Source organism: Tauraco erythrolophus, chromosome 7 (assembly GCF_009769465.1).
Source record: "Tauraco erythrolophus isolate bTauEry1 chromosome 7, bTauEry1.pri, whole genome shotgun sequence".
NCBI classification, from domain to species: domain Eukaryota; kingdom Metazoa; phylum Chordata; class Aves; order Musophagiformes; family Musophagidae; genus Tauraco; species Tauraco erythrolophus.
The window spans coordinates 39,450,717-39,739,074 of NC_141471.1; the positions used below are offsets into that span (position 1 = coordinate 39,450,717).

The window sequence follows — 288,358 nt, forward strand, 5'->3', positions numbered from 1 at the left end:
ATCTGTCTGGTTTTAGTGAGGACAGTAGTTTGGCCTCTTTCTTCTTTGACCAAGACGACCACAGATAAGGTGCCATTAGCTCTCTTGGCATGCTGCATCTCAGAGAGAAAGGCACAGTTCCTGTGAAGTTTATCATGACAAGCCCTAAGTTTGTCATACAAATATCCAGCTGTCTGATTATAAAGGTAAGCAGTGGACAATCCCCACATTAGAAGCCTGCATGGCTGCTGGAAAAAATTGTTCAAAAGGTAAAAAGTCAAGATGTTAGCAAAAGATTCACCTCTGAAAACATCTGGCCAACTCAATAGTTAGTCAAAGCAATGATTGAGTAATTTCAAATCCTCCTTAAATACTCCTTTAGTCTTTTAGCAATAGAAAATTTGGTAGAAATTTGTAGTACAAAATATGTTCTAGTTGATAAAGAAATGAATTAATCCAATAATATTGAGAAGAACGAAGATCATGTAGTAGGACCCATATCTTTCCCCTCCTCTACCACCCCCTTACCAATTTCAGTTCTTGGTTCTTCGGCCTAGAACAGAAGTGCATGTTCAGGTAAAAATGCAACAACATCTTCCTTGAAGAATATGGCAAGGAATACTATAATAAACCACATCCATCCTCTGATCTGCTCTAAAGAAGACATAAACAAGGAACACACCTTTTCCTTACAAGAGTGAGTGCTATATTGGAGGCAGCCAGAAGTGATACAGAAAGCCAGGGCTGCTTCAAAGTTAAAAAAACCAAACACGTATAGTTAGCTTTGCAGTCAATTCTTGGGTAGAGATTTTTTATCCACTTTTTTCCAGTGGAGAACCCTGATTAAAAATGGATGTTTTGTCAACATTCTCCTTTCTTTTGACACAGCATCTCCATCACTCTGAAGTCTGAGCCTGTTTGATCTGAACTGGCTCTCAACCACTGTGAGAGGAAAGCTCTGTAGGCAAACACTCTGCTGTGGAAAACACGTCGTCTTCCACAAAGGACTCAAAAGGAGACGTTTGGACTTACATTTGATGACACCTCCAGTAGTTAATCAACTTGTTAGTTTTTAGTGGGATCACCATTAGGTCAATACAAAGGAGAGCTTTCATCACAAGGCAGGAAACCCGGCCACGTCAAGGTGTAAGCACTCATTTTTGTTTCCTCTAATTTTAAGGCATTGGCCTTGTCCACTGAAACTGCTGGCAAGGTTGCTAAAGGTTTCAGCGGGAGAAGAATGAAGTCCATTGGAAATAAAATGGACAACAGCTGTGGGCTTTTTGCTTTTGACTTAGTCAGATGACAACTCCACGCTAGCCGGTGCTCCACAGTATGACAAGGACGTTTATCTGCTCACACGGCTTGTTTCTGACCCCTGTGGCATTGGTGCATGTGATAGAGACAATCCTGAGGAAAGGAAGCGTCACGTGGCACAGTCTTACACAGTGCGAGAAAATTGACAGACGTGTCCTTTCCAGGCCATGAGCTACGCCTCACGTGTGAACTTGCTCAGGCAAGCAGTGCGTTCCTCCAGCTATTCCCATGGGCTCATGAAGCTAACGGAAAGCTTCTGCACCCTTCAGAGAGCTCTGCGCCAGGTAGTTAAAGCCAGCGCTCTGGGACAAGTGATAAGTCTTTGCCTCTATAAACCAGACAGCAAACAATAACAAAAGGATTTTTTTTTCCTTTCTTCTGTATTCACTGCAGCTGCTGTTGCTGGTGTAGTGAAAACTCACATTAATATGATGTAATGGTGCAACCACTGGAGAAGATCCCATAAAAGTTTGAGAATAAAAATATTTTAAAAATATCTTAAAATTTTGCTATGAAATTCCAGGTTTGCTAGAAACAGAGGAAATGTTTCTTCCCACATAATTCACACTCATTTCCTACCTAGAATTGCTACTAGCATACAAGGAGTAGCATTCATTGAACGGAAATACAATGGCTTCAGCAGGATTTCTATTTCAGATGACATCAGCTTAAGAATGAAGCACAGCAAAGTATTCACACTGCAATTTCTGAGTCTTACAAGATACTCCAATAGCCTAAGTAAGATTGAAGGGTTTTGAGGACTTGACTTTAACAAATTGTTCACAGTGAGAACCCCCGAACCCCAAATGTCACCTGCAGTTTATTGTTCAAAGACGAAGACCACAGGGAATCAACTAGTTTTAAAAAAATCATATTTTGAGTAGATGCCATAGCAACTAAAAATATCAAAAACTAACCAACACACAATGAAAAAAAACCCCACTGCACAGCTTACCTGCTCAAGTAGCTGTTGCTTGATCTTTTCAGCCTAGACCTGAACTCTGAGAAGTAAGCAGAAGAATCTGCTTATGATCCTACCATACGAATAGAATTTATGAACTTATCTTTTCTATGCAAGAATTAATGAATACTTGTTAAAAAGAAGGCTTCCGCACATCCCTATTCACTTTCGGTTGGCAGGTCCTTCATTGACAAGCCAAGGGAAAATGAATGTAGTTAAAATATCATCAATCTCAAGGTCCTGAATGAACATAGTTCTAATTAGAAGGACAAAGATAATTGAGACTTTCTAGTTCTAAAGTCTGAAAGCTCTTCTGCAGAGTGGGGCAAAGATAAAACAGCAACCCAGTGTTAATGCAATAATTCAATAACAGCTTCTGTCTGCAAAGTAGTACAGAAAAATTCTGTTCATTCAATTAGTGCAGGAGATGGAAAAGATTACTTATAATTATGTTTTCCTTGTTAGATAGTTATTTAGCAACAATTGTTTTTCACAGTAAAAATACTTGTTCAAGTTTGCACGTCTGAAGCAGTTATACCTAATGTTTAGATTTAATACTTGGACAACATAGCTAACGTTACTTTGGAAGATGGTATTGTCCACAAGTACAAAGGCAGCTGCTTTTAAGTAAAAAAAGACAGTAAGTGCAGAAAGACAACTAACAGCTTCAGCATATCCTTGCTGGTCTATTTAGATCTAATTCAGAAGCCCATAGAGGAACAGAACTGCTAACTGTGCAATGAAGTAGATTCAACCACATGAGGAAGTTCTGGCTTACTCCACAGTCCCACCCATGCCAGTCACCCATCAGGGTATCAGGTCACAGGGCAGCTGGCCAGTGCAAGGCAAGCCAGTGCTAGTAAATCTTCAGATTACCCACTGAATGAACAGGGTGAAGGGAGGACATCGATGCCTAGCAACTTCCAAAGCAATCCTTTTTGGAAATTAGCTATTTAATGGATGTTACACATTGCACAACAAGCAGTGGCCTTCTGACAGCCTCTTTTCTTCACAATCTGTATTTGCAGAAACATGAAACTGGCTAGAGAATCTGATTTATTTTTACATGTTTCAGAGGCTGTCTCCAGAGCAGTACAGCTCTCACCTCATTTCCAGAAAGGTCAACTCCAAACTCCATCTTTGCACCTTTAGACCTATTTCAAAGGCTCTGTCCTTCACTTTTTTTCCTCCTACGAGTAATCCCCATATATACATTTTTTTTCTGTTAATGATAATGGAACAAACTACAGCATAAAAGAGTTATGAACATGATCAAAGATTATGGGATAATGCCAAGTGACTTCCATCAAAGCTATCAGAAGAATGCCACTGTGGCCTTGTAATGCTGGAAGTCACTAAGTAGAATAATTTTAAAACAATAATTCAGTCGCTGACACTTATAGCATTACTCTTCTTCCCCTTTCCTGTTTATCTGCCTTTTAGACCTTGCCTTTCAAACTGCACATCATTTAGCACTCACTGGGAGACTGTACAAAATTTTGCACAATAGCAGGGCTGCCATTCATGGCAGAAATATGTCGACACACACAATGTGGTAGACATGCAGAAAGCCTATGCTTCCCTATGATGCATGTACATGCTGTAAAAATCTATACAGGCAGGAATCCCATGAGCTTGCTGAATGTGTTGACCAAATGTGCAGAAAGTCAAGATGTTCAGGTACTAGATGGTTATTTGTTGGATATACAGCAGGTCAAACATGTTCTGATTGTGCTGTATCTACTGCACAGCAGCAGACCACCACACAGGACATGCATACAATACTCTACGCCACACACACTCACGAGGCTGCATGGAATCAAGAGATACATCCAGGATTGCCAGGTATTTGGAAACCCTGGACAAACCTGCAAAATCCTAGAATTATTCATAGAAAAATGTTCCACTGGAAAAAAGAGGATGCTCATGGAAATCCATACGCCCAATGGCCCTGAGAATAGGAGCCCTGGCCAGCTGAGATCTACAGTTCATAGTATGTAGGTGGATAAATAGCCTTTAGCATCCTAGAGAGGTGAACCACAAACAAGTTACAGCTATAACTCAGTCTGTTCTTGATATTTACATCTGGAGGAGACGGAAATGTTTTTCAGGGTAATTCTTTCATCTTATTTTCATTTGGATTGTCTATTGTTTATTTATTTCCATTAGTAAAGGCCTGCAGAACTCACAGCCTGCAGTAGTATCACTGCAGTGCTGCTAGAGGCACAAAACAGAAGAATATCTGGCAGTAACTGGCTCTCCTGACTCCTAATTTAAGTGATTTATCATCTAGTTTGCCAAAAAGCCCAATCAATTAAACACCACAAAGCACAATTTTCTTTTTTTTCTCTGTGAAGATTCCTGCTGGAAAAAATATTAACATTATTGTTTTAACACTCCTGTGACTCTGGTCTCAGAACTCTCTGTTCCAAAGAGCTTCACAGATGCTGGCAATGCAGCACTCCAGTTTTGTACTGCAATAGAGTCCATTACACCATTAAGATGCAAGCAAACATGGATCCGAACACCAGTGCATACACACCTCGGAGAATAACCCCTGACATGGACACTGTAGCTTTCTGTAGAGGTTTCCTGTCAGATGAGTGGCCAAAGCACCACTGGTCAGGAGAAGACTTAATCAGATTGTAACCTGGAGAAGTCAGGAGAAGACTTAATCGTGAGTGTAACCTCAAGCACGCAAACGAAATCAATGAAACTGCTCCTGAAACAAAGCATGTGCATAGGCGTCATGCCAGATCATGGCCTGACAAAGTTTTAGATACCTTGTCTTTAAAATAGCATGATGTTTCACTTTCCTACAGCTGGTTTTCCTCTCCTTTCCTCTCATGAATACCTCTGGGCAGAACACAAAACCAGGAGCAGAGCTGCTGAACCCATTCAGGGAGCAGCAGCAGAGGACAACACTCACCTAAAGGCCTGACAAAAGAACCAATAGTATAAAGCTGGGGATGGGTAAAGAAACAGGTCACAGCAGAACAGTAGGAAGAAGTAGCAGTATGTCACCAAGTTTGCCTGTCTTTTCTTTTTTTTTCTTTAGCAAACGGATGGCCACAAGTGCTGCCCATGATGCCACAGCAAGCAGAACTCAATGAGACTTCTCTGGTGCTGTACCCGCCGGGCAGCTCACACCTGTGTTTTAAAGCTGCCGTGTTTTTGTAAGCTGATGGCAAGTTCCATGCTGATTTCACGGGGTGCTGAGTCAGGCTATGGGTGGAGAGGCTTTGCCTTTTTACAGTGCTTCAACTTTTGAAGCCCAGGCCACACTCTTACTGCAGGAGCACATAAAACGGCTGGGTGCTGCACACTGCCCAGTCATTCCGGTATGCCAGGGTTGTCGTCTTCCAGACACAGGATAACAGCTGAGCCTAATCAAACTAGACAAATGCATTTTTCCAGCTCCCTTTGCAGAATTAGGGAGCCATAATTAAGGCTGCATTAGCATTTCTGTTATAAAGTCCTACTTTTGAAGCTTCAATCATTTGTATTTAAGACATTGCCAAGTGGCAATTTGGCATACAGGGATGGAAACTGAGAGAAAACAGCTCTTCCACTGAATTCTGTGATAAAGTATCACGGATTTCAACTACATAGAACACGGCTCAGCATTTAGGCTGCTTAATCTGTGGCAGCTTAAAAATCCCTGGTAGGGCTGAAATATTAATGTTTCCTAACATAATTTTTACTTATTTTCTGAGCACTTGAATGATACCACTGTTTTTGCAGAGCAAGCAGAAGGTTTACAGCCTGGCTTTCATACCTAAATCCTAGCCATGTCTCCTTGCTGTAACAAGGATGCACTGCTTTGGCTGGAACTTGAAGTGTGCCTGCAAGTCCACCAGTATTGATATCAGCACCTCCCAGGGCCGAGGTCTATAAAATGCCATATGTGCACATTATCTTAATGACAGTGCCAAGGAAACCGATGACAAGTTCTTAAAACACTTAAAGTGCCCTTTTTTTTTTTTAAGTACGTTTAATGTGCTGATTTCATTAGAGAGGGGCTGGTACATGGACATGGTGGAGCTCTAGCTCGGATGACTGCCTGAGTGTTACGTTGACACTGCAGTCACCACTGCAGCTGCAAGGTAATGCAGAGCTGTGCAAACCCACTGTGCCCACCATAAGGAGGGCAGAAGGGCCTCTCTGCCCCCGATTTGTTTCTCAGATAGGCTTGCAGGTTATGAGAAGTTTAATGCTGCAACAGCTACGGGTAGTCACTGAACAAAATTCTTGCCCATGAATAATAATTGCTTTCTAGAAGCAAGAGCCACAAAACACTCATGTTGCTGTGTAGACTGGAGGTGTAAAAAGGCTTATAGGTAGCATTCCCAATATTAAGAACTAGAGGAAATCTCCCATCAGCTGTGTGCAAAGACATTCTAAGCTGCTGACATTCATGTATCCATGGTCATTTACACAGCCCTGGGTGGGTCAGTAATCTATTTCTTCAACTTGAAAATACAGCAATTAAAATCCTGTCGTCAAAAGCATCCCCACCTCTGCATTCAGTTTAGAATTTGACTCAAAGTATCACACAACTAACTGCCAGTTGAATTGCTCGGACATCCTGTAGCTGACGAAAAGTAAAAAAATTCCAGATTAAACTATTCTATGCAACATTTTCAGTAGTGTGCTTCTTTATCTTCTCTATCACCCCCTTGAAAAGATTAGATGAAAACCAAAAATTTAATAGAGTATTGACTCAAGCAAGCAAATTGTCAATCTATTAATTTCTCTTACTTATTTCTGCACTATTTCAGGCAGCCTAGAGATTCCTGGAAAGAACAGACACTGAAATAATTCTCATTTATATTAGTGTGTGCCATAATTAGCTGGAAGGGTCTGCTTTACTGAGGGCCTCTTTAAACCTTGTCCATCTGGTTTCAATCAAATCATCAAAAGAAACAGCAAATGCCTCCTTCGGAATAGCTGTTTCTTACTCATTACAATAGCCAGTTGTAAGTAAATAAATTGGCAAAAGTCGCATTGCCTGTACGTCATAAAGTCAATCAGCTCTGATAGTGTTCTGAGGTCAGACCAGGTAAGCAAGAGAGTGCCAAGCACTCTTTTCTCTACCAAGCCCAGCCATCAAGCTCTTTAAATAGCATTTAAAAAGCTGCAATGGGGACTTCGATTCCAGCATATAAAAGGAATGAAGCAGTCAGGGCAGAAGTCACTCACATTTCTTAACAGGACTTTTAGTAGCACACACTGGCTGTAAGCTATAGGTTCTTGGGTACAGAGTGGCAGGCCTGAAGATGCATTGCTGCTTGGTTTAAGTGTCCTTGGGATTTTGCATGCGTAAAAACAAATCTAGCCAGACCAAGAATAATCTGATTCCTCATCAAAATCAATATATGCTATATGGTCATAGCAATTGAAGGCAACCATACATTACATATACCCAAATGTTCACAGGGCGGACAGCCTACAGAATTCTCTGCAGACAAAAAGTGAAACAAAATTATTAAAAAGTTAGTAATTACTGCAAACTAAAGCTGTTGTCAAGCTGAGCATATCAAGAGGCTGCAGGAACACATACTCAACACCTTAAACTATCTCGTGAGATGCTGAGACAGTAACAAACCTTACACTTCTTATTCCTTATGCCTGGCCATTTTGTTGTGGCTGCTGATGGTTTCACCTGTGGTCCCATAGTTAAATTACCTCCTAGGTTTTGGATCTCTCTAATACTTTTCCTGTACCACTTGTTGGCCCCAGATTCCAACTCCTTTCATGCATGCTGGCCTGAATTTTTCCCAACCATAGGAACTGTGCAGGCCCCTGTAAAAAAAAAGTTTTCACAGGAACGAGACTAATGATTGATGGAGGTCATCCATAACAGGTACAGCAAAACTTCAAATATTCTTTATTTACCTGAAAGCCATGATAAGAAAAAGACTTAGAACTATGCCTTATTTAAACATTAACTTCTCCTGGTATGTCTCAGTAAATTATACTCAGTACCTCTTCCACAGCATCTTCCTTCAGCTGAGGCCCAGACATTTTCTTCCTCTTGAGTTTGGTATCTCGAATCTGTTCAATACCTTTAATTCCATTCTCTGGCCTTGAAGAAAAACTTCCAGTTGGCTAAAGCCACATTGGTCAGCATTCCCCAAGACTTACAACACCTGTATTTTTTTTAATAAAATCCGGACATTTCAGAGATATTTTGTTTCTGTCTCATCTCTGAAACAGTTTTCTTTCATGGAGTTCATCTGCCTAACACTCCTCTTAGATGCAACTCCATGGAGTAAAACATAGTATCAACCAGGTAAGCTATATAAACAAAGCAGTACAAATTTCACACTCTCCTTGGTTTTATAAGGATATCGTGCACTCTCGTCTCAAAAAACCTAATTATTACAACCTAAGAATTTCTATTATATCACGATATTAGTTGATTTTGAAGCTATAAGAAATGCAGTGTTAATTCTTCTTGGAGCTTTTTAAAAGCTTGATGAAATCCAAACTGATGTTATCAATTATTATATCATCCCTGCACAGTTTCAAACTGTTTGCTTTCCATTCTCCAGGCGTCTTGACTTATTGAAATTAATTGTGCATGTTATTGTGGTTATTCAACAACTTTTCTAGAAATCCAACATAAGCTGATTTCCAACAGCTGACACAAAACACTCACATAATTCAAATACTCTCATTGGAGGAGAAACAGTATAAAAACAACTTTTTATTAATTTTCAAATATAAACCAAGAATTTCTGCATTTGCTTATCCAATGCAAATGATCTCCCTGCAGCAAGCCCCAGCATTAACTCTTACAGATATTTTACATCATCATAATGGCTTGTGTTTAATCACTGCAACATATTAAAATAAATTTTTGAGAGTTAAGAAGAACAAAACCAAATTGGTGACAAGATCCAATGTTGCTCTACATTCCTTGCAGAGTATCCTAGAGAACATAGCAACTCTGCTGTCTCAGTAGCCTTGCAACTCATGAACGAATGTATCGATTCTACGGATTTTATCTTTTTGCACTTCTCAGCCCTTCTAAGGATACTACCTTTCTTGACTCATCGCATTCATTGTGTCACGTGGTTATTCCCACACACATAACAAGTAGTGGTACCTCTAGTCACTCTGGTACTCTTGCTCATGTCAGATACTATCTTTCTGCACGAGTGTGCAAAGTCATTCATCTGCCTAACAGCAACCCATGGCCTTGTGCCAGACCCAGACTGAAGTGCCAGAACTAATAAGCCAAGCTCTTTGCAACACATCTGACTGTAGGCCAGGATCCCCTGTCAGCCCAGTCCTCCTCTTCCCTGGGCCATCCAACTGCCTTCCACTAGTTAACTAACACTTAATGTCAGTGGAATAATAGACAATACAGGAATCAAAACCCAAATCGGAGCCAGAATTTTCCCTTTTACATATGCAACAACAAAGAACCTCCCTGTGTGTTCAAGAATAAATGTAAATATAAAGTAACCTGCTTAGTAATATACTGAATAGTAGTTGCTGCAGCCCATGACAGAAGCATAGAGAAAGAACAACTCCACTTTTCAAGTCTGAGCTCTAAACCAGATTGTCAGATGCAAGACCAGATGAAAACACAGTAGACAGTCTCAGGTAGGCCAATTACTCTCTTTAAATGTTAGCAACTGAATCATGGTCCGTGCGAGTTGGCACTGAGTTTCTATACAGTAAGTACATTATATCAAGTGCTTTTGCTGCACAATTAGCCACAGCATAAATGCTGGTGGTTGCTTTGTGATGCCAGCCAAACTGAACACTAAACTCCAGCTTAACACTCTTTTGTTTGTTTTGGTGAGGAGATTTTTTGGTTCGGTCTCTTTTTTTTTTTTTTTCTCTTGTTGGTGGTGGTTGTGGGTTTTTTTAAATGCTTCTGATTAGAAAGATCTATGATCTATTAATACTGAAAATCTCACTAATAAACCATTTCTGTTTTCAGCCTATAGGAATGATATTGCCTCTGCAAAAAGCAAAACTTTGATCAAAAATCTAAGATTCTTTTTTTTCTGCAAGCGTTCTAAGCCCCAGTTAACAAAACCAAATGCAATAGATAGAAACTCAGCCCTTGAGTCAAGTCTGCATTTTTAATACACTACTTCTATCTGCAGTAGAAGCTGAAAAAGCAACCTGTAAAATTATGAAGAGACTATCAACCCAATGGGCTTCAATGCATAATGAGGCCAACTAGCACTTTTTCACAAGGTGCTTTGTTTTGGTCTTACAGGAAAAAGCCTCTAACAAGTAGCATGCTGGTGGTCAACTAAAAAAGAAGTTACTATTAATTGCAGACTGTCAAAGACTTCTATGTTTCTGTCAGCATAAACCCCTCAGCTTACTCTTTTCATCCAGAACATCCAAGATTTTCATTGACAAGTCTTGATAGGCATGACTGAGTAAAATTAAATGACTAAATTATGATTTTATCATAAGTGTTTCTCTACAATCTCCCAGAAGGCCTGGTATACATTCATGTGTGTCTTGTTCATTTTACAATTACTTAATTTTGACATTTAAATATTCTTCTAAACACAGTTCTAAAATACCACTTTGTTCCAACGCTTATGGAAAAGAGTTGTACCAGTTTCACTTCTGGAAACCAATTTAGTTTCGCTTAACGCACTGCCTTGCACCATCATTATCTTCATCTTCTACTATAGGTTAGAACGAGTCAGCCAGGGAAATTCCTATGAGAAAAAAAAAAAGAATAAAAAGCATATCAGAATGGACAAACAGTAGGAGGAACAGGACACAAATATGTATTAACTACCAGATGGAATCCCACAGGAAACAAACTGCTCAAAACCGTTTTGTCAGGAATGGAATGGAACAACCATAAATTCTGGAAACAGTCATTAAAGACGCTATGCATTAATAATAGCCAATGGAAAAAAATAAAATCAAACCAAAAACCAAGGAAAACTGATGGCACAGTGTAAAGCACCCATTCTCCTATTTCTCAAATCTAAAGACAATCTTTCTGCCTCGCAACTATCTCTGACTCTCTGCAGTTTAAGTGATACTTCCTGAGATTTCAGAGGCTTGCCTACACGAAGCTTGCAGAAAAAGAAAGGAAAACATATACATACCTGTTTCTTTCTCTCAGACTGTGGATCAATCATCACATTTATAAGAGAAGGTGTTCGCCTGTCAGCAACACTTGCTTTCAGAGCATTCTGCAATTCTTCTGGCGTTTTAACAAAATATCCTTTACCTCCAAAGGCAGACATAATTTCCTCATAGTGTGAATTTGGCAGGAGAGAAACAGGAGGTACACTGTAACGAAAAGGAAAACCTCTGATTACTGGCAGGGAAGAATTGTCAGATTGTCAGAATTTGGTTGACTACCGGCTTGATATGAGCCAGCAGTGTGCCCAGGTGGCCAAAAAGGCCAATGGGATACTGGCGTGTATCAAGAATAGTGTGACCAGCAGGAGCAGGGAAGTGATCCTGTCCCTGTACTCGGCACTGGTGAGGCCGCACCTGGAATATTGTGTCCAGTTTTGGGCCCCTCGCTTTAAGAGAGATATTGAGCTCCTGGAGCGAGTCCAAAGAAGGGCGACTAAACTGGTCAAGGGGCTGGAAAATAAAACTTATGAGGAGCGGCTGAGGGAGTTGGGGCTGTTTAGCCTGGAGAAGAGGAGGCTGAGGGGAGACCTGATTACGGCCTACAAATACTTGAGAAAAGATGGTGGGGAGGTAGGGGAAGGGCTCTTTACATTAGTGATGGGTGATAGAACAAGAGGAAATGGGCATAAGCTTAGTCAGGGGAGATTCAGGTTGGATGTTAGGAAGTATTTCTTCTCTGAAAGGGTTGTCAGCCACTGGAATAAGCTGCCCAGGGAGGTGGTTGAGTCCCCATCCCTGGATGTGTTTAAGAATAGGGTGGATGAGCTACTTGAGGATATGGTTTAATGGGGATTAGGGATGGTTGGACTCGATGATCTCTAAGGTCTTTTCCAACCTAGAAATCTATGAATCTATGAATCTATGAATTGACCAATTTAATTACGTCAACACTGACTGTGAAGTGTAAGATGATTATTGTGCTGGCCTGATGAATTCTGGGCTGGAAGAACTAAGGTTCCTATACTGCTTAAGCTATGTTTATAGGGTAGCACACTCATTTTCATCTTTTGGAGACATGCCACAGCAAAGACTAAGCCTAATTCTCTTGATACAGAGATCTCAGCTCCAGAAGCAGAAGCCCAGTGTAAACTCAGAACACAAGTCTCAGGTAATTTTGAAGATTATCATGACTTTGGAAGTTAGCCCACTATGAACTTTGTACTGTGTGGCCTGAACTGCTGCAGGAACCTAAGACAATTTATAGAGAGTCATCTCTCTGCTGCACTGTGTGTGGAAACAACAGGCTGGAATTAGGTTGGTTGCTTGCTTTTGGTAACTGGTTCTTACTTATATGAACTCAGCCTAGGACTAAGTTCACTTTCCAAAAAATTTCAATGTGGATCACAGAGCATTAAAAGTGAAGAGAATGACCATTTCGGTCACTTTTTCTTTAATTAACAGGACATGCTCTGAAGATGCTCACCATGTAGCAGGATCTCCAAACTTTAACACCTCCTTCCAGGCATCTGCATCCAAACCAGTGTAAATCCCATTGTTGTTTACTATGATAATCAGGACTGGCAAGTTGTATCTACAAAAAGATGAATTTGGAAGAACACTGAAATACTTGCACCTTTCTGCAAAGTAATAAAAGTGTTACTTTTCCTTAAAAGTAAAATAAATAAATAAAATAAATCACTTCCACCTGAAACACAATCTACTCATCACTGGTAACACATTACATCACAACAGCATAAAATCAACCATGTGTATTTTTTGGCTTGCTTTTGTGGGCTTTTAAGAGTACCCCATCTAACACCACCATCCGTGGCCTTCTAGTTAAACTGATCCTGGCAATATATGAAGAGAATCTTCTTAAGCAAAAAACAGTTACCTGCAAATAGTCTCCACCTCCATCCCAGAAAATCCGAACGCACTATCTCCCTCTATGCAGACGATTCGCTTTTCAGGTGTTTGGTCTTTAGCTACCATTGCAGCTGCTATAGCAAAACCCAGTCCGACTCCCATTGTTCCAAAAGTACCGGCATCAAGCCTAAAGGGGAGAATACAGAACTACTATCCCTTTATTTCTGCTCAAACTTTTAAGTTAATCCATGGTGACTTATCTTTGCTGTGAATAATTTGCCATGTACTATTCAAATACTGTTTCATAAACAATTAGTATAAAGAGATACCAGATATATAGATTATTATATTCAGTCAAGCATTCAATAAGACTGCAAGTGTTTTAAGTGATATAAATATACTGGAACTCTAATTAAAATTAAGAACTCTTATACACTAGTTGTACTACCATAAAGAATTATTCTTGCATGCTTTTATCTTGCATAGTAACAATATTTCAAAAACATTCAATTACTGTAGAGATAGGTAGACTACATGAAATCTTTCTGTATTTAATGCCTTGAAAATAAAACTAGAAGTCTGAAAGCCATCAGTTAAATACTGCTGTTCAAATTTCAGTCTTCTGTTCAACTTTTGAAATCAAATTGAAAGCTGTAATTAAGTTAGATCATTTCAGTAAGAAGCACATAATGGATACAAGAGTACATACAGAACTAGATTATTCTAGGGTTAACTTTTTCAATTTGTTTTCAGATACAAACAATGCAATCTGAAAAGACAACCATTAACATTGCTGTGTCCTTATTTTAAATAAGCAGGAAAAAATGCAAACTCTTTCCCCAACTTTACTAGAAGTAGGGTTTTTTTTTTGGTTGGTTGTTTTTGTTTACAAAAAAGTATTTAGGTTCATTTAGGACACTTCACAGATCAGAAGTTTCACCTCACCAGACAGAATTAACTTTTTCTGCCCATTCAAGAAAAAGCACTTAATTCCTACTTATGTTAAAACTAGACTACATGTTTAAAGTGACATACCAACACTTCCAAATTTTGAGTGCCTAGATTTTAGGCATGCAGGTTTACAGGAAAGTGTATCCAACATACATCCAATTTTCAAAATGAGTTGCTACTTTTTACCTTTTCCCCGTTTTTAAGTGTGTTTCAAAGAAAAACTCTTTGTATGAGCTCTTTTCAACATAAGAATCCCAACAATTGTTTTTATTTCACAGAATCACAGAATGTTAGGGATTGGAAGGGACCTCAAAGGATCATCTAGTCCAATCCCCCTGCTGGAGCAGGACCACTTAGATCAGATCACACAAGAACGCATCCAGGTGGGTTTTGAACATCTCCATAGAAGGAGACTCCACAACCTCTCTGGGCAGCCTGTTCCAGTGTTCTGTTCCCCTTACTGGGAAGAAGTTCTTCCTCATATTTAAGTGGAACCTCCTATGTTCCAGCTTATATCCATTTCCCCTTGTCCTATCATTGGATGCCAGTGAGAAGAGCCTGGCTCCATCCTCATGACAGTCACCCTTTACATATTTATAAACATTAATGAGGTCTCCCCTCAGTCTCCTCTTCTCCAATCTAAAGAGACCCAGCTCCCTCAGCCTTTCCTCATATAGGAGACGCTCCACTCCCTTAATCATCTTTGTGGCCCTGCGCTGGACTCTCTCAAGCAGTTCCTTGTCCTTCTTGAACTGAGGGGCCCAGAGCTGGACACAATATTCCAGATGCGGCCTCACCAGGGCAGAGTAAAGGGAGAGGAGAACCTCTCTCGACCTACTAATCACATTTTATAACAATATTTACCACAGACCCTGAACACAGAAATAAACACCTAGATCAGGGAATTCAACATGATGCTCCTCATTCACCTTCCACAAAAGAGTGAGAAATTCACCATTCCATTGCAGAGCACAGACAAGTCACCGAGAATTGTTAAAAATCTACGACAGGTCATCAGTATATGAGTGAAAAATTTCCCTTAATGCTTCTCTCAACATTCTAAACTTTTATTTAGAACCCTGAAAAGTATTACAAAAATTCTGGACCATCATACTTCTTAGCTAAATGAAAACATTTATACCTAGATCTAGCCTGTTGAGTCAGTACAACAAAGAAAATACCACACCTTTGACGGGGATAGTAATTTGGAAGCATAGTTCGTCCAATGTCCATGGTGTTTGCTCCCTCACTCACTAAAATGCAGTCCTTGGGTATCAGTTCTCTGATGTGATGAAAGACTGTGTAATAATTCATAGGCAGGGATTTCTGTAATGCCAATTCCTTAAAAATAAGATATATTAGTAACTCCTATGCATAGAATTTATAATATGGTACAGAACATGTAAATAATAACAATGGAAATAAAAACGCACTCTGCTAGGTAATGCTGAAATATTTGGTCTTCCATGCACTGCATCAAAGTCACTCCTCCTGCACCTATCGTGGTGACACAACGTATTTATCAGAGGCTCACTCAGCTCAGCAACCCCTGGCTGGCCTATCATTAACAGGAAGCTATTAAAACTCAGTTTAACCTGAGAAGCACATGAAATTTTTCTGCACATAGGTTTGACTACTGATAACCCTAAGTAAGCTGTCACCTGTGTGCTGAGAGGTAGCTCAAAAGAGTGATCTCCTAGAACGAATTTATTTTAGATCTCAGTCTTGGAAACATGCACCTGAACTTGCAGAATACGAGTTCCATAAAGTTAGGTATATGCCAAGCATCTGTGGTCTTTTGGCCTTAATAGCTACTTGCTTTTTAACATAGATTATACTTCCACCAGCATTGTTAAACAGCTAAACAGCACAATTAGAGAAGAAAACTAAGAGCGCTTCTTCACATAACCTAGCTTCCACTTGAATACTGGTCCATTGCTGAGAAGTCACTGCCCATAATACAGAGCTCTGGCTGTGGTCTACTACTGGCCTTAAGAACCCAATCCCAAAGTTCATGACTTCCACACAGTTCCAATTTACACAAAACCTAGAACACTTAACTAATAGTTAAGTATTAAAACTTAATTTACAGTTCATAAGCCTGACAAGAGTAAGCCTGGACCAGAATGAGATAAAATTTTCAAAGTCTGGGTAACATTACTGTCAGAAGTAATTGAGAAGCTTGGATACAGAGCAGTGACAAAACTGACGACACATCGGTACCTGTTATGGCGAGAAACCTCCTTTTTTGTTTAATGTAACACTACCTTCGATCTTTCCTCATTGTTAATTATTTTCTCTCTGAGCATCTTCCACCACTCTGAATTAGAAGGATATTTCAACAGTCTTTTGCTGAATTCTTCTAAGAGCTGGAACAACATTGAAATGTTGCAGATATCATTTCTTTCAACATATTTAAAAAATAAAGATCATGAGCATCAAGAATAATTTCATCAAGAAAGATCCCAGAACAACCACAGTAACACTAATCAGAATCTTTAACATTTAACTTGGTAATGGACTGGATGCGCAACACGAGTACATTGCCTGAAAAATGGTTTTCCTCTAATGTTGGGGTGTTTTGTGTGGTTTTTTTTTTGTTGTTGTTTTTTTTTTGTTTGTTTGTTTTTTGTTTTTTTAACTGTTAACTTACTTCATGTAAATCAGAGGAAATGAAGGTCAAAATAGAAGGACAACTGACATTATGTTACCTGCTTAGTCACGGTGTTTATGTCACCTAATAAAATGGCAGCTGGCCTCACATTATTCCCCAGTTCTTCTGCACAAATATCAATCTGTATTTCAAAAAGAAAGACTACCATTAACTCAGGGATTATTAAAGAGAACTTTTTTCCAGTCCAAGTGAGGAACATTGTCTAACAATGTGTTTATACCTTGTTTTGGCTGCATAGATAACTTCCTCTGCCTTTCACTGAAATGACATCAGGAAATGCTTTATTCAAAATAAAATCCTATGGTACATACTCATTTTAATAAAAGTTCATATATAGCCTTAAAATTGCTTGCTTCCTTCAAGCTCTTACAGACAGTATAGAACTTTATTAGAACAATAAGGAGAACAAGGTGATGATTTCAGTGATAATTACAGGACAACTGAAAATCTAGGCTTAGGTACACCCTAAAAGTCTATAAAAAAAGCAGTAATTTTCTTACTGAGAAAAGTTTCTGTATGCTTGGCAGTAAGAATTTGGCTAGTATGAAGAAAATGAAAGTAAATTGTGGTCACTGAAGCAACTTTTTCACTTTATGAGACATGTGAGACCTCTAAGGTTACATGGAATACTAATTTATGACCAGGCCACACAGATTAAGAACTCAATTAGTATTTTAATAATAACAATTCACAGTTAAAAAATTACTTTAAGTGAGATAAAAAAATATTTTTCTTTAAATTCTCTAGAAAAAGAAAACATAAAAGACATCATTTCATAAGTCAAAAGGAATTCTAGCTTTGAAATTTATGTTATGCCTCTGGAAAAGATGCAAAGTTTGGAAGTTGAGATTATGTTCTAGATCACTGAAAGGCAGGTCAGTCAGCACACTGAATCAACTACTACTCTTTAATAACAGACTCTAAGGGAGGAGATTTTAAGGACATAAAAAAATTTAACAACTTGTCGTTCTAGGAGCTCACAGATTGCCAAAGACATTAATTAGTTAAATAGCCTTTCTTCCTCTTATTAACATTTCTGAGTGACTGAACTCTTACAATGATTGACTCTGGACCTGAAAGTAATTCTATTTCCAAAAAAATCGAGCTGAAAGAGCAGTCAAACAGTATGAAAGATTTCAGAATTTCAAGACAATTTGCCTTCAATAATGGAAATTCCAGTGCTCCAAAGATCAGACAAGTATCATGAGTCTAATCCTGTATTAGTCAACTACATAGAAATATCTGCTCTCCTCATTACAGCAGCACGAAGTCCTTGATAGCTGGAACAATGCTATAACCATTTAAAAAAAAAAAAAAGGAAGTAAAAAAAAAATAAAGAAATCAGAACTATTTCTGGAAACTACCATAACTATATGCACTGTACTGCATTGTCCATAGGGCAGTATTTGTCACATGAAGTACACTACCAAAATAAGTTACAACAGTTGCTCTAGGCAATGCTAGAACACAGAGGACTTCCTTCAAGTGACAATCATTTTCCTGCTTACCTGAATAACCTTTACATCTTGTCGAAACCTTGGTGGAAGGCCAAAATGCAAAATCCAATTCAACCTTGCACCAAGCAAAACTATCACATCAGCATGCTGTAATGCCCTAATAAAGGAGAACAAGAGAATCAGATAAAGAAGAATTATTATGAAATTTAACAGCGTTTTCAAAGTTAGAAGCAATCCTAACCACCACAGCAAACCCCGGAATATAATCCTTCCTTTCTCTAAGCTGCTTGCTTAGTCTCAAAACCATGTAACCTTTCACATAGCAAATCATCAGGCCCTTCTTGAGTTCCTAAACTCAAGAAGAAAATGAATTACTACTTTCCTAATACACTGTGTTCAGGAATCATTACACTAGGAGACTCAAGAGATGCTATAATGTCTCTGAGGTTAAAGCAAAAGACTCACTACTGTGATATCAGCAACAGTGGATGCCAAAATTAAGATTGTTGTGGACCTCTCAGTTTAGACTTCTGTTAACATACCTTTCAGCTGGGTAGACAATATTTGGTATATTTTTATCCTTCTTAACAGCATGCATAACAGTGATAAAGCTAAGATGCTCAATAATGGACAATATTTTAATCTAAAAGTATATAAATGCTCCATCTAAAAGTTGACACTGTGCATATTCATATCTAGTAGGGTTCTAAAATTCATTCACATTAATTTTGCCAAGTCAAGAAGAGCTCTTATAAGTGACTTTAAACATAGTCCTTCAGTGTAGTTTGAAATACCTTATTTTTCTTTTTAAATAAACTGTAATTTAGTGACAGTGTATTGCAAACACCATGCAGAGACAGCAGATAGCAAACTTTCAACTGTGATATGTGCATCTTAAGCTTCTGTTTATAGTGTTAAAATAAAAAGCTAGTAGTTTGCCTACTGCAGCACTAAGTTAAATGTTTAACATAAACTGTTCACCAGTTTCATTTTATGTTATGAAATACACACTAACAACATTGATACATCTACCTGCCATAGGTTTCACAGTTACAGAATATTAGCTCTCAGATAAAGTATCTTCCTGGCCACCATTCTAAGCTTTGTCAAAAGTGATCCGCCTAATCTGTTGTCTCTTTCCAAGAAAGATCTTCAGTGCTCTAAAACAAGGTGCAAAACGTGGTCAAAAATTTTTCTTGTATGCATTTTGTCTTCCCTGGCATCTGTAGACCACCACAATTCCTAGTTGTTTCTCAGATGTTACAATTAGAAGTCTTGCTTCATATTTACGTTGATCTTGCTGCAGCTACACAATTTGGATGGTTATCAGGAACTACTCCTTTTGCCATTGGTGTAGGCAAAAAAGGCAGTCCACAAAGGTCCACCAACTTTCTGATGTTGTTTTCAGCATGTGAATAAGCAGCACCTGAATGAAATGAAAGAGACTGCTTAATACTACAGAAACCTACTGTATTCACTTGATTTTCAATTAACCTGATTACATTAGTGGCAGAAAGAGCACTATTTCCCATTATGAATGCTGCTTGTTACTTTTCATTCTGGAGAACTCATAACATGCTAAACTACAGGTATTTGTGTTCAAGTTTCCCATATTTTTGACCAAAGCTTTTTTCTTAAGACTTCAGCTGAACTTTTTGGCTATTTCTGCAAAGCAGGGCAGGGAAAAGTAGGAAATTTTGTTTATCTAAAAGGACAATTTTGAGTAGGTGAAGTTTGGTATTATGAGGCAGAGAGTTTTGCAGCAGCAACAGATGACCTTTGTGTTGTTTCATATCTTCTTTTGCTTGCTCCCTGCATGCCATTTTATCATACGCTCCATAACAATCTAAGCAGGTCTACTAGAAGCCTTTAATAAAAAAAAGAGAAGCTCAAAGACCTTGTGTTTGTGCATGCATTTGCTGTGATGCTACCTTCAGTACAAGGCTGCTGAATTAAGGTTGCCCAGGCAATCTAGAATAACTGACTGGTGTTTGTGTAATGACTTAAGTCCACGAGTCTTAAATCCTGAAGAATAAACTTCTATATTTTTTCCAAAAATTCTTCTAACAACAATATATAGCAGAAAATCCAGATACATTTGTTAATTAGATTCTCAATTGTTGACACCAACAAAACATATACCTATGTATTTTTGAGTTTTCTACCTTTCATTTCAAACAACACTCTTGTGCACATGTATCAAGCCAGAGAGAGGGGAAAAAAAAACCCTCTCCTGATCTGCCTTCTATCTAGTATTTCATTACATATTCAATGATAAGATCCATCTCATCTCAATCATTTCACTCCCTGATTAAACATAGAACCCACATCTCCAGGAAAACAGTCTGGGTGAAACAAGTTGTTTATTCCAATTCTGTTCTTAGCAGACCCTTATCTACAACAGAAAAATCATGGCAGTGACTAACATTCCACAATGAGGGACAAAATAACTGAACCAGCACAGAGAATAATTAACCTCTATGTTTAGGGACACCTCTGTTTCAGGAATGAAATACACTGGCAGAGCACAACAGAAAGTCTGTATAACAGCAATAACAGCAAGACCTGCTGTATTGCTTCATGTCTCCACACAGACAGGCTGGCACTTTTTGTAAGTCCAAATGGAAGAGTGACCTTTGGTCATTCTGATTCTTGCTATGTATGCCAGAGCATAAGACAGAGAATATCACTGCTGTATTCTAGCAGCATTTGTTGAGAATTATAGAAGTGATCCCTTGGTATTGGTTCTAGGCTTAAGACAATGGTTATCTGATTTTTTTTTGACTTAAAACTGTATTTTATCAATTGACTTTTCTCTTAAACTAGATTAAAAAGACAAGTGACACAATAGAATAAAAATATTAAAACCAGCAGATTTTAATATCAAATGTCAAATAAGTTTGTTTATCATTTTTGGTTTGTTTGGGTTTTTTTTGGTTTGTTTGGTTTAATAGAGAGTGAAAAGGAGATGGCTAACACTTATGGGGAAAAGAAATCACTTTGTTTGTTGTTCTTGTACAGAACTTGTACAGTTTGACGCTACATCAAAGCATGCTACCTTTGCCAATGATTAGCAGAGGCCGCTTGGAATGAGCAACAATAGACGCTGCTTCGGATACGGCAGAGCCTTCAGCTGTGCTGATGGGAGGTGGCAGGCAGCATTCCACGTACCTGAAAGTCAAGCAGAACAAAAGAGGCTCTTAAAATTCAAAACAAGAAACGTTGAAAGATAAAACCTATTGTTTAGCATAAAACTGCTGTTGCTACACACCATGTTACTCACAGCATTTATCTGAACAGGATATATTTTTTTAAAACAGGCTTTGAAGTTTTTCTTGCATGTTTCTTTAATTTTATAGGTAGTGTTGTTCCAGAGATTTACAAAGTGGCATCATTATATTACCATCATAGTACTTAACTCCTTTTTGCACATTTCATTGCAAACTATAATCTACGTTGCATGTTATGATGGAATGTTACATTTAGAGGCTGGATTTTTAGTATCATTTCAACCTTGTGGCAAATTATTTAATCTATTGCTCTTCACAGAAGAGCAAATTATTTAATCTATTGCTCTTGTTTATCTTTTTCTTGTTTTAAGCAAAGAAAATACAAAAGTAACTTAAAACTAAAATTTAATTTATTCAGCGACTTGAAAAAATAATGAATATAATCTTTACGCACTTGACAGAGCTCTTATTCACCTGAAGATTCACAAAATCCCCAGGTATGTCAATATAGCAGGAACCTGGACGGCCATATATGCTGGTTCTTACAGCCTGGAAAACAGATAATCACGTTTTAACCACTGTTTGAAAGGATTTTAAAAATCACTGTGTGTAAAAGCCACAAAAATCCTTCTGCAGGCAGAGAAGGAACACACTGTTTTGTATTGCTGAACTACCACAGGGAACGCTCCCATAGATTGATTTATAGCAATAAATTCAAGTTTCAATAGCTATTTACATTTTCCCCTATATGACAGCTGAAGCCTTTCAGTAGATGCACAGTATTAGACTGTAAATTCTTTGTTTCATTTACAATGAGACAACTGCATTATCAGCTGTTGTGTTTGGAAATACTAAATTAAACATTTGTCCTGAATTCTATTTAAAGTAGCACGGAGAAAAGCTAAGCCAACCCATGTCTCCATTTTCTATTACTTTCAATTCCAGTGCTTCTGTTGCTGGAAAGTTCTTTCACTTTTGGAAACAGTATCATTGTATGCAGAACTTAGCCTAACATGGCTGAAGTGTTGCTACAGCAGTAGCAAGAGACTTCTGTAACTCTTTCTGAAGCATTGCGATAAGGACGTATTTTCTCTCACTCTCAAAAACCTCCACCAAACCAACAACCAAACCCAAAAAACCAAACACAACCATCTCTGCTGCTCCCCCTCCAAACCTCCTTCGCATAATGAGAGTGGTAAAAGATCTGTAGTTTGTAGAATCACATTTCTAGTTACTGCATCTCCCCCTAAAAAAATTTCTTTCACAAAAATCTTCCAGCTCTGACTGAAGCCAACAAAAAACGCTGCAGGGATCAGTAAGCATCAGACTGGACCAGAATCTATTTCTAACCTGTCCCATTGCACAGTTCACAGAAAAAAACCTCTGGTTGTTAATTTACTCAATCGATCACCACCTCACGTCTGCAGGATCAAACTATTTACAGTAACAGTTATAAAAAAATAAACTCTCAAAGCTTATACAGTAAAGAGACAGTTACTCGATGTTCTGTTGCTAATTTAGTATTTTTTCCATACCTTTTCAATAACAGCAGGAATAACTTCTAGGCTGCTTGGGCGGACAGACAGTTTGTTGTACAGCCTACCAGCTTCAACCTGAATAAATGCATATAACCATTATATTGATTTATCAAAGTGATTTGCTCATTTCCATCTCATTTCAACATGAATAAAATAGAAAGAATGGCAAATAGAAAGCAACAAGTTCAAAATTCCCACATGAAAAAAAAAAGGGAGTTCCTGAGCTCCTGACAGAGGAAACTGTCAAAGCTACACTCATTCCACTGAGCACTTAGGTATTTTTTTCCCCCAAAAGTAGTGCTTCTTTTCTTGGAAAATTTATTTTGCTTTCTTCTGTCTCAGAACAAACAGACAACAGCAGTTTATACAAGCTGAGAACCTAAAACAGAGCATGAATTCTAAAATGACTGTGGACAAAAACATTCCAAATAATCTGCTGTATTTACGCAGTGTCAATCTTAAACCAGTAGATGGAGCAAATCAACAGCATTATAAGATCTGTTAGGAAACGTTAGTATTTAGGATTGTCATTCTTCCACTAACAAAGAAACACCACCAATTATTTAACTGAAATCTTTCTGTACAAAGTTGTATGTCCATGTACCTGTGGGAATTCTTGGAAAGATCCCATGGTTTCCTGATTTCTGTCAGAAGAGCCTCCAATAACAATCAAAGGCCTAGAAAAGTATATGAAAAGCAAAAAAAAAACACACAAAAAGCAATCTTAAGCATATCTTACGTGCAATCACATCTGTAAACTCTGCTGATAGTCAAGTCCTACGGGGATGTTGTGCACCTTCAGCATCCACAGATCTCAACAGGAGCAGAAAGTGACCAGCACAATACGGGAGTGGATTCTAAATATCAGCACGTCAGCTGGTAGACTTCCTAGCAACTTTTGGGAACTAGTTTTAGGACAGCTTGGCTGTACTAAGTGATCTGCCTCTAGTACAAAAAAAAAAAAAAAATAATCTAAAACCAAGTCATATTGCTAGCAATTTTCATTAAAGTTTGATAACACGGGTGACAAGACGGTTTGAGAGGGATGACAACAGATAATCTAAAAAGCTTAAAAGTATTGATTGGTTTCAAAAGTATTAAGACATTTGTTCATAAAAGGCATTGTAATGTGCACAAACACTAGAACCAAGAAACACAGTGGGAAACAACCTTTTCAGAACGATTAGATTTTCTCTGTGCACAATTTGGAAGACAGCAGAAATTAGCTGAGTATCTGACAGCTCTTCTCCCTGCATTCAGTTTTTACTAAAAAAAAAAAAACAAACAACCCAAACCACCAAATCAAACCAAATCACAACAACCCCCTCCCCCCCCAAAAAAAAGACCAAAGAGATGAACAAAAATTTAACATTCCTACAAGTAGTTCTGTTCTTAAATTAGTTCGAAGCTATGTAAGAAAGGCAGCATTAGTTTACGAGATGGGTTATACATTCCATAGGAACACATTTTTATTACAATTTCCACAAAATACAATAAATTATTATCCCACAGTGAATGAAAACCAGCCTTTTATTCAGTTTGTAGGTCAAACTCAAAGTCCTTAAAATGCTAAATGCTGACTTAAGAGAAAGTTGGCTTATAAATCTGCTCATTCATCCACGCTGAATTGAAATGTTAGGTCAACAGCTTTCTAGGCTCTTCTCCTAAACAATTTCTCTTCAGACACCGTCTTTCCTATGACTGCATTTATCTATACAAGGTGTTAAACTGAAACATTTACAGTATGCTCAATGTATAATGCTAAATTTAATCCCCAGATTATGGGGTGATAAATTTATTTAGATTCAAGCTTCAAAACCAGATAATTTCTCTGCCACAAATCAAAAATCTCAATTCCAATCCTCTGACATGGTGAGATGAGAACTTCAGGCTGTATCATCTATAAAAAATCCTCATGGAAAATCCATTTGGTGTATAATCCAGATATATGTCACAAGAAGGACATGGAGCTGCTGGAGCGGGTCCAGAGGAGGGCCACAAAGATGATCCGAGGGCTGGAGCACCTCTCCTATGAAGACAGGCTGAGAGAGTTGGGGCTGTTCAGCCTGGAGAAGAGAAGGCTCCGGGGTGATCTTATAGCAGCTTTCCAGTACCTAAAGGGGGCCTACAGGAAAGCTGGAGAGGGACTTTTTACAAGGGCGTGTAGTGATAGGACAAGGGGCAATGGATTTAAACTGAAAGAGGGGAGATTTAGATTAGATATAAGGAAGAAATTTTTTACATTGAGGGTGGTGAGGCACTGGAACAGGTTGTCCAGAGAAGTTGTAGATGCCCCATCCCTGGAAGTGTTCAAGGCCAGGTTGGATGAGGCTTTGGGCAACCTGGTGTAGTGGAGGGTTTCCCTGCCCATGGCAGGGGGGTTGGAACTAGATGATCTCTGACGTCCCTTCCAACTCTAACCATTCTATGAGTCTACGATTTTATTCTGCTGATTTTTCTCCCCTCAGCAAAACGGTTATGACTATCCATACATAACCAACCTGTTTCATAGTGACAAACCCTATGTTCCTTCACTTATCTTTTACAAATTTATTTAAATGTTTCAACAATCAAAATAACTGCTACTTTCCAATACTGAAATCTAACAAGGAGAATGCTCTACTCTTAAGACAATTCCAACAGCTATACCTTGAAAAGATTTGGTTCTGCGTTGAAAGTTCACATAATTGTAACCAGAAAGAAGTTTTTCCCCCAATGAAATCATGATACTGTACTACTGTCCAATACTGTAGACATTTTTAAGAGTTGTGCTTTCTACTGCATGTAGTTTAAATTAAGCCAAAACCAACAGTGAGGCAGGAATAACATTGACTACAATGAAACGAATAAGAATAGCAAGCATCATCTACTTGCAGGAGAACGTTAGTAAACTGAAAAAAATTTCAACTGCAATCTTAGGGAAAGGGCATGGTATTTCACCATGAAATCTTAATTTCAGTTTTCACCTGAAATCTTAAAAACTATTGCAAACTCTTCTTGGGAGTCTATTCTCACAGCCAAACTGAGATACAAAAACTTTTGCTCCGAATGAGGCAATTTTTAACATGAAATATCAAAAGGTTTTACCCTCAGAAATGCAATTTACCAAGGCCTCCTTAGCTACCTAGTTGACTAGATTTACACATCCAGGGTCTCCCTGTGACAAGCTTCCAGGGTAAACCAAAGGCCCTTCTCCTCAGCCAACCTGTGTGCCAGCAATGCAATCTAAAAGCACAACTGGTGGCAAATTGTGCCATCAAACTGCTTGACAGTACCAACTCGACCAGTTGGTACAGAAGGTTTCTTTCACCTGGAAGAGACTGAAACAGGGCAGAATCACAAGAACGGGTCTCCAGGCTCAAGGAGGACAACTCAGACCAAGTTTTATGGACTATCACCTGGTCCGAGTTATTCAAATTCAGAACCAGCTCAACTGTTAGCTTACTTCTGTGAAAAATAAGCAAAGCTCAGCCCTTGTAGCAAGTTCACAATGCCAGGTGTAACGTCATGGAATCGCGTGACACCTTGGAGATACCGATGAGGGCTACCCTTGCCCTACAAATAGGTCTCCTCATGTCACTTCCTTCCAGGGAATGGTATAGAGCAGGAGACTTAACACCTTGTTTCCACAGAACAGGGAAGACCTCTCTAACTTCTGCTCCCAACTGCATAACCCACTCCCTCCCTCGCCTAGGTATAAATGCTTGCCTGACTGCAGAGAGAGATGATTTAGATCCCTTACCTAACATGACATTATTTACTTATTTTTGCTGGGCTGTTTTTTTGCCAGAATAACAAACTGAATGTGATTGTTGGGGCAGACAAATGCTAAAGCCATCAACAGGGCAAGCAGCAGGAGTACACAGACAGGCAAAAGGTGTGGAGGCCACATGGGTCTATGTCCTTTTTGCGGCAGACTATTAGATCGTTGTAACCAAATCCCTCAACTTGTACTTTCATCTCCTTTCCTTTGCTCGGGCTACTCCTGCTCTTCCCTTGCAACATTCCTTCTCCATAGCACCTGATGAATTATTCATGCTGCTGTCTTGTGAAACTGGCCAGAAAGCTGATCAGTTTACTCAATGGAAAAAACCCTAGTCTTCCTCTGCAAAGCATAGCACCCTTTCTTACAGTGGTAATGCCAGGCAAAAGCAAATGTGAGAGCATGCTTGGGATTCTCAAAACACTTGATGGAGGTACCTACTAATGAAGGAGCCAAGGAAAATTAGTTTCATTAGGCTAAATTTAGGGTTTCTGAATGCTTACTTCGCTCTTTTTGGCATATGGCTGGCAAAGGCAAGCCTGATGTGACCAATGAATAAAATAATTGGCCAAACACTGTGGTTTGGTCAGTGAAAACCAGTCTTCTTACTATATTGTCAAATATTCTGCTAAACTAGATAAGTCATCCTCTTCACCTTCTGCCAAGGGGCCAGGTTTATGCAAGATCAAGTCAGGTAAACAGAGCTTATCTCACACAAAACTCGGTTTGTGAGAAAACAGAAATGTCTCCTGCAAATCTAAGTGCCACGAATGCTTCTTTCTTATAACCAAATCCATAACTGTTCAAAAGTAAGCTTTTCATATGATCTTTTTTAATCTAAAGCACATAGGGACAGCAAAACTTTAGTCAATAACTCATTGTTCAAAAAAAAGAATTTGAACATTAGAGGTATTTTTTTTTAAACCGTCAGAGACTTGATTTGCTCGCGTTCCCATTACCGAGCTTCCCTTGTCCATTAGCCACTGCTAATCTAATGCTCCAGATCACATGTGCTTAGTAGTACCAGAGCTTCTACCCAAAATACCTCATACAGCTTTCTGAACAGCTTTCAGTGGCAGACCAGCTAAAGTTGCCATCTCAAGGAAAGCTTGTAGGAGTAAATGCTAGCACTCTGAACATCATTTAATTCAATACTTAATTACTGCTCTAAACATCTGTGTGGGGAGGAAACATGGATTTTAACAACACAGTTGTCAATTTGTTCACATATGAAACAGTAATTCAAAGGCAATGTGGATATAAATTTAGAAAAAACCTCTAAGACTCTCCATGATCAATAAAGCATTACAAGCTGAATATCGACTTCATTTACAAATGTATCTATACAATCAGGTATACTGATAGATTTCCCAGTATATGCATAACGGGGGAGGACAATGTTGTGGTTTAACCCCAACCAAAATTAAGCACCACGCTGGTGCTCACTTACTCTCCCACTCTCAATGGGATGGGGAGGAGAATCAAAAATACTAAATCCAAAAACATAACACTATACCAGCTACAAAGAAGAAAATTAACTCTATCCCAGTCGAACAGACAAAAGGAGAACTTTATCCATGAGACTACAAAAAATGGAACTAAATTACTTTTAGGGTTGATAAATGAAGAATTCCAGAAAGACAGACAGAAAGAATTCCAGAAAGACAGACAGAAAGGAAGAAAGAAAGAATGAATTCCAGAAAGAAAGACAGACCTCCTATACTAAATACTGTGGAGCTCAACATCTGCAACAAATAACAGCAAACAACTATTAGAATTTTAAAAGGAAAATGTAGTTAGATTACCAGCAGTTCACGGTTGCATTTGCCATCCCACCAAGGGCATGTACAAAACCTGGACCGGACACTACAAGACATACTCCTGGTCTACAGAAAAAACATCAACAAAAAAAGGAGAGAGAGAGAAAAGGAAAGTGAGCACAGGGAACACTGAATAAATCACCACCAAAAATTAGTAAGATGCCGAAATAAAAAGTATTAAAGTTTTACTCATGTCATCAAAATGCATGAATGGCAATGGGTTTGTACAAAGGACTAAAGGTAGACACAGGAATCAGAAATCATTTAGCTGTATCAACCAATTTGAAAGAGCAAGTGAACAGTTGTTATGTGCCACCCACACAGAGGTCTGCAACACACGCAGCCTCATCATAACACAGCTCCTTACTTCTTTTATTGCATTTTCTCCATCATCTAGCATTTATATGGAATTCGGTAAGCCACTTACCTTCGCAGTTTTCTCAACTCTACTTGAGCACTAGGTATCAATCAAGAAAGCTCACAAAGGAAGAAGTGCATCTGATTCAACACAAATTTTACTATAGTGTAATACAGGCAGAGGCACTTGTTATTCCAGGTGATGAGATAAAAATGACAAGTCTAACTACTGAGCTTCTTTAGTAGCTTTAAAAACTCTTCACATATCAGAAAAAAAAAAAATCAGCTTACTTGAAGAGGATTATTCAAAGGAAGAAAAACTGCAAAACTGTATAACACAGGTGTCATGCTTGCAGACAGAATAAGGAATGATCACCTGCATCATCGAGTCTGCAATGGTGAGTAAGCAGACATCAGATGCTTACTTTAGAAAAGGATCCACAGGATACCCTAGAAGCACACCTCACAAGTCACAGGCCACAGAATGTTTCCCAACAACATTAAGAGTAAAACGCAGTAGAAACAAGGAAAAGCCAGTATTTCTTGTCAGAAGCAGCACAGGGGACACTGGAAGGCATAAGATCAGTCTCTGTATTGATAAGGTATTTGTCAAATCATATGCCCAGATGAGGGGATTAAGGTATAGCAGGTCCACCAAGTTGCAACAACGGTGGTGTGATTTCTGCTCTTCATATCAATGGTGTTGAACTACTATTCAGCAATTAAAAGAGATAAAATAAAGTTATAAGATGGACAATAATACATGAGCTTAAGCATCCCCTTGTTCCTGCCCTGAATTATAGCAATAGAAATATTGATAACTGTTATTGACAGTTATTTTAAAACTCATGTTCCATTTTAAATGCTCTTCATTTGCACACACTAAAAACACCCAGCTCCAAACCAGAAAAACATTCCTAGCTTCTGTGTTGAGTCTAATACAGTTAATATTACATTATTATAAATATTAACAAATGTGGAATGTACCTGCCAGTCAAATATCCAACAGCAGATGCAGCATAAGAGGCCTATTGAAAATAGGAGAGTTAATTATACAGTAGTTATTATATATACATTTCCTGATATCTTGTACATAACTTTCAACAAAAATACTGAAAATAGGCAGATACAGATTTTGCCCTGATCATTAGAGCTTACATGTATGCAGAAGCACCCCTTCACCCTCTCCCATTATGAGGTGTGGTTATGAAGGCTTAAGCGAAAAATCTCAAAACTTGTCTCCACATTTCAGGCTTCTGTTGTTCCAGAATATTACATTAGGAATATTTATGGTTTAAAAAAAACAACAACGTAAAAGAAAACTCCCATAACCAGGGAAGCAAAACGAACAGAACAGCATAAGAAACATCTGCCTTCCAGACTAACACGGAAGAGGGATTTACAAGAGAAAAGCAACAAAGAGAAATGCAATCATCATTGGAATGACACGTATTTCAGAAATTAAGCAAAAGGTCAAAATCACATGTTGGAGAGATTCATTAGAAGATTAGGGATTGTCTTTTATAAGCTGAGCTGCTGAAGTACTTCTTACTCCATTTCTGGTATCACACCTAGCTTTAGCTACTTTGACATTTAGAAAAAAATAATTGCATTTTGAATAATTTTCACAAAAGTAATGTCTACAACATGTGTTAACATAGCTTAGCAGCACTATTACTATGGAGCATGTTTTTATGCTATTCCTGTAGTAATATTAAACATTCAGATATAAAATTCACCTGGCAACAACACAATATGTGATCAAATATCAACAGAAGCTCATGGGGGACACAAGGACTCCAAAGGATTCACACATGTGAAACTGCCAGATCCCCCTCTCATATTCTCATGGCTTTTGTCTTGAATTCAGTAAGTTCTAACACTTAATGGGAAAAAAGTAATTTTGCAAATTTTATCTTTTTTTTTTTTTTTAAGTAAGCTCCTGGCCTTATAGCCTGCTTCTTTCATTTTGAAATAAGAGTTGGAATTTTGTTTTTCAGTTTTATTTGACTGCTATTGTGGTAGGAAGAATAAGTAACACAAAAACTCCTTCCAAAAATTTACAAAGCTACTACATATTTTCCTCAAACCTATGTAGGTAACACAGCATGTTAGCAATCTCAGCTTAAATGAGTGAAAACACAGACTTATTGTAAGTTTTTACATAGAAGGAGAAACTGTCTTTAATATCCTTATGCTCCTAAAGATACAGATCAATCGTCTGAGAAAAACATGAGGCTTAGTAGAGGATTAATTAAGCAGCCCTTATTTTATTTGCAGCATTAGGATAGGGAATTGTTAACAAAAACATACATTGACAAGAAATGTCTCTTTCTATTTTTCATAAGCCTCTGACATGGAGAAGAAAAATGTCGCTAATATTCAAGAATTAGATAACAATTTGATGACATATCTGTGTGCAAAAGTTTAGAAATATTTGGAGTAGGTGTTACTAAAAATCTTGTTAATGGTGCTCAAAGCATGGTGTTGAGTTTCCATGGCAATCATTTTTTAGAACTGAATGGCAAAGGAAAGCAGCACATAGAATTTGGGTTCATGTAGAGTCATTGCCATTAAAACTTTTACTGCTTCTTTCTGCAAGGAAGAAACTAAATCCATCTGTATTTAAAGGAGAGGAGATTGTAAACAATTTTGAAAGTATGCTCAAAAGATGTTTTTTTTTTGCGTGAATAGTAAGAACAAAACCCAATTTTACTTATGAACTTTGCACTCTCATCACTAAAATCTGAGTACTGGCTCTCATATGATCTATTAAGGTCACAACACAGTTGGTCAGCTGAAACCAGATCCTTATTTTCCTCAGACAAACAAGAAGGATGCAGGCATATAAAATGCCAATGACCACCACACCCACAATCAACATTAGGAAGAAATGTATGAGGTCCAGATGCAGGCACTGAACTCAAAGTTTGCAACCACCCGTGAGTGCTGGGTTTGAACTGCAGCCAAAGCAGAGGCCAGTTGCTCCCATACCAGTAGAAGCACACTAAGCAGGGTTTAATTAAATTAGTCTGTCTTCAATGCAAACAAACTAATGCAACATAGCTAGTAAACAACAGTTAAGCACTTTTGTACCCTGTGGCTAAGTTAAAAATAGTTCTGCCGTGCCTAGTAGCAGGCCTGGAGCCCTCACGTTAACTGCACCTAATGCTAAATGTTCCTGTAGGACTTGTGATCAACTCATTACGAGAACTTGCTGTATGAACCCGAGTTTGGTACACGAGATCTTTTGTTCTGACACACAACTTCAGCGGGGGCCTTGAAAACGCGGACGGACACAGGTTTAAAGCAGCAGTCACAGAATAATGAGCAACTTGCTGATGGCAAATTACTGGTCACTGAAAAAGCACAACTTTGAGAGCTGGGAAGACATTGCTTTTGCTTTAGGAAAAGCAGAAACAGCAAAACAAGGGAGGAAAAAAAGCAATCCAGAATAAAAAAACCAAACAATGTATGCACAACAGGATATGGCACCTGTCTTGGCCTGGGAAAGCAACACCCATCCAGCACTGCACAGTCCATAGTCCAGGCATGGAGGCCAAGGGTAAGATCTGTTCAGAGATCAAAACATTTATAAAAAGAGATCTTGAATCTAAGGGATGGAGAAAACAGATGTCCCCTTTGGTTCCAGCTGCCCTTATTGAAGAGTTCTTGTGTCTGATTCCCTCGAGAGCTAGCACCATCCATGCTAACTACACTGGACCAGCTCCAGCATATTATACACTCAGGACTAACTCAGGATACAATTATCAAGAAGAGATTGCTTTGAATATGTAGTGATAATTACTAATAAAGATTAAGAACTGAACATTAGCAATATGTGTTGTTAATGAATAACAATCCAGTAAAGGGTTTTTTTTTTTTGAGGTTAAAACCGACCAGAGTTATCAGACTTCTAAACAATCACAGCAATCTCTAGTTGCCCAGAGACACACAGGCAAAACATGTGCCCCTGTCAAATTGCAACACAACTATTTGGCGTTCAAGGGGCACACGGGACGTAGGTTAAACTGCTTCCAGCAAACTTATGTCGTGTTACAGGCCGCAGGAGATATCTAACAGATATTGGTAGTCCTACTTAGCTTTTAACTTCACGCTTTAACTGCGTCTTTCTAGTCAATCAGTTTATCCTGCAGTTTTATGGGCTTTTGCTGCATATGGCCCAGAAATGAGGCAGAAACTCAACATCTGGAAAAAAAATTGCTTTCCATACATCTCAGGTCATATACAGCTGCTTTCACCAATAAAGGAAGCAGCTGCATACACATCCTCCACAGCTAGACCACACAACTAATGAATGTTGACAATTAAAACTATGACGTGTAAATATTAAGTGTATCTTGAATAAATTGCATATAACATTTTACTCTCTCCTCTGCAAAGCAATTACTCTGTGTCTTCACTGAGGACAAAGGAAAAACAAAACTCACCACAAAATATATCTTTGTTCATCCTTTTCCACTCCCCAAAGAAGAGAAACCCTGACATTTTGATATTAAAACAATCCTTCATGTTATTGTTATTCCTCTAAGCAAAAGTATCTCACTATTTACACTGCAGAATGTTTGTCTTCTTCACTCTAACAGAAAAAGTGTCTAGTAAAGAGAAAAAAAAAATAGGACAGCATCTCATTTGGCAGTGCAAACCAATCTTCTCTGTTAATTACAGACACATGAGGAAATTAATTTTCATCATGTTAATAACCACAGCTAAAACTAGAATACTTGCTATATGGCCTACAGGAATATAAAGACTGTGTTGAATTCCCAGTCCTTCAAAGAAATCTAATACATCTTTAAACATATTTGTATATGTTTGCCTCTCTCACATGTTACAGATTTTCCATAGAGACATGCGTTCCTCTGTAAGTTCTCACATTCCAATATAAGGATGTGAGGATTAGACAGCAAAACCACACAGCTCATGACCACCTGATTTAGAAGAACTACTATTATAATACTTTATTGACATCTGGGACAATCCACGAAGCCTATGAACTACATGGTGGAAACAGAAAAAGAACATTGCCCCAAAATACAGGCACCTGAATACTGTGCAGGTCCAGCATATTAGGAGGAGTTCCTTGCAAAAGTGGTAAAATTCTAATCAATAGTGTTCCTAGAGAGACAGGTCCCACAAACAAGTTAAAACACAAGAAAAATCTCCTGATAAGGCAGTAATCAAGCAATTTATTTATTTGTTGGCATTAATCATGGAAAATTGACAAATGTAGTAGAGCAACTCTGAGTATGGAAAGCTGACAGTCCATTTGCTAGTGGTCCAATAGCTAGCAGCTAGCTAGCCAGCTTGCATAGCAATCCTTGAAAATGAGGTATAAACCTGAGGCTATTATATTCAGCCTCAAACCACCCGAGAAACTACTGACTGCTTCAAGAGCTACTACTGGGGAAAAACAAACAAATCCAGAACTAGTAGCATAACATCAAAATGCTAATGGGCTTGAGTCTAATTTCTGATATCTAGACAACGAAGCTGAAATATATACAATTAACACTAAGTTGATTTCATGCTTGAATTTGAGCATTCAGAAGCATTGTAACTTCCTATGGTTTGCTGTTTGGTGAGCTTTTAGAACATAGTTAAAGAAAAAAAAGACACTACAATTATAGAAAATAGTCAGGACAAGTTTATCAGCAGGAAAACTTTCCTCTTTGGGCACTGCAAGCACAGAACGGAGACAAGGAAAAATCTATCTTTTCAGGCCTGTAGGTAGTAACTCCTAAGTAAAACATCCTTCTAAACAAAAAGGAAAGCAGTAGCTAAGAAAGATGTAAAAAGGAATTAAAATACTACCAATTAGAGAGAGAACAATAATATTGTCCTAATTTAGAGGAGAGGACATCAGCAAAAGAAAAAGATGGTAGAAAATTTTAAGGGAGAAGTATCTTGGAAAGTCTGTAGAAAGCTACAGAAAACAAAAAAAAATGGATGAGCCCCCCCAAAAAGTGGCAGATAAAATCTGACAGTACATCATTTGGAGGAGACAAAATTTACTATTTTCTCTTTCTGCAGTAGAACACCTTGTTCAGATTCTTTCTCCCTATTTTCATCCTACCTTCTCTCCCTTATTGGAGAAAGGCATCTAGAAAGAAAAAGAAAAGTTGCAATTCCCGTATGAGAAATAGCACTTTAAAACAGAAAGGGGAAAAAGAAACACCCAATCTGCTCCACCAATGCTCTCCCTTATTCTAGGATGACAGACAGTAACTGCTTCTCTACAGATTCTTTAAAGGAATGTTCAGAGACCACATTCTTCCTGGTAGAAAAAGTAAATTAGATTTCATTTTGTTGTAAAACAGTTAAAAGAAAGAATTAGTCCTAATACAGATATATACTTACAGCTTGTTCGTTTCTCATTCCTACGTATTTTATTCCAACTGCTTGGGCTGCAATTGCGATCTCAGTGACTGGAATGCCAACGACGCCAAACATGTATTCAATATTCTAAAAAGAAAATTGTTAAAAGAAATCAGAATTGTCTCCAAAAGATAGCTTTAACAAGCACACGTGAAACAGAGTCATACTAACTACAAAGGCAGTCTAAAAATAAACTGTTACAACATATATATTCCCATAGAAGTTCACAGGCCACTGCGGAAACACACACAATGCCAGCTGGCATTTGCAACTCAGTCCTCTGTAATTTTGAACGCACTGGATTTTGGAGGCCTACAAAGAGCAGAACAACAGTCCAGCCCAGCTCCTCGGCCAACATGTTTAGTGCTTTTTACTGACCACTCGGGATGTCTCTGCTACGTCATTGTCTTGTTTCTCAGTATGTCAACTTCACCTCCTCTGGAAATTCCTCATAGTGTTTCATGGTTTTATGCTTTCACATAAAATTAACACCAAAAAGGCCCCCAAGAAACAGCTGGGATAGTACCGTGCCCAAAGAAACTTACAGATAAAGAAAAGACTATGCTTGTTTTTATTACAACTGGCATTGTAAAATACCTCTTCGTGTGCCACACGCCAAACAAAGTCTTAACTTCAGACCAGTGTCAGTTCAGCACCATCTCAAGTTTCCAGACAACAGGGAATTTTGATAATTGTGAAGCAGGAGCTGCCGCCAGCGACAGCGGCGGAGGGCAGTCAGCACTGCCTGATGGTGACGGAGGTATCGGGCGAGCTCGGGGAAGGCGACAGCTCGTAAGATGGAAGAAGTAAGTGAAGGACCGGGGAAAGGCGCAGAGGGGTCACCACCTCACGCCGGCCCGCGGCGGCACAGGGCCCCGGCGGGGCTCGCTCGCCGAGCTGCTGCGGCGGGACCGACAGCCCTCCTTCCCACGGAGCGACAGGGCGAGCCCTTCTCGCTCGCTTTGCCCGCCCCCGGGAGAACGGCAGCAGCGCCCCGGGCGAGCCCGGCCGCGCACGCTCGCTTCCCTCCGGTCCCGCGGGCACCTGCGGCGCGGCCCGGCCCGGCCGCCCCCGCGCCGCGAGGCCGGCTGGAATTGTCCCCGCCTGCTCGCCGTAGGGAAGATGCTCGCCGGTCCCCCCGCCCCCGCGCTCTTACTTGGGCCTTGAGGGACTCCGCGATGAGCCGGGCCCCGCTGACCGCCTCCGCGCCGCTCCCGGAGGCCATTCCGGCTCCGCACAGCCCCGGCCCCAGCACGGGCTGCAGCCGGTCACCAAGGAAGCACACGGAAAGGGACCCCCGGCCGAAAGGCGGCCGCAATTGAGCGGCACGCCGCCAGGCCAATGAGACGGCAGAGGGGGCGGACCCGAGGGCCACGGGTGTCCACCTCTGCCTCCGTTGGCAGGCTAAGGAAGCCCTCTATTGGCCAGAGCGGGCACCCAATCAGAGGCTGGGAGGCGCTGCCTTCTCCCCGCCCCCACGCCGCCGGCGGCCTGTGGCGGTGCCGAGCGCAGAGCGGCCGCCAGGGGGTGAGGAGCGGCCCGGCCCGGCCCGGCCCGGCGCGGCGTGAGGCTGGCGGCGCCGGGGCGCGCGGGGGGCGGCCGTGCAGCGGCGGCACCGACCGCCGGGGTGGTGCGTGCGGAGGGGGCGCGAGAGGGGCGGGCCCGCGGGCGCAGCTCGGCCTCGAAGGCCTGAGGGAGCCGCAGCGGGGGCGGCCTTGTCCTGCCGGGTAACGCTGCGCCTCGTGGAACGGGTCAGAGGTCGCTGGCGCGGAGCGGGGCGAAGTGCGGGGTTGTGTCGGGTGAGGGTGCCCACTGCCAGGATTCGTGAGGGGCGCGGGAGCGTCGTGCGAGGCGCATCTCCAGGACCCTCCCTGGAGCCGTTTTACGTGCCCGCCCGTCCTGGCCGCGCCAAGGCGCTCGTGTCTGAGAAGCGGCACAGTCAACAACACGTTCTGCCCCACTCTGTGACTGGTTTGTGCCACCATCTCGAGTTGTTCGAGCCGAACCACTAATAACATTCAATTCAATTCAACCTCGCTCATTAAGCTAGATAATTTCAGGAATCCTGTGAAATGTGTAAAACATTATATTAGAGTGGGCAACATTCTAGATTGCGCCTCGGGATGAAAGCCAGGAAACTAGAGCAAGGTTATGTAATGCATTGCACGCAGAATAAATATTTTTTCAGAAAAGGAAATGCAAGATACCTGTTTATATTGAGCTATGATTGCAGTGCTAAAAAAACTTTCATAAAACCCTATATACTAAAGTACTGTATGAAAGCATAGTGCAGCATATAAAACCAGTAGACAGGAGGGATCAGTGGAAATAACTTGAATTTCACTATATTTTTACATCTATGTAGGGGCTGATGTATTATTGTATATTTTAGAATGGCAGCAACATCACAATTCAATTTTAAAAAGGCTATTAATTATTTTTGATAGCAAATTTAATATTTTGCCTAGTAATTATTACTGTTTATGTTACTTTAGCTTAACAGGCATTTGCTATTAATCATTTCGGAAGACCCAGAGTAGTGCTGTGCTACTGTTTCTAATAGTCTACTGGATTCTTCTGAGTATAAAAGTGCTAAGAAGCAGGGTACGTATTGCTTTTTTCTGTGTGTACATCTATGCAGAGTTGACAAACTTGTAAGTTTCCAAAGTTGTTGAAAAGTGAGTGGCTGGATGCTTTACTTCACAATGTACTGAGATGAGATGGTTCTGAGAAACTGACTAGGAGAACAGTCTGCACTGTGACTGGGGGAAAAACTTGTCTGAATTGGCATCCAAACTTAAACATCAGTCTTTTTACCTTTGTATAGAACTGTAACTAGAGTACTGTAACTGCATGACAGTAATACTGCTATGAAATACTTCTACTGGGGTGAGACAATCCTACCGAAGTGTATCTGCCAGGCTAAAGGCCATATAAATCTCAGGAAAGGGACAGAAAAAGAGATTAAATTATAAAGCATTTCAGTGCATGAAAATTTCATTTAAAGTCATGGCTCAAGTGAGGTGACAGCTCTGTAGACCCTAAATGAGTTAACTTCTCTTCAAGGAAGGAATTTATCAGATCATGTAGCACTTTCCATCAGGGAGAAAAAAAAAAAACCAGAATGTGGCTGAGATTTATCTGGAGTCTTGCATCCTAAGTGCTGAGTAAACCCTGATGGTATCCTTATTTTGGCTGGAAAGGTTACTGTCCCCAAGCCCAGCCCTGGAGCTTGTCCCATCTCTCCTTGTTAGAAGCGATCAATTAGATAGCAGTGTTCTGTTATTTAAGCTGTCAAATACGGGAAGGGCATTAGGGAGCATTAGTGTAAGTGCTCAGCCGTCGTCTGTAGGACTTGCAGGAATCACAACCAAAGGTAAGGACTCATAGTAATTATTTTAGCTATTAAATTATTTTAGTGGGGCCGTGTTCAGCTGGGTGGAATTGTGAAGTTGGATGTTCAATGCTAAACCTCTTGTGCATCTAAACGAGGAAGGGATTCAGGTTAGTACTTTGAGTGTTTCTGACCGCCAGAAAATAAACTGTGGCAGAAAAATGAGAATTCTCCAAGCGTGTACGTAAACCACAACATTTTGTAGAAGCCCAGTACCTGTTAATTTTTTATGTTAATGTGTTTGGGTTAGAAGGCAAAAAAGGCTGTTTTTCTAATGCGTAGCAATTCCATCCTGTGATCTGAAACTCTCCCAACTTTTTCCATCACTAGTAATGATGAATTCTAATTACCTCTTAGTTGACAACTTTGTTGAGGAACGGCTGACTTGAACCCATTCCTGTCCTAAATAGGCATTTTGGCTCTGAAAGGATGACAGAAATAGAAAAGATGGTTTTGTCAGTGAAGTGCAACACTGTGTGTTTATTTTCGGTGGCTTCCTTGACTGTGAGAGGCTTCCCACCTCTCCTCTCTTTCCCTCTGCTACTGCTTTGTATCTTCACATGTACCTTGGTGTTTCATTTGCAAAGCTGAGCTGCACAGGACTAAGTAGGGTCCTCTGTTTTTGATAGGCATTGCTGAATCACCGCCCCATAAGTACCGAGTGTTTTCCTCAAGATGCAGAATAGCAAGGGTAGCTTATTGTACATTACTTCTCAAAACTCTTTTATATAAATGGAGTACGTTTAATACAACTGTTTACAGAGATGTCAAGGCTTTATTCTGTTTTTATTGTGGTTTAGGTAACTTTTAAGCTTATCCTTGAAGGCATGTAGATATGGACACGTTGGCAAATTAAAGCTCGAGAAAATAGTTGAGTTTAGCAGCATCTAATAGCTAAGTTACTCCTGGACCATTATAAGTGTTATTACGTGTTATCAGTTTTTGGCTGAACAAACAAGTCTTCTGCCTGCCATAGGCACTAAGGTTATGATTTTCCGGTCCTACATGGAATTGTGTTGCTAACAAACCAGTGTTGCAAATAGCGTGGAGAGCTCATGGAAGCAAACAAGTGGCTTAAGCTAAGATGCTACTTGCTAAATGCTTTTTGAATAGCTTTCCTCACACTTCAATTTGTTCATTATTAGATACTAAACCAGTTGGTGTTTAAACAAAAAAAAAAAACCCAAAAATACAGTATTGAGGAGTGCTTATTAGTTGATTTTCATTCTGGAATTTAATAAAGGAGATATTTTCAGTTAACTTGCTGTAGACTTTATTTTTTAGGTACAAAACTACATTTACTATAACATGAATAAAAATTAAAATGGAATTAATTTTAAAAAAATTGATCTTTTTTCCTGCTGAACTCCTAATGGGAACTAGAGAATGCTCTTCATGCATGTATTTTTCAGTCTGTATTTGCTTTGGAAAAATTCAAGGAGTTGTAGATCACAAAGATTGAAAGGCACTAAGAGAGTTTTGGAACGTTTTTTTTCTTGGCTAAGAGTTACCAAAGAGCAAATACAATTAAATGTCAGTAACTGAACTTGAAGACTGTGGACTATCAATATACAGCATCAGTGCATCTCTCTTACATGCTTTTTCAGCTTCACTGACACTCAAGATGTAATTCCATAATGATACTAGTAACACTGTGGTGACAAATACAGAATTCTCATATTGTGAGAATAATTCTGAATAACATGGCATTTCTAGAATACTTCTTAAGCATTGCACGGTCACTGACTGTGGCAGTCAGTCCTTGTTCTGTACAAGTAAGTATTTTCCCAACATGGGAAGCCGAAAGGCTACATGGGGAGCCCATACTGGAGAGAGTGCCCTAGTCTTCCAGAGTAAGTAATTCTTAATTTCTTTCTAAGAAAAGCTCAGTAGTGCAAATTTTCTGCATTTTGTATGGATTTTTGCTTTATTGATATTACTATGAAAGCATTTTTAACCTTACCTATCTGCATTGTATAGCAGGAATGCGGATCTGAATTGCACTCAACATTGTTATTAATGTTGAAAACAGCTGCACTGTAAGAGATAAATTAGCCTATTAATTACGTATGTGGAGTTGGGATAGAGTGAATCCATAATCCATCAGGAGTGGCATTCTTATGACAGAAAGATAGAGAAATGCAGAAGTAGTGTCTAGTGTAATTCTTTTGGCAATTATCTGTTTATGTATTGATAAAATAAGTTCTATTTCTACTTGACTACTAATAGTATCCAGGTAATTTTAGGAAATGCTACTTTTAAATACAACTCCCATTCATCAAATGGGGGAGAAACAGCAAATTTCTGAGCTCTTTTTAACTTTTCTCAAAGATGTTTTGCTACATGGGACAATAATCTATAAGTGAATGCTACAGTTAATTGCAAGGGAGACCAAGCAAGGAGATGAATAGAACTATATATGAAGCTAAAATGCTTTTAAACAGGACACAGTTATTTAAAGCATCAATGTAGATAGATTTAAGGTTTAGAAACAATATACACTTGGTTGTTCAGGAATTTAAAAACATCATACTCAGTTCAAACACTGCTAAGAGTCTCAGTTATAGTCCATATTTAATCTTGAATTTAAATTCCTGGCGTGATTTGTTGCTCAAGCTTCCCCTACCCCACCTTGTTTTTTTTCCTCTAGGTTTATGGCATACACCATGATGGGTCTGTGCTGGAAGCTGTCTGTCTCCTTGTTTTGCTATCAAGTTGTCTCAGGAAGAGTTAAGAGGGAGGGGCATTATGTTGCTGCCGTGTATGAGCACGAGTCCATACTGAGTCCAAACCCGACAGCCCTGGTTGATCGGCAGACTGCGCTGGAACTGATGGGCAGAAACCTAGACATCTATGAACAGCAAGTAGTGGCTGCTGCAAGACAGGTATGCCACAGCTTCCTAGCAGTTGCATGTGTCCTATAGAGAGAGAGGGTAAGTGCTATTTGAGGGTAATCTTTCACATTTGTGTTCCCAGGCAACTAAAGCCATATTTATATACATAACTATGGTCTGGTTTTCAGACATTCTGACCTGCCAACAGCTCTGAAAAAAATCAGGCCAAGTAGTGCCTGCCTGACTTGAGTTATTCCAAGCTTGGAAAAAACACGCCTATAGTTAATTTAGTATAGGGAAATGAATTTTCTATTTTGGTCTGAACACCTAGCTCCTTCTGTTTTCTTAAACGGAATGTTTTTATTGAAAGATTGTTTTACAGGCAGCTGTCTTTGCGTTTGATTTTATTCCAGTGCTTTCAATGGAGATGCTTTGGAAATGAATGTTCCACCATTAACAACTTTGTGGAAGTAAAGTTTTCCATTCCTTTCTCCCAGCCTGCATGGAATGGTTCTCAGTCTAAATATATTTAGAGGAGAGAGACTGGTATTTTTGGCTTTTCTTATGCACAGCCTCCTTTCATACCCTCCCCAAGAAAAGCCACAGCTGGTTCTAGTCAGAGGAAGCAGGCAATACTGTCCCTACGCAGAGAAGAATTGACCTGCAAGTTTTACATATCTGTTGTTCTGGAACAGAAGAATTACTGGTTTTATATAATTTGGAAACATTAATTCTGCTATTTTTTCGAGATGGTGAGATGACTGGGCATCACGTTCCAGAAGCATAATAGGTATTTTTATGCAGTACGACATCCAAGACACATAAATTATCCCAAAGCCATAGCGTAGCTAACAGGTTTGAACTGACTTTTGAAAAGTCACGTGAATCTGAGTGACTGGTGCTGTGTCTGATTTAAGAGGAATCCACCCCATTTTTAGGAACAGTTCACATCTCCCTGAACGTCAGATAGAGCCAGCCTAGTTCTGGCGTGGCTACATTGCTACCAGAATCTGCATTGCTTCCATAGTCAAGCTGCTTCTGAAAACAATACTCCCAGTACCCTTTCCAACCCTATATACTGGACTAAGTGATGTTGCACCTTTGATACAGGTACAGCACCTTTGACAAAGTTCATCTGTAAATAGCATAATTCTGAAAAAAAAAGACAAATTTTAACATCATCAGTCTTTAACCTAATTGATGTCATTCTCATGGCTCATGTTAATGGAGAATACTTTTGGTAAGAATTTGGACGAAGTCTGCTCTTATTTGCATGCCCTTAAAACAGTGTCAAATGTGTTATTTTTCAAGCTAAAGGTATGCGTCAGGTTAAATAAGCTTTTTTCATACACCTAGTTAGACCTACTGTGAAGTCAAAGAAAAGTTACTTTCGAACTGCATTCTAATGAAGACATGCTTGGGTTATCCTTAACTTTCTTTGGCTGTTTTTACCCATGAGATTCCCTCTTTTCCTTTTGTGTTTAGGTTGGTTGTGCTTTGCGTACAAACACGTCTTTGTTTTACATACAGGGGGCACAGATAATTGTTTTTCCTGAAGATGGAATCCATGGCTTCAACTTTACCAGAAGCTCCATTTATCCTTACTTGGATTTCGTTCTGCATTCGCACTCTGTGAAGTGGAATCCTTGCAGAGAGCCGTATTTGTTCAATGACACAGAGGTAAACGCAGGAGTGATTTCTGCAGGGAGGTGGAAAAAGTGAATGCTAGATTTGTGCTCCAAGTAAGAAACTAGCTCTAGTAGTTTTTCTTAGGGAATTGAGAAGTTCAACAACTTGTAGTACTAGATTCTGTTTTCATGGACTCTCAGTTTATGCTGGTTGCGTTCTTAGCAGAAGAGGGTTTTAGATACGTACGTGCAAGAAGATGAGCTTGTTTATGAGCCCTCTGGATTGGTCATCTCCTCCTCCCCAACCTATGAAATGGTAATTAATCTCTAACTAAAGATGCATCGTATGTGATTTTATTTTGAACAACATTGGTTTATATAAAACAACATAGCAGTATCTTCACTTTTGCATTCTCGTTACTCTGTTTTAATGACTTAATGACATCAGAACATTCTGACTCAGTGATCGTGTGTAAAATGATTGGCACAAGTAACAGGACTTGACCTGCTATAACATAATACAAGTCACAGCTTAGCACAGGCCAAGTGTGATTACAGGAGATGAGACCTGCCAGTTACAAAAATACCATTTGCATCAGCTGTTCTGAACCCAAAGTGAAAATAATCATGCTTAGTAACACGAACTATTTATTCTTATTAACAGTAGTCAGTATAATGAAGGTAATCATGCATGTGCCTACTAAGCAGAATTTGTGTGCAAACGTGAATCACAGTTGTAAATGGTGACTCACTTGGGCCTGTGAATCTTTACTGCCAGTGATCGTGGGCAAGCAAGAGCTTAGTTTGCCATTCAGATCCTATTTGGAGATTGCAGTGCTGGCAGTCTTTGGTACAGCTCTGTATGGCGTGGAAGAAACATCCCAGTAATACTGTGGTCTGTAACTTCTTGTATTTCTAAAAGTATGCAAAGTCTATCTGTTTACATCTCTGCTGCTCTGAGCTATAGCTAGTAATCACTTTTTAAAAAATTTAGAATAAAAGCATCTCGTTGCAGGAATAAGCCATTGCAGGTACAAGTTATTGTTAAGAGTACAAGTTTGCTGTTCTAAAGGCACTCATGGATCAGTTATGCTGCCTTGCCAAAGCTTTCAGTTGGCCTATGGTGTTTTAAAGCCAGTGGTGCTCCTGCAACAGTCAGAAGTTTCTGAAAATTAACACCCTTGAAATAGATTTATTTATTAACTTACTTCTCAGGAAATAAAACCCAGATAATTTTTTTCAGTGCTATTTTGAAGTTAATATCTGAAATGCTTTTCAGTCTAGAATTCTGTCACAAAATCATCAGTACTTCTAAATTTTAAAGATATGGTCAAATGTGTTTAATTTTCAGTTGAAAATAATAATTTGAAAAGTATTAAATAAGTCACAGCTGCTTAAGTAAAACTTATTCCTCCATATTCTGAAGTGCATACATTTCCTTATACTGTTTTCCAGGTTCTTCAGCGTCTAAGCTGCATGGCACTGAAGAACAAAATATTCCTTGTGGCCAATTTAGGAACTAAGCAACCCTGTGAACACGCTGATCCTCACTGTCCATCTGATGGAAGATACCAGTTCAACACCAACGTGGCATTCAACGATGACGGCATGCTGGTAGCCACATATCGCAAACACAACCTGTATTTTGAATATGCTTTTGATACTCCTCCAGAGCCTGACTATAAATTCTTCGATACCCCTTTTGCTGGCAGGTTTGGTATGTTCATTTGCTTTGATATACTCTTTTTTGAGCCTGCAGTGAACCTCATCAGACAATACAATTTGAAACAAATTGTATATCCAACTGCCTGGATGAACCAGCTCCCGCTCCTGTCTGCTGTAGAATTTCAACAAGCTTTTGCAACGGCTTTCAATGTCAATATTTTAGCAGCTAATATCCACCACCCTACCTTGGGCATGACAGGAAGCGGGATATACACTCCAGTCAAATCATTCATCTACCATAACATGGAGGGTTATGGTGGCAAGCTCATAGTCGCAGAAATTCCTGTGATTACCACAGATTTTGAAACCAATCTGGAGAGTAATGAAAGATTCAGAGAGAACTTACATCATTCATGCAAGACTTTGACAAGCACCTCACTGGATGATCAGTTTTGCTTTAAGGAGGAGGAAGAGGCCCCCAGCAGAGTATCAGAAAAAGGAAATGAACAGTTACCTCCCCTATTTTATGCAGAAATGATGTATGACAACTTTACTTTCGTTCCTGTATGGGGGGAAAAAGGAGAGCTCCAGGTTTGTGCCAATACCCTTTGTTGTTACTTAAATTATCAGAGAGCTGTTGTAACTGATGAACTATATGCTTTGGGAGTTTTTGATGGGCTCCACACGGTGCATGGCACATACTATGTCCAGGCCTGTGCATTGGTAAAGTGTGGTGGTCTCAGCTTTAGCACTTGTGGACAGGAGGTTACAGATGCCTCTGCTCTGATAGGTTTCCAGCTATGGGGAAATATGAGCACCTCTTACATCTTTCCTTTACTGCTGACATCTGGTATTACCTTGGACTTTGCTGATCACATGGGCTGGAAAAACAACCACTATTTCATAAGCAAAAATAGAACATCTTCTGGCCTACTGACAGCTGCTCTATATGGACGATGGTATGAAAAGGACTAGCACAGATATTTGACTGAATCAGAAAACAACGGCCCGTATGTTCACGATGTGTATCTTAACGTAAGTTGTTGAACACCTGTACTTCCTGGAGCTTCAGGTGTGTTTGTTACACGACTGACTGATTAGATTCCACACTTGAAATGGTAAGTGAAGCACCTAACCTACGAGGCTGGAAGTACGGTCTGTACCTTGGTAGCTTATATCCTACCACACGTGAAAGAACTGCCTTGCAAAGATAAAAGGCTTGTTGTAATGTGTTGAGATGTTTTATATTGGCAAAATAATACTTCTCAATTCAATTGGATTGATTCCTTTTATTTTAATCCTCTGGTTTTCTGGGATCCTGGCTAGAAACATGGAAATGAATGGAATGGAAAACTATTGCAAAAGGAAGAAAAACAGGAAAGAGAACAAAGACACGAATACCGTGCGTGATATGCATGAAATATATATGTGTACGTACATAGAGCTGGTATATGGTGAGATTTCTGATTTCTGGTTAGGATGCTGCGATTTATCTTTTTTCCCAGAGTCAAAAACTCCCAGCTGAAATCATTACCATTTACTGGCCACTCAGTTATCTGTAATCCTGTTAGAAAACTCAGTGAATTTCTTATATACTTTTAACAGTAACTGAATGTTACAGCTGTGAACATCTGAGGAATGGGTAGTCTGGGGAAGAGGATACCAAATGATTGTGAAAAACTAGACTGCATTAAGGTAGAATTTCCAGCCTACTGTGCAAGGAATTGTGTTTAAAGAAAACGTCAGCAGGGAATATCAGTGACTATGTTATGTACTGTTTAAGTACTTTAACTTTCCCTGTTTAAAAGAGAGGTCATTTCAAGGCTATTTTGACTTTAAGACATCGTACACATTGTTCATAAATTCATTCAACAAGTGGTATGAAAAGCACGTAATGAATTGTGGGACAGCAAGGTTTTTACATAAATACGTCGTGTGCCAGATGGCAGATTCCTGCTGCTAAATGAGTAAAACACACCATTCTTTCCAGAGCTGTAACTAGATTAAGTGCTGTAACTATTGCACGATGGTGACAAACCGTTCTACTGCAGTGGAGAAGTTGGGAAGAGAATATTCAAAGGATACTAATTTGGGGTCAAATTCAGAGAAGATAATTTATGCTCAAGCATTATAATTTTGTGTGGTCTTATTGGCCGTTACGACTTCATCTGCGTAATAGCTGTTGAGTAACGGAATAAACACAACCGTTCCTTTGGTGAGTCCTTGTGTTCCAGTTGCTCAGTCCGGTAGTCAGGCCAAGAGGAGCAGAGCACTAACAGGAGAGCTGTAAGTCTCTGTTTCAGTGGTCTGAGACAGTTCTGAGGTGTGTTGAACTCAAACCACTATGGCAGCTACAAGTACCCGTACTCAAAGGTGCTCAATACGCTCCTGCTTTGAATGAACTCACTTTCTGGTTTCAGAAAGCAAGACAACCAAGGAAGTGCTGAATTTCTATCTCAAAGTTTCTTAAATATTTACACAAAGTAAGTATATAAACATTGGTGATCTTGGGCTCTATCAAACCTTCCTTCTCCAAGTTATATTACTGTGAGACAGAAACTAGTCACACTCAGCTTAGATACAGCAACACAACAGGTTTGTTTATCCTGCAGCATATATTAGACAGAAATATGGAGAGGGGAACATCTATGTCTCATTAGACGTAAACTCGCTGATGTAAAAAGTAGGCTATCCCACTGTAGGGTTATTAAAAATCATTAGTTCTTTGGCACCCATAGCGGTGTTCTTGCTAAACACTGCACAAATTCCACAACACATAAGGTAGAATGGAAGAGCATTTGTGGTGCTTATTTGTGCTTCTGGTTCTAGTACCGTGTGACCACATCTAAAAGAACGGAGCAATGAATGGCTGGAGAATTTCAGCTCTCAAGACGAGCCCCCCAGTCCACTTTGTAGGCTGAAAAACATGCATCCTCTTGCACTAAATACTGTTTTGGATTTAGTTCCAAAGCAGACTGTTATTACCACAATAAATTAGGCTAAATAAGTAAACAGTGTCACATGAATTTGCTACGTTTAAGGAAAAAAAAAGTATTTATCTGTGAGACCCTTGCAAAGTGTGTTCCACAGCGCTATTCTAATTTTCCGTATGTCAAAACTATTAGAAAACAAGACTCTCTGGCCTTACCATTCGCATGGGGCACGTTGCTCTGGCTTCTCCTTGAGAACATTAGAGTGTGTCCTCACACCTTGTTCCCTTCACCCAAAAAAGCAGCCTTTAGCAAAGAGACGCTGGAAAAAGTGGAACAGACAGTACTAGACTCAATTGAGAATTACCAGTAACTTCCCCCCTCCTGCCCATCCCGATCTTTGAGTGACAACAGATGTATCCGTTCTGACTGGGGGTGACCGGGCAGTAACCTATGACATTCACCACCACCCATGGGCAGCATTTGGAAGTCTGCACTGGAACAGCAATCCCAGTGCTGCCCTGCTGAATGCAGCACGGCTCCCAAACAGCCTGGTGTTCATGTGACCGAGGAGGAGGTGTGAGAAGCCTTCAGCACGGCTGATGTTCACACAGGCAGACTCGTAACATACTGTAACGCAGCACATCATCTAATCTCTCTTTACTGGATATAAACAGTTTTATCAAAGCTTCCCGAACATTTTCTGTCTGTGAGTGCAACAAAAGCAAACCAGAACATGAGGATCATTTGCCATACGGGAAGTACAGCAGAAGTCTACAACAACTTTAAATCATTCAGGCTGTTAAGTGAAATCAAGATTTGGAAATCTGTACCGACATCAAAGGAAAATCCTGTCTAAGACAGACAGCAGGGATAATGTCTTTAAAGGGCCTTGACACTGCCCCTGGGAAGGGGAAGACAACCATAGAAACTGTCTGTCTGGGTAGAGGTAACAGCAGGCGAGTCTGAGATATTGGGGATTTCTTCATAAGGGATCTGCTGCTTTGGGATTCACATGACCAGTTCATGGTCAAACCATTCACATTCCAGGTGGATGTGGGGATACTCTGATTACAGTGAGAGAAACCACCAGAAAGCACACCAAAGGATCATTGGGCAAATGGGACATTGGAGTTAAGTTATTGAGAGGTGTATGAACAGGCTGAGGAACTGACGACAGACTGGGACAACCTGTTCAGATCAAAGATCTTCACAATGCACAGTAGGCAGAAGCTCATTTAGGCACATCTCTACATGTGAAATGAACTGGACTGAAGCAACTGAACTTCAAGGGCTTCCTGCAGTCAACACTGAAGTAAGGAAGCCACCATCATCATGAGGCACAGCACAGTCTTTTGCCCAGGCTGTCACCTGTCTTACCACATGGGGTGTTAAATGAACGCCCCAGCATCACAGAAAACCTGAGGACCAATGCAAAAAAACGACTGCCCTCTTTAGCTGCTTCACACATACCATCTAAAACCATTAAAAGAGCCAACTGAAGAAAATTACTTTTTCAGAACTGTTACAGAAAGAGGATGTGAACAATGTCTGACCACCGCTATGGCACACACGCGGATTCAGTGGCTAGCGAGAACGACCCTCTCCTCCTCCATTTATGTAGGTTAAAAAAAACCTGAAGTGGTGACAAATGCCATTCCTGAAACCCCCAAATATTCCCAGGTTGAAATGAGAGTTATCGCTCAGTCAGGTAGTTAACGGTCAATGGCAATGGAAGTACTCCACAGATGCACTGTGCTCCCCTTCCTCCCTCCGCTGGGAGAGCAGGCTTAGGCAACACCAGTTAGTGGTTACCCACAGCAGATCAAACAAACTCTTGGTAGAAGAGATTAGAAAGGTTAATTCAGTAAGATGTTAATAGATGCTAAAGAAGATTTTTAAGATTTTCAGAAATGTATGCAGACAGCTTGAATAGCAAAGTTTGTTTGGGAAGGGATGGGAAGTACATGACAGAATAGGACATGAATCCTTAGATTTTGCTTTAAAACTATTTAAGGTATCTAAGCTATGCTTTTAACGGAAAAGAACATTGGAGACCTCAGTGTCTTAAGCTTTCTGAATTAAGTCAACTTGCAGGTACAATGAGAAGAAAACCTGCATGTCTGTCACTTGACAAGGCATGGAAGTGGGGCTTGGCTTTGTTCCATTGGGAATCTGAATAGCAAAATTTCTGGTTGCTTCTATTGCAATTCTAATGAAAAAAAAAAAAGAGACTGTAAGGTGTTTTTCTTCTCTTTAAATATTTAGTGACACTAGGAATACTAAGACAGCTTAAAAGGCTCTTTAGGTTCCACATTATCGAACTACGTTTAGTTGAATGGTGAAATACTGCAAAATTTCTTTCCCAACCTGGACTTGAAAATTGCTAGAGTAGCATGGAATGGAGGGAGCTCAGTTTACGCTTACATAAAGTAACACACAGCAGCGGGGAAGCATGGATAATTTCAATAGTGCTTTATTTGAAGACAAATAACAGTGCTAGAGAGACTGGGATACTGGGTTGGAAAGAGTTGCAATAAATCTTCAAGTCCTGCAAGTAGGAACATTCATCTTCTTCCCGTCAGTTGCGAGACGAGTTGTAGAAACCAGAAAAAGCCCAGGGCTTGAAAATTTTAGTCACATCTGTAACTATTTTTCCCCCTTGTGATTTCCATGGGCTCTAGGTGACTGCACAACTGAAAGAAATGCTCTTCCCGAGGCTGCCATTTCAGTCAGTTTTTCTCTTGGTAGGTACGAGAGGATACATGGATCAGACTAGGGCCTGGGTGACATTTACAACATCCAGCCAGGCATTTGCTTCTCCTGTTAAGCAGTAAAATGAAGGGATTTTTGTGATAAGGCTTAGAGATCATTATAAATGTCATAATAGGATATTTTCTGAAAAATAACTAGTTGTTTTGCCATTTCAAATTAATGCACGGTGGTTCCTTTGCACTTAACATTCTTCAAAACATACAGATATTATAGTGAGAACCGACTCCAGAAAATTAAAAAAGCCGATGCTGTCAGCTTGGCAGAGAGGCCTGTACTGCACCTCTTCCCATTTCACGTCCCAGGTATCGCTCCGTAAAGACGACACAGGTTTTAAACATTATCTTGTTCAATTTAGAGACACAGTGTTATGGTTTGAAGTGGGGGGGGACACGACACACAGCTACAGATTTATAAAAAAAGTTTTTAATCCTACTCTGAAAGAATTCTTCTCGAACTGTCCCATCAGCTTCTGCACCATGTTAAGGGATTATAAGGAAGTAATCGCAAATCATTGAGAGATTACTACAAGAGGCAATAATTACCAGTCAATCTTGGATTTAAGGATTTATATGAATCTGCTGGACCAACTTCAAGAAATTAAATGCTTACTTTTTCCTGATATTAAAATGGATTTTGCTGAGTTTAAATCCAGACCTATGGAAGCAGTGTTTAAACTACTTATTAAGAGATTATAAAGGCTCTTCTCTCCATGGTTAATTAGTCTGATTCCAACCAGGACTGTATTATCAAGAATTATTATCAGGAAGCAATGCTTTTTAACCAAAAGTACAATGGCATTTCTTTTGGGAAGTGGGTATGTTCTATCAGCAGTGACAGAGCAGACAAAGTGGTGGGAGACGAGGAGGGTTCTCCTGCCACCTCGTCCTGCCGATGTCCCAGCTGCAGCCGGGGAAGCCCACGGACCTCCCTCACCCACCCTCTGGTACACTGAGCCGAACTGCACAATCTCCAGTTCTCCAGAACTGCTGTTGCCATAAACACCCTTTTTATTTAGGTTTCAGTTTTTAAGATGTGAACTTCACTGATCCAGACACGGAATTATGTAGTATGGGTTCCCCACACACATCCAGCACTGTTAAAAACGTTCCATGGATATGCGTGTGAAAAAACCTCTCCGAAGTATAGGCTGGACCACAGTCCTTGGTACGGTGTTCACTGTTGCTTACCACCTTCCTACAGGCTTTTCCTCTCACCCAGGTATTGCATGATTAATAGAAATATCACCACAAACTATTTTGAGTTATCTCAACCAACTGCATTTCATGAACGTGCTCTGTTTTGTTTTGTTTTTTAATTTTTTTTTTGGAACTAGAATACAAATAGAGTATGTTATTCTCTATTACTACAGTAGTTGCTGCCTTTAAATGGACATAATCTCTGGGCAAGACAGGAAGGCTGATTCCTCTCAAACCCACAATTACTGGGTTGAAGAATCTGTAGACTTTATTTCATGCTCCTTTTTAGTGATATTCTGTACAGCTTAGGTAACAGCTTTGGGATCTTCAGTGCCCTTTGTGTAGATGTTAAAAGGAGCAAAACTTTGAAGTAATTAATTTTTAAATACTAACTTTTTTTTAAACTAAACATTTATTAATTCTTTAGCCTGGTAGACAAGTCACAATTTCAAGTGAGAAAATACACAATCAGAAGAAAAACCCGCTACAACCAAGATCCAAGTTAAAGAAGTGCATGTTTCAAGCTCCAATTGTTCCAAAGAGATTTTTTTTATGATTGTTTAAGATATCTAAAGGTGGGGAAGGAATAAAATAGGAGGAAATACAAAGCAGGAGACAGAGAGGTCAAGATTTTGTAAGATATTACATGGAAAATCTTTTTGATTACAGTGGGGTCACTCGGGGTGGGGGGAGAGACAGACTGATCCTTCATTTTAACAGCATCCAACATTTATGCTACCACACAACACTCGAAGTAACAGCTCAGCCTGAGAGGTTAATACAAACATGGCATTTTCTTCTGCAGAATATCCTGAGAACTGAAAAACCCATAAAACATCCCAGAAGTCGAAGTACACAGAAAGCTGAGCAGAGCTGGTGGTTCTCATTCCTAAACTCTATTTGTGTTGTTTGGTTTTTTTGGTTGTTTTGTTGTTTTTTTTTTTTTTTTCCCCCCCCAGGATAAAAAGGGTTCTTTTATTCTGATTTACAGCCTCATTGCTCCCTCTTGGTGAAAATCCAAGAGATTGTTTGGATGAAGGTTGTAAAAAATAGCCATGCCCTTTCATCTGTACAAAAAGAGGATTTATTTTAGAAAGATGGAGGTTCCAATATAATTTTCTGGAAATGAACAGGTCTCCATTGAGGTATGAACACTTTTTTTTTTAATAGAACACCCGCACCAGCCCCAGACAGCATTATTTGGTTTACAGAAACAAGGGACCTTCTGTTCCTTGACCTCTCATTAAGAAAGCGGTCTCTGAGTGCATTATTAGCATGTTCTTTAAACAAATCACGTTCCAATTTTGGAATAAGACCATATTCTAGTAATAGTCTTAATTATCACTTACAAGGCACAATTCCTGTCCTACCCATACTGCCAGGTAGTGATAGTTGTTTTATTTTTTTTGTTGTGTGGGTTTTTTTTTTTTAAATTTTAAATAGGAGCCACCAAATACATGGAAATTACAATCTACAGCCGCACTGAATATATTCCAATGATGAGATACACAAATCATGTAACTCTGAGTTCCAAATGGAATTAACAATTTGTAATAAAAAAGACAGAACTTTAGGTCTAAAAAGTTCACAAAACTTAACTTAAAAATAATGCAATTTAATGCAGCAAAAAAGTTTTCTTCCTCAAGAGGCAGGTAGTAATGAAAGAGAGGCACAATTTCTGATTGACATAAGGAAACAAGGTGTTCAACAGCCTCTTCTGCATTTGCCTGTATTCCCAATCCAAATCCTTACCTTTTAAACCAACACCTTCTGAGCTTTTTCTCCTCCATCATCCAGACAGTGGACAGAAATAGTTCTCAGTCACTGCTGCCTAGCTAATTTTTTGAATAAGATTGGAGTGTCCCCTCCTATAAACTGCCCTGTGGCTACAGACACCACACACTGGGGTAACGGGTCATCTTAAAGTCAAACCGAAGTTAGCACAGGTAGTAAAGGCCCATTAGTATCCTCTTCTCACAGTTCCTTTGAAGCAACAAAAATTGGACATGTCCATTAACAGAAAGATGCAATTGTTACCTTTCAAACATCAGGCATGCTACTTGGCATTCTGCTTCAGATTTTCCACAAGCCTATGAGGAAAAATGGGTCTGTGCTGCTTCAGCCTTTATATTTAAATAGACAGAACGAATATCAAGAGAGGCCAACATGGATCTTCCGAGTGCTGCCTGCATGCTCAGCTGAGGCACGTACATCACTCCCACATAGCCCCACACTTGGAAAGATTCAGAGGGAAGAAAACACAGAAATCACGATCTCCCTGAATTCATCTAATTCTGCTCACGGACAAACGTACTGCATATATAAACAATGAAGGCAGGCACAAATAGTTAAGAAAGTAATACTTAAAAGGAAGCTTAAAGGAATAGTGAAGTAATTTAACATTTAAAATTACTTTAAATTTAAATAGCTCCTCTTCACTTTAGAATTAAAATGCTGGCAAAGCCTTTGTGAAGAAGATTTTATAAAATTCTAACAGTTCAACAAAGGAGACTGTCATTAATGCTTAGTAGATACAAATACATTATTCATTAGTCGAACTCACATTTGGGTTTTATTATACTCCGTAAAATATACAGGAATCTTGAAGTACTGAAAGAGTGCAGGTAAATACAGTATTCAAGCAGACGCTATTTCTATGTACATGCTCATTAATTCTTCAAAAAACCCAACAAATTATCAAATAGGTCAAAATATTGTCCCGTGTTTCCACACTATGTTCAGAAAACCAGCTGATAATTTACAGTATCATAAAGATTTCCAGTTTCATAATACAAAAAGGATAAAAAGGAAATTGGAATCAGTTTGTAGTAATTTATTTTTACTTTACCAGGACATGCAAGGATTCCCTGCATGTAAATAAACAAATTCACTTGAAAAGTAACAGTTATAGTTAAAGCAGAGCCAAATAAAGTAAATATTCATATTTAACAGACAAAACTTCGTCTTATTTATGTCAGTTTTTAATTCTTCAGGCAATTAAAAAAACCCCACAGTAGTCTGTTATAAATTAAAAAAAAAAAATATTCGGGCAAGTCTGAACTACGTTACAGGGACCTGTTTCTGCTGTTTATTCTCTAAATGGAGCACAACAAAGATACACAGCTCTTCCCACAGACCAGACACTGTACTTTTTTCTCTAATAGGGAAATATACTTTTAAATTCACCTCCCCCCTCCCGCCTTGTAACTCCAGGATTAAAAGTGATAGGGATATACAATTTTAATCTTACATACAAATTTATGATGTAAGGAAGTGGACAAATTATTGAAAAGAACTCTCAAGTCACAACAGGGTTATCAAGACATACCATTTCAATTTTTTTATGCAGTTTCATAGTTTTCAAGTTACTCATGTATTTTTAAATTAAAAAAAACTCAATCCAAAACGCAAAAGTTAAAAAAAAAAATATCTAAAACTGTGCAACAATTACTGCTTCCCTCCCACATCTCCCACCCCTTCCCAATGTTTATTACACTGTACATTTTTCACCCTGACTTCACCTTGTTAGCTGGTTTAATTTTAGTATTATAAAAGTATGACAAGTTCATTTTCATTTCACCTAAAAGAAAAAGGAAACAAAACTTAAAAGTATATCTGCTTTCTTTCATGGTACATTTAATAGTGTCAGAAGGCTTTCAGATGATTTAAAAAAAAATTAATAAATCAACATTTAAAATCAAATCTAATAAGCTTCTTTTCCAGAAGTAATTAAGGTTTGGTTGAAACAACTTCTCAAATAACCTATTCCAGTTTTCACAAAAACGTATTTAATTAAAAAAATCTCTAAGTTATTTGGTCCTTTGGCAATTTGCAGCACAAACAATGCCTACTGTACCAAACTCATTTATTGCCTTCAAAATGGTTTTAGTTTTATCGATAATATTTAAATCTAGCATCCGTCGTGTTGTACAATAGTGTTGTTCATTTATATCAAGTAGGGTGCCCAGTCTGCAGAAATTACTCCTGGCACCAGAAACAGAATGGCAGAATACAGTTAAATAAAACAGTTTTGACATTCCTTTTTTTTTTTTTTTTTGCCATGGATTCCAAGTACTTATTCAAGAATTCATGCTTCTTCTGCAAAATATGCTCTTAAAAATCCTCCTAGAGTCTCACAGATTTTTTTTTTTTAATATGCAACCACAATAAAAAAACATCTTCTCAAAGTTCTGTCCTCTTTTTGCATTCAAACACTGATAGCTTTTTTTCAAAAGCATGAGTCTGACCTTCCAGCGTGAGGGATCACTCTTCAGACCTACAAAAAATGTAGCTTCTAATAGGTCTCAGAATCTGAGTCATTGAGTTCATCTTCTTCTGTATATGGGTAGCCATCTTCCCTGCCAATGTTGTTGAAAGTACAGTAAGAGCTATGGTCACTCCTCATGATTGGCAAGGAATCGAAGGTGACAGTTTTTGAGGTGTTGGTGTAATGATTAATGGCATTGAATGTAAGGGAAGGTAACGTGCTGCTCGATGAAACTGGCATCATCGTGGCCAGGATAAGAGCTAGGCAATCAGCCACATCTTTATTGGGTGCACAGGCCAAAGCTGGTGTGTAACCTGTAAAGTCAAGAAAACACAAAACCTTCGTTTAAAATTAAGACAATGTAAAAATTCCTCCAATATCACGTCATGTTTCAGCTGCAAAAGTATTTTGTATTGCTTAGTTCTGCACTGTTCAAAAAAAAAGCAAAAAACGAACCCCAAAGCACAAAATTAAATGCACTATCAATAAGAATTTTTTAACTTTCAGTTACAAAACCAATCCAGAAGTTAGTGGGCTTTGGAACGGAGATGTAATTGCTTTGTTAAGTGCAGTCAGACACGCCAGAGCAGCAACAAAAGCCTGGATTTGAAAATGGAGAGGAAGTCACCTTGCTGAGGAGAGACAACTAATGGCAGCCACCAGTGCTGGGTGAAGGCATTCACTAGGGAGCCACTGCAGAAACCATAGCTCAACGTGCTAAATATTTCTTCATCCAGAAGATTCCATAGAGCTGTTCATCACAGTTACTTTAATAAGTAACTCCCTATCTCGATAACAAGCTGGCTAAAGCATCAGGGCCAGTTAACTGCAGAGGCAGAGCGTACAATTTTAATCGACCTATACCTTATTACAATACACAGTAATATAAACTGTAAAGCCAATGCCTAACTTTTATTTGAGGGATATCAATTAAGAAATCCACCAAGTCTGAGGAAGGGCCAGCTGGACTAGTAGACTAGGACTTGCAAAGAGAAACTCTTGGTTGTCCAACTGGTCTGGGCAAACTCCTTCTGTCAGACAATGCTACTGTGATAACCCCCAAATTCAGGAGGTCTCGAGCCATGGAATGATTTGCGGTCAGGTCACGTAGCTGGGAAATCTCTTCTCAGTAACTGAGGCTCTAATAATCCTCCAACATTTCTCCTTTTGCAGCTTCCCCCTTCCCTATGTACTTGCCTCTACCCATTAAATATCAAGAAAAATGCTTCAAATTCTCCTCAGGTGAGATCTGCGCATTGCTCCTGCCTCAGGCGTCAGCCTTAATCATTCAGCATCGCCCCCGAGGGTAAGTTCTGGCACAGTCTCAGGGTATTTCTGCAGCACTGAGGCACTGCAGTTGGTGGTGACAGCAGCTCCAGCAGCGGGGCAGTCACCTAAGTACAACCACAGCTAACGGCTGACCCTGCTGCCAAGACAAAGTCAGTTCCCTTTGCCTGGCTCCGCACAGAAGCTGGTGGCCACATCACCCTGTAGCACCCTGCAGTATCTCTCACTGCATGCAACAGACAGGCCCACAATGAGCTGAACGGGAAGACTCATGTTCAGGTACATTTGAAAGTCTAAAGTCCTGCACTAGCCCCAGTCCACAACTTAAAGGTGTATAACATCCACATAAAAAATACACAATCAATTTCAAGTAACAGATGGCTTTAATGCAAACCTTATGATGGATTTCCATCCAGACCTTAGGAAGACATGGAAAATGAGGCAATGCCTGTTCTGCCAGCAAGTGTTTCAACTACTAAGGAATCATCTTTATTGTAGAAGTAGATCCAGGTCAAGTGTTAGGACAGAGCTCAGAACAAGTCATCGTGTGACACAATTGCACAGAAGTTTTAAACAACTAGGTACATTATGGAAAATAATTGTAGCTAGAAATTAGGAAAACAGCAAGCAGGGGACAGACAATCTTGCAGTTGAACTATTATTTGCTCAGGACAGACCTTGTGCTTGATGCTTGGAACAGAGTAAGACAACAGTCCCTGCCCCAAGGAGCACACAATCCAAGGAAACACAGGGATAATTCAGGCACAGAACGCACCAGCTGAGCACGCGATAGGGCCGTACAGAAGTGCAGCGCAGCAGATGTTTTCACTATTAGTAACATATTGCAGCACTTAACACAGCTCAGAGTTAACAGTGAGTCTGCAGAAGAGATACATTTTGAGAGGGTTCAGAAGCAAGGGCCAGAGCTTGCTACACTCGGATGAATACTGCATTTCAGGTACGTCAGGCAGAACAGAAAGCTCAGCATTGATACTCAAATGCACACAGTTTAATATCTACAGTTGCTGAAGATCGTTTGAAGGTAAGATGACCACAAAGTAAGTTTATTCAAGGTGGCCATGCTCAACACCATTTCTTTCACTAACACAATCTGATAAAAGCTCAAAGAAGAAAAATGAGCAGTCACCAGCTACCTTTGAGCATCTCAGGTCATCATAAAAAACTACTGAAGGCCAATGTAAAGATCAAACAGATTACTTGCTTCTTTTAGAAGTTCTCTAAAAACAGTATTTATACTAATGTTCGCCTGTAGATCTTAAGCTTCTGGCTTTCATAACTAGGAATGAAATATCACAGTTTTATTCTTGCCTTAGACATAGCAAAAGGAAGTAACTGCTTGCACCATGAAATACTGACATCTGCGTCCTCCTCCATTTTATTTTTGCCTATATTATTTTAAAATTACAAGAACAAATTATATTTTTATATCCCTTAAGCAACTGCAAACTGATCATTCATATGTCAGGGCAACAATAGGTATAAATACTTCCAATGTTCTTTTAATAAGACGTTGGTAAAGGTATCAACTCCACTGAAATACGCAGTTCTCATATAATGTTCCCTATAATCTCTACTTGTATTTGTGTAAGCTTTCACAAAACAAAACAAAAAAATCACTATCTTCATTTATAGACAGGGCAACAGAAGCAGAGTGAGATGAAGCAGTTTCCTTGCACAACAGAAAACAGAGCCTAAATGGTGGACATGGACTTAAGACCAGGGCTCCCCCTGCCCAAAATGCAGAGCTGCTCCCTCCCCTGTGGCTTGAAAGTTTCTGTGAAGGCGCCTGCAGGAAAATCAGAAGGTCATTGATGCAGTCAATGCAAAGACAGTTCTCAAGATAAACTGAATGAAGTCTTACACTTGGGAAAGAGAAGAAAGTCATCTGAGGCGTGAGTCATCTCAGAAGCATTTACAGGAAAAATTCCTTCCAGAAAACTGGAAGTCTCCAATATAAACTAGAATATGAGTAAAGGAAGGCTTGGAAAAGAACTAGACAAAAAAAAAAATCCACTCCGTCCCCCTTTTTTTAAAAAAAAAAAAGAAAAAAAGAAAAAAAAGCTTGAAAGGCCATTCATCACTGTAGTGATGAATCTAGAAAATAAGAAACCTCCACGCTATGTCAGTCTCCGGGGTTAGAGAATGCCTCCTCTCATTACTGTGGTGCACATTAATATGACAAATAAAAGACAGACCGTACCAGGAAATTTAGCTAGCCTAGTAAGTTAAACAGCGGGAAGAAATCCAAAACAAAAAAAACTTGAAAAGTGAGTGACCAAAAATAAAACTTCAGCTGGTGCCAAATGAAAGCAGTAGCTAGTAATTTCTTTTAAGACAGGTAAACTTGCATAAGTAATGTAAAATCCAACAGAATTTTTGTAGATGCGAATGATGGCAAAGTTTCATCAAGACAGGTGTGGAAACACAGGAAAAGAACTGAAAGATTTGAGTGAAAACTGATCCAGAACTGAGAATGAACCCTCAACATGGCTATTTTTGGGAAGTATACTGGACAGTTAATTTGCTGTTTCAGTTGCATTTAATCTTGTGAGAACCAAGAGGATTAAATGTTTTCCAAAGACAGTAGTTCTTAAACATTTCAAAAAGCGATCTCACCACATTAAGAGATGCTCTGTAACAAAAGCAGTATGGCTTCAAATCTAGAGTTTTAGATATAATATTGATAAACTGAAATGCAGAGATTGGAATGATGTTAGTTTTTTTTAAAGCTCATGTTTTCAGTAATTTTCTGTAGCCCAGATATAGCAGCAGAGAACTATTAAGTAGTTTTATGCAGATACAGACACAAATAGAGACTGCTTGTAGAAAAGCTCGATGCAGCCTTCATAGAAAGGGACAACTTCAAAGACAAAAAGCGGCTCACTAACAGCTGAGGTTCTGCTGGTTAACATGTTCCATACATCAAGACATCCATCCATGTAAAATACTAACTCAAACTTTACCTGCAATTTCATCTAATTCTACCTGAAATGCCAAGCTTGTGTGGCAGACCACTGTACTTATCTGAGCTATGCTGAAGTAAGAGAATGTCAATGCTGCGATGCAAAATATTTCAGTGTCTGTTTCTTCAGTCTGCTTTGCTAAACAGGTAGCTTTCACCCCCCAAAATGAATAAATCATTCTCAACCCTTTCGAATAATAATAAAAAAAATTCATTTTTTCCTACATTTTTATTTATTAGAATTAAATAAATGTATGTTGTTTTTTTTTTTCTTTAGGAACACTTACACTCTAGCAGTAGATGCTAAAATCAAAGAGAAGTAGACCTAAAGCAGAACCTGGCTATCGCTATTGCCAGCTTTTCCATTTAATATAAAAAGTACATATGGAAATTGAGAAAACTTTTGCAACAGATTTAGCAAGCCTGCTGACATACTAATAGTTCTAAGAATTAAGAAAAAAGTTACAGTGACAGGTGAAATAGATTGATAAATCCTGTGACAATTTCCCTTGCTCTCTCACAACCCAAAAGTATTCATCACTTTGCACATACTGTACTTTAAGCTGGCACATTCCATCCAACAGAAAAAGAATTCATTACGAATATTCTCAAGGTTGTTTAACATTTTATAAACAAAACAATTGCTATTAGAAAGAAAAGTTAAGAACCACAGTGAGGAACTAGATTAGGTAGCACTCAGAGTTACTTTAAAATTTAAAATTTTAGCAGAATTAAGATGTTGTTTAACATGTTGCAGATAGATCCCCAGGCTGCCACAGAACTGACTTCTATAAAACCAACTTTTTTCTTTGTTATGTCAAAGATCCACCTTAACGAGGGACTGGCTGGCTGCACATGAAAAGCCCACAAAAATACAAACAACATCTCCAGTTAGCATATTTGTGATGAGAAACAAAAATCAAAAAGGTATGTTTCCCAATCTTTTAATTTTAGGGAGTTTCATTTAGCAGTTACCCCTGTAACTTACTTTAGGAAAGGAATGATCTTTGAATCACCCATGTCACTTTAAGCAGAGTAATTTGAGAAACACACAGAGAAAGTCACAGTAATCATTAGGAAAGGAAAAACTTTCCAAACTGGAAATATAATCAAAACTATTAATTAGGCACATCCCTTCTGGGGAAAAAAAACCCCACCAACCAACCAACAACCCCCCACCCTGCCCCCTAACTCCAACTGCTGCTTATATTAAAAAGACATATTGGGGTATGGCATAAGAACAGGAGCTCTTATGCTCTTAAAAGCACAGCTTTGGAGGACCACCGGTTTCTTACAAGAAACTATGCAAATAAGAAGTCAGTAGATCTAATTTTCTTTTGTTCTTAAAACGTATAGGATTTATTCTGTGTGATAAAGCAGTTACTTTTCTTACTTATATGTGCCAAAAAACTCCAAAGAGCCAGAAGCTTGAGACCAGTAACGGATCTGTAATTCATACTTGCTTTTACAAACTAACCCCGGTACACCTACCGAGACAAAATGAACGGCAATTCAATCCAGCTTTTTAACAGCTGAAAGTTCTATTTTACTTTGAACATTACTTTTTTTTTTTTTAACCGTTTCTAGTATGCCAGAGCTAGTGTATTTATAGTGTATATATTATAAAACTACGAATGCAAACCAAGTATTTCTATACTGGGACCTGCATTGTTCTGAAAGTTTTCACTCCCCTTAATTTCTGCTGCTTTGCTAAAATGACCCATCACCAACGCAATGCATTTTTTCCTATGGGGCATCCTACTTCAAGGCTTATACAAAATTCCCAAAGAGTCCCAGCTTTTCAGTGAGCGGAGTTTAAAACCACAGTTCCTTATGGGGAAATAAAGTAAAATTTATTCTTACCATTTTCATCTACAGCAAGTACACTTGCTCCCTTCCCTAAAAGCTCTTGAACTACAACCGTTAGTCCATTCCGAGCAGCAACATGCAGAGGTCTGTGAAGACAAGCAAACTGGTATATAAACCTTAGAACAAGATATTAAGTAAGATAGGTAGCTTGCATCTAGTTAAATGATTATGGAAGTATTTATACTGGTATGTTACTTACACATTATATAAATACTGTAGATATAATAACTAAGATGGGAAAACCAGCAAATGTATTTTCTTATTGCAAAGAAACTGTACAGTAACAATTGTGCACTAACAATTGCACCACACAGGGGAAGTAGCTGCTGGAAGAGACCTGCCTGCTTGCTAACTTGATCATGTTAAAAATTTACAAACCTCTGTTACTTACTGTCGATAAACCCTTCACTTAATTGTTCTAACACACATCATCGCATCTGAGAGTTACTCCATGTCACTAGCAATAATCATTAGAATAGTAACAGCAGAATGGCAGTCATTTTATTGCATGTAAATGCTTGTAAGAGATGCAGAAGCATTTAATTAACCTGTCTTTTAGAAACTTACTATATTCCACTGTGACTGGAAATGAAAGAATTATTTTACAATATAATGCATGAAGCAGGAAAACAGATTACTTTTCAGAACCTCAAACTATTACCCATAACCCTGTCTTGCGGTGACTTGATCTATCAAGGGAAGTGTAGCTTTACCTCAAACATTCTAATTTTCTCTTTTTCAAATGCAACAGTTTTTCAAAATTGGTTCCCACTGGCTTAAATAAAACCCCCCCACCACTCAGCCGGAAATAGAATAATCGGCTTACTTCCCTTCTTCTTTTTATTGCTCTTCATTCATTTCGAGATTCTTAAAACTTTGAATTAACTGTGAACTAAATTTTCATTTGGAAACAAGTACCTTACTTAGAGATCAGAAATAGAAAAGATAGAAATAGGAGAAGCTGTATCTGTGGTGCTTATATTAAAACATTAAAATTCAAGAACTAGTGCACACCAGGTATACTGAAAAATGTACTGTAATTAAAACAGCCCAACAATTGTAATGCTTATCTTGGCAAAGCAGGACATTGTTTATGATGAAAGCTGTTTAGAAAGTCAGTTTAGTTATTAAAAAACATTTGCTAAACCAGTAATACTTTAAACAACTGTTAAAATGTTGAAATTTATATAAACATTTCATGGAGGTGTGAATATGTACCTATTTTTCCCCATAACGTCTCTTGATCAGACTCTATGAGCCAAGATATGTAGGTGGAATTAGATGAGCCTGTGGTAGCATACTTTCCCACTTCTGTTCCCATCTTGGTTTTGCTTTTCCTCCTCTCAAGACTTCCCCCCCTTCAAGTTAGAAATGGGGCAATGAATCCCTTTTCTGCTTTCTGGTTATTTCATACTGCTTGAGGTGCACCACGGTGAGCAGCAAGAACAGAGGAAAAAGTCTTACTGTCTTTAACTCCTTAGTTCAGGTGGATCTCTGAGAACAGTTGGAACAACTGTAGGAGTTTGAACACGACAGATTCCAAAAGGGGTGCAAGGCCAAAGAAATACAAAAGTTGCTTACAAGTTCTGTGTTTTTTTTTTCCTGAATGGTTTGTGATAGCATTATTAAGCAATCTAACAACTCATGTACATAAATCAGATACCTATCAGGTGTCAAATACTGCCTATAACACAAATACATTCTTTAAAATGAAAAAAAATGCAGAAGAGCCCTTTTAATAGCCCATCCTGAAATATATTGTCCAGTATGACATACCACCACAGTTTTAAGTCTTCCATATGATTGGGCTAATGAAATAGGCTTAATTCTACTTGAAAGATCTTCAGGAAGCATTAAGAATGTTATATTCTCCGTAGTATTTAATAGAAAACAGTCTTTCATCCTAGTAGCAATAGGTATCTTTTCCTAACAGAAAGCATGCTGAAGAATAAAAGCATACTTCAGCTAGGTGTTTTATTAGGTAGCTTTGAAGAGCAAGTCTTAGTTTGTCTCCAATGAGTTGTTAAGTGAAGTGAATTTTAACTGAAAAATTAGATAATTTATAAAATAAAAAAATATTGGTTTACAGGTAATCTCAGTGATTTGCCGTAATTCCACATGGGATTCCCTGAATCACAATACTGTAAGATTTTTTTATCATCTCTTTCACTGAGCTAAAACTAGAACTTTAAGTATGAACAAAACGCCATTTCACTTCAAGTCAGTTAACCTCTTGGTACCTGTTAAGCAATTCAATCAAAATTGAACCAATTGGGAAAAAATTCTGAAAAATATTCCTCTTTATGAGCAAGATACTGGTTTTAGCAGAGACACATCAAAAACTCATCTGTAAAACACACTCACTGCCGATACGTACGTTTGCAAGGCTGCGTTGGTGGCATTGATGAGGTTTCTATCTGTAATCTTCTCCAGTATTAACAAGGCACTAGTTTCATGACCCTTGATAAAGAACAAACATCTGTCACATAACAAATACTCTTCCGAAATTGCTTTGAATGCCTTTTCAAAGTAACAAGATAATATTTGCCAACAGTGCTTGATAACACAAAAGTCGGCACCGATAAGTCAGACTACGCACACACCTTGCTGCAAGCCAAATGGAGTGCTGTGTTCTTACAACTGTCTTGCAAAGTCAGATCAGCCTTAGCACTGCTAACCAGCACCTCTGGGGAAATAAAGATTTGTATTAACTAGAAGCATATTCCTTGAAGTCTTAATGGCTTAAATTTGCGCAAAATGAAAACATAATTTTGACAAAATACATCCACAAGAACGTTAACTATAAGGCAACTTTACCCATAGTAGGATTAACACACATCAAAAGCAGAAATATATAAAGCTTTCTCTTTACCAACTGTATTTGTCTGTCCATTTTCTGCAGCCATCATTAAAGGTGTTTTCCCAGAAGAATCTACAGCATTTACTTGAGCGTTGTGACTGAGCAGAAGCTGTAGACACTCAACGTGATCTGTAAAAGCTGCTGCATGAAGAGGAGTTCTACAACAGATCAAGAGACAATATGGCCATGTTGAGCCACGTTTTCCACTTTATTCAAAGGACCATGCTGACTGTGATCCCACAGAAAAAGACTGGGCAGTCCCTCTCACTGAGCCTTTGAAATCAGTACTGCTGGAGTTGTGACTGCTGTCTTTAGAAAGTCATCTCCAAGTTTCAAGTATTTCCTTCTATGTCATTTATAATAGAGATATGATTTGATTCAGAAAAGAAAATGCATAAAATACTATCCACAAAGTTATACAATTTAAAACATGCTCAAACTTGCCTATGTAATACAAAGTAAATTTCAGTTTATTGAATCAGAACAGGATTTTTTAAAATCTAAAATTTATTTCCAGCACAGAATGAAAAACAAATTCTTCAAAGACTCAAAACATGGGGAAGGGAGACTTAATGTAAATACAAAGCCCCCAAATGATTTTAGAATTTAGCAGAGCCACTGCAACTATTACAAACATTCTTCAACTGCGCCTTTATGCTCTTACCTTCCTTTTGAATCTGTTGAATTTACAATACCAGCACCTAGTGTATCAATTAACATTTCTGCAGCACCTTCATTGTCATTTATCCTATAATGAATTAAACAGGCTGTTATTTACAGAATGATAAATCTTGTGTTAAATACAGCAATGAAATCTATGAAGAATAATTTTGCACTTCCTTACACAGCACAATGCAACGGACTGAAAGAATTTCCTTCCATTTTCTGGAAAACTTCCTGTTCCAGGAGGAGCTCTACACAACTGTCATGACCTAATTAAAATGTAAAAATTAGGTATTAAAAAAAAGAGAAAAGGTCTATTTATGGATTACAATTAAAAATATGTATTTAAATTAGATGAAGCAGTATTTCACTTGAAAGTTTCAATGACGCACTGGTTATATTCGATAGGGCTACGTTTAGGAATGAAGATGTTTTTAGAATCCTGAAAACTGAACTGACATTTGACACTGTAAACTTTATGAAATTTAGGAGAGGTCTCATGCTGTCTGAAAAACATTTAGAACACTTTACACCTCCATGTTTCAAACTCTTCTATACATTCACCACTTAATCTACGTGAAAACATCTCCACTGTTTGAGGGTTACTTTTGTTCCACTGCCTTGCTAAACCCAAAGAAAAATCAACTCGATAGCCAAACCAAAAGCTTAAGAAGAACACATTCAACCTATCATACCATTATTTTCAAAATTCCATAGCCTACTGCTGTACAGGTAGCTAACAGTTGTAACTGTTTGATCTTTGATGCATATATGCAGAGAACCTTAGTTCAACATTCACTGTTGTCTGAAGGTTTGAATTTTCACAAGTCCTGTCAAATTTTCATTCTACAAACCAAGCATATTTCAGTTCAGTTTTATTCAGACATTGTGGTCACTCTGAAAACAGTCCAAGCTGTAAGACTTTTATTTTATGAAAGTGATAAAGAGATGTTATTCTAGTTTAAATTATCAGTGTATTTTACCCAGTTTCTTCAGCTGTGAAGACAGTCTAGTTAGTCATTCACTTAAAAATAACCAGTAAAGTGAAGCTTCAAACCCTTACTTCTTGGTATTCCTCTATCGTGTGACTCGGACGTGAAATAAAGGAGAACCTCTACTATGTCAAAAAGGAACACATAGAACAAAATCTTTGGCAAAGCTGCTGAATGAGTTTCCTATCTTTTAAGGCCTCTCTCACGCCCAAATCCAAGAAAAGTATCAGTGAAGAAAAAAAAAAAATCCTATTGAAACACTTTTATATACTTTAGCTTCTTTTGCCTATCAAGGTTGATTTGAAGGGAGTTTAAAAAAAAGATTTAATCTGAAACCACTCCTCCCAAGACTCGTGTGAAGGTTACTTTTTTGGGATGTGTGGCACTTTTCTATTCACAGGTACTATGCTGAATTTCTTGAAAGACTTCTTGAGGCATAAAACTAAGAAGTCAGTTTATAACATAAATAAACATACCATGTCTGTCATATTGTCACATTGACTAACATGAACTGAAAGAGGACAGACTCTGTATGTTCCTTTTGTAGGTAGTAATCGCTTCTATCTCGGTATCAACAAATACATTTGGACCTGTATTTTAACTGTGATGTATTTTACCATTATAGCAGGCCCAATGCAGTGATGTGTAGCCGTGATTGTCTGCTATTGCAGGTACTGCATCCACAGAAGTAGCTGACTGCAGAAGAGCTCCTAGAACACCTATATGTCCACATGCAGCTGACAGGTGTATAGGGGTTCGGCCTCTACAGTCTCGTAATAAGGACTTAGCACCATGTTGAAGCAACGCTTCCACACATTCCTCATGCCCGGTAACTGCCTGTGAGAGACAGAAAAGAAACAGCAAGTTTGCAAATATTCACGTATATAAGCCAAGGTGCATAACTAAAGCAAGCACGCTTCAGGCAATTTCTTATGTTTTAAAGAAATAACAAAATAAGCACTGTTATTTTTATTCCTGGAAACAGTCATTCTGTTGGAAAAATAGCAATGTATTACGACGTTGATGACAGAATGATTTCTTGGAATAACACTGAATGACCTGCTAATCTCTAGGGCTCATTCAATTGTCTTAACTAGCAGAGACTACGAAAAAAAATTATTATTTGGCATATGGCATGCATCAGTTTTCTTCCACCCATTAACAGTACCCCCACCTCATAACAAAACACTGTACTCTGGGGCCTCTCCAGTCAACACTTTACAGCAAGATTAAGAGACTCTAGAAGCCCAGGAGAATTCTGAGGTTACGTAGCAAACAGGCAAAAGCTAGCCTTCTGAAAGCAACTAAAAAGAAAATTAAAAACTAAGATTGGCAAAATGAGAATAATGAGAAATTAATTAACATGACATATTAAGGCCGTACTTGAAATTAGCATGTATAAAACTGGAAAGGACAGAAAAGCAATATTCTCTTACCCCTCTATGTAATGCTGTCCTTCCCCACTTATCTTTGGCATCTACGTTTGCTCCTTTGTTAAGGAGTGAATAAACGCAGTCAGTGTGCCCATTGAGAACTGACAACATCAGCGGAGTCCTAAGCAAAGTAAAATAAAGTGCAATCTACATGGAAATTCTTATTAACAGAGTAGCACTCAACTGAAATATAACAATTATTACCCTTCTGGAAAATGCTGTTAAAATTCACATCATCAATGATATTCTCTAGCAGTGCCTTCACTCTGAGAATGCCACTCATCTTTTTAGATTCAAGAAAATAAATTAATATCACCTAATTCTGAAGTCTAGATTAAGTAACCATGTCCTGGTTTTAGCTGGGACAGGATTAGCTCATCTTTTTAGCAGCTAGAAGAGCTCCGTGTTTTGATTTTACTCAGAGGCTCGCTCTGAGAAGAATGCTGATATCAAGCTGATGTTTATAGTTGGCACTGAGGTCTCAAGGACTTTTCAGCCTGCCGGGTTCTTGCCAGTGTGCAGGAGCACAACAAGATAAGGGGGGAGCATAGCTGGGACAAGGGGGTCCATGACTCTCCTTACAATTTGTACCTAAACTTAAGATTGAGGGCCAAACTGGCCAATTAGTATTCCATATCATGCAGCGTCATGCCCAGTATAAAAGTGAGGGTCAGCTGGAAAGAAGGGCTTTTGCCCTTCGGGACTCTGATTTTTGGGCTCTCAGAGTGGTTTTTTTCTCTCTCTCGCTCTCTGTCTCGGGGCCTCACGTTCATCCGGGATCGCGGTATCGAGTTTTATCCGTTTCGGGATTGCAGCTTCATAACGAGACGGGCCTCAGTCAAGGGGTGGTGAGCAATTACACCGTACATCACTTGTTTGTATATGTTTATCCTTGTACATATCTGTGTATATATATATTGGTAGCGGTGGTAGTAAATTGTTCTTATCTCAACCCTCGGGTCTCTTTTCTTTTTCCTCTTTGATTCTCTCCTTCATCCCTGAGGTGTGGGAGGGTGAGAGGGGACTGCGTAGGGTATAGTTGCTGGAGCAGCCTAACCCACGACAAAGTAGAATCCATTTTTTCAGGATCTGGGCAGTAAGACACATTTTAGCTTCCTCCCAGCTGAACAAGAACATTTTTCACTACCAACATTATGTTTATTGCAAAATACAGAGTCTCATTTGTCCTAGTTCCAATATCATCCCCCTTGAACGTAATAAATTAAAAATCACCAATGTAAAATATTTACTTTTTCCTTTTATAAAAAATGCAATAACTTGTGAAGAACACAATGTATATTTTGTTTAAACTCACTGTCCATTTCCATCCTGGATGTCCACTGCATTCTGTGGTTCTGCATTTCCTATCAATAGCCTCAAACATTCTGAGTGACCATTCGTAGCTGTAAAACATCATAAAAATATGAGTTTTACATTAATTGCCTTGGAGTACACAGCTCAAACAGAATGGTAACCTGCTCAGACTAAAGCCTATTAGCTTGAGAACCCACTGCACAACTTTACCGTTGTTATAACAAATTAAAAACAAGAATATGAAAAGTAGAAAATTATTTCAGAAATCAAGCATTCTCAACTGTATTAAAAGTAATTGATTGCAACTGTTAGTTGACAACAGGTATTTGTTTTTTAGATATAAATGAGGTTGCACCCATTAACTATAATTAGAATATATACAATATCCACAAGAAGGATTAAACCTAGTAATTTTAGTGTAATTTTTGCTTGTTTTAAGGCACAGGTAAACACATACCTACCCAATCATACACAGATTTTGTTAGCAAGTGTAGCATGTGCATAGTTATGAAACAATAACTGAGATCACATTTAGAAAGAGGGGAAGGAAATGTAATGCACAGAAATAGTTAACCAAGAAGGTAAAAAAAAAAAAAGGAAAAAGAAAAGAAACAGAATATTGAGAAACCACCTTTAAATGCAATGCATGAAAGATAATGATTGCTTATTGCAGGGGAAATAATTTCTGACATACAGCTCCTGTATTCAGTCCACACAAGAACAGTGACAATTCATGCTTCTCTAGCGAACAGAAATGCTAATAGAAGTTAGGAGAAGCTAAATCAAATAGAAGAATACAGCTTGTGCTCATGGACAACAAATTAAGTGGTTAGAATGACAATGTTCTGTACATAATGCTTTTTTTATTGCAACATTTCTATAACACCATAACTATAAATATCAATTTAAATAAGCCTGTTTTCGAAGAGAGGAAACAAGTAACAATATAGTATGAACACTAGACTTTGAGAAAGGTAGGTTTATAGGTTTCAAAGTATTGCTGTTATTTTGAAAACATTCAGGAGTCATTTAAATCTTTGGAAAAAAACTGAAGTACAGTTTTCACAACTTTTCTCAAACTGACAAAATTCTCCAAGACTCCAGTCATTTTTAGAAGTATTTTACTGCCAAGACAGGCAACACAATTCATGTATCTAAATTTGGCTTACAGTCTGGGCTGCGTGAAAGACGAGGAGAACACGTCACTGCCACCCCTCAGAACAGCTAGCCGAGCTGGCTGAACGGACAAGGACAAGGCACGCTTCTGAGAGCAGTGTGGAACAGCACTCCTCGAGCCAAAACGGTTTGTTTGGTTAATACTGGTTTCTACCCGCAACTGCTTTGTTACACCTTTCTCAGCATAGCATATACCTTAAAAGTCATCATCTATTCCTAAACAACACTCCTTGGAACGTCAATGCAAAGACGATCCACTTCAAAAGCCGAAATTTTAGAGGTTAGCGATTAGCACATACCTGCAGCATGTATTGGGGTCCTCTTGACAACATAATCTTTCACCAAGATTGATGCTCCCTGATTAATGAGCACATCTACACATTCCACGTGTCCCTTAAAGGCAGCAAGATCCAATGGTGTCCTTCCATTATTATTCCTTACATCGAGATCCAGCAGCGACTGTACCAGCACTTCCAGGGCTTGATGGTGGCCATGATAGGCCTACAAGAATAAGAAAATTCTTTGGTTTTTACATCTTTCATGTTTTTCCCTTTCTTACCAGGATTACATACATGAAACTCTGAAGATAGTATTTTTGTTTTAACATGTGGAAGAGCTACTGATGCAGCATATAAGTAGTTACAATAGTTAACGACTAATTTAAAAAATTTAAAAATTTAAAATTGCCCTTGAGATAAAGGCAATTTAATAGGACAGTACAAGAAAAACAAAAAGGGGTAATAACTACAATAACACTATTGCAAGAACAACACAAAACGAGTGCTACAACTGGTCATCATGAGGAACCTGGAACTCAGGCGAACACCGCTCACCTCCCCTGGCTAGCTCCCCCAATATATACTCTTGAGCATGATGTCACATGGTATCCAATAGCTCCCTGGCCAGTATGGGTCAGCTGCCTTGGCTGTGTCACCTTCAGCTTCCCATGGAAAAAGTTAACTCTTTCCCAGGCAAACTCAGGACACCATATGATGTCATGCTCAGCATATAAAGCTGGAGGAAGAAGGAAGGGGAGGGACGTTTGGAGTGATGGTGTTAGTCTTCCCAAGTAACTGTTACATGTGATGCAGCCCTGCTCCCCTGGAGATGCTGAAAGCCTGCCTGCCCATGGAGAGTAGTGAATGAATTCCTTGCTTTGCTTTGCTTGCACACACGGCTTTTGCTTTACCTATTAAATTGTCTAGATCTCAACCCACAAGTTTTCTCATTTTTACCCTTCCAATTCTCTCCCCAATCCCAGCAGTGGGGAATGAGTGAGTGGATGGGTGGTGCTTTAACCCCCGTTGCTGGCTGGGGTTTAACCACAACAGTACTGCATGAGACTTAGGCTATTTTCAGAAAGTACATTGTGGTTTTTTAATTGCTAGAAGTCCAGTGAAAAGATGAAAGCTACATGTTGTGCTAGTTACTCTGTATTTTGAGTATATTTTTATAGACAGTTTCATCAAGTCCTCTCCTACACTACTCTTTGTGCAAATCTTTCTTAAAGTATTAAAGATGAACACTTCTCATACTAACCAATGATGATGAAAAGAAGTCATCATTACTTATAGAACAAATCTTCTAAAAGTTTCATTAGTATAAATTACAACATATATCTTAATCAGAAAATTCCAAATGAAAGCTGTTCCATGAAGCAAGTTTCAAGTGAAATGCAAAAATTGCCCTCATTCAGGAATATTATGTATGTATTTTTGTGTTTCATTTATTGTTATTGAACTACTTAAAAAAAAATCCAGAATGAATAAACCTATGTCAACAACTGTATGCAATTAGATGAGCTATCATCACTAAAAAATTATATACTTACAGCTAAATGCAGTGGACTTATAGGTGCTCTGTTGTCTGAATCATTCAGCATGTCAGTACCTGATGTTTCCATTAGCTTAACAAAGAGAAAAAGTCAGAGTGAGTGCAAAAACCCCTCACCTTCCAGCAATAATTGCTACAGTTTCCAGCATCCACAGATTGAAAAATAAAGGAAGAAAAATAAGAATAATACAGGATCACAGTTTCTTTAGGAATTCTAGAGTCCCTTCAATCTTTCAAAGAGTTTGAATTGCAATGACTGCAACCCCTCCCCCATATTCATCTCCCAAGCATAGTTGTTTAATTTTTCATAACAATGCAATAATTAAATCAGAAACTAATCTAAAATCATTTTTCCTGAAGCAGCCATATGAAATAATATAGGTGAAATGCATACAAAGGGAAGACGAGGGCAGGTGAGAACAGCAGTAGTAGGAAAAACAACCAACCAAACAACAAGTAAACAATTAGATTAGGTGAAAAGTCAGCAAGAAAACAACATGAAAAGTCAGAAGGCAGGACTGATTTATCAGAACAGAAAAACATTTTCCAAAGAGAAGAAACGGACCCCCAAAAATGCACAAGTGTTATAAAATAGGATTAAAATATCTATGTGTATACATTTCTATGTTACTTTCAGATGTGTTATAAAGCTCTAATTTTGAGTCTTTTTCAAGACTATATTTTAGTACACTAATAGAATTAAAACATTCAAAACGTTTGAAGAACACCAAATACATTCAGATCACTAAGTCATTATCACACTTTTATAACATGGTCCTACGAATGTTTAAGCAAAAAAAATAAAAATGCGTGAAAATTTTTTTCTATTTTACAGTTCTGAATTGCAATTAAATCTAAATTACAAGTGAAATTAAATAATACATCTATGCATTGAAGAAATGGTTGAATAAGTCTAAAAATAAGCCATATTTTTAAAATTAGGTGTTTCCTTTTGCTGTACCGTAGTACTGTAACACTGAGAAATAATATACACTTACAACATCCAGAGGTGTTTCACTCGCAATCTGCAATTAAAACATTCAGAATTCATGTTTGAATACATTTGAATATAAAAGTATAATTTGTATAAAAATACTAAGTTGTATAACACAGAGAAGATAAAATTAGCATATCAAATAACATACACATTTTTGCAAGGGGATTAATAAAAAACTACTTGAGGCTTTATTATCTAAAATTCTATTATGTAGCCATTTTAACTGTCACTGTAACTACATGAATTATTTTAAAAGGCACTCTTACTTTACAGGTTTTCCCTAAATTTTGATTTGCTCCTTCAGATGACATTTGTGAAATAATCTCAAGACTTCTCAGTGGGATAACCCATGGTTATTTTATTTCAGCCATCAGGAAAAAAATTAGCAGTGTATTCTAAATTTAAAAAAGCAAATCCAAACTAATATCCCACATCCTCAACCAGTTATCTCTTCATCTCAGAATGTATTATCTTTTCAAGCCAGAATCTACCATCTTAGCTTTGCATTTTGCCCCTATTTTAAGGGTACCAAGTGCTTAAATATTTATCCTCGCAGGGGCTGAAAACCACTACTGACCTAGCTTACAGATGAAGAACCAAGGTGGAGGAATCCCCTGGCCTCTGCATCATACTCGAAAAGCAGCTCTTACAGCTTTCATCTATGATACGTTTTCTTACCAATTCAAGACATAAGCGATGACCATAAGCAGCTGAATAATGAACTGCATTGTATCCTTGTTTGTCTCGGATCCCCGGATTGGCATCGTTTCTTAGCAAGTATTCCAGGCACCTATTTGAATTGACATACGCAACCATATGTCTAAATGTTGAATTTTAACTTTATGCTATGTGATAAATTGTTCCAATTCAATTGGAAAAATAGAATACAGCACACAGGAACACTGATTTAATGTACAATATTGGCTAGGACTAGAGAACAACTAACTCATTACACCAAATGTTAAAGGTCGATCACAAAGCTTCCAGAATTTGAAAGAATCCTTCTCTGCAGACACCCTGTATCCTCTGAATTATCTGACTTGGATAAAACTAGTGTTTCATGGCTATTTTCCTCCCAGCTAATACAACTGCAGTTACCTTTGTTACTATAAATGATTACTATTTGTGTATGTTTTTCTGGATCAGTACTTTCTTCTGTACACTTAATACAGGAGGAAGAGAACCAATAGCCAAGTTCTTCATGGTTACGTATCCAAGAGTCACACACACACACTTCAACTACCAGACACTAGTTTATTGATTTATTTGTACAGTAAACACACACTTAGCTGTTGGCATACTTACATCTTACCTTTTTTTACTTTCATTACACAAAGTGATAAGGCAGAAGATGATCAGCACAGTTTCAACCACAGACACTCAGCCAGGAGTATGAAAGAAAAAGTCAGCTCCCTCTCCCTATTTTTCTAAGGGACTACATGCATGCACACTAAGCGATTCCAACCAATAACCCTACTTATTCATAATTTTATGTCGCCTATCATTTCAGTAACGTTTTGCAAAGCCTACAAATAATGAGAACTCTGAAGCAGCAGCCACCAGAGAACAAAGTGGTACATTGATCTAGACTGAACTACCTGACATAACAAGCTCAGCTTCGAGAGCTTCAGGGTAACAGGATAAAGACTGCTGAGAAACGAACAGTCCCAGAATAACATCAGGTTATTCTGCAAATGTATTCATGAGACCATGATAAGCGCCTCCAAATATCTACATAAACATTGAGCAATATTATATAGAGCCTCTAAAATTTTTAATTAATAGGAAAGGAGCAGAGATTTTAGATTTATTATTACCAGACTAAAACGATTCTGGTACTTAATCTGTCTCAGTTTGCTCAGTTAGGATTAAGACGGTCTCCTCATGTCCTACATTAGGTGGAACCTTCAGGATCTGAGAAATTGCACCTAAAATTTTATCTGATAACAGAACCAAGACTGCATCTAATTCATATGTCTACTGGACTTAAGAACAGAACACCTGGTGCTTCATAAAAGGCAGATGGGACTTCAGATCCTTGGATCTAATCTCCCAGTCTGGGTTCACCAAAGCTGAACTGATTCAAAACCATCTGCTAGTACACTGAATGACTGGATCATTTTCTTTCAGCAGGGAACAAAAAAGACAAAAATGACACTCCACTCGGCAACACTGCATATTGTGATTAGATTGTCTGCTGAGACCTGGGCACAGCATTTTTGAAGAGAAGACCAGAAAGCTCTGCATCTGTTCTACACAGCTCTGAACTCAAGAACACTGGTAAGAAACTACTGGTCTTTTTGCCCTGAGATATCCACAATTTCCCCAAGTGCTCTCTGCCTATAAAGGATCATCTGTTACAATAGAGAAAAATGAAAAATGGAATGGGTAGGTCTCTCTGAAGGACTGCCTGGCCATTCAGGAAAGGACCACCAAGCAGCTAAGGGAACAACCATTCCAGAGAGGAGTGAGATTTTTAAGTCTTGTGAAATATACCATCAAGCTACATGCTGCTCTGTGACCAAAACACAGGTAAGACATCACTGAGGTAGTAGTCATACATTCAAATGCAATTATATCTTTTATGACTTGGAACGTAACCTGCAAAAAAGAAGGGCTTTCTAAAGACTGAACTCGAGCTAAATAAAATCTGGCAGGTGAAAGTCTACAAAGGCCCAACCTCTGTATGACGACTTCATCAGGTAGAAGTCCAGCAAAGGAGAGTGACATTCCAATCCTTCTAAAATGGGTTGTTACAACTGTCGGCAAATCCAGACAGGAGAATGTTGCTAATAGTCTAGGAACATCTTTAAGTGAAGCTACTTTGTACACAACATGTACTTTATATTATAGCTGGAAAGATTAATTCTGTAGGTCAAGAAGCACAAAGACATGCCCTTGGAATGCAGAGATGGTTATAGCTTGTCACTATCATGACCTTGAACTTGCTGATGAAGTCATTTGTCTTCTGAAGTGTACAACAGGTCACCATCTCTTCTCCTCTCTGGGATTATGAAATATTTCACCTTTATCAGTTAAATAAAATGCACGTGAAGCTAAAAAATATATTATCTTGTCAAATCCAGCTTGGAATCTTTCTTCCTTAGCACAGTTTATCTAAAGGTCTCACAGATTACCAGTATTAGTCATGATAAACAGGCCAGTTTGATATATTGACAATATGAGGGTTTTAGTTCTCATTTATCTCAAGGGAAATTATTTGGCAGAAAGTTAAAGGAAATGTCAACATTTGTAGTTTTATGATATGGCTATGCTGTGACGTCATGTGAAAAACTTGCAGTAGGATATAAGTGGTTTAGATTCAAGAGCCAGGAACCCTAACATGACCTCTGATCAATACTGTTTAGAGTAGAAACTTGATCATTCAAAATCCTGGAGAACATTCAAACCTTGGAGAAATACAGGCAGAAATTCTACAAAAGCAGCCATCTCCCAAGGGAAGACAGCACAACCCTGCAACATCCAAACTCTTCATAAGGTCTTTCAAGGTTGGGCCTGGAGTCAGCAGATGGAACAGTGCAAGTTCATCATTTGAATGAGATCCAGTAGCAGCTGTGATGAAATGGAAACACATTTCAACATGAGTAAGACAGCTGTACTGGGTCAAGGGCTTGATAACCTCATGTGGACAATAGTGATTTGCTGATGTGAAGACCTGACATTTGCTTTTCTAGACAAACATTGAAAGTAACAAACCAGGTGAGTGAAGATGAAACAAGGAAGCGTCTAATTATAAAGTACTTTGTCTCATTACAAAGCTGAGAAGAACAGGAGTGATACCAAGGTGCACTCTCACTTCCATCATTTTCTGTCCAGCATAAAGGAGAAGAGGGCTTAGGTTGGTAGTGGAAACGGTAGAAACTCTCCAGTTTTAAAGAATAACATATGTAACACAAGATGTGAGTAACTTTACAAGTTCCTTGTATCTAATAAAAAGCTACCTGTAAAGCACATTTATGTTTTTTACCAACTAACTGGGGTTTTATTTGCCCAGTAAACAAACGCCTGGATTTCATTAATGGCAACCATGCTTGCATGGTTTTATTTGTATTGAAACGGGACGAGATTTCTGAGAATCCAAAGACATGTCAGTTTGTCTCATCAAGTGAGAATTACTGTCCCTACATTTTATTTGTCTCACCATCTAACTTTCTTTGCTAATTTTAATCAATGATTTTGTATTAACATTCATGGCTCATTAATAAACGCTAAACATCACTGGCCTTGGCTATCTAAATTTCTGTACGTGTGTAGTTTCTATATTTGTGTGCTCACAAAAAGCACAATACATTAAATACACTGCAGGAAGCAGTCCACTAAAAATCCTGGAGTACTCATTCTTTCCAATGTAAAACAGATAATTATTTTTGCTGTTCCTTCTCATCCAGAAAAGAGATTAACTTTGCATACTTCACTGTCCTCAACAGGCCTCTTTAAAAGGAGATTAATCAAACTTTCTGAAAGCCCAGATAAAGTAAATTTATTTCCCTTTATTTACTGATATATTGCCTATTAAATAATTCTAACATAGAAAGAGCATGCTTTTTCTCCCCTAAGATGCTGTGTAGTTTATCTCATTCTGTGACCATGTTTCTCTCTCTAGTCTTGTCAAAATGAGGCTTACCGGTGTTTGTTCCAGATCGGAAGCATTTGTTAAAGATACAAAAGAAACACTTCCAAAGACGAAAATATTTTTCAAAAAAACATCCTTGTCCCTAAAATCTGTCTTTAAAGATGTCTGAACAAAGACTATAAAAATGCACATAAATATCTTTGGAATTTCTATATAGATAATTTCCTAACATTTTTTCCCCAGGCTTTACATTCCAACTCAGTAATCATTTTTAGCTTTGTTCCTGTTTTGAATATGAGCTGAGCAGTACTGGTTTTCCAGCTGTTACTAATCAACTTGATGCATCAATATAAAAAGCTTCTCCTCAGGCCATTCTGCTTTGCAGCCTGTCTTCCAGAGAGCCAACTGTTAATCAGAAGGGCAATATTGTGCGGGTTCCAGAGGCGATTCTTTGAGTTATCTCCCAAAGCTCTGCAGTATTGCCATCATCATTCTTGCTCATGCCTTTTGCAAGACAGATGGCAAAACGATGTCATCAGAAGAACCATTATAGTTTGGAGGTTTTCAGAGCAACTGTGAAGCTAAAATTAATCCTAGCTCAACTTGTAAGAGGGCAATTAAAGTAAAATTATCTCAGCAAACTGCAGCAGGAATTGAAAGTACATCTAAAAAACAGCAGACAATTTTGTTCTGAAATTTAGCTTTACATTAAAAAGGATGTACTTTAAATATTAGTTAAATTGCCATGGAAGTATTGTTCATTTATCCTTCCAAACTCAATCTGTAAGTTATATGCCACTTCATTCCCTATTGCTACCTCACCTTTTAAAAGGTGTTGAATTAAAACAACATGATATGGTACTAAGCAGCACCTTCTTCCAGTGAAGGCGTCACTGTATGCACTTGAAATGCCATGTTTTGACCTGTGTATGTGAGTGTGTGCGCACACACAAGTGGTACCCCTCTCAAGTCTCCTCAATATATACAGCGTCTGGAGCTTAAGTAACCTCATCAATTTTGTGTTATCTATGTAAGCTTTGCATGTAAGCATTTAAGTCATTAATAATTATGTTAAATATAACCATTACTTACAAAATAAATGCATGCAAGAGACATTTATAGATTTATGAAAGTTTCTGGATACATTTCATCAATAAAAATGTAACTACTTCACAAAAATTTACACTAACGAGACAGAATTGTAATGCCAAACATGAACAGTTTCATCAAACACCAAATGGATAAAGCATCTTACATTGAAATGTAGAGTTAACTGCTATCCTGATGTAGACCTACCGTAACTCACAGCCTTGTTTTACAGTGCACTTCTGACTAACTACAGATTTTTGGGCAACTTTTAGAACCCTCCAGAAAACACACCATCCTTCATCAGAATTTGATTTTAAAGCAAAATGACCCCACTGCTCACAACTGTCATAACAACCCCCCAGAACGACATTTACTCAACCACTATGCAGCAGGTGGGATTAGAAACACTGTTCCACATGAATTCCTGAATTTGGACATCTGCATTATACAAAGGACATAACCAAAACATTACAATACATTTTACTATTGTTAATTTTTCTAAGAAATATTTGTTATATAAAATATTTTATATATAATGAACAATCCACTGTCAAGTTTAATCTTTAAAAATATAAAAAATGCATTTGGCAAATCTCAAGGCACAACATACACGAAATTCACAGCTCAAATGTTTCAAGGAGAAAGGCTTTAGTACAAAGCGTGTCACTTACTTTCCATCTGTGTCTGATGCAGCTGCATAGTGCAGAGGTGTACAACCCCTCTCATCTAGGTCATTCACACTAGCTCCAGATCCCACAAGGGCAAACAGGCACTGATAATTACAATTGGCAGCAGCATAATGGAGTGGAGTTCTTTAGTACACATTCAAATAAAAAGTACAATGGTAAATAACAGCAAAATAATCTTATAGAGACAGAAAAAGCAAAATAAAATGAAACTTAAATCCTCCTTACATTTTTTAAACACATATTTGTGGTGAAGAATGCATCACAACAATATTAAAGAATGGGGTCATTTTCTATGGGCCATTTAACAATGCAGAACAATACCTAGGACATCTATTTGCCAGTCAAAATATGCACAAACTTTGTATTACGGGAAGCTTTATATGAATTTTCCTGTGTAAACATACAGAGGAAGATCAAGATTACATTTGAAATACTATTTTTAGTTAAGTAATTTCAAGCCACATGGAAATATATGGACAAATCTAAGAACTGCAGAGCAACTAAACAAGGTCAAAATAAAATACAATTAACAAGTAGATGTTTTCAACAAACAGATCAGAATTTTGTCTAAAAGAGGCAAGAATTATTTATTTTTAACTATAGTAACATACCAGAGGTATTGCTAAAAACTTTTAAAAATATACCTTGTCGTCTTATAACGAAACCTTGAAATTATATGCTGACACATAATCTCAGAGGAAACTTATTCCAGCTTCAAATATATAAACGATTCTCTAAATAAACCAATTCAGACAAAATTTCAAAAGCACCTAGATGACTCAGAATTCCATTTTCTATTTTAAAGATTGTTACTACAATTATCTCAAATTTGAGGAGACAGTCAGGCACTTTAAAGTGTCCCTCCTCTTCCCTCTCCCATAAAATTACATTTTCCTTTTTAATCTTTTCAATCTTTTCCCTCTCCCAACATAATTGCTTTACATAACATGCACGTTAAACCAAAAAACAAATCAAACCCACAAAAAAAACCAACTTTCATTGACAAAAGTTGTGACAGATAGTTGTTCCTTTCTCAGGAAAGAATGGAAGTGGAAGTTAAAGCAAAATAGAACTTCGGATCCATAACATTCTCCTCAAGACCTATTCCTGCTGTTCACATCCTAGAAAATAATATTTTCCATGATGTGATGATGTATTACAAAAGTACTGACCATGCCATCTAAATTTAAATAATCCTACACTAAAAATAGAAATGAATGTGATTCCAAAAGAGTTCAGAGCACAGACAAGGAAGCAGAAAGAGATGGATATAATGAAAGGAAAATGGTGAAGCAGTTATAATGAAATAATGGATTTTTTAATAGAAAAGCTTAGAAATAGCAACAGATTGATGGGTTTGACTAATACATTATTTGGAAAACATGGCTAATGTCCTTGGATGAGTGCAATTTAAACTCATTAGATCCATGATATAAGGCTCACAAAAATTACACTTGAGTATGGAACTCAGTCTTTAAAAACAAGACTAAACACCTACTTAACAAAACACAATAAACAAAATATGTTTGAAACTTCTGATAACATATGCTGAAGCATAGTTTATTAGAGACATCGTATCTTAAAATCATTTAAACTGGAACACACAGACTTGCCCACATAACAGTATGCTACCTCTGTAATACTTTTAACAGCCCTTTACAATATGCAAATCTAGAATGTCTTACCTCCCGAATCTGTCCTTTTTATTGAAGTCTGCACCAGTGTTCAGCAGAAGATTTAGGCACTCCAAATTCCTATTAAATTAATGCAATATTGCTTGTGATTACAAATTTTATTTCCCTAATATCAGCTTCTGCGAACATCAAAACTGCTACACATATACGTCTCATATGTTGTTTTTAATGGAACTAAACTATTGTATGAAATTTGGACAAATACATTTGTCTATGTGAAATAGATTTCAGAATTGCAGGACAAAATCAGGAAAGAATATAAATTATTATATATATTATATATATAAATTATTTGAGTTCATATATAGAAATTTTAGTGATATCAAATGGCATGCATAAAGCACATAAACATTAACCTAATTAACAGAAAATTCAATTCTTCAAAGCAAATAAACAGTTAACACCTGGATGTCACATGCTTTTTGCTACCAGGATTCCAGAACAGAGGCAAGTTTTTAACGTATATTTTTTAAGGCCAAATGTATGTTGCAACATGAATATTTTACTTCTTAGTGTAATTCATATTCAATACAATACAATCATCATAACATATGTACAATGCTGCTTATTGTTTAAAGACTATCTTAGTGACTTTCCCAAACTGGAGATGAATGAGGGGATGTGTCACAAATCATGTGTTTTCATATGAAAAGATAGCATTTTAACCTTAATCACTTGCGACAAGGATGTATCTATCAAGTATCTTTTGACTTAAGAATGATTACTTAACAGTATTAAACAACATTGAAACAGAAAAATGAAAATATCAATATCATGGAGTTCTTGTGTCCCACAAAGTGTATCATGAAATTTATTACCCAGTTCTTCCAGGCAATTTTGAGTAGCTGCTATAGAATACCTACAATACAATAACAATAATCAATACGGATCACAACTCAAGTGATGAGCAAGTAGTTCTGACTACTTCATCCACCTAAACTCTGGAATTTAATTATGGCTTTTAATTTAGTTAGATTGATCTTTTGTTTACGGATTTGGTAAAAACATATTTCCCAAACTTGCTGCTCTCCACCTTGTGTCCTACGGTGTTCTTAGCTGGGCGTGCTATCTTTGAATGCTGTAAATTCTAAAAATTGTATCATCATCATCCATGGGAATTTAAAATTAAACTCATCCCCAAGCATAAACCCAAGGGAAGACTGATGATACTTGGACACTGTACTCCAATAATTACCTATTGAGCTGAATATTTAATTTATTTTTATTGTTCGTAAAGAGAATCCATCTTGAAATTATTTTTATGTTTACATAAATTTCAAGGGGAGAGGACAGGAAAAGCACAGAGAGGAAATAATAAAAAAGAATAAGAATGGTCAGGAATTGAAAAGAGAAAATTAAATATGAAAGCATGAATACTTTTTTACATACCCTCCAGCTGCAGCTGCATGAAGACAAGTCCTGCCAAAGTCATCCGGTGTGTCAATGTCAAAACCTACAAATACCAATATTTTGTAAAATCATTACATGACACCACCTTTTGCAAAACTGCTCTCACCTGCTCTCTTAAGAGAAACGCTTGCTAAGCAAACTTCACAGCTATTTGCAAACTTACGCACTGAAAATTTACTTCATGTGAATCACATCTTTGCTATTCGCGATATTCTGAAAAACAGGTGTTCAAATAAAACTGCAAGGGATAAAGTAAAAGACCATTAGCTGCACTGATGCAAGAGGCTATATAGTTTCTCATCCTATTACCTGCTAATATTTCTGTGTAGTTTAGTATTGAATATAAAATATATGAAGGTAATAAGAAAATTTAAGAATCGGCTAGAATTTATCAGTGTTATGTAGAGATTACTCTTTTTTTTTAATAAAGACAGGGATGTCAGCATTACTAATCCAGAAACTACTTAAATTTCATCCTTGAGTTTAGCTCTAGTTTCAGAGAAAGACCTTTGTTAAACTGAAGTGAAGGCCGTAAATGGCAATTACTTACACAGGAGCCCTTCAGTGAACCTTGTAGTTTTTTTCTCTTCCCAATATGTGTGACTATGGAACTTCAAATGTGGCATCACAAACTTTTACTGTGCAATTCTGTATCCAACCATGTATTTTGACATGAAGATTACTATTTAAATCAGGTTTCAAAGTTACATTTTTGGTTTGAGAAAACTACTATACTCTCCTAAGAGTCTTGCTCTTGTGCAACAAAACTCATCCACTACATCTCCAGTTCGGGCATTTTTGCCTGGGAATGTAATTTTTTTTTTTTTTCTCCCCAAGAACTGTTCAACAATGATAAACAGTGAACAACACAGGATGTGTTATTCAAGAGTACTACTATTCAAGACTCTTTTCCTACTCCACATCCCCCAAAACATAGGTTTTCTATGTGTCACTACGTTCTCCCATTTCAATAGGTAGTGATACACAGCAAACAAAGATAGTTTACCAATCTGATTTGAAAAGTAGTCTTCGACACCTTCCCACATCCCTAGGTTGCTTGTCTAACACCACTAACTACTTCAACGTCATTCAGTACTGGGACAAAGCAGATTGATTTTTGTGTGTGGTGGTTTTTTGTTTTGTTTTTTTTTTTTAAGGGCTGCACATTAATATTAATGAATTTAAAATCTGAGATTCTTAATTTACATAAATGAGACTCCTCCTCACAAAAAAAGGGGCACATAAGCTGCACATGCTAATCCCCACACGAAGAGCACATACTAATAAGCTGTTAGCAGTATCTAGTCTTTCCAGTCTGAAGGCTGAACATATTCTTAAAGTCCTTATCTGCTCCAGGCTAAATTTACATCCAAGTTTTGCTCAACTCATCTAAAAGTCACAGAAACCACTTGCAAGTCTTCTGCATGGATTTCTTTGCCATACTGGATCTCCAGTAAGGGCACAGCCAGCACAGCACCATGTGCAGAAAGGAGAAATGGCCAGAGTTCCTCATTTTAAACACATGCAATTGAAATACAGTCAACTGCAGGACAGTTTTTTCCTGGCATGAATCTTTGCAAGCTTGTTCGTGACAGGACAGAAGAATAAAAAAGCCTTACTGGTGGTAGTTTTAGTTATACTCCTTTAGTTCTTCTCCCAGGCTTCCCTAGCAGACATAAAGCTGGGGAAACAACTTCTTACTCTTCCTTCTCCCTCAGCCCTCTGCCCTCCACTTTTTTCAAAAAACATGAAGTTCCAATTACTGTAGAACCAATTGGTTTCTTTTTCTTCTTCTTTTCCTGAAGCTTCCACAATCCTCCAGAAAAATCTACTTCACAGAACTGCAATGGTTCAAAGAGCTCAGAATTCACACCAGAGCAGACTCTGGACAAGAAGGGAATTAATAACCTTATGACCCAACCCAGCTTCAGGGAGGAATCAAGCAGCGAAAGTGAAGTGCAGTTTGGGTTGCATTCCATTAACAATAAACCACCAATGTAACAGCTTCTTAATGTAGCAGTCCATAGAGTTTTCAGAGCTATTAGGTGCCCACTATAGGAAGAGACCAATCTGTACTAAGCTAAAAACATCACGGAAGGGAAATGGAGGATGCTCCATAAAGTCATTTAAGAGAACATTAGTCTTTCTCCCTGAAGTTGCATTATGGTCTGAACTAGTCATCCCACCTCTATGGCCAAATTAAAACACACAAGCACAACATTTAAAAAGTTACAGACGCACTATTTCAATTTGGATGTTTTTTGCTTGTTTGTTTTTAAACAATTACTTCTGTAAATGTTTGCATTCACTTTAACTATGGACTGTCCATCAAAACAAACATGCACTGCGTCAGGCTACTAGTAAGCTACAAAGTTTTTTATGTATTACTAAATTAACACTTAATGAAAAGCTATTCTATGGAATAAAAAATGAAGTACAAAGCAGCCATAAGATTTTTAAAGAGTAGCCTACCTGATGAGAGGAGCTTTCTGCAGCAGTCTGAAAATCCACTTAATGCTGCCAAATGGAGAGGAAACATCCCATGTATACCCCGCCTAAGATACACCATAATCAGGTATCACAGTTTCATTACAAATAAAATCAAACAAACATGAATGTGAGCCAAAGCGCGTGCTGGGTTCAGCAAACCACCTAATTAGAATACAGAGCTTTGGGAAAACTTCACATATTAAACGCTTTGTTACACTTTCTAGCAGGATGTATTAATTCAGTGCAACAGCCTATTAAAACTTCCAGAGCTTTTACTTCCAACACATTAGAGGAAAATCGATTTCTCTTTCTTTTTGTACAAATTGCGATGTACTGTGTAGCTACTTTAAAGTACAGTACAGGATAACACACAAAATATTTTCTATTTCAAGCTGGAAGATGATATAAAAAAAAAATCATACGAGTCTTGTTAATCTAATAAATACATTTCTAAATTGTCTCAGCTTGCATTCATGTCAGTAAAGTTACCTACTTTGCAGTGTCAGCACCACTCGTAATCAGAGTGTTGATTAATAGCTCATGGCCGTATCTAGCTGCTATGTGCAAAGGAGTATTTCCGTTCTTATCTTCACAGTCTATTTCAGCTCCTATAATAAAAAGTAATTACAAAGTAAGACTATACATAGATATTTTTGTTAGAAAAACAGCAGTGATGATAATTTAAGCAATATTAATAATTGTCCATGAATGACTACTTTGGATGTAAAATCTATACAGTTTTCAGTGGTATTTACTATTAATAACAAGCAAAACAGGAAGAAGCATTTTATTATATAACCATATAGGACAAACTTTCTACGACTCGGGTTATGGAAGAGAAATCAATGTATTTTCCTGCATTCTGAAAAATAAATGGGTCTTCAATGTAACTTATCAAAATTTATAACCAGATACGCCAGACTCCATTAACTGACCTACTACCAGTCACTGGATATGAAAAAAACTTTCAGTACAAGAGGAAGAAAACGTAATACTGAAAAGCTGATGACAAAACTACTCCCTCCCCCTTTTTACCATTCTGAATGATGGTTTGAGATCTTGAAAATCTACCATGGATCGCTGTCATGTGCAAAGGTGTTTTCCCATCTTTACTCTGGAAAAGAAAAAAAATCCCCAATGTTTACTTATGGCCAGTAATAGTAATCCAACAGAACTTCTTTTCTCCCCTCTACTCCCTCCTTTAAATTGTTTCTATGCACTTCTGCAAGATGGGGGCTGGCAGTGACAAGTCAGCATGGCAAGGCAAGCTTTTCAAAAGAGCTGCTTTTAATCACTCTTCCAGCTGTGACAACTCAGTGGTGCTCACTTGCTCACAGTTCTGCCTTTACAATAATCACTCTCAAGAGGATGATGACAGCGCACAACTTCAGCAACAAACCTATGTCCAACTCTCCCCCACCTCGGTCTAAAACAACACTTCTTTAAACTAAGTTTGTTTCTTGAAAATAAATAGCTGCATTTACTATGAAGGTTTGCACATTGTATGAGAAGACAACACATTAAAATCTCATGGGTTTCATGGACATTTCTGCAAAGTGATATTTGTAAACAATTTCTCATATACCACATGTATTCCTAGGGTAGAACTATTGAACCACAACAGGTACTATTCATTTGACACACATATCGAATGTGCACTTAGTCATTCACCCAGTAAAGATGTCCTCCAAGTAGACCAACAGTAGTGCATAAGGGAACTTCAATTTTTAACAGCACAATCTCAATGCACTTACAAAATCTTTTTTTTCTGTTATTATTACTTTAGGATGGGTTCCACCCCACTCCCCCTTGTATTTTATCATAGGTAATGGGAAAGCTTTACTACAGAAAAAAGTTCCTACAAAGGCACTCAAAAAATTTCAAACATGACACTCACAGAAAACAGAAGCACTCTTGGATGCACATGCATACCACATCTTTAATTTTTAAACACTGGCTTTCAAGAGCATTAAATGCTTACAAAATAGAAAGTAAAAAAAGACAAAGATGGTAGGGGGAACATACAACATGAACATACGTATTGAAATATCATGAATTGCTGTCATGTGCAAACATGTCTTCCCATCTTTATTCTTCCTTTGGAATCAAATGGCAAAGCTTTTAGACAGAGTTGGATGTGGAATTTTTAGTTGTGTCACTGCACAGAGCAGCATACACCACCTAGAACAATGCGATTATGGGAAACATCATCTCCTCAGATCTAGATTGAAAGAAATAAAACACTTGATAATGACAGCTGAGTTATGTCCAGATGTTTCAGCTGGCAGATTTCTTTGACTATAAATAATCCAAAAGACATAGCGACATACCCATAGCAAATGCAAAGAAACACAGAAAACAGGGCTGAAATTCACTTGAGGAATTGGATAATCAATTTTATTTCTATCTTTGGAGGCCTTAAGAAAAGGCCAAATAAACACATCGTAAGTGACAACTTCCCCAAGCAATCTCTATGCTCTGATTTTCTTACAAAGAGAATTATTTTCTGATGTCTACTTTACATCTTTCTCCCTGTGGTTTAGTTCTACTGTCTTTATCCAACCACTAATATTCTCTGTGTTCAATTATTTGCTCCTTTAAAAGAATCGTTATATATCTGTTGTCTCTTTCCCTCACTTTTCTCATCCTTTAAGCTGAAGAATCAATAAAATTAAAGAAAAATGATCACATCACATAAGCTTAGTTGGAGCAAGTGACCAAAAGCTGCTTTGGTAACTAGTGTTAGACACTTTAAAAGGGGAAACTTTGAGAAAGTAAGGAAATAAATTAGTGAAGTAACAGACAGAAGAATTTAAGGGCTCAGATAAAGAAGTCTGCAAACTCACTGTCTCAAATATGCTAAATTTGTATCTCAAAGGAAGGCTAATGAAGAGTAAGAAGATGGAGCAGAAAAAAGCAGATCCAAGTCTCACTGAGCACATTAATAAAGTACCTTACAAGGACATAAGAATAACCTGAAGTGACAGTATTATATAAGGAGTATGGTGGTCAAGCGAGAACCCTCAGAAGACAACTTGAGTAAGATCTTGCAAAGGATAGCAAAATAAGCTACAACATAATTTTCCAGTTTTAAATGAAAAACCACAGATATACACAATCAATAACGAATTTTTACTCTGCTCAAATTTACTTAAAAACACACATAGATTTAAGACAATGGATTTGGTCATCCACAGTGCCTCTCTCCAGTCTAACAGTCTCAGATTCACTTGCAACCCAGGAATAACAAAACACACAATTGTCTATCAACATGTAAACATAGAACAGGTGTAAAACTAAACAAAGGTGATAATTTCCATGTTGAAGCTGAACTCCTAGGTATAGGATTCCATTCAGAATTCCCTTCTTAGACACTGTCACTAGGGAAGGATATACAGACTCAGAACCAGCAGCCAAAGAGTTCTTTCAGCAATGAAAAAGCAAAGTACAGTTTACTGAGATGCCAGGAGGTTGCACTGTGTAAGCAAGGAGGTATCTTCAAAACTTTTGCTTCCCTTTTTTATGCCTTTAAGGTCTTCTATCTAAATATTAAATTAATTACAGCTGTCTGATTGTACGAAGTCATGTAGGATCAGAGCACAGGATAGAATACCTATGGGCTAAAGGTAACTTTTGTTGTCTTCAGTGTGGTAATAGGAAAGAAATCAGCCAAAACTCTATCACTAGAAAAAACGTATCCACAAAATACTTATTGATCATATATAAAATTCGTTAAGAACAGAAATTGCTATTAGAAAGAATTAACACATAGCACAAGGTGTTCTATCAAGTGATTACTCAGATATTAACTGTACTCAAAATACTGAGCTTTACTGAGGGTCAGGGGAAATGTGGATCTGCCATGCCACAGCATTCCTCCAGTCTCCCCCTCGCAACAACTCATGTTCTAGTATTATCAATGGAAGTGAAATACTTAAAATATCTAGGTCATTGAATCTTCAAGCAGCAAGGGGGCCCATAAAACAATTAATACTGTCCCATTACGTACTCATTTCAACGTGTGCTTCCATGCATGGAAATCCTGAATAGTGAAGAGAGGGAGTGCTGCAGAAATGAGCACTACTTAACTGACATGGCTACAAATACAAGTATGAAATGATGCCCTCTGCCTACAGAGGTCATAAAAAGCATATAGCATATTCCTACTGTTCCATTATCTTCTGCTACGTGTTCCCTTCTTGAGAGGAGGCCAGCATCCATAGATATGCACAAGCACTTACTCTCCATCTGCCATCAAGAGTTAAGAGCATTTCCCTTTTGCTCTTCCTACCAGGTCATTCACAGCAAAAAGTGCTCTAGTAGAACTGTCTAGTCTGCATCTAGAATACCCACTCTGTTACCTCCGAAAACACAGAAACAGTCGCACATGGGAGGCACCTATTGCATCAGATTACAGAAGCAATATAACAATGACAAAAATAAATCTTATAACAATTGTAACAACACCTTTGAACTTTAGCCTCAGTATATTGGAAACTGAACAGGCTTGGTTTCAATAAACACTGACTAAGAACACTCTAAAAGTATTCCGTTCTAACTCTACAAATTATTCTTAGCTACACAATATAACCTAATTTTATCTCCCTTTGCTACTTTTTAGGAATTGTTCTTCTGATTAAATCCAAGATTCATCCTTAAAGACCTTTCTAGGGAAGCAGAAGTTGACTTGGACATGATTTTCGTTTGCCTCAGTTCTTGCACTCTTCACCAGTGGGAGCGGTAAGTTTTAATATACAAAGTAAGGCTGTTCACACCTTCAGGTGCAAATTCACAGGGCAAATTCAGTCATACTGCTATAAATCCAGAGACATGCTATAAATCCAGAGACATGCTATAAACAGAATTTCAACTGAGACATGTCGGTGCAGAAACAACAGACAAACGCTGTTTTCAAGCTACAGTTGCTTAAAAATCTCTACACAATCCTACTCGCTTATCTTTGCACTTAACAGTTCTGATGCTTACTAAATCAACACATTTTAATTACAGCCAACCTATAGCTAAAGCTACTAACCCTTTTCACTATGAAGACATTCTTTTCGGAAGCAGGCTAACGTCAGTAGCCAAATCTTTACTAAGCTCTTACGCTTCAATAATTACGCTTCAATAATTCAATTACGCTTCATATCAGAGAGCTGAAATTCTCAGCTCTCTGATATGCTTCAGGCTGCATTTCCCAGCTCCATGACTCTCATGTTTCAGAAAAAATTATTCTATCATCTCAGAGTAAGCCTAAGAGAAAACTTAGGTTTACCCATCCTAAATCTTCTACAGATTTTCTTTTTTTTTTAAAGTTACAGAAACCAGCAAATCTATACTTTGGATCCCATAACTTAAAACTGAACAGGAAGGAAGGCAACAAAACATCTCTCTGATTTTAAAACACCTTTTGACACCTCCAAACAAAAGTTCACCCACATTATAAACTTCAAAGAATTCAGGAATTTTGCCAGTCACTTTGAAGACATTAGCCATTCTTTACACAATTTCTGGGGTTACTTAGTGTTATAACTGAGTAAAAGCAGTCAGTAGTGTATACCATACGTAAACCAAAGATTCTTATTTTAAGCTCAAACATAAAGACTATAGTAATCTTTAACAGTATTTACCTATCCTAATAGAATGTTGGAAGGTTTTAATTTTCATTCCTAAGCTACAATTAAGGAGTATTTGAAAACAAATAGCCAAAAAAACCTAACCACCATTACTTGCTGCACATCTTTCAGAAATTAAGCCCTCCCCACTTCTTTCTTCTACATCAGAAATATGCACGAAGTCACGAGCCTTTGCAACCTAGCATATAGGAAAAACAGTAATTCTTTGCTTAGTAATATTTAGGTTTCTCTTTTGTTCTTATTTTATTATTGTCTATCTTGTGTTTCTTATGTATGTAACCATTAGTATATTTAACATGGTGGGATTATTTTCATGACAGAACATACATTACTGAGAAATGATGTTTCAAGAATGTAGGACAGAAGTCAGCCCTGTAAGGCTAAACCCTCAGTCATATCTAGTCGTTACGCAGAGCAGAAACCTGGCAACAAAAATACATGTACCGTGACCTGTGTATTTTAGGACAAGTTGGCAATAAACCCTGCAGCACAACTCCTTACTTCTCCAGGGCACTTCAGCGAAAAATTTTTCCAAAACTGTGTTTACAAACATCTCCATTAAATGAGCTGCACATTTAAATATATGTGAAAGTGAGCAGTAACATATATCTAAGAATTTTCAAAATCAAATAGCTTATTTTTAAATTACTCTAAAATTTTCAGTGGGCTACAGATTTTCTACTAACAATAAATATAAAATTGTATTTTAGAATTAGTTAGCTGAAAATCAGTGTGAATATCTTAAATGAAGCGACCCACAAGCTATTCTAATATTCACCCTTTATCCAGATTGTGCTGGAATTCAGGCATAACTATTAAACAGCTTGCTTTATTTATTTTAAGAAACAAAAGGATAGATAGTTGTCTTCCTACTACTGTGAGCAACAGTACAGGCAATTAGATATTTTCTAAGAGGAACACTTGGACTCTTCATTCTACATACCCTTTTCCCACTTCCCCCAGCCTGAAACCTGTCAAGACATCAGATACTGCCACTGAATATTTCTGAACACAGTTAAGTTTTCACTACAAGAGTAAAAATCAACACAATAAAAACCAGGAGGTCTCACATCTCTCTCTCTCTCGCATCTCAAGACCTCAACCTACACACTTGAGAAGATAATAAAATATATAGGTTATAGTTTGCTTTTATGCTTGTCAGGATTAGGTTAGATATAAGAAAGAAATTTTTCACTGAGAGTAGTGAGGCAGGGGAACAGGCTGCCCAGAGAAGTTGTGGATGCCCCATCCCTGGCAGTGTTCAAGGCCAGGTTGGACGAGGCTTTGGGCAACCTGGTGTAGTGGAGGGTTTCCCTGCCCATGGCAGGGGTGTTGGAACTAGATGATCTTTAAGGTCCCTTCCAACCCTAACCATTCTATGATTCTATGATTCGAAATTCTACCTACACTAAGGAATATTCTGCAGCCAAGACTTGTGACCAAGTAGAGATGTAAAATGTATACTGACTCTGCTCCCAAAGTTTTGCTGGAGTAATTAAAAAAACAGTTGTTTAAGACTTTCCTTGGCCTAATCTACTTACCTTTGTATTTTCAATACACTGTTCACAACTCTCCCTTATTAACTAGATTTTAGGATCTTACATTATCAGCTCTTCAACTGCTCCAGCAATTAGCCTGTTCATACACATTTCTCTGAAATATCCTTCATTTTGTTTATGCTGCTTACTTATAAGAAAAACATGTTCTTCTGTATTTTTCCATGTGATTTGCTCTTACTCATATGGATAAACTAGGGAAGATAAATTATGTGGAGTTCTATTTACTACATCCCACTGAGGTTTTCAGATTCAGGTCAAGTTCTTTGAACCAACATACTGATTTATTTTTTCTTTTATTACTTTCCACAGAAGTACTTCATCAATCAATGGGAACTTCTAAACATTATGTTGACAATGACTTTGAAAAATTACCTCTGATAAAGACGTACAGCATCTTCACGAGTGAATGGATGGCTTTGGATTCACCTACCTTCATATTTACATCCGCTCCGTTACAGACCAGAAGTTCTAAACATAATGCTCCATGTGTTGATGCAGCAGCAAAGTGCAAAGGTGTAAAACCCTTCTCATTCACTTGATTTACATTAGCACCGCAGTCTATGAGTTCATTCACTACAACATCTTGCCCGTTGTAGCAAGCTACATGGAGAGGAGTATTTCCATAGGCATTTGGTTCATTCATCTATCCGAGAAAAATAAAACAGGATTAGTTAGTAGGAAAAACCTGTATATACTGCAGCATTTAATTACGACAGATAAAAATCTTATGTCATGAGACAACTTCTTCATTATGTTTTGGAACTCTTCAAAACCAGAAATTAAAAGGAAGTTCTGGATGTAGTACTTTGGTCGAGAAACATGTACCAGGGAAGAATACGTTTGCTTTACAAGTGAGCCAACCTCCTCCCATTGTCTCCACACAGTTTCCTGTACGCAGTATGCAACTTGACAGAACGCGCATTTGGAAAAAACGTCAACGGTGGCAATTCGCACAGACACTACAGACTAAGCACAGCATGGACCTCTATCACTTTTCAACAGCATTTGCAGGTTTCCGTTAAAGAGAGAGGTCAAAGGGGCTGAGTCTCCCCAAAACAAGTTTTAGGCATTTAAATTTAAAACTCCTAGATGTAGCGTGTGTATGCACACAGGCAGACTGCTCTATGTTATCAAGGACCTGTAGGCTCTGAGTATAACAGGAATTTTAGTTCTCAACTACTTCTAAAACGCAATCACACACTTTGCTAATGAATTATAAGAGGTGCCACTGTTTACGTATCCAAGATAGTAGTAGTCAAATGATCTCTAAACCAAACAAGATTCTGAAGTATTTATTTCCTTTTTTTTTGGAGAAGGAGAAGGGGAGAGGGGTATAAAAGTAGAATTTGTTGCTGTGCACAACATGATACTGAACTCTGATCTACTTCTCAAGAATGAACTTTGGCAGCATTACCCAGCCCTGTAAGACTAAAACATGATGCACAATGTAGATTTCTTACACAGTTTCAGTTTGTTGTTAACTCACTTTCTACATGCAAGTACTGTACAGCCTTTTTATTTATTTTCTGTTTCAATATTAACATGGCCTTCCTTACTGTACTATTGAAGTTGCTAACAATTTTCAGTATTTCTCAAAACTTAGGTGGTGTAAGAAAGTCAGTAACATCTATATTTTACAAATAAATGAAGCAAAAGAGTTGAATTTCCTGCAGTTCAAAAAGGATTGTGTGGCAAAGCTAGGAACGGAATTCATATTTCCTGAGTTCCAGTACAGTGAACTAAGAGTAAGAAATACCAAATGCACAAAAAACCTAATACATACAAATTAATTTTCAAATAATTGTGCAAAATCTGCATGGCTCTTTGGTTACCTGGGGGAATGAGGTTTTACAACAAAAAGACATATGAATGAAGATATTTGGAAATGCTATTTTCACTGTATCATAATCTGTCCCTAAATAAGCAGTGTGCTACAATACCAAGAGCAGCATTTCAAACAGCAACAAAAAAATACATATCACTACATTCTATTCTTCCTTACATCAACTCCAAGATCTAGAAGATATTTGACTACACTGATCATCCCACTAGATGCTGCAGCATGTAAGGGTGTATATGATTTCTTGTCTTTGCATGTCACTTCAGCTCCTTGGGCCACAAGTAATTTCACAACTTCAATATGACCTAAAAGAATGAAGAGAAAAAGAATGAAGCTGCATTTTACATTAGTGAGCAAAAGTTTACAAACCTAGTAATCATACAATTGTTATAACATAAACAACATATTATTCATTTGGACCTAATCTGGAAAATAAAGTATTCTTCTTGTATTCTAATTGTATCATGAACTATAAGCAGCATAAAATATTCATCTCTAGAAGAGAGTATTTCCACGTACCCTCTCCAATAATCACATTATTCATACAAGTAATCTTGTATATTGAAAAAAATAATCTTGTCTTCATCTTTTCTTCTGCTCACACAGAAGGATTTTTGGGGAAGATTTCAGAACTCAGAGGTGAAATGACTTTGCAATTATTTAACATCTACTGCAAATTTCTGTTAACAACTTGAGAGAGAATGAGACTGTCAGTCTTCCACATTCACCTCAACTGCAAAGATACCTGTTAAGGTTTTTAAGGCTTTCAGTATAAACTTGGAAAAAATTACACAAACATGAAAAGAAGAAAATATTCTATTTTAAGATAAAAATATTCCACTCTCCTTCCAACCTCCTTTACTTGCAAAGCCTTTAAATTGTTGACCCAAATCATATGCGATTTAGCAAATCTCTATTTTCAAAACCATCTTAGCTCTTTGAGGAACTGTAGCCTTTTGAAAGCATCAACTATTCTCCTAAGTTATCAGGAAGAGAGTAAGAGTCAAGCGGGATCATCAGGAAGGGATGACCTGGGGGAAGTTCCAGGTAACAGGGTGGAAAGCCCACCCTGCAGCAGCGGGCAGTCGCCCTCACCACCAGCTTTGTGGCTGCGCCAGGGGACCCCACATCGCATCGCTGCTGCAAGGGGCAACCCCACTTTCCCCTCTGCTTCCCTTCACCATGCCTGCACGCTCCCCCACTTGCTTGCTATGAGAAATGCTACGAAAATGAGGCAATCGAAAAATCTACTGCTCTTGCTCAGCTGTTAATTTAACCACCAAACAAGTCAACGGCTGAAAACACACAGATAATCATGCCAAAGTGTCAGAATAAAGGAGCACACTTCAGTTAAATAGTCCACAATAGATTTAGTGCTTTACCTTTGTAACTGACCCATAGACACGTGTCTTGGCGTTACCTTTCAAGTGACACCCTTGCCTTACTTAAAAAAGTGGTGAGAGGCACGCTGAATACTCGCGCTTATCCAATCAGATATGTAAATAAAAAGTATCAAATCCAGTCTTCAGTTTAACAGCGCTTCACAAAAAGTGAGGGTCTTTGCTTTTTCAATGACTGAGAGAACTTGCAAAAGTTTGAACAGGAAGTGTCTACCCAAAGGAATACAGACAAAGCTGTTTCGATAAACATTCAGTCACCATGTTGCATGCACGACAACATACAAAATGACCCTTCGCTTAGCTATATCCATCAGAAACATACAGCGTTTACCCGTGCCACACGAAGTGCTGCAGTATGTGACTTCTGAATTACTTCAGTATTGTAGGAAAGAAGAGAAAGAGAAATGTAAACACGATACTCATCTTCTGACCCAAATTTGCAGGGGACAAAAATGAAAACAAGCCATATATGAGAGACAGAAGTACAGAAGATTTGAAAGCGGGGAAAGGAAGAGAGATGCTGAACAGAAGAGTGGTAGAAAAAACTTTAAAGAGAAGAAAAAAATAATAAAAAAAAATTCCTGACCTGCACTGAAAACGCAAGCAGCAATCAGTGGAAGACGCTCAAACAGAAGAGCAAGGTACTTGAAGCGGGAAGCACTGAGCAGACATCCTGATACATAAAGGAGGGCGATGCTAACACGCACAAATTAAAGTCCACTTTTGTCACAGCATTGCAGCTGGACAGCAATGGAGCCGGGTAAAAAGCAGGAAGGAAGGGAAACAATGGATATAACCCTAGAAAGTTATTTATAGTAGACTGACGAAAAGCACAACTTCTTTTTTTTCTGTGGTGAGTTTTATATGGTGGAAAAGCTTTAAGATTTTCTTCAAACAACTGGAGCAGAGTAAAATAGCTCTAAACTGTGAGAGGGAATGACATGGTTTTTTTTTCCCCTGTTGGAACACTTCTTTTAAAAGCTTTTTCTACTCTATTGTCTGCAAGGATATTCAGGTTGATCGACGTCAGATAAATTACATTTTTCCTACCCAAACACAGTTCATTAACTTTTTCCTTTTAGTAGCCTATGAAATAGCACTGACAAAATTAGAATAAGCATAGCTTACTTGAAAAATAGAAGACTTTTCCCTAACCTACGAGAGCACAAGCCAGAAAACATCTGTCTCTGCCATCTCACACACAAGTTTCATTCAACAAAATTTTGCAAATAATCACCTTGTGTAAGGCGGTGGGCAGCCTGTAGCAGACTTTGCTTTGCATAAGTAAGTCGATAACAAAATAGTAATACAAAATATTGCAAAGAACTTGGATCAATAATTAAGATTGTTCTTTAACTTCTTGATTTCAAGTACTGGTATCAACACTTGAAGTGCAGTATCATACCGCTTCAAATTTTAAGTTATAGTGTTAATGCTGTGACAATCACTTCATAACTCACTGGCACATTCAAGTCCTTTCTCTGAAGACAGTTCATCAGGGTCCTGTTGTTCTTTTTAGCTTTCACAGCCTTACTTTATGTTGCTATCAAATTATTTCAGACCTGTATTGTCAGTGACATAAGACTAATGTAAAATCATCCTGAAACAGAGCTCTGCAAAGTCAACAGTTGATAATTCCACTTTTGTATGAATACAGGTGTTTGTGAGAAGGTCACTCTTAGAATCACAGAATGGAATCATAGAATCGTTTAGGTTGGAAAAGACCTTTAAGATCATCAAGTCCAACTGCTAACCTAACACTGCCAAGTCCACCACTAAACCGTGTCCCTAAGCCCCACATCTACATGACTTAAATACTTCCAGGGATGGTGATCCAACTACTTCCCTGGGCAGCCCGTTCCAATGCTTGACAGGCCTTTTGGAGAAGATATTTTTCCTCGTATCCAATCTAAATGTCCCCTGGTGCGACTTGAGGCCATTTTCTCTTGTCCTATCGCTCGTCGCTTAGGAGAAGAGACCAACACCCACCTTGCTACAACCTCCTTTCAGGTAGTTATAGAGAGCAGTAAGGTCTCCCCTCAGCCTCCTTTTTTCCAGGCTAAACAATCCCACTTTCCTGAGCCGCTCCTTGTAAGACTTTTTCTCCAGATCCTTCACCAGCTTTGTTGCCCTTCTTCGGATGTGCTCCAGCACCTCAAGGTCTATCTTGTAGTGAGGGGCCCAAAACTGAACACAGTACTACTTGGGGTGTGGCCTCACCAGTGCCGAGTACAGAGGACGATCACTTCCCTCGTCCTGCTGGCCACACTACTTCTGATACAAGCCAGGATGCTGTTGGCCTTCTAGGCCACCTGGGCACACTGCCAGCTCACATTCAGCTGGCTTTTGACCAACACACTCAGGCCCTTTTCCACAAGCAGCTTTTCAGCCGATCTCCCCCAAACCTGTAGCATTGCCTGGGGTTGTTGTGACCCAACACTTAGCCTTGTTGAACTTCATGCAGTTGGCCTTGGCCCATTGACCCAGGCGGTTCTTTTACAACCGTTGAGATCTTACAAATAAGCCCAATTTTGTAAATATGTGGTTTTGCATTTGTAAAGACCAGAATTCTCAGTGCTCAGACCAAAGCACATTTCATACAATGAACAACTCATTATCAACCCTCAAAACTCAGGGTAAGGTTTTTGGTGACTGTATTTAAATGGGTGCTGCCCCATATGGCTCTGTTCTTTTGTTTTGCTTGGTATGTAAGTTTAAAATTGTGTTTCCACTTTTAAGTTAACTTTTAAGTTGCTTCCATTTGCTCTTATGTGGCAAGAATCGGAGACGTTTCTTGGATAAACGTCACAAATCCAAAGCAGTTATAGAAGATACTCAATGCCACAGAATCACAGATGAGAAGTATGTTTAATTAGCAACCTTAAGTGTGTTTTTAAGAACCACTTCTCTCATGCATACACATTGCAAAACATGCCTATTTACAAGTAATTCTCTCATCCATAATAATGAGCATTAATACCAAACTACATATCGAGGGACATTTTGCCTAAGATCAGACCTCCAAAGCAAAGTTATCCTAGACTTAGAGAAGTCAACATAACGAGTCCATGTAATTTCCTAGTTTACATGTATTTATTTTTTGGTTTGATACCAGATAGTAAAATTATTTTTTGTTACTCAGAGAAGAAGGAGTATAGAAATTACTCTCCTTGTATATTAACTTAAAATGTTTGTCAAAAATACAAGGTACTTCTTTGTAAACCCTATATATGAAGGCTTTCATTGAGACAGTCATTTCAAGTAGTATTTTCCTCTTGCAACTGGATTAAAAACATTGACATCTTTAGACGACCTCTGAAAAAAAAAAAGCTGTCAGAAAGAATAGGACCATGTTCTCTTCCTGTTCTTAAGTTTCATAAGATGGTATCTTAGGCACATATATATGTGTATGTATTTTCTAAAGAATTTAAAACTTAGGAAAGTGCAGATCATCAAAACATAGCAGAAACACAAAATTACATATAATAAAGTCTTATTTCCCCATTTCATGTTTGAAGAAATTCCCAGGCATGCAGATTCATACAACACTGATCCCACTGCTTTTAAACTTCTCCCTTGGCAGGATAAGATTATGAAGCAATAAGCTAAAGTACTGAATACAATCAAGACCATGGAATCATCTTAACTGGCTTCTTCCTGAAACTAATACTGAAACTTAATTGTTCACCGCTTATACACAACACACGTTGCATATGTTCAAGGGCATTTTTAGACATTTTCTGGAAGTTAAGAGGCATTATGTTATTTGGCTTCTGAAGAGGTACAACATATTCCGCAATGCCAAATACACTCAGCAGTTGCATGTGAATTACTTAGAAACGCAGCGATTAGCCAAAGCTAAGAAGTCTTTGCCATGTTAGCATAGAACTCAATCTGCATTTTCTATGATTCACCTTCCAATTGTTTATATTGCTCAAATGTTAAATGAAGCTTGAGATACAAAGCTCTACTATTTATTATAGATATGCTGAAGAAAACAATTCCTACCACTTAATAAAGTGAAAGTCTGATAAAAGGCAATGAAGTACATCACTCTTGACAGTACTGCCAGTGCATTGATCAATACCATGAGAACAATAATTATCCACTCCTGGAATAAGAATGGTAAGGCAAGAATTTGGAATTTTATAGATCAAATTTTCTTTTAAAGTATAATCCCCAAGGCTGGTATAATGATCCTCTGTTCGAGGTGCCCCTTGTATTAATTGCTTACTTTCTATTTAGCATTATTGCAAAAGTTTTCACCTGTGATTAAACCCCTGGTGATTGAGAAAAATAGGAGGTTTTTTTAAAGAACAAAATTACTTACTTTACTTTTCTTTTTCCAACAAATTGATTTTCTCACCACAAAACACATTTGCAAGGCAATCTGAAGTATACTACTAATGGTTTTCTGGCAGACGCACAGATAACCTCAACACATATAATTTAAGTATTTTTCCTAGAAATATATAAAACTACTAAACACAAGGTGATTTTTTTTTTTTTTTACTACCAACATAGTAATCAACTGAAATATGTACATACCCATATATGCTGCCCAATGTATAGCTCGTCTGTCTTTCTTGTCAAACGCATTAATATTGGCCCCTCTAGACAACAGTAAGCTGACCATCTGAGATAAACACAAAGAAAAGAAATCCTCTATTAATATGAAAAGCTCTGCTTAAACTTAGACAAAGAAAACAAAAATATATGTGTTATCAAAGGATTTAAATGTGTTGGTTTTTGAATATTCTATAAGCTTGAAAAAACTGGCTGCTCACCTTGGCAGCAATAATGAAGCAATGGTAAGAAACACAAAACTCCCATGTCAACAATAATATTTCCAAATTAAAGAGTCAAAGAATCTTTGAAATCTTCAGGCCATTACTAAGGGATTCACTAAAGGCAATCACTAAAATCAAGTGATCAAAATCAATCACTATTGCCAATCTGTCTCCAATTACTTATACACAATCACAATGGGAATTTGTCATCAGTCATTTTTCAGGGGTCAAAAACTAGCGAGATAAAGCTTATGACATGTATTCCCTCCACATTTTGGTGACAACACATTCCATATGTTCACTATCTACTGAAGAGAAAAATATCGTTTTTCCATTTTAAACTTATCTATTACTAGTTTAACTCCAGTTGAGTCAAGCAAATTTGCTCTGCCTTAAGAAAGGTGAATGCTGAAATAACCTTCCAACTAAATGATGTAACATGTATTTTCCACAACCATTCTATAAGATGTATACAAAAGACAAATACAAGCACAAAGTAAAGGTTAGGTTTTTCTGAGGGGACAGGGGAAACATGATTTTAAACCAAGAAACTAAACATTAGAAATGTGTGGGACAGAACGACAAGTGGGAAGCAAGCTAAGAAAAATAACTCTTACCTCAACGTGTCCACTGAAGGCTGCATGATGCAATGCAGTTCTGCCTGCTCGATCAGACACATTTACATTGCTTAGAAGAGGCACCAAAGCTTCAGCACATTTCACAGCTTTGTTTGCAGCTGCTATATGTAGGGGTGTCTGCCAGTTTTTATCACGAGCATTGACATCTGCTGAATGCTTTAACAACACCTGAACAGCATCCTGAAAAACATTAACAAAAAAAAAAAGACAAGCCACTTAGTAAAGATTTGAAGTGCCAGCCTTAAATCCAAGGAATAGAACTATTTGCAATTTGTTCTTTTGTAAACATCATCAAATGCTTTGGGATTTGTAATTTATCACAATTCCAGATTTGGGGATGTTCTCAAGAACATGAGCAATATACTCCCTATAGAATTCAACTAAATCAACCATTTCCAGGTCTTTTATCCAGTTTCTTAAGCCAGCTGGCAAACTGTTTTGTCATCACAACTCATTTCCAAAGCTCAATAAACCTCCTTAGGATTTCTTCCATTGCTAAGGATTAGTGAAGTACTATGAACTTATGACGCATTTTCATCAATTTGCCAGGCAAAATTTTTGAACTGTCAAAGTCAAGAAGTGATAAAGAGAAGAACAGCTTATTAAATGTAGATTTAAAGAACCACAGACAAAACAGAGCATGGTCATAAAAAGTTTCAACATACACTGTTGCAAAACTCCCAAAAAACATTTCAAAACATTGTACTAAATTCCACCTTACAAAAAGTTAATTCATTTCCTTCTGTTAAATGTATGAGCTGTGAAAATTTGACAAATAAGACTGTAATCCTTACAGCAAGATAAACAAATGCCACTAAAATATGTGCACAAAATTGGAATGCATAAAAAAAAATAATCTGTTGATGTCATGACAATGAATACTGCATTTTACATTAACTCCATGACCTTCCAATAATTCACTAATTGCTTTCAGTGACTTCCAACTCAAACACTGAACACACAAATAAATGGTTGGCATTTGAACTTAAAACATGCTACCACAAGTAGCTACTGAAAATTTCCAATTACATTGTGGTACAATAGCTAGGTATTTTTCTCAGCTATAAGCAGAATGTTGAGTAACACTTGATTCTATTTATTACAATAAATTATATTTAGTATACTCAAATTTCTTCTACTGTCATTAAAAAAGAAGATAGGAACAAACATAAAAGTGAAAATACTGCATCACAGAATTGTAATTTAGAAGAGAAATAGAACAGCTCTTCTATTCTGTAAGAAACTTAAGTAGATTTAATACCTTAAAAATCTAATCAATATTTTGAAGTTTTTGTCTTTTTTGAACTAAATATTAAGAAAAACCATAATCAGAACAAGGAAATTTTAGAACAGCTATTACCCCTTTTGTAGAAGGAGGCACTATAGTAGTAGTATAAAAATAATGTATCATATTTTTATGTGCATATGCATTAATGAATTTCAAGAATTAGTGAAACTGCTTAGGGTTTCTTCTTTTCAAAGTACTTGTGGCACACAAACATAAAGGCCTGAGGCATGACTATCTTGACATGAAGTTGCTTGAACTTGCACAGTTGACAGATAAATCCATAATTCCAGCTATTTTGCATGTTTCAATGTTCCTGTTTAATTGCACCTGTCCTTGCTTCAAGAGTAAGTCCAGATGTTTTACTGAAATCATTCATCAAGAGTTTTTTCATTACAGCTTTTTTTCATCTAACGCTCTAAACCCATGTATGTCTGTCATCTGGAAAACAGTGCCTACACGTATCAACCACGTATGTGGACTCCAGTGACTTACTGTGTTTATAAATAGAAAATTCTGACATTTCTATCATATAATCATAGAATGGTTAGGGTTGGAAGGGACCTCAAAGATCATCTAGTTCCAAGCCCCCTGCCATGGGCAGGGAAACCCTCCACTACACCAGGTTGCCCAAAGCCTCATCCAACCTGGCCTTGAACACTTCCAGGGATGGGGCATCTACAACTTCTCTGAGCAACCTGTTCCACTGCCTCACCACCCTCAATGTAAAAAATTTCCTCCTTATATCTAATCTAAATCTCCCCTCTTTCAGTTTAAAGCCATTGCCCCTTGTCCTATCACTACACGCCCTTGTAAAAAGTCCCTTCCCAGCTTTCCTGTAGGCCCCCTTTAAGTACTGGAAGGCTGCAATAAGATCACCCCAGAGCCTTTTGGGTAAATAGTCCGATTGGTTTACATGTGTTGGTTGCCTTTGGTTAGCATTTTGTTTAAAATATTCCACATTTTAAAAGAATGACCATGGTTGCATTTCTTGAAGCTATCATTTAGGTCCAGTTTGTCTGTAGCACTCCTCTCTGCAAGTGTTACTCATATGAAGAGCTTTAACTGCCCCTCAGCTCTGAAGAATGCGGCATTTGGTGCTTTGGTCTGCTCTTAAAAGAGCAGCCTAAAAATACCTCAAGAAGAACAAAGAGCATTTGGGAATGAGGTGCCTTCGAAGATTCATTTTCAAACATTGTTTTGAATAACATAGTCTTCACATAATTTAGCTATTAATACTAGTGACAAAATATTGCAATTTATCCAAGGAATTCAAAAGCAAAAACTGAAACAAGGCTTGTTTTACACAGAATCTTTAAAAAAAAAAAAATCTTTACTTTTTGAGACACACTGAAATGAGCATTGATTATTCAGGATCTCAAACGAGATAGTTTTGCATAAACTCTTCCACACAACAAGCTCAGCATTTCTGATTGTTTTGATCTTCAACAGGCATTTAAAATTTTTATTAGGACATCAACAACAAAGGAACGATAACAGATTCATTTCTTACATTACTGTATTCTCACAACTGTGTAACTGGTAGACTTCAAAAAATCTTCTACGTATTTAATTTATAACTTTTAAAGTGATTTTCAATACTATCATTACTCATTAATCACTTTAAAAAAAAAAAAAAAAAAATGTTTGCAGGCCTTATAGAACCTTTTATTTTTTCAGTGCCTGAACAGACAAGCACATAAAAAAATAAATGGAGAAATGCAAAGATTATGCTGCAAAATCTGTACTAAATCTTATATCATCGCTACTTCCCTCATGCTGAATCATTCTGATTATTTTAAGAGAAGAAAACTGGACTTGAGAACATTGCACACAGAATCCTCTGCTACAGAAATGGCAGAGAGCAAAGCTGAGAACTGGAAGTTTATAGTTTTCCCCCTTTCTTCCTACTCAGGCATGTGATATATATACACACATACCCTCAACAGGTTAAACAAACTGTTGCAAAAATGTTCTGCAATTCCAAACATTTGGAGTAGTTTCACTTTGTACAAACCGAACAAAGAACAGAAGGTAATTTGAGATGTCTCATTTTAACACAACACAAAAAAATCCAACATACCTCACTACAAGATGCCACAGCTCTGTGTAAAGGAGTCAACCATTTGCTGTCTTTGGCATTAACTCTAGCTCCTGTAACAAAACATAACAGATATTTGCAATATATTTACAGAAAGACTTAAATACTTTCAAGCACAGAGATAGAACTTATTGGAAGATACTTATTCTAGGCTCGCTAATACAGCATGATGCTAAGAAATGGAAAGGAGTCTTTTCTCCAGCTGAAGTCCACCCTTTGAGGAAATTCTTGTAACACGGCACACATAATACTCTTCCATCAAAGCGTACTCATCTGTTTACACTGGGTAATCCTCTATAATCTTTGGCACTCCCAAAGGTACATAAAAGACTGCTGGGTAAGACAGACAGACTCCTTGCCTTCATTCAGCAACAAAAATCTCATACTGTCCCACTATAGTTGAAATTCTCCATTAGAAGAGAAAGAAGCTTCATTTATTCTTCATGCCTCCAGTTTCTGGTGGTTGGTGAATCTGATGCATAAGTATATAGAATGATGCTGCTGCTTCTACTGGGAGTTTGGGAATGAATCATCTCTGTTCCACAAGGTCACCTAGCCCACTTCAAGATCTCCTGGACCTCCCTTCATGAGCTAGACTGTAACAACCACACCTCTCTGCTTCTAAAGGTATACCCAAGAAAGAGCTGTCCCCATGCCCAGGAAAAAAGGTCACACAAACATCTGTAAGGGACACAATCTGGGTTTGTGTTTTAATTTTTTTCTTAATAATAAAAGGAAAAAAAGGATTTGAGGACTTTTTTCATGAAGGAAGCAAATGAACTACATTCTGACTTCCAGGGAACTTCAACAAACAAGAAAACTTAATGACTATGCTTAATAATTTAATTTCTTACAGATATATACACACACACGTATATATACATATAAAACCTTACAGTTTTTATACCTTGAGTGGAAATTTAGCCATCTTTACTTGAAAACTGCTGAGATTTTACAGAGATGTGACAGCTTAGACAAAACGTTATGTTTTTGAAAAAATAGTTTGGAAATACCGTTGGAAAGAGATCACAGAGCAATGTATGATATCACACAGTAACATTAATGCTACATGGTCAGAGCTTATTAACTTCTCAGGCTAAACGTAATATTGTTATGTTAGAACCAACTTTATTTTTTTCTATGCAAAGAATAGAAAAAGATGGAAGGCCAGTAAGACACGAAATGTCAAACAGGCTGCTGGTTGGGGTACTCAGCTGAGAGACAGGGTATTTTGATCCAAGCCTCCGCAGCCTGCCACCAGCAAACTCTTTCCCAGTCCAGTTGAACAACCTGACCAGGAAACTTAGCAGTCTGTACAAAATTGTGGCTGTATATACTAAGCAAACCAATGATTTAAAGTCAATTCTCTGAGTTAATCAGCTTCTAGTCAAACAATCCCTTTCAGGCTTAAGAACACAACATGGAAGCTGATGCTGGATCCAAACTCCCATTTTACCCTAGCTCTTCCATGTGCCAGAGAGGGCCTGAGGTCTAATTGCTAGCTAGTTTCAGGGATTTCCCTCTTTCGTTATTCAAATTTCAGAAGCTTTGGGTGTCATCCTATTTTGCAAGTTCAAAAATTTTTGGAAAATAAGTTTGAAGGAATGGGAAGAAAGCCCATTTTGAAGAAAATCTCCACAATCTAACAGCAGTTTAAGAAACTTAATCTTACCATAAACATCTGCTTTTGTCAACCATCATAAGGACCTAGCATACTGCTCCGTATCATGTACGATAACATAATGTACTGTACCAAATTCTTCACAGAACTCGAGCAAAAAAAGAACTTGAGGATTCTAAAAGTTACGAAATGTCTTAAGATTTTTGGTAACCCTTCTCAAAAGACAATAACCTGAATGATCAGTAAGCGAAAACGTAATCAATATATTTCAAACATACACGTAATTCTCAATTGTCTTCCAGGTTATTGCTAGCTACACCTTGTTTTTAGCAGATGAGAAAAATAAGAGCCAAAATGGTACTCCAAGCTCCACTTGACCTCACGTCTACAGCCAACAACCAACTAATTAAGACTTTCAAAGTCCAACTGGTTTCTATGTCTAATTTTAGGACATAAATGCCTTTCAAGTGTTTTAAAGGAATTAAGGGAGTTACTAGGTTGCTAATTACTATCCTGATTTTCCTCAGGAAAATGCATTTGCAAGATTTGATGTCAGGTCAGGTCCACTCAGGTGATGAAGGCTGAGGTAAGAGAAGCACCATGCCCAGCAGAACGGGAGAAACGTATGTTTCCACTCCAAGGAAGCAGCAGTTACCTAAGCTCTAGTGAAAATGTACTTAAAGTCCAAGCTGTGTTTATGGGTTCAGCTAAGTCATTCACTGACTTGTGAACAAGTACAAGAGTCTCAGAACAAGAATAAATACAAAGAGATGCTGTACAAGAGGTTTTCCCAGGGGTAAGTTAATCAAACCTGCTAGGTCTAAAGAAAAGAATATCTGAAAGTGTTTTGTTGTTTCTGGTAAGAAAGAAAATCAGCATTAGCCAAAGAAATGGCTAAAGAAATTTGAAGTGATAGCTAAAAGTAACTTGGTCCTTTCAAAAGAACATCATCAATACAACAATATCTGACCCCACCCTGTAAGTGATCTGCCACCCAAAGAAGCAAGAAAGCCTAGGTTTAGTATATTCCATAGTTAAATTAGTGTAACACGTAGACACTAAAATTAGTTAACTTTTCAAATGCACAAAAAGTCTGGAGATTCTCCGACCAAGAAAAAAAAAACAACCCACAGTTGACTTTTGACAAAAGATTTAAATCTCTGATGGACTGGCTTAAGAAAGAACCATCAAGGTTACTTCCCCACCGTACCCCCAACAAACAACTCTTAAAGGAATTCCAAAATTGTTAGCTTGAAAGACAAAGGTTTTAAGTAATAATGAGAATAAGCATACTGCCAAAAACCATGTGCACTATTAATGCAGGAATTGGGACATCTGTAGCTCTAGATACGTTAAAAAAAAAAAGTTTTAAATTAACATGGAAATATTTCCCCCTTAAATTTATCCAGTAAGACATGCTGTCAAGAATGATTTGAATTTCATAAAACAGCTTCTCCAAACAACTTTGCATGTGAGGACACAATCCCCCTCTAGGCTGTTCTTTACTCCCTAGCACATCATTTGGGGAAAACGTTACTGTTCCTCCCTCTCCTTCAGCTGCTCACCATGAGACAAGGCTCCCTCAAATCTATCATACTCCTACCATGCAACAGTGAGGAAGTTTGCCGCCTTCATCCTCTGGGGTAAAGCTCTGCTCTAGATCATTGCAAGTAAGTGTTAGAAAATATACTACACCTTTACTGACTATCTTTTGCTTAAAGACGATTTGCTTCACTGTTTCCTTAAAGACAGTTTGAACACACATGTATATAATTCACTGTACAGCACTGCCGATGCAATATTATCTCTGCGAAGTTCAGCCTGTTTATATGTTAACCAGGGCACTTGTAACATTTCAAAGGCCGGTTATGCAGCAGTTTGCTCTTCAAAACACAGTGCAGCATAAAAACAAAAAAGCAAAAAAAGCCTCTACAACACAGGAGCTTCCAAACTGCAGGGGCCTGGCCTTACCATGTTTATTAAAGCTGCTCAAATATTTTATTTGTTTAAAGTAAAATTTATTATATTTCAGTTCTTTTAATGCCATAGAACTTTCAGGAAAAGAATCTGAGGGCTTGCCAGAGATACAACACTGCAACACAAATGCCCATCATCTTTGCTTGAACTTAAGAACTGATTGTGTAAAGGACACTCCCCTAAAACTCCACTTTCCAAACAAACCAACTTATTCTTCCATATTGGCGCACTAAACTTAAATTAACTAAACAAGATCTCCACTTTCATCACCAACTTTGCTAGTACAGCCTAGTAAGTTCACACACCTAGGCAGATAAGCAAGCAGGATTTGTTCTGTCTGCAAAAAGTTGGGAGAGGGGGGTGGCGGAGAGAGAGAAGTATTACATATTTTTCTTCTCTCCTCCTTGAATCTTACATTTCATTTTCCAAAGTTGCATTCACAAGACTGACAATTGGAAAGACGTTTTATTTACACATTTCCCAATGCGAAACATGCACTGATTTAGAGAACAATCCTGGAAACTTTAATTATGTCAGTCCATATCTGGCAATTGCACGTTTAAATGTGCTATTAGACACCAACACCTGGACATATGTTTCTGCAATCCAGTTGCTACTTCATTTGTGTCAACATCCTTGCATTCGAGTAAGAGCTAGCATCTCAACCATCTCTTGAAGAGATAGGCAATGTATGACTGGGCAGGAAAAGCTGCAAGGAACAGCCACATACCGCCTCCTTCATCCATAAAAGTGCCATATAGCTACATACAGCCACGTCTCAGCACGTCACCTCTGTGCTCCTCTTGTAAGAGCTTTTGCTGTGTCTGTCCTCCAGAGCTACTCTGCACCAGAACTGTTCCTATTTGTAAATGTCCCCAGAAGACTAATGAATGCAGCCGCTACATCACTTATGCGTCACTAGCTGGAAATAGATTCAGAAAAGAAATACAATAGAACTGACATGACATTTTCATCTTTGCTTACAATACTGTCTTAAGTACTGAATTGCCTTCCACTGTTCTGTTTGTAGTCTGTATTTTTAGACTGCCAAGGACGGTGTTTTCCTTTTTATTACACAAGATGTGGTAGCGACTGAACAATATCATAACATAAGCAAATAAAGTAAAAGTGTTTTCATTCACATATGCAATACAAACACCTGATGTTCAGTATTTGAAGCTCTAAAATGTTTATTTAGGAGTAAAAGATGTACATAAGATCTTTAGATTGTATTTTAAAAAGCTAACAAACTTTGTCTAAACAACTAGTATATTGAAATAATTTTAGAAATGATCTTTGCAAAAATTAGGAAGATCCCAGGTATAAGTCACTGAGCATAACCAGCAGTCCTACTGTAATTATACTGTAATTATTTTCCTAAGGGCTAGTATTAGCTTCAGAAGTTTCTCCTTTTTAAAATGATCCACTTTTTATCTAGAGAAGATGATCATGGAAGTACTTGAAGTGGCAAGCAGAAATTTTCAGACTACACTGGGGAATGAACACATGGTGAAGAAACTTTTCCTTAGATAGAAAAGTATGTGAATATGCAGGAGGGGATACAGAGAAAGTTTGTAAAGTAGAAGAAGATTTGAGATGTGACTTGAAGCAATCTGTAATAGAAATCTAGGGTAACTTCCTATTGAAAACTTGGATACTAGGAAAATTATTGTTGCAAAAATAATGAATAAGACTTTATTGAGAGAAAGCTTCTTCCTATTTATAAGCTAAATGCACAGTAAAGGATCTATAGAATAGTGAAAAAAATCTGACAGGGACAGGACTGGAATACCTTTTGACCAGCCACAATGATGCTTCAAGAACATTTTGTTATTTTTATTGTTTAAAAAAGAACAAACAAACAGAAAAACCACCACCAACACCCAACCCCTCAAAAAAAACCAAAACACACATGGAGATACACTGGACTCAAAAGGGAGGAAAACCACAATCAAGTCAAAGCCATCCTCCAGAACTTCACTGCCTTGCCAATGTAAGTCTGTTTCCTTTCAGAACTTCATAGTTTCTGCCACATCTCAGCCAGCACCTCCTCGAACTTCAGAGAGCAACATGAGGTTCTTGGACTCCTCGAGCTACTGAACACTTCTACCTTTTCATAAGTCAGCTTCAGTTTCTCTCTCAAAGAGCATCAGAGCTACATTTTTCACAGCAACTGACCATTACTGCTGCCAGAGGGAAGTTAAGGCAGCTTGAAAAATAAAACTGTGGCCAACATCATTGTCAAGGAAGAGGAAGCGGCCAAGAGATACAGCCAGGGTAAAAGGAGCCCCTGTGAAATGCCTTCAGCATGTGGGTACATCTGCCACCCAAACAACAAAGCGAGCTTCATGCAGCGGTAGCCTTTCAACAGCTGAGCTGTGCGACTGTCATTGCATGGACTTTTAATGCTTGCATAGCTTTAAATTAAATGAAAGAATCACACGTAGAGTGGAGTAATGTTGGACAGTCTTTACTGTACTCCAAAATCTGTTATTACTGTAACAATTATTACTGTTTTCCAGTGTCAGCACGATTCCTACATTTTCCAGCTGACCCAGAGGAAAGCCCAACAAGAACTCCTGAGCTGCCAAACCTTAATGAGATTGAGTTTGACCACACACTCATGTATGCTGAGCTCTGTGCAGTGAAAATTTTGGGCTAAAACAGAAATGTGTTGTGTTAGTATTTAAATATCAATGCAATACAGTAACTACATCTATTCAAAAGAAAACAACAGATATTTCAGATGTTTATTTTCATGAATTACGTTGATTTCAGTGAAAGCAATAATATTCTGCATGGTATTTTTAAGAAAACGCATGAAAAAAGTTACTAATCAACACATTCTGGGACCACACTAATCTGTCCTGCTCCTCACGTCACTTGCCTTCAGAACAGACTCTGATGGCATTAAAAAACAACACAGGACAAACAGAAAGAACGATTTTTCATAAAGCAAGAAACCTCCCAAGAACAGTTCAAGTGCAGGACTTAATTGAAAGAAGGGTTTGATTTTTTTATCAGGCCTTCTTGGAAAGAAAAAAAGGGCCATTCAGTTATTTAAGACTTAATTATTTTAATTTTCTGCTTCTCAGTAGTTTGCTGTCAAGTACGTACACAATTAAAGTCAGTGCAATTATGCAAAGTAGACAGATGTATTTGTGCACCAGGATGCAGAGTTGTACGTACATCATAAAATCACAACTGTGATGGGTGTCAATGACCCTTCGGAGTAATAAAAAGAAGAAAATGCTTCCAAAATTATGATTCTCAAGTGACTAAAATATGATCTTTTGTTCCATCCTTCTGTGTACTATAAAGAAACATCTTTATGCCTCTTTTTTTATATATAAAGATATAACAGCAACATATGATCCAAAATACATATTTGAAAGCAACGTGGATAACCTGCGGGAGGGTGCAAAAGAAATTCCAATCAAATTAAAAAAGACTGTCTAGGTAACATACGATACACACTTTAACTAAGAATAGAGAATAATGAGAAATAATCAGATAAGAGCCACTAAGTAGCTGCAAGATTAATATTGACTTCAGTAATTTTGAGGTCCAGTTTGAAGAAAGAATAAAAAAGTCAAAGCAAACAGTCTTCACAGGATAGCTTTCACAGCAGGAAATCTGCAAAGTGACTCCTAGTAAAATTCCAGCAAAACTACATTAGAGGGCATTACAGGTTGCACAAGGTGAGAAATACTAGGATTAAAGTAATCTACACTATTTAATTCAATCCCTTCTGCAAATACATTACAATAGGTAAATTAAAGCCACATACAAAATTTTTACACGCAAATTTACTGCATGGAAGAGACTTGTTCAGAAACATTTATTCAACAAACTGTTTTGTCATTGTTCAAAAAGAGGTCTTGCAACACACCAAGCATTCTTCAAGCCTTGCTGTGGTAACAGATGTTCTTTATTTGCTCCCTAATGCTCATCCATTATGACAAGATGTAACATTATACATCTGTCTCAAAGGAGAGATTTGATCTCCAGCTGAAACACAATAGATTAATTTTCTGTATCCTTATGAAATTGAGAAGATAAATACCCTTAACCTCTGTTCCCAATCTTCCAATTAAGAAAGTTAAAAATTCTTGGCTTGTGCATTTGGAGACACCTAGACCTGATTTCTCAGAGTAGTAGCTGGTACAGTACTTGAGAAAGAGCTATGAGTGCTCATGCTTTCCAAACCACAAAGACTTCAAATCCAGCATTTAGAAAAGAGGAAGACTAAATTGGTGACTACTTTTTGAAGAGTCTGGATTAAGCTGCTTGCCTAAAACCACAGCTTGCAACCAGGTAATATCAGATTAGTGCTCAAGTAGAGCACAGCCTTTCAAACTGAATAGCCTTAACACGAAGACATCACTTTCATCCTGCCATTAATGCCGCTCTTTATTCACTTACCAATGCATCAACAACCGGCATCTGTGCCTCCTTCACTGTACCACCCGGATTCATTCCCAGCACAGCCTCTCCCTACGGAATTCATGTGGTTGTGCTTCTACAGCATAGCACATGAGCACAGTAAGGTTAGAATGGTATTGCCTATACATTCCACAGCTTCCAAAGCTTTTGATTTTGCAACTATTTAATAAGTTGTTTTGTGTAAGTAAATCCTGATTTTCATTAAATAAACTTCATTTGAGACATATCAATGCCTCCCAGTCTTCCTGAATAATCTGTAGACACGGCAGCACCGCACAACCTCTCCTCCATGCAACAGCTCAGCTTTGGACTATTCATACAGCCCTAATTCTTAGTTCTTCACTTCCCTCCTTTGTTCTCTAATATTTCTTACACTTATTCCCAGGCTACGTGCCCAAATAGCATGACCAACCTTTCTTCCCCTATTGCCATCCCCCAATCATTCATATCTGAACTAGACATTTCATTATTATCTGAACTAGAACCTTGCTCCTTCTATAAGCCCTTTGCATGAGAAAGATTTTCTTCAATCACAGTTCTGCTAACTGGACTCTCTTCACCCAAACCAGTCAGAAGCTTCACTCTCAGAAGCAGCTAACAACAATTTTGCAAAGTTTATAACATAGTTGTTTTGGGTTTTAGTTTGGTTTTGTTTTAATCATTGTGAAAACCTGAACAAATAGAACTATCCTTGCCAAATCCAAGATACCTTTTCAGAAGAAAGAGATTGTTATATATTTTCAAGTCATCAGAATTTGTTTGGTTTTTTTTATTAATAGGAGAAAATAGCACCTTCTCAGAGAAATATATATATAAAAACATACATAATGTGATATTAATTAATTTCAGGTATATATAATTATATATAGAGAGAACATATAATACATATAATAAGATTATATCTTGCTAAATCATAAACAAATTAAATTGTGCCTGGCAACTTCAATTGAAAGTCTGGAATTCACTCCTACAATCTTAAAAGTGACATTTAAAAGTGACATTTCCTTAAAGTAAAATTTGTTATTAAAGGTTTATGTGGAGGGGGGTAGGGGTGTGGAAATAGCCAGCTTTGCACAGGTAAGGTGTGTCATGAAGCAGATTTAAGATTAAAGCAGTTCTATGAGATTGTTACAAGTTTTAATCTTTCCATTTAACCTTAAAGCTCTACATCATGAATTCAACCTCAAGCTACATGATGGGTAGATTTGTCCAAGATCAAAGACAATCAATTCAGTACCTCAGTCATGAAGTTTTGCTTTCAGGTTTTTAGTTTAGTTTCCTAGCTTTCTACTTTTTTTTTTTTTTAAAAAAAAGACAAAGTATACTGTTTTACAGAACTTGCACTCCATCTTAGTGCAAATAAACAGAAAAACAGATAAGAGATTTCAGAATTTTCAGCTACCCTAACTATATTCTGTGCACTTAAGTCAACAGCAAAGGATACTTAATATAACCAACTCTGGATGCCATCGTCTATTTTCAACTAATTGTTTTTCTGAAGGTCATTTCAGAACCAAAGCAATGCTGCTAACATCTACCTATAACATATACACTATTACTTCTTTAAACTAACTACCTAGAGCTGATCAATTTACAAATAAAAATAGCTATAACTGAGAAAGCTATCTACAAATAAATATTTTAGCACAGAACTACACAGTATTGTAACACTGATAAGTCTAGAAACCAAAACTTCAGTACAAACATCTTTAATTTCTAGTACATTAAATATCTCAATAAAAGCTACACAGACTAAGATGTACATAAATATTTCTTTGGATGTGCATAGTTATTTTTTTTTTCCATTAACAGGAACAGAACATACCAGATAAAATAAGTAGTTCAATAATTTCTGCATCTCCCAGATAGGCAGCAGCATGTAAAGGGGTCCTTTTCTCATTATCCTGTGGTAAGAGGGGGGAAAAAAGGTTTATTTAAAATAAAAAAGTATGGTTTAGCATTCTGTATGAGTTATGAAAAAACACTGCATAAAAGTGCATCTTCCAAATATTGTACATTTTATATTTTAGAAAACATAATTACTCTAAAGATGTTAGCCACATTTACTAAGACAAGCATGCTTCTCCCTAAGAAACTCTTAATACCTACATGGTCAACTAGTGTTTTCCTGATGTACACAGATTCACAGATGCTTCTCACATCTTTGGATTAAACCATCAGTTAGAAAACACCCTTTACTTGTCTCCAGAGACAAGAACTTGATACTGTGCTACACAGTTGAAAAATGATGTCACCTTCATATGCAAAAATTAGTGAGAAACATTTCCTTTGGAAAGTTAAAGGTTAGTTTCAGTAGTTGTTTTTTAAACAGAAAATAGAAAAGAAGCTGGAGTGAGTAGGGGCAAAAATACTGAAATCCAATTTCAACTCTTTTGTTTCCTGTAGATAAGCAAAGAGAAGGAACAGATGCCATTTATTTTGCAGAAAACATTCTGGAGGATGCAAGTAAGACTCAGCATTTTTGATTAGTTCAGGCTGATCTAAGGTCCTTCTGAAGGTGCAAGTAAGAGAACTTACTTAAGCCATACACAATATATATACTGATCAAGATCCACTTTTGAAAGTCTAACAAGAAGTATTTCTCAACTCTTTCAGGATCAGTGCCAATTTCCCTGCATCTGTTCATAGCTTAATCAGAAAAAAAAGATCACTTTCACATCACAGTGAGTGACAGAAACGAGCAAGAATCAACCAGTTTGCTCTCTGAGGGAAGGCTGCTGAGAAATCAGAAGAGACGGACCATCAGTCATCATCGTGGTTCTGACCTAAGCTCTGCTTAGATGTCTGTATCTTTTTAGTAGTTTAAATACACTGTGGGTGAGGGATCAAGATTATAAGCAGCAAGAAATTTTAAGTCACAAGACACTTCTATTAATTCAACTGTTGTGTCAGAACTATGGTAAAATTAACACACATTTTAGTTGACATTTTATTGTGAAAAGCATTCCTCTCCCTTGCCAAATTAACCTTAGTCAGTGAATCCCTACTCCAGAGCTAGCAGCATACAAGAAGAAAATTAAAGTTCATGGCAGGAGAGATCTGATAGCAAAACTAGAGCCGAGACCAAAAAACTTCAGAACTTGGAACACTCAACCTCTGCCAATACAACACCACCATGCACATAACCTGTCACCCCAAACGACCTACTCCCTCTTTAGTCCCTACCCAGAAAAAGTTGAATTTACACAGACACCACCATGTCAATGTTTCCTAACGCAACTTTTTGAATTACACACAAGTAATTCAAAATTGAGCAGTGCAACCCTGACACAGATGCAACCTGAATAAGGAACCACTACTACTTATTTATCATTAGCAACACGAAATGCCTCACAGTACCAATTACTTGCCAGTATGTCTCAATTGCACCTTAGATGTTTATGACAAAAAAAAAAAAAAAAAAAAAAAAAGACTGCCCCTGGCATTGAGGACTTGCCATCTAGGGGAAAATAAAAAATAATAATAATAAAAAAAAGACAGGAGGCACAAGGGAAAAAGTAATACGCATATTAAACTTAGTTCCCTAGCGCAAAGGCAGTAAAGACCAGCCAGCAATGAAAATCAGTTTTCATTCCTCCAGTCTGGAGGAGCGGAGCTACTATAGCTAGCTAATATTCTGCAACCCCATTTAAGGCTTTTTGATAATGCTAAAGGGCCTGTAACCTACAGTCTAAGGAGCACAGAAAAATGAGTATGATATTACACTGTCTGCAATTTCACTGCAGAATTAGAGAAAATAAGCCGGGCCATGAGTACGTCCTTTTGTAGAGATGGTGATCACTCGGGAACGCAAGCAAAAACTGCATTCGCCATTTAAAGGGCAAAACTCATTATTATCAAAAGTTTCATCATATTTGTGGTGTTGGTTTGTTTGGTTTTGGTTTGTTTAGAGTTTTTTTTTTCTTTTTAACATCTCAGTGATAGAAGCCATACAAGTAACCAACCTGACAGAACAAAGAAGAAATCTTCCAGTGAAACAGTGGAGAGAAGGGAGCTGTTTGTCTAGAAAAATGCTAATCACCAAACCTCAAATGTATTTTCCTGAAACACTGGTGGTCCAAATTTCTGATAAATTCCAGCCACACTTCTCCAAAAATCCAACCTCTGCTAATAGAAACTGTTGAGTATCCTGAAACCACCAAGATACAAACAGGAAAGCAGCTCAAACACAAGCAACGTTTCCACTCCAGTGCTCCTGTTTCCAAGCTGTGTGTTTCCAGTCATGCAAACATTTCAGTTTTGCTGCTCTGAAGCTGACAGCTTAGAAATACTCAAAGCCAAAATCCCAGTTCCGCAGCAGGGAGTACAGACTGGGAGGATATGTGTGCAGAGGGCTGGTGGAAACTTCCCTGCTCTACAGCACCGGGACAGCCCTGCTGGGACACTCACAGCTTGTCATCTTCTGGGACAACCCCACAGCTTGGTATTTCAACAATCCCAAGCCTCTGGGTCTCTATCGACCACAAGCATTCTGCATGCTGAGGGTCTTTTGACAGAAGCCCTAAGGTCTTTTTTTTCCCCAGTTTCACAGCTGGTACTTTTTGATCCTTCTAAACTTTTTTTTTTTAATTTAACTTTTCTGTGAGAAAGTTTTTGGTTTAGTATATAAAAACCTGTTTTTCAGAACTTCTTACAAAAGCAGAAATGCTGCATTCAGCAAGCTCTCACCAAAAGAAAATTCTAATTCTGTTCTGACTGAAGTTTTACATTTTATTGGTGAATTTTAATAAATGCAATCAGAGTCAAATTAAAGACAATTCTGTATTTTATATGCTACTAAAATACTACTACACAGATCAACTACTTTTTATTAAAAAGCAGTAATCATTTGACGAGCAAATTTCATCTGCAAATACAAGCTATTGCATATAAAGCATTACAGCAAATAACACTACTCACACTTCCAGTTTTAACAAGCAATTTTGGAAGCAGACATCTTGCAGCACTGATCTATCCTATTAATATAAATATTGGCCCTAGTGCTGTTCCTTTAATTTTGTGAACTTAAATGATACTAAATAAACATTTCAAGAGAGGTTTTGCACGTAAAAGTCACTGTTACACAGAATGTAAAATCTAACACTTGGTACTATTTAATGCCACATATTGCAGTATTACTGCAGTATTGGACAACACAGAAAAGCAAGAGTTGTGCCACCTTCATTTTCCAATTCAAAAATATGCAAGGCAAAGGGGACTCTCACAACTCTAAATTAGCTGTAATGTTAGTAAGGAAACACATCACGCTAATTGCATCAGGCAGGTTTTACATAGTTGAAAGAGAATGTTGGTATTCCAGTAGAAACAACAAAGAAATTTATATTCCTAGTAGAAAACTCCAAAGTTTAACTCCAGATACTGGCCAACACTATCAACAAACTAAAAAACAACAAAAGGGCTTGGTCCTTAAGGAATTCATTTTCAGAATGACAGTTCTGTGTCACAAAACCCCCAAACATCGTATTTATATGCACCTTTGGATTGCATTACATGAAAAACACATAACCCTTCCATTCACAGTACTTGCATTTCTCAAGTTTCCCAAACATTTCATCTGCATAGGAGTTTCTGTAAGGATTACAACATTATAAATGCATAGGAGAAGGCCTTATGACCCCCTTAAAATAAAATTTGGAATAAACGGACAGGGATGGTGCCATAAGCTTCTACATAACTCCCCTAATCTAGAACAAGGGTAATGCCACCTTTCATTTTACCTAAAGCACAGGCTTGAACTGTTTCGCTGGTTATTTCATGGATCAAAAACTTCTACACTGGACAAATCTATGGCGAATTTAAACACACAGCATTCAAACCTACCTCTTTCTAAAGTAGTATGTATCCTTTGAGATAAAACAATTTATTCCTGGTTTAGGTTCTATCTCAGCAATTGATTTAGAATAGCTACATACGACTACAGAGAGTTTTAAAGACTACATACCTTAAAGGCAGATCTCCGTTATCCCGCATATATCCAGTAAGACCGCCGTAACCCAACTATGACTTCCCCAAGAGTATATTAGAATGTAACTTCAATTTGCTCTTCAAATAGTTCAACATCTACTGATCGAAAATCCTTGAATTAGGAGTTTTTGTGAAGGGGGAAGTTGCATTCATGCTTTTCCAAAAAATACTCTTATTCTACATGCTCTTCGAAACCAAATTTTGCAATAACACTTTAAAATACTTTCATTATTTCATGATCACAGTTGCAAAATATAATTTCATAGGTGTTTTCTGCTGTATCACTTATCAGCTGTCTCCTTCAATACCATCTGTTCCTGGCAGAAATCAACCCTAAATACACAATCATAAACCTTGAAAGAGTTTCAATTCCAATATACCCTGTAATAGGTTTAATAAGCATTCCTTCTAAGTGAAACTATTTTTAAACATAACACTTCACTTAATGTATTCTTCAGTTAGGTCAGAGAGAGAGGACTATTCAGCCAGCATGATTTGTAATTCCTGGGTTCACGAATAATGTGTAAGAACATGATTACAAAACATTTCCAATTCTTTGGTACTGTCTAATACCACAAAGGTCTCTCTCAGTGTGAAGTCCCAGTGCTACACTCGAGAGTCAGTAGAACACTGACTTTTATCTGCAGATTTTGCTACAGTTTTTAGAATTATCATTTTTTAAGGTAGAGCAACTGTCTACTCTAAATAATTTTTTTGTTCCTCCACACAAAAAAGGACACATTAAAATATTGGGCTTTTACATTCCAACTTTAAACTTCACAAAAGTTTAGTTTAGGTATATAATTTTATAAATGAGGCCATTAACATTTTGGAAGTATGTCCAACCACACAGTAGTATCTTAAAAACACGTAACTTAACTAGAACTTGAAAATTAATTGTATTATCATCCACTGAAAGAAGAAAAAGATTTATTAGGCTTTCAGAACTTGTAAAGTCTTTAGCAATGAGGGTCACTTCAGCTGTAATCTGTCAAACCTCAGTGTTGTTTCTAGTTAAGATCTTCAGTACAAATTTAATAGTGCATGCTCTTTGACTTGATTCTAGACAGTAATAATAAAAACTGTCACATTGTGGATTGAACTATGAACTACTAAATCATTGACTTGTGAATGACACTATAGCTTGTGGAGACCTTAAAAAAACAGACGGCAGTAGTAGGTATACAGTAGAAAACAAGAATTAAATCAGAACTACAAAGCCGCTCGGAAAAACATCACAAGAGCACCATTTTAGGAAAGACCAAGAGTTTATATAAACATATAAATGTCACTCTAAGCATGCAAGTTCCTCAAGAGCACAAGCTCAAAATTTTCTGAATTGCCACAAAAATAAATAAATAAAATCCTGTAACAGGGAAATTTTTAGTGGCTCTACACTGACACACAAAGCAACCAGCAAGCACAGTACTTTTAGGATGTTCAAAGTAAAGAAGCATTCGCTACATGATTGCAAAAAAGATGCTAACTCTCTTCTCCAAAATTTGATTTTCCACATCAAAATCAAATGCTCAGCAACTGCAAATGGACAAACCACAGAGCTGTTAAGGTTTTTGCATACGAGCATATTTCACAAACAGGATGGAAGTTTAACTCGGATCTGAGAGAATGGGCAAAAGACAGAGGAACCCACGCTGAGTGGCATTAAAAACTACAGACATGGGCAATCTGATCTATTCTGATTTCGTCACTAATGGCAGTGATAAAAAGCTCAGAAATTTGGCTATAAAAACTTCCGAGCTATATCCACGTTTCCACCGTGAGAAGAATGAACAAGAACAACAGAATGAACATTGGTCAGGAAACCTCCTTCCCTGGGACAATAAGGTATCTGCCACGGTGAGAGTTTTTTTTTGGGGGAAATAAGTATCAGAGACACATCCTAAACTGGAGTTTTAGAGTCTGTAACGATGGTGACCAATTGTAATGCACTTCACAACAGCTGTCCCTTCCTTGTCCAGCTATTGGAACATCCCAGGCAATCATGTTTCTTCCCTAACATTAAACCTAGAGTGTATTTGAAGTCTTAAAGAAAAATTGCAGGTCAAACATTTGAGTTTTAACTTTACCTAGAAGAGAACAAAACGACACCGCCTGTTGCATACCATTCCACATGACAAGGACACAAAGACAAACAGGAATCCCCACCAAGGAGAAGACAGGGAAGAATTCACATTGCGCGGTTTTGCTGTCTGGACATACTTTGCAATCCAAAAAGCATCCTTGTTTAACCTGATGCCTCCAGGCGTTTTTAAAATGGAATTTCTGCTATTGAATTTTAAGCTCAAGTTCACGGAATAGCACTGAACTCCATGGAAAATAATTTACTTCCCATTCAGCTAATGATTATTTGATTCTATTCAAATAACAAAACTAAAACCGATAAAAAAAATCTCTACCCTTGCTGAACCATTACATAGATAAAATAAAATCTTGTAAATAAAAAGTGTACTGAAAGTTTGGTTCCTTTCTAAAATGCCTGAACAGAAAGAGCAATCTGGTGGGAATCATTAACACTAAGCTTGCACAGAAAAAACACCTTGCATTCATATGTATTATAGTGACATATCATATTGGAATATTCACTTACATTTAACCACCTCTTATTGAAAATTCCTTTTTAAAAACAAATAAGATAGAAAAAAAAATACAAGGAAGTTGTAACTGAGCTAAGTAACACCTGGAAATACCTTTAACAACAATTCCACAAATAATAGCAAGAGTTCAAGTTACATGAGCAAACGTCAGGTGCCAAAGTGCTCTTGTCCAAAAGGTGATCTGGTCTTTACTACTCAGAAGAAAAACTTGACAGTTTTTCTGATTTGAAGATGTACACTCAAAAACACCCTAAGTTATTTTGATGTGGTTAAGGAGTTGAAACAGTGAGATACAGTTCATGAGCATGTCTTGTTTTCAAGAAGGCCTTTTTGAACTACTAAATCTTCAAAAAAACATGCTGTTTTACTAAGAAAACAGACAAAATTTTATAGAATACAGAGTATTTCTTTTTTCATTTGATTTCTGAAAGACCGTTACTTTTGTCTGCCAATGACAAGAGAGATGAAGTTAAATTTCCTACTTTGGTTAGAAGTTACGTTACTTTGAAAGGTCAAAATCTATCCGTAATACCACATATGAGGACAAGAGGGCTTGAGGTATTCTGGTAGACATTGCATCCTTCTTTCTCATAACTGAAGAGGTACACAGCAAGAAGACTTTTTGACTTATAGTCAAGTATTTCAAGAGACATATTTTGAAACAACCAAACATCTGTGTATTTTTCCACTTCCCAGTAATTCACCTCAAAAACATCACTCTTCAATTTCTGATTTTTGAAAATACTAAGTCAGGCTGCTTTTTGGAAATACACATTATCTCATACCCTTTAACCTTTATGTTCCATGCAGGTTTTGTAATGTCGCTGTCACTCTTATAATTCTCTCTGGTCAGGTTTTCAAACTCAGGTACAGAACCAGCACAGCTTGTAAGAAAAGCTGAACCTAGGTCTCTCTTCTATAAAAATGTCAACACAACTTCTTTTGCCCAAATTATAAAGGCTAGAATTCCTTGTGAGTGAACTCAAGCATTCATTTGGGTATCGGATAAGGACCTGAATAACTGAGCAGGTTTTGTGAGCTGTTCCCTTTCACTGGAATTTCCAACATCAAGAATTTGGTCCTATTTATCACTAATAAAGGCTACTGAATTCTTGCCCAATAAAAGGAATGAATGAAGAGCTATTCTCTGTGCTTTGATAAAAGCAACTTGATCTCACAGTACAGCTGAGACATTCTGAATGTATTTTCCTTTCTTTAACTCCGGAATTAAAGCAGAGCAACTTTTAAGACCAAGACTATTTGTTAATATACTAGATTATTGAGGAGGAATAGCAAAACCCTTCATCATTGAAATTATAAAATATCCACCCACAAACCTGTATAGCATTCAAAGCTATGCTATATTTAAAAAAAACAGATATGGTAGTATCTCATTAAAAAAAAAACAACTTTCCCTTGGCTTTACTCTTCCCAAATGCCAAATACATGATTTGTAAACATTTACCTGGTACTTACGGCAGAAAAAAACCCACCAGATTTTAACTGGAATGCAGTTGCTGATAAGAAAAATGATAAAATAACTCAGAAACTATTTTTGAAAAAATAAAGCAGTATGTGAAAACAATGGACTTTCCATAATGAGAGTACAGTGATGTGGAGCACATTACGTAACCCAGCCTGCGCTCGTAGAGCGCGCTGAACGAGGGACAGTGACCGCCTCGTCTTACTCTGTCATCTATCTGTAACATTTGAGGACACGAATAAGAAAATATGCCAAGAAAGCAAGCAGTACAATACAGGCTCTGTTTATGCTCCAGTGAAAGATCACACCACACTAGGTAAGGTATGCACATCTCCATCCCAGCTTAAATCCACCACATTACGTTCGGGCCAATGACACTTTTGTTCAGAAAAGCTGGGGCTTCTGCCTTTCTCACTGCAAAGGCTAGTAGCTAGAATGGCAACCCTACACATGGCTGATGTGTATATCAGGTATGCGTCTCACTGACTGCATTGTCCTGCTGAAAGGAAAAGATGTGGTTTTCAGGTTGCATGTTTAATGTTAGTACCTCTTCCTGCAGCAAGTGAAAACATTTTGTTTGTGCGTGTTAAGTTAAATAGCTTCATAAAGTAAGGTCATCTAGCTGCAAGATGCAAAGTCCTGTTAAGAGACCCTTGCACTTTCCTGAACACCTGACTCAAAGCAGCAGCAGACAACACAATCTATGATAATGCAGAGATACACTGTTAGGCAAGAAAAATCCTGCAGAATATATCTATTCTGAAGAATGAAGATGAGAATAAAAACACCTCTCCACTCAACAATAAGTGTCTGCAACAGAAAACAAAAAGTCCCCTAACCTATCACAGAGGAATCCAGCACAAAAACCTCTGCTAGCGAGGATCAAAACTCCTCCAAAAGTGCTGGTAACCCCAGGATCAAAGTATTTTATTTGCACTATTGCTTAGGATAGGGGATAAGTTTAGAAGAAAACTGTTATTACAGGAAGAACTAGCAGCGACTAAAGCAAGACATTTGCATACCTTTGAGACAGTAAGTCAGCATCATGCAATTTATTTATAAGTTACAATAATTACACATACGTATGTGACTAGTATTTAACGTAAATAAAAACTGAAATGAAATTAATTATTAGGAATTATGATAATAAAGGAGGACTTTTAATAAAGACTGGAAAGAGAACAGAATTCCACTGGTTTTGGAGACAGAAAGGTACAGGCTGGTATCATAGGCCTGAGAAAATTCCCCTCAAACTTCGTATTACAGACTTCATATCTGAACTTTCAGGGTATATCCTTGAACGAGGACTCAAGGATCCATCATTGCTAAAGGAAATTCCAGTTCATTTGTCCTCAGACTTGACACCAGCACAAGCCTTTCCAGTCCCACAGCCACCTACCAGCAGCCCACAAGAGCCCTCCTCCTTGGGCAATCATGGGATAGCCCTCCCTACAACAGGTAGCAAACGAATGAGAAACTCTTTTCACAGTTTTTGATACACCTCTATTCTTCATTAGAGTAGATTTAAGGAACTTAAAGGTGCATCTGCCTTGCTAGAGGCTGTGTACAAGGGCCAAACAATATGAAGGAAATGATGGTGTTTACTGAAGGTGCACTAGATATTCCACAGTAGATATGTACAACAGCTTTAACCACTTGCAAAGTCGAGAAAATTCTCTTTTTCAAAGGTATGTTGCACATGCATGAAGAGTTTTCAAGCAGAAAGTTATTGCAAATAATCAGTAAATTCAAATCCTATCTTGCTATTACCAGCAATGCATTCTTTAAGGACTGTGTCAATGTTGGAAGTTAACGCATTTTAAGTCTACTGAGCTTTTTTCTTCTCTCTGCTCTTTCAGTGGGGATGTTCTGTTCTCAAATACCAATATTTTGCGTGCCAGGCACAGCAACTGCCAGGAGTAACCCCAGCAAGCTCTAACTATTCGCGACTTTGCCTCTAGCTTGTTTTGTAAAAGCAGCAGGAAACGCAGAACTTCAATTACACTTCGAAGGTAACAATCTTAAGTAATAACCACTAAAAGTAATACGGCAAATCAGACACGATCTACAAAAATCATTATCACTAAGAATCACACTGGAGACTCAAATACAAAATTCTTGAAACATTTATATTTTATACGGTTCTCTAAATCAATGCCAATTTTTCAATGTTAAAGAAATAACAATGACCAAAATAAAACTTGTCTGTCAAATCCCCAATTACTGTGAAACAAATTCAGTGTACAACCAATACGGTAAAAACACTGCCATGCAGGCATCCAAGTTTGTTTGCCCAGTTTAGCAAACAGTGTAACCATATTAGCATAGAGCTGGGCGAGCTTACTAGACCTGATGAGAAGGATATATTAGCCTGAGTAGCACACCACACTAATACTAATTCATACTAAGTCTCTAAAGAATATTTCTCATCGTCTGTATAAGGCAGCGCCATGCCATCTAAACACATTCCTCTTTTCAGAGCACTCTACCCTTTGCAATGGTAATCATAGTAACAGTGATAACTCAATACATCTCAAAATCTCATTTTCACAGGCTAAATACAGTGTTATCGACATGAAGAAAAGAATTATTCCTCTTTGGACTGGCAAGGTTCTCTCATTAAGAGTTTCAATTCTGAAGAAAGATGCCTAATTATACAGATTTGTATTTAAAACATTCTGAATCTGTTTCTACACCAGAAGAGGAACTCAACATCATTTGGACGTACTTTATATGGAGGCTGAAAAACATGATTCACTCTCTAAACCACTAAAAAGGAAATAAGATATCTGATTATTCATTACAGATGACATGCTTGAAAAACATTCCACACTAATGAACAGGAAATCCAGAACTTTAAAGTTAAGTAACACTAAATAACTGCTACATTATGAATTTAAATCTTCTTTGAGTAGCTGGTGGATACTCTTTACAATATACAGCTTGGCAGCAAGTTTCCACAAGACTTGGAAAAATTAGATCTCGAAAGTTCTTCATTTCTGGAATCAGTCTGGCTTCAGATCCATGGATCAAAAAGCCTCATATTAGATCCCTTAGAAATGGAAGAAGCTTTCCTATAGGAAAAGCTTCCCTACGTTCCCTGAAGCAAAGTTGCTTCTTAGCCCTTCAGACAAAAACATGAATATTCATGTTTTTAAGAACTGACTTAATTCTTTACCAAAATAACCCCTGGACATTCCCATATGGTAGTGTTGAACTCTTCCTACTCCCTTAAAAAACCCTCATTAAAATTTCAGCATGTTTAGTGGCAAGATGTTCTACAAGCTGACTTTATATCTTGTTTATAAAACACCACACACGTTTGTCTGTGCTGTTCACAGAACATCCTTCTAAAATCCAACTCCTAGACCTTCTTGCATGCAAGATACTTCAGCACCACATTAAACCTGATGCACGGCTGTAAGTTCTGAGCAGGCAGAACCTACTCCTGTCTGCGCAGGATCACAAACCTCTCCCAAAAAACAGGATTCCTCACAGAAAATTCCTGTTATTCTTCAGATTAAAAGAAGTTCCAATGAAATGAACACCTTATGAAGTCAGAGTCTCATGACTCATCATTTCATCAGGATAGTCACACAGGAAATGGGGGTTCCTGTTTGTGGTGGAAATATTAAGAAAGTTTAGCACAGAGACCATCTAGAAGCAGGAAGCAATACAGTACATTGACATGCACATTGGACAAAAGTCCAAGCAAAGAAACATCTTGCTCTTGTTCTACAGGTGTATTTTATTAGAAGTCCGTGGGCAAGCAGGATCGAGAAGACGAGTGCTACCGCTAGTCTCTGAGATTATATACTATTTTCTTCTCTCCCATATATACTAAAAATATTTTCAGATATACCTAATGCAAAATGAAAACATACCAAATTAAATAAAGCCATTAACTATCAAAAATGCCTCTATCTAATTACAAAAGCTCTCTCGATTCTTGTTAGAGACCTGTTCTGAGTAAGAGATTAGTATAATTATTGTTATTTAGATAGGTAACAAAAATCTTTCCAATAAACGGTTAGCAGTGGAAGCGTCTGAAGACACCCTCGACTTGTTTTGTGGTTTATGCCCATCCTGACTTTACCTGCTCTCTGCGAGGTCTCACTGGCTCCCATTTGCCCACAGACTCTCTGCTCCAGCACCTGAAGCTGGGTTCCAGCAGGAACTGCTGCACTGAATCAAGGCCTACGCTTCTTAGAAATGTGTGTTTTGTTTTTTTTTACTGGAGGGATTCCCATTATTAGTATTTGTTTATACAGAAATGTTTTAATTTCTCTCCGACCTCGTATGGTGATTTCAAAGGACTGTTCTCACTGTCAATTCATTATAAGCTTACCATCATCAGCATCGCACAAGCTACTGTATTTTTTTAAATACTAATATATACACATTTTATATCTAACTTGCATGCGGGTGAATATAGACACACACGTATAAGTGCGCCTTTTCTACATACAGTTCTTATTTGCAGGAAAACTCACAAAGAATCTCTGTGGTTAATAATCGACAGGATGAAACGGAATTAAAGTAACTAGTACCAAACTCAAACATTGTAACTCATCCTATGTTCTCATCATATGGAAAAGTCTTTCAAACCCACAGATACCTGTAATTTTATCCACCAAATCTACATTGCAAATAAAAACAGATTATAAATAATGTTCAACCAAGTAGAAACCTTTCTAGTGGAAACAAAAACAAAACACAACTCCAAAGTTGAACACAATTTTAAATAGATCATTTGGAAAATTAGCAAGCAGTTTTAAAACAATTTGTTGTCTAGATCTGATTGATAAAACCTCAAGCTACAAATCTTAAGAATCACACTAGCTAGAACTAGCACATTGTAAAAGATAGGAAACTAAAATCTCTCCTCACTCTACATCTCTCTAAGAAGTATTCTCAAGAGGGGAAAACATGCCAATATTTCTATGTACTTTATTAACACATCGAAGGTCACCACTTTTCACAAAATACTTCTTTGCTATGATTACAGACTCAAGATATTACAACATTTTTGGAGAGAAGGTCTTAAATATTACTTTTAATATGTCTCAATTGTGTGCTCCTCCAAGATACTGTTACAGCTACACATTCATATTGTCAGTCTAGATAGTTCAAGTTACAATAACAATAGTGTCTCTTTGATAAATCCTTGTCTGCAATTCGAAATTAATAAAAGACCTATTTTTTTTAAAAAAAGTGACTGATACTTTTAAAATAGATAAAAATATGCCAGATTGAAACTCTCAAGTAATGACCACTACTAAGAAAGAAAAAGTTCATATCCTGACCTATTAAGAACTAAAAAAAAAACCAAAAAACAAACAGTGCTCTTCAGAATATTTTTCTATTTTTTGGATGCCTTTTTAATTCCTCTCTCACATTCAAATCAGCAAACCAAAAGTTAAGAGTGCTGTCTGAACAGTCTGTCCTGCCAGGGAATACAATAAGATGCTACTCCACAGTACCAAATATGTTAGTGCAAGTTTTTGTTGCCAGCAAAAGCTGCCAACAAAAAGAGTCCTTCATGCAAACAGACCACGCTGCCTGCAGGAACCTGACAAAATAGTTACCAACACTGGGTCCGACGCATGGCTGGCACAAACAGACTAGTTAGAAAACTCATCATCTCTCATCTCTGCAGAAACAGCTTGAAGAGTTAAAAATTGTGCACAATTCCTGCTTCGCCTTTCCTACATTATGCTAGCTTTTAACTACGATTTATTTTCACCAGTTTAGACACAAAACCTGCACGGTAGCTTTGCTCTGGTTGCCGGAAACTTTATCTGGTAACTAGATATGATATAGATGAATTGTCCTGGAAAATTATTTCCCTGCAAGCATGCTCCAGCTGGACCAAATCACAAACCATTACAAATCATCACAACTCTCTCTGATCAATGGTCACAGTACTCCTGAAGTGGAAAGGAGTATGATTTGCACACACCTGCCTTCTCATTGCTTTTATCTGGCCCATGCAAACCTCTGTGCAAAACTGTCAAAGTTTTCCCTGCTGTTTTCAAAACTATTTTCACTCCGTTAAAAATAGCCTTCCCAAACCTCCTTCAAAAGCACAGAAACACGGTATCACAGATGAACCACCACTATTTGAAAAGCATCATGTATTAACCTGCTTCGAGACTTCTTCAGTTGTCCCAACCAGCAAATTCTTACACTAATGCGACTCTTAAGTTACAGAAGGCACTGACAGCAAAAGGCGTAACTCAACACTTCGTGTGTAACAATTCTCGCAGAAAGAGGTTTTTAGAGGTACAGATATTCAACTAAAGTGAATTTACATTTGTAGTTGTATGCATGCACACTTTTTCTCAAAGAACAAAACAAAAATAATATCGACATTAGTCATTGGTAAAACATTCAGCTACAGAAATATAATGAACATAAAGATTAAAAAATTCCTAAAAAAATTCATAATGTGAATATATGTGAAAAAATAATCTTTTTACCTCATTACACATTATGGCTCTTCGTTTATTTGTTTTTAAGCAAGTCCACAATATTTACTTATGTAAGATTCTTTGCATTGAGAGATATCTCAATGTAACTGCTGAATTAGACAGCGATTACAGTTTTCCACATAATGACGTATATAAAAACTCTTTTACTGTATGAAATAGGTACAGAAGTTATTTGTATGATCAGAACATTGAACTATACTAAATTTTGTAGAATGTTCCATATTTCAGCTGAGTAATTCAGGCTTTCCTGTTCTACTCTGTACTTTCAGGTCTGCAGAAAAAAAAAAAAAAAAATAGTTACCCCATGGTTCAACCCACAAAGTTAAGTATAAAGATGAAAGCCAGGAGACCATACATTCATTACCCATTTTTTCTACTTAACCTCTTTTAGGACTTGGCTGACCAATACCAGCATCATAAAGAATCTCCCTTGGTTTTTAAACTGTGCTTTAATTTTCATTACTCATTATTAAATTACTAGGATCTTTGAGACGCTCAATAATCTAATTCTCCTGGTACCCTGACCCAGTGCTTTATGCGAAGTCCTAGACTTGTCACTAGACTAATAATCCAACTTTCCTCCTCTTTCAGTATATGCAATGATCTGCAGAGTAAGATAAATTAAAAAATCAACAGGAAATCAAATAAGGTGTCATATCTTACTCTAGAACACCATCCAGCAACATTCTCCTAGTAGGCAAATAACACAAAGAAGAAGTTATGCAAACCCGCATTTGGCAGGACTGAGAATGAAGCCCACATCTCCACTGCAACAGTCATCCACACAGTAGCCCTAGTGCTCAAAATAACAAAATCGGATACATACACTTAGCCCTCCTATTTGTACCTAGCACTTGGGTGCTACTGGATCATACCCCTTGTCAGTCCCAGGAACAAAACTTGGGATTTATGGGTAACACTTCACTGCTATCTAATACAGGCGGGGGATAGGGAGGGCAGACAAGATTGTTTGGTTGTATGGTTTTGTTTTGTTTTCTCTTCTTCCCAAAATAGTCGCACAGGTGAGTTTTTATTTCATTTTTGGTTACTTACTATGGAAAAGAGCCACTAAATTAAGAGCTGTGCTGGATGGCCAATAGTCCAGAATAGAAATCATACAGATAACCCTGATTGCTACAGACCTCAGTACAGTATGTGGAATTTCATTTTCCCATCTTACATTTTATGATGGAAAAACCCCCACCAACTCACACATAAAGCAGCTTTAAAATATCTTTCACAGTTTATATCTATTTCATCTCACAAAGCACGGTGAGCAGTAAGATACAAGTTTTTCAAGTGTAAGTCACTTATCACATAGGTCAATATCACTATTTTAAATAGGAGCACTTCAGAACATCGGGAGAGATCTGTGTGATTTTGGGATTCCTCCAAAAAGAGTACTTGTTTGGCTTTAGTGTGAGAAGAGCAAGGGGCACAGTAACACTAGTTCCAGGGAGGATCAGATGTTTATCCCCTCCGCTAAGATCAAGTACAATCGGGTTATAAAAACTGCATATTGGGTTACCTGAAGTATCACTTTTCATGGCAAGAAATATTATCCTAATAGGTCTCAGAGGAGCAAAAATTGTTCTGATTTTGAACAACCATTTCAATAGTCAGATCTGCAACCTTTAAATTATTTTTGACATTCCCTCCACAGAACGGTATTCTTAACAAATAGCTGAGATGAAATATTACATTTTCATGATCTTTTTAACTGAACATACGTCATAGAAGTTTTGGTTACAAACAGAAATGGCAGAGTTTGCAAGAGTAATAGGCCTCCAAACCTTAAAAATCAAACAAACAAATTCTGATTTGTAAAAGGCAATGCTGAAATCATTTAGTAACTAAAACTAACTGCTGAAAAGTACATAAAATTCAAATCAACCAGACCAATCTAATCAGCAAGAGCAGGAAATGTTGAGAATCCCCACTAACTAATAAAGCAGTATTAAATGTGTCAGTTATCAAGCAAGATTTTCCTTACTGCCGAGTCTCAAAAGTTCAGGATGGTACCAATAATTTTTTTAACATATATATACATATACACACACAGAGAGCATAACAAGAGCCATTCATATAACAGAAACTGTATCAGGCTTGACATATGTGATGTATGTGGTTTATGCCTGCTTCATGAAACAAGCAGCTACAGTTTCTCCGGCTTTCTTGGGGAAGGTGAGGGAGAAGTAATCCCTTCCCCTCTGCTTTTTCCCATTAATTGAAGCCTCAAGAGAGTTCATCTTCCAAACAACACATTTGAACAAAGTTCCTATAAACCAGTTTTGTCTATAAAAAAGCTGCACACTTCCAACTTGCAGAGAAGGTAAGCCTTTCTGAACCACAGTTTAAGCAGCTAGTACGCTCAGTTTGCCCTTTCTTCACAGAAGATTACACTGCAGAGTGGAATACAATACGTACTTTCTGAATCTAGACCAAGCCTGTGACTCAAGATGGCCGGTGTGGCATGAATAGAGAACAATCTTCTTCCTGAAAAAGCCCGTTTGCTATGAGAACATCATCTTACAGCCGCATACAGCAACTCACGTTATGAAAGGCCACTCATCTTGGAATTTTTCTAAATATAACACTACAGTAGAAGACATCATCTGTTTTAGGAATAATGCTCTAAATACAGCCCAACCCGGGTGCAATCTTTAGATACTACCATAACACCAAACAGTTACCACGGCCTAGCTTTGGGAAGCCAAATACACAGACTCAACTCACTTATCCTTAAAAGGCGTAACAAGTCAAATGCAATTAATGTTAAAGATAACATACACCGAAAGTAAAAAAGTAAACGAAGTTGGATGATAACAGAAGGAAAAAAACCACCCACATTTCATCAAGACACTTAACAGCTTTCCTAATTGAATGTCACTGTCACAACAAAGAACTACACAAAAGGCCTATCTTCAGTTCACTTCCGGGTGAAATTAATTTGCAGAACCCTGCTAGGTCTCCAGTTACAGAGTCCAAGCCATGCTCGGGGGAAGGGAGGAAGGAAGGAATCTCAACTATTAGAATACAAACTGCAAAATAATTAGTTGCTCCTGAGATGGGGAAATGACTCTGCAGAGGCATCAGAGGGAATGACTCTGGAATTCAAACAACTGTACTGAAGCACTTGGATAGCGAAGTGGAAAAAAAATCCAACATAGACACTGGTCTAATACAATCCACAACGGTGAAAGCAGTTTATCACGATCCTTCTCTTTATTAGGAAAAATACATAACCACTTCATTTTCTTCACTTTTTCCCTCCTTCTGTCCACAGCAATCTGTAACATAACTAAGGGGACAGCTTCAGATCTAGACTATGTAGGGATGTATTATGTCCAGCCAAGTACATACGGCAAACAGAAAATCCAAGGAAAACAACAAAACACACACACGCAGACATACACAAAGAAAAATCCACTAGGCAGTTTACTTCATTTCTACCAAACAATGGGAGGATTTATATGCTTATTTAATCCCAACACACAGTGTTTAAAGGGATATACGTGAATGTAATATTAAATACTGCAGTAGGACTAGGAGTGCCATGGTAGGAAGGAGTGATCACGTGTGGCAAGCATCTGCCTACACTGAAGAAGGTGGCTGTGAAAAAATTGGATATTTGTTCTGGATGAATTCTAAACACACCTTGGATGTTAGCAGCCCAAGTCTGCTAACACAGACGTTCTGTTAGAGGGCGATGAATCCACAGAATGGAATAAAAAAAAATTAAGATGTAAAATGTCAAAACCTCCAGATCTTGAATATTCTACCTACAATATTTTTCTTCACTGTAACTACCTGGCAGTCTGAAGTAACTCTCTTCAAAGAGGTTAAACAATTACAAGCTTTCCTATTTAAGTGTATCTGCTGACTTTGTATTTATGGGCAACTGTTTGACGAAACTTGACATGGAACAAAAACCAAAACCAAACCATTACCACATACATACTGAAATCTAGCAGAGGCTTTTGTAATAGATGATCTAGAGAGCAGAAAGATACTAACCTAACTCTGTTTACAGGCACTATAACCATGAATACTAAACCTGACTTACACATGGAGGAATAGAAATGAAACAATACAGCCTAACGAGCTTTTAAAAATAAAAACGGCAATATGGCCAGAGTGTACATGTGAAGAGACTGGAAGGATACACAGCTAATGCTCTCATAACTAAACAGAAGGTTAAGTCTTTTGGTATTATATAATACATCATATGATCTTGCTTAAGAACATGCATAACTACTGAAAAAGGAGAGGAAAAAAGTCCACCCTTATCAAACGAAACTTTAGATTTGACAGCAAGTTTACTTATATGGAGCCCTACTGAAGCTCTTCAAGACAATAGGAGGGCTACCTTATACTTCAGCTGGCATTGGTCAGATATAAATTCTGCAGAACGCTTTTAAATGTCAAAATACACATACCAAACTGAATACTTGCTTTTGGTTTACATCTCTCAAGAAGAAAGTGTAAACAATTATCATGGTCTTACACTGGCCACCATGTAGCATCCAGATGTCAGCCTTTGCTTTTTAGCATCACTCCTGTTCTGACATGTTTGGAGGAGAAACAGCTACATACATTCCCATAGTGTTAACGTCTAAATAGTTAGTCTGCCTTAATAATCCGAGCAATATTTAATCAATGTAAAGAGTTTATTCTATATTATCTTGCATAGTGTCAAACATGCATATTAGAATTTTAATAGGAAGCAAATACAGTAACTGCATGCTGTTCAAATCTTGAATTTCACCCAATGGAACAAACTCAATTTCATTTCAGCACAGTTTTTAAGTTTGCAGTGTCTGGGTTTGCAGCACTGCAAATAGGACATATAAACACAATTTCTCATTTTTACTTATTAATATAATCATTAGGCTTCCCTTTTTAAAATCCACTATTAAACTTACCTACTGAAACCCCAGACTATTTTCTTGCAATTGTCTAATATATAGCATGTGCTGTATTTAATTTAAAAAGAAACAAAGTCTACGTAGCATCACACTTAACCAGTCTAACTTTCTATGAAGCCTGATGCAACTGCATACACAAACTTTTCAGTTACCCAAGCACTGCAGAACTCGCATTTGTAAGGTATATAGAATTAGGTCTTTATTATCAACACAAATCTACAAAGATACACTCCTCCTTCCCAGTATTAAGTGTATGTATACACACACTTTACTTTGCCTATTACACAAAAGCAGTAAAATTTACAGCTCACGAATTAGCAAAGTTTTAAAGTGATTAAGACAGCAGAAAGCTATATCAAAACAAGATTAAAATGTATTCAAAGCTAATTATGTTTGTTTTTACCTGAAAATTAACATCTTCTTTCTTAAATATCAGTGCTCGAACTTCATCAGGGTCTCCATTAAATATAGCTTGAACCAATGATGGCTGAAAAGAAGAAAAAACACATCTTAGAATGTAACTCCATTTTAGTTTTTAATGATACACATATGGTTTTTTGATACGTAACACAAACACAAGATGACAACAAAATAAAACACCCCAGACAGTGAACTAAAGAAACCTGCAACAGCATTCAGAATTGAAAAAGAAATTTTGAGTTTTAAAAATCTCACACGAACGTACTCTAAGTCAATGAAATATTATTTTTTTAAAAAGGGTCCAGAAGACTAGCTTATAACAGCTGAAAAGAGAACTCCTCATAATAAAATTAGGGCTGTTACATGCTGCAAATTCTATACAATATAAGCAAGCAAATCCCTTTTACGTTAGCAAGTGACTAAAGTTACTAGGAGTTTTCCACCTGTTTAGATGGAGTGGGAAAGCAAAGTGCATCAGATAAGTATGGTAACAAATTCACACTCACACACATCTATTACTAAATATAGCAGGATTTCTTAGTAAGTAAGAAAAGCTGCTGAGGTATGCTAGCAAGATTTAAGTCAGCCACTTGATGAAATAATTTAAAGCAATAAACGCACAGTCTCCAAAGTTGGTCATTTTCAGAAAGTGGTAACTTGAAACTAACAGCTACATTAAGATTATGACTTATGCTATTTTTTAATTTAGCTTAGAATTGCTCTTGCTTGATGTACACTATATACTTATCAGTTCTCAAAATAAACACAGCATATTATTGCAATACAATGATTACATCAGTTGCTAAAGTGGTACTGCATAAACGTACCATTGAGGAATGAGGAGTGGAGCGAGGAAAAACCATTTACTTCAAATACAATTTACCAAGCCCTCTAAAAATCCTCTGCTATTATACAAGAGTTGAGATGTGTTATTGCTGCACCATAAATAAAAGTTACATGAAAAAGAACAAGCCCTTCCAAATATTAATTCCACAACTAAGTTTCAGCTTTCTCCCTCTTTAGTATAGGTAGTTTTTACCACCTTGCCCTGTTTCAACATCATGCATATTCACATTAACCTTAGGAAAATTACTATTGACATTTGTGACAGTATTATAAAGCAGGAAATAGGCCAACAAACAACATGCCTTACCAGCACATTTCCAGAGGGCAATGGACGTAAAGATACATTTTCCTGAGGTAATTTGGAAACAAATGTGGGAGAATCATCTTCCACCTCCTCCAAAACAACAATACAGACTCGACTCATTCGATCCGTTTGAGGAAACAAAAGCAAACAAAAAAACGCCAGCAACAGTATTTTTGGAACCAGACCGCAGGTATTGCAATGGGGACCATAGAGGAAGCACTTTCACCTGTTTCACACAGCCTCACAAACTTGCCAGGGCTACCGCTGGTGTATTAGCATTTAAAAAAGGACATTCCAATCCTCTCTTACACTTCATTTTTTTAGATTTAAACACCCTGAGATGTTCAAGACAATGCTGAAAAAAGTTGTTCCCTTTAAAATAAAATCTCCCCAGGCATCAAAACCACAATAATGAAACCGTGGAACAGCTGATAAAAATATCCCAAGATCCAATTCCATCCAAACAGCAGTCACTGTCGCACACAGCTGTCCTTTCACAAGCGAATTTGTCTCCGTTAGTGTCACAACTTCCACAGCGTCCTTTTACCCCCACAGTGAAATCATTGTTGCAGAAGATACGACACCATCCTTTCGAGGACGGAACAAGGAACAATCGCCCCGAGAGAGACGGCTGCAGCTATACCCACTCCTGCAAGGTCAGTTTTAAACCAACCGTCGCAGGCTTGCTGGTGACTGAAAATAAACGCGCCTTCTCATCATCCTGCCATTCTACAGCTTCCTTTCGCAATGTCAAAAACAGTCCAGACAGAAAAATACATCTCGTTTCCAGCAGTTATTCAGGACTTGCTTAGAGGAAAATAATTCTTTCCCATGCAAGAAAAATATCTGCAGCGTACAGCACGGCTGCAGTACATTTACATGCGATGAGTCAGACCACAGGGACAATGAACTCCTTAATAATATTGCCGGTTGAATCCAGCCTCCCCAAATGACAGCAACACAGACAGCGTTACTCCGTCAGGGACACAAGCAATGCGGAGCGTTCATTTTTCCTTCACCGGGCAGTAGCTGGGGAAAGCTGTGTTTCCCGATGGAGACATCAGGGAATGCGTTTGGCAGAAATACCGTTGAGGAAGAATGCTTCAGCAAAACAAGCTGGCTACCACATACAAAAGCTCAAATTACTGCCTCAGACTTCTTCTGCAACAGAAGTTCATCGCTCAAGTGTTTCTTTTGATCACCATGTGAATGCAGTTTCCATGATAGTCTTCATTCAGATGGCGGGGGGGGGGAGGGGGAACAAAAAAAAAAAAAAAAAATCAGACTCCGTACATCTTCTCTAAGCCAACTTCTTTATCCGAACATCTGTCACTGTGCCAACCTGATTCTCCTCTTCAGTTAGAGCTTCTGCTTCTCAGCTTTTTCTCCTTGACAAATTAAATTATACAATCAGCAGCTAGCCTCGCAAAGCTTGAAAAATCCTAGCTGTCCGAGCCGGTCATCAGAAGCCCGCAGGAGCAGAGCACGAACCAGCGCCACGGCAGCGTTCCCACTGAGCAGCAGCGACTGCAGCCTGGCAGGATGAAACGCCTAGTAATGCTCACATGTCACACTTACCAGAGAACCCAGCCACTGCTCCCACTGCAACTTCCTCTGGCATAAAAAGAAAAAAAAAAAGCGCCTTTTTCTATTTTTTGGGGGCAGTCTTTGCAGTTACGTCTGTGCCAGTTCTGTGACTAACGGAGCTGAAAACGTAAAAATCTTACAACTGAAGAAAGAGCGACTGTTTAATATTTTCCACTAAAAGCCACAAAGAAATCTAGTGTACTGGCTCTGCTGACTAACAATTTAGGCAGTAAACAATTCCAGCATTTTAACTGCTTTCATATGGCAATGGTCAGGGCAGCAAAACAGTCCTTCCTTAACTCACTGAAGACAAGAAAGTTCCCACATAAATACTCTGAAAATTAAATGAAAATAAAATCTCTCTTAGTAATTGATTTACTATTAACAAGTCAGCTATTAACGATCAAATCCATGGGTTTTTGCAACTAGCATGGATAAAGATATCCTCAGCTTGAAAAAAATATTGCATTGAGTATCATATAAATATAATATTAATATCATAGCAACATTCATACAATAATACAGCATAATAAAAGATAATATAAACCCCTACAACTTGCTGAATAAATACTTCAGCTCGAATCTGCCTAAATGGTGCTGGTTTGTGGGTGTATTATGTAAATGGCTTCTGTCAGAGTTGCTGGATAAGCTCCGGTGTTACAGTAACGAAGGGAAGGTTTTTCTTCCTGCTGTGCAGTATGAAGGCACTTTTAATGTCCTGCACAGGCTGGTAAGATCAGAATTTGCCAGTGATGAACAACACGTTTCTAGCTCTCCAATAAAGCATTAGGACTCCAGTTTCACATACGAACCCAGGCAGAGAGAAAGACAGGTTTAAGTGGTATATTAAATGGTTTGGATATTAATAGACATATTGAATTGCCACCTTTGGGGGCCACAGGCAGGAAAAGCTCACATCACCAGTCTTTTGAAATACGTCTATGGTAGCTTCACCGCAACATAATAAATTGCTGAACACGCACCTACTGACACTTCATGCAGGTGAAGGTTTTTGTAAGCGTGAAAGAGGACCTTATGGATGGGCGCCCTGAGCTCAGGACTGCTGGCTTGGCAGAATATAGCACCAGTTTCTGATTCACTGTGAAATTTCAGATACGATTCAAATTTCCCAAACGTTCTCATTTACAGCATGTGACTAACAAAACAAACATCTTCATAAATAAATATAGAGTCCAGTTGTTTTGGAATTTCATACTTTTGGTCTTAATTATGAAAAAGCAATGGTTTGTACACTACACTGCTTTGTTCTAGCATTTCAATCATTTATTAAAAAGAAACAACACAGATTCACATGAATACATATGAAAACTCATGTTCTTCTTGGCCACAGCAAAACCAGTTTAAATAAAAACAAGGACATCTTCACAGCTCGTCTACTGCAATACCCTACTGTCTGGTAAGGAACACAACAACCACAACCTGAAAAATACTTTGCTTTTTATTTGTGAAAAACACTCTAAAGTATAGACACTGTAGTTCACTTGCATAACTAAACATTCGCTCAGAAAAAAAAATAATTAAAAATCAGATTTTAAGTCTATAAGCAAAACACATGCTTGGGTTTCATACTATACACACACACACATACTTGGTATTCTAGCTAGGCCCATATGTTCAGTGTAAATGAACATTTTTTGAGAGCCAGTAAGTTTATATAGTAAGGAAATGCTAAGAGTTCCATATGTTTTCTTTGGAATTGCCAAGTAGACATGTTACTACATAGAGATAATATCCACTTTAATTCAAACTACCTGAAAGCGGTCCAGTTTTGATCTTTGCAATTAATGCTCCAAGTACACCTAAAAAATTTAGCTAGAAATTCAAAAGTTACCATAAGAAGTATAGGACTTCACACTTATTTTGTTGTTAAAATTCAGAAAATTAAGAATATTTGAATCTACTCTGATAATTATTCTAGAAATCTTACCTATAATAAAATTAATAGAAACTATTTCCAAAAGCAAGTTAAGATATTACATCCTGCATAACATTACACATATTTGAATGGTGACACTACTATGGTCAAAGAGTTAAAAGCTAATACGTCAGTCACAGTTTGCATTAGAAAGAGAACAAACACAACTGAGTCAATATTTTATTGATCTTGTTAGCCATCTAAGCTATACAAGTAAGTAGACAAAAAAAAACCACAACTCACACTAGGAATATGTGTGTGTGCAATTACTTCCATAACCAAAGGACAATCCAATTCTACAAACCTTTCATTTTTGCACTTGGAGGTTATTTAAAAGAACCATCTTCCCTCCTCCCATTCCCTTCAACTGAAAATACTGCCTTCAGAATGCAAATACCATCCATAATCATCTCTTCCTTCAACTTCAAAAAACGATCCAAGTTATCCTCTGGCATGCAAAATACAAGTTTCTAACGCTACCTAACAGCTACTTTGAAAGCCAAAAGTGGAAGTTCAGAATTCTACTGAAAGAAACCAAGCTAAGATTTCAGTTTTTCAGCAGATTCTCTAGACTAATAACTTTCAGTGCAGAAGAGATAATAGTAACAGAGAATGAAAGCCGAGCAAATTCAGGAGGATTAATTTAAGCCTCCTCTCCCCAAACTAGTTTAGGAATGATAACGGATCTTTGCAAAAGTATGAATAAAGAACACTGTATGTCTCAAAAAAAACATTCTTCAGTTTATCTTAATAAAACTTAAAATAACTGAAGACAGCAGATTATCAGCACTCATCTTCTCTAAATGTCACGTATTTCTAACACGAAATCTTACTAAACAAGTCGTAGGAAAGAAGAGTAAAAAAAGGTCTAACTTAAAAAAGAAAAAAGAATGCCGTATTTACTAGGGCTTGAGGGGTGAGCTATCTGATAACCTCCACAATAATTGTTAGCAAAGTAAGATCTCCATATTTAACGCTAAAATTTTAAGGACTGCAATGGAGAGAGAATAAAAAGAATTTTCAAGGGGACAACAGTGAGGATATGCATTTTTGCAAAAAAGGTTTTTTGTGTTGACATGATAGCTTTTTGAAAATTAAAACAGAGAAGTGTTCTAAATTTCAAACTACACCTGCCTTTAAGTAAACCAAGTTTCAAGAGTCTTTCGTGGGTGCATATAAAAAGAATATATTACAGGAAAGCAACGTGCAGGTTTAAACATGGATGACGGCAGCCATGTCTACAGCAGACAGAAAACACATGAACTCTGAATCAGCTAAAAATAGTAACCTCTTCCATAGATCTACCCTTTTCTCTAGGAACTGATGAGCAGAAGACTGTAGCAGCACTGTTGGTAACACCGAAAATCTCACCAAAGCACATTCAATATCAACAAACCTACCCAAATAAAGATTTCTCTCTTGCCAATCAGCATCTACCAAGTCTTTTTTCCGGCTGAGATTAATCCTACTGGTTTCATTTAGTATTTTGTGTAATTAAGGATCTAGGAAAGGAAGGAAATTGTTCTGTCAGTTTCCAATAAAACTGAAAAAAAATAGAACCAAGGAAATCTTATGAGTTATCTTTTAAACAATCTCTATCAGCTCTGCAAGGCAAAGACCTAATCTATGGATTTCTTCAGAAGACAAAGATTGCTTACAAGAGCTACAGCTGTAAGTACATAGGCACATCCTAGTATAAGCAGATTTTTATATAATTTAGCTAGAATATTTACTAAAGTGTTGCCCACATATAGACAGAGATGAGTGTTCAGCATCACCACGAATATAAGCTACAATACTTTTCTAGAACAGTGACTCACAAGGCTTCTGAACTCCTCTGCTGTTTCCTCCTCATTCCTGAGGGAATGAGGTGGAGTCAGGAACAAGAACAGTCTAAACCAACAAGAAATTACTACCTTTCTTCTCAATTTTGCTGTGTTTATTAAAAAAAAATCTAGTAACTGAATAGTCATCTCAACAAAAATTGAGACACAAACATCTCAAAGAAGAATAATCCAGCATTCATTCTAACTTTTCTCTATTGGAGCAGCATAATAAAAACTAATAATGCAAAGCATCTGTTTGTGATTGAGTTGTAAACTTAATTTGTACACTTAATCAAACTGTAACCTTTTAAAAATACTTCAGAAATATGATCTGATCAAAGAGCAATAAAATATCTTGAAAGTGTTACAGTTTACTAAGCAATTTTCTGTCTAAGACTTCTTGCACATTTTATACATCTGAACAATACACTAGTAGAGAAACTCTTGGCTGAAGCACCTTACAATCACCATAGTACAAGATAAATCAATACTGCTGAAAAAAAAATAGATTAATATCCAAAATATGGAGTCTAGTAATCAGAGATTAAAAAAAATACAAGTCTTATTTCTCTTCAGAGTAAGTGGAAATCTGTGGCTACAGCATCTTCCCTCACGATTTTCTAGCTAGGATGTCACCTACACCACTTTCATTTTTATTAAGGTCAAATTAAACTTCACTGGTAGGAGTTCTCTTTTTGTGCTCTTTTAGCATACAAGTCTAATCAAAATCAACAATCCATTCTTAAATCAACAAAAAGTACATAAAAAGTACTGTCTGTCTTCAGATTCTTGAGGTACTTTATTAAAAAGAGTATGTGCTCTGGCTGGGGGCTCCTATTGATTCATCAGCTGCGTCTAACAGCAGCTACCTCCCTGTCTTTTGACCGAAATGGAAGGCAGCTATTACACCCAGCAGCTTTTCTAAATAACAACCATATAAGTGTGACGGTGGAATCATCAGTATTATAAAATTAACTAGAAGTCAAAACAACTTCTGTTTCAGGGAAGGGAGACCACAAAAAGATTCATCTATGCACATATGTTGTTACGGATAGTTAAGGTAACTATGAAGACAGAAAAACAGATGTGAAAAACTACTTTAGGTAGTGTGGTGTGGGCTTTGGACAGAAGACAGGTTGGTTTTAAAGCAACTTTTCTTTTTGGGAGAAAGTAAGTGACAGAAGACGACTTCTGTTGGAAGATGTAGAAGATACTATCTCAAAATATCAGCTCAGTCAAAGACAGAAGCAGGCAAAACACTTCAGCATTTGTTAAACCCACACAAACCCACAGTTATTAGCTGTACACTTAAGTTGTTTTTTATCAAGTATGACAGCTTTTAAGAAATGTTCTCATAATATGAAAAGCAAGGCCACAGATTGGTTACAGGTATTTTCATCTGTTGGTAGAGCAAATGCAGAAAAGCCATTGAGAGCAGGAATACGTCTTGGTTCCTTCCAGCCCAGACCATGTCCACAGCCAATTTTGTTTTCTGGCACTGAAAACAGCATCAATTGCAATAACAACCACAGGATCCTTTCAGGAATAATTACTAAAGGCATCAATTTCAGCTCCGCACACCAGCTCTGAAAGCACAGTGGAAGAAAACAAACAAAACAAAAATCAAAGCCTCAGTCTCAGCAGCCCCTGTTTGCTCTTCATATGTCAACTGTCCTCTCCCAGCACTACCCAGCCAGTTGCTGGGAGGTGAGACTGGACTGGAACGCAACAATAACAACCCAGAGACATTGGATGACATCTACTCACTCTCACAGCTGGCATTGACAGTCTGATGCTTCAGGAAGCGATGCTATCACATCTTTCCAAGGAAAAGAAACAGATAAAGATAGCATGGCTGGAGCAAACGACTGGCTGCAGAATTCCTAATCTTAGTTTTATATCATCTATCACATTGCCTTGAAAGTGTTTATACCAATAGTGCACACGCTAATAAATTAAACTAAAACACGATCATACTAAATTGTATTAAAGCAGCTGGTAAAATAACTAAAAAAATTCCCTTTGGGCACGTGGGCGCACGCATACACCGAGAAGAATTAGTACATCTCCTTTGATCTACTTCTCTACTGATCTATAGTCACGCTTTAAAGATGAGCACAGGAACTGCTGATTTTATGCATCTCCCCTTTGAAAATTTCTTCCTGAAATACTGCTTCTGCAGGAAAAAACACAATCAAGCTTATTATTTATTACAAAAAAACCTAATCCGCATCACAAAAGGTCAACATAACAGTGCCTTGTTTTCACCATACAATAGCTTTGCTTTTGCCTCTTCTGTAGGTATTCTGAGGCTTGCAAATACAGTGCATGGTCTGGGCTTCAAGGACAGATACTATAATGCACAGGATCACCACAGGCCTCTCAGAGACTGCATCCTTGAACATCAGCAGATCTCCTTATGGTCTTCTAACGTATGGCATAGCAGGCTAACAGCTGCGTCTTGCTCTGATGCACTGAAACTAATTCCTTATGCCTGTATCCCCAAGTAAAGAAGCAATTCTCACCCAGCAGCTGCTCAACAGAAAAAACAAACAACAAACAAACATCAACACTTGAGTGTGATCTTTCATTGTTACATGAGAAAAGAACAAGTTTTGACTTCCCTGGATTTGGATGGTTTTGGGGTTGTTTTTTAATCTTGCATGTTTCTCTCCAGCGGATTATTAGGAACGCATTACAGTTAGTCTGTACAGCCAGTCAGCTTTCCCATTGAGGCTCATTTAGCTGCATGGGCTGCAAGACAACAATCTTTATCCTCACTTTGCTTTTTTCTTAACTTTGGTTCTTCTGCTGAAGGCTGGAAACCTCCTTAAAGGAAAGGCAGCACAACACAAGGTGCCCAGATTCAGCACTGGACAGTGCTGGCATTGAGATCGAAAATCGGGAAATTCTAGCAGGAGTCAAGAAACCTGGAGTAAAGTTCCTCAGTAAAGCTCTGCTGGATTGCCATACTGCTGAGCTTCTGAAGAAGCAAATGTTAGTCAGGTAGATTTCTAGAAATAGGAGTTGCTCTGCTGCCTGTGATGAGTGACCAATCTGATTCTATCACGAGCTCCACTCTAAATGATGACATCTAAAAGCTGTCATTGCAGAGTGTTTGATGAGCCTGGGATGACAGACAAACCAATTACTCCTTTCCAAGTAACATCAACGTTTTTCTTCCCAATACTGTTCTTTAATTTAATGCAGATGTGCCATTCTCCTCCTTTTCCCCTTCTCTTCCCCCCTATAAAAGTCATTAGCTAAGTAATTTTTTTCAGCACTGTTTCAGTTACACTGGAGTATGTCTCCTGTGTACTCTCACTGGAGTACGCTTTCGAGTTCTGCTCCAAGTTATGCAGAAAGAAGAAAGAGACCTGAATTTGACCAAGAGCATATGAAACTAGAGAAGAGATTCTGGTTCATAAAAGATGTTTTTATTTTAGCAGGTAAGAACTGTAGCAGGTAGCCATATAAAAATGTAACACAAATGCTAGTGTTCTACAAGACCTTCTGCAAACTTGAAAAGTGAGTCTCCTGACTGAATTTTTATCCTGTACCACGTACAGAAATTAGGCAGAAAAGTCAAGTCAGTTATGCCAGTCAGTGGAGGGCTTTCACAGTTTTATGTCACCAACCACATGAATACTCATGAGTAAGTTGCCATGGTTACAAAATGTTTGCTTTTATACATTCGCCTGCAATTCCTATGGAATTCCCACACGGCCAAAACCAGCAGTGGTTGGGAGTGCTCCACCAACATTTAAGAACTTGAGTCAGAAACGCATACCGCTTCCGCTCAGACTATTATCTGGGAAACACTAAAAAAATGATTCATACCATTTTGAGCCATGGAAGGGAGGAAACAAACATCACATTCAACTATTTAAAACCTTCCGTGATGACTCACATCAGCTTAGGACATTTCCAGAATTGGTAGCTTTTCTCAAATAACAAATTGCTGTAGACTAGTGAAGAAAATAAGCTGTTGACTATTCAAGAAAATAAACAAGATCAAACCTCTTTCAAGAGAACCATTCAACTATCAAAGAAGGAATAAAAGGGGAAGGGTTGTTTTTTTTTGCCTGCCCAAAACAAAACACAAAACCCAAGAAGTTCAGTGGATCATATCTCCGTGGGCCAAGATCAGAAAGTCCACCAACTCCCAACTGATAATTATGCCTATTTACGTTTGATTTTAGTTGTATTTGCAAAACTCAGCTTGGAAATTCTACTACAGCAAGTCTGTTAACCTGTCATATTTCAGCCATATTAGTGAGGTTTTATCTTACTGTGTTTTGCTTGGACTCACACAGTTGTGTGATTTCAGCAGCCTGCACTAACTAAACATTCATCCAGTCACGGGGCAACAAGACATAACCAATTAAGAGTGAGGAATAACGAACAGCCTGTGAAAAGCTAAGCACAGAGCACAGCAATGCATCCAAAGAAGTGTTATGCAGCACTCACCGGCCTCCAGTAATTAAATGACCATGAGGGAAAGTAACAAGCGTTGGACTGAGGAAAGAAAAAACCACTAAGCAGGAGCAATTATATAACATAGACTGCTTTTCTCCTACTAGAAGGGCCACTGGGAAGAGGACACTTCTCATGGAAGCAATTCCTGTCTAACACTTCTCAAGTCTGGCCATCTTAGAGAAGGAAAGTTAAATTAGCTTTGAATGTCTGCCTGCTACTCACTTGTAAGTGTAACACTGTTAAATAAAAGAACTAAGAAGCACTATCAAGAGGAAACACTATATTTAGAATGACAGCGTGATAGCAGCAAACGTTTTCTCAGAAGACCACACAATTTCTATGATTCAAAACACAGCTCTGATTTTGTCAAAGAGAAAAGGACAACAAAATCTACTTCTTCAGAACACCTACTCTCCATTTTTGTCATTACTGAAACTCTCCTAGTAGAAAGTTTTGGAAGTCAGTAATACTATGAGAAGGAAGAGGTTGAAATAAATAGGTCAAAAAATCTCAACCTTTAAGAAAAAAAAAAAAAAAAAGAAAAACTGTTGCCTTTAAAAGTTTCTGTTCACATTTTCCTACTCATTACTCAAGTGATGGTACCATCTGCCTGCAGCCCAGGCTCTCCCTCCCTGTCCCACCCAGGAGAGAGTGTTGATGCAGGAGTGTGGGGGTTTGGATAGAGTTTGGTAGTGAGGGTTTTTTCCCCAGGATGGGGTTTGGGAGGAAAAGGCCTTGAATACATTGATTAATTTTCTTTGAAAGATTTAAGAGTTTTCTTTTAAAGATTTTTGAAATCAGACTCTCTCGTGCAGAAGAGCTATTAGAGCGGAAATTATAAAAATTTAACTAGTATAATACTAAAAATGCATACAACATTCCTACCAGTGCAACACTATTAACACAGTTTTGAGTAGATATGAATAGACTGTGACCACAGAAGCCACAGTTCAGCTGGCTTGCTCACATATGGGATTTTGTTTCCATACATATCAGAGACTCAAAAAACTATACGCAAGTGAACAAAACAAATTCTAGTCGCTATGGATACCACCACTTTTATGTGTTTTATCCCTCTTCAGTATGTAAACATTCAGCACCACTGTATACAAATTATTCTGATTCTCTTTAAAATAGTGTGGGTCAATAGCTGCCTCATGTATCAGGATTTACTGTTTGAGGGAAGCTAAATTTCCTAGAAGTTTTTAGGAATCCCTCCTTTGTGTCCAAGAAAGAGCTCCTTTCTGGCAACTAGAAACATTATGGAAAACACAGCTGGATAAAATTCACATATTCACACATGCATATGCACACTACTACAGGATGAGAGCACTCATCTGAATCTGTGCAGCTGCCAAAATGGGTTGCTTTTCCCAAAACTGAGCAAGGAGAAACACAGCAACACCCAAGAATCTTACCCGGCTGCTTCAAACCTTGCCAAGAGTCCTGCCCTTGATGCCCACCAGGGAAGTAGCTTCCAGGAAGGCTCTTACACAACCCTCCAGGATAAGAGCATGGAAGCAACATTTATTCTCAGAAGTCAGTTTCACTATCAATTTTTCTGTTATTTGGAAGATTAAAAAGCGCTTTCCTTAAAAAGCTGAGCAGTCTATTGCTAAATTAAGTTTCACAAAATATAACGAAGTATTAATTGAGAACACTAATTAAAGTTTTACCAGTCTAGAAATTTGTTTGGTTTTTGTTTGTTGAGGGTTTTGGGTGTTGGTTTTCGGGTTTGTTTTTTTTTTTTTTTTGAAGTGACATCTGAGGAAGTGGATGAGTCTGATTTTAACTGCTGGCCACCGGAGAGACTCCTCAGTCCTCCCTTCCTCACATGATCCTTGCACATTCACATCCCCTTCCTGAGCCAGCACAGGCACTTGTGTGATCCAATTGCCCCTATTCATGTTTTTTTTTCTGGAGAATTATTTGAGCCAGCTCACCATGGGCTGACAGCTGACACCGAAGCAGTGGGAGCGTTCAACTGCTCACTGCAACAGAAAGTGAGGCAATTGCTTTGCAAAACCGCACCCGCAAGCTGAGCTCCCATCACCAACAATATCCCAGAACTACTTCATTCCTTGTATTTTCCTAAAAATCCCAAAACAGCCTTCTTGACACCTGAACTTTTCCAAACTTGGACACTATGACAATCAAGCATATCACTCATGAAATTCTTTCCAATTACACAAAAACTTACTTACGCAAAGAACTCAAGTTTTTCCTCTTATGATTCAGTATATAAATCACTCCGAGTATGCTTCTTTTAAAAAAAGTATTTCACAACATAGAAATGTCACAGACTGTGTTAATCAAACTGCTCCTACAGTACTAACAGTATCTATAAAGCATATGGCAGTAAGAACAGGCTATAGAATTTTAGGGCTTAGTTTTCAAAAAATGCACACAAAAACAATTACGGATGCGGAATCTACATGTAAACAATTTATGTATTATCATAGGAGCACAACAGGTAGTTACAACGTTACACAATCATCCATCCATGATGTAAACATTAATCCTGATTGAAAGAAAAAACAAACCACAAGTTTATTTTGGGGTTCATTTCTTCCAAAATCTTCCTAACACGGGCTTCTGATTGAAGTGATTGTGATTTCTTCATTTAATATGACATCTAGAGGAGAACTTGCAAAGTAAGTTTTGGCATTCTGAAAAGCCAACAAAATGCTTTAAAGGAGCACTTATAATAGAGAATTAGAAAGATGGTGTCAGAACAGAATACGTAACACATGTCAGCAGTTCATTATTTATTTAAAACATTAAGAAAATCAATTTCTATATACCCTCTCCTCTAAGGCTTAGGTATCTTAGAATCAAAAAATAACCAAAGCCCCTTCAGCAAACATGTGAGTATGAAAAGGGAACATATCTGCTCAAGAATTTGCAGAAATGAGGCCACAGAGCACCAGTATCCAATTGTTTCCTAAAACTTTTTGGCAAGGTAACTTTTATTTTATAAAAGCATTATGAAAAACAAAAACTAGGTTTCTATGTAATATAAATATTCTGAGTATTATGAATATGTTAGGAACACATTAACATGCAGTAACAAAAAGTCAAGAATATGGTTTAGAGTACTCCTATTTGTTTATATCTTATGCACCAAGCTGTGCAAGGTCTTCCCCAGAAAAATCCACTAATGCAACCAGCCTACTCAAAACATATGACAATTAAGAGAGAATACCACTGAACTCAAAATGTTTTGTAAACTGAACCCAAATCTAGAAACCCATCAATAACCTTACACATCATCTTGTTTAAAAAACACCACACACATTATTATGAAAATGCAACCTTTAAGTCATGCAGATATAAATTCTGGAGTCTTGACTCAGCTGTTGGCTCCTCCTCTCCTGCAAATGATTTCAAGCCCTAGGAATTAAAGGCAACCAACTACTTTTTCAGAAGGAAATGTTGATCTCCCAGGTTTCTTCTTGGATGTACACTGACACCTTATGGACATTTAAAAAAATTTTAAGGTCTCCTCTTAGTTCTGGTTTTCGCTCTGTGTTTAAAATGCCAATCACTTTTTTGTTGTGTGTGTTTGTTTTGTTTTTTAAATCTCACATTGTCCTCTTTAGAAATGTACAGGACATTATTTGGTTTATTGCTGATTTTCTCTTAATAAAATACCACTTATCATTCGTTTTGGATGAGTGGGGTGGGGCGTCCCCCCAAACACTGAACCACGGAACACAAACATAAGGTACCTCTCTCCAGCTTCAGCCCCTCCAAACTGCAGAGAAGCAAACACAAACCCTGGATTGGACTAGATGATCCTCCGAGGTCCCTTCCGATCCCTAACACTCTGAGATTCTGTGAACTCCTTGCAGAACAGAGAGACCAGGAAGAAAAATACACAAGTGTCACATGAAGAATGAGACTGGAACTGACAGAAATTAGCTCTGAACAATTTTCTGGGGCTACACAGAAGCCCTTTAACTCTTTGAAGTCCATGAAAGCCTTCATAGTTACACACATGATTACCTAAAAATATTGACAAAATTCAACATTTCCAGTTCAATGTATGGCAAAGTAGCAACAAGCTTTATTTTAGCACTGTTGTACCATAGAAAACAAAGGTAAAAAGTGAGGTTCCTTCTAGATTCTCATTCTGGAGTAGAAGCGTGTTACCTTTCACTTCTCCCAACAGGCTGTCTAATATGAATGAAAAACAAACCTTTGCCATTTCTTCTTCCTTGATTGAGGCAGGAGAACAGAAAAAAAAAAATCTCAAAACCCAAAACCCACACAGGCAAGGAAAAAGTCTGTAGAGATCTATGCAAATAGCTAAGACACATATCATAAACCAACAAACTACTCCTTGCTAAATAAAACTATAACCTCCTCAATAGTGAAAAATATATGACAGTAATACAAATTAACTAGGCCTATAATGCATATTTGCTAGGGGTATTATCAGACTTATTAAAAAACTGTAGAGCTAATGTAATTAACGATATCCATGAAATATTAATATGCAGGGGTAAAAAAGACTCATTCTCTTGAAATATTTATCTTTACCTAATATGCAAGACAAAACCACTTAAAGCATATTGTTAGTTCTCAAAAATGAAAAGAAACTCCATTATGTCATTTCTTTAGAGGTACCACTTCACGTTTCTTGATGTTGCAAAAAAGAACACTTGAATTTTGTTTTCTAAAGTATATATAGCATTCCTCAACACAATATTTAAATATTTTGGCAAAATCTGTGAGGCCTTGTGTTTGTTTTTTTTAAATAAAACTATTAAAACAAATGTAAAAAAAGCTTTTACCTCATCTCTTTCCAATGCTTAAGGGAAGAGGAAAAGATTCTCAAGTATTTCCTTTTACTTAATACAAGCTTTGTTTTAACACTTCTTTTGAAGTGGAATTCCTGTAGCATTAAAACCAAATCAAGAAGGACAAAAAGATTCATTTTCCATCCCAGAGAAACATCACATCAACTCCTTGTCCCACAGGGCTCCTGGCTTTCACAGAGATGGAAAAAGCAAACTGCCAGTCAGCATATTTTCCCAACACATTCCCTCCCACCCCAGCCAAAAAGCAGCAGCTGGTAAATTCCAATCATTGTGGAAGAGAGCATATTTTTCAGTCATTACTGTCACCATCTGGTCAAAAAGAAAGGAAATATCACACCTATTCTCGTTTATAAAAGATTAAAAGTAGGTCATTTTTAAGTATGCACTTGAGAAAGAATCCCACGTAATGCATTTAAGACTAAAGTTTATTTTGATCCACATATACATATTAAAGAGTTGCTAGCAACATCTGCAGAAATGGCAGACTGTGCTAACTGCCACAGGCATCCGGCTTTGTAACTCAGCCAAACTTCAGACTCAGGTTTTCTGCATCAGGTGCCAGAATCAGTTAAAAACCACAGGGAGAAAAAAAAAAATAAAAAAATAATCAGTTTTACTAGGATTAGGAGAAAAATAAATTTTATCCTCATCAGTTCAACCCACACTTAGAGCAATTTAGCAATTTAAGTTATGGCACCACACTGTTTTGTAGCTGGTACATGAAATTTTGAAAGGTAAAAGAAACATGCACCATCCTGGTACCCATTACACACAAATAATGGATTTATGTTTTGTGGGTTTTATTATTATTGAGCTGTCAAAATCAGCCCAAATTTCCTTGAGTTTAAGTCTCTTATCTGTATAATACAAATCTTTTCAGTTAGCTTGTAGCTGTCTGGCAACTCAGTTTTCTGAATAATTTAACCCAAAAGAACAATTTTCAGCCATAAACAATTCCCACAACCCGTAAAAAGCAGACTAGCAAGCTGTGTCCAAAACCTAATTACTCACTCTTCAAAAAGCGCAATTTCTGGAAATATTTTAGCTAGCATCGTATTTTTAAATAAGGATGTGCATTGCATTGGTATTCATACAAGAGCAAAACGAGGTATTTCAGCAACCATGACTTTCACTTTCCTAACTAAACCAGTAGTAACCATTTCCTTTAAAGCCACTCCATCCCCAAGACAGACATAAGGAATAGAGAGGGGAAAACAACACTTCTCCCCACTACCTGGAAGTCAAGACACTTCCCCCTAATAGTTTGATTTGCATTTAAGATATTCCAGTTTCATTCCTGTCTAGGACAGCTCAGGCAAGAAAAAAAACGCTACAACATATAAAATTGGAAAAGACAGGTCTGCAACCCGAAGCTTCCTACAGGCTCCAACGCCTGTCAGATAATGGGAGACATCCATACCACACAGCAGCTTGGCCTCCGGATCCCTAGCATATGAGACAAGGAAACTAAAAGAAGCTGCAGCTTGTCAATGCTGTAAAAACACAATTGGTACCAGCAGTACAGAACAGAACCCATTTGGTTATTTTATGTACCTATGGAGATTTAACAGGATGAGTGAAGGGGTACAAAATCCACTTGACTATACAGGAAAAGAGACAAATGGAACTCCTTGGAGAAAACGAGAGAGTCAAGTTCTTTGGGGCACTTCAGCAATGCTAGGAAAAGTTTTACTACTGGAGAACAATGAAAAAACAGTCACCTTTCTCCCTGTGAGGACTACCTTAAAGCATACCCCTCAGAAAGGTACAAAGTGTCTTAAAAACGACTGGGCCTGCAGCACAGCACCAAGTGAGAACACAGAAGTTGACTGCACAGTCTGATGGGAGCAGGCAGAGATTCTGCGAATCTCAGCACGTTCTCTACTCAGGGATGCCTGTTTTTAATCTAATTAACACATCTGTATCAATATACTGAAGTATCTTTGCGTTTAGGATTTTTTGTTGGTTTTGGTTTTTGCAGGGTGTTTTGCTTTGTTTGCTTTAAGGCCAGTACCTTTGTTCTGTTGTTTAAATATCAACAAAAGGGTTCAGATTCAAGAAGTAAAAAACCAAATCACTCAAGATAGCTTTCACCTGGAAATTGACTCAACTGCATGTTAGGAACTTCACATATATTCAAGTACATATTAATACAGATTTTATCCATACTTGGAACAGTTTACCTTGAGCTTTAGCAGTAAAAAGCAGTTGCACAGCTTCTCAAAAATTAAGGTTTACAAGGGAGTCAGATGACAAACACAAAACGAACAAAAGAACCAAACCAAATCAAAAAACGTACGGCACCAACGCAAATCTTGATGCTCAATCCTTAGGTTACCAGGCCCAGCTTTATATCCAACTGTTGTGGTTTAACACAGCCAGCAACTAAAGGCCACGTAGCCGCTTGCTCACTCTACCCTACCCCCAGGGAATGGGGAAAAGAATTAAAGAGGAAAAGGGAAGGAGACTCGGCAATTGATATAATAACAATAATAATAATAATAATCCAAAAGCATTAATTATAAAATAATAATATAATATATTAATATATATTATCATATATATAAAACCAAGTGATGCGCAGTATAATTGCTCACCACTCGGTGACCAATGCCTGTCCAATCCTGGCAAATGATCCCAAAACAGTAAATTCCAACACCACAATCGCAGATAAGTGAGAAGTCCAAAAAGAGAGCAAGGTAGCTAGAACTCCGAGACAGAGAGAGAGCCTCCAGAAGAGCAAGAGCCCTTTCTTCCCAGTCAACACTCATCTACATACTGGGCGTGATATTGCATGATATGGAATACTCCACTGGCCAACTTACCCCTCAATCTTAAATCTAAGTTCAAATCAGAAAAGGAGTAGTGGGCCCTTTGCCCCAGCATTGCTCCCCCCGAGCCTGTTGTGCTCCTGCACAGTCAGAAGCACGGGAAGCTGAAAAGTCCTTGATGTCCCAGTAACAACTATAAACATCAGTGTGCTATCGACATCCTTCTTGTAATAAATCCCAGATTAAATCCAAAACAGAGAGCTCTCCTAGCTGCTAAAAAGAAAAACTGACTGTCCCAGTCAAGACCAGGACACCAAAATCAGCAATTTTCTGGGGCAAGCAGATGCAAAAAGTTTTAACAGCAAGGTACACCTCCTCTTTGGTAGCAGACAAAGTCATAACAAAAAATTCCTTATAGAGGAGGCTTTTGAAAATTATCAGCCACGGCCCACAATAAATGTGTAAACAAATTGAACAGTTTGAGGAGGTTGTTCTAATAAAGATCTGAAACAGTTTTGTGTGCCATTTCTCTCTCAATGCTCAGCATGAGTTCAGATATCTATTCAGATGAAATTCTGAATATAATTTACCTCGAAACCCTGAAAAAGACAATCATCCTAAGCATATGACAACTATCAAACACTGAACACCTCTGTGCAAATCACAGCAGCAACAGAAACATTCAGACAAATCAAAAGGAGTACAGTGGAACCATCTGAAGTCCCTATTATGCTCGATAGGAATGATGTCTTGCAAAAGAGGTGCTCAATCAAACAGTGCCAGTCTTTACAATTTTGCTGCAAATGCTGCAAGTATATAGTCAAGAATGTCCACAAGCAACACTCCCCAACCAAAGACACTGTTAAGATCTGCGAGTAAAGGGTCTAGCTGAACTCTGCTCACACGGAAGATGTCTTCCAAAGCACCCTAACTGGAGGACCCCCAGCAGCACAACCCAGGCCCTGCAGTGGTACTTCCCAAGGAGCATCCCAGCTGCTGGGAGCACAGACTATGGGGCTGCCTAAAGTCCCAAGAGGGCTAAATCAGCTCTGGGCGGTTGTGAAAAACAAATGACTTCAAATTTACAAACAGACCTGCTCATATGGAGCTCTGAGATAGTTTTTTTAATTATTATTTTGAAAGTCACAAGGTTAGGGGGTGGAAATGCATAGAGAAAGAAGGATTAGATTACATGCAAGAAAAGTCTTAATGAACCAAGGTTCATGCTCCACACCTTTAAAGCAAAAACTTCCAGCAACTGAAAATACTACTCATGAGAACCTCCCCCACTTCCTCATCCATTTGGGGAAAGAGTACCAAAACCACTCCTGTTACACTCAGCAACAGTTCCTCTGCTTAGGGAGGAAAAAAAAAAAAAAAAAAAAAAAAAAAAAATCTATCAGACTACCATGAACTTCTTAGAATGCAAAGTTGTATCAAAACTGTCCTATACCATTGCTACTGCTCCCAGAACCAGATGCTTTCAAACAGAAGTAATATAAGCAATGCGTCCTTTCATTACTGGTATCATGTATTACTGCTGTCAGTCATGTCAAAAAAATACTGATTTTTGTATCACAGTCTGCACTACGGAGGTATGAGGAGGAGGGTAAGACCATGCTGAGTGAGAACAGACTCGTTTTCTAACTTAGTGGTAGCAACACAGAAATAACTATGCAGGTGCTGCTTCTTTCAGGATAGAGGTCTCCTTCAATATATAAGCAGTACAATTTTAAAAAAATAAAATAAATAATCAGAACTGATGAACACACAGCCTGTTCATTAAAACTGGCTTCTTCAGTTTTCATTCAGCAGTAACCGTTAGAGTCTAAAGTGATTTACACTAGCTTCTCAGGTAAATCTACTTCTGAAGTCAAGCATCAAAAAAAGCATCATCAAGCATCAACACTTCTCCAAAAATCAAGAATAGTTCACATATAACCTGTTCTTCCTCAATAGACAGAAAAAAGATGGAAAAAATAGAATATTCTTCCTTAATAGATAGAAAATAGATGGAAAAAAATATGACATTTACATCTTCTCTAAGCTCTTATGATTTTTTTCACTATGCCAGGTTTACATATCCTTCCCTCTGTAAGGGCTTCAGCTTACTAAGAGAAATGAACAAAAACCAGCATAACAGCCCAGAAGTGTTTTGCACTCCTCAACAGCATGAAGCTGGTTCTTCAGCTGAGACCCATACTAAAAAATTTTCCAATAAACCTATGCAAGTTGGGAAGAACTGTGAATTTACACTACTGAAGCAGTTATGCGAGACTTTTGTCAACATGGACTGCTTTGTCCAGAGAAGCAGTAGATACCACGCTAGCATAGAACAATCTCCCCCAAGGGAATGGCTTGCCACTAATGCTCTGTTTGTAATTTCAGAACTACTTTTAAGTGCAAACAAACAAATAGTCTTGATCTATTTTCCCATGCTAGAAGGAAAAAAGAAAGTAGCTGTACTGGAGCCTGAACTGGAAGGCAATAGCCCACTCAAAAGTCACTGCCATGATTAAACAAGAAAACATCCCAAATAAAGGAAAAAAAACACAAAAAAAACCCAAAAGCCCTGTTGTTTCAAAGGAAACAATGGTGTTCAGTCTTGAAACTAGGACATGTAAACCAGAGTTAGAAATTTGAAGTAAAAACAAACAAAACCCACAGCGTATGGAACTTCAGGTACAAAACTAAACCACACACAAGGCACTAAAGTAGTAGCAGAAGTCTACTTGTGTACTCTTTCTAAAGATTTCCACCACCGATCACCTGTTATAGCAACTCAGGGTCTAAACCAGTTTTTCTCATAGCCCTATACAATCCAGAAACTATCAAAATACATATAGCCAACAAAAAAGTGTCACCACAAACCAAATGATCTCATACAGTTTGCTTGTTTTCATGCTATAAAAGTTACATTACAGGCATCGCTTCCTGACAAGTTTTCAATTTATTTGTTTATCCGTTTTATTTAGTTATTGTAGTTACCTTTTTCAAAACAACCACAAGATGTTTTGTGCATACAAAATACTAACCATACTGCATACAAAACACTAGCTCAAGTTACTGAGTATACTGGGTTTGGCTGGGATAGAGTTAATTTTCTTCATAGTAGCTAGTATGGGGCTATGTTTCGAATTTCTGATGAATACAGTGTAGATAACACAGGGATGTTTTAGTTATTGCTGAAGATGGCTTGCACAGCATCAAGGCCTTTTCTGCTTCTCACATCACCCCACCAGCGAGTAGGCTGGTGGTACAAACAAATGGGAAGGGACAGAGCTGGGACAGCTGATCCCACTAACCAAAGGGATATTCCAGACCATATGACATCGTCTTCAGTGATAAAAGCTGGGGTAAGGAGGAGGAAAGGTGGAATGTTTGGATCAATGGCGTTTGTCTTTTCAAGTAACCATTAGGCGTGATGTAACCCTGCTCTCCTGGAGATGTTGAACATCTGCCTGCCCACAGGAAGTAGCGAATGAATTCCTTGTTTTGCTCGGCTTGCATGTGCGGCTTTTGCTTTCCCTATTAAACTGCCTTGATGTCGACCCACAAGTCTTCTCACTTTTACCCTTTTGATTCCCCCCTCCATCCCACCGGGGGGAGCAGGCGAGTGGCTGGGTGAGGCTGAGCTGCCCACCCGGGTTAAACCAAGCTAGAAAATGGCAGAATGACAGTAATGTACAACCTTGACATATTTACCTTAAACAGAATACACTGCTTAATTGCATGTCCCTACTACTTTGTGAGTTAAGGACATAAATTAAGAAGTCTATCCATGATTCCAGCTCCCAAAGATCTCTAAACAGTTCGGATATTTCCTTTATAGATCAGTTCTGTAAGACAGGCCAGTGAAACCTATGTCATATAACCCATGCTGGATCTCATTAAAGTTAAGCAATGGAAGAACATTTGGAGAACAAAGAAATATAAAACAGAATCACAACACAGCATTTAATGAAATTATACAGAAATTTCTTACCATGAAAAATGCCACGATTAGGTGCAGTAGCGTTTACGCAGCATGAGAGAGAAAGATTAACAGCATTGAAACGGCCACAGGCAAAATTAATTCCTAATTTACATGAAAAGAAATTCAGAATTTAAATCCTCTTTCGCTACGTTTAAGTATAACTCAATAGATCACAGGCTGGATACATTTTACAGGACTGACTACTGTCATCACAGAAGTAAGGGTTTTATGTATGTTAAAACTGTTGATATTGTTTACTGAGGCAAACAAAATCATACTGTGGGTTATTAATTTTTTCATTTGCAAAATAAGCAGCACAACTGGCATGTTGATATGCCAATACTTTTTGGGACAGAACTGGCAGTGTAGTCAGCAACATGTGAGATTTCCCATGCCAGAGAGGAGATCTCTGAAAGCTTCAACGTATTTATGTGCTGTAATCTTTACTGCTAGTTAGGTTTTACTAATGGATTTCTTTTTTGTGGATCAAACTAAAGGAATCAATATTTTTCCCTTCTCCTCTCATCTGTGATGTTACAAAGAACGCCTAGTGTTTTTGGACACCTTATTTCCACCCGGGGGAAGTGGGGGAGCAAAAATAATTAAAGCAAGCCTTAAGAGTCAGCTTTCACAGATAAGAGGGCATATAGAATGAAGGCAAACGGAAGGGTAACAGCTGTGGTAAGCAGGTACAGAATCTTCAAAAATAACTGTATCATTACAACACTGTTTAGATGAGTCTTAATGATAAATTAATTACTCAGGTCAAAAACCAAACCTCAGTCACCTTTCCAAACCGGCCAGAGTAGTAGCACATGACATATTCATCCCCAACATATGCAAGGACAAAGAGGAATCACCATCGTAGTTACATGTCCCCATCATTTCCTTTGTGCTGCTACTGCAGTTACCTGTCTGTCCCATAAACTGACCTAGAGGGCCAAAGCAGCAGAAAGCTTAAAGTTTTGCAAATTCAGCCCCCCTAAACTGGTCTACTGTAAGATCACCTGAACACCAGTGCAAGAGGACAGTGGGGAAATGTCCAAGGAAGGGACATTAAAGGAGACTACCTCTTCCAACATGGGTGTGACGTTATTATCTTTTTAAACAGCACTTAAAGTAGCTTTGCTAATCTGTGCAGATGCATCTTGACTATTGGTCTCATTCGCAATTCAGACCTTTAAACATAACCACAAATAACACTGTAAACTAACGTCTTTCTTTATGTTCTTGGAAAGAAAGTAAAATTTTACGTCTCAGCAGTTTTTATAGAACTCAAGTGTATAAGGACCAGATGACAAATAGTATAACGCAATCAGTGATTCTTAACCAGGGACAACACATCATCTTTTCCTGTCATTTCTGCACACACATCTCCATCATTCCTGACCACAGAGTGCTCAGCAGAAAGTAAAGTAGATGGCACATCTCAGATGTGTGAGCTGCACAGATGTGAGGTCACCGTCAGCATCCCATGACCACCCCAACTCCACCTGCAATGCTCTTCCCTTACCCACATCGATACCCTTCACCTCACCAATCCATTTTGCTTAGATTAGCACAAACAAGTAGAGAGCCTAAAGCAGATGGTACTGGCACAGATCTGACAGCAACACTGACTGAAAAAGATGAAGATACAGTAATCCTCATGTTAACTCACATAAACAGATTTGCATGGAGATGCATACCTGTTGAACAGCTGACCAAAAGGCGTATGTGCCAACTGCTTGGCCTGCTCGTAGCTACAAGGTCACAATTCCGGCTGCTTAGATTCATTTGCAGCACCCCAGTGTCCCAGCTTGCTTCAAATGCCTTTTCTCTTTGGTGCTGAAAAAAGTCTCTGGGCTTAAGACACGTATTTGCAGAGAGAAGAATTCTTCTGTCTACTGCTGCTGGGAGTCTTAAATAAAGACTCGTTCTTCTTTGAATAGATATGATGTTACTTTTAAGTATTGGTCACAATATTAGTTTAAAATACCGATTGTTCACCAAAAGATATCCTGAAAAGTAATGTCTAACAGGATTCACACTTTGTTTCTATATCACACTGCAGATTTTCAAATTTGACAAATATTGTTTTCTGATCTGAGCATTTTTATAATTGGTCTCTGTGTTTGGATTTGTGCTTATATTACATTGTTTCAAATCGAACAGAAGATTCCCCACTTTGCCCTAGAACTTTCTCAAATTATTATTTCCAATAACTGACAGGAATCAAGAATATCTAAACTGAGCAGCAGAATGATGAAAAAAAGCTTTGTTTTGATGATTCTTCTATCCTAGAAATTTCAGTCAGACTGTCCAAGCAGTCATGTTACTCCGAATAATAATTTGAACTATTATATGAGAATGTACAAAAAGTGCAAAGTAATATTCTAACTTTTTCAGTTTCAAAGAAAGAAAAGAGCGAGGATGATGGTGGAAATCACTCTAAAAAAAAGCTGCAATATCAAGTTTTGTCACTTGGTGGCAGCCCACCAAAGAAAACTGAAACGCTTGAGCGAGACCACAAAATTTCCCATCAGCACATATTCCTTTACATCTCTCATGCAAGTGTCAGAATTCCTGGAAGGCTCTAGGCACTTCACAAATTTAAGACAGGCACCGAAATTTTTAAGATTACTGACTTCACATTCAAGTAGATGTTAAAGGCTCAAAATTAAAAGAGCTCTACTTCAGTCTTTCTGACTGACGATTATGGGTTCACCTACCTCCACCAAAGCTGCCAAATGTGTGCTACACAGGACTCCTGAGCAGGTGCAAGCATGGGCAAGCAAACAGAAGCAATACTTGAAAGCCTGACGTCCCAACAGTGCTAACTGTTCATTCAGCCAGAACTAAATAGGGGACTTAAGAGTCAGATGCACCATCAATTTGCATTTTACCTTCTCCCCATGCTGTCAGAAAAGGCCTACCAATACACCAGAAAACTCGGTACAGTAATTTAAACTTCTCCTACCAGCATCTCTTCCACCGCCTGAAACTGTTGCCAGTATTGCACCTGAAAGGCAGCACCACATGCAATAAATACCTAACAGTGCTACTACGGTCAGCGACAAAGAACCAAAACAGAGAGTCTTTCTTTACCCATTGAAACAATTGACGTTAAGCAAAGGTTAGATATCAGATTAAATAATTCAACAAACACATCCAAGAAATATTTGGAACTATGACTACCCAAGTGGGAAGCAGATATAAGGAGAACACAAAGATCTGCTGGTTTACTTCTCTTATTAACGCTGCAGCAAAGGTTCATTTACCACATGGGTAACACAAGATAGCCATCTTTTCTCACAAACGGATCTTGTACCCAGGCATGTACAAATATGTACAAACTGTCATGTTTTATTTCTGTAACCACACAATAAACAGCTTTCTTTTTCGCTATTTGTACTCTACATGTCAAACTTACCTATGGCTAACAAAAACTTACTATATGCTATCACATCATTAACACACAAGTTGCAGTGACAGTTCTTCTAGATTTATTTTCTAAAAATAAATGTAAAGGAAGCCTACAGAGGGTGGAAGCAGGGACAGGTAGCCTGGGAGGAATACAGAAAACAGCGATCAGGTTAGGAAAGCTAAAGCCCTGATAGAATTAAATCTGGCCAGGGACATCAAGGGCAACAAGAAAAGCTTCTATAGGTACGCTGGTGATAAAAGGACTAGGGAAAAACGTGGGCCCACTCCAGAAGGAAACAGGAGACCTAATTATCTAAGATATAGAGAAGGCTGAGGTACTCAATGATTTCTTTGCCTCAGTCTTCACTTGCATGAGCTCTGTCTGCACAGCCCAAGTCACAGAAGGCAAAGGCAGGGACTGGGAGAATGAAGAACCGCCCACTGTAGGAGAAGATCAGGTTCAAGACCATCTAAAGAACCTGAAGGTGCACAAGTCCATGGGACCTGATGAGATGCATCTGCAAGGTCCTGAGGGAACTGGCAGACCAAGTTGCTAAGTCAATATCCATCATATTTGAGAGGTCACCGCAGTCCAATGAAGTTCCCTCTGACTGGAAAAGGGGAAACATAGGCCCCATTTGTAAAAGGGGAAAAAAGGAAGATTCAGGAAACTACAGGCCAGTCAGTCTCACCTCTGTGTCCGGCAAGATCATGGAATTATAATAAGGCACATGGAAAACAAGGAGGTGATTTGTGACAGCCAACAAAGCTTCACTAAGGGCAAATAGTGCCAGACAAATTTGGTGGCCTTCTACAACAAGGTTACAGCATTGGTAGATAAGGGAAGAGCAACTGACATCATCTATTCAAACCTGTGCAAAGCATTTCACACTGTCCTGCACAACATCCTTGTCTCTAAACTGGAGAGACATGGATTTGATGGATGGACTACTCAGTGGGTAAGGAACTGGCTGGATGGTCACATTCATAGAATCATAGAATCGTTAGGGCTGGAAGGGACCTTCAAAGGTCATCTAGTCCAACCCCCCTGCAAGGAACAGGGATATCTCCAACTAGATCAGGTTGCTCAGGGCCTCATCCAACCGGGCCTTGAACGTCTCCAGGGATGGAGCATCCACCACCTCTCTGGGCAACCTGTTCCAGTGTTCTACAACTCTCATGGTAAAAATTTTTTCCTAATATCCAACCTGAATCTACCTCCCTCTATTTTAAAACCATTACCCCTTGTCCTATCACAACAGGCCCTCCTGAACAGCCTCTCCCCATCTTTCTTGTAGGCCCCCTTGAGGTACTGGAAGACCGCTATAAGGTCACCCCGGAGCCTCCTCTTCTCCAGGCTGAACAGCCCCAACTCTTTCAGCCTGTCCTCATAGGAAAGGTGCTCCAGCCCTCTTATCATCTTCGTGGCCCTCCTCTGGACCCTCTCCAACTGGTCCCTGTCCTTCTTATGTTGTGGACGCAATACTCCAAGTGAGGTCTCACGAGGGCAGAGTAGAGGGGGAGAATCACCTCCCTTGACCTGCTGGCCACGCTCCTCTTGATGCAGCCCAGGACGCGGTTGGCCTTCTGGGCCGCAAGAGCACATTGCCGGCTCATATTGAGCTTCTCGTCCACCAGTACTCCCAAGTCCTTCTCCTCAGGGCTGCTCACGATCAAGAGAGTTGCAGTCAACAGCTCAATGTCCAAGTGGAGACCAGTGACAAGTGGTGTTCCTCAGGGGTCAGTACTGGGGCCTGTGCTGTTTAACATCTTTGTTGGCGACACGGACAGTGGGATTGAGTGCACCCTCAGCAAGTTTGCAGATGACACCAAGTTGTGTGGTGGTGTGGACACGCTGGAAGGAAGGGATGCCATCCAGAGGGACCTTGACAGGCTGGAGAGTTGGGTCTGTGAGAACCTCATGAAGTTCAACAAGGCCAAGTGCAAGGTCCTGCACATGAGTCGGGGCAATCCCAAGCACAAATAGAGGATGGGCAGAAAACGGACTGAGAATAGCCCTGACAAGAAGGACTTAGGGGGCCGGGCTGATGAGAAGCTCAACATGAGCCGGCAATGTGCACTTGCAGCCCAGAAAGCCAACCATACCCTGGGCTGCACAAAAAGAAGTGTGGTAGGAGAAGATTAGATTCTCTCCCTCTACTCTGCTCTGCTCTCCTGAGACCCCATCTGCAGTACTACGTTCAGCTCTGGAGTCCTCAGCACAGGAAAGACATGAATCTGTTAGACCAGGTCCAGAGGAGGGCCACGACGATGATCAGAGGGCTGGAACACCTCTGCTATGAAGACAGGCTGAGGGAGTTGGGGCTGTTCAGCCCGGAAAAGAGAAGGCTCCGGGGTGATCTTATAGCAGCCTTCCAGTACTAAAAGGGGGCCTACAGGAAAGCTGGAGAGGGACTTTTGACAAGGACATGGCATGACAGGACAAGGGGCAATGGCTTTACACTGAAAGAGGGTAGAATTAGATAAGATCTAAAGAAGAAATTCTTCACTCTGAGGGTGGTGAGACACTGGAACAGATTGCCCAGAGAACTTGTGGCTGCCCCAATCCTGGAGGTGTTCAAGGCCAGGTTCGATGAGGCTTTGAGCAACCTGGCCTAGTGGAAGGTGTCCTTGCCTGTGGCAAAGGGGTTGGAACTAGATGAGCTTTAAGGTCCCTTTCAATCCAAACCATTCTATGATTCAATATTAAATCTTGATTAGTATTATTTCAAGATTTTTATACACAGCCATTTCTTAATAATGATCCTGCACAAAAGCAATTAATAAAGTCTTTATAGTACGATTTTCCGTACCATACGTAAGTTGATATTATTCCAATACTTGACCCCTGGAACAAAGAATTTAAGTTTAAGAGAGTGAACTATTCTTATTCAAGCTTCAGGGAGACTGAGTCATCACTTTAAGTCAAGCATTAGGAAATACACTCCAAATGAATCACAGAAGAGCAAATGTGATATTTAAAAATATAAAATAAATTCAAGTAGAGAAGATAAGCTTTCCCTCCTTTCCCCCTATCTGACCAAATAGCTTATTGTTGTCTAGTATATACGCAGTCTGGTGTGGCCCTTCAATTTGATCAACTTTATTAAAACTACATTTTCAATGGGACACACTTATACACACAAAATGATTCAGTCTAATGCAGTATAGCAGCAAAAAGATAAAATGGAGACCAACAGGGAGAGAAGAAAGGAAACACAAAGCTAGAGAAGCGCAGCAGTTCGCCATCAGAGGGAGCACAAGCCTTAAACAAAAGCGTTCCGCTTCCAGGTGAGAGCAGACACGCAGCTCTGGGGTGATTACAAACACCTACACAGCTTTAAGGAAGGGCTGGTCCTCCAAATTTTTGTTGATAAACAGCATATATGGGAAACAGATGAAAGAAAACAAAGAAAGTTGTTGTTGAAAAACAGAGCTACTATACAATTTTTATATATAGACAGACATGGCCATGGGACAACTAACAAGAACTTCCAAGTTTTGCCCATATAAATTAGTAATATTAAATAAAGGTTAGGAAAAAAGTGCTCCTAAATCTTTTTTTATTAACCTTCCACCTTCAAAAGGAAAAAAGAAACTGTATCACAATATGAAGCTTGATTTTGGGTCTGAATGAAGTGAAAAGGGAAAAGGAGAACAAATAAGGCACTGGACTACACACGAGCCTGTAGTTTATCCCATGCTCACTTCCCCTTTGCTGCTGTTCAGTGCCAAGTATGACTTCAACACACCGCATGCTCCTCAGCATTACCTGTAACAGCATATCCTCAGGTGAAGCACGGATAAAAGAGGGGAGAATGATGCTATTAAAGAAAATTACACTCTCTACCCCCACCACAAACCAAACACACAAATTCATAAGTCCCCTTTTCCATCCCTGCTGCTAAAGGAGGAATATAAGCCACTTTTCAGCATATTCAAGACGTACCAGATAAGGTCTAGTCAACACTGAAGCTCTAGCAGGCTCAGCCTATTTGAGAAGGGAGAACGTTTGCCGATTTACTCGTGTCCCAAGTTGAAGAATACACTAGCTTCCTAATACATTAGGAAAAAAATAGTTATCTCTATTTCCGAGGTACTGAAGAAGTAGCAGAGTAGGGTTACAGTACCTCAGGGTATTTTCTAGATCCAACTGGTAGAGCAATTTTATTAGATAATGTTTAGTTTTCCTATTTAAAAGTGGCCTCAGTAAAATCAGCACAAGTCTAGCATCTTTTAAAAATTAAGTAAATTGCATTTTAGTCGGGAGGGGGGAACCACAACAAAAAAACACAACTGCATTCCCAATTTTAAAAGGAAGGTCAACTACAATCTGATTGAATTACAGCAAAATAATTCTAATTGGAGTAGGGGGAGGGAAACGCTATCTTTTTCACAGGAATCAAAAGCAGGAGGAACATACTTGGTGTTAAGCACCTCGCCTGCTTAGGACAAGTGTAAATGAGTCATACCATCTGTACTCACATTCAAAGGATAGTCTGGCAAGATAGCAGGGAGAACACAAAGCAATATGACGCTCTGCTCTTAACGTTATGCACACAGTTAAGTTGGGGAGTACAGGAAGCCTTATTGGTAAAATAAGAACTACCTACAGTAACAGACACTGAATGCCTTATTCTCTGAATTTATAGTTATTTTCAGAATTCTACCCTGTAATCTATAGTACTACAGAGATACCTAGCGACTCATGTATAAAGACACTGCAGAGGCTGATTAATGCTGTATTTCATATGAATATATTTAATCTCACAGAATAATGCAAGAGATTATCAAAGTAGAATGTAAATAGTTTGGAGCAAGACAACATTCTGGAACATCAATAATTCAGAGAGAAGCTATTTAAGACAACCATTTGTTACAAAGATGAGACAAAATGCATTGACAAAGGGAAGAAAAAAAAACCACAACAAAATCAACAGTGGTGAGCAGCCTTCTAAACCAAGTTGTGCTGAGCAGAGTAAAAGCAATAACCGCATTGGAAGAAACAAGGACCTCGCAAAGACACAGCGTGAGACTAATCCTGGCGAAGGGAGTGGAAGTCTCATCCCAAAAGATGACTTGTGGCAGTATCTGAGCAAAGGCAGACAAAGCCATCGCTAGTGTCCAGAGCAACGTGCCACAGAAGGTTACTATTCCCAACATAGCTGTGTGGGTGGGGGACCTGAACTCATGGAAATGATAACCAAGGTGTAAAGCTTATCAAGAAAGAGCTTACTAATACTGGAAAAATGTGCAAAGTTTGGGTTTCTTTGTTTTTCTTTTAAAAAGTCCTGGAAAGTTAAACTACATGGAAGGCTGAACTTACCAACGTTATTTTTGCTGTAATAAAAGCAATATATTTTAAAATACAAAACTAAGCTTTACTTTGGATCTCGGGATATGTAAGTCGACATACTTGGCACCGAATGATTCATCTTTTAAATCAGATGAGAGTTGCACTAATAAATGATGCTAAAGCCCATTTCAACATAGTACAAACACACAGCTTATTTATGATGGTTGCATTTAAACAAGAGTACTTACAGGAAGGACACCAAGTTCTCCCAAAGATATTCCTGGATATCTCGGGGGCTGGATAGGGAAGAATAGACATCCATCTGCTGTTCCAAAATCCTTGTGACAATTTGTTTATATTTATATCAAGCTTTGAGGAGCATTACATGTACCTTTAATTTAAAATGGTATCTCACTTCCTCCTAGTTTTCATGCCTTCACCTTTTACTTATATGAAAAAATTGTTCACTCTCTAAAAAAAAAAAAAGGCAAGAAACCTGATCCACTTATGTTGGTTTATTTACTTGATTCTCAAACATTTTTTTGTTGGTTAAAATCAGGCATGTTATTTCAGAGCATTCTGTAGGTTAGGTTCATAGCATTTACAATTCCCAGCAGGTTTAGCAGCAGCAGATATTCACAAGGATGTCTGCCCCAGTAATCACAGTTCACAAGTAGGTACATTAACATAAAACCAATGTCATTAATACATATGTCCAGCTGTGAGCTGAGTTGATTTGGGGAGAGGAGAGGGCATTAGGGGGTAGGAGGATGCTATGCCATACCACTTCCTCAGTGACTACCTATTTAGCAGAGACTACCGCTCAGAGGAGCTTCACAGGCAAATGAAGCAGTAACTCAAGCTGTTTCGTTATGAATCAGCAGAACTGTCAGATATCATGGCAAAAGTATTACACCGTTTTTAAATAAAAGCAGATTCAAAAATAGATTTAAGAGCACTCCTGCTGTTGAACGCTACTTAATGATTTGCTATTCAGAAAAAAGCTTTAAGCTTGAACCGTTCCGTAGCATAAAACAAGAGGTGAAGTAATGAACCCACTAGCCTGAAGACTAGTGAATCTATGAAGCATCCCAAATGACATAAGTGAAAACACGTGTTGATCCTCTGATGTTCACACCACTGCTAAAAATGAAAAATGATCAAGGCAGAAGAGGACTAAGATCCTCCAGAGATTTGAGAAACCTTTACCTACATGTTATTTCAGTGTGCACACGTGTACCTCTTCACACATCTACATATACGAAAAGCCATACCAACTTCAAAATTTCTCATTATATATCTGAGATTGACACAGCTTTAAAAACAAAAAAAAAACCAAACCAAAAAAACAACAACCTACTGCAGCTCAGATACAGTCCTCAATTTCACTTTTACAATTCTTTCTGTTAAGTACTTCATAAAGAATTTCAATTTAAAAATTTGGGAAGAAAGCAAAGCAAGCAGAAGATGAATTCTGATCTAACATAACATTAAGAGGACAGATAAAGTAGACAATACCATTGCTCCTTAAGGTGATGGAACAAATCTTTAAGTACTATTTCACACATCCTTTAGCAAGGTAATTATCTGGATAAAAATAAGGTAGTGTGCTATGAGTCACAGCAGTTCATATATAAATCAACGCATCAAGAAAGTTCAAAACCAGGACAGCTACTTTTCAACAACACTGTAGTTTTATTAATAAGTCCAGAAAAGAGTAATGCCTTCCAATCTGAACAGATGCTTGTCTCATTCGAAGAAGAGATTACAATTCAAGAACTGATGTCCATGGACATTAAAATCAAAGAAGAAAACACAGGTTCGGAGCTATTTAAGTCCACTTTTGCCACAGTAGTTACTTCTCAAAAGTTACAGTGTGGCTTCACAGAAACTTCAGTGCTTGAAACACAAGAGGACTGAAAAGTTAAAGCCCCTCAGTTAATTACTATGGAACAGTGACTTTCTGGTACATAGCTGTCACGTATTTTAGAACATCCAGGGGAAAATAACAGTTAAAAACAGGTATTGGGTAGACGGAAAAAATCATCACATACTTTAGGTATCTGCCAATAAGGAAAGATCAGACTTGATCAATGGTATTGATCAATACAGGATAGCAGGGAGGGTGGCAGCTGCTGAGGGAATCTTGCACCAACACATCACCTTTAAGAACTTGGTTTTTAATTCATGAATTTTAATCATCACAATCTAATTCCCACGTTTGAATTTGAACATTTCCAGTCAACCTAATATGAGGGTGGGAAAAATAGGAAGAAGGGTTAGGAGCATTTTAGAAAATACTGTGAACTTACACATCTGTCAGAAAGAATAATAAAATATAAATCCTATTTCAAACAAAAAATAGGCATTTGCAAAATGAAATTAAGTGACAGGAAATACTCAACTCATGCACTAACAGGAACAAATCATCACAGGTAAAAACCTCCTTGGAGTTGTTTCCCTCTCTCCAAAAGGAAAGCAATACATTTTAAAAGAATGGGTTTTTAGTAATTTTTGAAAGCAAAAACTGAAGTGCATCCAACTGGCCTCACTGGACCTTTGATGAATAAGTGCTAGAACACAAATGGAATAACAGTGCCTACAGTCAGTTCTCTACTACCAGGTCCAGCAACTCAAGCAACAGTTGTCTTCTTAAGCCAGGTAACGGACAGCTCTACCAGAGGGGACGTGACACTGGACTGCATGGTCACCGGCACAAGTGAGCTCATCGGTGACATAAAGACTGGAGGCAGCCTTGGCTGCAGTGATCATGCACTGGTGGAATTCACAGTCCTGAGGAATATGGGTCAGGCAAAGAGTAAAGTCAGGACCCTGAATTTTAGAAAAGCAAACTTTCAGCTGTTCAAGGAGCTAGTTAACAGGATCCCCTGGGAAACTACCCTCAGGGACAAGGGAGCAGAACAGAGCTGACAGATCTTTAAGGATGCTTTTCATAGAGTGCAAGAGCTCTAGATCCTCAAGGGTAAGAAATCAGGCATGGAAGACAAGGGACCAGCATGGCTGACTCAAGACCTGCTGGTCAAACTAGAGGGCAATAAGGAAACGCACAGGCAGTGGAAGGAGGGACAGGTATCCCGGGAAGAGTATAGGGACACTGCCTGGTTGTATAGAGATGGGGTCAGGAAGGGCAAGGTGTGGCTGGAGCTGAACTTGACAAGGGATGCAAAGAATAGTAAGAAGGGCTTCCACAGATATGTCAGCGGAAAAGGAAGGTCAAAGAAAGTGTACCCACTCCGATGAATACGACTAGCAAACTGGTTACAATGGATGAGGAGAAAGCTCAGGTACTCAACAACATTTTTCCCCTCAGTCTTCACTGGCAATCTCTCTTCCCACACCTCTCCAGTGGATGGCCCACAAGACAGGGACCAGGGGAGCAAAGTCCCTCCCACTGTAAGAGAAGCTCAGGTTCGTGACCACCTGAGGAACTTAAATATACATAGGTCTACGGCATCTTACAAGATGCATCCCAGAGTCCTGAGGGAATTGGTTGATGTAGTTGCCAAACCACTCTCCATGGTATTTGAAAAGTCATGGCAATCAGATGAAGCCCCTGGTGACTGGAAAAAGGGAAACATTGCATTCAATTTTAAAAGTAAATGCAGGAGGGAGGACCCTGGGAACTACTGACCTGTCAGTCTCACCTCTGTGCCTGGGAAGATCATGAAACAGATCTTCCTAGAAGCTATACTAAGGCACATGGAGGACAGGGAGGTGCTTTGAGACAGCTAGTATGGCTTCACCTGCCTGACCAACTTAGTGGGTTGGGCAGGGCTCTGAGCAACCTGATCTAGTTGAAGATGTCCCTGCTCATTGTAGAGGGCTGGACTACATGACCTTTAAAGGTCCCTTGCAACCCAAATTATTCTAGGATTCTATGATACTATTTTATGATTCTTAATCCTATTGATCATGTCTTCAAAAGGTCATTTAAAAAAGGAGGCAGAAAAACAAAGCAACATCCACGGAATAAGCAGCAATTTGAATAGACTTACAAGTCTGCAAATTCATATAAACAGTTCCAGCAATGTTAATGCACATACTTTTTTGTTGTCCTAACAGCCTTAAGGCTATTGTTACAGGACAAAAACATGGCTTTAAGGTGGGACCCGAAAAGAGTCAGAGTCAACTATTTCACTTGGAATAGACGTGTTAACTGTATCCAAACAAGTTTTTGACGCAGCTCAGTGATCTATAGCCTTTATTTCCCCAAAATGCAAGCTCTAGAAGAGAACCGGTCAGCAGACTCAGAGGCACACTTTCATCATATGGATGTGCAGCACCTCACCTTACAGGAGACCCAAACCACTCAATAACAGGTCAGATATCTGAGCAAAAAGCGTGATTTGCATTTTGCAGTTCAGTATGGTTCCATGGGAAACGCATAGGATACTTCCACACACTTAAGGACTTTCTTCCTCCAGGGAAGGAGGAAGGATTGATTGGACAGGATGCATAGTTGCTTAGACAGGATGCACAGTCCAACAGCCAAGCATCGACTTTACCTGCACCCTGCAATTGCTTAAAGCCTAAGCCATGACTGTCACTTCCACGTGAACGCAAGAGGAAAACTGGTGGTGTCACCTGCCATGCACAAGTGCTATAGCAGACTCCACTACGTCAATAGAGCCTGCAAAGGGAGGAAATTCAGGTGCCTTTGACTGCCAGAAGCTGGTCATCTTCTCTATTTGGTCAGAAGACTTCCATGCATAAGAGCGCAATTTTTAGGATGAGCAGGATGTGGTCATTTTTGCAAGACAAATTAAGGAGTAAAAAATTATTTTAAAAATATATTATTACATTTCACAGACAATGGAATACTGAAAGGGGTGTGAAAAAGACACGTTAAGTGTTAGAAGCTAAGCTCACCTGCTCAGTAGACACGGGCGTTCTCAGGAAAATTAATCCTAAGTAATGCCATCAATCTAAAGCAGATCACTTAAACCAAACCAGGACCTTGCTCATTTCTAGTTAAAGTGGCCTTACATTAACTAAACAGAATTCATTTCCAACATACGTTTGGTTACCTCCAAATACCTAGGTGCAGTGCTATTAAAAAATAAGTAAAATGAGTCAGGTTTCTCCTTGACAGACAGGAACCCGAGGAGGACTGTGCCATATGAAAATTTAACGCTTTCCACTTCTTCAGGGGTGAGGAGGACAGAGGTCGGATGGGAAAAGTTTGGGAGAAGACAACCTTCTGCACACAGAACTGAAAAGCGATGTACACTGAACCGGCATGATTAAAACCAATCGAAATGAGAGACAGAAGAGCCACCCTTCAAAATGAACACTCCAGCGAACGTACCGCACCTCTCCACGGCAGCGAAGCAGCGCTGCGGGAATTTCTCTGCCCTCAGTCCCACACTGCTTAAACCCCTTCACAGGGAGGAGACAAGCAGGCTACCACCAAATACTGGGGAAGAGTACACCACCTCACCAGGTGTACCCCTCCTCAGAGTAGACCGCTGACTGTTTTTACTAACGCTTTTTCAACTAATTTGTGCCTGTGTTTAGATGAAGGGCAGACCCAGCCAAATCAAAGTGAACTATCGTGTTTTGTGTTTTTGCTTTTTGGATGCATTTAAAAGAGCATGCAATAACTTTAATTACTATTTAATTAATAATGTTAATTTCTTTTATTACTTTTGCTATAATATTTAATTTATGATTTTATCAGGGTATTCAATAAAAACAGAAAATAAAATAATATTTTGAGGTGTTTTAATTACACGTGCCACTAATTAAAAAGCTTCCAAAAACATCTTGAGTTAAGCAGTCATTGTATGAAGGAAACATTATGAACAGTTAGTGAGCTGAATCAATCACTTGGGGTTGGTCCCCAAGTCTGCCAAAATTTTAGGATTAGTACAATTTGTCAGACTTCACTTTGTAAAAGAAGCTTTTCTTTTCCCCAGCTTCTTCTGGTTTTCAACACTGAACAAATCAAGTAAGAGAAGTAATTGTAAAAAAAAAAAAAAATGCCATTTGTTCCAGAAGAGACTACTGTTGTCTAATCCTGCTTCCAAACAGTGAACTTTCACAAACTCGTTCCAAGTGCTTAGCTCATGACTTCCGTCCACGAAGCAGTTTGAATTCAATCCTCTGGCAGCAAATATATACTAATCAAGCATTATTTTTTTTTAAAAAATTCTTTGACGAGTAGATGCTATACTTGGATCTTAGCAAGTCATATTCATATATTTTCCTAATGTAATTTTTAAATTAAACATTTCCCTGTCCTGTTCTCTACATCCTCAAGCTGAACATTCCCTCAAAGTTCCCACAATCCATGCCAATAAACCACACTGAAAATAGATTAACCTTTTGTCTAGTCTTATCACTAAGAACCTTTGTACAACATAATACAAAAAGCACAACAGAAAGTACTCCATATCTCTTATAAGATAGGGAACATTAGGTACAGAATAGCAAAAAATTTACCATAAACTTCATTTAATTCGCAACACTTGACAGCCACATAACACAGGTGTTCTCAAAACTTTGCATACTTTTAATAACTTTAATTTATTTCACCATAGCAAGTAAGATTCTGCTATACTCTCATATTCCCTCCTCTTTCCTCTAGAAAAAAATCTAGAATCAGATACTTAGGTAAGCTTTCTTAAATATCAAACTACTTTTCTTATTAACACTTTGCAAAATACTTCTTGATTAAATGTCTGTCAGTCTGGTTTCCCCTGCCCTGCATCCCAGTGTTCATTTGTTTATGTTTTACTCTTTTATGTCATCCATGTGGGTTTCGACACCTACTAGGAGCAGCACTAATACTATCCTCCAGTCACCTGATCTACAGCCCACAGCAGAGGCCAGAGCTGACCTACTCATAAAGCAGTCCCTGAATGACTGCCCAAGATTTTAGGCAAATTAAAAAAAAAAAAAAAAACACGGTGCTGATGAGCAGTTTCAAGAACAAGTATGAAGCCGACGTCGTAACCTGACCTTCACTGAGTCTTCCCTGCTTCTAAAATAATGATGAAGGCCAAGGGCTCTGACTTAAATCTTCTACATTCTTTGCTTTTTAGCTCAAAAAAAACTTACAACAAAGATATCTGTTAACAAACATACAGCTGATAGGTAGACAACTATTTGTGTGGAGACTGTTAAATGCAATTTTGTTATGCTCTTATTTTCCAAGGTAATTATTCCCAAAGCATTTTTACAGTTAAAAGACATGCTCAAATTTCTTTTTAAACTAAGCTTTGTAGTTTTATCATTGTTTATTCCAGAAAACTAAACCAAAGTCAAATGCACAAATAGCCTCATCCATAACCCACTGAATTAAACAGCTCTACTGCAGGATCAAACCGGGAAACAGAATGAAGTGAGGAACAGTCCATCTTGTAAGGTTTTCATTAATGCTTATTCAAGATGCTATCTCTCCTAGCTGCTGATCAAAATATTTGCACAACCAATGCACTTATGTTCTGGTATCCATACAACCATACTAGGTGGTATGTGAAATATAAAAAAATAAGTTATATAAAACTACTATTTTATATTTCAATTTTCTATAGAGCTGAGATGAAACAATTTCTTTCATTACAGAAGACTTCAATTTATTCTTAGACTGACAAGCTTCATTAATTACTATTTGTAGGGAAATGACCAATTACTATTTTAGTTTATTTCAACTTAGCCATTTTTCTACAAGCGTATTTTCTTATTAGGTATTTCCCTACCCCAAGCATGTATTTCTGCACAGGGAGATAGAGGGATCACTAGTCACAACAGGCATGACTCCAAGCTGTCACTGGATGGTGTCCAAGAATTAAAGCTGCACACACAGAAGCACACAAGGGAGTTAAGAAGTTGAAGGGCTTTCTGTCCATACATGTTTCTATGAGGGAAAAGGCTGCAGCAAGTTCAGACTACTTTCCACATACAGTTTTCAGGTAGCTGGACTACCTGAACATCATCTTATACTTTCACTGTAATCTCTTGAGAAGAGATGGAAGGCAAGAGAAAGTCTTTTTCATGTCATTTTCAGAGCTCCAGTTGTAAAACTGAGTAGTAAAGCACGTGATCAGCCTGAGAGGGGAGAAAAACAACTTTAAAATGCTGCAAGAGAACTGGTACGCAGTTGTCATATGAGAGATGGGAAAGAGCTGAGGGTCCCAAAAGGCTGCACATGTGGTCAACAAGTATGTTACAGAAGAAACTCTCTTGTTTCAGTGTTTTTGCAGTCACTGTAAGTCAACACGAGATGCTATAAACAGGAGCAGACATCCTTAAGACCCTAGGTTCTCTCACAATCAAAAGAGGAATTCACAACCACACTCAAATCCCAAAACAACCAGGAAATTACACATGTTGCTGAGTTTCAAAAGGCATTTCAGGCTAACAGCATTGAAGTTACTTTCCCAGAGAGAGAGAGGCCCAAGGCAGACCACACTCAAGGTCCTCCACTCACACGCCAGCTCCCAAACGAAAGGACACTCACAGAAGACATCTCTTCTGTGACTACAGGACTTGTCAGAAAGGAACACATTAGAGTAAGTTTATCTGAGCCAAAACACTCCTTTCTAGTTCCTACTTGAGAAGACTTTCAAGGAACAACTTCGCAGTCATATGCTAACCTAAATAATTTGTCTCTCCCCTCCCTTTTCACCACTTTGCAGAAGGAAAAGAATGAGCAACTGGTTGAGCTTAGCTGCAACCAAATATCAAACCATGGCCTTAGGCAGGAGATTAGAAGCCAGTGAGTTTCAATCATTATTGTTAGAAACTTTGCAAATGAAAAGAACAACCTAAGAAGAAGCATGTCATTAAACTCCATACTAAAATTATGAAAATCCGACCCTTTCATGGAAATTTACGTACTCCACAGGCCTTTAAAGATTCAGGCAAGGTGCTCCATTTCTCCCACACACATAGTCCTACCCTACACCAGAAATATATTAGCACTCAGTAGTTCTTATATCTGTACTTCCTTCTCCAATCTGTCAGCTGAAAACGTTGCCCTTCACTGTGGTAGATAATTTTCAAGTCACATAATTAGCACAGTTTTGGCTGTTAATTAACCTCTTAAAAGAGGAGCAGAATAACAAGAAAAACATATCCTAATGTTTCTGTCTGTTCTGAACCTTGCTTGTTAGAGACCATTTTCACTGTTTCTTATCTAGGGGAAAAACAAGACAGTGCAAATATACACCAAAGCAGTTGCCACCTCGCTTCCGCAGCCATGCCATCCACTTTGGGAAGAACGAACACGGCATTTTGGACAGGCATCCTGTGATGATGCATTGCTTCACAGCCATGTACACGTCACTGCACTCCACAGAACACGCCACTGTGCTCCACACAACAATAGGTCATGAAACCTTGATGTCAAATTACACCATTCCAACAATTCCTTCTCTTTTCATCATTATCCTTCCTCCTTTTACAAGTCACTTTTCCCAAAAATAAGTGGTACCAGGCAACATAAAGGAAGTAATAGTGGGCACTGTATTCATGATAGTAAAAAAAAAAGGGAAGGCTCCCATGAATATGTGTCTAAAGCACATGTATTTCAGAAGAGGCAATAAGGGCTCTCACAAGGCACAAGGCTGAACTCCACCAGACATTTCTGAGATCTTTTCTGCAGGCACATTCATTCTGTCTTTGAGTTCGGTTAACTGTGGCCGACCGCTGTCACAATATCGAGCTTCAGGCCTAGAAGATTTATTTCTGCTTGTGGTCATTCAGGAGGCAAAGGGCCAATTTTCTAAATAACTTACTCCAGAACGACAGTTCCAGAATGACTTTGCAACATCGCCAACCAGCATGGAGGAGAGCACTGCTAATACCAGTATGGCAAGCTTCCAGGGAAGGGGAGCTGAACTTCTCCTCTGACAGTCTCCAAAGACATCACTGGCACTGCTATTCCTCCTGTCATTCGAAAAGATACTATTTCTTTGGCTTATGTAAATTCCAGTGAAGAACTTTATAGAAGGAAACGTATCTCACTGCTCCCCCATGCAAGGGGCTGGATGTCAAGACAGGAAACCAGTGTGATACCCTAAATGCTTATGGTATTTCTACAGCCATTGCAACAGCAAAAGAGAGCCTTCCAGATGAAGCTTAGGCTGAAATGCAAAGATGTAATCAACAGCTTTTTAACAGTCATGCTAATTTTTCTGCAAAATTCTTCTACTACTTGTGGGCACACAGGCACGAACCATGGTACTTCTACTTTGACGCTAGTAGTTATTCTTTAACTATGTATGCAATAAGTTTAATACTTTAATGATCATTAAAGCAGTTTTAACAGATATGCAGAGTATTGCAGGAATTTTATCAACTTTCAGGTGAAGAAAACCAACAACTAATCTGTTCAAATACAAGCTATGAAAAATAGCGCACTTTTTAAAGCAATTATGGTTTGTTAAATGTTGTGAGTCTTAAATAGAAAAAAAAATAAGTCCATTCACAGCATGCAAAGTTGAAGCCCTTTCAAAATTAAAAGATGTGGCTGCATGCTGCTATATTTGCCCTTCCAAGACAACTAACTTGATATACTTGACCCAAAACCATTTTTTTTTGCATCTCTGGGTGTAGAAAACAGTAGGAGGCACCTCTTCCCGACATTATTCACAGTGCTAGTTCGAGATTATAGATGCTGGGAGGGTCTCCTTCCTGTGAGGTAGAAAGGTACAGCAGGTAGAACAAGTAACCAATGTCTTGAAGTCATTGCAAACAGAGCTCCACAGGGAGCCAGATACCTGTTGTTTTTTGGATGATCGTTTGACTATGAAGCTCTCAAGTTCATCAGAAGAGCTTTGCTGTTCACTGATACTGACAATCTGTGACATCCTTACAATTTTTGTTCTTCTCGTTCTCACTCTAGTGCTTTACAAATCGCTTCTTCATCTTTCGTTTGCTCTCATTATGAAGACCTTCAAAGAACTCCTCTCTTGAGCTCTCTTTCTTCTGGAGTAGATTTACACCTCTGATTGCAGTGATTATAATTTGTTCAACTTATGGTATAAAGAATAATAGACAAATGCCTATGGACAAGTCATAAAATATTATTTATTCTTTACTTGTAAAGTTTTACTTTATTAGACTTCTCGGTCTGTCATCTAAGTAGCGCTAGATAATCTTTAAATGGCTTTGTGCTTGTGGATGGAGAGAAACAGAAAACATAGTATCATGGGGTAGGAGTGGAAGAAATAAATCATGGTGGTTACTATAGGACCAGGAATGATGCAGAACAGTAATGGCATTTGCAACCCTGCAGGTGACAGAACTGAGAAGTCTTGCTTAATACTCAAAATTACCCCCCAGAATGAAAGAACACTATTAATAAAAGGAACAGACACAGCAGAGCAGTAAAACAAAATACTGCACCTGGAACTGAGACAGGAGTAAAGGAAATGAAAGCTATCAGGCAGTACCAATACAGGGTTCTTATTTGGCAAAAAGGCTGCACAGCAACACAATATTAAGTGTAAGATCTCTTTCTATTGATCCTCGTGTTTTAGCAAATATAGCAATAACCAAACAGAACTCTGCAGTTACAAAGCAATGGAGCTGAGGCATAGGGAATTCCATTAACAAGCCATTTCTGAAGTGTCCTTCTACCAGAAAAATAACATTAGCATTTTGGTTTTCTTCATCTGCTTTCTCCACTTTGTGGAGCGATGCTGGTGACGGAACGTAGTGTTAGCAGAGGTAGAGAAAAAGCAACAGACACAACAGAGATCTGAGGCAGGAAGGAGACATCGAGTGCTTAGGATGAAAAGAAAGACTTTGCATAGATTACATGTCCACTATCAAGACCAATGAACAGAAGAAGCAGATGACCTAAAGACGGGACAGCAAATGAGAGAATACCAGTTACCGCTAACATTATAAAACTGAGTCTTGCACTGATGGATTTAAATGACTACATTATGCATTAGTTACAGATTATCTTAGTATATAAATCACTATAAAACTTCCTGAAAGTGTTTTTCCCCTCCAGTTCAGCTGTCCATGACTCAAGTAGGTCCTTCAGCTATGAGCTAAATAGATCCTTGGTCTCTTGTGCTGCCAGCCACTGGATTTCAGTTTCTGAATGGAAGGTTCCATTTCCTCTCTGTTAGAAGTACCAGTATAGATGGAGCTATCAAAACGTAGAGGACAAACAGCAAACTCTTGAAACAAAACACTGAATTCTTCACAATTGCTAGAAATTCTGTAAGCTCTAAAAAGGCTCATTTTGGCCCCAATGCTTTAAGTACTGCAATTTCATTCTCATTTTGTCACGCTGACTAGAATCCTTGCTTGTGCCCCCTTCTCTTCCTTTGTTAAGATACTGTTCTATCTTCACTTTGTCAAAGCAAAAAAAGAAAAATAATCCAGATGTACTCATGCTTTCTTCTCTGCATCAGACGGAACTGAAGTACAGGATTTCAGCACAAAGTGAGAGCAAACCTCAAGTACGACTGCATGATTGCGGAATGACCAAGAATAACTTTGAAGCAAATGCTCATCAGCTGGAATTGGGAAGGCCATTAAGTGACAGTTCATTGTTTGAAAGTACAGAAATATTAAATGTTTAGGATAGCTTCACAACAGTTCCGGACACAGTCAGAAATAGACTGACCCATGCAAACAGGTAGAGTAATGTACAAAACCTGAACATCCACAAAGTTTTCCTGAGTCAGTTTACAATTCCTACTCTGGGGCAGGACATGCCCGACTGGCTGCCCCCCCCAAATTTAGTTCTGACATTTAAAAACATAAGCTCAAGCAAAGCAGTTTGTTTTTTTTATTGTTTTGCCCAAACCACTAGTTTTAGAATAGGAAGACCTTTGCTTTACACCCCTCGAATTCAAATATAATTTCAGTAATTTAGTGAGAAAAATATTCAACTGTTCAGGCTGCCCTAAATAGGCAGGCTTTAACCATGTAAGTAACAGTCTACTTACATGGTATTGTTCACTCAATTCACATACACACACTACTGTAGAAACAATAAATGAAAACCTAAGATTCTATTCAATTCACAGCATCTCATTATTATAGGAGATAAATCATTAGGTACTTCAGCTAATGAGTAGTTCCTCAATCTACAAGGATGCCACAGACCAACTATTTCGCCCCTCGTTCATTTGCATATCACTGCTGGTTTTTCCTCCAACTCTCTGCATCCACCCAGCTGGCTACAAGTCTCATCTTCCTTTCTCTCCCCACTACTCAGTCCCACCACTCTTGCATTGGCTCTAATTTTTGTGTTGAAATGGGTCAGTGCTGTACAATTCATTGACACCTGAGCAATCACAACTGAATTAAAACAGTTAAACTGGTATATTCCCACTCTTTGGCAAGAGTGTCAGCGTCATTATGAAGGAGAGGAAGAATAATGCTCCTTGATATTTTGGAGCTTAAATATTAAGAATCTGTCCTCATTTGTGCAAAAGATAGCACCCAAGACATCTTATTTCAGATTCATCTTCAAATGTTAGATTAGAACTTGTCCTCCACCCCCAACAATGAAGGAAAACAAAACCCCCAAGTGCCCCCAGCACTAAGCAATGTACTGTTTTAGTTTTTTTTATTGATGTGAAATATTTTGCAATTCATATTATGATACAGGTTACTTAAACACAAACATTATAAATAACTTTGAAATGGTTAGTCACTGTAACTAAGGCAACGAGTCTCCCACTCAATTTCCAGAAATAGGAATAGGGGAATAGAGGTAAGAACAAAATAAAAAGTTGGCCAAGAAAAAAAATGATCAAATATTAGTTTGACCTCAGGAAGACCCAGCTGACTAGAGAAAATAAAAGTTACAGCAGCTGAGAAACAAACTAGCTGCTAAAAGATGAAGGGAGGATATAGAACATACAGTACCAAAGATATTTAGTTTCCGTCATCTTATTCCACAACCCATTTCAGTGAACAGAAACAAGGACAGAAATTTGAGAATGTAACAATCCACATCAGACAGCAGATTGCTCGTTCAGAGTCTCAACAGCTACTCATTTCCTACAGGAATCAGCGATTTTTTTGTGGGTGTTAAGGAAGCTACTTCTTCAAAAGCAAGCGCACATTTGTCTCATTTTCTTCCTCCTGATATTTGCCTCCAAGTATTGGTCACAAACCTTTGATGCTATCTACATGAATAGACCTTTATACCCTCACAGAAGGCCACTGAGTTAACAGGATCTGCCATAAGGATCTGACTGCAGAATCAAGGCTTGCTTTGTTCCTCCTCCACCTTTTTTTTTTTTAAAAAAAAAGTTTATTTTCTTGACGGAGACGAACTGCTTGTTCACAAGTCAGAAGTTACCAAGTTATCATCAGGGAATCTGATCCCCTAAAACAAACACACGGAAGAACCAGGTGCTCTCAACACATTCTAATGGAAGAGCTGGTAATTACTTTGTATAACAAGATAAATGGAGTTCAAGTTACTCAAAGTTTTCCATCAATTAAAGAAACTTATCTTTTCAGTACGTGTGAGTTCTTAGCCTGGGAACACGAGAATTAACAGTAAGACTTATGGTATCTTGGTAAGTATTACAACTTCCTAATTTAGTTATCTTGTATACAGTTAAAACAGATTATATGCAAATTTTAGGAAGTATGTGTGATGGAGAACAGAGCACAAAGAGCAGTTCTCAATTATATTCCCAAAAGTTATTTTTGGGGTTTTTTTTTAAGAGAACAGTAACTTTAAACTAACTTTCTACCAAAAAAATATAAACACATGTCTCCTTAGTCTATGTCTGAACAGAATTTGTAGAGTAATACCATGTAATTCCATTCCCACCATATCCCTCCCTCATCGAACAGCAGCAGCTCCTTTTCATCACCACAGGAGACCATTCCTCCTCTTAGTGTAACAAGGAACTAGTTGGGACATTTATTCTTGGCATGAATTCTAAAAGAATGAAGTCTAACGCTGGCAGTAATGAAAATAGCAACCATAGAGGCATTCAGAGCGTTCACTATGACACTGCAAACATTTGTTTAACTGCCAATTGAACGAGATCCATCTTAGCTAAGAGAAAGATATAAATGGGCAATAAAGAAGTCAGTGCTCTCGCTGTTCAAGGACTTTCAAGATAAGTGGTCACTCTAATATCCTCATGCAGTTGTTCATACTCCCATCCTTTCCACTCACATCTGACTTCTGGGAATAAATGCACTGCCTCCAGCACAGTCTGGTAGCCATACAGGAAAATCCCATACGAATTCCTGTCAAATACCCATTCTTACAAGCCCTAAGATTTCTTCCTACTACATATTTGAGATTCAGAGAAAACAAGAAACGCATAATGAAAACTATGATGTACTGAAAGAAAAAAACAATAAAGCTTTACCAACTATAACGACACTGTATCCCATGACCTTTGCCACAGTTACATAGCTGCAAAATTAAAGAAAAAAATCATCCAGTTTTCATCAGAGCTTCTGGCATTTCAACAAAACTCTACTGAAATGTAGGCTTACAGTGGCCTAAAAGACGACCTCACGTAGGCAGGTAAGGCTTGTAACAGAAACACAACAAACCCCTGGGTTGTTAGGCGATGCAAATTTCACCTACCCACTAAGAAAAACCAGGCTGTCAATTACTCCTTATGTGTAAGACAGACAACCTCACACCTCTTTCACCCAAGAATTTACGTTCTGGGAAACAGTTAACGTACCTAGAAACGACTGAGTAGCAAAAGAATAGAAGACACAGCCTTTCACTGTTAGCTACATAGAGCTGAGAGGGCTTTTACACAGGACACCACGGCATACCATTATTGAGACTCACAAGTAAGTTACTGCTGTTTCTTCCCACACTCCCCTTCCAAAAAAAAGATCTGATAAAACATCAGTGAGCTTTGACCTAAGCTTTGCTTTCAGTGTAGTTTCTTACAGGAGAATATCGCAGTGTTTCAGGAAGAAACAAATGTTTACAGTCTCCCTCTCACTTGGTGTTTTAGTAATTAAAGCAGCTTCTCATCTAGAAGAACCTGGTATACAAGCACCAGTCTATGAAGACAGTATGAAGGCAAACAAACTGCAGAGCAAATACCTTAATCATAAGGTACACTTACTATATTTCTCATCTCTACCTTGAATGGCTTAAACTTCAGCGACAGAATTTGTAGATTTGCTTCCTCTGTTTTTAAACACGTCTGTCCAACCTTGGACAACAAACCAAGCACAGGAACAACAATCCACAGCTTCTAACTTGACACTTGAATGATTGCTCATTCTATCCCAGAGCTAAAGTTTTCTACTGAGCATTACAGGTATCAACTTTGCTCAATATAGTTCAATGTAGCTTCAAATGCAATTTTTACAAATAAGGCTTATGGTGGTTTTATTTTTAATCCTAATATACTTTGAAAACAAACGTAAGTCACTTCTGAAGGCACAATGTACACTCTGGATCATTTCAGAACTTTGAAAGATATTCCTACCTCATAGGACTGCAAAGCAATAAAGCTCAAGCAGTGCTAACACAAATTTGTATAGAATGTACCTGCTGGCTGCTAGTTGAACCCAAGGAAAGGCCTACTCATCTCAGTGCATGGAAAACCTTTATTCTGAAAGTTAAATGTATCAAATCAGCCTCCAAAGACAACCAAATATTTGAGCTTCACAAACACATTCAGCATCTGTAGGATCAAAGTTTCATCTATCAGTGTACTAAGTAAATTAAATCAACTGCAAGCGGAACTGGGATTTCACCCTCTGAGCTCAACCAAGAGTCTCAGAGCAGAATTTCTCACCACATTGTAAGTTCTCAAGCGCTGCTTTTACACTAGCTTGCAGTAACCTAAAAAACTAAACTAAACCAAGTGTAAGAAAATATCAAGCTGCTTGTACGCCCTAAGTCTGCCTCTCCCCAGCATAATTCTGACAAATAAGTAATGCAGAGCCCTTCTACATCAAAGAACAAAATCAACAGGTTGATGTTGATTTTGGAAAAAAAAAATCTTGAGAATTACATGAAAGTAATACTTTATTTAGCAGAATTTCTGTTCCAGAATTTTATTAATGTCTCTGAGTGTTGTAGAAGGAAATGAGCAAATTACTTTCCTCCTTCATACTAGCTGAACAGTACAAACAGAGCAGCCTTTGCGCTTCCCCATGAAACAACCACCACTGAGGAGAAAGAGACTGACTACAGAGACTCCAAACGCACACAATTCACTCTGTTCTAAATGAACGCATCACTATGAAGCGAAGTATATGGTTCAAGCAAACAAGAAGCAAGCTCCGTGAAATATTGAAGAGAAACACCTCTACTTCCATATAGCACCACAGGTTGGTTTTTATAATGAGCAGGTGGTGTCATAATCTTAGCGCAGCATCTAGTCCTGAAGTCAAGACCTCTTGCAGCACACTGCACAAGAATGGACCTGGAAGAATCCTCTGTAATTAGCAAAACAGAGATATTTCAGGTTAATGTGATTCCCCACTGGTTTTGGCATTCTTAAAGAAAGTAATTTTAACAGATTTTAGTTTGTAATAACTGATGTACCAAGCAACTGACACTTATCCAGCAGAAATACAGCTGCTGCTAAAAATCACTCTCTCTACAAAAGCCTCTTCAAAATCAGCACTCCAGTCACTCCCTCCTTCTTCTGTCCCTATCAACCCTCTTTTAAATGAAAGAATACTTCAATTCCCAGTGTATCAGTGCACCTTTTCAGATCCATGACGCCTCTAAAAAAATCCACCTCATACTTCTGGATTAAAACTTGCATTACAATAGAAGCTGAAAGCCTCACATGCATTACTCCATCAGACTAGTGGTCCCACATAGTCCAGTATTTCAACTGTGCCATCAGTCGATGGCAGGATCCTTCCCAGAAGAAAAGTTCTGAAACACAGGACTCTCATGTTAACATATTCATTATGGGGTTTTGTTAAGTTATTTCACAAAGATTACTTGCAGGAGAGTTGTATTTCTTGGTTTCAACAGAAAGGCTTATTAAATAGAAGAGATGAACAAGTGTTCGTTTCTGTGGAGAGCCTCCCATAGAAGAATCCTAATGAAGCCTAAAAAGAAACCTAACTCAAAGACCCTAAACATATTGTGGGTCCACCATTGCTGCTTATTCATTGATGAAGCTCTAAAACAATATGAGATTTCACTAAGTTTACATACAACACAGCAGGACATAAAGATCCCAGCCCCATACTGCAAAATATTTTTTAGAATCAAAATCCCAAGGGATCATGTGATCTAAGTGTAAAAAGACAGCGATGCATGCAGACTGATGAAAGGACTAGCAGGTAACGATAAGCTGATACTGATCAGCATAATAAACAGACACAGGATACCAGTTGCCTAACCACTGCCAAGTTTCTAGGTGTTTTCTTTCCGTGGAGCTTTTTTTTTGGGTGGGGGGTGGGGTCTTGAAGCATTACAGTCACTTATCTCAATGAAGACTATCGAGGATGCCAATAGCAGGGTGTATGAGCTTTTGCAGAGAATCTGGTCTAACACACATGAAACCACGAGAAAATACATTTTCTAGCAAGCATCTCTTTACAGGCGGCACACTGGCAGAGCAGACCCTCCCACCTTTGTATCCTGATACCGCAAGGAGACAATAGGTAGGACAGGGGAGACTCCAGAAAAGGACAGAGTAGCGGAGACAAGTATTTTTCATAAGCTGGGGTGGAAACCCAAGAGTCTAGCAAACAAAGAAGGGTGTGATGTGATGCGATGTGATGAAAGCAACAACCACTAAAGGCACGAGAAACCTTCTGGTTTCCAGAAGGGGAGCACGGACTCGGGAAGGTTTGTCAAGACCACGGAGGAGAAAGATAGAGCAGCCGAGCAAAAGATTTTAAGGGCCTGAAAGGGAAAGGTGGCGGGTGAAGGGACAAGCGGGCAGCTCCCGGACACGTTAAACAGCGAACGCCGACGCTGCCTCGGTCCGTGCCCGGGAGGAGCGGCGCCCGCTCCCGTTCCCTGGCACGCCGCCTGCCGCCGCAGCCGGTGTCTGCAGACCGGTCCCCCCGCACCGGGCAGCCCCTCAGGCCCGGGCTCCCTGGCGCTACCCCAGAGACCCTCCCGTTCCCGAAACGCAGGCACGGGGCAGGGCTGGCGCGGGGGAGCCCGCAAATCTCCTCGCCGCCCCTCTCGGGCCTTTCTCCCGCTCCCGCGGCGGCGGGGCACGGCGGGGACCTGCGGCCGGGCTGGCCCCGCACAGGCAGGGCACCGTCCCTCCCTCCCTCCCTCCCTCCCTCCCTCCTTCCCCTCTCTCCGCCCCGGAGCCGGCCCGCCGCCGCGGCGGGGCAGGAAGGGCAGGGCAGGGCACGGCGAGCTCCCGCGGCCACCTGTTAGGCCCGATACCTGCGCGGGGCGGCGGCCTCGGTCCTCCCAGCGGGGCCACCGAAGGGACAGCGCCGCCCGCACCGAGAGCACATGGCGCCTCCCGCCACCGGGCGGGCGCCGCCCAGCCATGTCCCCGCCGGGCCACGGCAGCAGCCATGCTGCCTCCCGCTGCCCGCCGCCTGTCACACACGCACGCACAAGCAGCACACCGCGGCGCGGAGGGGGCGGGGAAGGGCGCGCAACCTGCGCGCCCGGCGGCACCGGGAAGGGAGGACAGAGGCGGGCGGCGACAGCCGCCCCCGCGCACCCACCTGCTCGCGGAGTTTGAGGAACACCATGGCGAGGCCGCCGCGCCGACCGGCCGCCGCCTCCGGCCACCACCGACTCGGCTCCGCTCGCCGCCCTGCCCCGCCCCCCCGCCCCCGCCGCCCGCGCGCCGGCCACGCCCCCCTCCTCGCCCGCCGCCGCCGCGGCCGCCGGCGCCACCCCGCGCCGGGGCCTCGCGCCGAGCTCGCGGGCGGCGGTGCGCGGCGGGCTCGCCAGGGGCGGGGCCTTCTCCCGCCCCGCCCCCGGCCCCGCCCCGACGCCCCGCCCCTCCGCTCTCCTCGCGCTCCCGGGGAGCTTCCTGAATTAACCGCCCGCCGGCATCAAAGGCGCTCGCCCGCGCCGCCGGCCGCGGCCCCGGCCCGCACCACCAAGGGCGGTGCTGATTGGCCCGCAAGAGGCGGGGCGGAGTAAGGGCGGCGCTGATTGGCGGGCTGGGCGAGGCGGGCTGGCAGGGTAGATAACGTGAGATGGGCGCGGAGGGCGGTGGGGTTGAGCTGGGCGCGGTGAAGGGTGAGGGATCAGCGGTTCCCTTAAGGAATGGCCGTGGCTTACCCAGGCCCGGTATCGGCGACCTGGCGAGAACCGCCGCGGGACGGGCGTTATCGGCGCAGCGGGGCTCGGCCCCGGGCGGGGGTCCTGCGGCGCGCCTGGGCCAGAGGCAGCGCTCGGTCCCCGGTCCCCCCGGGGAAGGGTCTGGCGCCTGCCCGCGGCCCTCCGGGGTGCAGCCCACCCGGAGCTGGTGTGAGCCCTTTCGCTGCCGAGGAAAGAAAACGTCACCCCGCGCCCACCTTTTCATGTCAGAGACATGTCACAGAATTGTGGTCCGCTCTGCTCGCGGCTCTGCTAGCGGGGGAACGTGTTGCAGCCCGGGGGTCATCCAGGAGCAACGCGGGTGCTGGCGCGGGTGTGGAGTTGCACCGTGCTCCCCTCGTGTCTCCTGGCGGAGGTGCCCTCGCAGAGCCTGGCTTCAGGTGCTCCGCGGCACGGCAGGAAGGTGGAGCAGCAGTAAACTGGGATCATGCTGGGTGGTGTGAACTGGCCGAGTAAAGGCACAAAAAGACACCTTGAGGAATTAGCAAATGGTGAGATGGAGCAGCCGTATACAAATAGAACACAGAAGACAGTAAATTCTGAAAGGAGAAAGATTAATTCACTATTAAATGCTCATCTTCTGGCAGAGGATCAGTAAAGATGTCGCCTGTGTAATTCTCGTACCGTATTTTGAGAAGTAATTTACAGACTTGATGGTAGGCCTCTGTCCATCAAACACAAAGCACGTCTTCATAGATAGGACTTTAAAAACCTCTTGTGAAAAGGAACAAAAAGCAGCACATGGAACGCTGAAATTAGATGAAGTGTTGTGCTTCCATAAAATAACACTGCAGCCAGCCAGCCCAGCATGATAACTATGATTTGGAAGGGTTGTTTTCTCCTGAAATTTTATTCCCTCCCCACAAAAAATAACAGACTGAAGAGACTGGTTTTTTTGGAATTGCATACTGCTGCAGAGAACGCTGATAGGAATGTTTCAAGTTTCTTCACTTCCTTGTCACTTTAAAATAGACTGTGACTTCTCCTTAACACTCCACGTGTAGTTGGATCTACTTGGAGTGTAATATTACCTTAAGAAGAAAGAAAATTTAATAAAGCAACTAAGTGCATTCTGTGTGAACACTCCTTTGTGTGGTTTTGCTCCCGTTCATGCATGTTGATTTCAGTAGGAGCCTGGCACACGAACATATTCTCTTGATGACTGGCAACATGAGAACAGAAGGGTTTTCCGTAGGTGCTAGCTGAGGCAGATCTTTCATTATCTTTGGATACTAGTGGCATGATGGGGTGTGCTTGTTTATGTTATTTTATTTTAATAAGTTAAGATTGTAATGTTATTTTCCCAGGCAAACAAAAAAAAACATCAACATTGTCACGCTTTCTAAATCAATTTTATTGACACCTAGATATGTCCAGAAATGCTGATTATGGTGAGTAAATGTTTTAGTTAATTTTACATAGCCCCCTATTTTAGTTCTGATGCATTGTACCTACCTTTTTTTTTGTTTGTGAATAGAGGCGTATTGTATGCAAATATGGAAAAGGTGGATTTTGACACTATGCGGAATGGTTGAGGAGTGTGATAACGACGTGGTAAGGAGTCTGATGGTTGTGGAAATTAGAGATAATTTTATCAATGCAGTCAGTGAGGGAGAAAACGACAGCAGGAAACTTTGCCTTGATCTGTCCTCAACTTAGACAGCTACTTTTCAAAGTGAAAAGAATATTGGGGAGCTGATAAAGTTCTGCTTCCTCCTGTGAAGCTTATCAGTTTATGGAGTTGTTCAGAAAAACGCCTGCTTTTGGTTCACCCACTATTTAGAGTAATTTCTGTATGCAGACAAGCTTTCAGGCATAAAGGTGTCACACCTGAAATCACTAGCACCTTTTGCAGCCTGGAGCCAGGCACTGTTTCCGTAGGGGAAGGTGCATCTTTGTTTTCTCGGTTCCGCGGCTCCTTACTCCAATACTGAGGCTACGGCAAGGCACGAGGCCTGTTGGTTTTACTGTGTGTACTTACACTTGTGTCATCAACCTTCTGAACTCTGGCCCCAGATCATTGCTTTTTTCCTGTGAGTTATAAGACAATACAGCATAAGTGGTAAAACCTGGAAGTTACAATACCGATCCTGGAGATAGCCCTCTGTTTCAGTTTAAGCACGAGTGGTTATTGAGATGGCTTACGTAGGTGAAGGTGGATAACGCAGAAGTGGGGGATTTTCTGAGTGTCGTTTCCCTGATACGTATCAGTCGCATATGGATACTTTTTCTCAAGTCGCAATATAAATTACTGTCCTATTCTTATTCTGTATTACAACTGAAACAAAAATATAATATTACTAACAATATCATCTGATCTGCTAGTGCCCCACAAAATACGGTATTTGACTGCAAAGCTATAGAAGTAATAGAAATGAAACCTCAAAAATTAAATGTAAGTGCTCTAAGGAAATGAGAGCTTCTTGTTAATTTATTTCATAGATTTCATAGATTTTCTAGGTTGGAAACGACCTTAGAGATCATCCAGTCCAACCGTCCCTAATCCCCATTAAACCATATCCCTAAGTAGTTCATCCACCCTTTTCTTAAACACCTCCAGGGATGGGGACTCAACCACCTCCCTGGGCAGCCTATTCCAGTGGCTGACAACCCTTTCAGAGAAGAAATACTTCCTAATATCCAACCTGAATCTCCCCTGACTAAGCTTATACCCATTTCCTCTTGTTCTATCACCCATCAATAATGTAAAGAGCCCTTCCCCTACCTCCCCACCATCCCTTCTCAAGTATTTGTAGGCTGTAATCAGGTCTCCCCTCAGCCTCCTCTTCTCCAGGCTAAACAGCCCCAACTCCCTCAGCCGCTCTTCATAAGTTTTATTTTCCAGCCCCTTGACCAGTTTAGTCGCCCTTCTTTGGACTCGCTCCAGGAGCTCAATATCTCTCTTAAAGTGAGGGGCCCAAAACTGGACACAATATTCCAGGTGCGGCCTCACCAGTGCCGAGTACAGGGGCAGGATCACTTCCCTGTTCCTGCTGGTTACACTATTCTTGATACATGCCGGTATCCCATTGGCCTTTTTGGCCACCTGGGCACACTGCTGGCTCATATCAAGCCCGTAGTCAACCAAACCCCCAGGTCCTTCTCCGCCAGGCAGCTCTCCAGCCACTCTTCCCCGAGCCTATAGCGATGCTTGGGGTTTTTATACCCCAAGTGAAGGACTCTGCACTTGGCCTTATAAAAACTCATGCCATTGGCCTCAGCCCAACGATCCAGCGTGTTCAAATCCCTCTGAAGGGCCTCCCTACCCTCGAGCAGATCGACACAGCCTCCCCGCTTGGTGTTGTCCGCATATTTACTGAGAGTACATTCATATTACCATGTATTTCAGGATAACTTCACCTGTGTTATTTTAAAATGCTGTTACAAGGTTGGTAACTGCCCAGGCATCCCTGAGAAACATTAACAGAACGTTTTGCAGAAGTCTCTGAATATTGACATACAAACATCCTGAAAGCCACGGCATTTCTGATGATGTTCGCAATATACATCCACAGAAGTTAGAAATTTCCACACCACCTTTTAAATCAGATGGTTTGTAAATTATTAGCAATGCAGCTCTCCTGAGGGCACACTTTTGGCAGAGCACGACAGGCTGTAACTGCACAGCTCCCGTTAATGTTAAATCTTCGTGCTGTAACTTATCCCACAGCGTGTAACACTACCCGGTGTTTTAAAGATAGGACCATATGTGCTGCGCCGAAATACAGAATGGGATCGAATTCAGAGACTTCAGAAACCTCATACTGGAGATGTTTTGTGAACTCGTCTGAAACATGCTCATGATTTATTTAGTTTGCCAGGAATGCCTGTATACTTAGCTCTTTTTAGCCAAGGCTTTCGACCCCAGCAAAGTAGGTATTTGTTCTTTTTTCGTTCTTCCACATGGGTAAACAGGCACAGAGGTCAACAGACTTACACAAGGTCATGGCGTGAGTCACTGCCCTGGCTAGGAATAGAAGCCAGGAAACCTGATTGTCACTGCCCTCCTCCAAACACTGTCCCTTACTCCTAAATCAAAGCAGGGCTAATTTTATTTTTGCACAGAATACAAGGTGTCCGAAATCAATATAATGTTATAATTGCCTACGGAGGGATGCATTTATCTTTATGACCCTGAATCAGCATTACTTGGGAGTTAGTCTTCCGATGAAAACCACACTCATTTTATAATGGTATCCTCGGAGCATCATCATAAAGGTTTTTACACATGCTGTGACACATTTTATCCATCAAAATCTAAAACAGTCAAGGTTTTGTAATTCTGTTCCAGAGGTTACATTTTGAATCCTTGGCTGTTCATAGTTACTGATTGTAATGGAAACATATTGAATATCATAATGGCATCATCAATCAAATACCATCGATTGGCATTTCTAAAGCACCATTATGCTTATGGATGCTCATTTGACCAATTTTGTCCTTGTTTCGTGCAGACAGGAGGAGACAGAACTCATGTGCCCTCCTTATTCAAAGAATAAATTTAATATCCCGAGGAGGATAGGGCAAATATAAGTGTCCTTTGTACAATCAGCAAGTGGCAGGGGCCTGACAAACAGCTGTAAGTTCCTATCAGTCATATATTCTAAGGAAAATTCAAGTAGAAGTCAGAGAAAACAGAAAATTAAGAATATATAGAGCGAGGCAACAATGTTAAGAAATTATATCACTTGCATTTTGATGCAAAAAATGTTGTGGGGTGTTTGCAAAATGTTTGATGGGTCCTTATGCTGCCTAATTGCCAACATTACTGGTAAAGAATATATTAAATGGATACAAACAAGGCTTTTACTAAGGCAGCAATTTTGGCTTGAACTTGCATATTAGAAATCTTGTTCACATTTCTTGTAGTTTAAAAAATATACAACTTTTTTTTCCCCCATAAAATCAAGTTTATCTTCTTCAGCAGGATAAAGTAGAGTCTAAAAGAGGTGTAAGAACGATCTGAAGGACCCTGGTCTTTGGGCTGACTTTGACACAGAGGAGAGTTTTATCCCAAATCTTCTTATGATTTCTTTTCTTTTCATAAGTCTTAAAACAGTCCAAACATTAGTGAAAAGAAATTGTACACCTTTGGGAATGTGATCATAAAAGACTATTAATTCTGAGTAGCTGTGAAGCCAGAATGAATCTAATAAAAATTGAAGAAACAAATTGTACCTTTAAACCTAACTGAGACAAGAAAAAAGAGAGAAAAGACATAATTAACATAACTTCTAGTATTTGCACATCCCAAGATGACTCCTTCTTAAAACACTGTGAATATCAGCACCCTTACACATTCTCACATCAACTTGGATTAGTGTTTATAGAATAGAATAGAATAGAATAGAATATTTAGTTATCTATTTCTTTATATGAACAAAATAGAATATTTTATTAATATTTTATTTAACAAAATACTCTGTTTCGTTTATATAAGTAAGCAAATGCCTCAAAATGTCCTTTTGCCATGTTCATTGTACCTCAGAGCGTTCGATATTGAAACTGGAAACTCCAGTGGGATGTGATCTTGCAAATTATTTTTTCAGGCTTGGCCAGTTCTTCAAGAGTGACACCCAAAGTGAAGCACAAAATGGAAGGAGTTTTGGTCAGTCATCTTGGCTAGCCGAAAGCTTAATGCACCATTTAAAAAAAGGTCTTATTGGGAGGCTTTACGTGACCTGCTCCACAGGCGTATTTTGTTAGAGATGCATTTCACCAATGCTCTAGCAAAGTATTACATGGAATAGAAAGTGGAAGTAGTGGAAGTATTAAAGTGGAAATGCTGATTTTTATTTGAGAAGCAAAATAAAGGTTCTGACTTCTGAACATCTGAACCCCTTACTTTCTGATGACAGATGATGTAATTCTAATATCCCAGCCAGCTGCTCATTTAGCAAAGAGGATTTCTGCATACATAAATTTCCTCTCCTGATGAGCTAGAGATGCCTTATTGACTACATCCTGTGTTTTTGCTTTCAGAGTTGTTTAGTTTCAATTGTGGGCAAAGTGATTCCAGTGTATCGTTTACATATTTGGTTATAAAGCACTTAGGTGGTCACTGGGGCTGGGGTGGGGGAGTGAAGGAAAGGGCATTTTTTCAAATAACCATATTCCAGTTGAAATGAGACCTCTGAAAATCAGCTACATGAAACACAACGTGAGCTCGGAAAGGAGGACACTCTGGGATTCTGCTTTCACATGTTCCCCTTTCACACTCAATACCGAAGGAGTAGATGCCATGCAAATGGGCACAGTGTGTCCTGTAAAGAAGGACGGAGATGAAGGTGAAGCTTGTTTTACCAATGCTGTAGTTCCTGCAATAATGGTTAACTTTCTCATCTCTTGTTCCCCTCAAGACTGCAGTATAAACCAAAATGAGGCAACTAGACACATGTGTTCTCATCTAGTAATAATTTCTTGCCTGCTGCCATTTTATGTAAATGGCTATTACACATACGAATGCAGCAGCATTGCCACATGTTGAGAACCTCAGATAAAACTCATAAAATACAGATAAAGTTCATAAAATACACTTACAGGCTCCTTAATTGCTACAATAGAGAGCATTTCATTGTCCAAACATAGTGGAAGGATGATCACTGTATATCCATGGTGGAATAAAGATTCTGCCGGAAAGAACATCCATCTTTAAAGCTGTTTTTTTCTTGAAGTACAATTTTTTTGAATACTTTGATGGTGTACGTAAGCCTACAGCCACACAGATATGTATGTAAACTCTTCTCAGATAAATACTTTTATCATCTAAAGGAATAAAGTGCTTGAGGCAGAAGACAGGAATCTCTGGGAAGTACACTACTGTGATGAATATATTTGTCAACCGAGTGCCGTAGTGATGAATTTCAGGGAAGATGAAAAGGTTTTTCATGACAGCAAGAAATTTGTAACTCAAAGAAGAGAAAATGAAGCAAACAGTTCGCATTTATCTTTGCATCTTAATAGACAACCTTATTCTTGTTTTCATGATGTTGTCTTCATTCTCATGCTAAAGGATTTCCATTTGTATAAAATATTACAAAGAAATGGAGTCGTACAGGTAAGGATTAGTAGTCCTGTCAGCTGCAGCAGTTAGAGAACCTAATGTATGTTTATTTCAGTCTGAGGCTTTTCATTAGTACTGATTCTACAGCCACTTTGGACCTGGTAGTTGACGTGCACAGAGAGAATCCATTAAAACACCTACAACTTTATTATTAATTACGATTTGATAGCTTGCTCCCCCCACTCTTCCCTAGAACATATGCCACGACAAATGAAATCAGAAAGGCGTTTCAGCTCTTTGATAGCTGGGTCTGCCACTTCAGCACTGAAATCAGTGTTTGTTTTCTTTTAGTAGGTGCATTCAGTAGGAGCCCTGAATGCGAGCAAGCTGCAGACGGTGTCTTTTCTGTTCAGGATCCTTACCGGTGAACAGGCTCTCTTTCCTTCTCTGCCACAGCCTGAGTTTCTTAACTCATAGGGCATTCTGCATAGCATGTATTTTCATTTTTAAATAGCAAAGTATGATACTTTCCTTGGAAAAGCGAAGAGAATAACCTCCATATCATCCAGCACTGGGATGAATGTAATTAAAGCCTTTTTACTGAAGACATTAACACCAAATATTCCCTAAAGTACTGACTGTAGAGTTCTACATTGCCATGAGGTGAATTTGCTAAATTTAAATTTATATACACTGAAATAGCATAATTAAATTGAAATACTGGAAGAGTTCCATGTAACATATTTGGCATGATCCTGTACAGGCAACTGGTCTGTGCAATATAGTGTTGATTTAGGGAAAGACTTTGCATTCGCACACATGCCCGTTAGTAAGTGAAGCAGAATGTGAACATGTATTGAAAATGCTGCATATGCAGTGGATTTTGTTTCTAAACCACAAGCTTTCCAATTATATAAAATATTCCAAAATGAGTTTATTAGGTTTTCAAGAATTATGTCATGCAATCTTGTGTTATGATGGTAGGTTATAAGTTGAACATCCTCCAAAACACAAATCTTGGAGGAGAATCACCATTAGACCTGCCATAGATACAATGCTAAGTAGCATCCTTCCCACATATGAAATATGGCTCAGACACACTCACTCACTCACTCATATCTATACATTATACCCATGTAAATATATATGTATTTCCTTATTGCTGTCATTTAGAGCAGGCTTTTGGATGTATGTGGAAGCTTTCATTTTATTGTTATTATTCACATTAGTGTTATAGCTAAGATTTTCCACCATGAGTTTCTTTTGCAAATTCCTATAAATATCAGAGCAACACACTTCCAGCTGAAGAGAATCTGCTTCAGCAATAGCCGCCCTACAAGCACAAAACAAAAAGGCAGTTTCTCTCTCTGAGATCATGCCCAGCAAGCCCAAGGCAAGCGGCAGCAGCGCAGGACGTGGCGACGAGGCAGCAGTGGTGGCTGGTGTCAGCTAACGGGTAACCTGACCAGTGTTGGGTGCTCACAGGTGTGATGACAGGTCAAGGTCGGGGTTGGATTAGCTTTTGGTGGGCTCCCCGCCATGGGCAGGGCTGCGTGACTGCCGATGCCTACGGCAAAGGGACAGGAGGGCCTGAAAGTTGGCAGATGAGGTTTGGAGGGATCCGTCTCGCCAGGGGTTTGTATGGAGGAGGTTATGGCTATGGCACTGTCCAGCTGAGGGTCAGAGCTGCTGACCCACCTGGGGTGATTTTGAAGGTCTGAAACATTCATGACAGCGATAAACTGGTGAAGTTAGGGTGAGTGAATCTGGTCATGCTTTCAACACTGCCAGAAAATAAATATGTCCATCAGAGCATCACAGGGCTTTATGCCTGTCCTGAATCCACAGCTCCCTGGAAGCGTTTTGGCAGAGGAAGGCAAGCTGGTTTGCTGCGAGGTGCCTCAGCCCGTGGTGCACCTTCGCCAGCCACCCGGAACAGCCAGCCGCTCACCTCGCCCTGCGGCTGGTCGGAAAACAGACTGGCTGTACTGCCTGATCCCGTCTGGTGTTAGAGATTGGTAATACCTTCACTCGCAGAGACTGGCTAGAATCGTGCCTCTCCTTGTGCTGAACAAATAAAAGTAAAACGTAGCTCAGAAGTCCTTTTACTGGCTAATACTTTTGCTCCTCCCCCACAGAAAAATCCCAACGCAAACCCCTTCACCTGACATCTGGTACAGACATTTACACCTTCAGGGCTGAGGACGCTGTCCCACCACCCTTCTCAGCATGGAAGCCCAGCCAGGCCCTCTGTGCTGACGTGGCCAGATCCTGCATAACCAGGACGGTGGCTGCTTAGCCCGTTGTGAACAGGTACATATAATTACCCAAAAGGCAAAGCAGAGGTACTGTGCAAGGCAAAGTGATTTTGGCTGGGAGTCACATATTCATCGACCTGAAATCAGTGTTTGTTTTCTTTTAGTAGGCTTTCGGACAGGCTGGCATGAGGCTGAGCCGTGTGAGGACACGCAGGAGAGGAGGGGAGGGAAGAAGAAAGTTGGCACTTCAGTTAGGTGTAGTAAAAAGCTGCATATCTCAGTGCAGGATGTAGATCTGTGTGTATATGTTGGCAGGGCTGTGTGTGCTGAGCTGCAGATTTTCCCCTGTGCAATCATTCTTGTGATTTCTCTTGGACCGTCATCTATGCCGAGCTGGAACTGTCTCCCGATAGCCAATTTTCCAACTCTGTCGAAACGCTTCACTGGCATAATAAATAATACATATGGGCATACTCTGATCAACCATAAAGCCAAGAGAAGATATACATCATCAGAAACTTTTACTAGTTCACAGAGGGTTTTGATCTTCAGAGGGTTTGTGAAATGAAATCAGCAGGGTGGGGGGGGAAGCACTATTTCCTGAGGATGACCCACTTGGCAGGCTCCAGAGCAGGACGTGACCCAAACCAATGTGTGTCGCACACCAGTGGATCGGTGGCCCAGGACCTCGCCTGTCGGCACTGGGTGTCTGCAGGTGCCGGCAGCTCGGGGACCGTGCTGCTCACTTGGGGCTGGCAGCGAAGAATTCTGGCCAGCCCCAGGCAGTGGTCACCTGCAACAGCAGCCTGGAAAGTTTTGATCAAGTTATCTTCCAGCTTCATTTTTCTGATACACAAGGTATGGGTAGATGTACTGGACAGATGGGCAGTCACCAAGATAAGACTGGATATATTTTCTGAACATCATGAAAATCTCGGGTTATGGTTGTATCAAAGAAAGAATCCAGTCCTTGTGTTTGAAAAGTCTAAGAATGTGTACATTCAATATCTCACGTAACCTAAAGTCTAAGATTGCAGCAAGGAAATAAAAGTAATACCACATTTCTTATTTTTAAAGACCTCATGACTTCTGCAGGCCTGACTCAGGATTTCTGAATGCTTGATGTTGGCACTACCCTCATTTCCATTCTCACATAGCCCCTTTATCCAGCTCCCCCAACCCAGCACGGTGCTCTTCCATGTTGAGAAACGCCAGGGTGGGCAAAGTGAGCTGCCAGCTCTGTCCTCGCTCCTTCCCATTCCTTGGCAGAGGATTCTCGCCGTGGGGCTGTGATTTCACATGAGCTGGCCTAAGCAGCCCCCTACTGCTGCCACCCTTTGCTGCCGGGGATGTGAGCATCCCCAGATGCACCACCAAGCACCTGCTTCTGCTACCTGGTGAGCCAGGCTGAAAAATACCTTTTTTCTTTCTGCTTCATTTTTTTTTCTTTTTTTTTTCACCTGAGCAATCTTTAACTCCCGTCTGTCTGCTGAGCCAGCTCATTGCACAGCCACAGAAATAATACTACCAGCAATGGTCAAGGACAGCGCGGAGCTGGGAGAGGGGTGGGAGCCGTGGGACTGCTTCTGCTGGCCGCTGCCAAAATGCACATGTGTGAAAGCACATCCCGTTAGTGAGGCTGGGGTGTCTCAGGGTGCTCGCTGCTTGAACAAGGGTCCTTCGGTCCTTGTTAAACGTGCTTTTTAATGAGTATGGCAGACAAGCTTTGTGATTTTTCTTCTCACTGAAACAATGTAAAGAAGCTGTGAGATAGCTGGTGATTGTTCGCATCAAAACAAACACTTTTGTGTGGGACACAATACACTTCCTTTGAAGCATACAGGAAAGTGATATTAATGACCTCACCAATTCCATATGTATGTGGTTCCTCAGGAGCTATCCTGCTTCTGTTTGACTCATTGGTTCAAAACATCAGGCTTAAGAAAACTCTGGAGAGAGCAAACAAGGAAATCCTCACTATACCTTTTGTAACATAAATGTAGATTTTCTTTCCTTTCTTCCAAAAATAAAGAAAAAAAAAGTAAATCCTTTTTCTTATATGAGTTTAATTTAGAAATAATAAAAGTATTCTATTTGCATTCACACTGACATATTTAGTGCTGTTTTTAAATACTCTTATTAAATCTAATCATCCTCCAAAAATATATTTACATTTAATAGTGTTTTAAAGTACCCTGTAGCTTACTCTCTGTGATATGTCAAAAGAAATATGGGCCTCTTTCTTTGCTGTCTCCCACAGCAGTCTAACAAAATGAAGGAACCAATTTTCTCCTCTGATATGTGTCCCAAAGACAGTTTAAGGGAGCCTGTGATCTTTTCTGAGATGATACTTTATATTTACATTCAGTGTTCTAGTCTCCTTTGGGTTAAAAAAAAAAAAAAAAACGCCCTTAATTTGACAACACGGAATATATTCAAATCATTTAATTGGCTGGTCAAGGTATGGGAAGGGATAAATTAACTTGGGGATGGCAAGGGACGAAGGACTAGCTGAAAGGCTACTAGTGCTCCATTACTATCATGTCTCTCTTAATGTCTAGCACTGGCAGTGGGCATGTGGCAAATCTGGGTATAGTGCTGTAGCTGCTAAACCCTGTGACTTGAGGATAGATCCCTGTGATTCTGGATAACCTGAATGGCAGGGACCCAGTGTTGTAGACCTTTCTTCAGAGAGAAGTTACATCTGCCCTGCAGAAAGCGCACCTGGGTTTCTACTTGTGGAAGCAAAAGCCAGCCCTGAATTAGCTTCCATCCTTGTAAATTGTCAGCATGTAGTCAGTGTCTCCACCTGGACAGGGGAGCTTGGCAAATGTCAGGTGTCACAGGTGAGCTGCATGTACACATACTGCAATGCTAGTAAAAATGCCATTTTTCATAATTTTGCTATTTCTTATTGCATAATACAAATATTTATATAATGTTAAATCTGCATAGCACATATAAATGTATGATGTGTATGTGTGTTATGACAGTTTGTTACGTTTATCTAGCAACTGAAATGGCTTCTAACAAGAAAAAAAAGTACAAGTCAGGTTCTGCCACCTTCTTCAGCGTCCTTGCACTAACCTTCCAGTGCAAAATTATCTCAAAACAGTACACTCTCTCCTTGGTGCATCCAGGGAAAAGAAAAATCAAGAAGTGTGGAGTCCTGAGGAGTTTATGTTTCAGAGCAGAGACTGGCTGTAGTGAGGGGGTAGTTAGGACATCCTTGAAACTCTGGCAGTCTCCAAGTACAGGTTGAGACTCTCAGAAGCTGTTACCGTTGCCAGAAACTATTTGGCTGTTCTAGTCTGTAGCCCCAGACTCAGGGACAACTGAGTGCATGACTTTGTGCCCTGCTTGCTGGTTTTGCCCTCCTGGCTGCTGAGCTCCATTTGGGCATTTACTTCAAAAAGGAACACAAAAAATCAAAGCAAGCTGCTGCTAACAGATGCATGTAGTTCAATGTTGTTAGAGTGTCACTATGCCTTATTTCCAAGATCACATTGTAAGTGACTACTTTTTGTGTGCAAGTAACAGAAAACGATGAAGTTCGGTTTCTAGGGAAAGAACAAACCTATCAATCAGATGATCAAGGGGATCTACAACAGAGAACTGATCAGGATAAATCTAAAGGAACACTGTAAATCCATTAAGCTGGTAATTGTCTATGTGCCATAACCTTATTTTAGTTCTATACTTTTCTTGTAGCAATACTAACACAGCACTATAAAATTTAGGGCTTCTTTTCATGTCTGCTCCATCCCAGTGGGATCTCCACATGAAATACTGCTCCAAGGGATGCAGCACATAATCAGTCCCTTTGAAACAGCTTCAGTAATGCTGAATCCATATAAGTGCGGATGCCAATTACACTAATGAAACTGCAGTGGGACTGTGTTTCTAGCCATCTCCTAACAGCACTGTAAAACTACTGTCACACTCAGCAAGGAAATTTGTCTAGCTTACGACCACACAGAGTACTGAAACTTACTGTATGGTGGAGGTGATGCCAAATGTTCCCAAAACCTAAGCCTGCTAAAAAGACAAAGAAAGCAACAGGTAGCTATAGCAAATGTGATTTTTTTTTTTCCTATATTCACTTTTCCACTTTTTCTATATTAACATCTCCAGAAGATGCAAGGCTAATGCAGACAATGTCTATACCTCTTTCCTTTCTTGCTCCTTGTTTCCCTCCAAGGCAATGCTCCATTCTGAAGAGAAGACACTGGGAAACGGTAGCGGGCTAGCAAAAGTTCAAGAGGCCCCTGAGAAAAACAAAGGCACATCTTTAACATCTCTCCATCTCCTCTTTTGGGCTGATAAGATCTCTTTCAGAAATATGGCCAGAAATTGGCTGGCCATTGCTTTAGGCTCAGGCAGGACCAGTCGTGTGGTTTCTTTTTTCCGCTCTTGCATCCTCTCACACAGTGGTTCCTGTGGCAAGGATAACTCTTCTTCCCAGGTGAGAAGTGAGGGTTTGAAAGACTACCTATTAAAATATCTACTTTCCCCCCCGTCCTTAAAATGCCCTTAGACTAGAAGCTGCACATACTTTCTGCAGGCATAGCTCCAAAATAAATACCTCAATCAGGAGGCCAAGGAACTTTAGACTAAAGACTTAAATTTCAACTGAGTAGTAGCGTATGGTCTCAGCACATCACTTCAGGCTGTAATTTCCATTCATGTTTGCATATTAGATGAACAGTATATGTTTTTGCATGAATGACATTCACACCTGCACGTACTCAGAGTTTAGAGGTTCTCCATCAACCCACAGAAATGTCTTTACAGCCTGGAAATTCTGTAATCATCTCTGCAGTGTACCATGGGCTAAGGTACAAATCAGCTTACGTGAACAACACTGTTAAGGTTACTATAAAATCCTGCTGAGGACACTTTTAGGGTGTGGTGGGCGTAATTAATGTAGATGATGAGAAGACACATCATCTACATTAAATAAAATAAAAGCTTTCACGCGTGATTAGTCAGGAAAAGAGAAAATGGCAACGCAAGACTGGCCAGTCCTCACATTATTGGGCTATTATTTCCTGCATGGGTGGAAAGCCCTTCCTCACTAGTTTTTTTGCACGTTAACTCCAATCAGCATCACTACGGTTCCAGGACTGCAGTGTTTCAGCAGGCCTTCATCCTTTCTTCATGCACACTTATTACAGATACTGCAGTCTCACGGAAACAGCTTTGAAATCACCATTGCTGCGAATGCGTCTGCCTTCAATTCTGGCACTGCTTTGTAGACCATGACAATTGCAGTCCACAATCTTTTTGTAAATTCAGTGAAAACCTCCAGAAATTAACCTTTTGTTTAGTTTATAAAACAATAATGTGCGGTCATGTTTTCCCATCCTCTCAGCTGCTTTTGGAGGGACGTCTCACTAATGACACTAATTCTGTGACAGGGGACGGATTCTTGGAATTACCATTGTAGTTAATGGCTGGCAGCTTTTCGGGGGATAGACTTCATTCTCTGTCATGCCTGGAAATCCATGCTAACATTCCTCTCTTACTTCACAGGGTCCTGGTTGAAGAGCAAAGGCAGCCTACAATAGGGGTGGCCCCTGAGCTCATGGTCACTGAGTCACCCACTCTGCCCTCACACCATAGACTGCAGAGCTGCTCATGAAGCAGTTCCTAAACCCTTGCAATGTACAGTCTTTCACTGGAAAATATATCTATCTATCAAGTTTCAAAACGAGGTAGAAATACTAATATTGTCAGGTGTCCTGACATTTACTATGCCTTTTCTTGAGTCAAAGCCCAGAGATGCACTATGATATTTGATCATTAGGCTGCTCAGATGCCCCAAACCAAACACAAATAAACTTCCAAAATTAAATTTCCAGGCACTGACATTACCATATAGTGCTGACAATGTTCAGAAAACTAATATTTATTTTTCTCAAAAAAAACCCCATTTTAAAAATATTAAACATACTTATTATTTACTTAAATGGTTCTATATTATTATTTCTGTCTTACATACAGCTCTATTTTAACTTATGTTTGCCATTTGCTCAACACTCAAAAAAAGGATTTGTTTAGAAAAAAGAGCTGCCTTCTCTACCACAGGCAGCATTGCCTTTGACTCCAGGGAAAAAAGGCAAACAGCTGTCAGTACCCCAGGGAGTGCTAAGAAGGAAATGTCTCCATTTGAAGAAGAGGAGCCCACCACATAACATCCCACCATAGCAAGGTAGTCCCTTTCCCCTGCATTTCACTATAGGCTTCGACTTCCTATCCTCAACACTGAACTAGCACTAGGTATTGCATGGGAGGTTGCTTGAGCAACCTGGGCTTGAGGAGTATGCTAAATAGCGTTACGTTGCTCACGTGTTTCTGAGGATCATGCTGTTTCTATGGGCGATCTGAACTGCTCATAAGAAATGTTGAGATACAGACAGTGGATAAAATGCCCTCTGAAAAACTTTCATACGTCATACTGGGTGTTGTAAAGATACATGGAAAGAATGTAGAAATACACAGATGGGAGGAAGGAACAAAGGTATGTGGAAAACAAGAGTTTTATGGAATTTGCCCATACCTTATGCTATTTGAAGCTTGAGTACTGTTTTTATCCGTCCTCGCTTGCTACTCGCTGCTGCCACCACGTGTTACCACATTTTTTTTCTCTGAAATAATAATGCCCCTTGAAATGTATATACTGCTGTGGGTCAGGATGGCCTGAAATTTGGTAGGGCATTACCCAAGAGAAAAGATGTGAAATGGGCAAGCCATCCTCAGAAGACTGGGCATTTCTGCAAACAGTATAATAAACCTCAGAAGAGCCCCATATAAGTAAAAGCATCAAATTCTGAATTGAGGATTCACTCTATTTAATACCAGTAGATGTTATGGCTGTGCGTTGGGAAGTGTGAGGCTACTGCAAGTACATACACTAACAGTCTCTCCCGCATGCCTTCCTCTTGCACTTGGATCTTTTGTCATTCTTTTCAGGAATGACAAGTGCATTAATAATGAACAAACATGGACTGTGCTCAAGAAAGCAGTTTCTTCCTAATTCCCATGATCTGGTAGTGTGCCTGTTCCCTAAGGAATGAAAGGCAGTCTTCCAGTTTGGGCTTATTAAGAGTAACTGTGGATATTTTTACTGTCAGTACAAATTACTAATTAAAAGATTTTTAACATTTTCTGTGGCTCCATGATATAAAACGTGGGTGAGTTCTGCCTGTATCATTACACATTGTATTAAAACCAAATGAGGCTCAGGACCCAGTAGGACAGCAAATTCCTATGAGCTAAATTTCCCCCAGTATGTCTTGATTGTCTGCTAAATTTATTTCATTTTAAATAACTCTTTAAGGATGACATTTAAGTGACAATCTGTTGATAGCTAATCGCAAGCATACTGCATGTCATTTCATTGGAATTCCATTTCAATGGAATGTCTTGATATGTGAGTTGAGGTTCGTGTAACAATTTGCTGGTTTATGGTCCTGTTGAGGGAAACAGGGAGCATATGCACGGCTTAGCTGTTCTCTCTTCCCTCTTGTCTTGCGAGGTCTGAAAGCACATGCCTAGGTATAGATGCAAGTGTTACCAGTCCTCACGTTGGTTAACGTGTTACCAGCACATAATCCTGGGCCGAGGAATGGTTTCAGAGTATCAGCTCTCATTTAAAACACAAAAGCAAGTTTAGTCTCTAGCTTTTGTGACTGAGAGAAAATGGATGGATTAATTCCAGCCCCAAAACAAGAACAATGCTGAAAATGTGTATTAAATCGTGTGATGTTTTAGCCATTCATATTTCTGAGAGGCTTCTTTTGCACACAACGCTGCCGGAAGTTTGTCTCCAGTCAGTGGTCCTCTGCATTCACGTGCTTGCAGCCAAACCTGTGCTTACATACCTTGCTGGATCAGCATGCTAGGAAATGATAGGGAGATAATTCTTGGTCAGGACTTGGTGAAGAGGAGAGGAAACGGGAGAGATGCAGATATTGATCTTGCTTTTCATAAAATGTAGCCCATTTAGGAACTAATCCTGCTTTTGCACAACATATTTACTTCCAGTGCCTATAGGGAGGATTTGGGGAAAACAGAACCAGGGTTTTCTCAGTGGTGCATGGCAAGGGCACATGAGAAAACAGATGTAGCTTGAAAGAGAAGATGATCTGATTAGATATAAGGAAACATCATAAGGGCAGTTGAGCATGGGGAAACAGTGCCTAGAGAGGTTGTGCAGTCTGCATCTTTGAGGGTTTTCAAGACCTGACTGGATAAGCCCTGAGCACTCTGGTCTGCTGTCATAGTTGATCCTGCTTTGGGAGGAGATTGGGCAGGAGCCGTCCTGAGGTCCCTCTCACTTAAGTTACTGAATGATGCTGTGATGCTATGGGCTTAAACGACAGCAAGAGCAGACTTGAAAAGTAATCATCATGCACTAACATTAAAGCCTATATTTTGATAAACAGGACCGATTGAAGTAGTCAAGTCTGCATTTTCAAGGGTCAGTTTTCAAAGAAACATTAAAAAATGTGGGATTCACATTTTATTCTGTGGGGCAGGAACACCTTTATCGATGGGAGGAGAGAATGGAGGGAAACTTTGACTTGATTTGTTGTCAGTGTAATGCTAGTGTAAGCATTACCTCTGTGATCATCCTGTGTCCTACTGAGGTGTTTTCAAAAATACAGAAAGTACAAGGTCGCTTCTGTAATAGGACCTATGTCCTGCAGATGGAGTGAAGTTCATTATTTTGAGTCCCAACACCTTCCACTGCCAACTCTCCTTGACGTGACATACTCTTCACACGTGCCCCAGTTTCAGGCCCGCTGACAGACACCTAGGGGTCTGCCTCAGACTGTCCCCAGGATTATGTAATTAATATTTCATTTTCTTCCATGGTTTCTTCTATTTCCACGTCATCATGAAGTGCTTTGCCATAACATACTTTCCTATTGCTTACTGGCCCTTAGTGAAGCAAGGAGAAAAGTGAATGCAAACACCAGGAGTGCCCTGTCATTAAAAAAAAAGAGATTTTATTTGATTTCTCTTTCTAGAACAGTGACTGCGAACCATGACTTCCAACTGATGGAGTCATGACATTTTCTACTTGAGGAATGAGACAGAAGAATTAAGTCATCAGTTTTGTGCTATTGTCTCTGTCTCTTGGTTAAGGTTGTATGTCATTACTAAGATGCTATTATGACATATATTCTTTTGTGTTTGGCAGAGGAAAGTGCTTGTGGCTCCCCTAATTTACTTCAAAGCTGATGTGGGTGTCCTGAGTGCTCTATAATCTTGAAACAACCAGTGTTGCCTTGTTGGAGCTGTCACTATAGCATCTGATGGAAAACAGCAAAGAAAAAAAAGTATGAGTTTTGAAGGATGGGAAGAGATTCAAATCAGTTTAGAAGGCTAAATAAAGGCGTTTCTTTAACAGGGTAATCCTTATGAGACTTTCCTACCAAGTACAAAAGGATCTACATCAGCTACCTCTAGGGCAAGTCTAAAAAATATTGCAAATGATTTAGGCAGTCATTAAATGTGACCTTTGTTCTTGGCAGTAGCACAAGGAAAGCAAGAAATAATTAAGCAAGTGACTGTTGAAAGCACTACTGACCGATTTCAACACTGAGTTTGTTTTCTGCTGCAAGATGTTTTTGCCTCTTGTCATTTCATTTTCTCATGTTGAAAGTAAGACACAAATGTCATTTTAGCATCTACAAATCTAGTCATGGTAATTAGCATCATACATTTAAAATTGACATCAATTATTTTCATACATACTGTAGCATCCAGCATTACTGTTTATATTTTTGTGTTATGAATTTTTTAGAAATTCTCTGCAGTCTGCCAAGTAAGGTACAGTATATTGCTGAGTTCTGTAAAACAGGCAGCACCGGGCCAAACACTCCTTCAAGGCATAAGGAACGAGTAAGAAAAGTCTTTCAGTGCTTTGCTCCTTCATCTCACTGAGCAGAACCAAAACAGTCTAACTGCTCAAAGAATAGCACTGGACATCTGCCCTGACTACTGACAGGTGCTAAAAAGACTTTCTGAAATGCCTGTGTATTTAGCTAACAAACTTTCCTTGATTCTCATGAAATTAGGCAGCTCAGTACTTGGAAAATCCTACTAGGGTCCAGATTCTTTAAGACATTTATACAGAAGTACAAAGATTTTGATTCTTTTAACATAAGAACCCAAACACATTTTGTTTTTAGACATCCACTGGAAAAATTTGTCCCCTTTTCTCTTACCCTAAACACTTGCAGTGAGGTGCAATACAGCAAATTACACATGGGAGATCTTCTTTAAGCAAATATATTACATGGTAGTTTTCCTTTAATATCTTTTTTTCTCATCTCATTTTTTATGAATCAGGGGGAATTTTTCTTGGCATTATAAGAATTATAAATATGAATATGTTTTGACCCTCATTGAGATACTTCACGCAGAAGATGATGGCTGTATTGGGTTTGCTAGGCCAGAGTTTTGTAGCAGGGGGGCTACAGGGGTGGTTTCTGCAAGAAGCTTCTAGAAGCTTCCCCTATGTCCGATATAGGCAATGCCATCCGGCTCCAAGACAGACCTGCCACTGGCCAAGGCCGAGCCCATCAGCAAAGATGGTAGCGCCTCTGGGATAATATGTTTAAGATGGGGAAAAAATTGCTGCACGACTGGGCAACTGCAGCTGGAGAGAGTGACAACTCTGCAAACACCAAGGTCAGTGAAGAAAGAGGGGGAGGAGGTAGGTGCTCCACACTGGAGCAATCTGTTCCTGAAGGACTGCACCCCATGGAAGTGATCCACGCTGGAGCAGTTTGTGAAGAACTGCAGCCTGTGGGAAGGACTCACGTTGGAGAAGTTCATGGAGAGCTGTTTCCCATGGGAGGGACCCCACACTGGAGCAGGGGAAGAGTGTCAGGAGTCCTGCGCCTGAGGAGGACTCTGAGGCAGAGACAACATGTGATGAACTGACCACAACCCCCATTCCCTGTCCACCTGCATCATTGAGGGGGAGGAGGTAGAGAAGTTGAGAGTGAAGTTGAGCCTGGGAAGAAGAGAGGAGTGGGGGGGAAGGTGTTTTTAAGATTCAGTTTTATTTCTCATTACCTTACTCGGATTTGATTGGCAATAAATTAATTTCCCCAAGTCAAGCCTGGTTTGCTGGTAAGTGGTGAATGATCTCTCCCTGTCCTTATCTCAACCCATGAGATTTTCATTGTATTTTCTCTCCCTTGTCCAGCTGAGGAAGCATGCGAGAGTGGCTTTGATGGGCACCTGGCATCCAGCCAGAGTCAACCCTCCACAATGGCACTATCTAACCTGATAAAAGATAACAGTAAGCAAAAATCTGCAGTCATTAGAAGTTCCAGGAATTTAAGTATTGAAGTAACAACACTTTCTGTGTAAATAGTGAAAACCGGTCAGAGAGTGGTAGGTCCTACTAGAAAGTCAACCAAAAATAGAAGTTTGTTGTATATAATCACTACTATGCCATTGTTTATTCGTCCCAATATCATTCTAATAATTGCAATCAAAGTAATTAACATGCACCATTTCCAGTTAAAATATATCACAAGTTGAATAGAAATCAACAATGTCATAAAGCTGTGAAAAGTCAAACGGCCAAGAAGAGTATGGATCTGAGGGACAAAGCCAGGGTGAGAGCAACAAATAGTGCTGTGTTGTCAGACACTGTTTTAAAAGCACAGGTTAAAATAATTGGAGTAATCTTGTCAAGTAAGGAGAAGAACTGGAGGGAGGATGTGATACCTCTTGAAATATGTAAATGGTTAGACAAGTGGAATGAACTATTATTTATTGGAATATCTCTTGTGGAGAGGAAGAGACCTAAAGGGCTTCAAATGCAGCAAGGAAGATTTAGGTTAGCTATTAGGAGACAAAATATTTAACCATAAAGGCTATCTGAAGACAGGACTAGGAGTCCTGAAGGGGCTGTGCACTTACCACCAGAGTGTCCTTCATAACATCTGCCAGATGTGGGCAAGGTCTGTCTGGCTCTGCTACAAGGCAAAAGGATGGACTAGATGAGCTCTTGGACTCCCTTCTAACCCTCATTGCTGTGATTCTCAGATTTGTCACGCTGGAAAGCCTTTCTATAATTATTTTGACCAGCAACATTTGTTCCCATATCAAAGCCATTTTATTCATGGAATACATGAGCACATGTGGATATAAGTTCTCTGAGGAGTGAAGCATTGCATCCATCATCTTACTATAATTTGTTTCTGAGTTATAACACAGTGCTGTGGTCTAACTCAAGAAATTTGTGAGTTATCAAAAGCTCTGTTAGTAGAAAGCATCTGGTTTATTTCAATGTTTGGAAAGTTAGAGGCTAGAAGCTCAGCAGTAGCTTCATTCTGTGGCCTAAAAGGTCACCAAGAGGCTAGCTTATGCCAAAAAAAAAATAGAGTTTATTTTTTTTTCTTCAGATAACAGTAAGAGAACTATTTTTATAAATCTTTAAATAATGAATGATCTTTTCTCCATTGTTTTACAATGTGTATCCCTAAATAACATGCTATTTTGTTAGTCATGTTGTAAAATTAAACGTATTATAAAAAAGTTAAATAACTGGTATAGTTTAATAGTCCATGTAAGTAGAATACAAATGGTAAGCAAATACCTTTAATACTAATGAATAGGTCTAATACTGACATTGCATCATAATGAATCTAATTTTTAGAAGTACAGATGACGATTTGCTTAGAAAAAAACAGTTTAACCTTGACAGTGAATACAACTTTCAAGCCAGTCAGAGAAGACAGGAGTGTGAAGTTATATTCCCAGATATCTATGTTATTTTTTTTTTTAAATGGTGCCTTATGTGCAAGGGAATGTTTCCCCAGCATCAAAGTGTGAATATAAACCAGCGGTATCCAAAAGGGAATGCCTACATATGCAGATACTAATCTAGGGCTTTCTTTGGTCTTTCAGCTATAGGAAGACAAGAACCTGAGACGAAATGCAGTCTTAGGAAGAGCTGCTCTACATGTTGCTGATATTCCACTGGACTCCAAGACTAAGCTACGTGACCTGAACTCTCATCTTTGTATGTTCTCTTTGCAGGAAAGTCCTCTGCTGCTCTTTACAGGAGTTCAGTTTCCTGTATCTCCGCTTTCTTGAATACATGCAAGTTTAAATAAGTTAACTGCTGTGTGAATTTCCATATAATCAAAAATAAAGATCTCTCATCTTCCTTCCTACAGAGCACTTTAAATGCCACATCCTAGCCCAGCATTTTTTGATAGAGACAAAAGCTACTGACACAGTTCATCAGCCTCCCCCATGCTCCTGGGAGAGGCTTTCCCTGAGGATGCAATACAGGCACCTGGGCAGTCTCTTGCTATTACCACGTGTGTGGCTGGTAGAGCACAGGCACTGATAGTGCTTGAACATCGATGCAGAAAGAGCCCTTCTCAATGTTCCCAGAAACTTCCCAGCCCCATACCCATATCTGTACTTCCATGCCTGAAGGTATCTTCCTGGATTGTCCTTCCCAAGAGGTCTGGCCCACTACTTCCATTCTGTCCCTTGGTGTGAACTGTGTTTGGATACTGTCTTCCCCTCCCCGCTTCTACCTACTCAGGGGGCTGGAGTCATTATGTCTCCTCTTTCTGCATTTTTTGATTCTGCGCCTCATCAACAGCCTTTTCTGCAAATGGTTGGTATTTACAAATTGTTTGTCCTTCAGCATGTTGAAAGAGCTGCTGGCTTTGCGGAAGACATCAGCTTGGAACATACAACATCTGATAAAATGCATTATGAAGCCCATTAAACCCCCATCCTAGTTTGTCCTCTGTCATTAATAAGGTTGTTACTGCATGTAATTTTTATCATCACACCCTCCTCTTTAAAGACCTGTCTGGAAGCATTTAATATTTTTTACAGCTCATCTCTGAGATTTTTTTTTACCTTATTAATCAGCTATTCAATTATGTTATGCATTGTAGCACAAGAAAAGGTCCCTATCACAATTTTCCAAAGAATGAGCATAAGAATCAAAGTTAGATGTCAAAGTGAATTCACTTATAGCTATTCAAAGGAGCAAGCAGGGTTGATTCTATTACTAACCAGCATTTTCTGATTCTCTAGTTAATGAGGAGTCCATCAAGTCCTATTGCTCACCAGAAGCTATAATCAGAAACAAAATCTAGATGAGACCATTTCCATTATTCTATAGTGATATAAGGTTTATGTCTTATACTTTGAAATAACTCTCATTTAATTTATATAGGACTTTAATGTCTTTGCCTAGATGTAAAAAGTATTATGTTCATTGGATACATCAGTAATTGTGGTCTTGCAGCTTAATGCAGAACCATTTACTTTTCAAAAAAACCCACCAAATCAAAGCTATGACAATGAAAAAGAAAGGATAATTCAAGCTACGTTTTTTATTTCTCACTACCCTGGCATCCTTCCTTCTACTCTTTTCTGTTAATCTTAAGTGATTTGACTTTCTAAGCCAACTCTTTGGCTAAACATGTGCTCTAATTTTAGATTTATCATATGGCCTACAAGACATTTTCTTTGTGTGATTCTGCCATGTGGTTTCCATACAGTCATTATTGCGTTGGGGGTCAGAAGAAGAAAGAACATTTAGACTCTTTTTCTAATTCATTCTCTGTATATTTTCAAGAAATTTAATTCCAAGAAAGCTCTAAATAATAAAATGCATGGCCTCACAACATGCTGCAAAGTGCTCATTATCTGGTATCCTAATACACTCTGACTACTTTTGCAAACAGATGCTCCAAATACTGTTCTTAATTAAATATCAAGGGTTGGATTCAAATGTTGGTCCATGCCAGCAGAAGATAGCACAAATCTTGGCACCAGGCCCCAGTCCAACAAAAGAATGGTTGTGAATGCCTGAAACACTTGCAAGCTCTCCTCTCTTGTGGGCAGACTTGCCAGACAACAGGATATGATGCAAGCAGTCTGGATTTTGGGGTGTTTCTCAGGTGTCAGGGTGGTAGGGCAGTCCAGATGGCTACTCGGCAGCATGACTTGTATACGCTTTGGATGTGTTGCCCTCCAGTCAGGCTGGAGAGAGCTGCTTAGTCATATCATCAGCAACCACCACTACAAATCCTTTGAAACTTTTAGAGAAGATATAGGAGGAAAACAAGGAGTTAAAGTCGCTGAAGGAAGAACTATGAACTGAGCTTTCACTTAAACAATGCTTCTCTTTTCCTTATCATCTTATGAATTTTTTTCTGTTCAATAATGGATGTGAAACAGCTTTTAGATAGTAATGGAGATGGTAAAAGATTTATTTTGGGGGTGGAGGGTGGCTCTTAATACTCAGATTTCTGGTGTTTGGTCTTGATAAGGAGAGGAGATAAAACACTTGGAAGAGAGGCAATGAAAAGGAAAGCACAGGTAGTAAAAGGATCTTTTCTTTGAGCTGATGACTTCTGAACCATGTCAACATTGCACAGCGTAAACCTTCTTGAGAAGACTAAGTAGCTTTGGACAGCACAATGAATGCACAGCCTTACTGGTCTGGTATCAGAGATTTCAAAGATTTCCAAAGATTCAGCATTTCATATTTTCAAAGATTTACCATTTACCTGCAGTGTCAGGATGAAGAAAAGCGAGGAGGTAGCACAGTCAGATCAGCCATTGCATAACATATACTAACCTAGCTGAAGCAAAGATTTTGGTTTTTTAGATCATTTCTTCTCATGGGTTCACAGTTCTGTTGGAAAAAGATTTTATCTTGGACAGCAAGGCTAAACTCTTTAAGCAAGAGGCACATATAAAATGAGAAGAACAGAAAAGGAGCAGGAAACAAATATTAAAATTGAGGCAGAGGCAGAAATGTGATTTTGCCAGCTCAGTTGCTTCTTGGTTCCCTTCTCCAGCTCACTGGTCAAGTTATTTCTTTGGCTTAACTGGATACCCTGAGCTCAAAGTCATCGGTAGCCTGGGGCTTTGGAGCTAATAGAGCTAGAAAGCTTTCCAGGCTGCCTGTTCTCCCAGCCTCTGTGTCAGACTGTTAATCTCCCCAAAGGTCTATTACCTACTTTCCAACACAGAAATTTCAGTCAACTGATTAATATCCAATTTTCTTTTTTATTTAAAAGCCATAGTGTTACCATCATCGTTTGTGTAGTAAGAAGTAGAGTTTTATTTATTTTTAACTTTGCTATCTTTTATATACAAGTTCATAGAGCAAACTGATTCAAAGTTTTATCTGCTTTATAGGTCTATATACCCTCAAACATTACTGAGGCACCTCAATCTACCAGCTGCCTTTCCTCAGCATGTATAGACACAATTTCTGGGGCAGAGAGAACTCAGTGGTGCCTCTTCTCGCTTCACCACAGAGTCTTAGAGGAAAACTGGCAGGAGAAGCCAGGCTGAGACTCCAGCTGGTGAGAGCAGCCAAAGCAAGGCTTTCTGGATGCTTGGAAAACATTTTGCTTTTGTACTACTCTTTCTCTGCTCTGTGCTGGCTGGCTCTGGTGCTACCTCATGATTGCTTCACCTCTGTAGCACTCATTCATCTTTCCCTTCTTTCACCTTGTCTATTCAGTCATCCTTGTTTCACAATTTTCTGTTTATCTGATTTTCTCCTAATTCAACCCATCACAAAAGAGAGAGGAAGAACATCTGTGGAGCAAACATCCTAATTTTTGCCATCATTCCAGTGAACCTCATTGCTTATGCATTGTACCTCTTTCCCTACCCTGTTTAGATCTGATTTACCTTCATTTCAAGCTGTAGTACAGAGGCTGCCTGCGACTTCTTGTTTATACGAGGATGCCTCATTCATATTTGGTCCATAGTCAGCATTAGACTAACTTGTTAATGCTTAACACTGACACATAGAGTCAAACTAAGCAGGACCAGCACTGTAGGACTTCATGATATTCTAAAGAAAAAGCATTTGTCTTCTAATCCCAATTTTGCTTTATTAGCTCCTTCATTTCAGGTACTGGGAAGAATCTTCAGTGGCTGCATCTTTTAACAGTCTACTGTTTGCTTCCATGCTCAAGTGTAGCTTAAGGCTTATGACTCTCATGGAAAAGGATGCCTCTTTTTGGTGTAGAATTGGATCCTTAGCACAGCAGAGCAATGACATTCAGCAATGGGGGATTCACACATGGGTATTTCTGTCTCCTAGAATGGGAATGGTCACAAAAGGCTTGCAGGCAGTTCCTGCTTGTAGAACCTTTCCTACCTTTCCCTCACCAGATCTGTTGTGTAGAAATCCCTGAAGAAAATTAGAGCCACATCTCCAGGCCTTTTCTCCCACATCTCCACTGCCATTTTTAAGCACTATCTGAGGCTTTTTACTAAGCCCATCTGTTCTACTTTATACTACTTCTCTGCAAATACAACAGAACTGGAGGGCTTCTATGGGGAGACAAAGCAGAGTACAATTATTCTCTTACAATATCCTCACAATATCTTTCTCAGTGCAGTTTACTGCTTGGCATCCTAGTGGAGTTGCATCCTCAGTGTGTATTTAGCAGATTTCGGGGCTAACAAACTGTCCATGAATAACTCCCGAGCAGCAAACCATAACCATTGTTAAATGGGAATGATCCATTCTTGGAAAGATTTTGGCAGGAAAGATACAAACAACCGGCAGATGCTATGGAGGAAAGAGCTACAAGATAGGCTAGGGCAATGCTGCTGATGTGTGGAGCTGCTGCATGTAGGCTTAGACCCTCAGACTGAAAGGGCCTCTGGAGTCCAGCAGCCAGTGCTGTGTATTTCCTCACCAGGGTGCAAATGCTGAGGAAAGCAATATTAAGAGGGAAAAAAAAAGCATGAGCACACAAATTTATAAAAACTCCAACATGTGATTATGGAAAATGCAAGGTGTGGCTGGATGTGTATGTTTTCTCATTAGGATGACTTTCATGTGATTACAAGCAACCAATCAGAGATAAATTTGTCATCGCGCAATCAATTTGTCATACTTTCTTCCTACTTTCATTTTGTGTGCGTGTCTACCTGCAAAAAGGGAAAACCAGGTGAGGAAAAGGGTGCATATAAAAAAAATAATCTTGCTAAACTGACTGTATTCCCTCTAACAAAATTTCCTTTTAACAAAAAAAGGGAATTTAGCATTGCAGTTTATTACTACCACAGCCAGGTAAGAACTGACATTCCTTCCAAGCATTCCAAGACCATCCCAGTCAACAAACTCTTTTACGTGTCCAACTTCATGACATTTTATCAGCAATAAGTTGCATTCCTGGTGGGTCAATAAAAAGTTTTCAACATGCCAGAATCAGGACTAGCTTTCACAAGTCCACGCAATAGACAAGCAAAACCAAGATATTCAGTGCAAGCTGCTTTGAACAGTTGACTATGTAATGATGAGTTTCAAAATTGTGATGGGTTGTTGTATGCACCTCCACAAAGATAAAGCTGTTGCTTTGTATGTCAGTTGTTTCTGACTGTACTCTTCTCTTTCCACCCAATTGGTTTGCATGTCTGGCACAGTGCAAGTAATTGCCTTTTTCCAGTATAAACAAGGTCTTAAACATTTTTTTTCTTTTTATGCAGAAATGAAGAAGAATATTGTATCAACTTTCAGTTACAAGAACAAACAACATGTCTGGCAGAAATTTTTAAAAGAATTGTGAAATTTTTGACATTGAAAAGCTAAAGCAATTATAGAATCAGAATATAGTGGAAATGATTTAGGAACTCTGGAAGGACTGAGCCCTTTGGAGTCATCCTTGCAGTGCACATGCAGAAATATTGAAACCCTGCTAAGCAGACTCATTTTTATCTGCAAAAATATATTACTCAAGTGGCAGTGACGGTATAGATACAGTATTGCAGTGTTATGCAGTATTGTCTGCAACTCTTTTTGGATAAGAAAAGTAAAATGTGATTCATTTAGTGTGCCCCTTTCCCCAAATATACACAGTGCCATTCAGTTGTTTTTTATGGTGCAACATACAGAAGACCAAATCTCAGTGAGATAGTTTCAGGAATTTATCACTTAAGGCAACAGCTATGGTATATTGTGGCAATTAGCAGTTTGCAAGAATAGAATCTCTCTCCTTCAGAGCACCATGGTCACGACAATGCATCAACTATACGAGGACATTACACACTTTTATGGGCACAATTAAAAGGATTGAATGAGTTTGCTGAATATATTCTCTGTATGGGGTAATGCTTAACTGTAATCATTGTATATTGAATGAAGTATGCAAGTTATCTCGCGTGACCTGATTAGTCAGAAATAGTGTTTCCACTCTTTGGAATGAGATTGTTATCAGTTGCAATAAAACAAGCAAGACCATACTTGATGTGAGTTGTGTGCTGCTAGCATCATCGAGTCTTTGAACTTGTATATAAAACATTTGAGAAACTAACTCTAAGAAAAGAGGAAAAGCAAACAGCTTCACAACCTGATTACAACAGCAATGAAGGTATGAGATTAACGAACTAGTTTGGGAAGAGCCACTAGCAAAACTGCTTCTCAAAGAAACAAGAAGTGCCGATTTTATCTGCACCCTACAGCAGGCCAGTTTCAGTCTGATTACTCCATCCCCTGTCTAAACTGAGTTCTGTAAGGTACACAGCAAGTTCTTCTGTCAGGAATTTGCTAGACTCAGAGGTGCTTGATCGTATAAGAGTGTTTACCACAGCTTATGCTTTACTTCGATTTGTCTATACAGGGCAGTTGCCAGAAGCTGGAGCCTACCTTCTGCTTAGGGTGGGGTGGGCTCTCTTCTCCAGCTCTCCCTGCGCCTCGAGGCCTCACACTTCTCCCACCTGTTCTGTGGTTCTTCTAGTTTCCCCATTCTCTAATTTCAGAGAAATGGTTATTTCTGGGAAAAAGCATGTCTTTCAAGGGTTGTTCCTGCCTTTAGTGGAGGGAGCTGCGCGACAGCAAGCACAGTAGAGCACTTACTCTACCCAGAGGACTCTTCACATCTGCTCCTTTGTTTCTGCCTTTATCCTCATTTCAGGATCTTCTGCTGAGCCACCAAGGAGGACATCATAGTGAACTCTGTCCACTCAGACTAAGCCTCTTTCCCAAGGTGCCCATTATTTTGATGCAGCATCTCTGATTCTGAAGTGCGACTGCTTTCATATCACAGAGGTTTCTGGGTCCAGAGTTCGGCTGCCCTGTCCCTTTCCTTCTGTCTTAGTCACTCCTGATTTGTGGGGTTTAAGTACCTTCTCATCCCAAAGGCTTTCTCTAACATTAGTCATTTCTCAGTTTCACAGCTTTTCAGCCAGTACTGCTTGTTTTCCATCCAGCCTGTCCTACTACATCCAAATATCTTTGGGATTGTATCCTCCAACCAGAGTAGTCCAAACACATATGGCTATCCAGGGTACTGGGTGCCACCTGCATCATGGTAACCAAAACCTTTCTTGTCCTTGATGTGAGGCAGTCCTTTCAAACACATCAGCAAATGCTTCTAGGCCACCTTACTTTGCTGCCATTTTATTCCTTGGTATCTCTTCCTCCTGAAAATCCCTACCATGGTCACTGTTACTCTATCTGCAGGCCAAACATTTACCACCATAGCTTCTCTGCTGTATTTCTTCCTGCCATTTCCGTAATGCCGCTTGCCTCTTCATGCATTTCTCTTTGGGGAAGGCCAACTGAAACATCACTATATGGAGCTGTTCCTTGCAAGCAATAGTGTGCTATTGAAGTATAGTGGCCTCTGATAGTTCAATGATTCAGTAAATCAACAGTTCAACAGTTTCAGTAAAGCAAAGCTGGTTCCAGCATCACAAATTCATTTTACGCAGGAATCCTTTTCTGCAGATTGCCAAATCTCTCACCCTATCAGGCTAGCAGGTCCCCAGATTTCGCCTTGTGCCCATCTGCTTTTCCCACCCTTGTGTACCAAAGAACCAATCTTCATTAAAAGTCAACTCAAATGTCTCTCAAGTTCTCCTTCTTGACTGGCTGTCAACTACTGCCTTACAAGTTTTGACATCTGATCGCTGGCAGCTGTTTATGCACTACTGCCTTCCTGAACCCAAAGTCCCATATTCACATACTTTTCACCCAACTCCTGGTCACACGCTGCCTGGGGGTGGCACTGGAGTCAGGCGGCCATCTTTCGAAGATTCAGGTCTCTAGTGTGGTGCCTCCTGGTCCTGCTACCAATGTTAATAACCTGGTAGAGGAAGAGTCCTCTTCAAAGATAAAACTGATTAAAAAATAACTTTCACAGATGTGTGCCACAAAAAAGCCTAAATTCTCTGTCATAGCACAATGGGACATGAACATTTTTTCACTAAATTCACAAGGAATTGAATAAATGCAGAAAAGTAGCCATAAAGGGCTAATCTTTGCAAAGACACCATCCATAGGTCAAGAAGTCCCTGCACAGCTCATTGCTGGCTCCTATGCGAGTATTTTGGGGAAGCATTGCTATATGGTTGCCCTATTATATTCTTCCCCAGGCTTACATTACTGTCGACAGTCAGAAAAAAGACACTGAGCCAGCTGGATCTCTGCCTCATCATCTTCAGTATTTTCATGTTCTATAAGACTGTACTTACAAGTGTTAAATACTTCCAAGAAGTTCTTGGATGTACTGAGAAAGCAAAAATTTAAAGGTGTCTCTAAGTTAAAAGCTTGAATGGCGGAGCTGTTATTTATACATCAATAGTGACAAAACAGAAAGGAGAAGATTTTAAAAGAAAATCTTGTTAATTTTTGGTCATCATAAGCTGGAAAGTCATTTAGGGTCATTCTCTAGAAGAGGTTTCTCTGTTTTTTGGTTTGTGGTTTCTGATATTGAGATCTGAAAATATTGAGAGTTGCCGCTAATTAAAACCCTGAGCTAATACAGAAATAAACCCCAGAAATTGCAAGGGAATTTACAAACTTTGCACCTGCCCTGCTCTGAGACAAATTCCTGAGGCAAATTCAGGCAGAAATCCTGGAAACCTGTTTATTGAACAAGCAAAGCTGTGGAGCTGAGGGTGTTCTGAGTGCAAATGAGCACTTTTGTTCATCGTTAACTGTCTGAAGCCCAACGGGTGCTGAGACGATCTCTTTGTTGAGAGGATCAGACGAGGCAGTTTGTAAGAACCTGACAGCCCGGCTTGCACAGCTTTGCTGGTTTAATTAACACACTTCTGCTCCTGTGGAGGAAAGAACCTCTGTAGCAATGGAGAAAGCCCCAGAACTGTTTCCAAAGCCACTGAAGTGCCACCAGCTCAGATCCTTTACCAGAGGGCTAGCTAGCATCGCAGCCTACAGCTTTCCCTTTTTACTGCAGTGAGTACCTAGGAGGGGAAAGGAAATCTGTTGCCTGATAAAGAATGGCTCACAACGGCTGTTTGGCTTCCCCTTGCTATGTCGGTGGTAGAGCATTTGGCTGTGTCTTCCAGTGTAACTTTTGTATACAAAACACCCAATATACATATGTGATTCGGCTTTGCTCTTGCACAGAGGTGTTTGCAAGAGCAAACACAACTAGCTCAGGTGGCTCATCGGGTGTTGCTAGTGGTAACTAAAAGAACTAAGCTCGTCGAGGATGTGTTCAGGTCCCAGGTTCATGTCTAAGTTTGTCTGAGGCATAGCAGTCGAGGAGGAAAACTGGAAATCAGCATTCCTAGAGCCCAGACCAGAGCAGTGGTGTCTGCCTGAGCTGAGGCAGAGCTCCTAGCAGAAGACACAGCAGCAATGCCTGCTGGCCAGAGAGTCTGGCCCACCCCATCCGCCCCATCAGTTCTCCTGCCAAGAGCCCTGTGGAGCTGGGAAGTGGATGAGTGACAGGTCTGGGGCTGCCCCACCAGCTGGAGAGGAAGGGACTGCTGATGCTGCTTCTTTCAATGCTGGTGCATGGCTCTGCTGTCAGTTGAGGCTGCCTGAATGAAAAGGATATTAAAGAATTTGGGTCCATTTGTTTTTCTGCACAGAGGATGCAAGCACTCAATTCTTTACCTGGGGGTCACACAAACAATCCTTCTATCCTTCTGTGAGCCAACTTGTTCTGAACAAACTTGCTTTATCACTTCTGTGTGCTCGAGGCTGTTGTTTTGTTTTTAATTATTTTTATTTCAGCAGCACCTCAAAGATCCTACCACAACGAGGCCACCATCTTCCCAGCAATAGAGAATGTAAAGCAGCGCCTTCCCTGAGGAGGTGATGATCTCAGTGTGTCTTGGAGGCCAAAGGAGGATGCGAGGGAGCAAAGGTGCGATGCAGTAAGGCACTTGCTCACAGGCATCCATCAGCTTCATGGCTGAGCGGAGACTGGAAGCTAAGTTTTGTGGCACGCACCCACTTTTCTGGTCACCCCGATCATCACATCTGCACTTTTGGTGATTAACATGGAATGTATTCTCTCATCCACAGCATGTAGGAAGGGCAGATCTTTGTGGCTGGGCAGGCTGCCTGAGTACTGCTTTTTTAAACACATCAAATTGGCCCTACTCACTGTCAGATTATCACCTCACAAACATTCCTGTAAGAGCTAGTCCAGGATGACCATCAAAGAGAAGGAGCAAACTAAAAAACATGCCAGATCTGAATCCATAGCCCTCCCCAGATAAACAAGCCCTGATTTACAACTCCTCCAAATCCTGTGCTTGAGTGAATACAACTAAAAAGATGATGGCTACATCTTCAGAAGTATTTGGGCTTACTCTGCAGTGGAAATTTCCTTTTTCAACAAATCCAGTGGGAGAGAAGAGGAAATGTGTGGTGCAGGCAACAACCATTGCTAGCAATATCTCTGCCACTCTCTTCTGCAAAGTTTTGACCTCAGAAAGGGAGAAGCGCCAGATAGTCAGAAAATACTCCTTATATTGTGATTTTAGAGGAAGTGCTCAAAATACTGAAGTGATGGACAGCATTATAAGATACCCAAGCCTACATTAGGAAATGAACTACTTTAAAATGAGGAACCACCATGTGAACTGGCAATCACATCTCATTCAGCATGCTGTTATATTTATTGGAAAATAGCAATTTCTTAAAAAGGGAAGATGTTGCAGGAAAAAAAATTACATAAATGAATTCTTTATTCTACTTTGTTGAAAGAAAATGTTCATACAAGGGAATGCTGTACGTTCATCTCTAAATGAAAACACTTGCGTGTGAAATTAACCTTTTGCTCTTACATGTAAGTTGATGTATGTTTAAAATACACCATCAATTTTAACAGAGTCAATGAAAGTTTGCGGACTCATCACAAGTAAGCTTTCTGATAATTTCTCTTACTGTAAACTGCACGGATTCTTGTTTTTCACCCCTCTTTGGTGTACGACATGTTCCATAGGCTGCTTATTGCTATAGAATTTTTTTGATAGTGCGATGCAGTGAGGTATGAAACTGTATCAAGAAGGGGGGTCAGACTGGTGCTGGATGGCAGAGGGTGACTTAGAGAGTCACACAGGCTTAGAAACACAGACAGGTTACAGACCATGCAGGCTGAGAGCAATCCGGTCAGAGCTACTGTACCGTAAGAAACATTGTAGAGTTTCTCTTGGAAAGAGACAAAAGGAGCCTCAAGGCTGGTCGAATTGACAGGGCTTAGGGGAAGAGGGGCAGTGGGGAAGCACAGTATGATACAGAGTGTATTGCTAAGGAAATGGCTGAGCCAGAAAAGGATGTGCTATAAAGAAATGTCAGCATGAATATTTCATATGTTGACCCTTTTTGTAGTTTCAACATCTTAAAAGACAGTGACTGTAATTGACGTTAGAGTCTGGGTAGAGAATGTAATTCTTATCCCAGGAGATTGACATATATTACCCCAAAAAATGCACTTTTGACTATGTTCTGCAAGGTGACATGCATTGCTCTATGTATTCACTGAGGGAGCATCATCATTATCTGCCTGAACCTTAATTTCCCATGGAATGTCACCCCTGTGCTTTCTTCTTTCTAGCTAATGTTGCAGTTTCATGTATAAGGGCACTTCTGGATCAGGAAGGTATAAGAAGACTCAGTAGATGCAGGTTGACACCAGAGTTCACCCTACAAATTACCTAAGGCATTTTTGCCTGTCAGTGAAGGTAAGTAAACATTAACGAGGGCTGTAGTGGATTTTCCGCAATTGGAAAACTCAACATTATAATTGGTTGTTCTTCTAGCACCAAATGCTGCTAATGAATTTTGAACAGGAATTAAGAGAGTCTGTGTCATGTGTGAGACCAGACTAGTCCCTTCTGGCCTAAGTTGTTGATTACCCTAAAGCGAACTCTCCTGCCCTCAGTAAGAAGAAGTTTGTGAACTGAAAGCTAACTGCATATGCCTCAGGCTCTAGCAAAACCCTTTTATACTAAAAGCTATTTCCCTGGCCGTAGTCTGTATAAAAGAGCATCCTAGGTATAGGATATGCATTGGAGTCCTTTAAATTATATACCCTCTGGTAGTTGATGCAGCGATTTATGGAATCCTCTAGTGTCAGTGCGAAAACAATATGTTCTATGAAAAGATTTGTGCACAGGCCCTAGTATAGGCTAGTACAGCTCCTACTCCATGTTTTGAGATCGCAGTCCCTTCTGTCCTTACCCGTGAAATCTCTCAAGCAGAGCTCCCGTCTGCCTGCACCCCAGACTCCGTGGAGGTGCCAGGACATCGCATTTTTGGAGTGCAGGACTGGGGCTCTTGCTGGTCTCTGGGCTGGCCCTGCCTGAGCTGTCTCGCTGTTGGAGGAGCCATTGCCAAGGCTGGCCCTCTGCTCCATACAGAAAGGACTTTACTACCAAACATATTCCCTGTTCCACTCCTATAGCACGCAAGGAGTGCATTGCATACAGACACCAGCCAGCAGAGTAACCCCATGGACACACATCCATCACGTGAGCCAAAGAGCCTGCATCAGTCTGCTGGCTTGTTTAAGAAATCCAAGGCATGAAGTTCATGTGTCAGAGGCTTGTAAACTGAGCTTTGGATGCTAGAGAGCAAAGCCCTCTTGTGAAGAGGCTGGGCAGAGAGCATCTTCTAGGTTACCTAGAAGAAGGGAGTTTGCCAGGCAATCTCTGCCATGAAGACATACCTTGTTGACCATGAGCAAGCTTGCATGCCCTTCTCGTCCACCCAACCACCCTGCAAGCCCTAAGTGCAGCACAGGCACAGGGCACTGAAGGACCCGGAGACTGCTCTTGTTGCTGAAAGTTAGGCACTTATTGAGGTGGTTTTAGATCCAAAGCCCTTGGACTAGAGACTTCATCAAATAGTACAATACCATTGTCTCATGTGGCACTTCACACCAATCTGTACAGCCAGTTTCTCTCTAGAAGCTATAGTGAGAAAGCCAATATGCATCAGAGAGCAGATGGAAGAATAAATCGCAAAGTTTGTTTTTACCTCACTTTAGTTTCATCAAAGCTTCCCTGTTGTCATCAAAGGAGAGTTGTTTGTTCCAAGTGAATTTAAATATTAATATAAGCTAAAATGCAGGATAAACCAAAAACAAGGAAAACATTTTACTAATCTATAAAGTAGACAGAGCAAACTGCCAAGTGAGGATAATGCTAAATGGGCACTTTGAGTTACTCTGTGGAATGTTAGTTTGATCAATTCAGTCCAAGCCACATTAGTCTCATAAAAGCTGAGAGTAGCCTTTTCTCCCAAGGGTTTCCTTGGAGGGATACTCCTCTCAGAGTGCAGTATCACAGAGGAAATTAAGGGTGATAATATTTTTTGTATATACTAAGCAACTGATGAGTAAACATTCATCAAGACATGCTTTCATTGTTATCTTTTCAAAATGCACTTCCAAGTTTACAGTATAGTTGTTGTCACCGAGCTGATAGAAGCAGTAATGACTAGTGAAAATTATTTTACCACGACCCTGTGAAATATTTTTGACAAGTATATACTTTCCAGGAAGCTGGTAGGGAAAAAAATAGTGTTCTCATTAATAACTTGTGCTCTTATTCAAATGGAAGACAAGGTGGGTATGTTATAAGACTTTCTAGCATCATTGGCACATTTTTACTCTTCCCTCCCAGATTAATTGGCATTAATGTTCCCAGGTCTCAGTGATGGCTGCAGACTCATTACAGGTGCTGCTTTGCTTGTATATCTTTGCTGTCCCACAAGCATGTAATTTATTGCTTAGAAAGGATTTCTGGATATTTTCCCAGATATAAAATCACAGAGGCTTATACTTAGTGCTCCAGCCGACGACAACCCTACCTGCATACACTCTCTCTCTCTCACACATGCACACTTGGCTTTGAACTCTGACATTTATCTTATGTCATAAATTCCTCCAATTAACCAACACAGTGCATTAGTATAATTGTTAGTTCTGGCCTGAATCCTCTTTTGAAATAGCCAAGCAGAATTGTTGTTGTAGTTCATATCATATATACAGGCTACTAATAGGCATTTAAGGAGTTATTGGTGAAGGTCTTACTATGAGAATGTTCTTGCTTCAAGGTTATTTATATAAAAAGGTGTCTAGTCTTTGTAAAAAAAACCTATGCTTACCTCTGCTTCTTGCACAATAATATGATGCATTACCTTTCCTACTGAAGTTATCTATATAAATTTTCAGCCCATTAGGACAATTCAGGCCTTAAAACAAATGAAAAGATTCATTCAAAGGTGCCCTTGAAAGTGTAGGGCAATAAAATGGGAACAGAAAAAACAGGAAGATCAGAAGCAGTCCAGTTCTGGCCTCATTTCTTTATGTCGGACTTTTTCATCCTTTAGACACCAAACTGCAATACAATCCAATGTTAACTAAAGGTTGGGAAACCTATGGCACCACCCAGAAACAAGCAGTTCAGAGGAGGGTGAAAGTCACATCATGTTCTTGACTATCTGGTTCAACTTTGGGGAGAGAATTTTTTACAGTGTTAAATATGAGAGGACACAGAAGGATCTAGGAATGCTACCAAGCACCATTGGATCATCACAAGGTGGGACTTCCATCAGCAACATTACTATCGGTCGGTTCTAAATGGTTTGTGTTAAGTTACTATGCTAACTCCTAGGGCCTGAGTGCCCACAGAGCTAATGGATGATGGTAGCTAAGGGATGATGAGCGCTTACCAATTGTGTCACTTTTTTTTTTTTTTTGGCAATGAACCAAGAAATTGTTTTTCACAGTGAGGATTTTTAGAGCAGCAGAGTTCACGTCTCCTGTCCTAGCACATTGTTAGGAGAGCCTCAGAGCTCTGCAGGACTGCGTGTCTCCATCATATTGGTCCCTGCTGCAGCAGACAGAACAGGGAAACATCTTCAATTAAATAAGCACCCGTCCTCAAGTCCATCAGTTATTGCTGAATCACACCTGTTTGAATACGAAAACGCTATTTTTTCAGATGTTTTCAACAGTCTTTTCTAGACAATTCAGCGTTGTTTTGCATAGAAAGGGCAATGGACTTGCTTGGTTAAAGTAACTGATTCCAGACATGGAGAATTCACACCCAGAGCAATAATTAACATACTCTCAAGAAAGCATAGGGGGCTGGGAGACTTTCCATTGCTCTGGGATAATAGCCTTAGTCACACTTTACAGTACCGTGCCATTTCCACGAATTTACCCATAGCGAATCATTTGTTTCTAGGGTGATTCATAACCACGGCTGCTTCCCGTCTTCCTGGGGGCGTTCTGCAGCATGAGGCTTCTCACAGTCTCGGCAAGACCCAGGCCTGAAGAGGGCTGTCACCAGCATCCAACCCGGGCTTCTTTTCCAGCGAGAGCGGGCGATAAGGGTGGCAGGCTGAACAATGGATGCTGCTCTGCAAGCAGATTAGGCTGGCCCTGCAGAACATCATGTATCTTTTAAGGGATTCTGTCAAGAAGAAAATGACGGGTCAAATCCTCGGTGAGAGCAAATTAGCGTGGCTGCGTCAGCTGCGCTGCGGTTGGTGGAGCGGTGCCAGCTGATAGCAGCCGAGGCTCTGACCCCGTCTATCTAGGAAAAACAGTGTCTATCTGGGGTTTGAACAATGCTGGAGAAGGGATTACTGGAATCAAAAGGAGCGTAAGCTTTTTGCTCACTTTCCACTGCTTGTGCCATTTCCCATACTCTCTGCCGGAGTGCCGACGCTGGGCAGATCGGGCCTCTGGGAAGGCATTTTTGGCTCTCGTGGGATTGCAAAACAACGAGGGAAAGGTAACGAGGTTTTCTCACTGAGATTAGAAAAAGCTGCAAGAGGCTCTCAAGCATAGTTAATTTCTGTTACATGTAAGGCTGCGTCCCATCCCTTCTCTCTTCAGGTGAAGGGGTCCTGACACTGAGGAACAACAGAAGCAGAATTTGCTACCCTGTGCCACGCCAGCCCGCTGACCCCCACTGGGGACTCCTAAAGGATGCGGGTGCTGCTGCAGCTCAGCTGCAGGGCTTGCATGGAGAGGAGGGGATGGACCCTCCCACCCCCCTGCAAGCCACAAAGATGATGTTCTCTGCGGGAACGTCAAGTGCATTTTGAGGACTGACAGAAATGTCATATCACATCACAAGTGCTTTCATCCCCTCACCAGAAGTAACACGCATGTCAGGTCACAGAAGGCTGTTTTCGTTCCTACCAACAGTGCCGGCTGTTGTCTGGCTGTGCAGGACCTCCCAGCCCCTCCAAAGGCATTTTTGATGCCAAGGAAACAAGATTTTATGAAAACACTCCCCTCCCTTTGCCTCTCAGAGGGTTTGGGGTTTTTTTGGTCACTCAAGTCTGAAATAAAAGATCCAGCTAGCTGGAACCTGTTGCTTCAGGTACAGCTTCATTTGCTGGAGTTTTGGTATCACTGAAACCAGGATTTTTCTAGCTTTCATGAATTGTGGCTAAACTTTTCGCACAGTATGTCCTTCAGAAGTTCCCAGATGTCTCAGCTGACGCTTCCCTGACATATATTACAGGGGAAGAAAGATGTAAAAAAAAAAAGCTGTCACTCATCCAACTGGATTTTCTCTTTCTACAGTGCTATAATAGTGTTGATAAATACTGAGGAAAATTGGCATCAGCTCTGGTTTTCTCCCTGAGTGCCAGGACATGTCCAGCATTGGTTTACTGGGTGATCTGCAAACTTTGTTAGCAGGTGGCTGTATGGTTTTGTCCACAGTTATGCTCTGCTCTTTTTCACACTCATTTTACCTCCCGAATTTAGAGGGCTTCCCAGAAGTTATCTCTGCTTCTCTTATGCTGGGCAGACAGCATACTAACGATCATGTTTACCGCTAAGTTTCCAATTAATACGTCTTATTCAGTGATCCAGTTGCCAAAGGCTGTTAGTTTTATTAATCCTGTGGAAAACCTGCTCTGATCATTTGCCCGCATCTATGCGGTACTTAAACTGCAAAATCAATTTTAATAGGCCTTCAGGGATGTGTATGTAACCTGTCAAATGGCCCCAAGTGTGTCTGATTCCCAAATGAGGTAAATCAGGCCTGTTAGTTTTTGGCTAATACTTTGCTTGATAAAGTAGAAATCATGCACTGAGGAACCAGAAAGCAAAGTGTCTGAAGTCTCTACAGACTCAGTTAAGAAACAAACTGTTGAGTTGAGCACTGAAACAGGTCCATGCTTTCGGCAAATCAGCTGGAGGCATCTGTATCACACTGATACAGGTGTGGATCAGCCTTCTGCCTCCAGATGTGTTCAAATCTAGAGGTATTTCAGGTTTTCCACAAAAGCGTTTCTGCCTTCCATCTTTCCAGCAAAATGGCTTCTCCAGGTTACCTTATGCAGAGACGGCCCAGAGACGGCCCAGGGAACCAAGTACCTGATGTTTCTGAGCTCACTTAAAGACCCTACAAGATTGCTTACAGATGTAGAGGTTTGTCCTATTGCATTTGGCCAAACATTTTTCTCTTTGCTCTCATTAAGTATCCAAATATTTGGGCCTTTAGCTTCTGGGATTAGTGACCACCCTCCGCTCCACTTGCAGCGCTGCCCAGCATGACCGAGTCTGGGAAATCTTACATGCTGCTACGCAGACACTTCCCTAGATTCAACGGTCTTCTCGGAAAAAGGGCAGAATTTCCAGAGTGCCTGGCTGAGAAGCTGAAACTGCCCTTTAGGATAATTCGGGTGATAAGAGGTGGTGGCAAATTAAGACTGCACTTATTACACAGAACAACTGAGAGGGCTTAGTCAGAGGAAGGCACCCAGCTGTAATGTTAACTATTTTCTTGTTATCTCCATAGTCGTCGTGTCTGCAGGCTCTCCTGGGTTCCACATAGGTACTGCAGTTGCTATGCATTTCCTCCTCACACATGATCAGCAGCAACACATCTTTTTTGTAACTGATAATCTGGTTACTGTAAGAAGGCAAGCTGGTCCATGTGGGTTTTCTTTTATCGGTAGCTTTTGAAGCAATCAGTCACAGTTTTCTAAGGACTGCCTTAAATGAGCGGCAGTCCCACTATTCATAATTTGATTTCAAGGTGAGCTCATGCGCATGGAAAGTCCCCAGCACAGTAATTACTTGAGGTGCTTAAGAGCAATGAGAGCTCCTGGAAAATCTGAGAGAGTACTAATTATATCAGAAAGGTTTTTAATTATTACTTTCTGCACAAAGATGGAGGAACAAAATAAGGCGTATATTCTGCATATATCCTGAGTGCTTGCAAATAAAGTTTCCTTGCTTGAAGGGCCTCATGGATGTGCTAATAAGAAATATCTCAGCCCTCACAGGAGCTCTGGCTTAGTCAGCATCAACAAGTCACTGCACCTCAGTTGTCACTGCACTACCCAAATTCTGTACGTTTCTACTTTCAGAACCTCAGTTTCTCTCTCTTCATCTCTCAATATCAATAAGCATCAATTTTATTTTAAATAACACTTCCTATGCCAACTATCAACTCTCTAACTGAAAACCAACCTTCCTTTTTTTTTTTTTAATGTTCTCTCTGCACTTTCTGTGATATACACAGGTCCCTGATTCAGCCCTCTTGTGTAGCGCACCCTTGTTCACACTGGTAAATAGAGTGTGGAAGTGTTTCCAAGTTCAAGGGCAGAATGATCCTCCTACTCCAGATGGGCATTGTTTGTTAAAGACTGTTTTAAAATAAATCAACACTTATTCCCCAATGACATATAACCCAGAACATTTCTGTGGCCCTTTTTACATTTTACAAGCTGCTAAATTTTACATATTTTCGACAATTTTGTTCCTAAGTGCAGAGGAACTTAGCTAATAAATCCAAAACCAGATTATTGTAATTTAAATGGACTGGTAGATATTATCATATAATATCAGGAAACGAGCCAGTCCTTCCGTTTTAATTTCGCATTGAAATAAATGTCTTCCAATAATATTATTGAAGGTAAACCACAGAGGTGCTGAGATGTGATGGATTTATTAAGGTACACCACGTACTTTTTATATGAAAATATCCTCCAAAATCTGTGAAGTTGAACACATTCTTGTATTATAAACATAAATTATTCATAAATAATTTCACTTAAGGTTTGACACTTCATAAAATATAATTTGCAGTAAGATGAGCGTTTTTGAGAGGATCTTCTCTGAAAAGAAGTATAGTCATATGCTAATATTACAAAACAGCTTTTCATTATAGTAGAGTCATCTGGAATCCAAATGCACTGGTCCTAAATTCACCTTATGCTTCAAAAGTATAAGGAATATATCCCTTGCATAGCAAATAATTCAAAGTCCACTTTATAAGCCCCTTTTTAAAGTTCACAAAGATCTTCTCCTGCCTGAGCACATTTGGTCACAGGTGATAATCTAACTACTTCAAACCTTCATTCCCAAAAAAAACTCCTAACTTCGATGTGCTGGTTGTCGTCTGGTTCATGGCATTTGGCAAAGAGTAAGACCAGAATGATCCATACTTGGTCTTCTCTAGCCAGGCACCTCAGTCAGTACAAGGCACCTGAATGAACGGCCTCGTCCGCACGAGGGCTGATCTCATTCTGCTGCTGCCAAAGAAAACTGCAGAAGCTCCGTTTACTTCAAGGGGAGTTGGGAATTCTGAGCATCTTCTGAATAATCAGGCTGCTCATATCCAATATGTACGTGTAGGCTTGAAAATCTTGGCCAGCATCCTTTACTTTGTTTGATTCAGTTGCACCTGACCACATGCAACCAGCAAGACTGTGCCATAAGGAAGGAGTGTGATAGCACAAGCCAGCACACATTTGTGCAAGAACAACTGCAGGAGGAAACACCTGGATACCACCACTCTCAGTAGAGCCATTTTAATACCATCTGTGGGGCTGTTTTTAAACTACAGATGGACTGTGATTTTTAAGAGTTCTTTCTTCCTAAGCAACAGGGTTTGAAACACTGCCTGTAACAGCACTTGCTTGTCCACTGCTATAAAGTAGATTATTGATCAATCTACTAACATGTCCCTTGCTTCCTAAAGCAATTTCACGTGTATGGACATTTCTGTCCCATAATCTTCTACCAAACTTGGGTAATATCCATGATAATTCTAGCACCACCTCCAAAAGTAAAGAGAGTAACGTGAGCCACACATCATGGCCACATGAAGCCTGTTCACTGCAAAGCGGAGAGGTCTGGCGCAGCAGGACAGAGCAGACCCCGTTGAGCCCATTCAGGCACTGGGAAGGGACAGCCACCCATGGGTAGGAAGTGGCTTCCTCAAGACCAGTAGATTTTGAGCTCTTCACTAACTTAGGTAAAATACGTCACTCTTCCTTTAAGACAGTGCAATGTTCTCTAGTGCTTAAGCACTACATCTGTTGTCTCTTTTTTGGTCACCTTTATTTATCTTCTCTAAAAACCACAGTGTTGAGAACTGTTTATCCTCAGTCTCTTTTTTTCCCAATAAATAAAACTAATGACCATTTTAATGCTTAGATACATTCTTATCTAAAAAAGTAACAAAAAAAGTCTCAAGCAGCATCCTAGATGAAACCAACTTGTTTAGCATGCCAGTCTGCATTATTAGCTTGAGTATTTTTTAGAAGAGAAGAAATCAAGTTCTCACAAAAATAAAATACTGGGTGTCATTTCTTAGTGACTATTTTTCCTGATTTAGGAACTAGATTATGTAGAACAGATGGGGCCAAATTTTGCTCTCATTTGCATCAGCCTGACTCAATTTAATTCAATGACAGCAGTTCCTAGCACAGTTATAAGAGACATGTCTTTCTCGAGCTCCTGGAACATCACAGCTCAACAGCAAAAAACCACAGACGAATACTTTCAAACCTCTTCTGTTAAACAACCAGTAAAGTGAAACAATTTAGGCAGCACATGGTGGTGTCGCTTTCTCTAAGCACATTATGGAAATGGTGATAATGTCAAAAAACAGGGAAATACAGTCAATAAGTCAGAGGGTAATGACAGTGGACAGAAGAGCACCAGGAAAAAAGAAAGAAGCCACAGACACCCACCAAACAGAAGCAGGAATATCACAGAGCAACAGAGCTCATGCAGGCAAGGAAGACTTCTTGTTCAGCTGGAATATATGTTCTAGTTTTAAATAGCAAGCAGTTGCTTATGCCTCTTTGATATGAACACAGAATTTCCACCAACTTATGTGTGTGTGTATGTATGTATATACATATATATGTGAAATTAGCACCACATCTTAAAAATATAACTGAAGTTTTAACATAAATACTGCTTGATGACTAAATGTCATGAAACAAATCCATTTATTATAGTAATGTTTATGTGGCCGATCTTCTGAACATGACCTGCACACAGCTGAATATATGTATTTTCTTGACGTTCATGTTTGCTGTTGGATGTTCCAGGCTTGTCTGTATCTAAGGACAGGGTACCCAGGGAAAGCTAAGGCACGGGGTTGGAGGAGGAACACAAAGGATTTTAGAGGCTGGCACAGGAAAGCCAGGGAAATGCGCTGGATTGAGGATATTTACTGTTCTGGACTGAAAAAACACACGTTACCAAGCCTGCGTGTACATCTGCAGGCTGCGGTGCAGCCCAGCTCTGCTCGACGGGACTCCCTGCGCGTGTAGCACGGAGCCGTACTACTCGGCGGGGATTTCTCTGGGTGCGTATGGTAGGTGGCTTCCCAGGGTGCAAAACAAAACCATTAAAAAAAAGCAGCCAGTTCCAGTGAAAATACAGGGAAAGTCCCCATCATCTCCCTAAGAGCAGACTTTAACCTTACTCTGTGGGAAGCTCTCACATTTTGCAGGATGGCCGACACCGTCTTCCCCCCTCCGCTGGTGAACATGGCCCTGGGCCCCTCAGGCTGGGAGCACCAGCGTGGAGGTTCACAGGACCATGTCGGGGCAGTGCTGGTGCGAACTGCCTGTCCCTGCAGCATGGTAGGAAGAAGAAGCCATCACACTCAGAAGCAGCCTTCTCCATTTCCAGCTGAGTGAAGCTATTTAGAGAACCTGTTTGCTTCTGAGGAGAATGCACTCCTGCCCAGGCAATCTTCAGTGTGCGCTGGACTGCACACAGAATTTACTAGCCACAGGCAGGTATCTTTATTCAGTCCTGCCAGGGCTCTCAGCATCTGCCTTGCCTCCAGCCAGAAAACCCTTAATCCCTGCACTCACACCTTTAGGGAAAAAAAGTGCTTCTCCTCAGGGACCTGAGGGACCTGCCTCACCAAGACAGCGTCACCACTGGCAAGTCCCCCTCCACCCGACCAGAGCTGATGTTGAAATGACCTGGTCAGCAGTTGTGGCACGGGCTTCAGCGGAAACAAGCTTCCTCCATTACTCTCAGTTCCCCTTTGCCAGCCATAGAGGTTTTGAGTTATTCCTGCCTATTGCACCAAAGCACAGATTATTAGCTCATCTGTCAGCCTGTAATTTGTTTCACGATGTGAGCCTGTATGCCTGAGTGGTCCTATCCCCCTTTCTTTCAGTAAAGCCAGTCCATCCTTTAATTCAACCACAGCCCTTTTTAGCTGCCTTCCTCACAGACCCCCAGCAAACCATTCTCTTTGCTTTGCAGATGATAAGGATACCAGTACCCTGGGTTCTTGAACTCAATTTTTATGCAAGCTACAAAGGCAAGGGGACCATATTTTTTCAGTAAGCACATCCTGACCCTCTGAGGGACTGAGCTCTTGTTCTGCTCCAGAAACCCCCCTTTGCTTCAGAAGAATGAAATGCGCCTCAGCATGTGCTCAGCACCTCACAGAACCTCACAATTAAGTCATTTCCTAAAAGCCACGACGTGAATCAGACACAGCACCAAGAATTTAACACAGTTTCCAGAGTCTATCCATGCTAACCATGAGCACAAAACCACACAGTGTTTACATAGCCTTTAAACACACACTGAAGTTGTATTATTGTAATTAATTTTTCTCTCTGTTCTCTTTTTGACACCCTCATCTGCCACATTAATTTCACTGTTGAAGCTGCATGTTTTCGAGAAGTCCCAACGGGAGAATCACAGGCGCTGGCCAGATCTGGTCTCCAAAGAGCTCTCAGTGCCAGCATCCTCCTCTCCTGCAGAGGAGATGTCACCTCCGCCTCCTGCCTCTTCTGCATTTCTTCTGGACCCTGCACAGGATTTGTCTGAGGTCCTACCCCAGGAGAGAGGAGACTGAAAAGGAGAGGAAGGTCACCCTTCTCCTCATCTCTCTTTGAAATGAAGATGTCCTAAAAACAGGGTCCACAACCAAGACTGGGGGCTGCTCTTATGCAAAGCCTTCTCTCCTCTTGTCAAAACAAATGAAAGGAAACATCCCTCAACCCAGCATCTTCCCTTTGCAGGATCTACTCCCTGGAGAAGGGTTAAGATTCAGGGTTGGGGAGAGATTTCATGTCGTGCAGTCCAGAAATTGGACTGGAGTGACCTCAGCTATAATGGTCTAGACCCAAGCAACATAAGGAAACACTGCTGAGCTGCAGTTTATGTCATTTCCACCCTCATCTCTCTAGCATATGGCCTTTTCCTCTCCTATCTGTAATCAGAACTGATACTAGCCATATCAGACTCTCAGAAGGGCTTTTCCTACCACTGTAAAATTTGACTTTTCCCACCTAGGCTGCTCATCCAGTATTGTAAGATCCTTGCTTCTGACACCACGCTAGCTTGCATGTTCCCCCTCAACTGAAAACGAATCCACATCCCATCTGCTGGCATTCACTGTCTGTAGCAATGCCACATGCTGCTACTCTGGGTCTCCTTTGTCACTTGAAGTACTGCTGTCACCCCCCTGGGGTTGCCGTCTCTTCCGAGGGAGCACAACCCATGGTAATACCTCTCCCCAAATGCATGGCGTTTGCTGGGCGTGGGAGTTTGCACAGGTTGTGCAGCTCACACTTTTTTGGAGATTCACACCACTTTCTGCCTCGGGTCTGCTCCCAGGCATGAGGTCTCAGAGAACTGCCTGCCCTCTGCGAGCTTTGCTGCAGCTGGGGACTTTCGTCTCAGGCTACGGTTTAATTATCTTGTGAAGTGTTTAGCCTTTACTGAGTGTTTTTCTCTGTTCTAGGCTCAGCCTAGTCTCCTACCAAGAGTTCAACAGTTTCCCAAAATTGCAATGTTGGCTCACTGGGCCAACCATGCACTTCTCTGTGCTTCCACCATCCTTTCGGCTTGCCACTTATAAAGATATTTTTTTCTTTTCCGTGGGCTGCCTGTACCACTCAAACTCCTGTAACACAGTTTCAATCTAGCTGCATCCTCGCAAATTAAACCGAAACTTTCACAATCATCAAATGCTTTAGAAAAAGCAATAGTCAGAAATTAAACTAGGCTGTCTTAGCTATTTTTTTTTTGGCATCCATTCCTTGCAGTTACAGACTGAGTCACCATTTAAACTCTCTCTGGTAGATCTTTATATTTCCAGAGAATTTCAGCCCTGGAAGGCATAAAGCTTTCATGCTTCCTTTCAGGGAATATTCTCACTTTCTTTCAACCCCGGCTCCCTGTGTTGCTCAGCAATTACTCCAAACCCTGAAGTCTGGGCTCCTGGACTGCTTCCGTACCAGTCCCAGTTATAATCAGACGCAGCCTCAAGCCTGATCCAAGGGGAACCTCTTCCCAGCATGGGCACCGGCTCCAAGTGGCTATTGCTTGGGCCGCTTGGGAGTACACTCCCCACATAAAGGCAAACTTGCAAAGGGTAGTGAAAACCCTTGAAAAGCAGAGACAAACAGTTACCAGCCTCAAGAGAGGAACGTAGGACCTTTCTCACAGATTAAATACAGAACAGTGAGTAGAAATTAGTAGATTTTCTACAAATAGTTGTTTCTTGCTCTCCCTGGGGGGTGGAAAACAGAAGTATTTTCCAAGGAGGATGTGACAATATTGACAATATCTTCTCTATTTCAAAGAAATCTTCCTAGGTGTCAATAAATGCATTAATAAGACAAAATTCAAAGTCAAATGACAGCCCCAAATCCATAGATAGTTCTCCCCTCCTCCCTCAAGAAAACAAAAAATAGTACACACTGTACATCAATCTGTTTCTTGGAAAACCAGCATATTGCAACACCCAGAGTTGGCTCGGATGCTTCCATAGCAGCCAGACTCTTGCAAGCTTGAGCACTGATTGCTGAGGATGGCATCAGGCTTTTCTCCATGGCAATGCAGACCACTTCTGCTCAGCCATCTGTCTTATCCATCACCTTTTACATTTCACTGCTGTCCTTGTCCATGCAGTTCTGACATTTCATATGCAAATATGCTGCATACAAATCCCCAGTGCAGGATTTCTCTGTAAAATTCCAGGTGCTGTTCAGAGATTTTATTTAAATGAAGGAATTCATGTATTATCATAACAGTAAAGATTATAAGAAGTTGCTTTTTTTTTTTCACACTGACTAAGCCAGTGCAATTTTATTTAAGATTACTTAAGAGATCAAAACTGACAGGCTTACTGAAATGTGTTCTGGTTTTCTTATAGGCACCACTGAAATTGTTAATTCTGCTCCTGATGCTAAGGAGTTATATAATTATAATAATTACCACATTTCTACAGTATTTTCATGTCGTGAGTATGTTCTACACGTTGTACCTAGAAATAAATGAAAATGCCACTATTTCTAGGGGTTTTACAGTCATTGTCAGGGCTATGTAGATAATAAGGAATGATAACCTATCTAAATGAAATACTTTGCGCAGGCTTGTTTGGAATGCAGGCAGATATAGAATTGCAATTTTCTCATGAAAATTTGAGGATTTACTTAAAGCTTCTGTTCTTGAAATCATGGGATTAAAAAGTTTATACTGGAAATATCTCTTTTGGTCTATAATTCGGAAAAACTTGAACATAGGAAGCTCAGAAGCTCAAAAACAAATGAAAGCAACCCCTGCTATATTGACTTTAAGGCAGTATTATGATTTGAGAAGGAAGGGGAGGCTGCACCCTCTGTTTTCAATACATGCTGTCAGCAGGCACAGTTTTTGACATGCTGACTGCAACTTGTCACAAATACAAGATGTAGCCTCCATTAATTAATGGAGGCCTGGCAATCTCTACTCACATGACTTCTTGTGATCCATATTTTCAAAGAACAAATCTGAGTCTGATTCTTGCTCTGACTAATGAATCACAGAATATCTGATACCTGGGAGTACAAAATATGTGACGTCATTTCTTACAGCCTGTGGCCATGTTTTTATTAATTCTTTGCTTTACTGATTGTTCACTAAATGTGTTGGAAAGGCCTCCTTGGCTCTCAAGAAGCAAAATGTTCCCTAGATCTGCTATGGTCAGGATTTACGCACATCAGCGTATAGGGAAAATCCATACAAATTTATCAAAGATGTGAAATTGCAGAGCATTTGTTTAATCACAATGAACATCCATGTGCATGCTCCTGTTCAGAATTAAACTAGTTCAATTTCATCATAGAATCACCATAGAATGGTTAAGGTTGGAAGGGACCTCAAAGATCATCTAGTTCCAACCCCCCTGCCATGGGCAGGGACACCCTCCACTACACCAGGTTGCCCAAAGCCTCATCCAACCTGGCCTTGAACACTTCCAGTGATGGGGCATCTACAACTTCTCTGGGCAACCTGTTCCACTGCCTCACCACCCTCAGAGTGAAAAATTTCTTCCTCATATCTAATTTAAATCTGCCCTCTTTCAGTTGAAATCCATTACTCCTTGTCCTGTCACTACACACCCTTGTAAAATGTCCCTCTCCAGCTTTCCTGTAGGCCCCCTTTAAGTACTGGAAGGCTGCTATAAGATCACCCCAGAGCCTTCTCTTATCCTGGCTGAACAGCCCCAACTGTCTCAACCTGTCTTCATAGCAGAGGTGCTCCAGCCCTCGGATCATCTTCGTGGCCATTTTCTGGACCCGCTCCAGCAGCTCCATGTCCTTCTTGTGTTGGGGACTCCAGAGCTGAACGCAGTATTCCAGGTGGGGTCTCACGAGAGCAGAGTAGAGAGGCAGAATCACCTTCCTCGACCTGCTGGCCACACTCCTTTTGATGCAGCCGAGGATACTGTTGGCAATTTGACCAAGTTCACTTTGTTTCTGAAGGAGTTAAAGTAAGTCATGGTGCAGCCACTTTAATTGAGAATGGGGGTCTAATGCAGGGATTAGGGCAGGCTCGGCTCAAATCAGTTTCTTTCCTTGAAGAATGGCCCTCAGTGTGTGATGATCCACATAGAAATCCATGTTCTTTCACAGCTCCTTCTGCAATCTCAGGGCCCCTTTTTCCCCTCCATCCTGGAAAAATTATTAAGTGGACCAGGTAGCCACAAAAGACACAGCACTGGAACACAGAAAGTGAACATCTCGCCTGCCTGCACCTCACCAGCTGACTCAGAGGCTGGAGAAAGAGACCTTTCAGTCCAATGAATTTATTTGCTCAAGACGGGAACGCGCAGCTTTTTATGCAGGAACGTCAGGCTGCCCAGGCCTTTTGCAACCCTTACCATCTTGGACATTTACTGGTGGTCAGAGTCCAAATGCCATCACATCATTTACAGCTCCTCCTGAAGGAGTTTAATCCAGAGGATGTACCAACTTCTCACATTTGAGCCCCCTCTGTGCTTATTGGCGTCATTCCTGACAAAACAGGACAAAGTGAAAGGAGAAGCGGAGGTAGCCAGGAATTGCAGAAATACTGGCCCATTGTGCAGAACTTGCAAAGGCTTTAGAAAAATGCAGTGAGTTATGGCTGATCCAGCGAAAAGAGAGAAAAAGATGAAGATAACAAGCAAAGTCTGTTTTCTGTCCAAGCTGTGTGTTTTGTTTACTCACAGGAGGACCACAGAGCAAAATGGGTGGGGATTTTGTTTTTCACATGTAAAGAATGACTTGGCAGCAGGGTTGGATTTGAAGAAAGAAATGCAAGTCAGGACGATCTAGGTGATTAATTCTATATAAGCAATGGGTGCTTACACTGGCAGGCTTAAAAATTCTGAGGGTGTCACTTTATCATTTATAATTATCTAACATTGTAATGCGTTTTCCTTTACTCTGCTTGCTATTTGAATTAAAATGGAATCCGAAATTTCAAAGCTGAGCTATTTGAGAAGGATTTTTAGATGGAGAGGGAGGAAAGGTTGCATCTGAATTTGTTTTATTTGCAGTCCAGTCCAAACCCACAAAGGTCCTACTCTGAGATTCCCATTCAAAAGGAACTGACATCCTGAAAAAGCAAGACGTGTTAATGTGCTAATATTTTTAAAACTGAACTTGAACCATAGCCTTCATTCGATCTTGACTCTAAAGCTTCTTTGCCTCAGCCCCTCTCCACGTGCTGCACATTTAGCTGGTATCTCTCCTGCCACAATTCTGGTTTTGTGTCTCATTTATTTTGCTTTTCCAGCAAATTATCTTTTTTCTTCCCTATCTATAAAAAAGGTCAAAAAGGAGAATTACCATGCATCGGAAATCAGTATTATTTCCTTTTTCATTTGCAGACAGCTGCCAAGCACAATAAATGCAACCAGTCGCAGCCAGGCTCCCTTCCCCTCCCACCCCCCTCCCAGACCTGGTCAAAGAAAGAAGAAAAACAGCTAAAAAGAAAATATTCCGGAAACTGGGAGAGCCTGCCCTGCTCGGGCTGTGCTGTTTTCTGCGCTGAACAGCAGAGGGGGGCAGCAGAACGGAGTCCGTCCGGCTGTGCAAGGGCTGCGTGGTCCAGCCACCCGAGGAGTCCCCGGTACTGGGAAGACCCTGAATTCTCTCATGCACTGAAATCTAGCCTTAAATATGTTTCTTCAGCGGCTGTGGGGTGTATGAACCTCTTCGGCAACAGACCGCGCGTCTTCAAGATGATGCTATACGGAATGCCTGCTATTAACTGTTACATCCTTCATGGTCCAGATCCGCAGAGATGTCGAGTGCCTAACTCCCACTGGTTTGAAGCGGTCTCCACAGCCCTTTGAAAATGTATCAGCTGGTATTTCCCTAGAATAAATATGTATGAACAAATGACACAGCCAATTATATTCAGTTAAATCCAAGCTAGCATATAAGAGACTCTGGAAATAAATTCAGATCGAGGAAAGTATATGGCATCATTCACACTTTGCTATGCCTGTAGCATCTATATATTTCATAGGGCTTATGCCAGGAGAGATGTGAAAGCTGACCCACTAAAAGAGAGCAGAGGGCATTGCAACTAGCTCTTACTGGGGTTGTGAGCCATGCATGCGAGGTGTCAGGAAGCACTCAGCCTGGAAAAAGCTCACGGGAAGGGCTTAATTCATGAAACAAAGAATGGGGAGGCCTTTTAAGAAGGTTGGAGACTGCAAATATCAGCTGCCTCCCAGGTGATAAGTAAAGCCTGGAAAAAGAGGTTGCCTTGAAAATCACCTGGTCTTCATATGGACCAGCACATAGATCTCTTAGCTGCCTGCTGAGTAAAGACATGATACCATGCTACGTGTGATTTGTGAGCAGATAGTCTGGAAAGTGTAGTAGCCCTGCAGGCTGTCCAGAAGTGACGGTTGCTATAGCCAATGCGGGGTTTGCCACATGATCACATCCACTGCACATCATGATATGTCCAGATTTGCAGTACAGCACATGCCCGTAAGTTTGGGGAGTCATTACCATGGAGAACATTGTGCCAAAACTGCCCCAGAGTGGCTCTTCTTTGGGGTGGGATCCTTCAGTCATAGGGCTAGCAAGGTAAGGAAAGCCATCCTTGCACTGAAGTTTGTTCAGGAAGCCAGGCAAAGAGCCTGCAGATATGAGATCTCTACAGAGCAGATAAGTGTTTGTAGAAGACCCTAAATCAAAAGTCTAATTTTAAACATGCAGAGCTGAATAGGGAAAGAAAAGGGGACATGGTAAATGACATTTCCTGGAGTAGCAAAGAAACCCTGGATCTTAGACTGTCCTTCATGAGTTAAGCCATGTTACTGAAGGTATAGAAAATTTGGAAGTCCAAATGGAACTTGTCAGAGGACAGTAGCCAAAAAAGCTGTTTTGAGTCTCCCAGTAGGGCATAATCCATCAGCTGAACTGCCACAAACTGCAGTCAGGGATAGGCTATGAGATGCAAGGGGCCAAAGTCATAGGTCGCATGTGCACGTGTGACTCTGTGTGTGTGCATCTACACACACGTGTGCGTGCTTGTGTGTCTAGCTCAACTAGTAGCTGAGATGATGAAAATTTCACATTTTAGTAAAGGAAGGAAACACTGAGCCTAAGCAGCAAAGACTACAGCCAAAAAAAACCCCGAACACCATCCATTAGAAGAGGATAAAAATACTGCAAACCTGTAAAAACAGAAAGCGACTTCAGCAACAACAGATAAACAGCCTTAGCTCCAATTATAGGGCAGGCTGGAGACTCCATCCAACAGCATGTGTTAAACTTAAGAAGTCAAGGATCCCACCCTCTAAGTTTCAGAAGTCTTTGGGGTGAGAAACTGTAGAAGCTCTCATCTCTGCAGTGAGTCTGTGAATTAAAATACGGGAGTTACCTGAAGGGTCAGGCTACCCAAAATTACCCTTTAGTATTTCAAATTTTTGTGCAAGTGTTTCTGGAAACAATGGCACAAAATTCTACTAAAAAATAAGGCAGTTTAAAAGAAAAGGGAGAGAAATTGCACTGGTCTTCCTGTTTTGTTTGGTTTGTTGTTTTTTTTTTTTACAAAAATGTGAGTGAATTTGTATAACAAGTGTCTCTACACTAAAATTCCAGTCTGATTTCATTCATTCAGACTTCCCATATTTCCCCACAGTCTTGCTCGCCTGGCTTCCTGCTCAAGGACAATGTTAACGTCAACTAAAAACTTTGCATACATGACTTCAAGATACATTTGCGAAGTTTGGAAGAAACAAGCCCTTCTTACCACAGTGAAGTGTCATGTCAGCAAATACTAAAAGCACCAGACCTGCTAGTAACAGTAGCTCTGAAATAAGGGCAGTGTAAACTGCCTGAGCGTTGAGGCTGTTGCTTTTGTTGTGGAAAGGGAGTGCCAAACAGATTGCATCAACTAGCTCAATTGAACAGAACAAAGAAATGATCCACTAAATTAATAGCTGTCTATTTTCCCTGTAGTAATTATCTATATTCATTTACCTCAGAATAATAAGTGTACAAGGGCTCCAAGGGACGTGGTCAGAACTAGGAGGAGGGAAGAAAGAAGAGGACAGACTTATGGTCGAAGTGTGGTGGGTGTGCATGTGGGGCAGAAAGATGATGTTTCAAAAGGACTTACAACAGCTACAATACAGGAAGAGATTCAGTTATGGAAATGGTCCTAAGACATCTGCTTCTGCTGCCAGAGAAAGTAAGAAAACACTTGTGGTTTAGTCCAGCCAGCAATTAAAGGCCACACAGCTGCTCGCTCACCCTTACCCATTCCTGGGGTATGGGGAAGAGAATTAAAGGGGAAAAGGGAAGAAGACTCGTGAGTTGAGATAAATACAGTTTAATAATAATAACAACTATAAAAATTAAAAGTAATAATGATAAAATAATAACATGTTAATCTATATAAAGATAACAATATATACAAACAAGTGCTGCACAGTATAATTGGTCACCACCTGGTGACTAATGCTTGTCCCGTCCCAGCAAATGATTCTGAAACAGATAAATCACAACATCGCAAACCCAGATGAGCGAGAGGCCCGAAAGAGAACAAGAGAGAGAGCATTCTGAGAGACTAAGAGTCTGAGAGAGCTCTTGGAAGAAAAGCTCCCGGAAGAGCAAGCAAGCTTCTTCCCGGTCAACCCTCATCTATATACCGGGCATGACGTTGCATGATATGGAATACTCCATTGGCTAATTTGACCCTCAATCCTAAATCTAAATCCAAATTATTAGGGGAGTTGTGGACCCTTTGTCCCAGCTATGCTCCCTCCAGCCTGTTGTGCTCCTGCACACTGGCAAGAACACGGGAAGCTGAAAAGTCCTTGAGGCCTCAGTGCCAACTATAAACATCAGTGTGCTATCAACATTCTTCTCATAGCAAATTCCAGACTAAATCCAAAACACAGAGCTCTTCTAACTGCTAAAACCAAAAACTAACTCTGTCCCAGTCAAAACCGGGACAATACATGAAGATGGGTGCCCAATGCAGCACCCGATGCCTGCATGAAGTCTTGCAGGGGAGTGAGGAGATGCCTCCCAGGTCCTGAGGACAAAATCAGTTTGACACAGCTGGATAAATCCAGCTTGTGATCACAAGGAAGTTACAGGCTTGTAGGGCAGGGGACAGGTACTGAGGTGCCAGTCCACACGGATGAATAAAAAGAGGATCTGGAAGTAGAGGTAGTACTGAAAGGAAGGTAGCTAGAGAAGGCAGCGAATGGCACCAAATCCCCTTTGTATGGCTGTGTTGAAGGGGCAATGCAGATGGGAGAACAAGGTCTTGTCTTCATGAGTGCCTGTTGCTGGCCACTACATCTTCCCAGAACGGGAGTACATTTGCAGGAGGGTTGCTAATGCAGACGATGACGGCATAGCACTATGTTTTTAACAGAACTATTTTATCCACTGGGAATTTTGTCACCTGCCACTGCAATTCTGGCATTCCTGAAGTCAAATGTAGCTTGCAACACTCTTGTATTAGCCGTATGCAATGATTTACAATAGGATCTCAGAAAATAAGCATCAGGATACTGGATCATGGTGAAAGATTTTCAATGATCACAAGTAGACATAACCTCTGTTTTATAGCTTGGCTAAAAGATCCTTATGAAGCCAAAGAGCTTATAATTAACTTTTAACAATACCTAGCAATGCAAGCACATTGCTCAGGCTGCTCCCCAGTCACTCCCAGCAGTGCGCCAGCTCTTTCAGGGAACAAAGCAAAAACGCTTGCTTTCTCCCCAAATGGAAAACAAAATTGGCCTGAAAGAGATGGAAAGCTAAAAAGGAAAGGAAAACAGAAAGATTTAAGGAGAGAAGACAGGCAGAAGGCGAGAGAGGAAAAGGACTACTGAGGAATATTTGTCTTGCTTCCTACTATTTTTGTGTGTATGGCCCTATTTTGGGCTGCAATGTTATGCAAGTGCCCCAGCCTTTTCCTACCCGCTATAACACTGATGGAGCCTCGTGGATTTTGCCAAAAGAGGCTCCCATCTCTGTTTTGACTTTTGCATTTGTTTTTTCCCTTAGCAGATCTTCTGCAGAACGGGTGCATGTTGGCTTCGCTGCTTCCAGCAAAAAGAACATCCAAAATCCATAACCACACAATAACATCAGGGTGAGGTTTAGCCAGCCACAGATTTGGGAACAGGTTCCAAACACAGGCAGTAGGTTTCCCTCATGTATAACTTTTCTGTTTGTTTTCACACTTACAATTCTCAGAAATAGTTCAACAGAGAGTCATACAAATAAAGCATACTAAGCCCACATGGAGGCCAGGGCGTATAGCAAAGGGGGTGAGATTTATGAGAATCTTTAATGTAATAAAAACAATTTCATTACTCATATGTAGGAAGTGGCTGCTTCCCTCAGATGGGGCAGACAGGGGAGCTTACTTGGGCCCTGCAATGGGTGATACGGACAGAACGTTTCCAGCAGCATCCCTGCTGTGAGCATGAGTTTCTCAGGAGAGGGAAGCAGCGTGTAGGACTTTACCATAAGATGAAGAGTGTGACTCAATGCATATTCTCTGTAGGCTAGCTTCATGCAAGGGCACTGCACACAACAGCAATGGTTGCCTGCAGTTACGCAGCTCACAGCCCTGCAACACCTGAAACATCTCACCGAGCAGTGGGTGTTCCAAAACAGGAGCGGCTGTAGATTTTCCTCTACACCACTGCTATAAGATGCTGCCTGTACAGGTTACAACAGAGCACAAATCAATAATTTCTCTATTTCTGCAGTATAGTCAAAGCTGACTAACTCAAAAAATTTAGTTATGGTAGAAAGAGTGTCCCCTGTAACCAGTGTTCCAAGTTCTTTCTCTGGTAGCTGTCAGTGATGTGACTAAGCAACCTCATGCCAGACCTCTGTCAGCAAGTATCTCAAGTACGTTAAGTGCCTTCCCACCAGGAAGTCACCAGTGTCTCAGTGGACTAAACCTCTGGAAATGAGCTACTATCACTAGAAATGTAAGGCCAAGCTCAGGTATGCTATATGCAGGTAAAAATAGAGTTTCACAGGATGGTATTCACTTACACCAAGGCTGGTTTTGCCCTGTGGCCTGAAAACATACTAAATGAAGCATTAAATGAAGCAATGCGTGTTGGTGGATTGAACAGATACTATGCATGTGTCATGCTAAACGGAGAGCATTGGCTTCTAGGGCTGTCTAGTCTTTGGGAGCTGAACTAATGTAAAGTTGAAAATTCAAACCAATCTAAAAAAATCAGATCCTGTGATTAGAGGATTTCTGGAATGTCCTTTCAGTCAATATTGGTCTCCACAAAATAAGTCTTGCTAGTAGGATGGGTGTCACCAGAGCACTGTCAAAAAGATAAGAAAAGCCTGCCTTTTCTGGTCCCTTCCTACAGGGATGTGCAGGGATACTGCAATAGCAATGCGGCATGACAGCATGAAGAGCACTACATCTAGCTTGCTCTTGGGAGACAACAGATTTAGCTACCACGAAGGACAAAGCAGAGTTTAGGCAACTGCGCTTCAGGTAAGCACTAGCTGTGGCATATTGCAACCAAGAAATTTCCTCGTGGTGGAAAATTATTTGACAGAAGGATCTTTTTTGTTGAGTCTGTCTTCCATGCCAGTATTGTTTGGGGATGATCTTTAAGGTCCCTTCCAACCCAAACCATTCTATGATTCTATGATTTCTAGCACAAAGAAACCCAATGTAGACTTCTATTAGGCTTAAGGAGAAATGCAGCTATCTTGTACTTTAATAAATGTCCTTTGGATAGTTAGTTTACTGTGCTGTACCATGGGTACAAAACCAAATTGGGAATGTCTCTGTCTTGTGAATACACAGGCAGCCACAGACAAATTCAATGCAGAACCATGATTAGACGTATATCAAGACAGATATGTTTTCCTGTTGAGGCCTGGGAATTTTTCAAGACACATTCCAGCAAGCCTCTTTGAAAACCAAGTCAGAATTTGAAAATATTTCTCTTCTTTTCATTGGCTTCCAAGCAAAGCCCATCATGTCTTCCCCATGCTGCAAGTGTTTAGGAAATCCATTCCACATCTGGACAATGAAACTGCCTGGAGATGCTCCAGCTCTGGGCTTTGAAGAAAACAGTTTAAATGTTGAAAGAAAACACTGATAAGCCAAAAGTAGGGAGATGGGTGGATTCTATCAACTTTCGTAAATCCAAGATCATGTACATATGTATTTAATTGCAGAAGCAGTTTCTGTTCTGCTTTGAATTGCATTAATCTGAAACATTCTTATTGCTCCTTTCATTTACACTTTGAGATTCTGCCTTGATGTGCTTTTTTTTTTTTTTAATTAATAGGATTTCAAACTGCTGAGATAACTTTCAAGTAAGATAATTTTTGGCCTGTGCCACTACATACCATATTCTATCAGTTTATCTTTGAAAGGCTTTAATAAATAGCACGACATTTAAGAGCTTTCCTCCCTATGGGAAACAACCATGTCCCATATTCCCTTCCTGTCTCCTTTTTAAAGTGCTCTTTTGGCTTCTTGGTTTACTGGAGTGTTTGTAGCCCAGTTGTGAGTGCTTGCTGTGATGAGAATGTTTTTCCACTCTCTTTAGTGTGAAATTCCAGGTACAGTATTATGTCACATCAGATCTCTGTGAAAAAATGTATCTTGGCTCCAAAAGAAAAGAATAATGGAAAAATCATTCTTAACCTGCCAGGAAAATATTTTTTCCCCTTCAGCATGAAAACAAAGTGTAGAGTCAGCTGAGGGATCTAAGGATTAAAGGGAAGGTAATGTTCTGAGCTTTTCTTAACCTCCACCCCCAAATTATCTAAAGGCTCTTGGAGAAAGTGGAACAAAATAAAGAAAACCAACTTTGTTTTTTTCCTGTATATAAAAGTCCCTCATTAGTAGTGTTTTACATTGGTATAAACGTTACAGCTGCTTTTACCAACAGTGCTATTGTCAGCAACTATGTCTAGCAAAAAAGCTTAAAAAATAACTGGATAGTACAGAGAGATGCCTTTGGCTCTGGAGCCACTCCTCTGTCTAGCAGCCACAGGAAGTTTCTAGTGCTAAGTAAAAGCAATGAAATATAACATAGGCAAGCCTGGATCTTTACTGTCATATTTTGTTAAACTGGTTACAGTGCATTAAACTTCAGAAAAGACAAATAATTTTGGAGGAGGAAGAGGGGAAAAAAGGATTGACATAGCAAATTTTACATTCTTGCACATGAAAAGCAACTACTTGGCCAGAAGGGTGTATTCGGCTGAGGCATGCACAGAGCAAATTTGAGTAATGCATGCTCTCCCCATCAAACTCCTGACAGCCCCAAGGAGAAGCACGTTGTGCCCCACAGTGAGTGCTGTTCTGCGAGGCAAGGCACAATGTCCGGGTGCCTCGGTTTGGCAGAGAAGAGATGATGTGCCTTCACGCCACAGCCAAGCTCTGATCGGCTTAGTGGAGAGCAGGATGTTCAGCTATCCTGGGTCAGGGAGGAAACTTCATTAGCTTTGCCTGGTAATGTTGTTCACTGTGATCCTAAGGCAGCTGGTTGCTCTTCAGGCCTGCTTGTAGCAATTGCTGAGTTGCTGCTCCCTATCAGCAGCAAAAACCTCCCGGTGCTTCCAACAATTTCTCTCCGAAGAAAGAGCTCAGTGGCCCTTGTGCACCCCGGTCCCCTCTCTCCTACACAGCCGGTGAGGCAGGAGAGCAAATGGCCCCTGTCACTGAGCAATGCTTTGGGTACATTTTTGAGACCTTTTGGTGCCAATGGGGCAGTCATAGCCGGTCATGGGGAGAGAAGGGGAGATGAGGCAGGCATCTTTCAAAAGCTTTCAGAGACAGACAAGTGCAAAGACTCACAATAACCTGCCAACATAAAACAAAGCAGGTATTGTAGCCTAAAGATCTGCTGCAGCGCTTACTGAAATCCATCGGAACCTTAACATCGCTTTGAAGGGGAATTTGATAAATGCCCAACTTGGAGCTGACCAAGGAGAAATGAAGTGTGGTGGTCAGGTGGTTTTTTTTTTCAAGAGAAAATTAATGTTACAAAGTGTGATGCAGAAGCAGAAGATGATAAGGACTCAGAAGGCTGAATACACCAACAGGTTGAGAAAACACCCAAGAAGGCAATCCTGCACCCTACCCTTCTCTTTAGAAAGTGTCCTTATGCTGAGTGGCAGCAAATTAGAAGAGCAAGAAGGGGTCAGAAACGAGAAACGTTATCCCAAACCCAGGAGAGATCCCGATCTTAGTATGCCTTATACTCTTGATCAATCCAGCACACACATACACACCAAAAATCTTGGCAAAAGATTGAGCATTTCAATGGATAAATTACTTCCACATTTAATCAGCCAAGACTGAGCTGTATTTGTTAGTGAGTGCAAAACTTCTGGCAATATAAGGCTGCTGCTTATGTCATTGTCTTCTCTAATGCTATTAAACCACTGCTACGCTATCACTGTGGAGTCTGACAAAACATTTGTTTTGTGGAACAGGGCTCAAAAGTCATGAATTTTAACCAAATTTGGATGTAAGAAGAACATTTTTCATAATTGAATTAGAATGTTTTCTGCGATCTCTTGGGCCAGTTCCACAGCTCAGCTCTTACCGAGGACTCGTCTCACTGTTTGACTTGTCAAACTCCCAGAGAAGAGGAGTCTGCGCAAATTTCAGACACTTGAGGCTGATGAGTGAACCCTAAAATCAGAGGCGTTGTTTTTGAGTAACCTGAAATGAAATATGTTAAGTTTTGACATGAAAATTAGTAGCCATGATGTTTTGTCTTTGGCCAAACAAACTGTTCTGTTCAGCCGTACAGGAAATGCTTCAGGAGGTGGTAGGCTCTTCAAAACATCCTTCAGATATAAATACTAAATTTGTTTCAAAATAACAAATGGATTTCAGGAGAAAATACTGACGCTAAACATCTAGATTTCTTTTTCAGTGAGCTTAAAAAGCTCTTTCTATAAATTGATGATTCAAAGATAATTTCCTTTGCCTTGAATCTGCATTTTTGGTCACATTTGATCAAAAAATACAAAAACATCACCAAGATCCACCCTTGAGCAAGCTCCTCAAACAGAATTTAAATCAAAAGGATTCACCCTTAGTGACGGGAGAAAAACCCTTGGCTTCTTCTCTCTCAGCTCGGTCACTTGCTCCCATTTTATTTGAAATAGTAACAGAGTACTTTAACAAATTTTCGAGCTAAATTAAGCCTCAGTAATTCAGAAGTTCTACTGTGTAGTGAAGCAATGCTGTAATTGACAGATCAGTCTCAATTTAAATTAGCTCTTGGGAGGATTAGCTATGTGGGGATTAAATCCTTTCATATCTGACCCAAATCCCCCCAAAATTAATATTAGCTCCCAAAGTCAGCTGGTTTAAAATGTGCTTTGATCACCTGGGAAACTTGTCTCTACTTCTGACTGATAGGATTGCTATGCTAAAAACAAACTCATTGCTCTTCTCTTTGACCTGACCCTGAAAACATGACATGAGCCTTGTAACTCCACATAAATGAAAGGATTCACGTTGTAAATCCGTGCAGGTGCATATTCCATATTATCTGCAAATGAATTCTTATCAGCTTTCTTTTTTCTTGATTTATTTGGAAGCCAAAATACAGGATTCTTGGGTAAAAAAAAAAAGAAAAAATAAAAGAGTAAAGGCAGAATATTTCAGGGTGGTCTGAATACTCTCATCTTGAATTTATATTTTATACGTCAGGGATGGAACATATGGGCAGAGTGGAATGTCAGACAAGCAGAGTATTAGGAACAGACAGAGAAGCATAAAGCAAGCAACCTTCATGTAACTAATTTACTATGTGTTAAACTGGATCAAATTCCTACAAATGTGATGTTAAACACTTACGTATGGCAGTATATTTTTATGGAACAGGATTAAGAAATGATGTAAATTTCCAAGCATAAAATTTTGGCTAATCAAAATCTTTTGGCAAGTTAGCTGTTTTCATTTTGAATGAACACTCCATATTACCGCTTTGTTTCTAGAAAAGACCATATCTTCATATAGATCCCTTGAAAATTGAATGGATAATTTATTTTCCTGTCTCAAAGAATTTCCCTGCATCACCGTCATCCCCATTTATTTCCATGTATTTTATTACATACAAATCAAGTATCTTTTTTTAGTAGGAACAGACCTTATATGTGAAATATAAGCACTTAACCAAGTTTCCTTAACTTCTGACCTATTAGCAGCAAAAACGTGTCAAAAGATCCTGAAGTAGAGGAATATTTCTGTTTAAAGTGGAATGCTAGCACCTGGCAAGATGTGCAGATTTTGGAGGAGAAGATATTACAGCAGTATATAGCATATTATAGCAGTTTCCAAAGTTATAGATGGAGACTACATCATCGCCCAAGTCTCTAATAACGTGTTTCAAGATGGAAAAAAAAACCTAGTATGGCACAGCTCTGGATCTGCTGTTTCCTTCTGTCTTCACATGACTCAACCCTCAGCTGCAAAGCTGTGACTGGAGTTATATACCTTTTGATTTGACCAGCTGAAATTTAGGGTCTTGTTTATTCCAGCCAGAAGGGGAAGTGGAGGTGGACTAAGACATCATCAGAGTAATTCCCTCTATGTAAAAACATATTTAAGGTCTCATTTCTTACACACAGGAAACCTTGAGCCACCCCACTCACAGATCTAAACATCTTCAGCATGCTTTTGAACCATACGCCTCCAGATCCAAGCGCTCCAAGTCAGGAGCTCTGTCCCAGCTTTCTCATTAATTACAGGAGTGGACTCCCCCAAGGGCTTTAGTTGCCAGACGGTAACTGATCTTAAACCGTTCCTTTTTAAACAAATCTAATTGAGAAAAAAACATCAACTAGGGAACCAACTCTGAACAACTGGCTGTGCTAGGATCTCCAGCAGTACTTTTGCCCGAAGAAAAGTAAATCACGGCAACTCTTTGTGTAGTTGACAGAAAAATCCTTGATAATGTCTCTGTGAAGCACAGCTGAGATGGCAGGGTGGACAAAGGAAACAACTCAGAATTGGTACTGTCACACTTGTAGCAAGATGCAAATGAAACCACCAGCTCTTTGGAGTGCCCCAGCCCACCGTCAAACCTCTTGACGGCCCTGCAAAGCCTACTGACAGCAGAAGTACAGGGAACAATGCAAATGCTGCTCTTTGTACTGGAAAAATTTTCTGTTTGGAAGGTCTCGCCCAGCTAGTCTGTCTCTCAAGTCTGAAATACGGGAACAGAGGGGCAGCACTGCTCTCAGGAAGCAGGCAGCACTCCTGGAAATGGCGTCATGAGCAAAATAAGGAATGTTCCTTTGTTTTGGAGGAAGAGGAGGAGGAGGAGGGATGGCAGGAAGAAGGTGGCTCTAAGGAGAACCATATGAGCGGAAAGGAAGGAATCATTTAGTTTTCTTTACCATCTAATTAAAAAAGCATGTTATAGAACATTTAGACTATGAAAAGGGCCAAGTCTCTGGGACCACATATTTTGACTTGCGGGATGCTCTTGAGCATGAAGGATGTACTGTGGGCAGAAGACTCGGTGGCTTAGAGTCACATCCGCCATGTGATATTCACCAAAATGTCTGGTCATGTGGAATGCAGATGCTTTGTCAACAAGCTCATATTGATGGGCAGAGACCACCTGAGAGGGAGCTGCACTGACAGCTCGTTCATATAAGCCCTGCAATCAGGAAAATGGAGGCGGATGTACGTGCAGAGAAAAGCTTCTCTTGTGCAGCAGATGTTTTCAGCCTGCTCAGATGGAGGCTTCTTCCAGCTACAATCAGAGAGGCCAAGCTGAGGGGACACAGATCAGTTCACGAGTTCATAGTCCTGTTGACTAGTTTTTCTACTGGGGAAATGCCAGAGTGCATTTGCTTGCACTTTGGGATGTCTTAATTCCCTTCTCTGATGGTGATTCCTGTCCTGTAAATGTTTTTACTGTTGCTGGTTAATGAATTCATTTTAGCCTGGCAACTTATCTGCTAACGCAGTTTGAACAGCAGATAGTTGATATTTACCAGGCTGGAGTTAAAAATAATTCACGTGTTACATTTGAATGTTGAATCTGAGGTAACCAGTCAACACAAGAGTACAGCCTGTAAGTAAGAACAGATGCAAAATGAATCTGATGATACATTATTTTCTGTTTCTTTCCCTGTGACTTTTCTGCTAAACTCTGACACTTCCCATCTTCTCTCTGCTGCAGAGAACAGCACCTGCATGCCAAGCTCACAGCTGAAACTGCCTTCAGTGGTCTTTCTGTTGATAAGCACAGCAAAGTGCTCATCCATACTTGCAATCCCAAGAGTTGCTGTAACAACAACATTATTTGTGACCAAAGCAGTGCCAGGGGATGCAGGCTTCAGTGAGACTGGAACAGGACATCCCTAAGCGGCCAGTGACCAGAAAGCCGGGAACACATACCACAAGAAATGTCACTGTACGCCTCAGTATCTTTGCTTTGCTTGCAACAGAAGGACTTTTGTCTGACCTACCACGGAAGTTCCTATGGCTTGTTTAATGTTTTTACATTTTCTTAAACACCTATTAACACAGCAATACTAACTGCCAAGGGGGAAAGCCCCAGAGATTTATCTTAGCTGGACTGGATTAAAAATCCCTTCAAGCACAATGCTGACCCAGTGCTTATGGCTGTGCTGCAAGGGGAACGTAGCACAGCAAAGCAGCTGAAAGTGGTCCCAGGCATCCTCCACCCAAGTTTCCCAGACTAGGAGCTTCACTCATCTGGTGAGGCTGCTGCACGAGAAGCTCCAAGGATTGAGAGGGGAGTCCTCACGAGCAGCAGGGGTGAAGAGGATCCATCCTGCTCTCAAGAGACCTCTCTCCCAAAACGGCCACCAGTGCCGGACACTGCACTCTGATTTCTGTCAACAGGTTATACCAGAGGGGCTGGAGTCTGCAACTGAGATTCAACAGATGTTGATGGTGTTCCTGCACCCATCACTACCCTTGCTCTGCTGCCACCATTAGGAAGCGTTTGAAAGGTTTGAGGGAGAGGCTGAGAATAGGCTCTATTCTTTGCCTTGCAGAGACATTGCTAAGGCTAGTGAGAGATGCATGTTATGGCGAGCTGACTGTGCTTACTTCCGGTCCTAACAACAACCTGGGAGCAGGCCTGCCGTTTTGACTCCACAAGACTAGGATTTCACAGTGGAAGCAGCTTTAGTTACCTTGGAGACTGTAAATGGACTGTAAAATACACAATGTTCTTGGCTACCAAAGTGAGAGCACGAACATACCACCATCCATACACATAAATTTTGGGCAATTGAACATAGGTGGGCTGTTACTAGCAACTGTGGAGGCAGAGAGCTTTGTAGGCTAGCTTTAATTCTGGCAATCAAGAGCTGAGCTAGTGCCTGGGGCAGCAAACAGCAGTAGCAATGTTGAGCCTCCATAACGTCTACATGAAGTGGTGTATTGGCCACCTTTGTGTAGGTAACAGGCATAAGTTTCCAGGGAGGGGTAAGGAACCCCTCCAGCAAGCTCCACCAGTGACACCCTTCATCTCACAGAGCTGTGCCTCCCCATCACCTTCTCTCTGGGACACAGAGAGGTGTCCTGGCCTGGTGCTGGCACTGAGCAGCAAGGCAAGCAAGGAAGACACGCTCTTGTAGGCCAGCCTTTCTCTATGGTATTTGCAAGCAAACATCAAGAGCAACATCTGGGACATCTCCAAGGTACCGTGGAGGGAATGTGCTTTGGGGCACTCCAGGGCAGACCCTCTGTGCTCATGGCTATGCTGACGTTACTGCTGCTGTCTTTGTGGAGCAACCCCTTCCCCTCATTCAGGTTCCTGGGAATAGCCAAATATTTATGATGTGCTTGTTAGTTCGTGCCTCAGTTCCTGCTCTGGCACACTAGTTAGTTTATTATCAGATCTAATTCTTTAAAATTACATCAGCACAAAAGAAGGATGGAAGCACCAGAATTTATATGCTGTAATCCAGCTTTTTAGAGGTTTCCCCTGTAATTACAAACACCACGTCTCATCCTACTTGTTGCACACCTCTGTCTCACTGCTTTTGTTTCTGTCCTCCCAGGAACCAAGAGAAGGGCAGCCCCAGAAAAAAACAGGGCAGCCCTGCGAAATGGCTCTCTGAAAGGGATGCCGTGGGGTAGGAGGCTAAGAACCTCCCTAAGGACTTGTACAGGGCTGCATCTGAGGTTACCTTTCCTGACATCAGGCACAACTTCTGATGACAACCCTGCAAACTCAGCAAGGACTGCAAATGCTGAGCTGAGCACCTCCTGCCATGTGCATCGCTGCTGCACGGGTCCCCAGGGAAAGTTTTGCCCCCACTTACAGTCCAGTAACTCCATGATCATTCCCTTCTCTCAGTAATAGATAGGGGGAAAAGAGGACATATTTCTTCTTATTGGGAGCATCAACTAGTCAATACACCTTCCTCGCTCAAAACTACAAAAGCATGGAGGGTAGATTCAGGGAGACTCCTCTGGCCTACTGCAGGAGGTGTTTGTTCATCTTGGGGGTGTCAATGACTGCCAGATCTCCAGCCCTCCCCAAAATGCAGACAGAGAGAAAAAGAGGAGCCAGTAGGGACCCAAGAGGGGGTGGGGGGATGCAGCTGGGAAGGTGGTGGAGCTGTGAGCATCAGAGCAGCCTTGCCCTTGGGCAGGGCTAAAAAGCTGTATCTGTCATAGCAAGGACAGGGTAACTTTTCCCCTAGAAGGAAGACTGTCTCTCCCTCCCAGTACTGTGGCCTTCAGGCACTGAGGCATGTTCAGTTTGCTTTTTGGCTGAAGGGTCCAAAGACATCCATCCAAGCCTCAAGCCTTGCACCCAACTCTCTGTCCTCAGCTAGGTTTCTGCAGCCCAGAAGAGTGGCTTGACCCACTCTTTGTTTCTGCCCTGTGACCTGGACAGCCGGGAGAGGTACTCCTCTCAGTATCTCAGCTGGCTGGTTTAAAGGGCGGCTGCTGTTACTAAGGAAAGGATAGAGGTGGCTCCATAATGTCCAGAGAGTTTCAGCAAGTTCTTGAAGGAATATTTCCCTCATTTTCTAGGACACACATCTGAAAAGCACTCACTGAATATTAAAAATAATAAACATTTGTTACATAATAAATCCCAGACAATGTTTTCTTGATAAACGTGATGATTTTGTGAGGACTCTTCAGTGAATGAAGGCAGATTCTTTCACGGTGTTGTCATTTGTTTTGAGCTTTGCTCTTTGCTACCTGGTTTTGCCTAAGACTCTTCCCTATGAACGAGAGAAAAACAGCCTAATTGCCCTTTGTGTGATCTTAAGGGAGAAATTCAAGTAACTGGCAAAGTAATAAATCCTTACTACAGATCATCACTCATTTTTCTTATGAATGTATTGAAGACTTTTACCACTGGTTGGAGAGGGAGAAAGCAAAGGCTAGTGCAATTTCTCTGCTTTGTTACCACAACAGACTGCAAAAAAAATATCCCTCCTTCTATCTAGTTGTTGTACGAGTCCAAGTCTATGCAGTGGGACCATGAGTCATGTCACCAACAGCTCTGCAAGCACAGAGCTATTTCTACAATCTAACAAAAGCAATTCTGTAGCTCAGGATGACAAATTCATGAAACATCTGTGAAAGGTCATGAAACAACACGCCACTTTGGGACAAACAGACTTTCTTCTGAGGTCCCACATTTCAGTGAAAATCTCTGCTTCTCAGCACATGCTGCCAAAAGTTATATTAAGAATGTCATACCATAAAAAAGAAAAAAAAAAAGTTAATATAGCATAGTGCTGCTTTTATTTAGTTTTTTAGCAACCTCAGAAGGGCAGTTGTAGTATTTTAGGAAAACAGCGAGCCAGCAGCCAGGTATTAGCATTCTTCACACTGTGCAGATGCTTGCTTGCATCCAAGCTGGATCTGCTTTTTACCCATCTCTGCTGTCCCTTTCCCTCTCTGTGCTGAGAGGGGGGAGCAGCCCAGGAGCTGGAGGCTGCATAGTTTCCATATCTCTCCCTTTTCCATTCTGGAGACTGTTCCCGAAACTGTTCCCAAAAAAACAAGACAGTTACAAGGGTGTATCCAAAGAAAACAGGCTAACTGGGGGTAGGGGTGAGGAGAGGGGTGAGAACCCTTAGAGCAGGACCTGAAGCAAGTTAGCTCAAGTATCTGTGTGCACACTCAGAAGAAAAAATCTACTCCCTTTGGAGAGCAGAAAGAGAGATTCTGCCTCTGGGATGAGTCGGTCTGGGAGAGGTCTGCAGATCACCATGTAGCATTTTCTGAGCAGAAATCCCCTCATGTGTGTTTTAACATGGGAGGGGAAAATATGGCCTAAGTCTAAAAAAATGATTTTAAAACCTTTGCAATGTAGTTTTCCTTTCTGTTTTGTCACAATTATAATTACAGGTGTTGCTACTGCTCCATCCTTTGTTACATCAGGCTAATAAACTTTCCATCATACCCACCATTTCCAGTTGATTGTAACTTTGTCACACCAAGTTTTAAGGGCTAAAATCTTCCATGTTCTTTCTCTGCCTGATGTCAATTAGGAAATATCTTCAAAAGATCAGATGCTTTCCAGAACCAAAACTAACAACAAAGGCAAGTTTCCCCACCCACTTATGAAGAACACTGCAAAGGTTCAGAGTAGGAAGTTGAAATTTGGCAGAAAGACAGCAGTGAATTTAGAAAGGTGTGTCACACCATCTCATTGATGGTTCTTTTTGATTCAGTTGACGTGGACTCGACGAGCAAGGTACCAACGCCTGCCCTTCCTGCATGCACAGTTGAGTTTGATCAGTTCTGTTACGCTGCTGCAGAAGCAGAGTGTAGCCGGTGGAAGCTCAAGCTCCTGCCACACATATCTCAGAGGCTGGTGAGCGTGGTGCTGTTCAGAAGGGACTGTATGGGGTTCTCTTGCCATATGGGCAGGAGACAATGTGGCATGCACTCTGCCAAAAACTTTTAGGCTGATGCCATGGTCACTACTGCAGTGGCAGAGCAGCTCTGCATTGCCAAGTCACGAGGCAGACACGTTTGAACCATCTCAACTGTGTTATTGCCACAACCTTGCCTGTGAAATTCAGGAGGGTGCGCATCACGATAATTTTATCAACAGTTGCTGTGGGCACAGCATGCTGGTATTTTAAATTCTACTGATATAAACTCTGCCCTGGTGCACAGTGGGATCACAGGCCTTTTGCACGGTGGGAATATTTGTGACTAGCTCCACCAGAGACGTAGCCTTCTGCGTGACCTTCCAGGGCTGACTCCCCTCCCACAGAACATATATTGCCACTGACTGGGTGCATTTTGCAGAGCAAGCCATGCAGCAGTAGGTATTCCTGAGCAGGATTTCCATGCTCTCATTTCCCAAATGAACCTGGGGACTAGCAGACAATCAGTTAAGGGACTTAGCATCCCTATTTTCTAAACCTTATAAACATTTCTCATAGAAGCTGAGGATGGAATATGTCCTTCATACTTAATCAGTGGAAGTAAATGGAAACTATAAGCAGGGCATAGGACAGTTTGGAAAAGGAACAGAAAGCATCAGGCAGCTCCCTTCCACAGGCTCATTGTTTGAGGAGCTCTCAGCCAAGCCACCAGAGCAGAAACAGCCAAACCAACTCTGTCTCACAGAGTGCTGAGGCACTGGAACAGGTTGCCCAGAGAAGTTGTAGATGCCCCATCCCTGGAAGTGTTCAAGGCCAGGTCGGATGAGGCTTTGGGCAACCTGGTGTAGTGGAGGGTGTCCCTGCCCATGGCAGGGGGGTTGGAACTAAATGATCTTTGAGGTCCCTTCCAACCCTAACCATTCTATGATTCTATGATTCTAAGACATGAAGCTCCCCAATCTCTGCTGTGTTCAGGTTGCTTCCTGCCACTGATACATAAGGAGATAGCAAGGCAGAAAAAAAATGCTCAGGTAAAAGATGTTCTTCATGTTGCTGTTTTATGCATATACATTTTGATACATCATTCATTTTTAAATACTGTTTAAACAGGTGGGAATAATAAATTCCCTTTACAAATGTGAATGCTACAAACATCTAGGACTGTATGCTCCATTAACTTTCAAGGAAATAAAGGCTCATAAGTGCCAATATTATTGTTGAGAACACGATCTAAGTCACTTAAATCTTAGAAAGTCTTATGCACACCTTTTAATTATATGCTCGAATCATTGAAGCATATACAAAAATAACATTATAAAGGTGCATAAATATCTAGTTAATGGATACACATGTTCACACGTATTTAATTTCAAAGTAGCTGTTGCATACTGTCTATTTTCACTATTTGTAGCTAGGACTTAGCTAAGACTTTGATTTAGAATTTCCTTGTCTTCAGCTTCTTCTAACTTCCTTCTTAGGATAAATTCTCCAGCTTGCTCACACCTCAAAATTACAATATCACTTATCATAAATAGGAAAAACTATGCACTTTCGGCTATTTTCTCACATTATCCAAGCATTTTAAAAAAAATATTCTGAAAAATATTATTAAAAAAATTGTTTTCAAAATGAGGGCATTTTTTGGTAGGAAGAGATCTGTTAGAGAAAACTGTGCTATTTAACAGCCACATATGTAGATCTATACTTATGAACTGCATTGATTTTAAAGGAGTGGTAGGCTTATACACATACAGGCTAGAACATCCTGTCATATACAATTTTCTTGCCTTTCAGCATTCACTACAGATGTATTTCTGTTGTTTCACTACCACTTGCACTTTACTTCACCATGTGCTTTACTGGAAAAAAAAAAAAACCACCAACCAGTAATTCATTATACTACTTTTGAAGACAATAGATTTTAAAGTTTTTGAAGCAAGAAAACTTTTTGTTCTGTACTTGAGCACCACCAACAGCACTACAATCCAGCTCAAAGACTAGGCCTTTATGTTGCAATTACGTTACAAATAAGCTATAGGCTAGACTAAGATACACTTGAGAGGTGAGATGCAGATAATTCAATACCAAAGAAAAATATGATTTCTCACAAAAAGATTCTTTCTTTAGACATTTTGAAGCCTTGTCTTTAATCAATACCTAACCAGCTACACCCTGACATACTCCGAATATTACACCTGCTTGTATACTAAACAATTACCATGCCAAGGGAATATTTTGCTTTCATTTTTATCCTGACCCTGTGCTTGTTTCTGCAGATTGCACTGATTCAAAAGCCCGTGACCTTGGCTAATTTGCGAAGGAGAATTAACACTCAAGCAAAAGTGTTCCAAAATCCTCCTACTGCTAACTTGCCAAAGGAAAGGACAAAGTCATAAAATGCACATTAAGGTTGAAAAAAATAAAGGAAAAAAAGGAAAAAAGAAAAAGAAAGAAAAAAAAAGAGAGAAAGCCGACTTCAATCCTGAGGAAGGAGAGAAGACGACCAAGAGAAACTGAAGCAGGAATAAAATACAGTGAATGCCTAAGCAGAATTCTTTTCTTGAATGCTTGGCAAACTTCTGTGGGAACCTGGGAATCGAAGAATATGGGGTAAAATAAAAGCTCCCTGTTTGTGGTTGCTTAAAGAATAAGAAAAAAAACATATATATAACGGAAGAGACCAGGTGAAATACAAAAATACATTACTATTCAGCAGTATGACCAATGTATTCAAAGTATTGGTGGCATAAATATTTTCTCACTGCTTAAGCTGCAGTAAAATGCAAATGGATCTTCAAATAGATAAAGAGATTCCCCAAATCCACCTCAATTTCTTCTAGGACTTCAGTGAGAGGAAGAATTCTTCAACAGAGCCACAGCCTGAGCCCACCTTCCCACTACTAAATGCCTTTTGGAAGCCTAACTTTGAACTTTACTATCCTCATGTTTGCTAAAATGATTCTACACACTGATTTTGCCCCAGCTACTCTATTTGAAGTTGTTAGTTAAATTGAGCTGCTTTACAAAGTACCTAATACACTTGTATATCCTATCCTTGATGGCATCTTGGAGATCATCTCGATATTGAATAGATCAAACTCAAAAGTTTCAGCAAGGGGTGGCTAAGGGAGGAGATGGACAACAGAAATTCTTTGTGGCAGAAGGACCATAATCTGAACTGTGACTTGGAAGACATTCATTTCAAACATCACTTTTACAAACAAATATCCCTGGATGACAAATCTTCCCATAAGTACACTATAACTAGTCAAAAGAACACCCACTTTGGCAATATATAAATACTCTGAGACTGGTTAGAGCTACCCACATATTAACATCATATATTACAGTTGTTTGAAAACAAATGAGAATTTCAAATTACACTGTCAGGATCTTTTTTTATTGGTAGTGGTAGTATAGTGGAGGTAGTCTTTGGAGAGCAGAAACTTCAATGGAGAAGGATGCTGTGAATCGTGACCTACCTTTCCCTACCTTTCATCTTTTCATTTTTCTCTTAATAAGCAGAATTATTAAGATTATCACATTACATGATATGAAGAGGAAAATCTGTTCATCCAGGGCTCTCACATGGAAACCAATGTCTGTGGTTTCCAATGCGCTCTCCAAAGTAAAGTGAAGCCCAGCTTTCCCACCTTGTAAGCAATAAGAGTGGAGTGACTTCCCCAAAACCATGCAACAGGTTGGTGACAGAGACGGAAGCAGAATCTACTTCTCTTTGCTGTACTGTATCCTCAGTACAGATACTGCCTTTATCCTCATCCAAACAAGTGAGCAAACCGAAATGCAATGGAGACGAGCTTGCAGCGACAACTACTCCTCATTAAGCTGTCCCTTTATAGTTGTCCATTGAATTTGGTGCCAAACTGCAGCAATGGGAAGGGTAAGACAGGAACTGCAATTCAGGGATTTGGTTTGAACAGAAGGAAAGAAGCAAAGACATGATGACTCATCTCAAAGCCTCTCTGGGGTGAACTGCAGTATAGTCTGGGACTTTGGCAAAAACCTCAGTCTCCAATGAATTGTTGCGTATTATAGCTTTATAACTTTGAAGAGAAAAGCCACCAAAAGCTTTTTCACAAGCCTCAAAACCACTGTCTGATCATGACGTTCATAACCCTGCTGAGTACCGAACTTGGTCTGCAGCAGAATTTCAATCATGCAAGTCTGAACAAGAAGAATGGGGGAACAACAGTGAAACATATTCTTTAAAAAAATTAAAAGAGTATGAAAAACCTTACATGTTTTGTTCATGCTGCACATCTTTCTCCTCTCTCTGCCATCTTTGGCAGTCCAGTTGAAATACTTGAAGTTGTTCTTTCAGCCCAGTTGAACTGCTACTTGGTTTTCTTCAGAGCAAACCTGAGGACACCTGGATTTTGCAAGAGAAAAACAAACCAACAAACCAAGATTTTCTATGTAATCCCAGCATGGAAAAATACTGGCAAGTTTAACATCCTTTTCATTTAAACACCTGGGCAAAGCACTTCCCAATTTGTAATTCAATCTAATGGTAACAACTGCAGAAATGGTGACTGAAATTGAAATTATCCTTATTCTGAATAGTTTCTTATTGTTCAAAACTAAATTTGTCTTGCCAAGCAGAATACAAAGTGTGTGTTAATTTAAGTACATGATACACGAGGTGCTAGTGGAGTTATATCTTAAGACTATACACATACGAGCATATATCTTTCGTAAGAGAACTAGACACAAGGCAGTTGTCTTCTCTTCCAGTGGGTTGGTGGTATCACTCCTTCAGTCAATAACAAATACAGACCTAAACGTCTTTTTTAAGCTTTAAGCTTTATCCATGGTTTTCTCTGGAAAATTTCTCCATTTCAGTCTCTAGTTTTTGTGCTCCAAAGGACTGAGAAAGTTGATAAAGTGTTTGCTCAAGCTAATAACCCAGCTGGCTGGCACAATTTAAGAACAATGTCCTGCGTTCATATGCAGCATCTTTAAAACTGTAACTCACTTGCAAGGACAAGAGCAGTCACGAAGCAGTAACTTAGCTCAAAATAGGTATGCAAATGTTGGCTGTACTGGATCACTAAGCCACCTGCTAGAGAGTCATTTACATCTACTTAAGCAGAACAGGGTTTGCTGGAATACAGACTGCTTTCTTAAATATCTATTAGGATCTACGCAGGACAAATTTAATTTCTTGACGAAAAAGGTCAAATTCTGCAATCCACATACTGACAAGAATTTTGAAGAGCTAAGAACGGCAACATCAAGAACACGTAATCAAATGAGTCTCCAGAATAAATGCCAAGATCACTTTAAAGGCAGATGACTTATCTGATGTGCTTGTATGCGGGAATGCAGCTCTCCCTGCGCTGACAAGTTTAACACCAGAGCATGCAGCAGCTATTCCAGGTGAACAAGCTTTCTACAGAATTTGAATCAGAAAGCTTTATCAAAGCAAGGATTTTTTTCTACCTGCAAAGACAATAGACGCCACCCTGAAGTGCCAAGCATGGCAGTTTCTATAATGTAACACGTCTGCCTGCCTGTGATCACCTCTCCAAGATTTGAAGTCAATGTGCTGCCAACAAACAGCCGTACTGCAGAAGATGTTTCATCAAACTGAAGTAATTTCACCACGCGGGATTGCGTCTGGCCCTGAATCTTTTCCAGTGCTGGTTCATGCCAGCATTGCAATAAATCCATTAAAAACAGCAGAGTTGCAGCAGCATAAGCCTACAGTCTCTCTACCTCCGGTGGACTCGTCTGTTAAAATAGAGGCCACCTCCATTCGTCTGTCACTGCTGAGACCAACAGCAATCTGTACCTGCTGCTGAAATGGAGCCAATGCCTTTACTGGCTGAATCTTTCATCAGAAAATTACAAGCGTGGCTAGACAGCTACAGCAGAGACTGATTAGGCAACAACAGCTTTGGAGCAAGTATCCCTTTATATAAAACTTTTCCATAAAATTATCATTCCTAAACTTTCCTTGTATGTCTCATGATGTGCCTTTCTACAAAAATACCTCAGCAGGGCCTGATTTTAGGATGCTGGTGTCTAATGAGGTGGAAGGGGATAACAACAGATCCTGGGCACAACCAAAGGAATCTGAGCCTCTGTCCTTCATTGTCGACTGGAGACTGATGATGAGAACACTGCTACAGATTTTAGTGTCAGTGCAGTAAAAGTACACCTAAATAACCAAAGTGCTAAGAAAGTAAAAACTAAATGCACACCAGTCTTAAATGGAGGCATTTTAAAGAATTCTCATTAGGTGGTTTAAGTATTTACTTAGACTGCTTACATACCAGTATATTTTCGTTTCTCTTCCAGTACTTTTTCTCCAGCATTGATGTATCGGTATGAAACCTATTCAGCACATAAAACCTAAAGGTAGAACATATGTGTCTGATAAACAGCCTGTTACAAGCTTATTGTATTTCAGGATTGTTCCACTTCGGTTTACAATTTGTTTTATGTTCTTTTGAAATGGTTTCAGTAAAACTGGGATTAATTTAATACACATTTTATTAAAATTGTTTGCAGCAGAATAAGACAAAATTATGAAGTACAACAGACATTGAAGCGCTGAGCTGCCTATAGCGTTTAGGGCAACTAAAAATAAAGCATGTCAAACTATGAATTCCACAAATTTCCTGATGTCCTGGCCCCAGTCACCCTGTCTCAGATCCATGTCAGAGTGAAAAGTCTTTTATACAATTCAGCCTTTCCTTAGACAATATGATAGGTATATCATTAAATTATTTCCATGCAGCCACTGTGTTCAAACAATAAAATTCTCAGTCCAACTCATTTTGTAAATATGCTATAGCTGTTCAAGGGCTCTCTGAGCTCATGTGATTGGATTGATGGCCCTCAATGGTCAAAAGAAGGGAAAATGATCCACTGGGATTTTTCCATCTGGTTTACATTGCAGTTCAAACTCTACGGATCAAAGAAAAAGCATTTTCTCTTTCACTGTGTTATCTAACATGAGCCAAAGTATTTTTGGGTCTGTTCAGTGGAAAAGCAAGAAAGCACCACTTTATGGAAACTACCCCTATTTTTATTAGTTTCAAGTCACTTTTTAAAGTCATAATGTGTAGTAATAGACATGGGCAACAGCCATGTGAGTGCTGGTGCAGGGAGCTGAACAATTAAATCTTTGCTCAGTTTTCATCTGGTCCTTGAAAAAAAGCTGTGGCACCCATTCCTAGAAAGCTAATCAGGTGTCTGCAAGTTTAGAGGCTAACATAAGCATATTTTTGGCTTTCCGTCTCCACAAATCAACAGCAGAGCTACCAAATTCTTTCAGAAGTTTTAAGGCTCTCAGGTCTTTAGGGTTTGGGCTGAAAAGCAGCAGTTTAGAAGAACAAGTTTAGTTAGTCATACAGAGCTCCGACCTGCAGCCTTCGAAGGCGGATGTGCTCTGCTTTCTTTCCCTTTCAGGCACTTTCTTCTAATGTTTCTTAGTTATATCAGCAGCCCCCCAAAGTCATAAGTTCTGGTGCTCGCTTCTCGTTGGCTAGCACCTAACCATGCTGCCTAGTTAGCAGAGTTTGGGTAGAGGTAGAAAAAAGCCTTTTAAAAGAGAGAAACCAAAGAAAAAAGCAACGTGCAAGGAACATGGACTCTTTTGCACCCTGAACTTTCCAGGAAGGCAACAAATAAAGAAGCTTTGAAGAGGGACATATTCTTTTCATGACAGGGTACAGACTTCTAAGAAAAAACAAAACCAAAACACCCCACAAACAAACAAAAAAAGAATGAAGGAGCCATAGTGTTGAAGCTTTTCTCTCTCTTACGTAATAGAGAGATATTTAGTAGTTTGTTGTGCAGTCAAACACTTCGCTCTGGACTGCTTAAAAAGTCTTTTAGTCATGTCAGTGTTTTAATGGAGATCAGAAATCTGAAACTTTTTAAAACTTGCTGGATTTAAATGTAGAAGAAACACAAAGATGAATTAGACATATAGAATGTACCCACCAGATCTCAGTGGGAAGACCCTCAGACAGCAAGTAGCACAGGCAACTCAGTGGACTTACTCTACAAAGTCTGCAAACAGCCCACCCTTGCAGAAGGTAAGGAGCACACGTGGGAGCAAGCGCAGACATGCGGAGTGTCCAGCTGTTGGAAAAAACTCCTGTCTGCAGGAAAACCAGACATTTTCACGTCAGCCCATGAAGTGGAAAAGAATATACCCAAGACCAGTCCAAAGTGCACATATTCCGAATAAAAGAAATTTCAGCAATGGAAAGGAAAAAATATCACCGTTTAAGAGCTAGCTACATCTACTGACTGGAATATTATGTTGGATTTAGATGAGATGATGATTATGAACGGGACATGACTACACTGATTAATGTGACATCTGACTCTAAAATAAAGATTTTGCAGAGAAAGTTGACTCATGTGGAATACAGATGGGTAAAACTTAAGGCATACACAGGGCAGGTTATTGCCTCTAAGGAGAAAGAAAATCTTGAGGGAAAAAAAGCTCGCAATTGCCTGTAGAAATGGAATAGCTGTTCTTGAGTTGAAAAACGTATCAGAGCAAATATTTCTGGTGTTGAGTCAGTTCACTGAACCAGTTCCTTCCTTGGCCAGACATTTACCAGCCATTCACCATAACCAGGCTGTGCACACCAGGGAACGAAGGGGCAGCAGGACTGCCTCTTCTGGTGGCAGCCTGCAGTTAGACCAAGTTCCACGTGACGTAAAACTCAATGCAAGCAAGAGTACACCAAAGGAAGTGACAAATTGCCAGCAAGTAAAGAAATATCATAGACACTCCATTGCTGTCTGTTTTAAAATTAGAAAACTTTTTTTAAAAGTAAACATAGTTTAAAACTTGTGACAGAAAAGGCAGAACGAAAAAATCTGAAATTGCACACACAAATATGTGCAAACATTAAACCCATGGTATAAGTTTGGCCTGGTAGCATTTGTTGACGACTCCAGGTAGCAGTTCTGCTTTGCTCTTGTCACTATCGAGATCTCCTTAAAGAACATAATGTATGATCTTGTGTATAACCTCTATACTTGGTACCTGTGGCAAACTAGCTGAGGGTAATGATAGACCTTGGGTCACGATTCGATTATTATGTTTTGCAACAGCTGTGATTTGGATGACATTAGTTCATAACTGAGGAACTACAGTTCAGTTGTCTTATGGAAAACAGTGTCAATATTGTTAAAATTACATTTAAAAAAACCTGATAAAGTTAAGTTTGCGTAGGTAGGGAGTATTAACCTGCAGGGCAACACATCTGAGACTATCACTTGTTGAAATCTCGTATAATAACAATCTTAGAATTTAGCCACTAAAGCTAAAAATACGGGTATTGTAAGTTCTTGCAAATATAATGAGAAGGTGAGACAAAGGAAAGCACTACAGGCATAGGCTTGTGCGCATATATAGTATCAAAAACTTAGTCCTCATCCCAGAGGCATCTGTCTCTAATGAAGCAACTTCTGTGAGCTGATTGCTATGGTCCCTGAACACAATCCAGAGCTCTACACTTTAACTCCCGCATGGCACTGGTTTTTAGCTTCTTAAAGCTACTGCGGGAATTGGAGTAGCTCTTCAGAGCAAACTAAACAAGGACTCGAGCCAGAGAGATGTTACAGAAGAAAACAAAACCCCACTTAAACCAGATGAGACTGAGGTGAAAGTCAGGGTTACACTGAAGGTTCCATGAGAGTGAAAAACACATAGCCAGCATTTAAATTCTGTACATCAGTGACAAGAGCAGAGGAACATGTAATAAGAGATTCAAGGTTTTTTTGAGTCCATAAACCTGCACATATTATTACATGCTTAAAAAAAAAAAAAGTGTGTACCATGAATCTAGAGAGAAAGAGCATTTCTGTGGCAACTGCAGCATGGGCTAGTTTCTAAAGGAACTCCATAAACACCAGCGGAGAGGCAGTGTGAGCCAAAGAAAAAAAGAATAGCTGAGAATGGCAGTGAATGTAGGTGGAACCAAAAAAATCTAGCACACACTTTTAATACTGCTTCCCAGCTAAACACAATCATGATCACCTTGGTATGGGGTGTTTTGTTCAGGTCTACAAAGAGCCGGATGTGAAAAGTAAAGGAAAATGGAGTTCTTCACAAACTCCAGGATTAGAGAATTTAGAATAATTCATGATGTGTCTAATGTTAGCTCCTCTACTGCTTATGAAACTGCTAGAAATAGATTAAAGTTTAATATATTCATTTGTCATGCATATAATTAAAACAGAAATCTTTTAGCTGATTGTGAATTGTTTACAGAGACTAATAATTACCTGATATATCCATTTGAGACAGGCCAGCAATGACACAGTCTGTCTCCTGGCTAGATATGTAAGAATAATTTACAGTCGGAAAGGATGTCTTAAGAAGTTTGATTCTCTTGGAGAAAGTTGGCAGTACATGGGGAGGCAAAAGATTAAAAAGCATTAGACATTTTAGGCATGTAAACTTTCCTTGTGAGGGCAGTTTACATTGCCTGATATGTCCTTTTCTAAAACATTAGCTTTATTGGCCAGAAGCCCAAACCTCTGATCGTATTCAAGGACAGCTTTTGTGCGAGCACAGACTCGGACACAGAGGATGAGAAGCAGTTCTTGAAGTCTGTATGTTGGATGATATGAAAAGGAATTAGAAGAAATCTTGTTCTATGAAATAAATATCGCTGCCAGCTTATTGCAAATACTTGTGGACAAGATGCTCAGCAGATGTGCAAGTGTGCAGTGTTACTGACTTCAGTAGCACAAAGAAAACTTGCTCTGGGTAGAGCAAAGCCTTGAACCTTTCTTCTTAGCAAGTTTTACTCCCGGGAAGGTTTGCATGGATGATGCTCAGATTGCTGAGCCTTTTCAAGAAAGCAAAACATGTCGCTCAGCAAAATATTTTTTTTAAATAAAATGAATGATATTCCTCCAGAAATAGAAGCCTTGCACAGAATACAAGTTTGCCTCTTGTTTCAGCTAACAGGAACACCTCACAACTCAAAAACTTCACTCCACAATCCCTACATGAGGCTGACAAAGTACATATATTCCTGTATGTCTGAATGTATAGCTGGCCTGCTGTGATAACTTGCTGTTTTCTGCTGCTGAGGAATTATATTTGACATGTGCAGTGGTTGTTAGCAGCCACATATGGCATCCCTGCCCCATTGGAAGGGCTTTATGTGGAGTTATGCTGTACATCCTCAGATGGCCCCAAGCCTGCAGCAATGTGGGCAAACTTCCCTGGCAGTGGCTGTCATGTTATCAGGCAGACGGGCTCCGGGCAACCATGTGGACTCACCGCAGGTGAACAAACCAAGGAGCAGCTCAGCCTGCGAGGCTGTACTTGTGGCTAAGGGAACCCCAGAGGACCGTCAAGGAGGTCCCTTCCTCTACCAGTCATTGGACCTGGCAGCACAACCCAGCACCGACTGCCGGGATTTTATGCTTTGTAAGCGTTTAAGTGCACTGAGGCAATTGCAACCATTCTGGGCAAGAGACAAAGCCATTTTTGTGAATTGTTAAAAGCGTTACATGGGTTGAAGTTTGTACATTTTGACTGGAGCTGGCTGCCCAGCACAGTGAGGTAATACATCTCCTCACTAGGTCAGGCACAGTCCCACAAACCATAGAGCAGTCCTGGCATCAGCACTCTTCCATGTGCACCTATGCAGGCCAGATGTTTGTGTTTTACAGCCTACAAAGACATGAGGCCCACTGCCTGCAGGCAACGGTGCTCCAGCATCTTAGACCAGATTTGGGGTTTGTCTTCAGTACACATTCAAGGTGCTTGTGGCAGTTTTCTGTTGGCTCTTGCAGACAAAAGCTTTTTCCCAAAGGATCAGTCAAACAAGTCCAAGTACCTGTTCTGGCCTTCAGCCTCAAGACAACCTTCACAGCTTGCCGAAGCAAAAAGGATTTTTCTCCTTCGGAAAAATTCAACAGAGGTAGTTAACCTCAGCCACATGTATCTACATTACTAATATATTTTTACTACATTATTGAATCCTGGTGGATTAGAAAGCCTCCTGCATAAATTACACTTTGCGATTCTTTGCCAGAAGCTCGGGGGAGACTAATTTTCACCAATCATCATCCAATCTCCTCCTTATAGGCTGTACTAATTTTCAGCGATAAATTCACCACAGCAGTCAGGGTTCTGGTTTCTAGGCTTTTTTTTTTATTAAAAAAACACTAAACAAACAGAATTAAATGATTACATAATGCAGAAACACTTTCGACTTATTACTATTATGAAAAAGCAAATAAAAATCTCAAGTTTAACATGCCCAGAGTTGTTGCTTTGGGAAAGGGGGAAAGCAATGCAAGAAAAGTCCCTTTGGGCTTTAGAGCATGACTCAGAAGCCATGAGATATTGTTCCCAATGCAAACTGACACCTGCTGCACCTTCCCTTTACACTGCAGACACAGGCGAGACCGGCAGTGAGTTCAGGATCACTGCAGTGAGCAGAGCTAGCCAGAGAAACCACGGGGAGGAAAGAGCCCGTCGAAAAATCTGAGGTTAATGAACTGTGTGACAGCACCTTGAGACTCTCATTTCATTCCAATGAATGGTTGTAAATGGAAATTAAAACCACCAGCAAAGCTAAAACCATGAAAGGAGGAAGAGATTTACACTCACCTGCATGGGGAGTTTTGAATCCCTCATTCCCTCAAGACAGACTCTTAACTCGCCCAGCAGGAACTGCAGTTTGTCGGGACACTTTGGCCATGCAGATTTTCTACATGAACACTCAGTACATATCATTTGTACTCCATAAGCTGTATGTGTTACCAGTGGTGGGATCCACAGACCAAAAAAAAAAAAACAGAGGTGAACCCATATGTTAACTGGATTTTACTCGCTTCTGCTTTTAACATGACCTTAGAGAGCGCACACAATTTTTTTTCTTCTGTATTATACATACTTATGCACACCTGCGGGGGTTTGGGGGCAGGGGTTGACTCTTAAGAGCTGTGTTGTTATTTTTGTTTTAAGATCCATGAGAAAGATTTCAGGAAGCTGTTACTTTTGGAGTCCTTCCCCAACTCACAAAAATGGAGGAGAGGAAAAAAAAAAAGTTAGCTGTGGTGATCTCTTCTGATCTCCTTTGGCAGCCTGTTCTGCCACAGCCAGCCATTTTCAGATCCTCCATAACAAGGAGGAGGTTAGCAATGCTCTAGATTGTCCGAAAAAAACGACCTGTGAGCTGGAAGCAAGTCTGAATTGCAAACTGAAGGCATTTTAGACACAAGACGCTTCATGAGTGGTTGTATGGCTGGAAGAAGATTATTTCATTAACAGTTCTTCAGATAAAATAATTTCCACCATATGAAAGTACCTTCCTCTTTCTTTTCTTCTTTTTTCTGTGGCAGAACTGGAAAAATCTAACAGGTAAGCTGACTTAAATTATACATCTGTGAATTTTTTAATCGAACTGGTCTTTCTGGGTTTTGAGGCTCAGGGAGCTGCAGTTTGAGGCATTAGTTCTTGTTTACCAACAAACTGTGGTCAGATCAATGCTGTGTTTCATGGGAATTTTGATCATAGGTTAGCACAAGAAATGCAGGTCAGCCAGTGAGCAATGCTTATATGGAATTGAAGTCTGAGACTGTCAAACTGCAGATTTCATGAAGCACTGCAACAGAAGAGGGGACATAGGCTTATTTTGACCTGAGCTACAACAAAGTATTCCTATTCTATACAACATACTATCCCAAAATATTTTGATCAGCACCATAAAAATGAATCTGAATTAATGCTTTTCTTCACTTACCATTCCGTTAAATAGAATCTCAGGCTTTTCACCCTAACTGGACATTTCTGCTTTTGAAATAATCTAGGTTCTCCAATAGACAGGGAGTTCACTTCTCCATGAGCTCTAATAAGGGCAGCTCATGTGTATCTCCTTGGAAGAGGTGGTAGGATGAGGGACTCGGCGGGTAGCTGGCAAGCTGTGCTCCAGAGCAGCTGGAGACCCCAGTGTATATACTTTGAATAGGCAAATAACAAGCCCTTTCTAGTGTACGTCTTTCAGGAAAACACACCTCTAATCCCTGTGGTCACATCACACACAAAACACTAGTGACGTATCATTTAAAAGCAGGAATAGATCAAATTTTAAGGAATGATGAAAAAAGGCATAGCCAGCAGGTATAGAAGTAGTAACTATAAACCAGCTACGTCAGTAAAAAGTTGAATTCCTGCTGCTGGGAAAAGGGGAGCTTTCTAATGAGGTTAAAAATAAATTCCCTGTGGCAGCAGCTGGGAAAGAGATGACACTGCAAGGAGTCACGGTTCCCATGTCCTCAGCATGGCTGAGCAGCCACCCTAGCAAAAGGGGCAACACACACCTAACTCCATGAGGAAAAAGCCGGCAAAGAGAAGAGTTGTGCAATAGCCACTAAAGGGCAGAGCGGGAAGGGGGTCAGTTAACTCTGTGGCAGGATGGATTTGGCAGTTGTTAAATCTCCGGTTATTTAGGCCTTTGCGTACCGGGAGACTGTGTTTGATCTCACATCTCCCGTGGTAGTGGAGTAGGGACCAGAACACTAACACTGCTGACCATCTCGATACAACTGACCTGCAAAGAGAATTTTGCAGTTTCAAGTTTCAAATCAGCTGAATTTGCAGGACTGTTCGGATCAGTCTTAGGAAGATGTTTCTTCCTCTCTTTTAGTTCAATTTCAATATAAAATAAGTGCAGAAGCTTCTAGCCTGGAAGGACTTTAACAAGTGTACAGCATGCAATGGCCTGTCTGGACCAACAGAATAATTGATCACTGGGGTTAGAGAACAAAGATGGGCAACCTGACCATCCACAGATGGCAGAAAGGGGAGAAGGCTTTCTGACCTATTTCTTTTGGGGACGTCATGAGCAGGGACAACCCACAAAGATGTCTAGTCTGCTTTATGAAAAACAGTGATAAAACTCCACAAACAAGTGTGATACAGGATTTCGTTATTAACTGAGAAATTGAGGCAGAGATGGATATTCATATGACCCAACCGTTGATATCTACCATAAGTCTTTCAGGTTCTCTGTAGGTAATAGCGAGAGGGAGAGACAGATGCACCTCCTCAGAGTCAGCCAGTTTATCTAAATTACACCCCTGCTATAAATCCCCTTCTGAACAGAGGAAGAATCTCTGTCTCTCTCCATTAATAACGTTAAGGAGTCTAGTTCCTGACTTAGGAGCATAATCAGTGCCAGAAGCTTGGTGCTGTTAGTACTACCAGGTTGTCTTTTCTCTTTGTAGTGTCAGAGCTGTAGACCAGGATGTTCTCTGATCTTTCCTAATGGTTTCTGTCTGCTTCCAAACAAAAGGAAACACAGTTTACATCTAATTTGTGACAAGATATCAACACACTGGTACCAGACATGCACACAGCAAACAGTAGTTGTACAATGAAAGACGAGCTAAATATCAATAAACATCACAGAGTCTTCTTCATGAGGACCTACTTGCAGAAAACAGCTTAAAGGACTATGCAAGCACAGGGGGTCTGATCATGGATACTATCCCCTAGCAAGGATAATGTGCAGTCACTAAGACACTAAGAAACGAGATGGGCTATATATACACACACACACAAATAAAGCAAACAAAATCACCCACCTTTGGCTGAAAGATTCTCACACTGCACCGGGTGGTTGGCTGGCTGACAAGAGATAGCCCTTCTCAAGCAAGCAAGTTATAACAAGAAGAGGCAAGGCTGTAATAGTTTTTACTGGACCAGCATGCACATCTGATGCTGTGGTCAAGCTTTTTGGGGTAGCCCTTCTCTAGGTCTGAAATAGAAACAGCAACTACCAGGCCAAGCCTACATGGGAACAGCCAGTCTGAGTTGTGAGTGGAACAGCTACACTTAGACTGTCTTACTGTTTGCACGAGGCTCCTCAGTGAAAATGTTCAGTTGAAAACAAATATTGAACTCAGCTCAGGTGGTTCCCCTGCTGCCAGTTGCAGAGGTGCTGCCTGTCCCTGTCTGGGCAGCTGCTTTTAGAGAGAGATGGTGTCTATATCTGTGAAGATGGTAGAAGGAAGCAAGGCAGCAAGTAATTTTCAAGTCTAAAACAAAGATAAAAGTCAAATGGAAACATACTCCTCAAAACTTTTCTCCTTTAAGCTGCCTTCCTCCTAAGGAGAAACAAAAGTTTTGTCCTGATAAATACTATAGGTAAAAAGCTCTGAATATTTTTATTGTTAAAGTTTCCTACATTAGAAAAACAGTTGGTTTTTTTGCTCCTAGTTTTGGCCTACCTAACCTAAAAATATTTAAACATAAGAGAAGAGAAAGGGAAAAGAAAAGAAAGAGAAGGGGCTTTAAACTATAGGAACATTTTTTTCTGCAGTGAACTCAGAGTGACTGAGGTTCGTAACAAAAGTTGAGCGTGTAATATTTTCCACTGCTTATGGTTCCCTTCTGAACTTCCATTTTGTGGGAATACACTTGGATCACTGCTGACCTGTCTCTGGAAAAGGCTCGCTGTGTATTTTGGCTTGGCTTCCTTCCATTTCTACTCCTCTACGTCTGTTCCCCATTTCAACATCTCTTATTGCCACATTCCCAAACATGTTACACAACCCTAAAGAAGCAATTTATAGGAATATTAGTAATTCTGCTGTGACCAAACAAGCACTTTTCCCTTCTAACAGATCATTCTCTCCTGGGAACCACAGTTATGTGGTTGTTTGCTCACTTGTTTACAGCATTGCACTGGATGTGATATTTAAACAGACAAATGACTCTAAGCAGTATAAATCTGTGAAAGCCTGTGCTCTGCAGCAGCCTTCAAAGCAAAACCTGGCTGGAAATATACTGTGAAGACTTTTTCCAAAAGAGCCTGGAAGAGTCTCATATGTGAATGTGTAACCTTCCTATAGCCAACCAAGTTGTACCAAATGCATGTACAGAGATATCCTGCTTTGATGTCTATAGCCTGAGGCAGCACCATCCCTTTGAAACTCTGTGAGCACTCTGTGAATGTAGCTCATCACCAAGTACAGGGCACGCTTCTAATGCCCACAGATGCAAGGATATGAGGCTGCACAACTTACCCCAGGACTGGCGTTACTCATACACAATAAGTTGCTCAAAGGCAGTCTCACCAAGCATACTGAAATTCCCAACTACTGCCTGATCTTGCAACCCCTATTTCCTTGAACACTGGTTCCCATGGGATACTCCTACAGGTGGTCAGTTTGTCAGGTCAAAGACCTTACTTTTCAGTATTTTATCAGAAGATTATATCAAGTTCAACGTCAACTTCTCTTGAAAAAGAGAACCCCCATTGCACGAGCTTAAAACCCAAGCCACAATCAAGACCTTTTCATCTGCCTCTCTGCAGAACAAAAGCTTCCAATTCACAACATGAAGTGTATTTTGCTGGCCTTCAGTTGTCCTTTTACCCTGCTCCAAATGTTGCCAGCCCTGCAGAAGACCTTGCCAGGTGGAATATCTACCTGCTGCAATTTACAGCTTGACACATTAGCATGAAATAAAATGATTGACTTCAAATTTATACGATCATTACAAGCTGCAGCTCATGGTCACATTTGTTCCTGCTTGGCTATGGCTCCTGCTTGGCTATGGCTCCAGCACCAATGTAGACCTTTGGAAAAAGGTTTGTGGCATGAATTAAGGGCAGTAATTGCTCAAGCCATCTCCATGAATTCCACCTTCAAGTCAACCCAAAGGAAGTCCTGTAGCTGTACTGTGCTCTACCATGATCATAGTCATCCTCCATCATGCAGTTGGTATAACCCACCACCAAAGTTAAGTGGAGAACTGTGATCAAGAGCTACTCAGCCTCTCACAGAAATGAGAAAGTAGTTTAGAGAGACCCTCTGGATCCGAGTCAGGGAGAACAGCCACAGGCATAGCCGTGAGCTGCTGAGGCAGCAGTCACAGCAGACGGCTGCCTGACACCCACCTGAAGGTAAAGCAGGTGTACTAGAAGCGACACAGCCAACCTTGCCTGCAAGCACACAAGGAGATGGCCTCACAGATACAAAATGACGTTTCTCCATGTAAGGCTACCCAAGCAACCCAACACAGTCTGCACTAGTTTCAGTTACAAGCAGATTTTGTTTTCCTGCCCCAAAGTGGTGAGCTCTGCAATCTGCCAAATAATGACACCATATGTCACCACAGAGAGGTCTTCATCAGAAAGACTTACTCATATGTAGGCAAAAATAAGTATCTCTGTCACTGGTACCACACAATTACCAGTAACATCCTTAGCGTGAGAATGTAGGTACAGAGTAACACCCACATACCCGCGCCTGAAGTGACAGATATCATCCTCACCATACGTTGTTTCCTTTCGACATCCTAGCAATATCACTGATGTCTTTCCTGGCTCCAGCTGGTGCCTACCTATAGGACAACACAGTCAACATCATTGCATGGGCAGTAGGACATCTAGCTACCGGGTGACACGCAGCACTGAAAGGGATAAGGAGTCAGTGCGCAGTGAATTTCCAACCAGTCCAATTGGCCATTTCACCTATCACCTTCTCAGCTGCTAGTAGGTTGTCTCTGGCTATGTGCAGTTACTGCATGCATTGTGGTCAGGGATCATCAGAAGAGGGGTGTGTATGGACAGGGAGTGGCACAATGGGCCTTCTATAGCTGGAGGAAGCTATTCCAGCCCGGAGCGGATAAAGCAGTTTGCTATCTTGCATTGCACCACTGGATCCATATGCTTGAGCTTGTTTGGCCTGGCAGATACAAGCTGCTCTCTATCTGCCACCTCTTTCAGAAGTAAAGCATCAAGAAAAAGTTATTTTTTGACAATTTTGCCAGTAAAACTGAGGAGCAACAATGAAGCACAGGGCAGGGACAGGAGTGAGAGGCTGAGGGCACAGAGAATCATAGAATGGTTAGGGTTGGAAGGGACCTCAAAGATCATCTAGTTCCAGCCCCCCTGCCATGGGCAGAAGCAGATATATCATAAGCTGCTCCCCACTAAGCTGCCAAATTGTGTAATACACCCCCAGCTTCTAAATGTCAGCACTAACAAGTAGTTTTTCTCCTGCCTCTGTGAGTTTTCCATTTCTTTCCAGGGCAGAATTGAAGGCTATGTAGGCAGTTAGGAGGGAATGAGTAGGCAAACCAAGTGACAGATATTTGTCAAAAAAATTGGACAGAAAATTCCCACATCCTCTACAAGGATTTTAGTTGCTATAGAATCACAAAAATAGCATTGGGCTATAAAGGCACTGTAAACCAATAACTTTCTCTTGCTGTCCAAACTGGTGGAGGGGTAAATACGAAAAAAATACAAGACAAAGGCCAGAGTCATAAGCTTTTGGGAGCCTTCGGGACAGAAGAAAAATAGGTTTGAGCCCTTCTGGGTGAACTTTCTGGGAAATAATAAAGTTAATGAAAAACTGCCATATCCAGACTCAATACAAAGATTTACTGATGGCTGTGCCAGCACAGTATGATCTGTCACTTTGCTGACTCCCCTCTACAACAAATACTTGGACTTCCTTTATCAAGGACATTTTATACATATTCAGGCTGAAATACAGTACATCCTAACATGCCAGGACCTCATTAGATGTGCCATGGAGATACCAGGGGTGAATTTGGGGACTTGTTACCCAAGTTTCCTCCTGTGGGAATTTTAACTTGTCGGTATTAAAGCAAAGCTCAGGGAAGATGCATGGCCTGTTGCTTCTGAAGCACTTTGAAGAGAAAATAGCCTGAAACGTAGCCTTACTAAGACCACCTGGACTGACTTTTACCTGTCTAAAGAGGATACTGGAGCATCCCAGGGCTGAACATCCCAAGCTAGAGGAAAGTACAAATGCTGAGGAAGAGGCCCAGAGCGTCCAGTGTGCTGTTTTCATCACAATTGCAAGAGAAGGAGGATAAGAGATGTCACTTGCTCTGGGCAAGCACAGAACAAAAGAAGGTGAAGAAAATGTAATGCTTTTGTTAGAAGCAGATATAGCCACAACAGGTCACAGCTATGGCAAAATGGTTCAGACTTCATGTTTGCTTTCATCCCCATCTGGCCTTGGAGTCCACCCAGATGTTCTCCTTGCCATTGCAGCACCCTGTCTACTAGTCTGAGCCTCTCAGTGCAGGCTTTGGCGGGCCCTGGGGCCTCCCAGCCTCACAGTGCCCGCAGTCAGTGTCATCCCCATAGGAGCATCCTTTGGGGTAGCAGCAATGTGGTGCGAGTGGCACAGGACCAGGTCAGGGCTGCTCCCCAATTCTTTAACCACTTGGATTCTTCTCCCAGCATGCAAACCAAAAAACCTTCCTCACTTCCAAATTACCATCCCTCTCTGAATGAAAAGTTAACGAATCAGAATAAACCTGGGCAGGGCATGAGGAGGCCCCAGGGGGGCTGGTCACGGCCAGTGAAACCCTGCTAGTGCTACTGGGGCCATGGCAGTCCAAGCCCTTGCCTTGAACACGAGACCACAACGGCAAGTGGTGTGCCTGCGGGTGTTATTTTGTTATGCTGATTGCTGCCTTGTTTTTCACTCCACATTTGGAAATTAAAGCAACTTTTAATCAAGAAGAGGAAGCAGGGCTGAGAAATGGACAGGATTTTTGGTTTTGTCTTTGGTGGGGGTGATGGCACAGCAAGGTTGTTTGTGGCTTTTGTTCTGCTCCAAGATGCTTCCCACATAATTAGCCCTCTTACCACTGTGAAACTATTCAATATATACCTTCCCTAGTGAGCAGTCCCGTCTAACCACAGCAGTCGAGTAGCAAACAACAATTTGATTGCCCATGCCTATATTTTCCATCTTCAGCAGAGTAGATATTTTATTTCCATTAGATTTTCCAACCACTCTTCTCCCATCCATGACAGACATAAAAGAGGACAGTTAACTCATACTTTTCCTGAGGCCACCTCATTTCAAAGCCTAACATCTAGATTCTCGAGAAACTTGTTTTGTTCCTCTGGAAAGCGAGGGAGAAAATGCCCCATTCCTGGAGGTGTTCAAGGCCGGGTTGGATGAGGCTTTGAGAAACCTGATCTAGTGAAAGGTGTCCTTGCCCATGGCAGGGGGTTGGAACTAAATATCTTTAAGGTCCCTTCCAACCCAAAGCATTCTATGATTCTATTTATCGTGCCATTTATGAGTTTGTGATAACAATAATACCATTCTGTCCCCAAATCCTCAGTTGTTCTTTTTCAGATGATTGACTCAAGTATGAGTACTCCTACTCAATGGTTTCTTTTCTTCCCATGAAATTCGTAGTTTTGAGGTAGGTTGGTTGGTTTGTTTTTCCCCAAAACACTCAATATCCATAAGCAGTGACTAAAGACAAGAAGATCACTGCTTTTCAAAGAAGCCAGTCCTATGAGAGTTCCTGTCTCTTCTCCTTTAAGTGCACTAATAGGAATAGGAGAAAGGAAGGAAGTTGTCCCAAAATATGTGGATAATACAAACTCACAATAATAGGCTCTGGCCCTCATGGCCCCAGGGAATGAATTTGTATGTTTACAAACTCTGAGAACCACTGAGTTCTCTCTACTATTGAATCTCTGCCACATCAGTCTTCCACCACCACTGTCCAGGATCAAGAAAAATATTGTACAAGTGGGAAAAAACCCAAAGTATTGTAACTTGGCTTTGCACTTATTGGTGGCCTATATGATACCTGCTTTATTCTGGATTTTAACTTCATCTAATAAAACATTTCAAACTCATTAAAATTATACACACACAAAACCCACAAACAAACAAAGAAAACAAACAAACAAAACCCACAAACACTGCCAATCCAGGGAAGACAGGATAGAGTGGCTGTTGTTGTCATTTATGCCTACGGAAATTTGGTGAATGTAGGGCTACTTCCTAACTTTGTTTTGCACATTGTCTGCTTATGGCAGAGAAAGCGAACCAGGCAACAACAGTCAGCATTTTGTTAACTATTTTCCCCAAGAACTTCCCCAGTTAGCTAGTCGAAGCAATCCCTGTAAGAAGCAAACGTTAGTTTCTCAGTAACATCTTATTTATGTCTTAGTAGTTACATCTTCCTTGGGCATTTAGACTTTACAGTGTGTTTGCTGTTTGAAAAAGATTATGGTAATTATCCAAGCAAGCTAGAATTTTATTCTGAAGTGGATTAATAATTGCCACCTTGCTTTTCAGCAACTGGAGAGCTTTGTGCCATACCACAAGGGCAACAGAACTAAAGAACTGGAGTGTCAGGAAACACAAATGGAGAACAATTATTTGTAAGCATAATGTCTGAAATTGGTAGCCAATAACAAGGTTGACTCTGTGGGGATTATGAAGCTCACATTGTAGAAAAGCAAAAAAAAATTAAAAAGGCATTGTTTTTATGCACCTCTTCCCTCCTTTTAAAATGTATATAATAAGAGAGTATTTCTCTCAACTGGCTTAACAGAGCTTCAAGTTAAGTCCAAAATATATTGTTCATTTTCCTTCACTTCCGGTTGCCGAGCTCACTTTAACACCAAGGTAAAACACAAGCAGCTCAAGAGTTGTCTGAGGATGGGAAGACTGAAGCTTTTTAGAGAAATGCAGCATTCAAAAATGTACCAGTAGGTAAGAATTACCATCAATATCCCGTACTGCTTGTATTACCTGCTCTCAGTCTCACTGTAAAATATCACCAGGTTTGCATAATGGAAAACTGGGACACTGCTGATTTAAGCTTAATTCACATTCAGATGCAGCAAGTTATTTTTTTTATTACCTGTGTCTCAGGGGAGCTGTTGAACCAAATAGGCACTTCTGCCCCAGGAAAAAAATCCGTGAGTTGAAAAGGTAAGAATAGCTACACAAGGCCAGAGTGCTGTATGCTCCGGCTCAGTATCCTTTCTTGGACAGGGACCAGTAAGAGATGCTGAAGTCAGACTATAAGAACAGGCTAAGCACACAGCGATGTTTTGCCAGAATGCACTCCCAGAGATCAGCAGCTTTAGGACTTCTCAAACCAGAAGCTTATGCTTCTGTATCCTAGCTGCTAATGAAATTTTCTTCTATGAGCTTGTCTGGTTGCTTTTCAAACCTGGGTAGAGTTTTGGTCCCCACAGTGTTCTGTGGCAAAGGCTGCCAGAGCTTAACTATGGATCACGGAAGAAAATTCCTCTGCCTACTCTGAACTTTTGAACCTGTTATTACACTTGGCATCGTGCAATAGAAGAAGTAGAGAAAATAGTGAATGACTGTTCCCTGTCTACCTTCTCTGCTAGTCTTTGATAGATCGCTATCATATTCCTCCCTCCAAGTCATTTCTTTCCCACACTGAAGGGCTGTAATCTATTTAGTCATGCCTTGAAAGTAAGCCATTCTGTAGCTTGGATCATCATTGCCCTTTTCTTAATGTTTTCTCTTTACTCTTCCTTTTTGAGAATGGAGGATTCATGAGATGGGCATAGCATTGGCTCTCATAGTGTCATAACTGTGTTTCCTATTTTTCTACTCCATTCCTTTCCTAATACCACCTCATACTCTTTTTGCCTCTTTGACCCTCCTTGAGCACTCAACTGGCATTTTCAAAGAACTGTCCAAAATGACTCCAAGATCTTTCGTGATTACTAATAGCTACTTCACAGCCTGTCACTGTATATGTGAAATTAAAGCTGTTCTCCAAAGCATATTATTTTTCTTTTATCAACAGTAAGCAGCAGAGGGAATTTTATCGCTTAAGTTATGAAATGCAATCTTTCTACCGCATTTTGAAATAAGGTCTGTTTCTCTTCTGAAACTTCCTTTTGTTATTGCAGCCTTCCAGTACTTAAAGGGGACTTATAAGAAAGATGGGGACAAACTTTTATTAGGGCCTGTTGAGATAGGACAAGGGGCAATGATTTTAAACTAAAAGAGGGTAGATTTAGACTAGATATAAGGAAGAAATTTTTTACAATGAAGGTGGTGAAACACTGCAACAGGTTGCCCAGAGAGATGGTAGATGCTCCATCCCTCAAAACATTCAAGGTCAGATTGGACAGGGCTCTGAGCAACCTAAACTAATTGAAGATGTCCTTGCTCATTGCAGGGAGAATTGGACTAGATGACTTTTAAAAGTCCCTTCCAACTCAAACTATTCTATGATTCTGTGATTTTATGATCATCCTCTATCCATCCCCCTTTGCCAGATCACCCATGAACAATTTGGATGGTATTGATCTCCAGGACACTCCAAGGATCTCTTTCCCTGTGAAAACTCATTATCTAGTCCTACACTTTGACTAAGATTCAGTGTACAAAGAAAAACATCTCACGTAATTTTTTACACGGCATAGACTGTATGGTGCCGACAAGAACATGTTTCCCTTAAATCCCAGGTCACATCTGTCAGCTTCATGCAGATGTCTTGGATATCTCAGAGCATCCCAGATGGCACAAAGTGCCTATTTTTAGACAACTGAATCCAACTTTCTGTTTCCTGTTTCTTAATGAGTTACAGACTCATATAAGGGCAATCGTATTGCTCAGTAGTTTTGTTCCTTTTCAAGTGTTTGGCAAAGGCTGTTTTGGAAATCCAGACCTACTATGTCAACTTTTCACACGTGCTTGTAACTACTCTAGAAAAACCTCTAATAAATTTGCAAGGGATTAGATCCTTCTAGAAAAATCATTATGACTCTTTCCTATCATACATTATTTGTTTGTGTGTCATCTCCTTATGTGTCTACTCTTTACTACACTTTCCACAGTTTTTCTGATACAGAGTCAGTGGCCACTAATTCCCAGACCCTCCTGAAAATCTGTTTTATATACTGAAGTTACATTTGCCACTTTTCAATCACTCTGGTACCAAGGCAGTTTTAGGTGCCATGTTATAGACTGAAACAGTTCTACTTCTCCATGCTAAATATGCAAAGACCTTGAAGCAATCCAAGGGCTGACTCAGCATAGTTTAATTCACGGATTAATTTATGATCTGCACACCATGATCAGCTCTCAGCAAAAATGGGAGAGAATGTGCATCTAATTCTTGATCTATGGCCTTTTTGTGTTTAAAAGCTATAGCCATACCAGTAACAACTCCTAGGCTAAGCACGATTAGGAGTTGGCCAGAAAAAGTTCTCCTGTCCATGTGGTTTGTATCTAGTCCTTAAGCAAAACATGCTACAGTAGCAAAAGGATTTTTTGGCCAACATTTGTGCTGGGGCTATACTGCTATTGCCACATCAGCAAAAAGCTCTCGCTCCTCACTGACATTTCTACGCCAGCAAAACTTTTAAAGCGTAGGCTGGGCCTACGTTTTAGTACTTTCCCACGGCTGTCCCAAGGACCACAGCAAAATCTCAGTTGTCCACATGTCTGTGGTCCCGCCCTCAGTTTCAGTCTTCTTTCTGCATCTTTCCATCTACCTATGCTTTCAGAGGAGACCAGCCACAGCTGCTTAAACGTCTGTCTCCCACTGTGCCCACACTGGATACATGCCACTAGCAAATAGGGGAAAGACAGTGGGGTATGGATCATATATCTGGATTTTCACTGGTGAGACAAAGGTGAAAGCTTCTCAGGGATGTTTAATCCATGAGTCATCACCATCATTAAGAATTCAAATCTTCCTGTGAAAAACTGTTTGAATTAATTAAATAATGTCTCCTTTTGTAGTAGGAGTAGTAAAAAAATTAAATTGTATCTAAATGAATATACTGTCATGTAAAGCTGCTTTAGAGGAATCATTGCTCTTGTCCACAAGGGAATCTATCTCCAGATGGAATTTACTGCTTTATAGGGATCTTATTTCCCTGTAACATCAGATGTGAAATCTCTCTATTCTGTGCTTCTGAAGAGATTTATTCATAGCCGCTCTTCTGGTAAGATACTTGAATCTCATGGTAATATGTAGACGAGGTCAGTTTCTGGATAAAACTAATGTGTTGCTGTAGATTATTCCTATCCTTAGCCAGTATTGTATCACAGAAATGCATTAGGACATTTTCCTGGACTACAATGTCCTTAAACATACTGGAACAACTACAGAATAAATAAATGGAAAGGCATTCTCTGTGGCTGACCTGTGATTTGGATTTTTGGTGTATAAAAATAAGCCAAAGCATCAACTGTACAACTGTCACTTCCTCTTATGATCATCTATGGCTACATATCTGAAAGGAATGCAATGTGGAACATGCCTTCACAAACACCCATGCATCAATACATCCTCCCTTCGCATCTGTATTTCATAGCTATGTTGCACAGCTCTTCCTCAGGTCTAATGCTATTTTCAGCTTCCAGCCTTTGTCACTTGCTGCCTTCTTTCTCCACCTTCCCCAAAAGAAGGAAAATCTAAGATGAAAGTCAAGGCATACTGACTATTCAGTAGGTTCTTGCAGCTCATCTCTGCCTGGAAGATCACAGTACACAGGGGCTACTTCTGGGTAGTTTGCACCAGATGACAATAGCGTGAGAGAGAGAATGCTACCAAAACACGGCATTTAACGCAAGGGCCTGCTTCACCCCTCAGAGTTTCCCAAATGCTGGGATTAGGGCTACTTCTGTGCTATGAAAAGGGGCAAGCAGCAGGGAGGGTGCAAAGATTAAGAGAGATCAGACCTAATTTTGGCTACAAAGCATGGGAGGACTCCAGAGCCAAATTGACAAAAAGAAAGCTACCCAGCCCTCCTGAGAGGGCAGCAAGTTTACGAGACCCTTTGTGTTTTACTCTGCTCCTGCAGCATATTTTCAGGTGTGCACACAATCTTTGAAGGTGCATCCAGAGAGCAAGGTAGAGAGCAAGTGGCCAACATCAAGCAAGTAGACAGGAGCTCCGTAGAGGGCTTCACAGCTGCTTTCCTGGAGCACAGCAGCGCAGGATGTCCACTGTGATGACTCCAGATGCCCAACAGGGAACTGACTCACTTGACAAACATTGTGATTTGGACAGGAGCATATGGTGCTTCAGTATTATCCACACAGGTGGCACAACTCAGGATTCCAAAAGGCTTTAAGAGCATAATTTTCACCTTGGGAACACCATAGAAATATTGGGCTATAGTGGCTGAAGCAAAGCATTAGTTTAGGAGCATGAAATCAGAGGTATTTGTAAGAGTGGATATAGTTGACAGTATGCTATGACAAATTAAAAAACCAAAACAGCCATGATAAGTAAATATCTCTGCGGGAAGGGTTGAGGATGAGGCGGGAGATTACAAATAGGTGGATGCTTTAGCCCAAACGTCAAGAAGAAACCTGCAGATGTTTCAGGGCCTATTTCAATACGCAGAGCTCGAGTTAAGAGCCTATATAACAGATGGCAGTTTCCAAGTCACTAAACATTATTATTTGGCAACAAACTTATGCTTTCCCAACAATTTCTCAAGGGATTCTTGCCACAAACTGCTGTGAAAGTGATGCATATTCTGTAACATTCAACTGCAGAGTTTCTAAACTGACAAGCAGAGCTCAATATAACTGTAGACACAGATACCTATTTAAATAAAAGATCTAAAGTAAACTTGGCAAACATTAGCCAGAGACAGAGAAACCAACACTGGAATCCAGAGGCCCACCATTTTCTATGTATTTCTGGATGATTTATGTTTGCACTTCACTAACTCCTAATGGATCAAATCATGATTTTTTTTTTTTTTTAGGTAGATTTTTTAGGAATTTTCAGTAAATACGACAGAGGAATTAAATCTTAACACTAATGTCTGGCACTAAAAGTGACTTTCTCTTTAAGATATCTTTAAAAAACCAAACAAATCATATTTATAGGTTGATTCTAACAACGCTACTTTGAGTACTGCACATCCCACTCAACAAGTAGATACAGGCTCAGAAGACCAGATACACAAAAGGATTCAGGAATCCAAATGCTTCCTGATTTCATTTAGTTTGAGTTTGGTGGGATTTAGGTACCAAAACACTTTTCAGGATCTTGTGTATCTTTTCAAGGTTATTCAAGGAATTACTCTCAGGGGCAGGATTAAGAAGTCCTAGCTCCAGTCTTATCCTCAGTTTATTAGGCTATAACCTTTTTCCAATTGCACCAACAGAATTAATAGAAATAGCACATGACTTTTCTGTGATAAGGCTTTTTATCACAGCAGCCTCCTAGAGAGTCACAGTGTCTACTCTACAGAGCTAATAATAGACAACATTCCTACAGGGACATAATTCATTGGGCTGCATGCAAAAGGCATGTACTAATACCTCATAAAGCACCAAATGAATCATGCTCTGAATAAAAACAAACAACCTGCACGCACTGCACAGTGAAATGTTGAATACAAGCTATCTGCATAACAGCTACATGTCTTAAACCCGAAAGGAGAGAGAAATGGTAAAGGGTAGGCAACAGCCAAATGATCATATATCACATCTTGGGCAATGAGGTTGCTATTTTTGCCTCTGTGGAAACTCCTTCTGCCTGTTATGCATTTTGTTCCTATCCTGTAAGAACTGTCGACTAGGAAGAGAAGGAAAACTATGAACGACAAGAGCAGAGACTATTCACAAGACATCAGTATGGTCTACTTAAATCTGGGAAGAGGAAATGCAGAGAAGGGGAAAGGATGGCTTCACTTAAAGCAAAACAAACCTTCAGAGTTAAAGCACCTCTGTTTCAGAAGGAATATCCCCTTTCCCCCCTTCCCCTGTACAATGCCATGCAGTTTATCAAGTGAAAGTCTGCTGGGTGAAATGTTTCTTTCTCAGCAATATGCCAGTGATATCTAGAACTGCTCATAATAGAAGGCGAAGTCTGCAACCACCTTTTGTAAACAAAGTAATTGCTTGTAGGCACACATGTATCTAGAAAGCGATGAATCCTTTCAGTGTTGCCTTTTAAATTGTCATTTTTGGCACAAACCTGCATTTTTGAAAAACAGAACCAAGGCATCATGTTACACAGAAGAAAGACATCATGTTCCGAGCTGGAAAAATACTTTCCCCTTCCTCTGGGTTTTGTCTATCAAAACAGGGCAACAGAGCTTCGCAATCTTGATATTGTAGACTGATATCAAGGCAATGGCTATTATACCCTGTTCACTGTGCTAGGTCCGATAATGGACCTACTCCATCGGTACAGACAGTAGTAGAAGTTTGGGAAAGGAAACAGTTAAAAACCACTGATCTAAACTACAGTAATAAACAAAGACAAGACGACCTTTGTGGATAATTAGCATATAGAAACCTTTTGGATTTTGCTTTTAAAGTTCATGTTTTTCCCTACGATCCGCTTCGTGCATGCTGCATTTTTGTTTTGATCTAGTGATGATTCATAGGCAAAAAAAATTTATGGTTGATTCAAGGAACAACAAATCTGTTATATGGGTAGCATCACAGCCTATTCTCCAGTGGAAAAGTATATGGAGTGAAATCCTGTCTCTTCTGAAAGGCATAGGAGTCTGTCATTGATTTCAATACAGACAAGATTTCAACCATCAACTGAAGGTATTTCTAACTGGTAAGATGAGGCAGCCAGCGTGCATACTTACTAGTTAATGTCAAAGGGTGCTTCGACAGAAGAGTTTTATGTTCACGTCATTTTGCTGTTTGAGGGGCTTGCAGTGAAGGCACATTAGATACATTTCCAAAGTCAAGCTTTATGAGTTCTCCTTCTCTAACTATGTAGATATGCAGAATTAGATGTTGTTAGAGCCAGCCCTTTGTGATCTCTTCTTCTGTAATGTTTATAACGTGTCCCTGTTCAGCAAAATGTGCAACAACCCTAGATATGTCAAACATTTTCTGACTTGACTTTGTAGAGAAACAGACAGTAACAGACATGAGATAATCCCTAAGGATTTAATCTTGCCAAACTCTCTCCTCCTATTTTGCACTCAAGTAGTGATGTCCATGCACCTCTACTGATATCTCACCTTGCTCCTGAGCTTTGGCTAGAAGGAATATCAGCAATAGTTCTGCTTCTAGTGACCTCATTTCTTACTGTATCTAAAAAAAAAAAAAAAAACCACCAAAAAACAAACACCACCAAACTGCTTCTTTTCCAGCAAGCAGGAAGCAAAACAAAATATTGACTCACAGGCTGCAATAGATCTCCAAGTCCAAAGAAACCTTTGAAAAGGATAGGTGTTCTCCTCCCATAAAACAGATTGCATAATCTTTAGCACATTCTTTGGCTAAGTAACACGTTCTATCTCACTTTAAGGGAGAGGCAGCATAAAACCACCTCACCTTTTTTCATCACTATGCACTTTTACAGTTGTTCTGTGGCTGCTTCAGATATTGTAAAATGCACCAGTTCAGTCAAGTGCTTCTTCAGTCTGCATGAAAACAGGCATAAGAAATTCAATGCCTTTCTAATTTCTTTCTCTTCCAAACTCCCATCAGCATTCATTCCATTTCTTCACAAACAGCATCCAGATGTTAATAAACATCTCAAACTTACTGTTTTTCAATGCCACAACCTTCCCTATTCATCTTTTTCTATCATTTATTTTGTCCGCCCTGCAGCCTCTCTTGTTTGCTCATATTTCCAGCTCACCACAAAATATGTTGTGTGAGTGTCAACAGAAGAATTCCTTTAATATGAACCAAAACAACACTATTTGCTTCAAATCCAGGGAAATGGAACCTGCATTTAAATTTATGCTCATTGGACCTTCCACTAATATTTTTCTGGATGGAAATTTAATGTGGAGCATCACTGAGTGTTTCAGTGCAGTTCAAAAGTGAACATTTATTTTCAGAGTTCACTATAACAAAAAGACTGACGATCTTCTATATACTTTCTAAATGTGCTTCATTCAGTAGAAAATAGGCCCCCAGGTCATGAACTATGGATTGTAAATCAATGCAGGTCTGATAAAGCTGGCAGTTGACAAAAGTAGAATAGCACCTTGCATAGGCTTTGCAGCATCATTGAACACATTAATGCCTCTACATTTAAAAAAACCTTCTGACTTAAATTTGCGAACATGCTGATCTTGACTAGAGAAAGGGTTTTTAATAGCTATATGGGAAATATAAAAATATATTATAATGTGTTTACCACAGTTGCCATAATTGTGTGTATAGTGATGAACAGTTGTTTTCAACCTGAGTTCAGTGGACTCTGGAGGCCTGTAGACTGCTTTTAAGAGGTCTGTTTAAAGTAACAAATAAAAGCAAGGGCATCTTTTCTGGGTTTAATTCTGTCAGGCAGTCATCCCCATGTCTACTGATCAAAAGTGCTCAGAATGACTGATTCAACCTAAAGAACAACAAATTAGGTACACAGAACTGACAACAACGATAACTGGCAAAGAGTATTGCTAAAAAGTAGTGGCCTACTATCCAGAGTCTTGGGACCAAGGCTGAAACAAGGGGGAGCTCCCCCAGCGAGGTATTACCTTCTCAGAAAGGCTCCTGCAGGGAACCTGAAAGACTCCAGGTTCTTAAAAAAGGTTGACAGCAAGTCTGAGGAATCACAGAGTTTCTCAGGGAATCTGAAAACTGCAGATACTAGAGACTTTGCAGCTTCAAAAACCAGCTCAGGACTGAGATGTGGTGCAAGTCTGAGCCAGACCTTTGCCGAGTCATGGCTCTCCTGTTGCATACCCTGTCCCGCAGAGATGAGGATAATTTTGTTTACTGTTGAAGTGCTCACTTGTCTGGTTGCTTTTCGTGCCATAAGACTAAGTCTTGCTGTGAAGGGTTAAACCCTTGTCTCCGATCAATATTGCTTAATGAAGCTAATAGGCATGCTGAGCTCATCAGCCCAAGCTGAAGAGCAGAGAAGAGCCAAGGGCTTATCTTGTTTCAAAACCATGACAAGGGCTGGTAGCATCAAGGTGATCAGGGAAACGTGAAGCAGTCAGACTGTGGACAGCCAGAGCTCTCCTGGCATGTGGAGCCATGACAACGTACAAACACTGTCCTCAGGCCTCACATTCAGATCTTCCCTCAGTAGAATTTGCTGCCAGAGCATGTGCTATTTGCTAATACCCAGGGTCAGGTCTCTACGCCTCTCTGATGGGACTACAAAAAGAGGATTGAATCAGACCTAAACCTAACCAAAATACCTTCAAACCGATGTTTTTAGGTCTTTGTTAAATTCATAACAGCCTTCCCAAAATGTTTCTGTTAATTAGAATAACAGCTCGGTCAATGCTGATGTCCCCAAACAGGTGCCCACCAAGCATCAGGTCTGCCTGAACCTGTGCAGGTCTGCAATGCTGTGTTATATCCCATACCATTGTAGCCTATGTCCTCAACATCCAGAAGGTGCAGCACCAGCCCCTGCACTGCCCACAGGATGCTTGGTGCTGCTCAGGGTCCCGCCTGGTGTCTGGTCCCTATGAGGACTCTCACGCTGCATGCTATCACTGGCTGCTTTCCCTTCTGAGATGGTCTGTTTTCCAACTCAAATGGGTTTAAACCATTTTGAGGTTACCAAAGTGGTTAAGAGCCCACCAGCTGCCTGTGTCAGAGCAGAGCCAGACAAGTTCAGCAAGAGCAAAGTCCAGAAAGAAAAAAAGTCATGGTTCAGCTTTCTGGTTTTAATTCTCTAAGGACTTTGTAAATGAAAGTGAGAAACATTTAAAGGAAAGGAAATTATGTAGAAAATGAAAATTATCATTACAGCCAGCCTCTAGAGTCTTCTGTGAAGTTTGAGACCTGGCGCCTAGATTTTGCATTAACAGAGTTCTCGGCTCAAACAAGCTCCAAACCAAACAATTAAGAGAGGAAGAAGAAAGAAAAACAGGACAAAGAAAGCTAAAACAGGGTAGTGATGGTGTCTTCGAGCACAAGCTCTCTGCTCTGCTCCAGAGCAGCAAGGCAGGAGAAGAAAAATCCACAGAAATTGTCTTGGTTACAATCTCTTGCTTATTCCATAGTTTTGGGGTTACTTTCCCTACGAGAGCATCTCACTTTCCCCAGAAGCTTAGATTATTTTTTTCCCCTTCTTATCTAGACAAAAACTTATCAGGAACATGAAATGAAACTGCAACTCATATGCAGTAGATGATCTGTTATTACAAGCTAAACAAAAGTCAGCTGTTATGGGAGCATGACTATGGGAAAGGTCTCCATTATTCTGTGGGGTTTTTTTAATAATTTGTGGTCTGCAGCTGAATATTTGTTCCAAGAAATAATAGGTATAAAGTGATCACTAATTGTAAGCAGCAAAGGTCCAGATGCTATGGGGTTACACTTCCCTGGACAGGTAGCACTAAAAGTTAGAACACTATCGTCGCAGTAAAAATGTAAGAAATTAAAAACAACTGCAGGCTGTAACAGTGCGATCACTGCTTATATTCCTACCCCAATTTGTGTCATGGTGTTTACTACTTTTTCTCCCTAGGAGTAAGATTTCAAATAATTGACTGTTCTTCTCACTTGCAGTCTCAAAACTCTGTTCTTTTCAGGTCTTTATAGAAAAGAATCAAACTGTAGAGTCTGATTCTGTTCACTTCCTTTCCAATTACAAGATCTTCTGCAAACTTGATCATTTATACCCAAGAAATAGCTCCAAAAGAACCTCTATGAAGTAAAGTGTTGAGAGATCATTAGCAATGCCTGTAAAAATATTCAGGGGCAAGCTCCAGATTTTACTTCAGCTAAAAGGAAACATTGAACTTTTGTTGTCAAATTAGCATCAGAAATACGGAAAACCCGGACAGACACAGCAAGGTCCATAAGATGCTCTCTAGCTCCATAGAATCATGGCTATAAACAGGACTATCTCAGGACTTCTCAACAAGGTAGGTAAAATTGGATTTTCCCTCCTGGAATAAAGAACTTGATCCAGAGGTTGAGCTGTCCCTACCACAGGAAAGACAAAAGAAAAAAGGGGTACAGGTGG

At 39.7% G+C, this 288,358-nt stretch overlaps 3 protein-coding genes across 5 annotated transcripts; 1 reads left to right on the top strand and 2 right to left on the bottom strand.

Annotated features, from left to right (window-relative positions):
* Positions 1-10,864: 10,864 nt before the first annotated feature.
* Positions 10,865-36,624, bottom strand: HACL1 (2-hydroxyacyl-CoA lyase 1). Its single transcript, XM_086614753.1, has 17 exons — positions 36,556-36,624; positions 35,382-35,486; positions 29,988-30,028; positions 28,629-28,709; positions 23,665-23,737; positions 23,058-23,135; positions 21,977-22,071; positions 21,351-21,463; positions 19,583-19,718; positions 18,344-18,449; positions 16,873-16,956; positions 16,429-16,530; positions 15,348-15,502; positions 13,239-13,397; positions 12,828-12,935; positions 11,365-11,551; positions 10,865-10,962 (listed from the first exon to the last, which is right to left on the bottom strand). The coding sequence occupies exons 1-17, from the start codon at positions 36,622-36,624 to the stop codon at positions 10,930-10,932; spliced, it is 1,725 nt and encodes a 574-aa protein (XP_086470879.1). The 3' UTR covers positions 10,865-10,929.
* Positions 36,625-41,443: 4,819 nt separating this feature from the next.
* Positions 41,444-45,895, top strand: BTD (biotinidase). The gene is made up of 3 exons (XM_009981390.2): positions 41,444-41,678; positions 43,158-43,307; positions 44,711-45,895. The coding sequence occupies exons 1-3, from the start codon at positions 41,448-41,450 to the stop codon at positions 45,893-45,895; spliced, it is 1,566 nt and encodes a 521-aa protein (XP_009979692.2). The 5' UTR covers positions 41,444-41,447.
* Positions 45,896-55,268: 9,373 nt separating this feature from the next.
* On the bottom strand, positions 55,269-185,598 carry ANKRD28 (ankyrin repeat domain 28). 3 transcript variants are annotated; one of them, XM_086614333.1, is made up of 28 exons: positions 185,558-185,598; positions 134,663-134,746; positions 114,580-114,658; positions 104,693-104,763; positions 101,304-101,504; positions 100,445-100,532; positions 94,659-94,801; positions 93,087-93,299; positions 86,497-86,575; positions 85,955-86,069; positions 85,444-85,526; positions 82,951-83,014; positions 81,553-81,621; positions 79,850-79,990; positions 74,174-74,285; positions 73,497-73,523; positions 72,497-72,571; positions 70,965-71,166; positions 69,491-69,578; positions 68,179-68,296; positions 67,360-67,579; positions 65,932-66,019; positions 65,752-65,835; positions 65,100-65,245; positions 64,831-64,913; positions 64,605-64,687; positions 62,222-62,313; positions 55,269-56,402 (listed from the first exon to the last, which is right to left on the bottom strand). In XM_086614333.1, exons 1-28 carry the CDS (start codon positions 185,582-185,584, stop codon positions 56,116-56,118), a joined length of 3,162 nt encoding a protein of 1,053 aa, XP_086470459.1. In that variant the 5' UTR covers positions 185,585-185,598; the 3' UTR covers positions 55,269-56,115. The 3 variants fall into 3 exon arrangements, with proteins under 3 accessions (XP_086470459.1, XP_009989107.2, XP_009989106.2); XM_009990805.2 differs by lacking the exon at positions 185,558-185,598 and adding an exon at positions 135,833-135,949; XM_009990804.2 differs by lacking the exon at positions 185,558-185,598 and adding an exon at positions 135,824-135,949.
* Between the last annotated feature and the right edge of the window lie 102,760 nt (positions 185,599-288,358).

Excerpts from the sequence above, each read along its gene's own strand:
- HACL1 (XM_086614753.1), bottom strand. The coding sequence starts at position 36,624 with ATGGCCTCCGGGAGCGGCGCGGAGGCGGTCAGCGGGGCCCGGCTCATC. Across the intron at positions 18,450-19,582 it reads GTAGCTGCAGCAAGATCAAC|GGCATTACAGCATGCTGATG; the intron begins GTAAATATGAAG and ends CTCCTTTATTAG. Across the intron at positions 10,963-11,364 it reads AGTCTGAGAGAAAGAAACAG|GAATTTCCCTGGCTGACTCG; the intron begins GTATGTATATGT and ends TTTTTCTCATAG.
- BTD (XM_009981390.2), top strand. The coding sequence starts at position 41,448 with ATGGCATACACCATGATGGGTCTGTGCTGGAAGCTGTCTGTCTCCTTG. Across the intron at positions 41,679-43,157 it reads TAGTGGCTGCTGCAAGACAG|GGGGCACAGATAATTGTTTT; the intron begins GTATGCCACAGC and ends TTTTACATACAG. Across the intron at positions 43,308-44,710 it reads ATTTGTTCAATGACACAGAG|GTTCTTCAGCGTCTAAGCTG; the intron begins GTAAACGCAGGA and ends ACTGTTTTCCAG.
- ANKRD28 (XM_009990804.2), bottom strand. The coding sequence starts at position 135,949 with ATGAGTCGAGTCTGTATTGTTGTTTTGGAGGAGGTGGAAGATGATTCT. Across the intron at positions 104,764-114,579 it reads TGAACTACTTATTTTATCTG|GAGCTAGAGTTAATGCCAAA; the intron begins GTATGTTCTGTT and ends GTTTTGTTACAG. Across the intron at positions 81,622-82,950 it reads CATGCAGCTGCAGCTGGAGG|GAATTTGGAGTGCCTAAATC; the intron begins GTATGTAAAAAA and ends TTAATTTAATAG.